This window comes from Candoia aspera, chromosome 1 (genome assembly GCF_035149785.1).
Source record: "Candoia aspera isolate rCanAsp1 chromosome 1, rCanAsp1.hap2, whole genome shotgun sequence".
NCBI classification, from domain to species: domain Eukaryota; kingdom Metazoa; phylum Chordata; class Lepidosauria; order Squamata; family Boidae; genus Candoia; species Candoia aspera.
The window spans coordinates 187,095,594-187,310,827 of NC_086153.1; the positions used below are offsets into that span (position 1 = coordinate 187,095,594).

Sequence of the window (215,234 nt, forward strand, 5' to 3'; positions counted from 1 at the left end):
TGATTTAATTTAACTGGGTTAGTGCCATTTGGTTTGGCAGCCTGTCTCAGCCTTAACTGGGAATTAATAAAATCACTGTCATCCTAGACACTGATCTGTCTAAATTTCTCATTTTCTTAAGCTTTAACCAAGGTATTATCTCTATGTACTCTGACTCTGCAACCAGCCTGTTAAAACGCCAGGTAATTGTAGTGTTATTTGATCTGCACAATTTTTTTATTCTCTTCCATATAGAATTCACATTTGCAAGAAGAGAGCAATGAGGCTGATAACAATTTTAAAATCAGATTGTATATCCAGTTATAAATGTGGATAAGCTTATTCCATCTCAGGCACTAAGGGGTATTTTGTCTATGTGTAGACACACACACGAAGAGGCGCTAAATATTTAAATACTACTATTTATCTTGCTTCCCCCCAAATATAAGCCAAGGATATTCAAGAAGAAATATGGTTTCATTTTCTCATTTTTTTATTTTGAAAAATTCATTGTTTTAATTCTCCATTTCATAGTTTCATCGTTTCATTTTTCACTTTTTTGTTTTTTGCTTCAATTCATTTTCTTTCTCCATTCATTTGAGTGGTAATCCAAGCAGCCTAGTCCTCTCTTTAACTTCGGTGATTTTCATCTAAGTGGTCAGAAATTTGCTGTCCAAGTGGGTAAGAGCTCAGTCTGTTAATATCAATGGCTAAAATGTATTTTAGTGTGTCAGTTTGCGTACAGAACCCGACTGAGGCATCATATTCACAACGATTGAACTGATGTACCCCTTGGCAAACCTGTTGTTTAGGCTTATTTTTATTTTTATGACATGTTAGAATCTTCCCCATGTGTCAGAGAAGTTTTTAATAAAGAAAAGTGGTAGACAGCACTTTGCTTAATTTGGGGTGGGGCAGGGAGGTGATCCTGCAAGCGGGTAACAGATCTCCAACCTCACCACTTGAAAAGGGAAGATGTGGTGCTTAAAGTCATTTGACAATATTCTCCTGCATGCTACATTCCCATGTTTTAGTTTAGCACACAGTGGAAACATTTTCTATTTAACTTGATATTTGACATCTCATGAGTATATTTTTCCTTCAGTCGTGGTTCTATTGTTTTTTGGCACATGGAGAGCCTGCCTGCCTGCCTGCCTGCCTGCCTGCCTGCCTGCCTGCCTGCCTTCCATCCATCCATCCATCCATCCATCCATCCATCCATCCATCCATCCATCCATCCATCCTATTGTGTTCAATATGTTTTAATACTTTACATTACCTGGGGATATTTTGCATGACAGGCAGTCCAGAAATGTTTTAAAGAATAAACAAACATTATTGCTAGTGTAAACTTTCAGGTGCCATAAAATGATGATAATGAAGGAAGTGCTGACTCATAATTTAGGTGAAATGGTGAAAGGTAAAGCATAAAATCAAAATTTGAAGCATAAAATCAATATTAGCACTATAAAATACAGGCATGATCCAGGGGCCTTTGCTGTCCGCTGATTTCAGTATAATAGTTAACTCTTTTGATATTTAAAAAAATGTTTAATTTTTAACATGCCATATGTCTACTGTATGAGGAAAGCTGGCGCATATTATAAAGCTCAACAATGTTTGCTGTGCAAATCATTCCTGAATTTGAATCTCACTTAGCCATGCATGCACTCAATCAGACCCTTCACGGTCCTTTCTCTCCCCACTGACCCAGTTACAGTAGGGAGACAATTGTATGGGCTTAATTGATAGGCCTGTTGTGATGCTGCGAGGGAAGTACTTGTGATGTGAAAAATAACACAGGAAAAACATTGCTGTATCAGGCCAATTGCCCACCTAGCCCATTGTTTTGTTTTCCACAGGAGCCATCCAGAGGGTAAGAATAACAGTCTTCAGGACTCAGCTGGTTCTGTATCCATGTGCTGTAGAAATTATAAACACAATGATGTACAGCATTTTAATTTGTGAACGCATTTTAATACATGAAAACACAATGTCACCCCCAATAGGTCCTACAAGCAGAAGTTTCCAAAAGCAAGCAAACAAACAAGCAACCCATCTTTCCAGAATCGACCTCTTAAGCTGATTGTGCTGCAACAGATGCCTTCTCTGGTTACGCTTTTAGGTACTAGCATAGGATTTATTTAAAGTCAAGGCCAACTACTGGTCTGATTCTGTGCTCCAGCAATGCTCACGTATCTCAGTAAAGGAAGTGTGAGAGAGCAGATGTATGCACTCCTCTCTTTCAGAAACTTCATCTTTGGCTGCAGAGCTGAAATTCTCGGGCTGACGTCAAGACAGAATTGGCACTTGCCTTCAGGACTGGCAGAACAATTAGCTCTCTCTGTAGATTGTGTTTTGTTTGCACACTCAGTGTTACCATCCTCTTTGGCACATCCTGCGATTCAGCGTGCCGTTTCTCTCTCCGTTTCTCTCGTCCTTTCTGAAGCCAGGCGTGCTGTTATCCCAAAGGAGTCAGGGACCAGGCAGTGTTGCACCGGCTTCATTTCCAGCTAGTTAATCTGGCAGTTGCCTACTGTGCGGAGTTGCTAGGAGAAGGTGAATAGTCGCAATTAGAGCATGCTCCTTCAGTGGCAACCTGTAGAGCTCTAATTTCCTTTGTGCAGGGGATGAGTGCACGGCTGCAATGCCGGCTCACCCTCCATCGATTCATTCAGCATATTTGTGCTACTTTTTTTTTTCCTCCAAGATGCAATTCAGGTTCAACTTGAAAAGGCATAAGTGCAGCACCAGGCAGATGTTCCTTTTTGGAGGGCGGGCTCAAGTTTGAGATTGGCTTCTGCCACCTGCTTCCTGACTGCATCCTGCTTCATGAACAGCAGAGTGCAGGCATCCTTCTCTCTCCTGGACCGGGCTAGGCATTTGCGGTTCTTCTGCCATGGCCAGAGATTCCGGTACATTTTGAAAAACAGAACCAAAGCGCCTACGGTGTGTTCCAGTGCACAGGCAAGTGGTGAGAACTGTCTGCGTGGCAGGGGTGGGGGGAAGACCCTCCACGGTCAGTGGTCCATTTCCTGCCTCACTTCTGTGGATTAATCTTTGGGGAGGTCAGAAGGGCTGTCTGCATGTGGGGCTGCTCTGAGTACAGACTCGGTTGGCCAAGTGAATGAGCCACTAAGGCAGAAGTGCTCCTCTGCTCTGCGATTCCGATTAGGTGTCCAGAGAGATAAAAGCAGTGGCCCTCGAACATGTTTGGATCTTCTGGCATGTGTGCTGGGTGGAAGGAGCCTTTTCCTTCGTGCTTCTGAGCCTAACTTGAATTCGGTTGCTGTGGGACAGCTTGAACCATGGGCTCCACAGGGACAGAGGCAGCTCAGAGAATGGACAGCGCTCCTCTGAAGTATCCAATAGGAGGTCATACAGAGAAGATGTGGCAACGCCTGAAAGGGATGTGAGTATCCTGCCTTTTCTCTTTATTTGTTCCTTTCTTAGAAAAGAGCTGTCATTTCAGAAACATGACTAATGAAATTTTTGGCTGGGCATTTCTGATGAAAGAACAATGATCAATAATGCCCTCTGTTAAGTAGGATAAGCAAGAGAGAATATTGCATTGGGAAGCTGAAATTCTTTACTGTGCCTAAAGTGGATAATGGAGTATGAAGGGAATGTACAGCAGGTCTTTTCACAGCTGTACCTCTTGATCAATGAGATGTGATCATTCCCCCATCACATCTCTTGGTGTTGGACATATGTAAGGCAGCAACCTTTCTAGAAGAAACTGGCCTTTTGGCAGGGAAATAGGGGGAGTACAAACAGAAAAGTGCACTTGAGCACAGCATTTAAAGCAGTAATCTTTTGACTACTCATACTGTAAAACCCTCCCTCCCTCCCTCCCTTCTGACACATACTAATCTCAGAAGTTAGTTCATGGATTATGTTAAAGCAGGCTTTCTAAATGTCTTCCTGATGGGGTTGGGTGGGGAAGAGGACACTGAAATCACACATTAAGAGAAAGACGACTTTCCATGACTCAGTCACATAGGCACAAGTAGATGCATAGAACAAAATCAGAGCAACTTGGAGATGTTGGACAAAGGACCAAGCCAACTTTTTTGGGCGGGGGGGGGGGGGGTTGGATAATTTGCAGTACTGATGGCTTTCCTTCCAGTATGCAGAAAAGGGCTTCAAAGCAAAGCTTGGGTTGTTTTATCTCAAGAAAAGCTCATGAAGAAGAACAGCATACATTTTTGTGTCATCTGCCCAATCGTGGTTTATAAGTGCAGGTGAAAAGGGTTTCCATTATGCTAGTTCCCATAAAGCAATGGTTCTCAAGGTGTGGTCTGGGACCCCAGGGAGTCCCCAAGACCCTTTCAGGGGATCTGTGAAGTCAAATAAATATTTTAAAATTCTAATGTAGTAAATATTGGTAGATAAAACCCACATAAACCAAAGCTCTTTGTGGTCCTCAATCATTTTTAAGAATGTAAAGGGATCCTGAGGCCAAAATGTTTGAGAACCACCATAATAAACTAATCTGTATATGAGTGTAACTTCAGATCAAACCTCACCCTGTATCACCTTGCACAAAACATTTTTCAATGGAACTATCAAGTCTGGAGAGTCACGGCTATGAAACAAACTACAGTCTGTTAGCTAGAGGAAGTCCTAAAGCTATAAATGTTAACAGCTCATTTACATACATTGTTGCAAAGTGTAAATCAAAAGATTCTGTGATTCTTTCTATACTTTACTTGGAATTCCATTCCCAGTCCATTTCCAACTCTGAAATTGGGTGTGGGATGGTTTTTTAAATGCTGACATTATAGGCCGAGACAGCCTGCACATGTTGTTATCAATGGGAAGCAAATATATGCTTAAAAAGAGGAGTTTGGGGTGCTTCCAGAAGTTTCTTACTAAGTAATTGCCTTCTCTCATTCACAGAAGGTTATGAGAAGTCAAAGCAATACAGTAACATCTTTGTAACTCTCCCATGTTTTTCTACCACATTTCCTATCTTTTTTCTTACCACAAAATACTATATAAAATGTAACATAAAAAATTACATATAAAATTGCATATGTAATAGGTAAAAAAGTAAAGAGAATAGCCATATATTATCTGTGGATTGGTATCTCTAGGATCCCATTGCAAAGCATCCTTTGACTTGGTGTTTTTAATGAAATATAGATTATGTCATCTTTCCTTACCTTCACTCTATTCTTCTGAAAGGAGGAGAGTCATGGACTATCTTTCACTCTGTTTCTTCTGTGACAGGTTCCAGTGAAGACAACAGAAACAGAACGATTGATCTGGGGAGAAATGTAGATTCTAACCCTCCATAGTGTGCAAAATAAAGGGTGTTACAATGGGTTGGTGGAAGATCTTTCATTCTTTAATTGGAACATGCAACTGAAAAAGCTTAGATCATTGTAAAACCAATATTATAATAGGCCTCCAAAAGCATGGGCTTGTGTGTGTCCATGTAGATTCCAAATGTGTTGGACTGCATCTCCTAGAATTCCTATGAGTTTGACATAAGTACATCACAACAGCCCTGCTGGATCAAACAAAAACTGTTGTAATGCAACTACACTGTCCCACAGCAGCCAAGCAGATGCATCTGGGAAACTCACAAGGCAGATATGAGGGCAATAGCTCTCTTCTCCTATTGCTCCCTAGCAACTGATATTAAAAACATGCTGCCTTTGCTTCTGGAGACAGTGTATAGCCACCAAGATGATTGCCCATTGATAAGACCTATCCTTTGTACTTTTCAGTGGAACTCAGTTCACAGTTTGGGATTCATTATAGGGCAGCAAGTTATTTCAGACCACCAGCTAGTCTGTGGTGCCTTATGCCCACTAGATGGCAACTTCTGAGTATGCAGATAGGCTATACTAGCTGATGTAGACATGTGTCACTACTGTATACCTTACTTGCATATACTGTACCCCATGGTTAAGGTGTTGGATTAGGAGTGGGGGAACCAGGTTTAAATCTGCTCTCTACCATGGAGACATACTGGGTGACTTTGGTCTACTTATTCTCCCTCAGCCCAATCTATCTGATAGCTCCACCTACTTGCTGATACTGTACAGGAATAAAGTGAAGGGTGATCTCTATGTGAGTTGCCTTAATCTCCTGGAGAATATTGACTGACTGACTGATTGATCGATTGATTATGTGCCATCAAGTCAGTGTCTACTCTTAGTGACCACATAGATAGATTTTCTCCATGATGATCTGGTCTTTTAGGTCTTCCAGTGGTGCACCCATCTGGAGAATAATCAGATATTAATTTAACAAATAAAACAAATGATTTGTTAGATAAAAGTTTTGGGTATAGGAATTGTGGGTTACATAGTTGAGCCAGATACACATGAAGTGCTAGATAAAGTTTTATTATGGTTTTCATTTTCCTAAGAATACGAACAAAACTAAACCCCTTTCCCTCCTCCTCCCCTCCCTTCTGTATTCTGTACTTGTAAAGTGCATATGTGTGCATTGGGCTTCCATATTTCTAACTGGAGTACCTCTCTTTAATGCTGGATTCTGCCATATTATTGCTGAGTTTGTTCCAAAGCCAAAAGATTATCACTTTTGTTTTCCAGTTTCCAAGAATTACCAATCCCAGGCGCATGCGGTTGTGCCTGGCTACTGCCGGAATAGCATCCCCCAAAACTTCGGATTCCTTTTCCAGGCAGCCCCTATTTCTTACCCATCCTCATCTCTGTTGGATGATTGACAGATCTGTGTAGAGGCTTTGGAGGATCAGGAAAGGAGGGGAGCGGTCCGTCGTGACTTCACCAGGTCCCTTCATGGCATTAGTCTTGGGCTTTGGTTTATACAGAACTTGGCAGTGCTCTCCTTTTCCCAGTTACGGTAGCATGATGCCAGCACCAAGTCTACATCTGAGTTTACATCTGAATTAATTGAATATAACTAATATAATCACTCACTGTGTACTTGACAACTGTTCTTTTTGAACAGCGACTTAACAAAAGCATTGTTTGTTACATCCAGATTTAATAGTTAGCCTCTAGTTTTCATTTACTGTACAAGTATTAATATTACATTGCTAACATTACTTTAACTGTTAGACTGTCTGGAATCAGCACACAGTACATTGTTTTGGGTAAAATACTGCCGCTGAATTCTTCTCATGCATTGGAGGGTTGAAGAGAAGCTCTTGAACTAAGTGTGGCAAGCAAAAGAGGGAACAGACACACAGAATGTCAGAATCCTTGTACAGTAATACCTACTTCTGCCTTGAGTGGCCATTCACAGGGGGTTACTGTTGCTTTAGCTTTTCAAGGGCCTCAGCTGGAAGCTTGGATTACTTCCTCTGTGTGTGTGTGTGTGTGTGTGTGTGTGTGTGTGTCGGGTTCCAGAAAGAAATTGTACTGATTTTAAAATCTTGAGCAGTATTTGATCACAGATCAGACAAAAGAAATGTATTGTTTTTATGAACAATCCATGAGGTTGGTTGCAAATCAAGTAAAGGGGAGCTGGATCATGTAGATCTCTTTGTGAAACTGAATGAAACCATATTTCCCTTAATGGAAGGTTAAAATCCACCCCCCAACACCCCCCAGGTCTCAATAATGTATCTTTAACATGCAGGCTTGTTTTAGATTTGATGATTATTTTTTTTCTGTCTAATCTTTCTTTTTGTAGGTGATTATCATAAATTCAAGTTGCCTTTCTTCTGAATAAGTACAGGATCAAAGAAATAAATAGTAGAATTAACTCATAAAGGAAGTTCATGTCCATTTAGGAAATGAACAGAAGTTCCAAAGCTGCAAACCGAAGTTCCATTGAGCAAGGCCTGCTTTATTACTTTCTGACAGAATGAGTTTCAGTTTGTCCAAAATATATTGGCCAATGTTTACTAATTTCAGTAATCTGCCTTGCTTTTTTCCAGTCTTGAGGTATGCTGTCTTTTTAAAAATGCATGATAAATACTCATTAATTTTAAATACAGTTTTTGAAGACTTAGAAAGCATCTCTGCAGCTAGGTTAGTGATGCATAATTGCTTGAATGTTAGTGCACAGCTGTTTTGTGTTGTAAACTGGCAGAAGATCTTGTGTTAGATTCTGGACAGGGAAAGATACAGTATATGTGATCCCATCTGATGAATGTTTTTCATTCAGTGGCAGGATCACTAAAAACAATGTATACTCGCATGCACCCAAAACCTAAGTTAAATCCTGTTTGCCTTTCCCAAGTTTTTAATCAGGGGAAGAAATGACCAAGTGATGATCGTATCAGTGACTGGTGATGTTAATAGCAGCTATGTCCTGATATCAGTTTATTCCCAGGAGTTTGCAGTTCCTGTAACTCAGGGCAATTTGATACAGTACTTTTTTTTTTTAATGGTTTATTGGCTAGCCAGGAACTATGCCATTTTTTTTTCTCAGCTGCAAATGGGCTTAAATTGATCCTTGAATATTTCAGATTGTAGTTGATTTTATGTTGTGAAGAGATAAAAATGTTGCTGTCTTGATGACCATAGACTTCACCTCCTATCAGTATAAGGCCGTTCTTTGTTTGCCACTGTATACATGTATTACATTTTAGAAATTATTCCAAAATAGGTTTCTTCCTTACAAGAGGCCAAATGACTTGCACTTTATCTGGAGTGTTGTTGTTGTTGTTTTTAAAATTAATGTTGCTTTTTACAGTGGCCACAAGAACTGGAAATGCATGATTCCATCTTATCCAGTTTGAAATACTCATTTCAGTCCAGAATTCTGTTCTGATTGGATGAAAGTTCTGTTTCTTCTTTGATTTTAACAAATTTGCTGCTAAAAGCATTTTGGACATGTGTGGATTTCTGTGCCCACTTTCCTGCACGTAAGTCCTAGTCCGTATATTTTTGGAAGGAACTTGCCAGTATACAATACAGTATATATATTCCAAGGTACATATTTTTGTCTACATTTTCATCAGTGGACTCAGAGTTTCAAAATCAGCATAGGCATATGAAAATTATGCTATGGTAAGGGATCCAGGCATTTTTCAACGCATGTGTCTGGGAGTAATAATGTTTCTGAATATTTCAACCTTAATTCAAATGCTAATAATTTATTGTATAATTGATCCTATTTTGTGGGTAGGAAATCATGATTCCCCATTCATTTCAAGTAGCTGTGCCTTTATAGACCTTTGCTCCATAACTAAAATATTAAAGATGCATAATGAGTGATGAGGAACAAACTCCTCATCTCATGCTGTTTTCTAGAAACCTTTCCTTACAATAATCTCAAAGTATGGCAAATGCAATAGAGGTATGTGAATCAACTCAGAACTCGTGTGTGTGTGTGTGTGTGTGGCTCTGTGTGTGTGTACGTTTGGATTCAAATTTATAATTCTGTCTGAACTGTTGCTTCACGTTGCTGCATTAACTTGGATTGACTTTGTGCATCAAGTTGATCCGATTATTTGAATCAAGAATTCAAATCACCTTCAGACTGTACACAGGTATATTCATATCCATTACACTATTCCCTTTTAGGGTAAACAACATTATTGAAAATGCAGAAAATGAATAAAAATAATTTTTGAAGAATTAGAAAATGAAAGGTATGATATCAGAAGAAGAGATAATACCACCACCATTCACTGTGCCTTTCCATATCTTTTTATACTTGCAAACCATCCTTGCATCCACCATTTAAATGTACAATTTCATACATTATCTCTTGTTTGGTAAACTTTTAACTTCTCTCTTTCTGAGGGTCTCATCAGCTCTATCCAACCATACATTTCTTGGTCTTCCCTTCACCCTTCTTTCATATATTTGTTTTATGATTTGAACCTATTTGACCAAACCACCTCCATATACTTCTTTCAATACTGGTCATTCATCTTTGTGTTCAATCCATGTTCATTCAGTACCTCTTAATTCTTGTTTCTCTCCTTTCTTTTTTTACGATGCACACTTCTTAAGTACCCCAGAAAGTTGAATGAAGTACACCATTCAACTTTCTGAACTTTTGTTTCTGTTCCTCTTGGCATACCCAATTCTCACTTCCTTAGAGTGGGAAGAAGCACATTCTTATTCACAGGCTCTGTTGCTTTTAACAAATATTTATTCCGCACAACAGACTGCATTCTACTCACTGCCTTTTTACAAGTAGTTGTATGTCTTAATATTTCTCGAACCATTTTCAATTTAATTCAGTTTTATTACAATTTCTGTGCTATACTCAAATTGATACCCTCAATAGACATCACAAACAATATAAAATTCAGGAAATTACTGTAGGTGACATAACTTCTAATAAGCATATCATTATTTCATTTGTCTATTCGTCATTCAGCTCTAAACAGTGGGATCATGACTGAGAAGCAGCCAGTCAGAATTTTGCAACTTGCTATGCAGTTCTAGAATTTTGTAAATACCTAACGTAAAAACCATCAATTTCCCCAGCTTTTGTAAACATTCTACCAAACTACATATATTCATATACTTGCTTTGGTTTTTTTATATTGGTATCTAATTTGCAAACATTTATTCCATTTTCCCTGTCAAACAAAAGTACCTGGATCTCTGTTATTCTAATGCTCAGATTCATATTCCTTGTTGCATCATATAACTTACCTAACATTTGCTGCAAGTCATTTGGTTTTCAGACAGCAACATGGTATCATTGGTGCACATACTTTCACATCCCCAGGTTATTTACTTTTTCATACATTTTCTTTAAACCAACAAATATACAATAAACTTTCTCAGATCCTACATTTTTCAGTCACTTGCTAAAGCTCAGATATCTGGTCTATATTTTCAAATCAAAGGTTCAAACTGAAGCTTAGCACAGCAGTAAAACGTGTGTTCCACTGTTATATATTTCTATACCATGGCAAATGTGGCGTAATTTTCTTATACCATTTAAACACGGCAGAAAGTGGCCAGCCCTTTAATCATCTTTCATCTCTGTGTTCATGATTTCAGATATGTTCCCCTTTTCTCTTTCTCTGTAAATTTTGAGTACCTTATTAACTTGCTTTTATGCTTCCAATGACATCGATAAAATTTTCCAAGCTCCACAGTAACTAATGTTTGCCTCATATCCCCTCCATTGCAACAGCAATACCCACAAGGTCATGCAGAAACAAAATAAAAAAATCTTGTCTCCTGATGAACCAGAAGCCAATCTAGATACTAAGCTAGACATTTTAATAACATCAATCTTTTTAAGGGGGACAGAGACACTGTAATCCTGGGCAAACTTCCTTGGATGGAATCAGCTCCACAGAATTCTAAGGAACTTGTTTTTGAATAAAAGTAGAGCAATTTGCAAACTTCATTGTATTGGTTCAGAAAATGGCTATTTTGAACCAGTATTATTGTCTACTTAGTCCTGAAGTTATGCCAAGGAGAACTGAGCCTGGGTTCACCGATTCATGCTAAGTTGTTTTGATGAAGTATACTGAATGAACCCTGACATTGTGGCTTGTCAATCAGTTTATGACTTACTATTTTACTGAATTTTATTATTTTATTGGCTTATTTATTCAATAAATTGTGATCAAATAAAATATAGCTAGCCCAATGGATGATCCATAAAAAGTATCTTAATTTTAACCATAGTTTTGATGGCAGCTTAGAACAAACAAAATGCAATGGATGCATTAAGAATGCGTTAAAAATGATGTATACTAAGAAAAAGAATAATAATTAAACAAAACAAAAAACAGTCCAGCAGGAACAGAAAATTTCCTCTTCCCTCTCTCTCATGTGCATGTGCGCGCGCACACACAGAGTACCTCAGTCTTCTTTTCAGTTGAGATTAGATGTTCATGTGGAGATACCCCCCTCAGAAGAAAATCAGGTCCAGGGGCATCTGCAGGTTGTGGTCGTAAAGCTCAAGATGATGGCCACAACAATGTGATCGAACTCTGCCTGTTTGATATTGAAGGGCCGCAAATCATGGCTTAGGACCGGAGTCCTTTAAACCTGGCATGGGTCCCAATAAACACACCAAGTGAGAAATAGGATAACCCTTTTATTTGAGCGCTCAGGTAACAAGGGGGTCTCTCCTCTGAAAAGGAGAGCCCTTTGTGTTAGTAGACAGCATCTTTTATACCATTGTCTATAAGATACAGTTACAAGCATAAAGTCATTATTGGGCAATTTCTGTCACAGGGTACATAGGCATGCATACATTTGTGTTAGCTATGTTAACTATACACTACATCTACACCCATCACCATTTAGGGATTTCTCCCCTCCTTCAGGTGTAAAATTGCACCTTGGCCCCTCCTTTGGGAGTGGAATGATCTAATAGTGGGAAGAGAATTTAACATTACAATTACCTGTCTGGTTACTTTTGGACAAGATATCCCCCATGTGCACATGCTTGCATTCTTGTATTATCTTCTACTGGTTTCTGCTGGTTCTAGTTTGTATTTCCTTCCCTTATCTTCCATTTGTGCCATCTCCCAACTTATGCCTATCATGTACTTGTCAGCCTCCCTTATATTCCAACTTATTCTTAGGCCTTGAAGCTCTTGAGACAAGGAAGCTATTATTTTCCTTGACAATCACAGCTTACACAGTTAGCTGAACACATACATTCCTTATAAGAAGGATGCTGGTAAAATTCTGTCTCCACAATATGTGTGTTTCACATGTGACACTCATAAAAAACAGGTGGACTTTCAGTCACATCATCATGGCCACCATTTTGACTTGTTTGACTACACCATATGAACACCCTTACTAGGTCTCTCCTATCCTGGGCCAGCAGTGAAGGAGGGTTAAACAGCATAATATTTAGGTAAAATGTCTTTGGTTTAATCCATGGAAGTGCAAGAAAGAAAAACACAATTAAAAGACAGTCCACATACACAGTACTAACGTAAATCGATCATTAGTCTGACTCGGTATTGTACATTTGTACGTGGTATGTCATCTTTGCATTTTTGAGTAGCACTGGATTGCATCTGCAAGAATTGGCCCCGAAGGGATATGGAGGATGGAAAATGCAAACAAACCTCTCTCTCAAGCAGAAGCTGGGACAGAGGAAACTTCCATAGCACAGTGTGGCACCCTTACACACCCACCTGCCAGCATTTTCTTTTTAAATATATGCAGCATATTCTTCCTGCCAAGGAGTCACAGTTTACTTTGCTTCTGCAGCTGAATGCTTTAGCAATTTAATTGCTAGGCCATGCCATCCCTGTAGGTCTCCTTCCTAGTGTCACACGGGGTAGCAGTTCAAAATGTATCCTTTGAAAGATCCTAATTTTTATTTTAAAAACTCTGGCTGTATTTGTAAAATTGCACTAAGCTTACTTGGTTTGTGGCAGCCATAATGATTGGGTTCATATAATCCCTGGTTTGCAAACCACGCACTAAACCAAAACCAAATGTTTTGTGATGTAATGGCCTGCATCAAAGGGTGAAATGCCTCTGGAACAAGCCTTGTTTTGCTGCCATTAAGGGGTTCAAATGAAAGGAATCAGTAGGGGAAAGGAATTAATTTGATTCATAGTCAAAACCAGGATACCAATCAGGGAAAAGGAGGGACACAGAGGAAAAAAGAAGCACCCTGCAAGAACAGGGACTGGTGAGCTGGGATTGATCTTGGGGATCAGCTCAATAGATCTTTAGCATTTTGTTAGTGCAAAATGTGTGTTTTGATAGATATCTCAAAGTCCAAAGACAGAATAAGCCAAGTACACTTTAGCTACACTAAACTTTATCTACTATGATTGGATGCCGGTTAGGAACAAACTGAAAGAGCTATCAAAGCCTTTTCTGGCCTTACTTCAGCCTCTTTTGCTATGAACTTAGCTGCTCCCACCGCAAGTAAAGCATAGTCAGTGATGGCTCAAGGAGCTTCTTTTGGACCTATTGGTGAGATTTGCATAATATGATAACTTCAGCTGTTGATTTTTTGCTATGTCTGCCAGAGAAATGGAGATGTTCCTCCTTCCATTCAATTACTTTTACTAGCTCAAAACCCAATATGGTATTCCAATGGCAATTAGCTCCCCCCCCCAATTCTTTCTAATGCAATCCCATTATTGTTGTTAGTAGTGTTTGTAGTGATATACTGATATTTTTCTGTGTGTAAATATTTATATTGCTTTACAATTACAGAATTTGTAATGTGCATTTTCAAGTATCTCCAAAAACATTTGCCTCTCTTTCTTCCTTACTGATGCAGTTTTAAAACATTTTGTATAAATCGACTGGATAATTGTGGACGAGAGCACTCAAGCATATAACAAGCTGAGCATTGCAGGAATGCACCTTTGTAATCTTGTGCTTTTGTAGAGGGATGGGCAACCTGGGACCTGCAGGTGTTTTGTGTTTCAGTTCCCATCAGCATCAATCAGTGTTACCAACATCAAGGGACAGTAGACAACATACTCCAAAACATTTGAGAACAGCAGAGTGCCTACTTCTGATTTATATGCTAACCTGAGAATATGTTTCATGGAACTCAGCAGACTTGCTTCTGAGTGGATGCATGGCTGCCCATTTCCTGTGAATTTTATTTCATATTGAATGGGTATGAGTTGCTAGAATATACAGTATAAGGTCATAGAGTGGAGGATACTTTTCACCAAATTCTGAGATGGAGTACTCATACCATACTGTATATGGCTACTAGATAGAAACAGAGAGTTTTCTGCTAGCGAGTGGTTTTCTGGATTACTGCAGTCCCGATCTGGTATGCCTAAGAAAAAAAATGAGAGCACTAAATATTGGCATAAAGGAGCTTAATGCATATATTAAACATATTACAATGGTAGGGAAATGGGTAACGAAAACACTTAATTGATGTACAGATACACTGATGTGAACTATTACTGTTTTGTGCTCTTTGCTGACCTTAAGATGTGGTGGTCCAAAATCAAGATCAGAGAGTTATACATCTACTTAGTACTTTCAGGCTAGTCACCGACTGTCTTCTTTTGAATAAGATTTTTAGATTGCCATAACTATATGCTGGCTTGTAGGTTTGTTGGCTTTCTTGTTTGTTGGCACACTTCAGCTAAGATACTTTTCTTAGATTTAATTCTGCGCCACTGCTAAAGTTCAAGATGGCAGATGACGAAAATGTGAAAGCAAACTATTCCAGGGAGAACAACTGGCACAAGCACAGCCTAGTTTAAAGGACCCGTATTGAGTCATGCACCGGGACATGGCAAAGCCAATATATCAGATGTGGGTTACCGGATGACTACTGTAAACAAATTCAGTGAAATTTAGTAGTAGTGTGCTTTTCTTCCAGGTCTCTGCAAACCACTAAGGAGGTTACTCACATGTTATGTTTACTCTACATGATAGCATGTCCTTGCATCAAAATCTTTACAAAGAAATTATAGTAAACTCTTCCACTTCCCCAAGTATCATAAAAAAGTATTATTGTTTTGCATCTTAGACTGTCCAGTCTACCCTGTTTCTGCCTTTGGGGGAGTTATTTTCCTTCTTCATAAAGCTCTTTTCTCTTCCAACATGATGTGGATTAATTCACACTGTAATCAACATTCAAATCTTCCTATAATTTCCAGACCTTATTTTATCACCATAGGTAAGAAACTAATTTCAGGAATTGTTTTTGCATTGGCTATTGCTTCATATCTGTGAACAAAGCCAACTTGTTTGATGCCAGAAACAAGAACTGCATTTTTAAAACGTAGTACAGCCCAGAATCAACCATACTCATATTTTAGCAAGCAATCAAATCATTTTACCAGATTTTACTGTTTTGTCAAAGATGTCTGTAGATGAATATAGCATGGTGTGCAGCATTTATTTATTTACACATTTATGTTCCAGCAGATATTCTGTCTCTCACGGATTAAAGGAAATAGTCAACAGAACAAAGCATTAGCAAAAGGCAGAGGAGCAGTTAGAAGAGTAAAGATGGCAGTCACATTAACTCCATGCTGGAATTTCTGTTTCATTTAGTTTCTGAGGTCTTTTCAAAACAGGCAAGCTCAAGTGTGGTTCTGTCTTCTTTGTAGAGGATGAGCTTTCCTTACATTTCTCCTTCTATCAGAAACTCTTCCCCTTTTTGGCATCTTCCAGATGGGCTGGATACAGCTGATTCTAACTGGGATAAGGAAAAAAAATGGGGCATTATGGGACTTCAGGAGCTAGAATGTCCATCAACCATGACAGCATCTTGCAATAAGTCAGAGGGTGGAGAGATGACATATGTCTTCCTTCCTTTGTGATGGGACTCTTCTTCCATCCTACAATCACTTTTTTGTGAGCCCCTCTGGCTTCCCCTGTCAATAATTCAAACCTTTCCCACCCATCTCCACCATCTGGAAAAGGACTTCTTTTGCTTCTCTCTGCTTACAGTGTCATTGTAGAAAATGCAGTGCTCCCACTTACACTGATGTGCTCTGAAACCTGGATATTTTGCCAGATTTTGGATTCCCAGATGGATGGAATATTGAAGGTTTTAAAATAGAATATGTTTGAGAAAAACCTGGATGGTAAACCTATCCTACGTGTGGCCCTTGGGTCCAAGAATATTATTTGAATGGCATGCCAGGGGACATTCACCAAAAAGCGGGCAGGGCCAGGAGAAGGAAATAGATGACAGTGGAGACAGTTTTAAATTAATTTATTTATATCTCACCTTTGTTTTGTACAAGTCAAGACAGTGTACATAATACTCCTCCCATTTTCACCACAACAACAAACCTGTGAGGTGGGTTGGGCTGAGAGAGAATGACTGGCCCAGAATCACCCAGCCAGCTTTCATGCCTAAGGTGGGACTAGAACTCCCAGTCTCCTGGATTCTGATCTGTCACCTTAACCACTACATCAGTCTGGTTCTCAAACAATTTCCTGTTAGATTTTGGACCAGCAACATTTGGGCTACAAGACAAAGTTACACTGATTGCACTATTGTGAACAGTTAATGTACATTGCATTAACACAGTTAAATATGGTTAATGTGATTGCACATGTATTTAATCATTTTCCCCTACTGTCACATCAAACATTACAACATTCTGTTGACCGCGCTGGAAATTCCTGGGAAGATTGTGCATTTCTGATATATAAGATTATAAACTACTAATAAATCATTCATGTGTTTTATTAGAAAATATATTTGTGTTTTTATTAAACAAATATAAATATCAAAACTAATAACTTCAGAGTTTAAAAAAAGATAAACCAAGAACAAGACCAAAAACAATTTTTAAAAAAAAAGGAAAAATAGATACTTGGAAACATATATGTGAATACATGCCAAACATCCATACTCATTTTAAACATCCATATTCATTAAGTATATCCATTTGTACAGACAAAGCTAATCTAGAAAGAAAATTGTTAATATAGTTAATTTGTGATCAATTTTGAATACACTTATCCTGACTGTATTTAAATTTGATCACAAATTATCTATATGAGCAATTTTCTTTCTAGATAAGCAAAACTTGTTGTGGTTAATTTTTCAGTCAAAGCAACTTCTCACATTTTAAATATCTCTACCCAGTGAAAGAAGTATGTTAATTTTATGACGTTTTCAACAAACATAGATGCCCCACTCACTTTTCAGCCATAGCTCTGTTCAGGTTTAGAGGTATTACTTCTAGCATGCTACTCCAATATTAGGTGTAACCCTCATGGAAAGGATTATTAGCCACAGCCTAAAGGATGTGAAAACTGGCACCTGGTGGATCCTCCTGGAGATGTCCAAAAGTGTATTTAAAGATGTGTATATAGCAACCAACAGGGTGATGCTGAAAAATATATGGCTATGTTGAATAGTATAAGGTCTGCCTGTAATCTGGGCTGAAACAAGAGTGTTACTAGGAGATAGAGATCTCTGTATTTGTTATTGTAGTAACAGAAAATCAAGAGGCCCATCAACCTTTGTACAGGGAAATAAAATGCATGAGATATTTCTACACTTTTTTGACTCCCAGTTATTAAACAAACCACAACTACATATCTGCCTTCTATCAAGTCCACCCAGTAGTGTTTACTCTGGCCGTCTTGGGTTACAGTAGCTTTCCAAGGTCTCAAATGGATGTCCCAGCTCTTCCTCGCCGGGAGATGCTAGGAAAAATGAACGAAGGACCTTTGTCAAGGACCACACGTGCTGTGTCACTGAGCTTCTGCTTTTCATTCCTATGAGGGGGGAAAAAGCAAAACAGTTTGTATCTGGCAGGGTTTTCCTTGATTTCAGTTGTTTATTTTAATTCTACAGGACCTCAGGGACACTAACAGTGAGCTATGCTCACTGTCAGTTCCCTGTTCACGCCCTGCAGAACTTGCTTATGCTAACTGTCAAAACCAATAATCGTGAAGAAAGACAAGTGTCTTAGAAAAAAGTGTGCATATGGACAGGTATATATTTAAAAAACACACACAACTTACAGTAGAGAAACATTTATTTATTTATTTGAACATTTTATAGGGCTGCCTTTATTATAAAACATGTATGCTTGTGTGGTACTGTAAATTGTTTTTCCACCCTAATATTATCAAAAGAAAACTCTCCAGAGTCAAATTTAACTCTTGATGAGTTCATTTAATTTTCATCCATGCACTTTTCTTGGCAGTGAGACTGAAGTGATTTGCCACTGCCACCTTCTGGGAAGATTTTCTGAGTTCCTAATCTAGTTTACAATCCTGATATTTCCTGGTGGCTTCCCATCCAAGTTCTGACCAAGCCCAATCCTGCTTAGGTTCCAGGTGCAGACAAGACTAGTCACAGGCTGTCTATGCTGGGACACTAAAGGCCCTTCCAAATGATAGAAGTTAAAATAAATCCTCATTTATTTATCTCCATCCATCCATCCATCCCATTTTATCTTATACAGCTCAAGGTGGTATACATAACGTTCCCTCCTCCTATAATCCCACACAACAACAACCTGGTGAGGTGGATTGGGCTGGGTGAGAGCAACTGGCCCAAAGTCACCATATGTCATTGTAACCAAAGTACCTTCAAAGCAAACGATTAAACAACAAAGCCACAGCAATTTCATGTACTGAGGGACCATTCCCAATCTTAGAAGGCTTAGTGAAACAAGACTGTTTTGTTGATGTTGCTTTAAAGCTAAAGTTACAGATTTAATAGTCCTAGCAGACATGCTATCCAAAATGAGGAGGGAGATAAACTTTTACAACGAAGGTTCACTGTTGAAAAAAAGAATTGGGGAATAAATAAATGAGTGTAGCACCAGTAGAAACATGCAAAACTGTTACAATGCATAATACCCTATTTCCAGTTTGAAATGTCCCCTTTAAATTCAAATCTGAAACATTTTTGCACTCCTCTGACCACCAAAGTATTTATTATGCTATTTTATCAATGTTTACAAATTAATTCAGCTCAAACATATTTAATATAATTACTCATTAATTAGATTTTTTTAAAATCCCACTTTTATTTTTGATCAACTCGTGGTGGCAAACATACCTAATACTGCTTCTTCCTCCTTGTTTCCCCCCAACAACAACCCTGTGAGCTGAGAGAGAGCAACTGGCCCAAGGTCACCCAGCCGGCTTTCATGCCTAAGGCAGGACTAGAACTCACAGACTCCTGGATTCTAGCCCAGCACCTTACCCACTAGACCAAACTGGGTCTCTAGTGGCAAACATACCTAATACTGCTTCCTTCTCCTATTTTCCCCACAACAACCACCCTGTGAGGTGGGTTGGGCTGAGAGAGAGGGACTGGCCCAAGGTCACCCAGCCAGCTTTCATGCCTAAGGCAGGACTAGAACTCTCAGTCTCCTGGTTTCCAGCCCGTTGCCTTAACCACTAGATCAAACTGGCTCTTAGTTTAAGGCACATCCATGCTATTTTTAATTACTTTAAACTTTTGAAAACTAAGAACGCAGTTTCTTCTCATTTTCAGTTGAGAAACATGACAGTGGTATGGTACTGCCTTAAATAGGTACATAACTTGTATGTTGATGAAGATTCTCAATCATCCAGGTGGAATTGTCTATAGGTTGAGTCATGGCAACTGGATTTCTTTCTTTTTGGTAGAAACGTTTTGCTGCTTGTCCAAGCAGCTTCTTCAGTCTGGGCAAAGGTTGGTTAGGGGACCCCATATATGTCTTCCAGGGTGGCTGCATTGTCCCTACACCCGAATGGCTGTTAATTGTGCCATGGAGGTGTGGATTGCCTTTGGGATGTCTTACTCCTAAATCCTTTGTTCATCCCCAAGTGGATTGTTAAGAGTGGCCTTCCTGGTGGTCTTCATCTTCCTGGGGACTGATGAAAGAGCAGCATGAAAAATGGGGGACAAGTTGTGTCTGAGGCCTCCGCCTCTACTGAGGGAAGGATTTTCTTCTTTGGGATGAGGTTCTTATTGGGACCGATGGCAAGCTAGAAATAGAGATTTACAGGAAACCCACACACACAGACCAATACCTGATGTTTGACTCCCACCATCCACTGCAGCACAAACTAGGAGTCATCAGGACATCACGTCACAGGGCAGAAACCATCCCCACCTCCATGGATGCCAAAAAGAAAGAAAGCCAGCACCTTAGGACAGCCCTGAAGGCCTGTGGGTATCCAAATTGGGCCTTCATTAAATCTAAGTCTACCCCTAGACCTAAAACAATGGCAGACAGGGCTGAGACCCAGAGTCAACGGAAGAACCTGGTCATTCCTTACATGGCCGGCGTGTCAGAAAGGATAAAATGGATATTTGGAAAACACCACATACCTGTATTTTTCAAACCCACTAACACACTGAGACAGAGGCTTGTACACCCTAAAGATCCAACACCAAAACATAAGAGGAGCAACGTAGTCCCTCTTTTGTGGGAGATGGGTGGTGGCTAAATTTGAAAAATAAATAAATAAATAAATAAATATGCAATCCAGTGCAGTGAGGAGTGTTCTGAGCTCTACATTGTGGAAACCAAACAGCCTTTACACAAGAGGATGGCCCAGCACAGAAGGAGCAACACCACAGGACCAGAATCAGAGGTGTACCTTCATCTAAAAGAAAAAGGACACTCATTTGAGGACAATAATATTCACATTTTGGATGGAGAGGATAGGTGGTTTGAGAGAGGGGTTAAGGAATCCATTCATGCCAAAGTGGAAAATCCTTCCCTCAACAGCGGTGGAGGCCTCAGACACAACTTGTCCCCCATTTTTCATGCTGCTCTTTCATCAGCCCCCAGGAAGATGAAGACCACCAGGAAGGCCACTCTTAACAATCCATTTGGGAATGAACAAAGGATTTAGGAGTAAGACATCCCAAAGGCAATCCACACCTCCATGGCACAATTAACAGCCATTCAGGTGTAGGGACAATGCAGCCACCCTGGAAGACATATATGAAGTCCCCTCACCAACCTTTGACCAGACTGAAGAAGCTGCTTGGACAAGCAGCAAAACGTTTCTACCAAAAAGAAAGAAATCCAGTTGCCATGACTCAACCTACATAACTTGAAAGAAACCTTGTTCCATCCACATACTTGGCCTCTCAGACACATTAAGCCCTAGGGTAACAAAAGGTTATTCATCCCTGCAACTAATGACATACCTCTACAGCAGGGGCTCCTAATGTTTTTGCCGCCCCACCTCCCTTTAGCGTAATCTTAATGCACACACCTCCCCTAAAAATCCAAATACACAAATGAACAATGAAAACAATACAGTGAAATTTTGGAAAAGGTGGGTTTATTGTAACAATGTAACTATGTTCCTCACACCTCCCCTAAACTCTGTCTGCACCTCCCCAAGGAAGGTCCACCTCACAGTTTGGGAAACCCTGCTCTAGAGGAAGCTATGCCTTAGATCAGTGTTTCTCAACCTTGTCAACTTTAAGATGTATGGACTTCAACTCCCAGAATTCCCCAGCCAGCATGAAAAACACTGCCTTAGATCTTTTGGACCATCATTTAGCAATTAGTTAATTTCACATTGCCAAATGCAATTGTTTTCAAGGTCAACACAGAGGGACTGGGACCAATTGTAAGTTCTAAATACCAAAGGGAGCTGGAGGAAAGTCAATTATCCTCTTGGGAGGTGCTACATGCTGGTTGTGTAAAGAAATAATTTTCCTGCAATCAAGGGTTTCCTCCAAAGAGGCTAATATGAGGGGTGAGAGTATTTGAGGAGTAATCTTCCTTTTTAAATATACCATATAGATTTTGATTCCCACCCTATAGGGCCTCTAGCTGTTTGTGAATTCTGTTAATGAGAAGATTATACTTTTATGTATGCCTTGATTGAAGTGTTTTCATAAGCTTTTTTTTTTTTTTTAAATGAAGCAACAGTGGCAAGTTGAGGGGAAGGATGAACGTGAGAGAGCGTGAATCCAGTGGAACTTGAACATCCCTCTTCCCACTGATGCTGGAATGGATTCTGTGTAAGGCCAGCCCTCTCTGGTCCCTGGTCTGACCTCTTGAAATGTCTAAAAGCAGAAGCAAATTCTTCTGGAATGTGGGCAAGATTCTCCTCTAGTGATTGTGTAATAATCATGCAGTTTTTAGAGACTTGGAGTAAATTTTGTCTTCATTGTTGAGCCTTCTTATGTAATTGAACTTTATTTAATGTTAGGGTGCATTCATGTTATATCCTGCCAGTTAGGATTGGCATATGTTTCAGATTGAAAAGACTTTGCTCTCTGAATCTGTTCCTGCCCAGCCAGTAGTTCTGTCTTTTGAAGTTGTTGCCAAGATTAACTAAGCCGATATTTCCCACATTTCCCCCAAGATAAACTCAGAAACTTGAACAAACTAAAATGAAGCAGGTGAATTAAGGAATCTTTCAGAGAATTAGCCTTATATAGACATAGATTCTTCCCTCTTGCAAGTTATAATAACATACATAAATACATACATATATGAGAAGATACTATATAGTTCTCTCATAACTGGAAAAATTAGAATCAGTCGGTTTTCTCTCCTAGCCTTTACCTGGGCTCTTCATTCCTGTATTTCCTCATTGAATCTTTAATCTGATATTCCTACTCTCAACTTCTTGAGTCCTCCTGTTTCCCCACTGGGGCATTTCTGTTTCTAGTGCTTTTGGTATTCATTAATTTAGTCCAGTATTTCTCAACCTTGACAACTTTAAGATGTGTGGACTTCAACTCCCAGAATTCCCCAGCCAGCAGTTGAAGTCCGCTCATCTTAATGTTGCCAAGCTTAAGAAACTCTGATTTAGTCCAGCAGAACTCCTTAGCACCTAGACTTTACTTAGCAGCTAAGATGAGTTCCAAGATTACATCAAACAAGAGGGTAAAAGAGTATACAGAGGTGCTTGAGATTTCCCTCTCCTAATTTATAGACAGAGTGTCAGGATTTAGCATCCTTCCAGTATATCATATTGTGGTGATGGGTACTGTAGTATTTTTATTAGCAGGCTTGTAGTGGCAATTTGATATGTTAGAAGTAGAATTGTTTAGATGGCCTGAATAACTTCAAAGTCAGTTTGTTATCAGTGCTGGTTAGCAGAAGGGGTTGCAGCTAGAAGCAGAGAGCGGTTAGATGTGAGAAAGGAATTTCTCTGTTAGAGAGAAATCGGCATTTGAAGGGGGGCTGGTACTGAGTGGGTTCTTGTAGTCGCATTTGTGCAGGCTTTCTTCAGACTGATCTTTGTACCTGAACTGATCACTGTATCAATGAAGAACTCTTTCATATTCCTTGATGGCTTGTGACTGAGAGACTCTGAATTAATAACTGAAGACCCGGTGCATCATACAGAGATAGAAATTTGGAAATAATTCACTAGAAATGCCATGCAACAGGGCACACTATTGTGGAAGAATATGACTAGGGACGTTTCTAGACAACTAGTTGCTTTCTTGGCATAAAGTCTAACAGAAAGCACAATCAGAAGGAATCATGCAGTTGTTCCATCTTCCTAAAATTGTGTGAGTGCATATATATGTTTATGTGAGATAAATATTACAGGGGAAAAGAAAAAAGAACTTTAAAAAAGCAGTGGAATTACAAATCAAAGTCCTTGTTGCTTGAATTCACATGCGCGTGTAAAAGTGCACAACTAAGGCAAGGAAACAGCACAGTAAAAGCCTTATCTAGAAGCACCTGGTGATTTATGCACTTGCTTACTCAATCTGCTGGTTAACAGTATAAAAGCCCTGTATTCCATTGTTAAGGTTTTTTTATTTTTAAACTGGGGTTAGACTAGGCTGCCTTTCAGTTAGAGGAAGGATGGGCAACACGTTTTGGCCTGGGGAATGCATTTTTTGTTTGTGCCCTGACAACTGAGATTTTCTCAATAACCTATGCTTCAACAAACCATGGCTTAGAGTGATGTGTGAAGCAGATCAGTGAAACTTACTTTGGTATAGAGAGATACAAAAATTATATATATATATATATTGTATATATGTCTGAAATACTAGCTGTTTTTTTCCTATGCAGGATTATCATGCTGGGTTTCCTTCCCCACGTGCTATTGCAAAGACCAGATGGAATTCACATTTTTTCTGATTTCCATTCAGTTAGGTGCTTTGACTGAGTCACACTGACAAATGAGGGGTCATTGAAAGAGCAGAGTTAGCACCTCCCATTCTTCCAGTGTCTTCTTCATATATTTAATATTCCTAAAACAAACTTCTATATATCAATGTATTCTGGTATGGGAGAAGGAAGAAGTTAATTTTCAAACTTCAGCTGTAATTTTTTCCATGAAGTCCGAATATAATTTTAGTTTTAATTAAAAATGCTGCCAGGATTGTCAAGGAAAACCGATCTATCTTTCTTGAAGATGATTGCTTGCTAATAAGTAGGTGATGCTTTCTGAAGTGAACAACCTGCTCTGTGTATGTGTAGTTTGTGGTTATGAATTCCACAGAACATGCAAAGCAAAATTAGCGACTGGCTGTTGTTTTAGAAGCATCCTTCAATATCCAATACCTTAGATATTCTAGATATCCAGTATCTTATATATTTGAAAGTGAGCCTTCTGGGACATTTTTTTAACTCCTCAGGGTAGTCTACAGTGGGTGGTCTTTGACTGTCTCCCCCACAATTACTTTCCAGGTCTGACTCTACTTAGCCTTTTGTGTTCAACTAGGTGTTGCCACCTACCTGGGCAAGCATATTTTATAAATACATCCATAGATGTCCCTCTCTCATAATGAAGCAGACTCAGAACAGTAAAAAGCTCACCCTTGGGTTACACCTTGCCACAAAAGAGGATATCCACCAATAATAGAAAAGGCAAAACAGGGCACACTTTTGCTTTAAAATGGCACTGGTGTGATTTTGTGGGTGATAGCAGTGACCAAATAGGGTGTGGAAGGCAGTGTCAACCTGTGAAAGCTGCAGAGAAGTTGTCTGTGAATCTCTTACAGAGTACAGTTGCAGTGCAGAGAAGGCAAAGAGTCATCACAAACACTAATGTCAATGGTAGCACCCTACACAGGATGCTGATGCTGTGCTCCATTGTAGCTGCTAGCGAGAATTCTTGGGTTCTTGTGTGATGAGCAATGAGAAAGAAAGGAAACTGGTTGTCCTAATAAAATAATCTTAAATATACTTGATTTGTGAGAGTCAATCAAATTAAAGTACACATACAGCCAATTACTGTTGGAAGAGACTGCAAATCTACTATTTCTACCACAGATAAGTGTATAATTATAACAGCTTGGAATTATAAAATCCACCCACGTGCAGCACCCAGAAAGTACATATGACATATGAGATACTCTGAGAACAAGTCACTAATATATTTTTAAGGAAAATAGGTACTCAGTGTTTTACCAGTTGATCTATCCAAATCTTATTCTCAATGGTAAAATTATACAGAATATAAATTTAAGCTACAATGTATTGGTTTGGGTTACTCTATTTTATGCTGTGGGAGCCACCTGAGCAACCTTGTTTTAGGCAGTGTACATACATGTCACAAAACATCTAATTTTTATTATGCAATTTCTATGCTCAATGAGTTCCAGAGTTCTTGGAACATCTTTATTTATTTATTGTTCAAATTTCTATCACAGCCCATCTCCCCCAAATAGGGGCACTCTGGGCGGTTTACAGTAAAATTTGCAATTTAAACCCATCAAACGCATAAGTTACAGTACAAAAAATCCAACATAAAAATAGAATAAATATAAAATATAAAATCCAAGTGGCACAGATTTCATTTGGTAGGGAGAACTCTACGATACCAGCCACCCCCATGAAGAGCTATTGCCCTTCCTGTCCCAGGCGAGGTGGCAGAGCCAGGTCTTCAAATTCTTCTGGAAGGCTGGGAGTGAAGGGGCCTGCCTCACCTCCAGGGGCAGAATGTTCCAAAGGGCGGGCGCCACTGCAGAGAAGGCCTGCCTCCTGGACCCCACCAAGTGGAATTCCCTTGCCAACAGGGTCTGTAGCACGCCCTCTCTGCATGACTGGGTGTGACGGGTCTATGTTATGGGGATGAGACGGTCCATCAGGTAGCCTGGCCCCATGCCATGTAGGGCTTTAAAGGTGATAACCAACACCTTGAATTGGACCTGGAAGCAGACTGGCACCCAGTGCAGCTCACACAGCAGGGGTGTCACATGCGCAGATCTTGGGGCACCCATAACTGACCGCATGGCCCCATTCTGGACCAGCTTCCAGATACTCTTCAAGGGTAGCCCCATGTACAGTGCATTGCAGTAGTCAATATGGGAGATGACCAGGGCATGAGTGACTGTTCAGAGGGCATCTTGATCCAGGAAAGAGTGTAACTGGTGCACAACATGAAATTGCGCAAAGGCCCTTCTGGCCACAACTGCCACCTGCTCTTCAAGCAGGAGTCATGAGTCCAGGAGAACCCCCAGGTTCCGCATTGGGTCTGAATGGGGCAGTGCAACCCCATCCAGAATTAAAGAGAACTTCCCGGATACCAATCAACCCACAGCCACTCCATCTTACCAGGGTTAATCTGAAGCCTGTTGTTTCCCATCCAGACCCCCACAGCCCCCAGGCACTGAGAAAGGGCAGTCACCACATCACTTACCTCACCCAGGATGGAGATACATAATTGAGTATCATCAGTGTATTGATGATACCTCATCCCGTGGTGACAGATGATCTCACCCAGTGGTTTCACGTAGATGTTAAATAGGAGAGAAGAGAGAACCAAACCCGGCAGCACCCCACACAAGAGGGGTCGAGGGTTGGATCTCTCATCTCCTATCACCACTGACTGGGACTGGCCCTGGAGGAAGGAGGTGAACCAGTGCAAAACCACACTGCCCATGCCCAACTCCCTGAGCCAACCCAAAAGGATACCATGACTGATGGTATTGAAAGTCACTGAGAGGTCAAGAAGAGCCAGGATGGATGCACTCCTTCCATCCTGCTCCCACCAGAGATCATCCATAAGTGCGACCAATGCAGTTTCTGTCCCATATCCTGGCCTGAAACCTGGCTGGAAGGGGTCCAGATAATCCGTTTCTTCCAGAATCCTCTGGAGTTGTAATGCCACCACTTTCTCAACCACCTTCCCCAGAAAGGGGAGGTGGGAGACAGAACAAAAATTGTCCAACACAGTAGGGTCCAGTGATGGTTTCTTGAGAAGGGGGTGCACCAGTGCCTCTTTGAAGACAGCTGGGACCACCCCCTCTCCCAAGGATGTATTAACCATCGCCTGGACCCAGCCACATGTCACCTCCTGGACTGTGTTCCCAACCACATGTAAGATGACTTATGGTGGCATTTACAGTCCAGAGGATCCTGTCCAGGATCCTGTTTATGCCTGTTCATGGGCAAAAAGATAGGCAGACCAATAGGGACTGGTTTTTTTCCTTTATGAACTCCTCTTGCCATATGGGGTATATTCAGGATAGATCCACAAACATTGGGAGAGGACATATTTTTAAGATATATATGCAATGCAGGGGGTCAGAAGAAAGCTAGGAGAGTCTCTATAGGCAGTAGTGTTGGCAGCAAACCACAATAACACCAGAATAACAATTGATGGCAGTGTTATTGCATTAGGGTGATGGTGCAATATGAGTTTTTTTCATTTGTCCCACCAGCCTTCCCTCTGCAGATACCCATCCTCATAGATGCATGAAGCAACCATACATTTCTTTGGGCTTATGCAATAATTTTTACAGTATTCTGCCCTCTCCCCACTAAGAAAAAAACCACAGTGAATAACCTGGAAAAAATATAGCTGAGATTAAAAAAAAAAAAAAGACAAATGGCTAATAAACATTATTCCCTTACTCTGGCATGGTTTGTGTAGAAAAACAAGCAGGCTTGATCAATGCACTGAATGTGACATCAAGAGTTTTGAGCAACTTCCAGCAAAGCTGTACTGTTCTGGACTATTGGCACTGGCAACCGAGAACCAAGCTATATCTTAATCAGTTTCTATGACTTTTAGGGAATTTGAAGCAGGATCACTGGTTAGCTGCCAGTTTTAAAAGTCTCCTTGTTTCCTGTAGCTTCTTCACATCAAAAAATATCTAGAGTTCTTCCTCCCTCCTTACTTTTTTGCTTCTCTCACACAAGAAAACAAATTCAGTAAAAGGGGAAAAGTTGGAACCCCTTATTGCTAGGGAAACCTCACAATAGCAGAAGTGGTGGTGATAAACATGACTAGCTCTTCATTAGTTCTGCATTAGAGTAAGGATGAACGTCAGAAGAACCTTGAATAATTTCCATATTCATATACGCATACATAAAGAGAGATCCTGGATCATTCTGCTGACAGTTCTGGGGAGGCAGATAGACACATGACGGTTCTCCAGTGTTTAGCTTCTAAAAGGAAAGTTGTCGAGTTCATAAAGTGTTGTTTTGGTGGTAGCTGTGGGATTCGTAATAGGATAATAAATATTTTACTTTGCTGTTTAAAAGTACTTGACCTTTCAATATTTACTCAGATATCCAACATTATTCTGACATAAGTGCTTCATCTTTGAGTAACTGCATAGGGAGAAAGTAGCAGAAAGCAAATGAGGGGAAAGTGATTTGGCATTAGAGGAGAAATATAGTTGATTTTATATAGTGTGCTATTTAAAGATGAGTCCTAACGGCAAGTCAGAATCAGTTCTAGGATAAATCAGAATTCTTTTTGCCGTATAATCTTAGGCTGTTTTACAGCCAATTCCTCTGTGAGAGGTTGAGCCTTTCAACTCATCCTTGATTGTGATTGTGTCATGGTGAGCTGAAACTGTATTGTGCAACTAGGATGGCACCACTAACCTCCAAATGGATTAATGAAGAAGAGGAATCAAATGAAAAGTTTTTATGATTTGAATCAGGTTTGTTCTTGGCTGCCTGAATTTCATTATTCATTGTTTTTATTTGGCTTTAATTCTCTGTGCACCACTCAGAGCTGCAATTGTGAGAGGGGCAGCAATATAGACTGATATAATAAATCACTAAAAAATAAATTAGAATCTTTGCTGCCAAGAAGAATGCAGCCTTAACACAATAACTGGCTGCCTGCTCAAGCAGGAAGAATTCACCGTGTTTATAGACCTGCATGCCATAGTTTAAATTCTCAGCTTTTTCCGTCTGCCCTTCTGAGTTAACTGATACTTGGCTGCTTGCTTGGTGGCTTTACATGGCTGAGATACATTTACACAGTGGTCCTCTCTAGTCTGCCAACTGCTGTTTCCTGCCTTGCTGGCTTTAGCCCTTACATGATCAGTTACAGGTATTTCACTCCTGTACCCCAAAATGCTGTATTCCAGGGTGGACAACTAGATGTCAATGAGAAGCCCGAAAACAGGATTTTTACCCCCAACAAATAGTTTTGGAGATAAGATATTGGGGTCTGTAAATCAAACACAACCCAACTGAAATTTGCATTTCAATCTGAAGAATCAAGTTGGTTTGAAAATTTGGCTTGAATAATGAAATCAAACTAATTTGATAAAAGTGTGCCTATGTGTGCACAAATGCAAAACTTCATTGAAGTCTTAAATAAATTTAAAAGCAGGATGCAGCAGCTGAATAGTCACAGGCACGTTATAATTCAACCATGTTACGCTGCTACTTCAGAAGCTGCACTGGGTGACAGTTGATTTCGGAGTGCAGTTCTGGTTGTCACCTTTAAAGCCTTTTATGGCTTAGACCCTGTGCAGTGAGGTCCCATAGGAAAGTCTTCTCCAGGTCCCAATCTCTAGGAGATGTTGCCACCAAGGATATTGAGGGAAGGGTTCTCTGTAGCGGCATCCCCCACCTCCCTCCCCTCTGAAACAGCAGGCCAGCCCCATTCTTGCTATTTTTCTGGAAAGCAGTCAAGACCTGGCTCTTTTGGAGGGCTTTTAAGATGGGATGGACAATTGAGTGGCTGCTGCAAAAGCAGCACCACATGACTCTTGCTTATTTGAAGAGTATGGCCGTATGGTAGATTATGATTTTGTTGCTATGCTGGTTGGTGATTTGGGTAATAAGCATTTAATTGTATTTCACCTTATTACTGTAATGAGGATTATATGCCTCGCAGAGCAGTTTTTTATTGGAGCAACATATAAGCCTTAGTAAATAAAAATAAAATAAATTCCATAGAGAAAAGGTACATTGCAAATTGCTATTTAAACTAGTGATCTGAAATCTTTTGATAATTTCCACTGAAGTGGCTGCAAACATACTGGAAAGGTCAGTTGGACGTATGTTTGAAATTGGAAAGGGAGTCATTTCATTCCAGTTAAGAGTCAGATTGTAAGAGGAGGTGAAACCTCCTGCTATTCTCTTTGTTCCTATCTTAATTATGGAGTGACTCATTTTCCACAGCATACCTTGCATTGACTCTGTTTTTTAATAGACACCTATAAAAGCTTGCTTTATTTTATTATAATTATTTATACAGCAGACTTTTTGATAGCTTTGCAGCCCATATAAGGCCCAGTCTAGAATTTCAGTCATATCATCTTCAGGACATTTTTTTCCTCTATTCTCCAAGAAGCTAAAACATGATCTTTTAAGGTCATAATGCTGGCAACCACAGGTTTTGAATATGATTCAGACCAATCTAAAAGTGCTTACCTTTGCAAACCTATACATGCTGATTTGGGACTTTATTCTGTTGAGTTGAATGATACATTCCACACTCTCCCCATTGAAGAAAATCAGTTTACAAGAATGGATAGACTCTTTAGCTTGGGAAATGGTAAGGAGTGATAGAGTTAAACTCTTATACCCTATGTCCTAGGAGAAAAAGCAGTAAAATGTTCAAGCTTCCCTTCATGGAAGGTTTGCCAAACTATTTCTATCGAATTTTCCACAATTACCTTTTTGACTTCACGGTGGTTTGAAAGTAGTTCCATCGCTTTGTTTCTAGTAAGCTTCAACATTCACATGACTCCTCTAGTTTTTGCTTGAGAATGACAGATGCATCAACAAGCAGAAAATTGTCCATAGATGTTTCTGGGACTGAAGTCTAAACAGAAGTACAGATGCTTTTGTAAAAAGCAAACACAGGTTGAATCTTATTGGGCTCTGGAAGATGATGATCCCTCAACCTTTTACCCTCCCCCCCAAAAAGATGGAGAGATCCTGCTGATTGGAGTGTTCAACTGCATATTCTTTGCCCTCTCCCATTTGTAATATGTCCCAGCCATTGGTTTTGACGATATGTGGACATCTATTTCACTGCTGCTTCCTGTTCAGCACATAAAAGTTACACATACATAATGAAAGTACAACATCAATTATAATCAAACATAATTCTTTTTGATAAATAGTTAATAACTCCTCTGTGGAAATACAGTCCATTGAATTGAATGGACTTATTTCTACAAACCAAAATGTCCTACCTTTCCAAGATCCCCTACCTTAGACAATTAAATTATGTTAAATTTAAAAGGTTGGGCTGCTATTAAGATTCTGAATCTACTGACATACCATAGTCCGGGATATATTGGGAAATTCTACTTTACTTGGGGAATTATAAACTCTCCTGCCAAGAACCCTGCCTTCAGTTCAGTTCTAAAGGGATGGGGGGAGGGGAATGTTTTAAATTTTCTTGCTCCAAAAACAAAAGACTTGTGAAAACTCTTAAGACCATAGAAGATAGCTGGGTAACCATACAGTCCTTCACAGGAGAAAAGTTTTAGGAAATGTTCTCTCTTTAAGCAGGTCAGGCAAAACCCCCAAATATATAAAAGTGTTTCCCTGAGAGGGAAACAAAGGTCTTCAGATCTTAGAATTCATTGCAGAAGGGTAGATTGAAGACTTGGCCCCCAATTAGATTTTCTGAAAGCAAAATCTTTCACATTTATATGTGAAAGCCACTTTGTTCAAGAGTCCAATAATCTACAGTATCTAAATTAGACAACAATCAGTTCTGATGATTTATCATGACTGCAAACCAGCCACATGATAGCTAACTTGCTAACACAGGTGGCCATGTGGATACACACAGACAAGATGTAGAAGAGGTGTTGAAGATGTAGTACTTGAGCCTCCTGGAGCAGATGTGTAGGCTCAGTGCCAAGACCTAGAATGAAACCTCTCCAGAAGAAGCCTAGGCAAAGTGTCTCAAATTGAACAACTGGGTGATGAAAGCTGACCTAATCCAACTGGCTAATAGCCCTCTGATTGACAAAAGGATTATGCTTTACATATTGAGCTCCAGAAGAGATCATTATTTCACCCAAAAAGCACTTCCATGTAAAAAAAAAAAAGTTTAAAAATTATCAATCATCATGTTGTTGATAGCAAGTGTGCATTTGTCATATTTACACAGCAAGTACTATACAAGCATATTAATGTGGTGACTCACAGATGGCACAATAGCTTTTCCAGGGCTGGCCCTACAATTAGGAAGAGTTGAAGCAGTTGCCTCAAAAAGCGAATACTGAGGGAAGCCTCTCAGATGTTTCTGGCCACAAAGGGAACAAAGCTGTATTGGAACACAGCTCATCTTTCACTCTTTAAATTATCTTGCCACCTGTACTTGTGGCAGTAGACACACTCCCTCTCTTTCTGTTGTCAGTACCGATAGAAGATTCAACTGCCCGTCTATTTGTTTCTAAACAAGGAATTGGAAGCAGGGTGTCATCTTGTCCTTCCCTTAGTTGGTTACAAAAATCTGGAGGTGGCCTTAGCTTTTCCCTCCCTGGAAATGCTTTATGAGTAACAAGAGAGAGCAATGTGGGAAGCTGTCTAGAGGTCACAGCTATGAAATAAAGCTCTGCATACCTAAGGCTCTCTTAGAGACCATCTTCTCCATAATGATTCTGCCCATCCCAACAGCACATCTAAAGGGAGCTGCTATAGATCCTGCCATACATGAGGTGAAGCAAACATGGACTAGAAGGCAGATCTTCTCAGTAATGGCCCCTCCTGTAGAGCAGGACAGAGGTGGCCTTGAAGAAAAAGTTCAGCTACCATTATGGAAACATCAGCTCAGCCCAGAGAGACAGGAAGGGGCAAGGGAAAAAAAATTCAAGATTGCCCCACCTTGACTGTTTTAAGTATAAGAAGGGAGAAAGAGAATCTGTCAGGCTTTCAAGATTCTGTTATACCCTGCAACAAGAAAGCAGGGTTCCTATAGTCCTTGCGGTGTTTCTTTCCTGACCTGGTTCATCTTGAAGAAATAACACCCACCTACCCTGTGGAATACACTGCCTTGGAGGTATGCTTAGCCCCTGACTCCTGGACTGCAGATGAAGGTTTCTTTTGGGGTAGGCTTTTGATGGTTTCATGCTTAGTGAGGATAGAGGTAGGGCATCTGCTTTTATATTGGTTTTTATTGTTGGAGTCTATTGTTAGATTTGGGGTGGTGGGGAGACTGCTGCCTGAGACTCCTCTGCTTTCTGTCCAGAGTCGTTTCATTGAGGTGGTATAAAAATGTTGTTAAATGCCTACACACACAAATACCAGAAACTACTGGAGACAGGCAGAGGTTAGCAGTCAGGCCAGGACTGTGGAAACACAGTGGTACCAGCAAAGTGGCAGATTCAGAGTATTTCTCCTCTGCTGAAAGCTATATCTAGCAACTGCCTTTAAAAAAAAATTGGGGGTGGGTGGGTGGAGTAATCCGTATCCATTTACAAGCCCCCATGTTTCATCCGCATAGTGGACACGGTGAAACATGGTGGTCTTCTCAGGTTCAAACTATACTTTAAATTCTATTCTAATCTAATATCAGAAAAAAAATATATATTTTTTTCTGTTGGCAGCAAAACAATACGTGTTTTTTTATAGTTGCATAATTATCTTTTTAAACATTTTAGGGTAAGTCAGCAGATTTGGAGGAAGAACAGAGTGCTAAAATTGTGTTTACTAGAAAACCTAGGAAATGCTGCATGTGCTTGGGTATTTTTTTAAAATCAATATGAACTGAAATACTTGTATTTTAATGCTCTTGCATACTTATTTCAGTATCAGCATTTTTATAAATAGAGAGTTGGACAGACTTTTAGCACAAATTAAAAGATTATTTTTTAAAAAACAAACCGGCTAACAGACCGTCAAACACGATAAAACAGGAAGCCCGAGGATTTTGTATGTCATCCAAGTGTAGAAAATTGTTTGGTTTTATGTGTTGTTATGTATTTGCTGCGAGGGCTGGGAAGAAATGCTTGTGGGATTTCCTGGCTATGCCAAAATTCTTCAATCAGTTTGGTTACTGTATTGACAAGGGTCTCAAAATCAAATAATCACAAATAAAACATGAGTCCATTGGAGTTGGGTGGCGATAATAATAATCATAATTATAATAATGACTAGTTCATTAGTCTGGGGAGTACAACACTGAAGCCTTTTCATACATTGATACAACATTCTCTAGTGAGTATTAAATAAAGAAAATTAAATTTATCACAGAATACGGTTATAATAAATTTATTAAATAAAAAACCTCTAACCCTAGCTTTAAACCTTACATATACATTCTGTGTATGAAACCTAGACCTGAGCTTGCTAGCCCCCTCTTTCCTCTTGATAAGTGTTTAAATTCAGAAACAGCGCATTTACTTGTAACTGTACATTTGGTTAAGCATTCTAAGCCCTGCACGCTTTTTGACTGAATATATGAGGTTAGGGACCTTAGGAACCTATTGGAAACACGAATGAAACTTGCTACACCTTTCTGAACATCCACTTTAATTGTTGTTCATTGCCATATTTGGTTTCAAGAAGGTTGCTTGGAAAAAGCAGTCTCTGTTTCTGAGCAATTTCCCCTTTGACTGGGGAGAAACATTTCCAGCAGGGTTTTTTACACACCCACAGAAATATTTTACCTGCTTTTCCTCAAAAATAATTAGTTCTTCTGGGGTAACAATGGAAAGCTTAGAGGAGTAAGGAATAAACTACATTCCAGGAAGGTGCTGTAACGTGACTTTTCTGAGTCTGGCTACCTCTGTATTGCATTTCACAGGGTGTCACTGGTGGCAAAAAAGACGTCATGCATGGATGCGGCTGTGCTACTCTTGGCACGGCTGACATCTTGGGGCTCATTTGGCGTCCAACCCACTTTGCTCAAAGGCTCCTTTGTGCTGTGGATGGAGAACAAAAACCTGATTAAGTTGTCACACATTGATCCTGGATATGCAGTAGCAAAAGATGACAGTCAGATACATATCATGCATTTGAGACTAAGAAACTAACCCTAACCCTGACCCTAACCCTAACCCTAACCCTAACCCTAAGAAGGGGAAAGAACAGCAGTTGTCTTATTGGTAAGAGACCTCTGATCACTGGGAAAACATATATATGGGGGGGGGGTGTGCATATGGGGAAGGGAAGAGATCTAGCCTTCTCTCATTCCATGTTTTTCCAAGCAGAATTTAACAAGTTTAACAAGCACAAACCAGGGTGGAACCAACTAGATAATATCTCTTTAGTGGGTTACTTGACTAATCAAAAATCAATCAGTGGCTGGATCCACCTTCTGAACAACCCTTCGCTTGTATGATAAAATATCTGGTTAGTTCTAACTAAAAGCATTGTGCAAAGTCCATAATATAAAATAAAAGTTCCTGCCTATTGAGGCACTGTAGGGTATAGGATTAAGCTATATCTCTGTTAGAATATAGGGCTTTATCCTAGGAAGGAATCTGAAAGTGGGGTAAATATAAAGTTATAAAACACAGAAACTCCAAGGAAGGATCTGTTTATGTGTACAGTCTTGGACTAAGTGAGCATTATACATTGGGGGTATTGTGAGCTGGGAAACGCAGGGGGGTTGAGTAAGGAAAGCATGATGTACATGGCTTCTGGATCACATTCTGAGCCGCTGCCCATTCGCCTCTCTCATAGACATGCTCTGAGGGTGGATTTGGGGAGATTTTTTTCTCTGCAACCTGGAGCCAGATCTGAGCCATATTCGAACTTGATCTTTCTTTGGCCAGCTTCTCTTGCCCCATCAAATTTGGTACCATTCATTTCAGTATTCAGAGGGTTATTCTGCTGGCAGATGCCTGAGCTCCTTTACAGGTCACCTTCCTGGCTTTGACTCCACCTACTTGACACGTTACTCAGTGACCAAGAGTGGGGCTGAGCCTGAAAAAAATTGTTCACTCCTGAGGTAAGAGCAAGGGTTGTTTTTTTTTTCCCTTTGGGTGGGGTGCATGGGCCTGGGGGTCATGGGCCTTGGCAAACTAATGTTCACAGTGCTGCTAGCAACTATGTACCCAGAAAAAAGGGTTCTCATTCATCTGGGAGTTAACATGAAAGAAAGAAGAAACATATAAAACAGAAACTCTCAAAATGCTTAATAAATATGCCTTGTTACTTGCTTTGCCACTACAGATTTTGACTGGCAGAGAAACAAAATCATTTCATCAGTTTTGCCAAATGCACTACATTGCTGGTGATTCTTATAGCCTCAATTTTTGCATGTTTATTCAGAAATCTCACTAAGTTTAGGGGAGGTACTTCTAAAGAAGTCTGCATATGGGTGCAGCTGCAGAGCCCTTAAACGCAACCTCCATTTCACCTCCCAATCACTCAGAAGCAGTTGGAAGCCAAGCCCCAAATGTGTTCACTTCTCTTGATCTCAAAACAGCAGATGGGTAGAGATGAGGGTTCTCTTCAGGTGATCCATTGGAGGGTGCAAAAAACAGCTTTCAGAGGCCTTCTGCAGCACCTGGAGTAACAGAAATCCCCCTGTTCCCACTTCACACAAAAGTGAAATAAAATCAATGGCTAGCTTCCTCTCTCCCCTTCCCATATTTTAAACTCTCTTAACAGTTGCTATTGGGGGAACACAGATCTTCATTTTCCATGAAGCACCAGGACAGGCTGTGAAGCTGAAAGAATAGCATGTCATTGTTTTTGCAACAGGCTGTTTCCACAAGAGTTATAACCATAGTTGCTTGTGGCTGCAGTGATAAGAGTCGGTGCACGCAGCTGTGGTTGACCTGGACTGTTTGGCTGCTTGCAGATCCTTGCAATTCCTGGTTGAACAGGGGCCCAAACAGAGCCAGCAGAGGTGAAAATAACAAGAATTCTGCTCGTTCAGTTTTGCTTTTGAGTGACGACTTTAAAATTGGACTTCCCAGAAATGCAGCTTAAATTGAAATTGAGGGGAGAGTAATGGTTGTCGTGGTGAGGTAAAACAAAGCTTACTGCTAGTGGGGAAACTGCCCAGAAACTCCCTATTTTAAAAATTTAACTAAAAAAAATGCTAGTGTGGTTGCAGTTTCTGATACATCACAACTGAACCAGAAATAAATTGATCTCTTGAATACTGCAGAGGTCATGGGATCCCAGAAGGTCTGGAGGTGTTTTCAAACTGTGATGGAGACCTTAACATTAAGGGCTAAAGGTGCTTTGTTATAAGGTACCCTTAAATTCTACCTCTGTTCTGTGAAGCAAAAATAGTTAAAACTTGCATTACTTCTAACATGCTTTTAATTTTTTTATTGTTGTTGTATTCCCATTTTAATGTAGGTAACAAAAGAATGATGGAAACTAGGAAACTGATCCTTACTTCTTTCTTCTTCATTCATTTTTATTGCATAACTTTTATTCCAGTTGTTCATGATGCTAAACTGCTGATGGGCAAGTAAGATAGCACAAAACTACTGTCAATGCAAATCATGGCTTGCAATTCTCCCCCCTCCCATGTGTAATACTTTTTTTTATCCTATTCTTTCTTGATGTGAATGGAATTGAAGCCTTCCCTGTTTTGCCCTTTCAAAGATCTGTAAACCCTTCAAGGTAACCTTCTAATGTGGCTAGGGGCACATAGACATTATATTATCTTACTCCACCATGGACTCAGAAATAAGAATGCTTTATGGAGTTTTAAATGCAAGCAGTTATAATGGTCAGTGAACTGCAACATCCAAATGGATGGACTTAGAAAACATACATAAAAACAATCCTCATAATGCACTCAAATAAAGAGCCTGAATTCCATCCACTCAGGCCAAGAACAACATCTCCACTGGCACCACACCAAGGAATCCCATGTTTTGACTTGTGTGTATCCCAGAACAAATATAGCATCCTTTTGACTCTCAAGAGGACATATTTCTCTGTTTTTATCAACGTCACTCTTGGTTGTTTCTCAGTTCATCTTCACTGGTGATACCAAATATACAATGTTGGTTAGAAATCGTGCTTATAATGTCATTGTAAAATAATGTTGTATGAGCATGAGAGCCTATCATTGCTGACCCAGGATTCTCTTTTGGTTGGGAAGTTGAGTTTTAAAGCTAGTTAGCTAATTAATCCTTGGGAGAAGAGCAATGACAAATCTCGATAAAATAGTTAAGAGCAGAGACATCACACTGACAACAAAGGCCCGCATAGTTAAAGCAACGGTGTTCCCCATAGTAACATATGGCTGCGAGAGCTGGACCATAAGGAAGGCTGAGAGAAGGAAGATCGATGCTTTTGAACTGTGGTGTTGGAGGAAAATTCTGAGAGTGCCTTGGACTGCCAGAAGATCAAACCAGTCCATCCTCCAGGAAATCAAGCCAGACTGCTCACTTGAGGGAATGATATTAAAGGCAAAACTGAAATACTTTGGCCACATAATGAGAAGACAGGACACCCTGGAGAAGATGTTGATGCTAGGGAGAGTGGAAGGCAAAAGGAAGAGGGGCTGGCCAAGGGCAAGATGGATGGATGATATTCTAGAGGTGACGGACTCGTCCCTGGGGGAGCTGGGGGTGTTGACGACCGACAGGAAGCTCTGGCATGGGCTGGTCCATGAAGTCACAAAGAGTCGGAAGCGACTAAATGAATAAACAACAAAAGCTAATTAATAACCTAAGCCTTTCATGTCGGTGCTGTAGCAGTCTTCTGTTGGGACTCTCCCATTGTCTTCTGGCATCTCTTGGTAGTCCTGGGAAAGACTGGAAATTTACCATTGGAGAACTGGTGGCCTTCTAGTTGTTGTCAGATTCCAATTCCTATCCTCTCTGACTATAGAGGACCATTGATTCCCTGGGTAGACAGTACTGACTTCACTCAATCAGTTGCTTGACTTTGTGAAAGGCATATTGTAGGGTATACTTATCCAGAAAGAAGCCAATGGGCTTTGTTGCCAAGATGTGTGCCCAAATTTGTTTGCCAAGCTTGGCTTGCTCTGGGCTGCATCTTCTCTGTCTTTGGTATCAGTCATACTCAGTTTTCTGTGATTTTGAGAACTACACACAAAAATCCTCAAGCCATAAGTCACCCAGCACACAGACATTTTTACAAATGTTTGTTTGTTTGTGTAAATGTGTTTACAAAATACATGGAGCTGCCCTTGAAGACCATCCAAAAGCTTCAACTGGTCCAGAATGCAGTGGCATGGGCAGTGATGGGTGTGCCTCAGTATGGCCATGTAATACCTCTGCTTCACGAGATGCATTGGTTGACAGTTTGCTTCCAGGTGCAATTCAAGGTGCTGGTTGTTGCCAATAAAGCCCTTCATGGCATAGGCCCTGGTTACTTGAGGGACTGCCTATCTCTCATAGTATCATAGTATCAATCTGGAGAGGGGAGGGTGTAAGGTTTGAGTCTGACTTTGAAAATGACTTATCTTGAGCCAGAAGGGGAAAACAAAACTTATCGGGAAAGATCTGGGGTAATAGAAACTAGTAGTGACTCAGCAAAGCGGGAGAATTCAGAGATGCTGATTGGGCAGAATCCAGAAGGAGGTTTGTATCCCCCAATTAGTGCATGAGAGAGGAGAGCAGAGAAGCCCATGAAGCAAAAGCCAGCCCGATTGGCTAAAGAGGAGAAATGGCATGAAAAGGATTGCATAAAAAGGCACCAGCACCAGCACCAGGAGCAAACTGCTGGAGACAACCGTTCTACTGCACTAACAGCTTTCACAGGAGAATCCTCGCCATGAAACAGAGCCTTGCTGGTAGCCGACACGGAATCAGTGCCAGCTCCCTCTACCAATGTGGACCTACCTCCTTCGCACCTGGATCCAGCTGAGTCCAGCCTTGCATCCAGTTCTGCATCTTGTCTTGCCATTCCAGCTGAGTACAGCCTTGTATCCAATTCCAAGCCTCATCTCATCGTTCCAGCCAAGCCCAGTTGTGCCTCTAGTTCCAAGCCTTGTCTTGCCCCTCCAGGTACATCCAGCCTTGCCTCCAGTTCCAAGCCTTGTCTTGCCAATCCAGCCAAGTCCAGCCTTACCTCCAGTTCCAAGCCTTGTCTTGCTGATCCAGCCAAGTGCAGCCTTGTCTCCAGACCCGAGCCTTGTCTTGTTGCTCCAGCAGAGTCTTGCCTAGCCTCCATCACCAAGCCTAGCCTCACCTCCATGCCACATCCTGCAATCAAACCTCAGGCTACCACCTTGCCATGAGCCCTAGCCACGCCCGGTCTTGCTGCTTCACTGAGAGAGTTAGTTGAGTTCTGTCTTGCTGTGTTGCCACAATCTCCTTCTACTCTTGACCTGGTCGCCTTGCCCTGTGTTCCTCCACTGCCTGGGTGGACTTGACTGAATTATATTGCCTATTAATAAAGACTCTTTTTTGCTGTAAATAGTTGGTTGTTAATAAAGAACTTCCTTCTGTAATTCTGTCTGGCTGTCTCATAGTCTGAACAGGACAGAGGGTTTGGCATGCTCCAGGTACCTTCAATTAAGCAATGCCAGTTTGGTCTAGTGGTTAAGGCAACAGGCTAGAAACCAGGAGACTGTGAGTTCTAATCCTGCCTTAGGCATGAAAGCCTGCTGGGTGACCCTGGGCCAGTCACTTTCTCTCAGCCCAACTCACCTCACAGGGTGGTTGTGGTGGGGAAAATAGGAAGAGGAAGGAGCATTAGGTATGTTCACTGCCTTGAGTTATTTATAAAAAGAATAAAGGCAGGAAATAAATAAATAAATACATAAATACATAAATAAATAAATACATAAATAAATAAAATGCCATCTATTGGGAACCTGGAAGTAGCAGGACCTGCCCTCTGGAATGAGGTTCCTTCCCAGGATTTGAATGGCCCCCACCCTATTGGTGTTTTGAAGGGCCCTGAAGACCAGGCCTTTGGCGAAGATGATTGAAGCTGAAGCCTCCTTTTAACCTAGATTGTTTTCCTTTGTTCCCATCTGATTTTGTCATCCTGTCATCTTTACCTTTTTTTGTTTGTTTATTTGTTTCTTGTTTTTCCTGTTTTTAATGTTTAAACTACTTGTAAACCACCCAGAGTTGCTGGGAGTTGGGCAGCATATAAATGTAATATATTATTACTACTACTTTTACAAATGATATCCCATAATCTTGGCTTTCTTCAGTGATAACAGTTATTTTGTAAGTGCCCAGCACACTGGTCAATAAGAAACCAAGTATCAACTCTGCCAGCTGCCACTGTTGGTTACTGATGGTTCTAAATGAATTAGAAGGAATGGGGAGTATATTTAAGGTCAGCAGAAAAAAAGCCCATCAAGAGAATCAGCTAAACATGATCAGATCCACTGTGGCAAAAAGCTGTATTGAATACTTGGAGATTTATTGTAATTGCCTTAAATATAGGCAAAAATTCTTTTGTCTATATGGTTGTGCATGATAAAGGTAATGCATAATAATTAAGATGGCTCCAGATTTTATTGTTTTACTTACTTTAAATGTATTTTATTTGTGTCTCTGTGTGTTTTAAAGATGTATGCCACATGGGCAGAAAAGTAGATGCATATAATATAAAATAAATAAAATTAAATAAATGTAAGCTACTGAACACTCATTCAGTATGGGGAGAAGGTAGCATAAAATCAGGTGAATGAGTGAATAAATGAATGAGTTTATAAGGTGGTCAATATGAGCTATCTGAATAAATCCATCAGATGGTATTTCAGGGCTGAAAGAATCTCTAGAAAAAAACAAATGAAGAGATTGGATTTATTGATCTCATTTCTTTCCTTTTCAACAGTGAAGTGATTAGGGAAAGGTCATCTCCATTTGCCTTCTGATGACCAGAGAACTATAGCTAGCTTAGATAATGAGCCAACAGCTCTAAATCTGCATAGATCTCAGCTTTCAATGAAGCTGAATTGTATTACTATCACAGGCAGCCACACTGGAAATGCCCAAATTGAGGATGTCATGCTTCAGCCAATGGAGGTAAGAAAGTTTTTGCAAAAAAACTAATCTGCCCTGTGGCACAACCTCATAGGTGTGTTCTGTATACGAAGAAAGAGGAGGAGATTCAATTCCTTCTGTAAGCATTCAATATTGGCAGGAGGTGCAAAGGGAAATCAGAGCTTAAAGTCCTTTACAACTGTTTGCTCACAACTTCACTGCACAAACACTGGAATGGAACTGGTCAGTAGACTGTTAGGATTTTCCTTCCTTCCTTCCTTCCTTCCTTCCTTCCTTCCTTCCTTCCTTCCTTCCTTCCTTCCTTCCTTCCTTCCTTCCTTCCTTCCTTCCGTCTGTCTCCTTAGTGCCTGAGTGAGTCATCATTGTTTATGTTCAGTAGTTTCCTATTTTGCAAGCTTGGAGAGTCATTAGGTTAAGCTTCAAAATGTCTTTTTCCATTTGCTGACGTCAAGACAAGGACATAAATTGAGGTCCTACACGTTTGTGTGCTTCAGAATTTGGGAGTTAAATGTAAGCTTGGGCAACCTTTTTTGGACAGGTTTCTTTCTTTGTTTCTTAGCTGATAAACACCCATAGGGACAAAATGAATTTACAATGAAGTATGAGTGAAGAGAAGACAGGGCACTCAGAAGTAATATAACATGGGGATACATGTGATAAATAGTCCTTGTGCCTGCTATCAATTATGCACTATATGAATTTGTTCATTTGACTGACTAAAATTTCTGTGCTATTTTCTCATAATTAAAAACAACCTTAGAGTGTGACAATCTTGCTTTAAAGCTGTTTTAAAGTTGCAGTAATAAGTTTTACAAGTCAACAGCTCAGATGTTACGGAAGAAAACAGAAGAAGGAGGATGAGTTATGCCAAACTCACACCTATGATATTGTGCAGTTACACATGAGGATTCTGTGCCAGCTTGAAAGCTGTTCTGTACACCTGCAATCAGCGGTGTTGAGGAACGGAGATGATTTATTTCCAGTTCAGCTGCTGTATAGCTTAAACCTTTGAGAAACTAGGCTGTAGGATTTAGGGTGATGCTGTAGCTCTGCTTCCCCTTTGGAAGGAGCCAAGCCTCTTATCAAGATTTTTAAACCTCAGGACCGGCAAGGGGAATGCTAGCTGGATGGCTCTGCAGCTCCATTCAGTGTCCAGACAAAACACAGTGGTGAAAGTGATAAGCTGTGCAAAGCTGTGAAGGTTACATGCCACTGTCACTGATTTTCAAACCATATCAGTTGAAGTCAGTCAGTTGTCCTTTTCTTCCTCATCCCCAATCCTTTTTCTTTTCCTTTTGTATGAAAAAAGAGTGAAGGGATTTTTGTTGTTGCAGGTTTTGTAAAAGTTCAGGGCAAGGCTTTAACTCCTGCACATCCAGTGTTGGTGAAAGACTCTGAAACTTGTACATACTTTATGTCAAACACAACAAATGAACAGCAAGGATTGTGAACCTTATCACTGCTTTTAGAAGAGCAAAACAAGGGTCCCCATTCTTACATTTTTATTCACCATAGGAGAATAAAGAAGGAAGAATAAAGACTGAATTTGCTACATCAGTGTTTCTCAACCTCAGCAACTTTAAGATGTGTGGACTTCAACTCAACCATGCTGGCTGGGGAAATCTGGGAGTTGAAGTCCACACATCTTTGCTGAGGTTGAGAAACATTGTTCCACATTTTGGCTTTTGGAAAGATAGTCTGAAGCCTGGATCCTTTCTGCTTTTGCCACTGTGCATTCCATGCCCCCAGCCCCCAACCCCAAAGAAGTAACAAAAGGCAGAGCATTTCATGTTGAACTCACTAGGTGGTGCCCTCTTCGAGCCCTGATTTACTGCCAGCATTCTAACTCCAAAGCAAAATTAAGCCTGCATCTTATGCTTTGCCAGCAGCTATTGCTCTAAGCTTTCATGGGGCAGGGAAAACTTTATAATTTTGGAATCACTATTCAGTACCCTCACCAAACCAATGAAGGATTGCCTTCCTCAAAAAGCCCAGCATAAACAATTTTCCCCTCAATTCACCCAGAAATACTGTATATGCTCTGCTTGGTCCAATATTGGAGCCAAAATAATACATGTATCAGTTTTCAGTAATTCTTCCTTGATTGGTCTGAATTTTGGCTAATTCACTGACTCCTAGAGAAGATCATGGCTGCCAAATTCCATATTTTTATGTCAAGAGAATCAGTTCAATAAGGAATTCAGTCTAGAAAGGCATATTTCATATTGGCAGAGCCCTTTTTTCATGCAAATACCTTAACTAAATGGCATTTCTATGTCCCTCTAATAACAGTATTGAGGAATTTCAGGGCAGTGGAGGAGATATATCTGGGAAGGGTAGTTTGTATGCATATGTATAGGATATAGGCTTCTATGAGCATGGCTGATTTTAGTTCAGACTCTTATACCATGCCACTTTCTTGGGGGAACAGAGAGCCATTAGGAACTGATTGATACGATCTGCAATATCTCATAGGTAGCGTCATTTTTTTTTTACTTTTTTGTGTTCCTCTTTGTTCAGCTGGAATTAAAGTAGGCAAGAAAATAGACATTTATGGTAAAACCATAATATTAACACTAAAAAAATAAAAGATGGAGTCTCCTTTGAATCAAGTTCAACTCTTGATGTCCTGATGGACACATCCATGTTGTATTCTTGGCAATAACAGATTGCTGTTGCTTCCTTCCAGGTTTACAGCTGTATTAGCGTTGGCCTTCCATCCAAATCCTAACCAGGTCTCACCCCTGAAATCAGTCAAGCTTGATAAGATGCTGCAACAATAAGAAGACATTTCTCAAGTTCTAATTATAAATTGGGGTTAAAATTAAAATAATGTGTAACTCTTTAATAGGGGAGGAGGTTATCACCAAGAAGGTGCCCTCCTATTGTTGCTACACGTCATATTTCTTGTAAGGAAGGCAGTTGGAGAAGAGCTTCAGCAAAAGATCACAAAACAAAGCAGGCTGATATCAGAAGAGATGCTTCTTCACAAATTGGGATCTGTAGTAATTTAGGGCTTTGAAGGTAATCAATATCACTCTGAGTTAGCATACTCAGCTTGCTGATACTCAACTATATATAAGCCAAGAACAGCTATTGTAAATAGATCCAGTGGTCTATCTGCTGAAGGCCAGGCAAAAATACTGTAGGGCCAGTGTGAGGTGGTTCAGCACAATCCATAAGGAGCAGTGGTTACATTCCTGGGGATTATCTTCTGTGTACCCCCACAGTGAGAGGAGGCTATGGAGAGAGATTTGGAGAAAGTTCCAGTTTAGGGAGAAGGAATGAAGTTTCTCCAAGGCTATGCTCCCCAGAAATTCTGACAGACCTAAACAGGTGGCCAGTTGAATGGTTAAACCAGTGACTCTGAAGTGAGCCTTTCCATTCTAAGTTCAGGCTTCAAAAGCCCATCAGAACCAAGAGTAACCAGAATTAGTTGAGTCTTCGTTTTGTTTCTTGTGAAGGCCTATGGTGGTTGTTATTATTTCTAGTAATATTGATGCTACCAAATCTAAGGGGGATGGGGAGCTTTGAGTCAGTGTTGGCTCCTGGCAACTACCTAGACAAGTCCCTGCATTTGTCTTGGCAAGATTTCAGAGGTAGTTTGCCATTCCCTGCTTCCCAGGGCTGAGAGAGAGTGACTGGCCCAAAGTTACCCAGCTGGCTTCATGACTAAGGTGGGACTAGCACTCCTGGTCTCCTGGTTTCTAGCCCAGTGCCTTAACCACTATGCCAAACTGGCTCTCTAACAATTATAATACACAGTAATAAATAACTAATTAGTACATGCAGTTCCAGATGGTGCACGATCTCCAGAACAATTCAGTTTTCACAATTTCCAGAAACCATTACTGAGGTGGCCAGCCTAGCTTCTAGTGGGAGGCTGTTCCAGATTATGGGCACCATGATTAAAAAACTGTTTTTTGCCTTCAGCCTCCCTCACCTCACCATGTGTAGTAGCATGAGAAATGGAGTGTGGGTGTTTGCTGTAGATGGTTATTAAAATGTTTCCCAAAGATGTTTTCAGGGCAACTTACAGCCTCATTTAAGAAAAATTGTTGTTTCTCACTGCCACAGGAGTCATGGCAGAAGTCATGAACTTTCAGAATCCTAGATGAGGGAAGTATTAAATTACCATTCCACAATCAAAGTGTGACTTGCTACGTGTTCAGGCTTTTCAGCTGTTGTTTACTGTATCTCACAGATATATTTGCTGGGTTCAAATAATAGGTCACCTATCATAAAGATCAAGTTTCGCCAGGGAGACTTCAATGCCATTTTCTTGGAAAACTTTCCAATCCTGTTGGGTTGCAATCACAGTTTCACTGATTTTTAAGACACATAATTTAAGACTTTCTTCTTATTTTAGGGTTACTCTCTGGGAGATAGGCTGAAGCATGGCCAACGTAATAGTTTGGCCTAGTGGTTAAGGCACCAGGCCAGAAACCAGGAGACTTTCTAATCCTGCCTTAGGCATGAAAGCCGGCTGGGTGACCTTGGGCCAGTCGCTCTCTCTCAGCCCAACTCACCTCACAGGGTTGCTGTTGTGGGGAAAATAGGAGGAGGAAGGAGTATTAGATATGTTTGCTGCCTTGAGTTATTTGTAAAAAATAATAAAGGCAGGATAGAAAGTAAATAAACAAACAAACAAACAAACAGACAAACAAACCAGACACCCCACTTAATGTGAACAAATCTTTGTTTTAAAGAAATATATTTTAAAAAATATGGGCAAAATATATACAATGCCTCTTCTTTTTGCAGTCCCCCCCACCCCACAATTCATAGGATTGGAACCTGGGAACAAACAATCTACACATTGTACAACATGACAGGGGAGATTTTACCTGTGAATGGTCCCCTATACAGATACACCCAGAAATAGTAAACTAGCAGATCAGGAAGAGAGATACACGAAGCTCTTCTCTGTGATATGCTAGTTTAATTCTTCCAGGTAGTCCTCATTTAGTGATCACAATTGGGACTGGCAACTTGGTCATTAAGCAAGGTGGTTGCTAAGTGAGGCAGTCACTAAGTGAAACTGCAACCGTGTATGATCTTCCTTCAGCTTGCCTTTGCTTTACACACCTGTGAAGGTTGTAAATGTGAGGATTGGTTGCAAAGTTACTTTTTCATCACCATCAACTGAATGGTCGCTAAACAAGGCAGGTGCTAAACGAAGATTACCTGTAGTTGAAGAACCATAATTTTGTAACCCCTGCTATAGAAAGTTGCATGAAAGTGAATATTTTGGAATAATAATAATCTCACATGATCTATGCTTTGCTACATGGCCAGATTGAAATGAGAGATTTGACTTTGCCAACAAAGAAGCCCACTCCATTTTTGTTTTTCTAACTCAAGGATAATGGCTCCGTGCAGTGTAATGAAGGTCCCACCAGCTGCAAACATCAGATTGTGCTTCAGCTAACCATTGGCTATGAAGTTGTGTTGGTGCCAAAAATCATGAGTGGTGGTTTAATGTGCATAGTTACAGTTACCCATCAGCCAAAGTGAATAATAGCCAGACTGTAAAATAATTGAAACTATGTCTTGAAGTGAAGCCAGGAATGGAGATCAGAGCCATCCGTCTCTGTTAATTTGTATACAGTCCCTTGCAACAGCACAGAAACATTTAGAAAACACTTGCAGGGGTTTGCTCTGAAACAGCTGGACAACTTTTATTTTGAAGAAAGGGGAGGATAAAAAAAAAGAAAAGAAAGAAAGAAAGGGAAGCCTCCCAATGGACTGGTCTTGTTTCACAAAGCAAGACAGCCTCCGAGTTGAAGACTTTGACCAGTGCGTCTAAGAAGAGTTCTCATGCCTGGAATAATCTAGCACATGTTTTTTTGTGTGTTTAAACTTGGTTAACAGCTGGTAAAAGTTTTGCATTTTCCTCAGGCAGCCAAAATCCTTCCAGGAGGCTCTTCTCTGCTTCGCTCAACTTGTCTCTGGTGTCTGTATAACAGCCTGCATGTTTTGGTGCTGCTCAGACTGGATGTGGTCTCTATGGCCTCATTTTGCTGGACTGTCACACGGAGGGAGGTTTTCCCTGGCACCAGAAAAAAACCTTGGTGTGGTCTCTTCAGCACAGTAGCTAAGAACAAGTTTCCTGATTGCTCCCAGGTTTTCTCGGGAACTCTTTTCAGGAAGAGGCTATTCCTGCCCCACACTTAAATGGATGATTATGTTACAGTTAGGAAAAAGCATCTTCAGAGACCTATCTTTAGGTAAGTGGTGTTCTCGTTCCTCTGGACATGAAGTTATTTTGAACGGAACTTTTCGCAACACTTCCTGGGTTTCAAATATGAAAGCAAACAAGAGGCTTTCAGGAGCAGGAATCTGAAGTTTAACTTGCACTATCTGCTTGTTTGTGTGAGCATGCATGTGTATGTGTGTGCCAGCAGAGTTTTGAGATGGACTTTTTCATGCAAGTTGTAGTAAACTTTTGGAGACTTCTGATAGAAGCTTGGAATTAAAACAGCAGCAGCCTTCTACTTCCAAACATCATCAACTTTCTCTCAGACTTTGAGCTGGGATTTTGATACTTGAAAAAAATCCCTGGAAATGATTTTCTGTTTTTAAAGCCTTCCAATTGCTCAGAGGCATTCTCAGTGCATTATTTTGCTCATACTCAGTTTAGCTGATTAGGATGGTGGGCCAGAAATGTAATACTTATTCATGGCATTTCCTTGCAATTTGTAAAATACAAATGTTCAAACAGACTTACTTCTAGGAAATACACTTAAGAATGTAGCCTTAATAGAATGTTTGATTTGGAAACTAAATGCAACTGTTTTGCTTAAAAAAAAAATCAGCTACTCAGTAGCATGGTCCTATTGATATGTATTGAACTGTACATACCACTTATCCTAATGGATCTTAGTCCCTAGGAACCATTTGTAAGATTTCAGTCCAAATCATGAAGATGTTCTCTTTTGCTAAGATTTCATGGCTGTGATTTTTAACATGGCTGTGTTGCCTTCCTTTCTCCCTTCCCTTCCCAAGTCAAATTTGACTCCTGGCAATTATTTGCCATTGCCTTCTTCCTTGGGCTCAGAGGGAGTGATTGGTCCAAGGTCACCCAGCTGGCTTTTGTGCATAAAGCAGATCTAAAATTCAAGTTTCCCTGCTCCTGGATCGGCATCTTAATCATTAGACAAAACTGGCTTTCTAGGTTGCTTAGAGTTCCAGTGGAAAAGGCTTAAAATCCAGCCTTAGGAATGTAATAGGATTTACTTCTAGGTAGACGTGTGTAGAATTGTGTCTTTATGCAGCATAGATGCATGCCATATTGCATCCTGGGGAGTGATCATCACTTCAACCATTCATCAGGACCAACTTAAGAATTTTCCTATAAATCCAGTCCAAATACCAAATACAATAATTTTCCGATAAATCCAGTAGATACTCTGAATATATTTGACCTTTGAAGCAACCAAGAAAACCCTTCTGAAAGCTATTGTGTTTGTATTGCATATATATCATCTAATATATTTGATGGCAAATGCCATTATATTTATTCCAACACATGCCATTTAGTTTAATTTCCTGTGACTGTTTTTGGACCAAATGGTTTTTCAAAGTAGTTACACTTCAGTATTGCTACTGTCCTATGACAGCTGCACCATATATCATACACCTGTACATCATATGTAAGAACAATTGCAGCTACTTCTCCTGGCTTCTTTAAAATTCTTCTGCAAAGGATGAGATCACAGCTAAGAAACCTGGATCCTGAAATGTTGGTATGATCAACAAATAAAAGACTATCTTAGTCCATGGAAGAACAGGTTGCATCTGGAAGAGACTCGAGTATTTGCCCAAAAGTTAAATTTCAAAGATAAAAATGGTTCTATTCTAAGTAGCTTCATAGGCTAGGTTTCCCTACCATGTTTTTGTCAATTTGTTTAAAGTAGGAGAAGAACACTGCATGAAGGCAGCTGCCATCTCCCTTGAAATGCATGAAGAATCCTTTTGTATAGCACTGGTGTGCTATTATTCTACCTTTCTGTGAATAAACTCAGGATATTATATAAGGTTTTCTTTCCCCTTCCTTTAATTCTTATGGCAACATTGCGTGATGATACAGAGAGTTGCCTATCCATGGCTACCTAAACTTGGCTGCATTCAATTTTGTTCATTTCATTTAACCACACAATATAATGAAAGCTAAACGAATAGCACAGGCTGGGTTTGCACAACATGGTAGGTTTAGATTTCAGCCAGTTATGCAAACACAGCCAAAATGACTGGTCTAAGATTGCCAGTGAGAGTCATGTTTAAGCAAGGATTTGAACCCAACATTTTCTAGGCTGTGCACTCTAAACTAGCCAGTATTAATTCCCACCTAACCAAGTATGTTTATATGTGAAGGGAGCCAAGGGTTGTGATGCTGCTGCTTCATTTTCAGCATCTAGAGTTTTATGTATTTCATACTTTGATTATCATGTGATGGGTTTTTTTTAGATCTGCTGTAGTAGAGAAAAAAATAATGTAATTTATTTGATGATGCCCTAAAATTTATAATTTAGGCATAGAAATATTTCCTTCCAAGTAAGTGACAGTGTAAATTTGTAGTAGACATTCCTTTCAATCTCATTCTTGAGATCTTCTGTACCTCTTTATTGGATTGAATGAAATTACTTCTGAGTAGAAATGTATACAATCACATTTCCAGCAGGTATGGAATATTTTCTAAAGTATGAGAGTATCAATATAATTTGTTATTAAATAAACCATGGGGAAAAACATCTTCAAGCCGCATTCTTCCACAGAGATAATGACATGGAGATATGACTTGAAATTTAGTAAAATGTTCATCATCTTACATCCAATTAGGAACACTTATTTGTTTTTTGGGTTTTGGTTTTTTTTGACATTTTGCATCATTTTAAGGGAAAATGATAGCTTAGATTCAGAGTCATCAAGGTTCCTGTTATTGTCAGTTTTATTTATATCCCACCTCTGTGAATTCACTTCCTTCTAAGGTAGCTCATGGTTAATGTTCAAATACAGTAAATAAAAATACCAGGAAACAACGTGTAGATTCTTAGACTTTTATTCCATTGATGGAAATGCTTTCAGCAGTGGAATTCTGTGAGACAAGTCATCCTTCTCCCTGCTTCAGAAAATGGGATCCTCTGGAGAGAAGATGCCCTTATTTCAGTCAATATCAAAGTATTGATATCAGTATCAATATGACTATTATCAGAATCTTTGCCATAGGGTCAATGGCTTGATCCTGCTTGACCAACAAGCACTGAACATCTCTTTGATTTCTTTAATGTCTTCTGCCCTGGAATCTTCCTGCAAGTTAGTGACAGGTCAGTGGTTCTCCTAAAGGAGAGATCCTCTAGAATGTCCATTTTTTCCCCAGAAATTCAGCAAAGGTTCAGGATTAGCCATGTGGGAAAAAAATCTGTCATTTACATTCACTTTCCTAAATATAACTGAGCAAAAAAATCCCTACTGATATCCCAAACATGGAAACATCAAATATTGCAAATGCCTGTCTAATTGCTGAGCATTCTAAGGAGAATCTACTTCCATCTATTTCAGCTGCAGCCAATGTTAGCTTGATGGTGAGAGGGATTTCATGCTTCTGGCATTCAAACCATGCCATGTCTTCTCCCTAAAATGCCCATCTGGTATCCTTTCCAATGTATTTCCTATACCTAACAAATATTTATGTTTATTTAGTCAAGCATCCCAATATGAAGTGTTTTTATGGGTTCTGCTGTATTTCTTAATTTCACAAGTTTCCTGGTTGTTTTTTCTACAATTTTACCCTGTGTTTTGAGTTTGATGTCATTTTTTAAAAAAAATGTAGATTAGACTGGTAGTGGTATATGGAAGGAATGGCTTATTAAAGTCACTCATTGAATTCATATTCTTCAGCCATTCCTGGCATGGTTCTGTGGCAGTGGTGCAACTCTCAGAAAGCAATTGTGGGGAAAGAAAGGAACTTATTTTTCCTTTGGAAGAGTTGCAGAATAAAAATAGTAATACCCCTGAAAATGAACAATGATGTTAGAAATGTATTGCCCTGTTTTATTTTATTAAAAAAAACTATAAATAGTAGTGTTTTACATTTTGAATCAACTTGACAATTTAATTCAAAGGTGATTTGATCAAGTTATTATTTGATTATTCAAATCAATGATTAAAATTAACTAAACTCAGCTTTTTAAATTGAATTGCAAATATAAATCAAACTGACAATTCAAATCAAACACAAACACAAATTTAAATAAGATTTTCATTGATTTGCACAATAAACAATATAATTATTTCCCTTTGATTTTGCTATGGTCCTTGCTAATTTCATGGGATTGTAGAATATCACCTAATCTAGCCTCATGTTCCATGTGAAATCTTCAGAGCTCTACCATAACCAGCTGATTTCACTGTTGAACCATTGTACCATTTAGAACTTAACATTTTGCCAAAAACTGTTTCCCAAAATGGTTATTATGACATATGAAGCAACGGTGAACAAATCTCCATGGTAAGGCTAGTCCTTCAGATGTTGGAAGCCAATGATCGTTGAAGTCATTAAACTCCCCCTACATAAAATATCTTATTGTCCCAGTTTTCCATGTCTTAATATGCTGTAGCTTATAGCATCCATCTTAAAATATGACATGTAGAACTGGAGACAGTCTTCCAGCACCGAACGATTACTTCCTGTGATCTGGAGATGGTGCTTCTTTTAATGGAACCTAAATCACATTTGTTTCTATTAAGTCCCAACACATTTCCTGGCTGCTTTGAGAATTACAATTTTAAGAATTTCTAGAGTATACATTGAACCACACTGATTAGAAATCATTTTTGCATCATCACTGCAGAGCAGTTGTTTCTTGCAACTGTTGCTCCAGAATTTTGTTTCAGGCTCACTTATGACAGAGCTGCCCCAACTTTGCTTCACTTCTTAGTAAACATTTGAAATAGAAACTTGCATCCTAGACACTAGAACAAAACCCATAATATAAATTATCTGCCTAATCCTGCTGATTAGCTTATTAGTTGGCTGTACCTCTGGTCAAAAGATTAAGCGTAATAGCCTCGACTCCAGGAAACTGCATTTTATCAAGATGTTTATCCACCTCAAAACAAGTAGATTTTTATTTTATTAAAACAGAATAAAACTAATAAAGTCTTTTGCATTATTTTACATGCTGTGATGTATGTAAAATGTTTATTTTGTTAGCTTTATTCTATTTTAATATAATAAAATCTACTTGCTTTGAAGTGGATAGACATCTTGAACAATATTCTGGAATGTATTTTCATGCACACACAAACAAGCCCAAAGCAAGCCACCACCACAACAAAACACTGTTTTTTTCAAATAAAAACATAATGCCCTTACATGGACTTTACCTCTTGTCTGAAAGGTCAGTTTTAAAAAGAAGACTTACAATTACAAATTAGCCAAGAATTGAACCAGTGCCCACATGATTTTAGTTGCGTCTTAGCTTGATTGGTTTTTCTTGCAGGCAAGGCGTGTAACTAAAGTTATTTAGCTAAAGTTAACTTCATTTAATTCCTGTTGGTTTTGATTGCAAAGAGCTTACAAAATGTTTACATCACAGCATTGTTTTAGATATGTATCTATAAGGATATTACAAACAGATTCCTACTATGTTGCATCCAGTGATGAGAGGACTTTCTGTGCTTTAACAAAGAGCTCAAGACAATTGTTTAGAAGATGCTTCCTCAGTGCTTCAAATATCTAGTGGTTAATAGCTCCCAGGATGACTGACTTGCTTGGGTAGGAACTGAGTTTTGGAAGGAAGCTATTTAGACATTGGAATATAGGCAGGGAAGAAGACTGAAGTGTTTGTTCTGCAGAAACTGGGAAAAAGTACCTTTAAGAAGAATTACTCTGTACTTTGTTGGCTTTAGGCTGAACTGATACTGCTTTGGAGGTGACAAACACACATCCATACCACTTTGCCTATTCTGCATTGTATTTTGGAAAAGCAACGTAGCTTGGTTAATGTCAGCATTTTCTCCTTAGAATGAGACTGTTCTGTAAAAGTCTGCCCTCCTTCAAAAACAAAAACAAACTGTTCTTCTATTGTTCCCTTTTGTTTAAGGCAGGGCAGACTTTTACAGAATTAGGGAAATACTGATAATTTCTCATTTGAAAGAGAACTCTCTGGTCACTCTTATATGCAATGCATACTCCAAGGGCCATTAAATGTGAAGCTGACACCCTGTTTTTAAAGAACAGAATATTCTAATGTAGCAGGAATGATTTGGTCAGTTCCTATCTTATGGCTGAGCTTCAAAGAGGACTTGCACAATCTCTTCCCTTGCATGAAAGCTAATTTCAGTGCTTTGCCCAAGAGGCCACCAATTATGATTTATTTATTGGAGTTATGAGCTTACCGAATAAGGAAAATGGGAAGCAAAAGTAGGCATGCGCCAGATCATTGTTCCACCTAACTCTGTATTGTCTCTAGACTGGCCAGAGGATCGCCAAGGTTTCAGACTGGACATTTCTCATCTGGAAATGCCAGAGATGAAATCTGAGGTCTTCTGCAATAGAATCATATGCTGTATCACTCAGTTATGTCCCTTCTCCTAAATCAGGGGGGGCATCCTGAAACCCCAGGGTAGCACGCAGCCCCCTTTTGCAACCCCTGCAATTGCCTCAACCATAGCTACTGAAAACTACAGCACAGTTTTCCACAATTCTAAGAGGGAAATGCATGAAAACATGAGTAAAAGCCCTGAACTAGATTTGAGTTTAAAAAGAAAGAAAACAACCCAAACAGCAACTCTGACTGTTTCCAGGTGTGCCAGCTTTGCCCCCAGGGCAGATTTGTCCTTCTCCAAAACCTGATCACCAAAAATGTGTTCACCCCACCTTAAGAAAATAACAAAACCCTTCTGCCATTTCTCTGCATTTGCAGTTGTGTGTGTCACAGAATTGCATGACAAAATGATAAACTGTCCTATGGACCAGATGACCAAAACTGACCATGTGGTGTAGGGAGACTGTGCAGACTTTAAGATCCATGAAGGAAGGAAAGAATAATAAATAACCAATTGGCGGGTAGCATAATAATATGATGCTCTCCCACCAAGGGCTTGGTAAATAAAATGAAGGAAGGTACAATATAAATATTTGAACTGAATCTGTCCGCAGGCTATTTTGTGTGGAAGGGATTGCAAAATCCAATTGAACTGTATGTTGACTGATCTAAGACAGAGATAACAGTGGTTTTTAAAGGAAAAGGAGCCATGTAAGGGAACGTCCTACATTAGTTTTGGCATCTTCCAGCTCTTCAGATGTATTTAAACAGCTGCCCAAATATTTGCATCTAGACTCTTCATTGTTCTTCACTAAGATGAATGGCAGAACAATCTCCACTGATGTGTGGAGCAAAATAATTGGTTTCCAATAGAATGGGACTTTATGCAAATTGGCAAAATAGTAAAGCACAATAGAGATTCTATCTGTTTTGAAATGGCAACATTAACAGCCATCAGGCACAAGATTTGGGAAGCACCAGGTGTTCCCTTGTGCTCCTTTAAGAAATGAATGTTTGCAATGACCTTTATTACCCCAAACATTGTCAGAGGCCAATAGGGCTAAATCTTGTCACTAGTAGCTGTTAGTGCTTTTTGAAAGGTATCTAAGCCAGTTTCTGAGCTTGACTAGTGATGACGTATTTATCTGGATTGAGAATTAAGAGTAGGGAATATATAGATTTATTATATTTTGACTGTGCTATAGCTGCATTCCACAGCTGGAACAGAGTTTGCCAGAACTAGCATTTTTGCTGGAAAAATAGTAGCAGATCTTCTCCAAGCATTTCCATTTTTGACTTGAAGTCTTGTTTTTAACTATATTCCTTTCAGACCCTATGCGTACAAATTAAATCAAATCTATAAAAGAAAAGAGCAGGACCACCCTGTTGTCCCCCACAGTGAAGGACAGGATCATATCATGGTGGATGCACATTCAGTGCAACATCTGCAAAGGGATACTTGTTTATGCAAAGCCGTACACAGAGAACCATGCCAGGCCTGCACATACAGTAATATCAGTTGGTTTTGCATTACAATTACCACTATACATGTTGTGTCATGGGCCCATTGACACCCGTGTATCTACTGTTCCTTCATTCCAGAATTCTACAGATTCTTTGATACAGGCAGAGGACTCTTCCATTCCAAAAAGTGCATATGAGTGTCATCAATAGCTAATGATGCCAGTATGAAAGCTCCTCATTCGGAAACAAATTGGCACTTTTGATCAGTTGCCAGGAAGCAACAGAGAAGAGCTATTGCTCTCTGCTCAAGCTCTGGGCTTCTCAGAGGCATATAGTTGAGCACTGTGGGAAACAGGATGCTGTACATGACCCAGTATGGCTCTTTCTGTGTTCATCTTACTGCCCCATTTCTTCCATACCAGAAGATCTTGTAGATCTTTTCTTCCATAACAGGAGATGGTTTTCTTCTGTTGACGTGAATAGGAAACTCTTGTTCTATGAGTATATTACAGCCCATGCCCACATATAACATGTGGGCATTACACATTAATCAGGATTTATTGGATATCTAAGCCTAACCTTCAGAATGATTGATGACTCCACATCTCATTCAGGTATGTATCATTAAAGAATGTATAACACATCATGGGAGAATAAAATCTCAAGGGAGGAGTACTGTAAAGGCTATGGAGATGGCAACAGCACTTCTAAAATGGAGCGTGTGTTTGTATATGTATGTGTACACACACTGAAACATACATGCACATTCATACATAAAAACATTGAATCAGCTAGAACTCTGGCATACTTTATTTAATCCTCAGGGTTTTCTCCTTTTATGTACATTTTAAAAAGTTAATCACGGAAAAAGTGACACATGCTGTCTAGTCACCTAAGAATGATTCTGTTAAATGTACCATTTTAAAAGCATGGAAAGTTATATATAGCACAGAGCATGAAAGAAACCCACATACAACTACCAGTCGGTGCCCTCTGAGGATCCAAACAACCACCACCAAGATTTAGTAGTGAAGGGCCCAGAAAATGATTAGCAGGGAACATATTATTATTAAAACTGAAAAAAGAAATTCATCCATTCTGGTTTTTCTGTAGAGTTCAGAGTTCTCCCCAGGCTTCCAAATCTCAGGCATTTAGTCTGGAGTGGACTGGCTGTTGCCTATGAGAAGGCTGACATTTAATAGTGGAGAAGACCGGATATGACCTTTCAGAAGTTGAGCGTAATGCATATTAAATATGCCTTCTTTATTGTGATTGGAAGGAGATGTGTGATTTTAAACTGGACATTGCTAGAATAGATGAAGGACTGAAAGACTCAGAGCCTTTTAGGGAGTTGAGAAACAATTTAAGTAATAAATGTCTCATTCATCCCGTCCAGGTTAATAGCATTTTTTTTCATGCAGATTAAAACATTTTCTTTTTCTTTTTTTAAATGAAGAAGCAGCAATTGCAGGTTATAAAATGCTTTTTGTTAACTTAGCTAATTGTTTTGATATTTTAAAAAATCAAATGAAAAAAGCAGGGAAGAGGCACAACACTGAGAATCAGTGAGGAAAGGGATCGAACTTTATGGTGGATTTGAATTGAAATGCCATTGAATGAACCTATGATTCCCAGGAAGTATTACAACTGGCGGCTGAGAATCAGATGGAGGCTGATAACTCATAAGTTCCTTCTCTTGCTTAGCATAGTTTAGACAATCTGAGGCTGTGTGCAGATGAATGGTTATTGTTTGTGAGTTTCAAAAATATAAGAGTAGACTGTAAGGAAGTGATGATTGAAGCCCTTTTTATTTAAAAAAAAATCCACAGCACAGTGGGAGATAAAGAGAAAATTCTTGAAATACATAATTTAGACAAAATGTCTTGCATTCTAATGAGAGTATCAGTCAATCAATCTATCTTTATTTGGTCATAGACCAGCAAATAAAACAAAATCACAATTAATTAGGATAAAAAGAGAGACACATAAAATTCTAAAATGTCTAAGAAAAATTAGAGGAGATGCTACGACGTATTGTGAAAACTATAGAACAGTACTTGGTCAACGAAATAGAATCAGATTGATCGGATAGTAACAACTTAAGATAAAACAAGTCAGAACAGCCAGGATGTTTAGTGAAGAATGGGGATAGTAATTCCTGGTGAGTACCTGCATAGAGGGAGCAATACAAAATAACATGTTCGATCACTTCAATTGTTCCTCCATCACGTGGACACTGTTCAAAAGGGATATTTCGGTATTTCCCTTCAGTAACAGCTGTTGGGAGAGCATTGAATCTGGCCAGGGATAAAGCCCTTCTAAATTTTGGAATTGTTATGTAGCTTAGATATCTGGCTGGCTGGAGAAAATATTCAGAATGGCTCAAAAAGATGTTTCTAGCTAGAACTGATAAATCTGATTGCAGCTCTAAATCCCATTGTCTGAGGTCAGCTAGTGCACTTTCGTAACCCATGATTGTAATGGCTAATGAGAATAAAGTGGTCTTTCTAAGCCTGGTATTCTTTCAAGGGATTGAACTATGTGAAAGGTGAAAGGTCCCCTGTGCAAGCACCGAGGCATGTCTGACCCTTTGGGGGGACGCCACTTTCTCGACGTTTTCTTGGCAGACTATAGCGGGGTGGTTTGCCATTGCCTCCCCCAGTCGTCACCTTCCCCAGCAAGCTGGGTGCTCATTTTACTGACCTCAGAAGAAAGGAAGGCTGGGTCGACCTGAGCCGGCTACCTGAGAGAGAATCCAGCTTCCGCTGGGATCGAACTCAGGTCTTGGGGAGAGTTTTCGGTTGCAATATTGCCGCCTACCACTCTATGCCACACGAGGCTGTTGATTAAACTATATTTCTCATCATTTTTGGCTAGTCGGTTTGCTGGCTGGGAATGATGGGCACTGTGGTTTTATATATCTGAGGGGCACCTGGATTACAGAGAAAAAACATGAACATTTTGAGGGATTTTGCAAGCTAGTCCCATGCAGACCAGGCCAGGCCCTTTTTCAGATTGAGAAAGAAGCAGTCTGGAAATTGCACAATTAGTTTTTGCTCCTCCTGGCTGCCTACCTGGACCTTCATTAGAGTTTCTTTAGCAGGAGATTAACACCTGCCCTTCCTGTCTCAGCAGCCATATTCTAGGGGAGCTTGAAACAAATTGGCTGTGTTCACATGACACACTTACCCATGATTAGCTGAACTTGTTCATGGATTTAACTCAATTTGTTTGTATTTTTATGTCACACTGAAACATAAACTACCCACAGACTGGCTTCATGGGGCATACTAAGCTAAACTGTGGTTGGCTAGCTTGTGATTCTGTATATCATGTGGGCTGTACCTTTGTGGAGTCCTGTGGCTGAGTGCACACACTGCACTAAGCTATAATGTGATTTGATTAGCTCTGGCTGAATGTGTGTGGTAAACAGAGAGTTGGCATCAGGAGAACTAAGCATTACAGTCCAGAAAGTCCAGGCAATTGTCGATAAGGACTATCTCAAGCCACTGATGCTGCTACCAGACACACAGACCCAAAGTGAAAACACAGGAGCAGCACTGGATGGAAGCAAGTACAAAAGTCATCTCTTTCTTTAAAGCTAGAGCTGCACCCTCTCCATAAATGGGGTCCCTGTGGAAAACTTGGGGGAAAAAAAACAGATTTTGGCAGACCACTCTGTCTCCTTCTCTTTCTCTCTCCTTTCAAATGTCTGAATTGCTCCCAAAGCTGGGATGGAGTTCAGATTCAGAAGTACCCACATTTACTTGGCTTGGAGCAAAAATGGCACGTTTTTCAAAGTTGGTTGCCTCTTTAATTTATGACATTTACCTTCTAAAAAAAAAGAGAGAGATCTTTGTAGCATGTACAAAAAAGTTAAAATAAAAACAAGTTAACATGCAAAAAGCAATCGTAAGTGCACACAGTTAAGCTGACCTCTTTGTGAAGGTACAGATGCAAACATATAATTTTATTGGGAGCAATGTGGAGGTCACTGTCTTCTCCTGAGATGTTTTTTCAACTTCCTAGCTTAGCCAATAACCCTGCTAGTTTGTAAAAGTCTCCTGTGCAAGTATTATTTAGGCCCAACCCTGCTAAGTTTCTTTGCTCAAGCAAGATAAACCAAGTATTTCTACTTGCTGAGCCCATGTAAACTAAACAAACTATTATCAATATAATTATTTGATGCAACAGTTGAGTGAATCAAATGCTTCTTTACAGTTTTCATTTGCCAATAGAATGCTGAAAAAGAAGGACAATGATCTAACATCTTATGGCAGGGAATTCCACATCCTGACATTAGCATGTGTTACTAGGAATGGTACCTATTAAGCAACGATACACGTAAGAGAGCTGTGAATGATGGAATACTCACCTGATCTTGGCATTTTGCCCCAGTCAAGATTGTAGCCATGAATATCCTATATTAATGGATGTTTCTGGATAGCTTTCAGGGCAGCCTCCAAAACGTTTCAGGAATCAGACTGTGATATAACAAATGCACTTAAGAGCATAGCCAGGTCTGGCCACAGCAGAAATGAACGCATATAATATCAATATTTGAACAATTTATGATAGGCATTCTGATGAGTGCAGTGAATGAATTAGCCCTTCCCTCTTTGTTTGTGATTCAAGTCTTGTCTCCTGGCACAATCAAAGGTGAACATCGCTGTATGCCACATTTGTTTGTTTCATTATTCATTTCCTGCTTCAGAAAGCCTTACTCAGAATCCTGAATGGTGAAGAATTACTTTATCTCCTAACCTGTCAGCTATAATGAATCCTATGTGTCAGGGTCAGTCTCGCTTCGCAATAAGACACAGACTCACTTAATGGGTATTAAGGATTTCTGGTTTATTGGAAAGATGGCTGACAGAACGACAAAAAAACGGGAACCCCCCAAATTTTTTACCTAGCACCCATCCAACAAGCTTGTGAGGGACCCAGCTAGGTATGGAAACCTGCGAAGCGAGACTGACCCTGACATATGTTTTGTCCAGATATTTCTGTTAAATGGCTCATTGCAACAATTTGTGTAAAGTTGTGGGCATGCTAGCACAAGGACAGTGTGTTTTAGATTGCCCTGACAGGGATTAACTGGGCCACAATAATTCAGATGGTCATTAGTTGACAGCAAATGATGTCTTTTTGCTCACATCTAGTGATTGTATGTACTTTTGCAGCTGGAATATGGCAGCCCAACTCAAAGAATCAAATGTAGCCCTGAAAGCTCAGATTTAAGGCAAATGAACAGCTTTGACAATCTCCCACTATCGGATTAGAGGAATCAGGTCTTGGAGAGATCCAGGGAGGGAACATACTGGCTGCATTACACAATATGCTTAACTTGGTTAGTGAATTAACCTATTTTCTAGGTGTTCATGTTAGAATACCATAAACTAACCATCTGAGCAATGGTATCCATAAGAAGCCAGGATGGCATCAAAATGATGACAGGTGCATTATGATGACATTGTGCAAAGAATGCAAGTATGTAATGACATCATGATGTCTGATGTAAGTATGTGAGCCAAATCATTTGCATGAGGGCCTTATAACTCACAGGTCACCATTTGCTTTCATTATCCCATGAACAGGGTGTTGGGCTAGATTACCTCTAAGGTCCTACCCAACTCTTTAATTCCAGCACAATACCTGTGAAAGATTACCATAGTTTAGTTATTTGATAAAATAGAGAATTTTATGAATGCCACACTGGAACTCATCAGTCTCAATGTCTATGAAGGGAGAAGGCAAGCAATTTAAGGCTGTGGGCAGCAGAGGCAAGAAAGGAAATAGAAAAAAGAAAAGAAGGGTGTGTATTTTTTACAGTACCACATTCACACTCTGCTTAGTATTATATAGTAGAACATTGGACTTAAAATGGGAGGTACAAGTTGAGAATCCTACTCAGCCATGAAGCTTACTGAGTGACTTTGGAACCATAAAATTGGTCAGCGTCAGAGCACTTTCAATCATTCCTTTCTCTGTCAGTCTTCCTATTTCATTTGAAAACACTGAGACTGATCTAAGCTGTTTTGACTATTTATGGGCCTATAAAGCTTGCAGAGAACTGATAACCAAGCTGCATCTTTATTGGCCAACAGGTGAATATGGAGAATGGTCAACCAATCATCGCTCATCTTTTGACCAGAACTGAGGACCCTCAGCTTTATGTTTAAATGTGCATCCCTTTTTAAAAAACAAAGCAAAAAACAGGCACTATAGATTGCTAATACTTCTGCTCAAAGTAGTGGCAAAGCTCTGTCTTAAAGCTTCCTACCATAGTGTAATGACTAATTGTTCAAATGGGTTAATGTACCAGGAGCAGAGTGATTAATGGTGACCAAGGCTGCCCACTTAAATTCATGGTTTTCTCTGTGGCATTCAGTGGAGGAAATGGGACATTTTCATTGGCAGATAGACTATAACTGCCACAGATGGATGTTGGGAAATTTTGGAAAGTTAATCATTTGCTCAGTGTGTCACGGGATCAGCATACAGGTCATTTCAGCCCTTGATCAGGTCAACAAATGCCTTATTACCGCACTGCCTTGTGGTGAGAATAAAATTGAGGAGGGCAGGAGGACTGCATTGCCTTGGAGGAAAAGATGGATATGAAAGCTTAAAATTAGTTAATAAAAACAAGGGAAGGGTACATGGAAGTATCCCATGGTAGGTATCTGTAGTTATCCTGTATTACCTGACACCGTTGCAAGGTTATGCTTATATTCAAAGTCATGTTCAAAGTCTTATTCCTCCTACCACTTCCTACCTCAGCTTACCAATTCCAATCTCATAGGGGGTGTCTATTACTTTTCTGTGGCTCTGTTGTTTACAATTCCTTACCTTATATTTTAGAGTTCTGTGTTTTATAGTCCTTTAGTTATATTCTGTAATCGCCAGTCCTAATGCAAAGCAATTCTGCTCTCCGTTCTATTTTCCTCTTACAGAACCTGTAATATATGTTGCTTTAGCTTTTCCTTAAACAAGCCTTTTTTTGTCAGGTCCTTCTGGCCCCACTGCCACTGGCTCGGCTGGCTGGCTGGCTGAGGACTGGGTGCTGGGTGGGTGGAGGGTGGACAGTGCTTCTCCTTGGCTGTTGCTGCAGCTCTATCTGGGCCCTGGGCCCTCCATCCCAGTAGTCAAGCCTTTGGTAACTGCCTGCACACAAGTCCTTCATTTCCCAGTGTGGTTTTCAGAGGACTCTTTGGCATGCTTGATTCAGATGAAACAGATCATAGTACAACAACCTGAGTCAGTGGACTGCTTTGACTTCAGAATCAACAGATTGGGAGGTTGTGCGGTTATGTTCCTGGCAGGGCTGATATGCTAAACAACAGTTAGTCAAACCTCTAAAGCCTCTACCCTTTCCCCAAAACCAGAACTGAGTTTGAAAAAACTTGTATTTTTCCCTTTAAAGTCAGATTAAATCTGCCTTCCAATCCAACATTTTCTAATACAGCATATGCAGCAAATGTGTCAGCCCTACAAGGTAGACTAGACTAAGAAACCTAACCATAGAGGTCAGGACTACTTTTACTGTAACACCTATAGTAACAGAATCTTGCAAGTCCTTCACTTTATCTAGGGAGGGGCTTGTCTGAGATGTTTTCTTGAATTAGTTTCTTGGCCTGGGCTCCAGCCCTGCTTATCTGACCGTTGCCTTGGTAGCGGCTCTTCCTCCTGTCCTTCAAGGCCATTCCCTCTGCCCTCTACATCATGTTTGTGTTACAGAAAGAACATTTCTTCCCGGATCTGCCCCCATGCTTCACTGTGCCATAGTCAAATGAATGCTGACAATACCTGGAGGTTCAAGCAAATATTGTGTGTAGATTCAAGAGTGCATGTGGGCTCTCAGACTCAAGTTCTGTTTATGCTATTAGCTTTGAAAGACTTATGGCATCATTTGGCTGAAGTCATCCGTATTGTAAAAGCAGATTATGCTGGCATTTCTCAATCTCACTATTTTGTTAAGTGAGAAATTGAAGTAAAGTATCTGTACACTGCATAAAACACATGGTCTGAATTATGTACATGCAGCACCATTTCCAGAAGGCTAGGAGATGTTTAAAAATGGAAAATCAAAGAGGCTTTTAGGGCTCTCATGCATTCTAAGGATGACAGGCAACAATTATGCTGTTGAATCCCTCCCAAATCATATCAAAACATGTCAAAAATATTTTGTTAAAAAGAAAGATCATGAGACACTTTGCCACTGATGTCATCTCCTAATATTTTTATTCATGAAACTACACTTGGTCTTTGCCAAAAGGCAGAGAAGTTAAGTTTGCAGTCCTGCACAGTTCTGGTAGAGATAAACCCACAATGTGATGTATCCTTGAGGAGAAATGCATAGGATCAGCCAGTAATTCATAATTAAGTCAGGGATGGTCTTAGAGCAAAAATGTACAATCAAAGCCAAATGCAGCTCCCTTCTCAATCCTCCAGCCCCTCCATGCTGGAATATGGTAATTTTTAGTGAAGAATTATTAAATACATGGGGAGAAATCAGTTTAATTGTATTTTATAAATTTAACTTGATTTAATTTGAATTGATTTTAGTTTTTCTCCTAGCCCTGTCTACATTTTGGACAGCAATCTTTGGCACCCAGCCCCAAAAAAGTGATTGTGTCTTCCTGCTCTAAGACCACCACAGCCCTCTGCAAGGGCTTAGTCCACACCTCTGGCCAGAGGTAGCTGTCTTTTTCAAGCATCCCACTTGGCAAGAAGAAAAGAAGGAAGGAAGGAAGGAAGGAAGGAAGGAAGGAAGGAAGGAAGGAAGGAAGGAAGGAAGGAAGGAGGGAGGATTGGCCCTGCCCACCACTGGATTTATCCCTACCCACCATTATACCAGATGACCCCCACAGATTGCCCTTCAAGGGATAGCGCTCAAGAGAAAACCAAGCTTTCGATAACCATATGCTAAAAAGTTAATGATGTAGATCTTAATGCAACTTTTTAAATCTGAGGAATCCCATTCTGACTCAATCTGATTGTCTTGTGCATAACTATATTTTGTATCACATGATTTTTATCTAAATCAGGTGTTGTTGTTATGTTCCTATGTCACATACTGTATGCATGCAAATGTACATATGGACACACATAATATTTATGCTTCACTTTTCAGTACAAATTATCTTCCTAACCAGGTTACCATTTAAAATCCACTCAGCAGAGTGTTTAAGGTAGAAGGGTGCTCTATGCAAATTATGGGAGGAAATACTAGGGAAGCACTTACCCAAACAATGTTATAAATTTAACTAATCCTTGCATCTCATTCTAAGCTTGAAAACAATAGCTAGAGCAGGGCGTGAGTGGATGGGATTTTGCTTAGTGTAGCAGTAATTCAAGCAACAGGTACTACTGGTTATTACTAGTTAGCAATACAAGTTCCAAAGAGACCACAGAAGAAGATGGGAGGCAGGCTCGGTGATTAACTAATGGTAAATATCCAGGTCCTAAGAACAGCCTTTCTACTGTCAGATAAAAGGTACATATTGCTTAAGTTGAAGTCAATTCCTGAAGACTACATGGATGCAAACATGCAGTTCGCTTGGCAACGGGATGGAAACAGTTTGCCATTCCCTTCTTTTGGGAAATATTTCCCAGCAAAGTCAACAGTCCTGGCACGCTCAAACGATCCCCCATCTAAGTAATGTCGTTGTTTTAAATGTAGCATCACGTCAAGTGGCCATCCCTAGCCAATTCTGGCTGATCTCAAAAAGGATAAGCAAGGTTGGACCAGGTTCATCATAAGAAGACAACCAGGAAATCCTAGGGATGTAGTTTAAAGTGGAAAGTTAAACAAGCATCCAAGAAGTCAATGGCAAAACAATTCTCTTTTGTTGCCTAGGAAATTTATTTATTTTTATAGCAAATTTATATAGCTGTCCATCTCACAAAATGTGACTCTGGGCAGTGTACAAACATAATAACAATTATAAACCATAAACAATCAAATATAAATAAAGAAAATAAAAAGACAGTGGGAGAACAACAGTCACTTGACATCATACAGCCACCTTGCAGGCTCACCATGGGATCCCCAAGGTTGATGGAAGAGCCATGTTTTAAGGGCTTTCCAGAAGGCTGGAAGGGATGGAGCCAACCTCACCTCAGGGGGAATGATGTTCCAGAGGGTGGGGGCCACAGCAGAAAAGGCACGTAGCCTGGGTCCTGCCTGATGGAGCTCCTTTGTAGATGGGACCCGCAGCTCGATCTGATGGGGCAGGTAGATGTAACCGGGAAGAGGCAAATAATGGATTTGTAGTCACCGGAAGTTCAGCTGGAGTCAAGGGAGACATTTTTATATTTTATTAATTATAGTAATGAAAGCCTGAAATGTATTATATGGGAAGAAACAGACAAATGTGATTAGGAATATATTAAACCCAATTTATGAAGGGAACCATATGGGAAAAAGAAAGAAAATCTGGAATCATTCACGTTTTGTTTTCTTTTTAAAAAAAACAAAACTGTTTTTATACACATTCCCCACTGTTGTATAAATTTCATTTTCTTCCCGTCTCCAGCACCCATCTGTGCCAGCTACAGAGGAAATGAACTATCTATTTAAAGAGAAAGTGCCTATTCACTTCACAATCTAGCTCTACTTTGCCCCCATCTTCTTATGTACTTTTCAGGATGCAGTGACCCATCCGAATTTTCTCAGATGAGGAGAAAGGTTTATAGCATGCAGAGAACAAGAAGCGCATGGGAAAATGCCTTCAGTAACCTTTTTCCCTGTTCCTTTACTTAACTGTGAAAAATGTGTCTGCCTCGGCCTACGGTTATTAATTACTTAGCTGCTATCTTGACATGGACATATAGCAGAGAATTGCTTCACAAAGTTTCCAATTAAAAAAAAAACTATAGGAAAAAGTTTTTAAAAAGACAACAAACATCCCTTTCCCAATAATAGAAAAGGGAACGAGTTGTTGCCATTTCAGTCTTGCAATCTGGGAACTTGCTGAGATCTAACTTGTCCAGTCTTACATGCATATCCGGTGATCTCCTTCGTTTATTTAAGGCTGTCTGCTCTGCAGTTAATTCTCTTAAAATATGTTTCCCAGGAAGTAATAACAGTTTTAATAGTTACACATTAAGCTGTTTCCTGAAAGTTCAGACCTTTTTTTTTTGTCTTACTAGAAATTGAGGTATGAATAGATTTAGGGTCCCGTGTCACACAGCCCATGCACTGTTCTCAGTGCATCTTTTCCTTCCATAATGGGGACTTGGATATATCACTGAGTTGTACTGAACCCACATCCTCTGTGCATACAAATTACAAGCTAATGCCACAAAGATAATAAAATTTGTAGCACAGTGTGGATCCACTTACTCTTTTGGCATAAACCCAAATTCAATTTACCGGAAGAACTATCTTGCCACATACGCTCCTTCTGAATATTAGGATTTTATATTTAGTTTAGTTTAGTTAATTCACTCACTCCATTTGTATACTGCTGAATCAGTAAAGACTCAAGGTGGTTTACAGCCATCCAGTAAATACATATAACCAAGTAAACGTTCCATGTTAGGCATTGTTAAATCAAAATTGCAGCCTATATATAATTCATTCATTCATTCATTCATTCATTCATTCATTCATTCATTCATGATAAAATAAGAGGCTCTTCTCTTACAGCTGCTGCTCATAATGGCCTAATGAGCCATCGATGGAGTGACTTCCCTTTCCTGTGGAACGTCTTTCCTAGGGAGAGATCTACCTGGTGTCTCCACTGCATATATTTGACTGCCAGATTACGACTTAGCTCTTCCTTCAGGCATTTAATTTTTAAAAGTTTAATTAATTTTGTAGCTAGCTTTTAAACCTTTTTATGATTTTTCTTCTTGCCAGTTTTTTTTAATTTACAGTTTTTAGGTCTGCAAGTTATCTGTGGACACCCATCAGCTGGAAGGGATAAAATATATACAATTCCATAAATAATTATGGGTTTCCTGGTAGCTGATGTGTTTTTCTGGTTAGCAAGGCTTCCCTTTGGAGTTCTTTATCAAGCCAGCCCCAAGGTGACTTGGCACATGCTTTTCTTAGTTGTGGCCCCCTAATTTTTCAATACATCTCCCAGATGGGCTGAGGTCGTGGTAAGCCTATTATCCTTTTGGAATTAGACAGAGATTTTTTTTCCCCAGTATGTTTATCTTGTATACAGCTTGTGATCTCTCTTTCCTCATTTTTATTTTTTGGGATGAGGAATGCATTTTTCTCTTCACTATCTCAAAAAAAAATCTTGCTTGTTTTTTTTTTTTAAATGAACAACAGTAAATCTCTTGGAGAGTCTCCCGCTTCAGCTGTACCTAAATAAATCTGTTTAATGCATTAAAAAGCAGTAGTGGACTCAGTAAGAGCAGCAGGTTTTTAGTTCTAGAATTATGAAAAGGACTTTGCCTCAGGCTACAAAGACATTGACATAAGTGTTAAATTAGCCTCTCTGCTGTAGCCATTCCCTCAGATCAGATGAAGATTTTCCTAAAGGAAAGTGTCTGAGAAAGGTCTTATTCTGCAGATTGACATTGGAGACAACGTTTCGTCTAGTCACCATTTTCTGACTTGTGTTAATATAAAACTATGGAATTAAGTATTAACTGTCTCTGTATTGCACTTGAGTCAGTATAACCAAGGAAGATTTCTCCATAATAGTGTCAGACAAGTCTGTCTAGGATAGATTAGATGCATACCTAGTGGGGAAAAACATCTTGCCCTCCATAAAATGGAAAGTCTTGGATTAAGATCATCTCCTATCTTTATGGGATACGATGTGATTTGAGCTGGAGGAGCACTTGGGTGGGTAACTCCTCCTAGCTTTGAAGACTGGATGAGGAATGGGGTTTTCTGGTCTTGTGTTGATGAAACATATGTGCTGTATTCCAATCAAAATGGTCTTAGGGTATACTAGGGCCCTGCTGGAGTTTTTTACAGTATGTTATCAGCTTTTCTGTCATAAAGAGTAATGTCGGATCTGTTGCAACTTTCATTCTTCATTCCCATTTTCTGCATCCTGAATGAGAATGGGGCTCTAGGCCACTAATTAATGGAGAACCAAGGAATTCTGATAGATCACAAGGTAGATACAGCCTCTGAGAAGCCACATCTTTTTTACCTTCACAGTCAACTGTAATTTTTTAAACTTTAGAACGGTTGACTTAAACCCAGTCATTCTGGCCTCTTAACTGGTATTGTCTGTCTCCAACTTTAGTAACTTGGAGCTGATTTTGGCTTTTAAAAAATGGCCTTTACTTTGAAATTCAAGAGTTGCATCACTCTGTTCCAGTAACTTTGGCAGGCTGTCTGCGGCTGCCTCCAGCCTTCCTTAAACAAACCCTGAGAACTGTTCACACAGCATGAGCCCCGGTCAGGTGAGAAGACTTTACAAAGGAAGGATCTTGCCATGGCCCCCCTGTAAGAGGCTTTTAGCAAAACCTGCTGGAGGTAGATCAGATGCATGGAAAGCATGTAGCAGGCTTGCAGAGTGCTGCCTTCAAAAATCCATAGTGATTTGTGATGCAACTTGTTGACACTATTTAAAAAGATTGATTACTTTATATTAAAGAAAAAGATAGACTGCTTCATGTGAAGGAAACAAGTCAATCTCAAACTTGGATTCGTTCAAAGCTGAGAAATTTAAGGCAATTCAATTTTACAGGCCATTGATTTTAAAGGGAATACAATGAAAGCATATGTTTTAACTGTTCTAAGGAGTACTTTAAATATAGTTTACAAATATAGCTAAATTATTCATTTTAAATTCATATCCATTTTAACTGAAGAGATTTAAGCCTGCGCTTCACTTTCTTAACGTTGCTATCCAAATATCAAAATTTACATAATTTGGAATTGCCTTGGCTCTTACACTTTTAATAGATTTTAAATAGCTTTCTGGAAGTCCCTTACATTTGCTTCATGCATTTTCCTGTGTTATGCCAAAACTAGATGTGTTATTACATGCTTTTTGGCTTAGGTTTCAAAAATGCTTTGTTTTAATACCCTGTTATGCTTACTTCTGGATGTTTGACAGATAAAAAAGCTTTTGTTTTTAAACACTGCTTCATTTTTAATTATTCCAATTTTTAAATTATAGGTTACGAGCTGTCCTACCCTGGCTGTGTTTCAGTTCTAGCTTGGTCAACCCATTGTCAGAAAACTATGAACCCCATATATTGAAAACAAAGGATTAGAATGCCCCCCTTCTTCTTCATTCCTCCTGGAGCTTGGACCATCAGTGCTATTTGTTCCTTTGGTGTTAGTGTGCAAAACAAGGACACTGAATTTTTGCCAAGCCATGTATGTAAATTTTTCAGCCAGGATATGCATCATCTGCCAGCACTGTGTTTCCCTTGAATCTTTCCCTGTATAATTGATGGAAGAAGATGATGTTTCTCTTTGTGTGTCATGTGTCCTCCATATTTCAGTTTCCTTTTTTTGATGGTATTCACAATTTATCCATTCTTTTGAGGAGGCTTCATTTCATATACATTCAATCTATGATATTTTAAAGCAGGTTCTATATAGCTGCATTTCAAAGGCTTCTGTTCTCTTGATTGTGACTTGGTTAATCGTTTATGCTTCTACCCCATACAGTAGAATCAGCAAGACGTAACAGCATACAGTTTCTCAACAAGGTTTCCATCTTAATTCCCTACAGCAAACAAATATACTTATTTTTTCAAAATGCTACTACTATCATCTGTTCAATCTTGTTCTTTATTTCCATTGTATGATTTCATCGATCATTCAGATACAGCCCAAGTATTTATACTGTGCACCCTCTGCACTTGTTTTCCTGTTAGCATAATATTTGGTTTGGATATTTTATTTTTATTAATGACCACTTGTTTCTTCCCCTCTGATTTATATATAACTCGTAAGATTTTTTCAGCTGATATGTTTGATTAAGTAAGATTGGTAAACTTTGCCATAGAATGGTATAATCTGCTTAGAATGAGTTGTTCGTTATCACACCATTAATGTTGATGCCTTCTTGACATTTTTCTAAAGATACTTTGAATCTGAGTAGATATTAAATAGCAAAAGTGATAATATACACACTCCATGTAACATTTGAATTTGTGCTGTTGTTTTTCCTTCTACTTGAACAACTGCTGTGTGCATCCAGCATAAATTCATAATAATGCATCTATCTTTACCATCCATACTATAAGACTTAGTTTATCTAGCAACTTGTTACATTCTACTCAGTGAAACATCTTTTCTTGGTTAATAACATCCTCATTCACATCTCTACAATGTTTTTCTAAAATCTGTATCCTTATGTGAGGTTGCTTAGTGCATAATACATTTTTGAATCCAAATTTGGTTGCCTTTCTGAAAAAGCCTACTGTATATTATTTTAAGAAGTATTTTTGAGGCATGATTCATCTAGCTTATTGTACAATATTCCTTGCATTTCCTCAAGTTGCCTGTTTCTAGAAGACTAATAAATGTATATATTAGCCAGTCATCCAGAATAATCCCTGTATCATAGACTATGTTAAATAATTTTGTTAAAATGTCTATACCAATTTTATCCATTTATTTCTTTTGCATAGATGCCTTCAGATCCTCCTGCCTTGACATTTTTCAATGTTATGATTATTTGTGCTTATATTACATTTTCTCTGCTGACGTAATATTTTGTGCTTCCATTAGTATAAGTATGAGGTGGTACTCCATTATTACAAAAAAGTTGTTCCACAATTGCAAATATATAATTTTTATTCAGTGTCAATTATTTTCCTTCCTTCCTTGTCTATCAGTATATTAGTATTTTGTGTTCTAGGAGCACCTCTAATTTAATTTATTTCTTTTGCATATTAAAATATCATGTTTAATTTTCAGTACATCTGTCATTTGCCCATTTTTCTTTTGCAGTCATTCTTTTCTTCTGATGAATTTTATGTTTTCCTTATTTTCCTTATTTAGGAAAGTAAGTTTCAAAGAAAGAATAAAAACTACAATAAAAACAAAAAACTACAAAAAAGAAAAAAAACTAAAAGAGTGCAGAAAAACAAGAGAAGATTTTTTTTTTAATTTATAGGAAGATGTGGCTTCTGACTTTTAACAGCAAGCACATACAAAGTTTCCATAATCAATCTCTTACTCTATATTAAACCAAAACACCACATTATTTCTATAAATCATTCCCCTTTAACACATAATAAAAATCACTAAGTACAGTTACTCCTCCCCCTTATATTAAAATAAAGAAAAAAAATTATAAACCTTCTGAACATCTTTCTCCCCTCCAAAAGATAAATTATATATAATTATTCCCTTCCTACCGCTATTCTATGTGTTTCTGTCTACTATAATAAAAATCAAATTGAAAGGCACACAAATTGTCAGCTTTTATACTTAATGGTATAACAGTTTTAATAATCCCAATCTTAATAAACACAAAATTTTAAGAAACACAAAAAACAAAGCCAATTCAAAACACTGAAGCTGAAGATTCAAATCAGCCAATTCCATGTGTAGGAAAATGCTAGTATCTTCAATGATCTGTTTAATTTCTGAATATATGTTCTTGCATATCTGCTGGTGATATCCAAGTATATTGTCTCCTAAATGGTGACTTCTTATAGAAAGCATGTTGTTCTTTACATAATTGTACCAGACAGGCACCAATTTACAGTATTTCTAGTACTTACAGTTCTGGTATAACATTTTTGACTACTCTTTGAATTTTCTTCTTGATTATTATTATCTTTCCATTTTGCAAGCACTGTTCATTTTACCAGCAGAACACAGGATGTTCAATGCCAAATTTTGCTCCTGGCAAAACTCATGCAAACTCTACGGAATTTAGTATAAAATCCCTAAGTTTATATTCACAACATCTCATAGTGTACCCAGACTTTCTGTGCATGGTCCTCTAATTTACTGTATATAACTATTAACATGAGAGTTAATAGGGTTAAATAAAGAAATAAACAAAGCTTTCGGTTTTCTCCTTGCAGAGAAAATGTTGCCATATATGAGAATCAGTAATGCTCACAAGTCTTACCACAGGTCTAGCCAGTGCACTGTTGACAGGTGGTGGCTGAGCTCTTTGCTTGTGTCTGCTAAGGAGTCGTAACAATCAAAATGGATTGCTGTAAAGCAGATCTTTGAACATGATTTGAAATGGTTTAGGAAACAAATGATTATATTGTGTCTCTAATAGCAGATCTCCTGATAACTCAACCTCCTGTAAAGAACATTCATTCATTCCACACAAAGTAATTCAACCTGTTCTAGCTAACTCGGAAACTTAAATCAAATTCTATCTCCAAAAGATTTACCATAAGCCATAAGAACTCTGACATACTGTAAGTACCAGATACTGCTGTGCCCCAGGCTACTTATTCTTCTTCCCTTCTTATTTTTTAAGAGCTCTTATTCCCTTGCAGATTGTCGGAAAGGAATCACATCTTCCAGAAAGATCTTCTAAGTAACCTAATGCTTATACTGTATGATGTGCTAAATAAATATGACCAAGGTAATGTCAGTAATAGAATAATACACAGTAGTGAATATGGTTAATCATTTTGTAATGTTCTGTGAAACTAAATGTGAGCAATAATTTTTGATGTAGAAATGTCCACTAAAAATCAGTGGAGTTTGTATGAGTTTTGCCAGGAGCAAAATTTGGCATTAAACATCCTGTGTTCTGCTGGTAAAATAAACAGTGTTTGCAAAATGGAATGAATATCAAGAATATAGCCTTTGTGGAAAGTATTGTTTTAAGGGATTTGTTTGTCAATAATAAGAGCCAGTTTGGTATAGTGGTTAAGATACCAGGCTAGAAACCTGGAGAAGGTGAATTCTAGTCCGGCCTTAGGCACATAGCCAGCTGGGTGCCCTTGGACCAGTCACTCTCTCTCAGCCCTGGGAAGAAGGCAATGACAAACCACTTTCAAAAAAACCTTGCCAAGAAAACTACAGAGACTTGTCCAGGCAGTTGCCAGGAATTAACACTGACTAGAAGGCACAAGTAATTATAAAAACATGTCAATAATAATAGCAATAGTAGAAATTACCTCTCAGCCCTGCTATTTAAGAACAGTTTATTATTTTAAAACAATATTTAAAGAATCTTAGGAATTAATTAACCATACATCATCTTCATAAAACGTTTTATAAAAAGTATGATGTTAGCAGAAAATAAAAAAACAATGGGAGTCTAGCACATCTGGAGGATGCCAGTTTAAGGCAGGTGGCAATAGGATTCCCTCCCTCCCTCCCTCCCTTCTCATGAGTATTTTGTATGGGGCAATATTATTGTATTATCAGCCTACTGTAGTCTTCCTGTATAGATATATTTTGCCAGAACAGTTGCCTTATGGATATCTCTGTCCAGGTTTCATGTTGCTGTATACATGTGAGGTAGGTTAGGTTGAGAGAAAGAATGATGAAAGATTGGATGATAAACTTTGTCACTGATTTGGAATTTGAATCAGATCTCTGTGATCTAAATTAATATTTTGGTAGCAATAACACGTTGGTTTTTTCTTTCAGAGCAAGTAGCTTATATTTTCATATTAATATTAACTGTAAAGAACTTCATGTATTTGTCGTTCCTAAGGACACTTCAGTAAGAAACGTTACTGTTTTGTAAGACCCCGGTTTAGAGAAACCCCTCTGAAGCCCATCAGTAAACTCACTGAGTTGAAATTAGCCATCTGTGTACCTCTTTATGCAAGGGAATGTACTGCTCTTTTCTCCAAGTTTATTTAATATTTTATTTTGCTTTGAGTATTTTAAATCAGACACTGTCCTGAAAGTTCTGACAGGTAGTAAGCAATTAATTTACCAACAAATAGCCAAACTGGGACCAGAGCAGCATTATGCACAATTCACCTGTTATGTAGGGTTATGTGAAAACAAAATACCAGCAGGAGAGACATTTTCTTTCCCACCTTAATGTTCCCTCCTTAATTCCTGGAGGGTTAATTACTGTTTAACTATAGCCTTTCTTCTGAGTTTGGATACCAACAGGTAAGCTAATCCAACTCAAGTCAAAGGTAGAAGTGAAAGCCTTCCAGTCACATAGCTGCACTTGGCCTCTTCCACAATCCTCTCTTGAGAAATCAGAGCTCTTACATGAAATCTGGGGCAGACTTAGATCTTTTATTGCAGCCTCAAGCAATTACAGAAAGACAAGAACCATTTCTAACAAAGTTGGCATCATGCCGTATTCCTATGCATGCCCCCAAAGCCTTTTATTGCCTTACGTGGCATATGATTTTGAAAAAGGATAAATAAAAGGGATATGGATTTGACCATCCTTGGCATATTTACTGTATCAAAGGATTTCCGGATTGGACTGGGAACGTTTGGCAAGGCATGAGGAGTCCAAGTTGGAGTATGAAGTCTTGGTCTTGGGAACTTGTAGATTTAAAGCACTAAGTAAGATGCTATTAGTAGCTCCACATCATATGTACCATTTCAGCTTCAGTTTCCTGGTGGCTCAGGTGACCTTAGCCTCATGTAAAATGATGCTGATAAGAGGACTTGGGTCGTAAGGCCAGGAAAAAGGAAAGTGCTTTAAAACCATTGGAATTTGATTAATTTTTGCATGTCACTTTAGTATGACCTTGTTTGAGGGGCAGGTTGGAAGAAAAAGGGTCAAGAATGCATGTTGTGCTATCACATTAAACCCAGTTAATCATTTAATCAGCCCTTGCTAATAAAACCAAGTTCTTCTGTTTAAAAAAAAAACTTCTAGAAAATCTTAAGGGCTTATATTAACATGTGCAGCAGGGCTGGTAAATCATCTCCACAGCAGGGTGTGGGTGCGTGTGTGTGTGCGTGTCACATTTTGAGCAACTCTCTGCCTCCAGGAGGAAAACAGCTACTGTTGTTTAATAAAGGCCAACACTTAGGTTAATAATTGGAATCTGACTCAAAGTATGAGGTTACTGTGCTATAATTTCATGGGGGCATGTGGAGTGAGAGAGAATATAGGGGATCATCATCCAAAAATTGACCTCTTCATAAGCATAAAGATAAAATATTAAGGGAAGTGGATTTAAAGATGGGGAGAGCTAGGTGTGTTTAATCTTTTCCTACTTAATCATTTTTACATGATTTCAAGAAAAGGGCAGGGAGAGCAAGAACTGATGGAGATTCTCAGCCTGTGTTTGCCCAGGGGAAATACTATTGACTTCAGTGAAGCTTACCATTAAGTAAGTGTCCAACAGTTTTCAGCTTTAGATAAGTATGAGCAGGATCAAAGGATGAGCCTTGGAGCAATATTCTGGCACAGTGATGTATTAAATGCTGAGGATCTGTTCTGTGGAAATCTTCACACAGACTACTTGGAGATAAACACGCAAGTACTGAAAATATCAGGCTAAAGGCATGGAATAAAGGCAAGGCATTTCTTACACTGAAATTCGAAAGCTGGTCAAGGAGATTGTACAGGTCTTCAGGACTCAGCAGTACTTGGCCAATCAAGTTTGTGGCTCAAAATCTCAAAACTGAAGTAAATTGAAATAAGGTGGAGGCTTAAAGAGTGTCCAATACCACCCATGCAATTTGCAATTTGGTAGTTTCTTGAAAAGTAGAAAGGTGGTATTGGGACACTAATCAAAATGCTGTTGAGGGGCAGGATTTAACGTTGTGTATTTCCCCATTCCTGGAGAAAAATCTATCTATGTGGTCAGTAAGAGTCAAGACCACCTTGACTCACAATAAAAGGTTGAATGCACATAAAGTATATAAGAGAATGCATACAGACACACACTTAGAAATATATTACCAAGGATATCCATGATACATATACGTGTGTGTATGTGTGGGTGTGTTTATGTATATCAAAGCTCCTGGGGAAGTTAATGATATGTGTGGAAACTCTGTATTCAGTAATTAACACAAGCCCTCTGAGTATCAGCTAAAGAACAGTCTTACATATTTTGAAATTTATTTATTTATTTATTTATTTTATTTTCTATCCCGCCTTTATTACTTTTATAAATAACTCAAGGTGGTGAACATACCTAATACTCATTCCTCCTCCTATTTTCCCCACATAAAACATCCAGGCCATTACTTCTATTCAGGAAGGCTTATCGTGCACGTACTTTCCTTGGGCTTTAATAGCCTGATATGCAGATCGGGAAAGCTTTTTCTGTCCATTTGTCTGCATGCCAGGAATAGCTTCCTTCACTAAAACTTTTTGCATTGGGCTGCTTTTCAAGGTACAGGAGCAATGCCAATTAAAAAAGAAAAAAAAGAAAAAGGTTGGAAACTGACATTCTCCAGATGTATTAATGGAAAAATGCCTAAACACATACTGACACTCTGGCCCTTTTTGAAAAGGCCTTGGGATCTTTTCTTTTCTTTTTTCTTTTCTTTCATGCCTTGGTAAACATTCAGTGCAAATATCCCCATTTTGTGAAGAGAAATATCCCCATTTTTGTGTTTAAATGAATCATATGGTTCCAGAATGGTATTCATTTTGGTTGATAAGAAGTCCTAGAATTAAAATAAACAAATTAATAAAGACATGTTTTAAAATACTATTTATTATTTACTGCTTAACTGACCTCAAATCAACAAGGATAATGAGATAACAAACAAATTATTCCTTTCTTTTTTTTTTCCCATCTCCCTCTCTCTTTCTCTTGTAATGACAAAATGCAAACATGGCTAATTTCCCAGACTCTTTCAAGATAATTTTATGTCCAGTCAACAAATTTAGTACTTGTAAAATAGGAACTTGTGTCTTGGCCCAGGATACATATCTAAACAAAGTTGCCTAAAATATGGTAAAGTATTTAGAAGCCTAAAAGAAAATACATATAATTTGACCTAGACTGAATGAAAGACATTCATCAGTTATTTCTCTGAAAAACGAGTTTAATGGAATGGGTAATGATAAAGATCTGGACAAAAATTAAAAGATCTCTAGTTGTAAAAGGCACAGTCACAGGGAAAAGGGGCCAATCATACTGTTGGGAAGAGTGAAATTGAAGCCTCTTTGAGTATGGTTGAAGGTGGGATATGGTTACTTTTTAACATTTTTAAAATTATCTTTTCAGAAGAAAAGATACTTTTGGGATTTTGTGGCTCAGATACCAATATTGCTTGATTGTTTTCCAGTATTGTATACCTTGACGTGGGTGAGGGAGATGTAGGGAAAGGAAATTTGCTGCTCCACCAACAATTCTGATGTTGAAAATAATGTTTGTCTACAGTTATGTGACATTTTTCATTCTCAAGAATCTTTTAAAATTAAATATTTTAATTAACCCTAACCCTGTCTTTTCTTCAGGATTCCTACAAACCTATCCAAAGATACCTGTAAGGAAATTGTAGATTATTTTAAAAGCATCACAAATTTCTTGTGCTCTCAGATACTCCAGGACACAAAAGGATGTTGCAGTAGAGCAGAGGACTCCTTTCACTCAGGTCACAATTACTGATACATTACAATAATTACAACTCCAGGTCCCCTTCAGAAGTTAATTGTTGATATTTGGTTTAGAGAACTGAACGTAGCAGGTGGCATCTGTAATTAAATCTTGCAGGGTATTTCCAGTCATTATCAAACTTCTGAGAAAGAATCTAGAAAAGACTTGCCTCCTCTGCTGTGGCCCACCTCCTCTATTCTGGTGCCACCTTTTCTGCTCCTGTTCTCCCTGTGTCACTAGGGAAGGTCCTCAAGCAAACAAGTCATCATATTCAGTACAGCCGCTCCTCGTTTAGCGACTACCTTGGTTAGCAACCATTCACAAATACAATGGTAATAAATGGAAATTAAAGAATCATTTTCCGACCAATGCACACATTTATGACAACAAAAGCCTTCAGTATGAAACTGATTAAGGTCCGGTCAGTGGCTGGAGTGGCTGAAGGGTTTTAATCAACTAATCAAGGTCACAGAGTTGAACTTGTTAACTTGCAGTTAGTGCTTTTTAGGGAAGCGCTGTGCTGTGGAGAAAAGCAGCTCAGGAGAGATGGCTTGTTTAAGCAATCTCTCTGCCCTGCGAAGTAGCAAAAAAAGAAAAAAAATGGGTCAGGCATACGACACTGTATGAGAGAACCTTATCTGAATGAGATGGCAGCAACCTTTGCTTCTCTCTCTCTCTCTCTCAGCTTCTCAGTCACATGCTTGCTTAGCAACCATTTTGCTTAACGACAAAGTTGCTGGAATGGAACCCAGTTGCTAATCAAGGACAGGGGGTAGACACATGGCTATCATTAGTTTTCAGACCTACCCTAGCCACATGGGAAGATCAGGGTGGAGAAGCATGGTCAGCGCATCCACACAATCTCTGTTCTTTGTGTCTTTTACAACGTAAGATGATGACGACGATGATGATTTATTAAACTCGTATGTCACCCAACTCTCACTGACTCTTGGCAGCTCACAACAATCAAACAGAGAAATCACAACAACACATAAAAAATAAAGAAAAAAAAAGATAGATGGTAAGCATGATGAAGTGAGGGGTCTTACTCTCCTGGGTGAAAAGCCAGGTCTTCACAGCTTTTCTAAACAACAGCAGAGTGGGGACCATCTGGATCTCAGGGAGAACCTCATTCCAGAGGGCAAGTGTCACTACAGAATAGGCGCACTTCCAGGATCCTGGTGGATGACATTGGAATCAAAGGAACCCGGAGCACGGCAACCCTGTGGGATCAAATCAGCAGGGCAGATGTTATGGGAGTCAGGTGGTCCCCCAAGTAAACACGCCCTATGCCATATATTGTGCAATATACTGTTTGAGCCTGCTTAAATGTATGGGGGAGAGAGTCTGAGAGAACAAGAGAAAATAAATGATACTTGCTCTCTCTTCTATGCCCCATTCAAAGGGTCCTCTTGCTCTGTATCATACTAAGGAGCTTAGCTTTGTGGTTGACTACAAGACCCAAAATTCCACAGTATATGAGGGTGGAGACTTTGGAAGGTGGGAAAAAGAAAATATATTATTTTTTTCCTTTTCCTTTTTAACTTCTAGTTCACCTAAAACTAAGTGTCTTTAAAAACATAATGCCCAAACCTTCCCTAGTCCTGCATTACATACAATCAGGGCCATTCAACTGATCAGTATTCTGCCACCTGCATTTATTTCAACAGAGAATGATCCTTGATATAATGCAAACATACCCTTTTTCAACTCGTGATTAATCGCAACTTGAAGGGCTGTAAGAAGAGCTGTTCTAATCATGAACAATTCCAAGATCTTGGAAAGTTATTTTTCTCAAATATTCCAAAAGACTATTTTAGCCAGCTTTTCCAATGGTGCAGAGATAATACATTAGGGAAAGTTAAATAAACAGGGCTCTGTGCTCCAGTCATTCACAAGGCTTTTCCTGTTACAAAATGGAGCTGGAGTACAGACCCTATCACATCTGCATAAGAGTGTATTTTTGGTCCAAGACTAAAAGTTGAAGGTCAAGCTCATTTTTATACTGGACTAATCTGCAAAGTTCAGAGAGCGTCAGTAAAGCTTGTCAGTATTAATAAACTGTCACTAAACTTGACAATTTATTAATACTTTGAAGAAAAAAACAAAATGGGAGCTGATGCCCCGGACTTGTATTAACAGTACAGTTTTATATATAAGGCATTTCAGTTGAGTAGCTGAAGCATTTAAATTAGTTTCTAGATATCTGTGGTTAGATGCTGCTATGGCAGTTATCAACCCTGGATTGCTTTTGATGATTTTTCTGTGTGATGAAGGCTGCCTGCATGTTTTCTTATTGTAACTAAAACGCTTGATGGAACTTCAACTAACCTTGTTATAATGGTCAATTAACCTTGCAGTTAACATATGCTAAGCCATGCATCTTCCCCCAGCAAAAAGTAATCCACTGCAGTAAGAAGTCCCCTTTGCTGAAGGTTCCCGGCCATAATCGACCATGCTGATCTAGTGAGGGTTGGTAGCTAGACGTTTTTCAACTTCCAGTCTAGGGCTAAGAGCGAATGTAGTCCAAGTCACCCAGCCAGCTTCTGTGCCTAAGAGAGGACTAGAAGTCACAGTCTCCTGGCTTCTAGTTCAGTTCCTTTAACTGTTACGCCAAACCGACTACTGTGAATGTGTGTATATATCCCCTGTAGTATTCTTCTCCTCCAGTCCCCAGGTACACTCTCCCTTAACTATTGCTTTTATCCCCTTCCTTCTGGGGAAGGTGTTGGGGAGATGCTGAATTTTAAAAGAAAAATGCACTCCTGAGAGTGTGTGGTAAAGCAGGAAATCCTGCATCTCTACAAGCCTAATCAGGAGTAGCCACAAGGGGAGATCCATAGTGTCAACATGGTGATGCACCCAGGGCAATTGGAGTCCTACCCCTTTTTTATGTGTACATGATGCATGCAACCCAGATTAAAAGGGGGCAAGGCTTCAGTCGCCCAGTTGCACTCACTATTTGGACCCTGTTGAATTCCCTGGAGACACCCATGAACCCCATGAACCACTGTTACAAGGGCAGGATTGGTGTTCTTTCAAAACTCTACACAAGTCCATTCAGCTGTTCAGCAAGCTTGTAGAAATGCCAAGGTCTGAAAGACTGTTGAACCCACACACCCTTGAGAACCCAAGCGGAGTTGGTGAGGAGTGCTGCTCTCTCCTGTTTTGCCTTATGCAATGAATCAGGAGAGGGCAGGTTGAGCCACCTATCAAAACTTGCCATGTCACCTCTGTCCCTTCCTGACATCACTGTTTCCCACCAGCTGGGGACATTCCAGAACTGGGAGGAAAGCAGAGCAGAGGGTTCAACCAGTTGTTTTGCTTAATATACTCTGCATGTGTAAAATTAGGACATTGCCCTCTGGCAGCAGACCAGAAGAAAATGGATAGCTGCAGCAATGGGGGACAACACATTTTATGGCAGTACAACTTTCTGTCAACTCAAGGATGGGTGGAGATCACTTTAACTTTGCAGTAGGAGAGGCCCAGTTAGCATAATTCTAATGGACTCCTTTTTCTAAGGGAGTGCATAAAGAAAAAATACCTTTGGAAAAACTTTGGCTCAACTCTACAGTGGGCTACAGAAGATCAACATACTGCCCCAGCTTGAGAGAGAAGAAGCCATGCATCTCCTTCTTGGGAAGCCATGTGAGGAGAGGAATGGCTTCTTCTCTCCCTAGTTGGGGCAGTACATTCACTTCTGATCTTCTGATAAGAAAAGCCAGAGCCACAGGATCTTCTGGGCACTTCCCCGGAAGCATCAGCTTCACCCTCCATACCCTTTGCCCCATTGTCATGTCACTGGATGAGTGTCCTCACCACAGCATTCCTCATTGTGCTATACTCTCCCGTAGAGCTGGAACGGGCTCCTATTGCTGGCCAGTGCAAGAGGGTGAAAACTTCAGCCAGCTGGTGCTTGTTCTTCCTGTAAACATTGGGTTTTGCAGCAAGAGAAAAGAAATTGTCAGGAGAGGAGCAAAGATGCCCTTCACAGTAACTGGGAAAGAGGGGCAAGGCATCATGCTGATTTGGCTTCAGGGGACTCGGAGGAGCAAAGAAGCAGGACAAGGCAGGAGGTGCCACTGTTGGGAGACCCTTCACCTCACAGCTCTGAGCACTTGCCGCATATCTGTCTTTGCAGCATTTCCTCGTAAGCGCAGCTGAAGCAAACTTCACAGTGTCAGCTTGGGAGATCCCCGCAAGCACCACAACCCTGTGTGGACACAGAAACAGGGTTCAGCCTTGAGTGGGGGAGCGGCTGTATTTTATAGTTTTCATTCAACAGTCATCTGTGCTCCTTTCAATGCCTTGCCCTGCAATGCAATACAGTACTGCCTGATGTAGAGAGAACTACTGTAAGAGAATGAATCCTTTTTTCTGGGCTAAGTTTCTTATGTTGCCAGAATAATAGTAATTTGTTTGTTTTGCCCCAGTGTTCAATGTGTCTGTCTGACAATTGAGCTCAATTATAATTTCATCTGAGAAAGCTTGGTTATCTGACCAAGGCCGCAACTAGGGTCTGTGTCACCTGGGGTAAACATGGATTCTGCACCCATTTTGGCACCCCCCCAGCACTCATTTTGGCGCCCCCCCCAGTGCTCATTTTGGTGCCCCACCAGCGCGGCACCTGGGGCACATGCCCTGGCTGCCCCCCCGCCAGTTGCGGCCCTGTATCTGACTAACTACTGGGCGTCTATAAATATAGTTTATATGTGCATATAGACATGTCTTTGAAATAGAAATGGCTACAATGCAGAGTTAATTGATAATTGGAATCCTTCCTGCATTAAGGGAAGGACCATAATTCATTTGGTAGGGCAAGCTACTCCCAGGCAGCAGACCAGGAAATGAACAGCTGTGATACCTCCTACCTATGCACTGGGGGAAGGTGAGCAAGCAGTTGAGAGATGAACTCTTGATGAGGGACTTGGTATGGACGTCAGCAGTTGCCTAGCCATGCCAGCTCATTACTTATCATCTTAATTCTTGTTTGAGACAATCTTCTGGGCCTTACCCAAAGGATGGCATATAGAGGGAATAGGGAATGGCCTTGAAGGACAGGAGGAAGAGCTGCTGCCAAGGCAATGATCAGATAAGTGGGGCTTGAGCCTGTTCCATGAAACTAATTTGAGAAAATGTCTCAGACAAGCCACTCTCAAGTTCACACAAAGGTTAAGTGAGGGAGGGGGAAAACACATTCACACTTGCAAGATTCTATTGCTGTAGCTGTTACAATAAAAGAAGGCCTGACCTAGAGGATATGGCCTTGGTTTCTTAGTCTGGCCTACCTTGTAGGGTTGACATGGAGATAGGAATAGAGTATGCAACCCTTTTTGCCAATAAGGGTTCACAAACCAATTGGCAGTTCAGCATCATTTATTGAATCAATTGATTTTCTACTTTGGTTTAACAGCTGAAATTTACCAAAAATTGTTCAGTTAGTTCAACTGGCTAAATGAATGGAAGATACTGGGCTGAGAGTATTGCATAAAAATGGAAATTGGTATGGGACAATAAGACAATATTCTCTTTTGGTGTGATATTAACCATCTGTAAAAGCAACATCTTAGACGAACAATGAATACTACAAAACAGTTGCATTTAACCTTTATGGCTTCCACACATTCTTTCACACACATGCACACCAGACCTCTCAGGGGTTCATCTCACTGTTGTAGGTTGAAAATATGAAATACATTTAACGGTGTAGATACTTTGCTGGAATAAATTGAACTAATTCCATGACTGAATGGATTGCTGCCTAGTTACAAAGCACACGGGAGTAAAATAAGGAGTTATCAGTTATTTCTTTATCTAGTGAAAGCATTCAGACAGATTGCATTTCTCTTTTCTAGGGCAATTCTAATATCTATTACATCTTGGTTCTACATGAGCAATCCCTGTTCTACATGAAAAACTGAAAGCTTTTGTAGCAAAGTGTACTGAACAGTTTTTATTATGAAGGGAATTTTAAGAACTAAATTATCAATTTTTTTCACCTGGTAAAAGGTTAGTTATTTGGAAACATGAATATGCAGTTCACTTAGAATATTCCATGCCGCTACTCTTAAAACAGTGTTATTACACAGTTCTGTTGGAAAACAGTTGTGGGGATTTCAAAGACCAGAGGGGACACCTTTTGGCCCACCAAATGTTCTTAGACTCCCACAAATTCTAGCTAGCTGAAATCCAATAATGCTTGAAGCCCCACAAGTTCCCCACACTTGTCATTGACCATTGGCCTTTTCCCATTTGCCCTGGCAACATCTTTTTCTCTGCTACGTCTTCATAACGTTGCATTCATCTTGTCATCATCCTGTAAGTGAGACAGACCTAAGTTATCCTTAGCTGTACTGATGCTAAAAGTAATCTTTCCCCTCTTATTCAGACGCCAAACGAAGAGAGGCGCATGGTGTGTAAAAGCTTTGTCACTCATTATCTTGGAGGAAAGTCAAGTGACTAGCACTAACTTGAAACAGAAGCGGTATCAGCAGTGGGGATGGCCAGATAGACTGACTGACTGACTGACTCAACCATTCACACAGCTATGCATTGTACAGCAAAGTGTATTCATTTATTTCTTTGTTAGTAATGGTTTCTTCCCCATACACCTGGCAGTCACTCTTTCTCAGCCCAACTCACCTCAAAGGGTTGTTGTTGTGGGGAAAATAGGAGGAGGAAGGAGTATTTGGTAGGTTCGCCGCCTTGAGTTATTTATAAAAACAATAAAGGCAGGATAGAAAATAAATAAATAAATAAATAAATAAATAAATAAATAAATAAAATGTGCTTTCATCCTGTCTTTGAGACAGGAGGTAAGTGGAAAACTGCAGTCTCAAAACTGGTGCTTTTGCCACACCTCAAAAAAATGAGGCCAGAAAAGCTGCTGCCCTCATACTAAGATAGGGGTAGTGGGTTTATGCTGCTGCTGTTCGGGGGTGTGGGGGGGAAGGCAAGGAACAAGGAAGGGGCTCTTTTCTCTGCTGCCTCCCTTGCCTGCCCGCTCCCTCCAGGTATGGGTCCCTGGCTTCCTCTCATGGTGTCGATCCCTGCTCTTGCCTCCGCACTTGCTGAAGAGCAATATTGCTGCTCCTGATGTTACTAGCAGCATGGTGGGAAGGGCAGGAATTGTCATGTTCAGAGGTAGCAGATAAGAATATTAACACTGTGGAATCTTTCCCATCCTCCTGGAGTGAAATACAATCAAATCAGGGTAAACAGATGCATGTTTAGTTGACATCAAAACCTTATAATGCTTAGCACCGACTGTGGTTAAACAGAAAGGAAATTCCACATCCAGTCCCCTCTTTTAGATTGTTCCATTGGGAGTCCTAACAAACGTGGCATCATCAAAACAGCATCACCACTTTTAATAGCTGGTCATGGGCATGGTAGAAGGTGCCTCATCAGAAATCATCTCTGCAATTTTATCATAATTTGTTGATAGTTGTGCTGGACCAGTATTGTGTACTGTAGGGCATAGTAATAAACCCTTCTAAGATGTAAGCAGTAGAGGTGATGGATTCATCCTTGGGGGAGCTAGGGGTGTTGACAACCAACAGGAAGCTCTGGCGTGGGCTGGTCCATGAAGTCACGAAGAGTGGGAAGCGACTAAACGAATAAACAACAACAACAAGATGTAAGCAGACTGGCTGGTTTCTTGTTTGTTATAAAATGTTGATTAAAAAAAAAATAGATGCAGCTTTTTCAAAACAGATGTCAGTTATGTCATGTGCCATTGAGGTGTCACCAGAAGGACAAAGGAGAAATTCAAAAATGAAATCACGTCAGAAAATATGAATCAACAACAACAGCAGTTTGGTAAAAGAGTTCGCAATTTTTCTGAACCAAAAGAATACTTGTAATGTCAGAGCTCACTCCAGGGAAGCATTTCTTAAAGCGTGGTCTGAGGACTCCTGGAGGTCCCCCAAGATCTTCTTAGGGGTCCGCGAAATCAAAATAATTTGCCAGATGTTAAAGATATTCACAAAAAATTAAAACAATGTCACTCTCCTCATTTTTTTTAATTTGTTAAAAAATATATAGGGTTTTTTCATGAAAAATATTTTATTTGTCAATATCTAATGGGTTTTATATTGTTATTTTTACATGATTCAAAAAGCTCTTTTGGGGTCCTCCATAATTTTTAAAAGTGGGAAGAGGTCCTGGGAGCAAAAAGTTTAAGAAACACTGCTCTAGGGGTTCCAACCAAATTTGTGGGAATTCTGGATTACCTTGGAAAGCTTCTCTCAAACCCTTACTCCAGAAGGCATTGAGCTAAGAATTTGGAAATGCAGGGTTGTTTTCTCTTAATAGCCTTAAAAAATAGAATACCAGGGGTCAGCGAGATGAGACAGAATTGGCAGTTCTGGATACATGTTGCCTAACAACCAAGCAGCACTAAAGAAATGTGTACTGAACTTGGTGTACGAAAGAAAAGATCTTGGTTTTTCTATCTTCTATAACTTATGCATAGACTGCTTTCGCTCTGTTTCTGTACCAGTAAAATATATCAAGTTTTCAACTCTGCTTATTCAGGAAGACTCTGTTAACATCTCTTCCAACAATTTTTGGGAGTTTTAAGTTTTGTATGTTGAAAAGTTGGCTCAGTTCACTTTTGCTTCTGCTCAGAAGCTGGGGTGATACTATATTTTTTTCAATTACACTTATGGCTGTGTTGTTGTTATCATTTGCAAGTTCTGGTTCTTTTACATTGGATTTTTTTTTTACTTTTAAGCTTCTTGAGCACAGAAAGATAGCACGAATGTTTTTATACCAATATTTGTATGTGTGCATCCCATGTTGTTTATTCGTTTAGTTGCTTCCGACTCTTCGTGACTTCATGGACCAGCCCACGCCAGAGCTTCCTGTCGATTGTCAACACCCCCAGCTCCCCCAGGGACGAGTCCGTCACCTCTAGAATATCATCTATCCACCTTGCCCTTGGTCGGCCCCTCTTCCTTTTGCCTTCCACTCTCCCTAGCATCAGCATCTTCTCCAGGGTGTCCTGTCTTCTCATTGTGTGGCCAAAGTATTTCAGTTTTGCCTTTAATATCATTCCCTCAAGTGAGCAGTCTGGCTTTATTTCCTGGAGGATGGACTGGTTTGATCTTCTGGCAGTCCAAGGCACTCTCAGAAGTTTCCTCCAACACCACAGTTCAAAAGCATCGATCTTCCTTCTCTCAGCCTTCCTTATGGTCCAGCTCTCGCAGCCATATGTTACTACGGGGAACACCATTGCTTTAACTATGCAGACCTTTGTTGTCAGTGTGATGTCTCTGCTCTTAACTATTTTATCAAGATTTGTCATTGCTCTTCTCCCAAGGATTAAGCGTCTTCTGATTTCCTGACTGCAGTCAGCATCTGCAGTAATCTTCGCACCTAGAAATACAAAGTCTTTCACTGCTTCTACATTTTCTCCCTCTATTTGCCAGCTATCAATCAAGCTGGTTGTCATAATCTTGGTTTTTTTGAGGTTTAGCTGCAAGCCAGCTTTTGCACTTTCTTCTTTCACCTTCGTCATAAGGCTCCTCAGTTCCTCTTCGCTTTCAGCCATCAAAGGGGTATCATCTGCATATCTGAGATTGTTAATGTTTCTTCCAGCAATTTTAACTCCAGCCTTGGATTCCTCAAGCCCAGCATGTCGCATGATGTGTTCTGTGTACAAGTTGAATAGGTAGGATGAGAGTATACAGCCCTGCCGTACTCCTTTCCCAATCTTAAACCAGTCCGCTGTTCCGTGGTCTGTTCCTACTGTTGCTACTTGGTCGTTATACAGGTTCTTCAGGAGGCATACAAGATGACTTGGTATCCCCATACCACTAAGAACTTGCCACAATTTGTTATGGTCCACACAGTCAAAGGCTTTAGAATAGTCAATAAAACAGAAATAGATGTTTTTCTGAAACTCCCTGGCTTTTTCCATTATCCAGCGGATATTGGCAATTTGGTCCCGAGTTCCTCTGCCTTTTCTAAACCCAGCTTGTACATCTGGCAATTCTCGCTCCATGAATTGCTGAAGTCTACCTTGCAGGATCTTGAGCATTACCTTACTGGCATGTGAAATGAGTGCCACTGTTCGATAGTTTGAACATTCTTTAGTGTTTCCCTTTTTTGATATGGGGATATAAGTTGATTTTTTCCAGTCTGATGGCCATTCTTGTGTTTTCCAAATTTGCTGGCATATAGCATGCATTACCTTGACAGCATCATCTCGCAAGATTTTGAACAGTTCAGCTGGGATGCCATCGTCTCCTGCTGCCTTGTTATTAGCAATGCTTCTTAAGGCCCATTCAACCTCACTCTTCAGGATGTCTGGCTCTAGCTCACTGACCACACCGTCAAAGCTATCCCCGATATTGTTATCCTTCCTATACAGGTCTTCTGTATATTCTTGCCACCTTTTCTTGATCTCTTCTTCTTCTGTTAGGTCCTTGCCATCTTTGTTTTTGATCATACTCATTTTTGCCTGGAATTTACCTCCAATGTTTCTAATTTTCTGGAAGAGGTCTCTTGTCCTTCCTATTCTATTGTCTTCTTCCACTTCCACGTATTGCTTGTTTAAAAATAATTCCTTATCTCTTCTGGCTAACCTCTGGAATTTTGCATTTAATTGGGCATATCTCCCCCTATCACTGTTGCCTTTTGCTTTCCTTCTTTCTTGGGCTACTTCTAGTGTCTCAGCAGACAGCCATTTTGCCTTCTTGGTTTTCTCTTTCTTTGGGATGTATTTTGTTGCCACCTCTTGAACAATGTTGCGGACCTCTGTCCAGAGTTCTTCCGGGACCCTACCTACTAAGTCCAGTCCCTTAAGTCGATTATTCACCTCCACTGCATATTCCTTCAGAATATTAGTGAGCTCATATCTAGCTAATCTGTGGGTCTTCCCTAATCTCTTTAGTCTGATCCTAAATTGTGCAATAAGAAGTTCGTGATCGGAACTACAGTCAGCTCCAGGTCTTGTTTTTACCGACTGTATAGATGTCCGCCACCTTTGGCTGCAAAGGATGTAGTCAATCTGATTTCGGTGTTGTCCATCTGGGGAAGTCCATGTATAAAGCCGTCTCTTAGGTTGCTGGAAGAGAGTGTTTGTTATGCAGAGTGAGTTGTCTTGGCAAAATTCTATCAGCCTATGTCCTGCTTCATTTTGTTCTCCCAGGCCATGCTTACCTGTAATTCCAGGTGTCATTTGACTGCCCACCTTAGCATTCCAGTCTCCCGTGATGAAAATAACATCTCTTTTAGGCGTGTTGTCCAGTAGGTGCTGCAGATCCTCATAGAACTGCTCTACTTCAGCTTCTTCAGCATCTGTGGTTGGGGCGTGTATTTAGATCACTGTGATGTTAGATGGCTTGCCCTGAATTCGAATTGAGATCATTCTATCGTTTTTTGGATTGTATCCAAGCACTGCTTTAGCCACTTTACGATTAATTACGAAGGCTAACCCATTTCTTCTGTGGTCCTTTTGTCCACAGTAGTAGATCTGGTGGTCATGTGATGTGAAGTGGCCCATTCCAGTCCATTTCAGTTCACTGACGCCCAGAATGTCTGTCTTTAATCTTGACATCTCACCAATAACCACATCCAATTTGCCCTGGCTCATAGATCTTACATTCCAGGTTCCAATGGTGTGTTGTTCCTTAGAACATCGGATTCGCCGTTCACCACCAGCACCATCGGCCACTAGCCGTCCTTTCAGCTTTGAGCTAGCTGCGTCATCATGTCTGGGGCTAGTTGAACTCATCCTCTGTTCCTCCCCAGTAGCATTTTGACCATCTTCTGACCTGGGGGTCTCAGCTTCTGATGGTATACTGACATATCTCTGGTTGTACTGATCCATTTAGTTTTCACGGCAAGAATACTGGGGTGGGTTGCCATTACCTTCCCCAGGGACCGCATTTAGTCTGACCTCTCTGTCATGACCTTCCCGTCTTGGGTGGCCCTTCACGGTTTAGCTCATGGCATCATTGAGGTACTCAAGCTCCAGCACCATGACAAGGTAACGATCCTTTGCTGAAGGTGCATCCCATACATTCCTGCATAAGAAGAACATTATAATAAGAATGTAACACACAGCTTAGTTGGTCTGCACAGGCGGGACCATGGAGGAGACAGACTCTGCATCTTCTACAGTCTTAACTGGGGGCAGTACATGGCCAAAGGTCTTTTCCAGCTATGCCTCTTGGGAACTGATTAAATGTTTTAAAGGGAAGTAATTGATTCTTTCTTGTCCTGATAAACTCTTTAGTGCATGGTGCTTCCCTTCCCAAGAGGAAACTTTCAGGCATTAGGTAGAAGCCATGATATTTATACAGGGGCTAAACAATTTCTTTACAACTGGTTTTGTTGTGGTGGTTTGGTATATTATCTGAAGTTACAGAAAGAAGAGAAGAAGAAATGTGGATAAAAAGTATGAGATATTGAAAATTAGACCTGAAGTAGATATGTTGGAGAGCAGAAAAGAGAATTACCTCTTCCCAGGTAATAATGTCCTAAACTAAGGAATCAAGAACTGTCTTGCTCCAGCTTCCCACTCCTTTCCATCTGCAACGGTGTTGCACGCAAAATGCTGGCTTCTTGGTTCTTCGCCCAGCACAATTTAACAGCCAATTGATCACGCAGAGCGGGGGAATCAAGCAGCGTTTATTCAGGACGTCTAGAAGAAATATGGTCTTCCCATGAAAAGGGAATGACCCCAAGCACATCCCGAGTGGCAATTTTATACTGTTTGACAGCAGTTATCAAAACAGTTCATCAGCAGATCAAAGCTTCTTACTGGTTAACTATTTCAGCACTTGCACAGTTTCTTCATATGCAACATACATCCCACATGGTATCCCATAATAGTTCTTAGCATGTTCTATGTTTTCCCCTAAATCCCCACCTTGAGGTGGAGACTTTGGAATGGTAATTAGCTAGGGGTCAGTGCCTTGTGGTTAGGAAAGCTTGGTTAGCCACGCAGCCTTTCCGACCCCAGAGTCAGGCACTGATCACAGGCACATCTGGGAACAGACAGCAGAGCCCCCAGCCCTGCTTCTCCAACCTCCTGGCCAGTGCTTAGATGAGCCAGATCCTTTGCGTCCATTAGTTCGGCTTCCAATTCCTTTCCATTATTTCTTAGTCCAATTTCACGTTCCACAATGGAGTTAACTGATCTTGCTTCTTTTTCCTTCAAGGTTGAGAGAAAGTAAGGCAGCCATCTCTTGGGTAGACAGGAACAGACTGAAGTGTGTATGCCATACAGTCTACAATAGTCTGTAAGGTATAACCTCAGGAAAAATGGAGTGGAGGAGGCACCACCTTGTCTGCCTCATGGGTACCATTTCTTGGGCAGGCCCAGAGATGACCAGGTCTTCATGAACCTCCTGAAAGCTTTGATGCAGTACCCCCAAACCTCCCAAGGTTATTACCAAATGGTAGTTATTAATAGACAGAAGGGGAAAGCAGTAAATGCATAACTTGAAGGCAATCACATTAACCATATTTAGTTTTCATTACACTGGAATGTAAATGAAATGAAATCACACAATCACTAATTGGGGGAACATGGCGCCTAGCCTGCCACTCAAATATCCAAGTGCAGTCCACAGCTCACTAAAAGTTGTGCTGTCCTGGTATTAGTCTTCCTTGAAGCCTGGGTTGTTCAGGGACGCCTAAAACAACATGACAGTAATCTGTGGTACTATGGTGGATTTCTGTAATACTGCTGGTTCTCAGGAAGGAGGGAGAACATTTCAAGAGGAGGGCAAGATAAGAGAAAACACAATCCAGGGGTGGGATGTAGGAAGACTAAGAGGTTCAGGCTAGCGCTACCCTAGAGCTTTCCCAGGTTACTTCCCCTTAGGTTAGGTAGAGTAGCTTTAGTCTGGCAAGATTTGTCTATACAGTGTGAGCAAATAAAGAACTGGAGTTTGGCTGGATTGATTTTCTAAAGTTCTTGGGCTGGGTCTGACAGGTACAACCTTTCCCTTCCCCACTCATTTCTTCATATGGTGACAACATCTGTGGCCTGTTCATCTGATGGATGAGGAGTATTGTCTGAGGCTATGTGGGCCTGCCAGTGTTCTAGCAGGCAGCAGGACCAATCAGAGGACATAACAGCAAGTCTTTCTTCATTAGGGTGGCTGGATTAACATGGAGGCACAATGCATCAGGTAGTGGCAAGAGGGCACACTGTCTCTTCTTCCTAGCTGCTATGATGGACAGAAATAAGAGTGATCAGGCAAATTATCCTTCCCAGTGAAGGGAGTCTATGTGAGAGCCCTTGCTTAGGTAGGCAGCCATGGTGCATGGCTGTCTTGGCAGCAGCACCTTTCCTGCTGAAATAGGAGCAGTAGGAAAAAATAGAAGCTACCGGTGGGAGAGTGATAGAGTTAATGGAGAGGCACATGATTGCAGCCCAGTAGACATAAGAGGGAAAACCATGAAATCCAGGGAAAGGGACAGCTTTCAAAAGAAAGAGCAGATGGGAGCTGGTGGGTATAGAAACACTGGAAAACAAACCATCAGCAACATAGGAATGCACTTGTACGGCTTTTTCCTTGAACACAATGTGTGTTTTCTTGCTAATATGCCCCCTCTCTTCCTCTTCATTTGGACCAGAATTCTGACATGGAGGAAATGCTGGACATGCTGCAGATTGGATCAGACTTGGATTGGATTCTCTAGCCACCTTTGTACTGCCCCCCCCTCAAAAAAACTTGCTATTTTCAAAAGGCTAGCTTTTGCAATACAAACCTCAAGCATGGGGAACATTAGGGTCATTTGGCTAGGGACAAAGCATTAAAGGGCCCTCCCATGGGCAGTTTGCAGAAAGGGAACAAAGAGAAATGATGCCGTCAAAAGGCAGAACCACACCTTAAGTTTTAAACTTAAAAAAAAGTTTAAACTTCTATATTACTTGGCCCTGAGAAGAGGAGACTCCAGTGGAGCAGTGAACATATGAGCAGAGGGAGCTGGTAGTACAGAAGGAGAAAGGTGTGTGGAAAGAGCAGTGGCCATCCTGGTTTGGCAATGCAATAGTGGCTCATCCTGGGCTTGGCTGTATGACATTCACTGCAGGCCCCATGGCAGCTCAAGGAATTACTTAGCTGCATCGTCAGGTTAATATTTAAGAGCCCAAGAAAAAGAAAGAATTAAGAAATAGGGAATATGCACAAGCAGACACACTGAGAAATTAGGATGGGAAATTTAAGAATTGCCATGAAACAAAATTACATCTGAGTGAAACTAAAAAGGAAGGAACAAAACTGCAGAGCATACATGTAAAAATGAATGTGTTTGGAATGATAGTGTGATTGGGAAAGGAAAAATGCGACAGGCCCCCGGCACACAGAATTAGCAGCAAACAGGAGCTGAACGCTACCACCTCCTATACATAAAAGCTTTCAGTCTCCACAGCCTTTCCTCTCTCCAGTGCTCCATTGTTGGGTAGTGGCAAAAGGTGGCAAAAGGCAATCAGATATATCTAAGTTTGCATGGCAAAGGGGAAAAAAACACAAGTTAAATACAAGGTGTTACAAGATGCAAAGGAAAGAGGAGGATTGGATTTATCTTTGTATTTTGCAGCTTGCTGTTTAGCTTGGATGAAACAGTGAGTGCTGCTGAGAAATAGAAGGCTCTTGGACTTAGGACACAACCTGAGATTTGGGTGGCATGGATATTTGTGGTACAACAAAGTTAAGGTTAATGTAGATTTTACAAATCACTATGTTAGACATGCCATATTGAGAATATAGAATAGGTACAAATGCAGGTTGGGCCCGAAAACACCTTTGTGGCTCTCAGCACAAGAAGCATTGATAGACAAGAAATAATAGGCAAACACAAATGGCTAACTTATTGTAAGATTCTAGAATTATGTAAGGAGAATACAAAATAAAATCAAGAGAACAACTGATGGCAGAGGGACATAGTTGTCAATGGTTTCCTATTTACAGTTATCAGAAAGATTCAAAGTAGACAAAAGAATTTATGGTATTGAATATTCTAAGACTGACTTTGAAATGGAATTGTGTACAAATGATGAATGCGTGCTTGCCAAAATGCATAAACTTTTATTGAAATTTGAAACAGAAGAACAAGTGCAAAAGGCAATCAAGCTGTAGCAGTACATTAAATGGAGTTTCATGGCAGGGTTCCCTGGGATGTTTCACCCTGCTGCCTAATGCTTTTATGATGTCAATCATCTTAAATTTTAGCTCTTCCAGCACTCATCTAGCCTAATTGCCAGCTTCTTAAAAAGCTAATTGTCATGACAGACTGCTTTGAATACTTAGCACTAAAACTAAGTATTCATTTGCTGACTAGTTAACATATTGGTTAATTTAACAAATAAAACTTTCCAGATTTAGTTATTGTTCAGTATTCCTAAAAAGTGCTGGATTGTTCTTTGTGTGTAGCTGCACAGTTTATCGCAATTATTTACTAAATAATTTTACCAGGTCAACATGACCATATAAGCCCTGCCACAAAATTCAGTTGAGTCAAGAAAACTGCAAGAAAAGCACACTTTTCCTTTAGAAAATGGCTCAGAGGCTTCTCAGAAAATAAATTATTTTTTATCTCGGCTACAATTTACTTTGAAATAATATTCCTCTTTCTAGAAAAGGGAAGATGTATCTTTTTCTTTAAAACAGTATTCAGATTTTAATTTTGATATTCCCAATTTGGAAACATCCATAATTCAGATTTAATATGTATATTTTGGTGTTGTTTGATGGGCTTTTGTAAAGAAATCCAAGTCTGACTCCAGGTTTGAATCTAATCCAAATCCAATTCTGAATCAATAAAAATCTAGCAATTCCTATTACAGAATAGGAAGATTCATAAAATTAATGGAAGACTTTCTCTAGAAAACTGTTGCACTTAACCCTAACATTTAATCCAATTCCATTGATCCTATGTAGAATATAACTAATTACAAGGATATTAAGCAATACAGAAGTGAAATTAATATGTTTAGCTCCCTTGCTCCGTTGTGATGTCTGTTAGTCAAGCGTATCAGAGCATCAAAAAGGACAAGTAAACACACAAAGAGACCCATTCCAGTTAGCTATTGTCTCCTGATCCATATTTTAGTTTCTGCAAATGTTTGCCAAAGTCAGATTTTGAATGCCTTCCAGAAATAATTCATAGAAATGTAACCAGGCATCTAGTAGTTGGAAATATTAGTATAGTTTTACTATGTAGCTTGGAGAAGAAAGACCTATTTAGATCTGTCTTGGTCCCCCCATATTTTATCAGTTCTTTACTTATAGAATGTACTAGCTCTTTTGTTGATTTCTTACGTGCTAGATTTTTCTGAATGAATGAAAGCATCAAAGCTGCTTGCAACAATCAGCAGAATATTTGTGAATACTACCAGAGAACGTCTTTCTGAATATTTGTAGCCCAGCTTTTATGAGAGAGGGAAAAGACATTAGTTTGACTGAAAATACAACCACAAAAGCTTAAGAGTTAGGATACAGTTTGTGGGCTGAACTGGTTGGAAATAAATCAAGAAGTAGAGAATCCAAGGACATGAAGCTAAAAAGCCAGACAGAAGACTGTAATGAATGTATGTGGGATTGAAACATATTCCATTGTAACTCCTGCCGGAAGTGAATTTGGGGATTTTTCTGTAAGAAATCCATGCTGGTATGTACTCAGGTCATAATGAAAATGACCAGCATTTCTCCTTCTATGGAGTCCCTGGTGCTCTCTGAGCTTGGTTGTTTGCAGACGTTTCATTACCCAACTAGGTAACATCATCAGTGCGAGTGAGTGTGGGGTTTGCTCCCTGTTTATAGGCAGCAGCTTGCCCTGCCAGTGTTGGTGGAGGTGTGGTTTCCTCCTTGGTAGTTCCTTGATTTAGGGTATTGTTTTCTGCCTGATTGTTTGCCTGGTGCTAATCCCTGCTTATCTCGGTGTTGGTTGCTGGAGAGGGTGTGTTCCGGTCCTTTTGTTTCCTTCTTAGCTTTTTTATTGTCTCTTTTGAATGGTGTGTAAATGTGGTTTATTTCCATGTGTCTAATGATGGCCAATTTGTCTGAGTGACAAGCTTCCAAGAATTCTCTGGCATTTTGGGATTTGGCTTGGTCTAGGATGCTCAGTTTCCCAGTTGAAACTATGGTTGAGTCTGTCCATGTGTTGTGAGATTAAGGAGTTTTCACTGTGTCTTCTGACTGCTAGTTGGTGTTCGTGGACGCGCTCTGCTAGTCTTCAGTCTGTCTGTCCTACATAGTGGCTGTTACTGAGTTCTTGTTTTCTATAGTTCCAAGGTGGTCCTTTGTCATATAAACCCTTGTGAAGCTCCCCACACTTCAATTAAATCTCAGGGAAGATACTATGAGGAAGTTCCCCCCTCTGGAGCCTTTTCAGATGAGGAAGAGGAAGTAGTTGGGGAGACTGCAGCAGGATGAGAGAGATGCATGACAAAAAACAAAAACAACAGCCTCCCACTCCCACCTTTCAGCCCTAAAACCAGCTCAAGCAAGTTGCAAAAGAAATTCAAAAGAAAATGCCCTGAGGATGAGAAAGTCAACCAAGGCTTCTTTCTCAAGGGAAGAAAACAGTTCTGGATGAGAGATTTCAGCAGACAGTTAATGCAAATGCAAGTGAACCTTTGCAGTTAAAAAAAAATAGAGAAGATTCTTCTAACATTTGTATTACTGTTTCCTGAGATGTCCCAGTGCCAAATTTCTTAGTTCTTTTGTGCAAATGTTATGGATACATTTTCTTTTATGACGTGGTGAGCTCCTAACCACATCATTTTAAATGGCAATTCTGCTCATTTAATTAACTGTGTTAATAAGAGTAATCATTCTGAAACCTTAGAGAAGTCTTGGAGATTCTCAAACGCTCCCCACTGTCAGGCCTTAACCAGCTCCACATGATGTTTTCACTGATATGTTTATTAACTCAGGAAATGACAAATTCCAGCAATGCCCCTTACTTATGCATATCTCTTTTGCACTTTTGTATATATTTTTTAAAACCTGTCCTTAGTTGCTCTGGATCCTTTTTTCCCTTATGTGTGACACGGTGCATGCCATCAGCATCTAGCTCTGGTCTGTTGGTGCTAATTGGATAAATATCTCTTTCTATAGGAAAAACAAAATCTCTCATTACTGTTTCAGCTTCAGAATGTAGATGGGGAAATGAATTATTAAATACTCCCTGTACTCAATCCACTCTGCCTATGGAATCAGAGAGAGAATCAGAGATATGCCATCAGATATAAGAAGCATTTTGCTTCTTACCCTGCAGCCTCTCTTCTTCTGACTTGTCTATTTTTCTTTTCCCTTTCCCATTCATTTTTTAATCCATGCTCAATATTCTTTAAGTAATCAATGGTTTCCATTTGCTTGTTGTGTTAAGATCAGTTGTAAACTGCCAAGTTTAAGGATAAAGTCCATATCTGATATTAGCTAATTCAATGGATTGATTAAGTGATCTCCCTGATAATATTTTGATCTAATGAAAAATCGCCACAGTCTGAATGCACAGCTTTTTCAATGGCTGGCAGCTGCATGTAGCTCCTATGAAATATGCTCCGAACTACATGTCTGTGGGACAAAGGGATAGATGTGGTCAAAGCACCAGATCCAGAATCCTTGTTTAACCCTACATTTTTCATAAACTCCACCCACCTTTATTCATCATTTATTTCCTCCCATCCACCCAGTCACATCTTATGTAGTTGTGGACAATTAAATTTTATTTTAATATATTTCTCAATTACCTGTGGTTGCAAAGTAAAGGCTAGGGCTGTACAGAAACCTTGGAGAACCGAGATAATGCACAGATTTTTCTGTACATTTAAAATATAAAATGGGGAATTCACTAAGCAAGCAAATGGGAGTTTTATGTGGGCATTCAACTGAAGAGAGGGAAGAGTGGAGGAACTAAGGAACTGGAGACTGCTGACATTGCTGCTGCTATTTCCTGACTGCTGTTTGTTGTTCCTTGGCTGCTCTGATTGGTCACTGTGCCTCTGATGGTTGCTGATGGGCATGGGAGTTTGGGACATGGCGTATACAGAAAAACTCCAAAGAACTACAAGCAATATGGGCAGTGAGAGAAGCCTTGTGGTGATCTGCAAGGAACAGGCGACATTTGTCCTCCTGTCTGAAGAGAACCTAAAGTGTAGCTACTGGAAGTGCAACTTTGTGTCTTTTTTGGAGGAGGAGTAGAAAGGGCTTGAGACGAGAGCTTCTGCACCACAATTTACCAAGGAAGGTGAGAAATTCTGGAAACTCTTCAGGAGAGGTAGAAAAGGGAGTTAAATGCCAGAGAACATGGAGAAAACAAACAGAAGCACATGACTCAGAGAAAGAAGAGAATTAGGAGGCACTCAGGGTCAATGGAACTTAGGGTCTTGCTGTAGAACTCAAACCACAGACACCTGGGCAGCCTTGCCAAGCCCAATGTCATGGAACAAGGCTGGAGATGTTTGCCCCCCATGGGTCAAAGAAGCCCAAGAACCACTTTGAGGAAGAAGAAACACATTGTGATGGGGGTGATTCCCTGCTGAGAGGAACTAAGACTGCAGACGCAGACTCTGAATGGCACTGTGGGATGTATATTGCCTTCCAGGTACTTATGTCCAGGATATGATAGACAGGCTGCCAAATTTCTTCAAACCCTAGAAAACGATCCCTTCCTGTTGATTCGTGTGGAGTGAATGACATGGCCAGAAAAGACTAGGAGACCCTGGGGAACAAGGGGAAAGACTGGAAGCACAAGTAGTGTTTTCATCAATCCTTCCAACTGAGGATTACTGTGTAAGAAGAGAGAACAGTGGAAGTGAACAACTGATTATATGCAGCAGATGGTATCACTAAGAAGGGCTTGTGTTCCTTGTCTATTGACCGTGTTGCCTAAAGGAAGGCTGCTGGCAAGAAACAGGATATGTCTTAAGAAGCCTACATAGGATGTGTTTGATAGGTGCCTCACCAATTGATGTATTGCTATTATGCATCACAATTATGACTGTGCTGACTTATTGTTTGGCTTCTCATTTGCCCTAGACTTGAAGGTGAGATGTCTTCAAAGTGGGGCAGTTGAAAAGGGAAGTCCAACTTCTGTTTGGAATTCAAAGCAGGGGAAATGGGTGCTCAGCTTCTTGGCTGTAAGTGAGTCTTTCCTCTGAACACTTTTCTTAAGTGGTGCAAGGAAGCTCTGCTAACTTCTTACAAAAAATGCACCATATATGGTAAAGTGACCATTGTAAGAAATGAAGAACAAAAAAGAAGATAGCCCTTAAATAAAGAAAAAGAAAATAGACCCAACAGCCAATGGGCAAGGGAAGGTGCCCTCCCCTCCCTCCCAAAATCCAAAATGGAATTTGTTTTATTTTCTCTAAAAGGGGCAGAGAAAACCATGCTTCTTTGGTACAGAATAATAGCTCCCACAGATGCCAGTCTTTCAATCTAGCCTGACATACTGTCTCTTTCTCTTTCTGTCCCTTGCTCCCTTCCTAGTAAATCCTATGGAACATTTCAGACCAAAGGTGCCACGGAATTCCACTGATCCATGGCTGAAATTGGCAAATGTGATGTTCAAGTGAAATTGAGAAAGCGTCTGTAAGATGCTCAGAGTTAGATTATTCAAGATGTATCATGGCTTATTATTTTATCTATCTAAGAATGTGATGGATTTCATAAGAGTTCAAGAGCTATTTTTCACTGTTCAAATATAGATTTCAATGTTTTAAGAACAGTTTGTTTTTCAGGCTAGATGAAATGCGTCAAAAGAAAGACAATTACTAGATTTCAGCTATGTGCAGAAATGCATTTTTTTCACAATTTAGATTGGTAGTGATAAGGATTCAAATATGGCTAAATGCACAGTATCGTAAGAGTTTTATGTTATCAATTAATCTACCCAAAATCTTATTATAGGGCAAACAATCCTGAAATCTCAGAAAAACTGTATAAAATTCCCACATGTTATGAACGCATTTTGTCATAAGTTGGAACTTAATTCAGAAATGTTATTTGGCTTTTCTGAGTAGAAATATTAACAAACCGAAAGGTGGAATGGCACAATAACTCAAGGTTAATTGTTTTGTTTGTCTGGCAGCGGTTTCTCAAGCTTTTAAAAACAAAGATATTTTAAAAGTTTTCCAAAATACAGCTTTGTCCAAACTAAAAACAGTGACTAAATTTACCTGGGGCTAGAGGTGGCAGAGGGTCCCTCCCATATATTCTCTTGAAAAAAATAAAGACTTCAAGGGCACAATTATAAAGATAAATTTTCATAACATGAATTTGCAGATGTGTGTACACTGTGAACGGTTGGGGGTCTAAGCAGAAGCATGAGAGGTTTTTTTTTTTCTTTCTTTCACAGAATGTACTCCAGACCCATTGAGTTGGGTTGACATGGTTAACTGAAAACTAATTTTTGTAGATGAGAACAAAGGATCATATCAAAACCAACCATTGTTCAACATCCGATACGAAGTAGTCCATTTGTGATCAAAGATACAGGCATCGGCGAGCTATTTCACTCCATAGATTTTAGATGACTTTTCAAAACCCTGAAGGCTTTGGGAGCGCTCTTGATTCTCTGGGCTTCTCTGTTGATTTCATGGAGGAAACTTTTTGTTTTTAAGGATTTATGTCTTGCTTTATAATCCAATGATGTCCAAGGAGGCTTACAGCATGCTAATATCTACTCAGCAATCCTTGTTTGGCCTATGGCAGGAGTACTTTCCCCTTGCTTGTGTGATCTAATTGATAACTGGGGCATGGGAGGAAGCACTGTGCAACTAGGATCAGGTAATCTTCCCAGTTCTGCCATTGTCATTGCCTCCAGAAACTGCCCAGCACTGGCTATTTGGGGAGGTGGCTTCCCTCTGCCTTATGGTAGGGCTGGCATTTGCAGATTTACTCAAGGCAGTTAGCCTGAAAACCTGACCTTTGTTTTAAATGGGCAGAAAGTGACAGTGGGATGCTTCAGTGATATGGTACTTCTGACATTCTGAATGTTAGGAGAGATTACATCGCTTTTTAGTATTGCATCTACAGCATTTAATCAGGTTTTTTCAGATACTGAGCAAAGGTCTAGTGTAATCCTGGAGGATGGGCCCTTGGGCCTCATTATTTTCAATTATTATTTTACGTCTAGGCATGAATGATGCTGAAGGGAATACACCAGTGTAGCTTAATTTTTCACACAAGAGGCAGAAATATAAAACTAATTTTCTCGCAGGAAATTAAATGGCCTCTAGTTTTGCATCTCATTAAAAATGCTTCTCTGTACCCCAAATCTTGTATGGTAATAATGCTTGAACAAGAAGAGAATTCTAGTCTTACCAGAATTAATAAAATCATATTAATAGTGATCCTGGCCTTTCGTTAATTTTTTTTTCCCCTGATGTGATTTTGAAGCAAAACCTCTGGCGTACTTCCAGTTGGTCACATGTCTTTTGATCAATACCAGCAGTGTTGGTGAAATGACATTGTGCAATTATTCCCTCTTGAAGAAAAAGAAAGGCATAAACGTTGGCATGAGAAGGAAAGGCAGATGATGAAGTATATGTGATGATGCCATCATACAAATGCTGCGACTCATCTGCATGCATGGTGTCATTTGGGTGTCGTCACAGTTAGTTCTGGATGCTGCTGGGCAGGGGTATCTTTCCAAATAGGACACTCCTTTAACATTCCATAAACCAGGTGGAGCGGTTCCACTGTCCATGCCTTGTTTGGAAGCTTGTCTAGGCTACATTTTTAGTGCCAAGGGGACAGAAATGAGCAGGTTCCATTTTTAGCCTCTCAACTCCCCAGCTGGTACAGTCTTCTAGTGGAAAATTGGAGTGTCATTTGTCAATGGTAGCAAAATGTCTTGGGCGTCTCAGCTGTGTATGAAACTCTTTCTCTTGTCTATTTGACACTGGCATCTGAAACAATGAGCCAGTCTGTGTTCTTGTTGTGTCTGTTTGAAAGAGACCCTGTCTGTGTTTATGTTTCTTGTGCCAGAGAGCTGTATACCATAAAAAGGGTCAACAGTCTTAACAAGTTCTTCAGTATCATTGCCCCCACGTAACCCCAAACCCCAAAGCTTGTGAGATTGCAAAATGTGATTTCTAGTCTAGCTATGAGATTATTTTCTCCAGAGGGAATCTACTTGTTTCACTCTATCCATGAAGGTATGTTTGGGGTTCACCACCTCACCAGATCAAAAGAGTAGATTCAGAAATAGGCTTTTAATAGCCACCCTACCTATGTGGAATACACTGGCCTCATATTTTCACAGAACAACAAAAACCTCTCTCTTTAAGAGATCATTGGGAGATTAAAAACTGCTGTACAGATTGTTTTTAACCCTGATATATGTTTTTCTCCTCTCTAGTTAGTCCATATATTATTATTATATATTTCTGTTTTGATTGCCGTTATATGTATGTATGTGTGTGTGTGTGTGTGTGTATGTATATGTGTGTGTGTGTGTGTGTATTAGACACTAGCTGCCTGGAGTCTCCAGAGCTGGGTTGGATATAAGAATAATAAATAAATAAGTTATCCTCAACTGTGGAAAAGATTACTAACCTAAGGAGATTGAAAAGTATTTTAGTAAAATCCCAGAGGTCAGGTTCTGTCAGCAACAGGGTAGGAGGCTGCTCTCAGATGGGAAAAGGTCCTGGGCTAGCTTGTGTTTTTTTTTCCTGTGTAACAAGATCAACCACTAATATAGATGCAGGGCTTGTCTGTGTAATTTACATTTTAAAATATATTTATCTTAGGTTTCCATTTCTCTCTTTACAACAAAGTAATTACAAGAAATGGCCTGAAATTGTACCACTTTATTCCCAAATATATATAAATAGATTTTTGAATCCTTTTAGATAAGTAGAAACGCTAAGTGATTAGAAAAACAGCTTGGCCTGCTTTTCAGCCTTTAACAATTCTTTCCTATGAAAAGAGGCAGAAAATAAACTAGAACACACCAGCAGTTTCTCCCACATGGCATGTTTTTCTATCTTATAGTTGTTTTTAAACTACATCTGCCTTAGTTGCCAGTGTGTAGTGATTTGGGGTAATTTTTTTAACCACTAATTTAATAAACAACAACAATAATAATAATAATTAATAATAATAATAATAATAAAGTAGGAAACTTTACTAAGTGATAAGACTTTCCCATTTTTCCATATGGTTAGCTGTTTATCTATATTAGTAGCAAATAATGCAGGATACAGAATATTTTTTCCAAGCTATAACATTTAATGGCTAGAATATTCTTGTATGGAACAGTTTGCCTTTGCTTTCTAATTCTAATTAAATCAGATCTTTTAGGTTTAAAGTTCTGATTTCCAACATTTATTCCAAGTGTTCCTTGTGTGTTTTAAAATCTTGAGGGTTGTTTTGTCTTAATATTCAACAGCAATACAATATTCCTTTTAAAATATCTATTTTTCTGTAAGGAGAGTGAAGAATTCCAAACAGAAGGAAGGAGGGAGATTATTTTATTCACCCTTTTGAAACAACATTTTACTGAAGTGAAAAGAAAGAGGGGGGGGAGTGGAATGTCATAACAATGCATGATGATAGAATTAGTGCCTTCACTCCATATCAAAATGACAGTGTGGATAACCAATTAGGGACAAGTATAAAAATAAAATGCATTGAGTCAAAAGTAGAGCAAAGACAGCTACAAGATAGCTTGAAACCAATTAGCTACTTCATTGATTTAATAAATGAGCAAACTTTCCAACATTTCTCACATAACAAACTAATCATCTGCATTTATCCAGAAGCAGAGTAGAAAGGTCCCCATTGAATAGCTGTAACAGTAGGTTGGCATGCTAAAAAAAAAAAGTCAGTTATCAAGATGCTTAGCACTACAAATGACATATCTCAAAGGCTTCATTAACTATATTTGTTTGGTGTTTCTACTTTTTAAAAAAAAGTCAAAACAGAAACTCCATCTAGGGAAATTGCTTTGTGAAAAGAAATGCTAAAGGCCTTTGCACTTGACCAAAATAAACAGAAGAACAAAATTATACCAAGAGCACAAATGAAATGCTAAAGCAAAAGCCCGTTTTGTTGCTTTGCATAGCTATGAATACAGTGGAAACACCTGTAGGCGCGGGGAAAGTGTTCACCTCAGTTGTATAAACATTTTTTTCTGGTGACAAACCAGGTCATTTTAGTCCAAGTGTATTATTTTCCAGCAAATTGCTCATATTGATGATGGTATGGAAGGGCACATATTCAGAGACATTTCGAGGGATAAGATTTCCAAGCAAAGATGCATCACTGATCTTTTCTCCATCCAGCAGAGTCTCTGTCAGCTAGATCTAGCTGACCTCATATGGGATGGGTAGATTTCTCTGTTTACTTAAACAACACTGTATGCACCACCTGCTTTCTTGGACTCAAGATTATTTGCAATCACATCAGAAACTTTGGGCCCAACCTATTCACAAGGAGGTGGTTGTGGGGGGAAATGGGAAGAATGAGCTTTGCCTGCCACTTTGAGCTCCTGAACAAAAGGCAGGATATAAGTCTCATGAACTAACAACTAGTAAATGACATTAAAAATACTACCAAAAAAAATCCAGATGCACTGAAGAACAACCAAGTCTTAAAACCCATCCTTAATGCAGAATTAGGTTAGGTGCCTAACTCAGGTTTTGTCCTTCAGGAGACAAAATGGTCTGGAGTGTGAGTGGCGTTACCAAGAAAAAGATCAAAAATGTTTCTCTGCCTTACACAACTTCTAGCAGCATATTCAATTTAAATTAAATTCACACAGTTACATATATAGGCACTCTTTAGTCTCTGCTGTCATCCATTGAGCAAGACTGAGAAAGGTCATCAAGGAAGCCAGAATCCCTAACATCCTCTCCAAAAGCACAAAATGTTTCTCATTCACTTCTATAGAATGGGTAGTTTGTAAACTGTCCATGAAATAAATGGACACCACTGCACGCCTTTGGTGGAGTTGCTCCATACTGTATGTGTATATGGCTGGAGAATGTCCACACTTGCAATCTGGGTAAATACACAAAGGTTTTGCCACTAACTATTCGTTATACTCATTTACTTTGCATCCTGAAAGGGCTTTTGGTTTTGTCATTACTCATTTAGGTTTTTGTTTTTAACAGACTAAGATGTTTAGTAAAGCAGCTGGAGAAAGGTGATGTTAACGTGGTTGATTTGAAGAAGAACATTGAATATGCGGCATCTGTTCTGGAGGCAGTATACATTGATGAAACAAGGTGAGTTTTTGAAAACAAGCATTTAAGTGTCCATTCATTCTTCCTATCATCGTTTCAGGGGCAGTACTATGTATTTGAAAGGTTTGTAGGATAATGCTGTTACACAGATTTGGAAAAGGATGCCACATGCTACTTTTTATAGACAGTTGTTTAGAAATACCTGCAATAAATTGCTTTTTGTACATTATAAGTAAGTTCTTTTCTTTAAAAAAATGCCTAATACATATCTGAATTGTACTGAAATAATTTCACAGCCAATTTCTCATTTCTTGTTTTTTTAATTACTTGAAATAAAGTTTAGGATTGCCCGGTAAACAAAATCTCATCCCATGTTAGATCAAACTTGACCTCAGTTGTACATTCTGGTGTCTTGATCTTTAGCATTTTGGTCAGAACTAAATGTACTTTTAACTATGACTGTGAAACTGTTTTCAGTGTCACTTGCATGTGCCTGGTCCATCTGGGACTATTTCCTTATTTAATTGAAGATCTGACCTTTTGATAATTCCAGGCAGTCAGCTTTGTTGTATTAAGTATCATATACTTAATTTGTATGAATGCCTTGTGTGTATTTACATACTAAACATTATGCTTCCAGAGTTAATGCATAGGGAATAAGAGGAATAAAATATTTGTGGCATGTTGTTACCTCTACTAAGAACTGAAAACTGATAGAAAAGGAATTCTGTATTATTCATAGACATTTGCATTCTGGAATTTTGTCCTACCCCAGCAGGTGTTGTTCAAATATGACCTGAATTTCCATACTCCCTTCCATTTGATGATGAGGTAGTTTCCAAGGATGACTTTATCTTCTACAGGGCTATGCCAGAACTGTAACCACGGCAGCAGATCGATTGAGAAGGGATGGGAGAGCTGTTGCTCATTTGCCATGTTTCAGGCCATATGATACTTACCGGATACATAGAGGGAGGATGCTGTGTCACACTGGAAGGGCCTTTCTGGGAAGAATCATTGTGGGACAAAATGGTGGCTCACTGTATGGTGTCTGGGAAGGGAAGAAGAGGAAGAAGATATGGTGAGAAGTAGTTTCTCCATCAAGAGATGTTTTGGGAAGAAGAAAGAAGAGGCAAGGACAACTGTTGGACAGTCTTTGCTGATTGGCTGTAAGCATGACAGTTAGAAAATTAGTATTCTGAACACTGAAAGTATTGGAGAAGGGTATTTGTATTCCTTCTTACAGGGTGCCTATTAATCAGAATAAATATGTGTGACAGAAGGATCAATTTCTCAAGTCATAGCATTTTCCTTAAACCTTTTCTTGTTCATTTATCTTTGGCATGGCACAAAATACATTTTCAGGTGGTATAAATGCATGGCATTTAACGAGAGCTGATCTTTGATAGAAACATTTTAAATGTTTCACTTTAAGATTAGGATGGAAGAGTTAAAAGCCTATCACTGTCATGTTCGCCGTTCCAATATTACCGTTGCATCGTAACGTTTCGCATGTCATTTGGCTGATGCGTGTTTCGTCTGGGAGGAGAGGAGAATTCCATCTCGTGGGATTGTTATATGTTAGCAGCTGGATTGGAATGTGTTTGGGTTATCTCGTGTGTTCAAGGTTCCTTTCCCAGGACATCAGCAGAAACGGTTACCAGCACCTGGGGGTGGGGAGTTTGCAACGGCAGGGCGAGGGGAGGGATTACGTTTGAGCCGAGGGTTTTTAGTTTGTATTTGGTGCGCTTTTGCTCATTCTCAGCTTTCTCTGTATTTGCATACTATTCTTTAATAAATCAGATATCATTAAGTTCCTGCTTGTGAGTCTGGGTCTATTAAGGTAGGCAATCCTTACATAAAGCTGAGAATCTTAAAAAAATTTCCATTAGCCCCTTTCCAGATTTATTTTGTGAGGGAGAAGTGCTAGTGATGAGCAAACCAAATCCCCAAACCACGGAAAGCGAGGAATCGAGCGAGGGGGAACCCGACTCCAGGGTGAGAAGAACAGAGAGGGTCCCTACCCGGGAGCTCTCAGAAATTCAGGAGGTGTCGAGCTCCAGCCTGGGAGAAGAGGAGGCTGGAGATAAAAGAGCCCCTGAACCGACCGGTGAGTCACCAGGTGAACTGGTCACCTGGGATGAGTCACAGGGACCCCTACCAGGGACGTCCAAAACGTCTTGGAAACAGCGGTACCCGAGTTCCCCAACTGTGGTGAGGCAGGAGGGAAAGGAGGATTCCCAAACCCCTGACCGTATAAGACTGGTGGAGGCCAAATTGGAGTCACTAGAATTTCTGTTTCAGAAAATGTCAAGGGACTGGGGTCCCCGGGAGAGGAGGAGAGAGGAGTCTAGTAATAGGCATTCATCTCCTTCTTCACCCCCACTTTCTTCGGAGGAAAGGAGTAGGACCCGGCGCAGAGAGGAGGCAAGGGCACCAAGAGTGAGAATTTCAAGGTCCCTCCCTCATGACCGGAGATCCCTGGGAGCAAAAAGAAAGTCAGATCGCCCAGCTGTGGCGAAGGGACCACCTGGAGTGGGGGTTAAGGACTTTACAGTCAAATTTGATGGAGATCCAACTAAGCTATCGTTCTTCCTTACTAATGCAAGGAGTTACATGGATGAATGGGAACCGTATTTTCGTTCAGAAAGAGCCAAGATTAATGCCATTGCCACTAAGCTTAAGGGGCGGGCTGCCGATTGATATGTGCAGTTATGTCAAACGGATGCCCCTGAGCTGGAGGAGTTCGAAGAATTCCTGTGGGTGTTGAAGCTACACTTTGAAGACCCGTTAGCTAAAGAAAGGGCAAAACAGGCGCTGAGGGAGCTTAGACAGGGGCCACGATCGGTGGCAGACTATGCTCTGGAATTTAAGGCTCTGGCTGGGAAGGTTGAGGATTGGTCCCAATCTACCTTAATAGAACTTTTTAAGGATGGTCTGAACACAGAGGTCCTGAGGTGGTCGCTCGGTAGGGACGACCCAGATACCCTGTATGAATGGATACAGTTGGCAGGGAAGGCTGAGCATGCCTGTAATTGTGGTCTATCCCAAACACTCAGACTCACAAGAGGTTACTTAAATGAAATCTGGTTTATTAGGGAAATTATGACAGTTACAGAGAAAGCTGAGAATGACTAAAAGCACGCCAAATACAAACTAAAAACCCTCGCCTCCAAACGTAATCCCTCCCCGCTACCAGCCATAGCAACCACCCCCCTCCCAGGTGCTAGTAACCATTTTCTGCACATCCTGGGAAAACAACCTTGAATACATGAGATAACCCAAATACATTCCAACCCAGCAGCCAACAGATAAGAACTCCCCGAAGAGGAATCTTCCTCCCTTCTGAGATCAAACACGTATCAGGCTAATGACATGCAAAACGTTACGATGTACCAAGCACATTGAAACCGTGAACATGACATACTGCCCCCCCAAAAAAACCTAAGGACCCGGTTTGGAGGGGTAAGCATTATGGAATCGAGTAACAAGTACAGGGGAAGCCACATCGTGAGCAGCCACCCACTCAGGGTGGGGGAAGTGTTTCCAGCAAACTAGGTATTGCAGCGTGTTGCGAAGCTGGCGAGAGTCAAGAATTTCTTTTACTTCAAAGTGTTGTTGCCCGTCAATCATGATGGAAGGAGGCAGCAGAGGTTGATCATGCCAGCGGTCAGAACGAGTAAGGGGTTTGAGCAAACTGCAATGAAAAACAGGGTGTAAGCGTTTCAAGTTATGCGGCAAATCAAGTTTAAAAGTCACAGGGTTGATTTGTGAGACAATAGGAAATGGACCCACAAACTCAGGAGCTAATTTTTTCGAAGGTTGAGAGGACTTGATGAACTTAGTAGACAGATATACCATGTCACCCACTTGAAACGCAGGGGGAGGGGCACGCTTTTTATCAGCATGCTGTTTGTAAGCAGACTGCACATCCGCTAGTGCCTGCTGGATGACCAGCCAAGAGTCCACCAGCTGTGTTGCCCATTCCGACGGCGAGGCAGGCAGGATGGACGGCTGTGGCAAGTCAGGGATAGGGACAAAATCCCTGCCATGTACGGTGTGAAAAGGGGTTTGACTAGTGCTTTGATGAATAGCATTGTTGTAGGCGACCTCAGCAAAGGGAAGGAGGTCAACCCAGTCGTCCTGCTGATAATTCACGAAAGCCTGCAGATATTGCTCCAGTGTTGAATTTAGCACCTCTGTGGCCCCGTCAGTCTCAGGATGCCACGCCATGGACAATGCCTGTTTAGTGCCCAAAAACTTTAAGAATGCCTGCCAAAATTGAGAGGTGAATTGTGTGCCCCTGTCTGAAATCAAGTGGGAGGGACATCCGTGTAACCTGTACACGTGTACAAGGAATAGGCGGGCCAATTGTCGTGCTGAAGGAATGGAGACACATGGGATAAAATGCGCTTGCTTGGAGAAATAGTCTTTTACAACCCAAATCACAGTTTTTCGTTGGCTAGGAGGCAACTCCACTATAAAATCCATGGAGACCTCCTCCCAGGGGCAAGCGGGACTGGCCACTGGTTGCAACAAGCCTTGAGGCTTTCCCACTTTACGTTTAGACATAGCACACACAGAACAAGACGCCACATAATCCTTCACATCTTTGCGCAATGTGGGCCACCAAAACTGTCTGCGGACGAGGTGCAATGTTTTTACAAAACCAAAATGCCCAGCAAGCTTATCATCGTGCGAACGGAGTAAAACCTCCTTTCGCAAGCTGTCAGGGACATAGAGCCGGTTGGATTTCCAAGCAAATCCCCGATCAAAAGTAACATTGTCTCTATTGGCTAGCAACCAAGTGTCAGTTTTCTGCTCCTTTAGAAACTTTTGTTGCAATTGAGACGAAATGGACAAGTGCCTTGCGGCGTGGAATCACTGCCGGCTGGCTGCCGCGCATGGGCTTGGCTGCGAGTCACAGCAGGCATTCCTAGTTGTGGCTGTGTCCATAGCATGCTGACCACCTCTGGTGCTGCGCTGGAGTCCTGGGGTTGCCGGGACAGCGCGTCTGCTAAAAAGTTCTTTTTCCCTGGGATAAACTTCAGTTTGAAGTTGAAGTGGTTAAAGAACTGAGCCCAGCGGACTTGTTTAGGGCTCAGCTTGCGAGGGGTACTAAGGGCTTCCAAGTTCTTATGGTCAGTCCACACCTCAAAGGGGTGATTAGCCCCTTCCAGCAAATGGCGCCAAGAGTCCAAAGCCGCTTTAACTGCAAAAGCCTCCTTTTCCCACACATGCCAACATCTCTCTGTCTCAGAGAATTTGCGGGACAGGTAGGCACATGGCTTTAAGCACCCTGCCCCATCGGCTTGCAACAACAGGGCTCCAATAGAATAATCAGAGGCATCCACCTGAACAACAAAAGGCTTGGAGGGGTCAGGATGTTGTAAAATAGGTTCCTGTGTAAAAGACTCCTTCAGTTTGTCGAACGCCGCCTGACAAGCTGGAGTCCATCTAAGCAGCGCGCCTGGGTTTTTTACCCTGCGGGTTTCTCCCACCCCCTTTGTCTGAAGCAAATCAGTCAGGGGTAAGGTTATTTCAGCGAACCCCTTTATGAACAACCTGTAGTAATTGCTGAACCCCAGGAAACTTTGAAGTTGCCTATGGGTGCGGGATCTTTCCCATTCTAAGATAGCCTGGATTTTAGCAGGATCCATTTCTATGCCTTTATCTGAGATCCGGTACCCCAGATAATCAATTTGTGTTTGATGGAAGGCACATTTTGACAGTTTGGCATACAACTCAGCCTTCCTTAGTTTGCGAAGCACCTGCTTGACCAAATGTACATGTTCTTCCAGAGTTTCAGTATAAATCAATACATCATCTAAGTAGACCAATACCCCTTTAAACAGATGTTCGTGTAGTACTTCATTGATCAATTGCATAAACACCCCAGGGGCCCCAGCCAAACCAAAGGGTAAAACCTTATATTGGAAAGCTCCCAACAGGCAATTGAATGCCGTTTTCCATTCATCCCCCTCCCGGATCCTCACACGGTAATAGGCTTCCCTTAAATCCAGTTTTGAGAAGATTTTCCCCTTTGCCAGATGTGATAACATATCTTTTATCAAAGGCAGGGGATATTTATTTGATATTGAGACTGCATTGAGCCCACGGAAATCGGTACAGAGTCGTAATGTCCCATCCTTCTTCGGGCGGAAGAGGACCAGTGCCCCCACTGGCAAGCTAGCTGGTTCAATGAACCCTCTTGCCAAGTTCTTGTCCACAAACTCCCTTAACAAAGTTAGTTCCTTCTGAGTCATTGAGTAAATCTTTGGCTTAGGCAATTGGGTGTTAGGCACCAGCTCAATGGCACAGTCAGTTTTCCGATGAGGAGGCAGTTGATCCGCTTCTTTTTCCCCAAACACATCAGCAAAGACCTGGTACTCCTCCGGTTGACCCTCAAGAGGAGGGGTTGGGTACTGCAGAGTCGCAGCTGCCGCTACCCCCACCACCTCCTCTGGGGCTTCAGTTCCCTCTGGTGCTTGGTAAAATCTGTCCCTAAAGGTTACAGTTCGATAGACCCAATTTATCTGAGGATTCTGCTGGACCAACCATGGGACACCCAAAACCACCAAAGGACCCCCCACTGGAGCCACTACAAATGACAACCCTTCCCGGTGGCTACCCATCTGCAAGGCTACCAAATCGGTGAAATGCGTGACCGGTTTGCCCCCGGCCATGGACCCGTCCAATTGGGTGAAAGTAATGGGTCGTTGCAACAGAAAGGTGGGTAACTTCAAGGCAGCTACCACGTCGGGATGCATTAAGCACCGTGAGCACCCAGAATCAATCATCGCCCACACTTCTATCATCTTTGAACGGGATCCCAATTTTACTTTCACAGTGAGAATGCGATAGTTGCCACTCACTGACACCGGCTCGCGCCCCTCTTCTACCACCTGCCCTGCGGCACCCTTTAGAGCAGGTGGCTGGTGTTTCCCACTGGCTGTAGCAATTCTGGTTCACCCTCGTCCCCGTAGAATGGCATGCTGTCCAGCTCGCTGTCGGCCACAGCTGCTTTCATTTTCCTTGGTAGAGAAGGGGACTTCGCAGTCGATTTCCCCTGCCAGTCCTCACTCTTCGCCCTTGGGCATGCCGCCGCGTGGTGCCCCTCCTTGCCACAGCGCAGGCACTGCCCCTTCGCGTAACGCCGCTCCTTCTCCTCTTCCCAGGAACGTTGTCCGGATCATCCAAAGGAGCCTGAGGGGTGGGTGGGCTTGCCATCTCGCCCCAACTTCGTTGCTCGTCTCTGCACAAACACCTCGTGGGCATGTTCAGCCTTTCCAGCGAGCTGGATCCACCCGTACAAACTATCAGGGTCATCTCGCCCCAGCGACCAGCGCAGCACTTCGGTGTTTAAACCATCTTTGAACAGCTCTATGACAGTTGCCTGCGACCAATCTTCCACCTTCCCCGCTAGCGCTTTAAATTCCAGCGCGTAGTCAGCCACCGTTCTCGATCCCTGCTTGAGTTCTTTCAAGGCACGCTTCGCCCACTCCTTTGCTAGTGGATCCTCGAAATGATGCTGTAGAACCCAGAGAAATTCATCGAATTTCTCCAGTTCAGGGGCTTCCGACTGTCACATCTGTACATACCAGTCCGCTGCCCTCCCCTTCAGCTTGGTGGCAATGGTGATGATTTTCGCTTTTTCTGATAGAAAAAGCGACCCCCACTCTTCCATGTACCCCTTGGCATTCGTCAGGAAGAACGAGAGTTTTGTCGGGTCTCCGTCGAACTTGACAGAGAAGTCCCTCAATCCTCCGCCCAACAGGCTGCGTCCCCCCACTGGCGGTTCAGCTGCTCTGACAGGTCCCGCCCGCCTCCGCTCAGGGACGGGCGGCGATGCTAGTTCCACCCTGGGAGCCCGATCCCCCTCTTTTGGGCGAGCTCCCCTTCTCCATTCTGGGGACTGTGCCTGGGAGGAAGGGGTGGAATGCCACTGGCTTGACCCCTCCTGCACCTCTTTCAGCGAACTCAGGTCCATGCTCATTTTCTGCAAAATGAGCTCCAGGGAGTCCATCTTCAACTCTAGCACCTGGATTCGGTCTGGAGTGGGGGAATCCCCCCTCAGCGGCACCTGTACCACCGTTGGTGACAGCGGGTATCTCTGCCTCCAGGACGAGCCCCTCGCCTCCGAGAAGTCCCCCCGACTGTCGTCCCAGGTGACCAGTTCGCCCGGGGTCGTGACCATGGTCTCTGGCGCGGTCTTCATGCCTGTAGCTTCACCTTCAGACCCCGAACTCGCCTCCTCTCAAATCGCTGAGAGTTCTCCAAGGGGGGCTCTGTCGGGGCGCATCATGGTAGAATCGGGCTCTCCCTCACTCGACCCCTCACTCTCCATGAGTAGCACATCTGGATTGGTCATCGCCAGCACTCTGCCTCACAGGATCGGATGAACTTGTCTTTTCCTGGATAGGGGCCAGCGGGATTTGAAGTTTTGGATTCTCAGCTTTATGTAATGGTGGTCTATCCCAAACACTCAGACTCACAAGAGGTTACTTAAATGAAATCTGGTTTATTAGGGAAATTATGACAGTTACAGAGAAAGCTGAGAATGACTAAAAGCGCGCCAAATACAAACTAAAAACCCTCGCCTCCAAACGTAATCCCTCCCTGCTACCAGCCATAGCAACCACCCCCCTCCCAGGTGCTAGTAACCGTTTTCCGCACATCCTGGGAAAACAACCTTGAATACATGAGATAACCCAAATACATTCCAACCCAGCAGCCAACAGATAAGAACTCCCCGAAGAGGAATCTCCCTCCCTTCTGAGATCAAACACATATCAGGCTAATGACATGCGAAATGTTACGATGTACCAAGCACATTGAAATGGTGAACATGACAATGCCCATGAAACCTTCGCTCACAGGAAGGGGATGAGATATTCCAGGCTCAGCAAGGGTTCCCGCCCTGCGGCGCCTACTGGAAAGTCCGGTCAACGTGCCTGGGAGGAGGAGAGGGAGCGCCGCTATGCAAAAGGGCAGTGCTTCCGATGTGGAAAGGAAGGTCACCGAGCGGCGGCGTGCCCGAAGGGCAAGACCGATGATCATTCGGGAAAGCCGATGGGGAAATCTCCCTCCCTACCCAGGAAAATGAAGGCAGCCATGGCTGAAACTGAAGTGGAGGAGGTTCCTTACTTCGGGGGCTAGGGGGAGCCTGAGCTACACCAGCCGGCAGGAAATGCCAGCCACCTGCTCTAAGGAGCGCCTGTGGGCAGGTGGTGGAGGATGGGTACGAACATGTTTCGGTGAGTGCCAACTATCCCACACTGAACGTGAAAGTGAAGTTAGGCTCCCGCACAAGAACCGTTGAAGTTTGGGCATTGATCGATTCAAGGTGTTCGCGTTGCTTGATGCACCCTGATGTGGTGGCTGCTTTGGAGTTGCCCAGCTTTCCACTGCAACATCCCATGATTTTCACCCAGCTGGATGGTTCTACGGCGGGGGGAAAACCAGTCACCCACTACACGGGCATGGTGGCGTTGCAAATGGGCAGCCACCGTGAGGGGCTGCTGTTTGTGGTGGCGCCTGTGGGGCATCCTTTAGTCATTCTGGGGATTCCTTGGTTGGTCGAGCAACACAGGACTTTGACTTTTGGGGATGATTTCTATCAAGCCCCTGGGGAGGACGACACTCTGGTGGCTGCAGTGGGGAGGGCGGCGGCAGCAACCCCGCATTTCGCTGTCACCCCACTGGAGGGATTGCCGGAGCAATACTAGGGCTTTGCAGATGTGTTTGGTGAGAAAGAAGCGGACCAACTCCCACCCCATCGAAAAACTGACTGTGCAATAGAGTTGGTCCCCGACGCTCAACTGCCCAAACCAAAGATTTATGCCATGACTCAAAAGGAACTGGCGACGTTGAGGGAGTTTGTGGACAAAAACTTGGCCAGGGGTTTTATTGAACCAGCAAATTCGCCAGTGGGTGCCCCCATCTTGTTTCAAGCGAAGAAGGATGGGACATTGAGACTTTGTACAGATTACCGCGGATTAAATGTGGTCTCGATATTGAACCAATATCCTCTGCCATTAATAAAAGACATGTTAGCACATCTGGCTAAGGGGAAAATCTTCTCTAAGCTGGATTTGCAGGAAGCCTATTTCCACATCTGCATACGGAAGGGGGATGAATGGAAGACTGCTTTCAATTGTCCACTGGGTTCTTTTCAGTATAAAGTTTTGCCTTTTGGGTTGGCGGGGGCACCAGGGGTGTTCATGCAATTGATCAATGAAGTGTTACATGAACATTTGTTCAAGGGTGTACTGGTCTATTTGGATGATGTTTTGATTTATACTGAAACGGAAGAGGAACATGAGCGCTTGGTGAAACAGGTGCTTAGCAAATTGCGAAAGGCTGAGCTCTATGCTAAGCTTTCTAAGTGTGAATTTCATCAGACTCAGCTTGACTACCTGGGGTACAGGATCTCTGACAAGGGCATTGAGATGGATCCTGTGAAGATTCAAGCCATTTTGGGGTGGGAGCGCCCGCGCACCCGCAGGCAGCTCCAAAGTTTTCTGGGATTTTCCAACTATTACTGCCAATTCATCCAGGGGTTCGCAGAAATTGCGTTGCCTCTCACTGACTGCCCGTGAGAGGCAACGCAATCCTTACAATCACCAACATGTTGCATTTCATGAAGACTTGGAATGTTCCATGTCTCTGCACTTTTTTTAAAAAAAACTAATTTTGTTACTACATATTGAAACTATTAAAATATTTTCTGTAATATAGAGAAAACATTTAAACAACAAAAAAGTAGGTTTCCCAGCTGATTTGGGGCAAGGGTTGGTAAAAATAAAAGTAAAAAAAGAAACATTTTGTGGTGATCTAGCATTTATATTAAAAGATGATGGTTTAATAATTGTTGAATATGTGGTGAATGTTGACTTCTACTGGTAATTCTTCAGAATTTAAGAGACCCAAGGGAAAGTGCTGGAAAATACTGACATTATAAATAAATTTCGAAGCCGAGTGACCTTAATAAATATTCAGATATTCACCCTCAATTCCATCATTAACTCATAAACAGTATCTACTGTAATTATTTGCATATAAATACAAAAATAAGTCTTTATTTATTATAAAACATGTTGACATTTTTACTTGACATAGTGGCCATGAAATAGACTTCACCTGGACTTCACCATGTACTTAACATATTTATGGTAACTTTCCCCTTGTAAAATAAGAATTCTTGGCAAGAGTAAAGGTTCTATATAAAATATTGGGCAACTTTTCTTTGAGTGTGTTCGGATCAGTAGTTTCCATGCACTGCTACATGAGCCTCAGGCGATAAACAGAAGTATTGGAGATGGGATGCAACTTGCTTCCCCAAATCAGGAAAGGAAGGAAGATTGGGGAGGAAGGGGAGAGCCACCCACCTCAACTGAATGCTCTAAGGCAAAGAAACTGAACATCTCTGGACATCAGAAGAAGCAGCTTTGGACAGGCTTAGGGATCAAAATACATTAACAATTGTTGCTTTTTTCTTCCATCACTTGAATGGGGGTTTTGTTTGGTGTACTTCACGTTCAGGGAAAAAATGCTCCCACAAACACTGCTTCAGCCCCAGTTATTCCTCCCTCACTATACGGACATATTTCTTGATTTGTGCTGGAGAAGACTGTTTTCACAATGACAAATCCAGTTTCAGCCCTAGTGAGCCATCAGTCTTATTTTCATTTACAGCTCTATTGTCAACTGCATTATTGCGAGTTTTAATGTCTTTAACATTTATTATTAACTGATAAATAGAATAACAGAACACTTGGAAACATGTATGTGCATTTGAAAAATAGTGGCCTTTGGGTTTCTATCTTCGTGAGAGACAGGTACTTCAATACCATTATTGGTAGTGGAAGCTAACATGTGAAAGTTTGAGTACCACTGGTTTAAACTAAACTGGTTTAAACTTTTTAATCTACAATGAGCACTATTTAACTCTAATAATTCAGTGCCTTATAATGAGCCAAATCAACAGCTTAAGCCAGTGCTTCCGAAACTTTTTCCTTCATTACCTCAAACTGCTTACCAGAACGTAGGTAAAACACTTTAAGTCAATTTAATGGCTTCGGGTGTCATTGCTCAAAGAAAAACCATTTTTACCCAATTTTGGGTAATTTACCCAGGTTTGGGAAGCACTGGCTTAAGCTTTTAGACAAATCCCAGGCATTAGCTTGCTATTTCTCAAAATGTTAGAATGGGTAGCGGTTTCACCTGCCGTTCCGAGTCATGCTCCTCACCATTCCTCATCAGCCTTAACACTTCCTTCCTGGCCAAGGCTGAACCTGGAATTAACTTTTAAAAAGATGGGAGGAAAGGGGACACAGGGCAGGAACAGCACATCTCAACCTAGGATAACTGCTGGAGCCTACAGCAGGTTCCTTCATTGCTGACCTGTAAGACTCAGTTATAATTTTTTGAGGGATTGAAATAAAACTACACTGCCAGGTAAGTTAAGATCGGTGTCTCTTAGAGTGCACTTTACCGAGGATCCCCTCAAATATGGAGCTGGCACTTAGAGGGGAGATGACAACAGTGCTGCTATTCCCCTGCAGAAAACTCTTCAACCTAAGTTACTGATGGAGCAGTAGAGCTTACAGTACTGCCTTGGAAATGGGAGCTGCAGAACACTCCCCCAAGGGTTGAGATGTGGTAGGGGAATATTTTGAATGTCACTGTCTGGGTGTGTCAAAGGTCTGTTTCATAAAGGATTAAATGCGTAGGAGCCCCCAGCTCACAGAGTTTGGTCTACTGGTTATGGCAACAGGCTGAAAACCAGGAGGCTGTGAGTTCTAGTCCCACCTTAGGCATGAAAGCCGGCTGGGTGACCTTGGGCCAGTCCCTCTCCCTCAGCCCAACCCACCTAACAGGGTTGTTGCTGTGGGGAAAATAGGAGGAGGAAGCAGCATTAGGTATGTTCACCGCCTTGAGTTATTTATAAAAGTAATAAAGGTGGGATAGAAAATAGATGACAGACAGACAGACAGACAGACAGACAGACAGAGATCCTTGACCAGTCTGGACCTCACTATGCATTTCATAAATGCATTTCCCACTTGTGTAGAAAGTAATAGCTTTTAGTAGAAAAATCAATAATACCCGATTATATTTTTCCCTTTGCTGAAATTTAGAAGGAAATGGGATTATAAAGAGCATTTAAATTAGTCCAAAGTTCAAATATAATGCTTCTTTGATTAGAAAGTTTAAAGTTTAGAACTGTAACCAACTTCGTATCTTACTGTTAAATCAAAAATTATCTTTAAGATGATTCTTGTTCTTTGAAGACTAAATTCTATTATGGACCTGAGAGAGTAGCTCAGCATGGTCCTGGCTCAAGTGTGGGCTGGTGATAAGATGAAGGCGATGTCATGAGGACATGATGTTAAAAAGAGTTGCCTGTATTAATGAGAACAATCCTGATGTCTCCCTTTTATACAGTAGCAATTCTTCCACCTTGCTCAGGTAAAGGAAGCAGTCAGATCTGTTTAGTAAATAGCTATTTATTCTGAATTTTCTCATTTTAAACAGCTGAGGAAAATAGCTGTTAGAATAAATCAACAGCAATTTTAATTCCCTCTTTTTTTTTCTTGGCAAAGAAGACATTTGCAAAGTGATAGGAAGTTTTGTTAGAATTAGTGTCTTGACAATTAAAACTTTAACATAAACCTACTGATACTTTTTTTTTTTAATGCTGAACATTGGAGAACATTCTGGTAACTCCGAACTAGAGTTGGGGCATGCAATCTCATTAGCCTTGTTACTGCTCTGTGGCCACCCTGATCCCAGAAAATCAAGAAAATGATCTTGGTTCCTAGAGGAAGAGACTGAAGCCAAAACTGGGTGTAGCCAGGGTTCCATGCTGACACTGCATGTTGAAGTGGGAGGATGACAAAATAGACAGGAGTGGAGCCTGGAAGGGTTATACAGTACAGTATGTGGGTCAGGGAAATGGAGAGGGAAAGAGGAGAGAAGAGGCAAAGTGATATGGCAAGCAGAACTGGTTAATGTACCTTTAGAAAGATCTAGGCTGTTCCCTGTGAGGGGGAATTTCCTTGCCAACTAAGAGGACTGTACCTGAGGCCAATTAGCAACCTCTATATCTGTTCAATGGATGATGAAAATCAACATCATATCAATGCCAAGAAGCATTTTGCCATAGCAAGATAAGGCAAAGCCATAACTGTTGACTTTCTGGTAAGTCTGAGCCTTTTGGTTTCTCCTTACTCATCTTTCCTGACAACAGTGCTCCACTGGGCAAATAAAAGATTTCTTTTTAATGGGATTTTTGCACCCATTCCACTGGAGGCCAAAGCACTTTATGATAATTCCTTTGTGAGATGACTTTTTTTGTAGTAAATGCTAATGCTCCTGCATATCCACAAACCATTTTAGTTTACTTTATTTCATCTCTTCTAATGGATTTCATTATCCCTGCAGACTTCCCCATATGAAGTTCCACACAAAGAATTTGATTTCCTTAACAAACTGAGTAAATATTAACTTAATGACTTTTTTGAAAGTTTGCAGTTGGGGGAAAAAAACACAGTCACAAGATTGGGAAGTCATTTTTCTTCTGGGAAATTCTCCACAGAGCCATTACTATAATATGTATAAGAATCCTCATCTGAGGCCCTGATGGAGATCTGGGAATGTGTGTATGGATATATAATAACTGAATATACGAACAATGGGAAACGTTTGCTACTTGACGTAGAGCGGTAGCGGAGCACACACGCTGATCCTTCGGCCGTCATGGTGCATAGTTTTCAAAATAAGTCCAATTATATTGGCCCACGAGGCAGAAAATCTCACAATAGCTCTCCTGATTCCTTGCTGTAAAAATACAGATCTAAGAAATAGAAGAGTAGATGATTTGCTGCCCTTTCGTGACAGGGCAGCAAATCTGTTGTCTGAATCGCTGCCTCACTCTAATGGAAAGATACTCTGGAGAGAGTATATTCCAGATACTCCTCCACAGTGGTCCTGAAGGTTCTGTGGTTAGTTGTGGAATAAGAGTTTCTTATGTAAGTCTGTAAGATGGTAAAATGCCATAATCAAGACAAGCAAAAATAAATCCACTAGAATGCTAAAGCAGCAACACCTCTGGTACTTGTAACCACTTGACATCCAAAGTCGGCAAGGCTGTGCCTTAGCAACGGGTCAGATTCTTTTTCATTCAGAGCCTTAAGACCAGTGCCGGCTCAAGGGAGGGTGGCACCCCTAGACCACTTCAACTGAGGGTGTCACCGCCCATCAATGTGAAGATTTTCATTTTTAGAATGGCTTGGAAGGAGGGACAGCGTGAGTTGGCACCCTAGGACAGTGCCTGCTCTGCCTTAGTCTAAAGCTGGCCCTGCTTAAGACTATTGTGGGAAGGGTTTTGTTCTTCTCTCAGAGTCTCAGTTCTGCTAAACAATTTTATTCTGAAGAAGCTTTCCCTAACTGTCCTCCAACCTGGCATTCTTAGCAAGAGGAAACAGCTCATATAGGGAGAATCGTTAGCGTACAAACAATTAAGCCACTGTTAATTCGGTATTCCACTAGCTGAAAGATGCAGTTAGTCCTTGCTTAATGATTCTCCTGTTTAGCAAATGTTCAGAGTTATGATGGCGCTGAAAAAGTAACTTTACAACTGGTCCTCGCCCTTACAACCATTGCAGCTTCCCTGCTGTCACATGATTGAGATTTGGGCACTTTGCACCCAGCGGGTGTTTACAGCAGTCACAGAGTCCCATGGTCACATGATCACTATTTGTGTGCTTCACAGCTGGCTTCCGACAAGCAGAGTCAATGGAGAAGCTGGCAGTGAGTCGCAGTCACATGTTGTCTTGCTTAACAACTGCAGGAGATTCATTTTATGTCTGCTTTGCTTAGCAATGGAGTTGCCAGTCACAATTCTGGTACTTAAGTAAGGATTACCTGTGCAAGAAAACAAGATCATTTGGTGTAAAGTACATATTTTTTATTATTCTATTTAAAAAACCATTTAGGAATGGAGGCTTGATGAAGGTTGCAAACGGATACTAGAGAGAACTAAAGGACCAGGCAGAAAAGAGTTAAAATGGCTAAGCTGGCTATAACTTTTTCTGAAAGTTTTTGAAAACTGGACTGAGATATTAATACTAGTATTTCAGAAAGGATACAGATTCCAATGGATAAATTTTTAGAAGATGAGGAGAAAAACTTTAAAAAACGTTCACCTGACATAGACATTATTGACTTTGAAGGCATGGAAGACACAAAATTGAGATTACCAAAATGGGAATACAAAAGACAAATCAAGAGAAGGATCTGGACATGCAACAGCTGTGACAAGAAATCCTGAATGATACCTCTTTATACGATTTGCAAAGTAGGCTGGTGAAAGCTTTGAAGACACCTCTTGAATGCCAAAGATTGACATCTTTGAAAGATCAAATCCTGCGATGCCATTGGAATGATTTAAAGGTCAAGACTGTGAAGAGCAAAAAGAAAGAATATAAAGTTGGACTATTTGATCAGGGATAAACTATTTGTTTGATATTTCTGATAACTCCTAATGGACTTTTTGCTGAACTAGGACTGAAAATATGATGATTTCTGGATTGTATATAGATTAAATTCGACTATAGGGAGAAGATTTTCTTATTTGTAACTTTAAAAGAGGATGAAACGTTACTATATTAGCTTATGCTCAGTGTGATGAAGGTTGGAAGCTTTATTATTGTCTTTATTGCCTTTTTCCTTTCCTTTCCTTTCCTTTCCTTCTCCTACTTCTTTTCTTTTTCTTTTTTCTTTTTTCTGCACTTTTGGAACTTTTCTTTTTGTTTTTTCTTCTAGTTTAGTTTGTATTAGTTTTTACTATGTTTATTCAAAACTTCAATAAAATTATTTTTTTTAAAAAAGGAAATACATGGGAGATACAAGCAGCTGAAAGAGCAGACGTTCTCAAAAAGACTACTGTATTTTTTTGATTTACTTTTCACAGTTGAAACATGAATATGGCTATTGGCCAAACAAAAAATCTTGTGAAGGGTATCACATACTTCTTTTCTCTTGCAACCATGCTAGGTGGGATACCCCATTTAATTCCTAATCTGTAGAGCTAGGATCCATTTCAGTCTTGATGCGAAGCTGAATAATAGTCCATCTAGTTTTTATCCCCAAGTCTCAGGTTGATTCTTAGTAACAAAGGACTGCTTTCTGAAACCACGGAGCCAGTCAAGATAGACAAGAGATGGACAGAATTAATCAGGGTCTACACTTGATGTTTGGCAATAAATCTGCAAAGACTTCTACTCCCAGTCTTTTCAAAATTGCAAGTAAAATTGTGGGTCATACTTATAATTGATCTTGTAATAATCAAATATATCTGACAGTGTTCCTCGCATAAAATAAAGGTATTTATTATGTTACTTTGATAAGGACCTTGTATTACTCTGCTTTGCAGTTTTAGAGAATTGTAGCAGAAAATCTGATATACTCTAAAGGAAAGTGGAAATAACCTTCATGAAGGAAGAGAAGAGCCATCAAGGAAGGAAAAATTATAACTCAATCCTAGGAAAATTGAAAGCATGAGAAAGAACTCAAAATAACCTAATTTTATTCTGTTTGGTATAAGATGGAGTATAAAGAAACTCTGGCAGGCTTTCAAGATTCTGTTATTATACCTTACAACGATATAATAGGATTCCTATAATCTTTGTGGTGTCTGTTTCCTGATCTGGCCTACCTCAAAGGGCCAACATGTACCAAACTTCAAAGGTAGATTTGTGTCCACAGAGTACATGCAGGCTCTGTGTTTTGGGAGAAGGGGAGGGAAAGTACAGTAGATGTTGGCTCTACTACAGAATCACCATTTTGCTTTCAGCTCTGTTCCAAATTTCAGCTTCTGTTTTGCACTTGTCTCTAGTTTACGGCCCTTGAGGTTCTAGTAAAAAAAAGTTCCACCAGCTTGAAGTGCTCGTTCTTGAAACAGACAATACTGAGGTAGATGAATGCATGATGTGGATTGGTATAAAGTAGCGTTCTATCGAATAGAGCAATGGTTGCCTATACTGTTGTATGGTAATGTGGGCGGAATGCTACTGTGTAGATGCGGAGACAGAGTTCCAATTATTTAAGAATCTTGAATGTTTGCTGCTTATTTTCCTGTTTGTGCTGTCTTCTGCATATGCATTTACAGGAGGCTGTTGGATACAGAGGACGAACTCTCAGATATCCAGTCAGACTCTGTTCCGCTGGAAGTACGAGATTGGTTGGCATCTACCTTCACAAGGAAAATGGGGATGACAAAAAGGAGGCCAGAGGAGAAACCCAAATTTCGAAGCATTGTGCATGCTGTACAAGCAGGGATCTTTGTGGAAAGGTAAGCTTCATTCCTTTGTTAATTATATGACAGCAGGTGAATGTGTCACCAATATCAGTATCCTGATGAAGAGACACAGGCAGCAAGAAATAATTGTTTTTCTTTGCAGAATTTTAAACATGGCCTTCTTTTTCAAATACGGTATTAATCAGCTGAACCGAACTGAACAGGTTGGGTGTTATCAGTCCTTGAGTTTGAAAAAGTCTGGACTCAGATGTCATGCCTGGGGCCTTTTTATATCAAAATATGTTGACCTTTTAAAACAGAATTAAGAACAAGCATATGAATATTTAAAAATATAAATAGCATTGAGTAAGTCTTGTTGAGGAGACCCAGTCTGGTGTAGTGGTCAAGGCATCAGGCTAAAAACCAGGAGATGGTGAGTTCTAGTCCCATCTCAGACTCAAAGCCAGCTGGGTGACCTTGAACCAGTCCCTCTTTCTCAGCCCTGGGAAGCAGGCAAGGGCAAACCACTTCCAAAAAACTTTGCCAAGAAAAAACTGCAAGGACTTGTATTTCCAGGGAGTAAGAGAACAGAAAAATAGTAAAGAAAAATTAACTGTTAAGCAAATATACAATACAATCCTTTATTGACAGATTGGTTCATTCATTTGTTTTATCCTCATCACAATTAATATTTGAAAGAAGGTCTGTAATGCTTGCATATATGAAAACAGAATGTAATATTGTGCTTAAGTTACCATTTGCCTGGTTCCTTTTGCAATAAGGCACGACTGACCGAGGATTAGCATTTATCCATTGGTATAGATACAAAGAAGAATTGAGATTATTAACTGATTTGATAGCCAGTTGAAAATACAAGTATCTTGCTTTAGGGAAAACGGTCTTTCACGTGATCTTAAGAGTTCTGTATATATTATGTCTGCTTTCATAAAACTTAATAGGAACTGCTCCCAGAGAATAAAGATATCACTTTAACTGTGAGGTACTGTAATTTATTCTTTATTTCGTATTTCTTTCTTCTAGAATGTATCGAAGAACATCCAGCATGGTTGGTTTGGCCTATCCAGCTGAAGTAATAACAACTTTTAAGGTTAGTTCAGTTCAGTTACTGCACAAAATACATTCAATCTCTCTCAGTAAATTTATTGAGAGAAATAGGAATCAAATTTATTGAGAGAAATAGGAATCAGATTTTTTTTTCTTCCTGTACAAATTGCATGGAAAACAATGTTCATGTTCTTAACCTTGTTTCATAAGGAGATCATGACAACAGTGGCATATTTACATTTAGTTAGTTCTGCTATCATTCTGCATATTTCTGAGGTTATCGATCCATTTCATAATGGTTATAGCTGATCGTTTGATTTCAGCTGATCTTAAGCTGCTACAAACCCAAACATGGCCAATGGCCATCTCAGCAATGTGGTTAATTCACATTAGATTATGTACCAGAGTATATATTTTGGCCATGAAAGGAAAGGAAAGTGTTTCTTGTTTCAACTAATCAAAATATGGCTGTTTTGAATACATATATGGACAATTCCCAAAAGACTGGGATTGTGATGCTTCTTCTTTTTAGGTGCAAGGTCATTTAGACATTATTACAACAATAAGGCTGTTCTGATTTGAAAGTTGTTGCATTTAGTGATCATTGTTGTTGTGATTAACATTCTAGATTAGAATTCATTTGCAGAGGGAGGCCTACTGTGTTTCTACTGTTTCCTTCTCCATTAACCAAAGTTTTGCCAAAGTGATAACTTCTGCACCAAAAATGTTGAGGGTTCCTTTCAAATAGGCAGTCCCCAACATGCCCTGTGAGGAGCCACGAAGAAGTGCTCTCCTGTGAGAATGCCATGCTGCTTCTAGGCTGCCCATGTTGGTTCAGCTGTGAGGAGAAGCTGAGAAACAGCAAGGGAGCAAGGTTCCCATAGCAGCATTGCTGACCTCAACATCATATACTAGTAATGATCTTATTTCCCAGTGCTTACATAGCTGAAACAGCACTGGCCATGCACAAGAGGGAGGTGTCATCTGCCTAGGAATAACTGCAGCAAAAAGGCTGAGTGGAGAAGGAGAACTTCTGAAATGGTCTATGAAGAGTTGAATATGTAGTTGCAGAAGGTTGACTGGCTTTTTATTGCAGGTCCTATGTGGAGGCAAGGCAGGATGACCTTTTCTTCTGTGAAGAACCAAGCAAATAACTTGGTAGAACTTGGTGGATAATGAAGAATATGATATAGTCCAGCTTAAGCATTTCTAGATTTTCAGTGGAGGATATTTTAATACCCAGTGAATGGTTCTACTGGTTCTACAGTACTGAAAGCACAAAGTTTAGGTGTACCTAAATCATACCATCCCTCCTTCTCTCCCTCTCTCTCCCTCTCTCTCTCTCTCACATGCATTGCATTAAGGTTAGATTGGCCATATATAATGCTCAAATAGCACTTCACATAATCTAATGATATTAAAGCAAATTATAAAATTGTATGAAAAATATTATATGAAAAAAAAAATCTGAAAATCCATAAGCACCTTTCCCCCTCCTTTTTATAGGATGTTGACAAATGGTCATTTGACGTATTTTCCCTAAATGAAGCAAGTGGAGGCCATAGTCTGAAATTTATGATGTATGAATTATTTACCAGATACGATCTATTGAGCCGTTTCAAGGTGAGATTTTTCTACAAATGCATATTTAAAAGACAAAGGGTACCTGGTCTTTCTTACTTCCTCATTAGCCTTGGTAAGTGGAAATTCCCCACCTGTCCTCCCCCTGCCCTCTCATATGCCTCTCTAGCAGATTTGGAGGCATATAGGGAGCAGTAAGAGAAGAGGAAATCCATAACAACGGTGGAATGCATTTGCAGCACTCCTTAAATTCTCAAATTCTTAGATAATTTAATCTGAATTTCATTTGATTGCTTGTAATAATGGAATCCTTTCTGAAAATGATCAAAAAGCAGAGAAAGAATGGTGAACCTACTCCTGCTATGCTTCTGGGATGTCCTGCTATGATGAACTTGGAGGAGAATTGGGGAGTGAAGTCCTGCCTATGAATCATGTATCATACAAGTTCATCTGCCATGAGAACAAAGGAGCAGAATAGACACAAGTTGGCACGCATTATCTTATGTATGAGAAAACTTTAAGGTTGAATGAATCAGCTCTAAGGTTGTCATGAAATGAGAACTTGTCAAAGAGCAGCATCTAAAAATATTGCAGGCACTGAGTCTCCTTTCACCTGCTGAGCCCCAATGATGGGTAAGTGCCTTGAATAGGAAGCAACAAATTGATGGCAGAGGATGGGAGACTGAGCTTTCAAAAGCCAAAGGCCAGGACTTCAGATTGTAAAAATGATGGGGGTCTCCTCAATAATAAATCCAAGTGAGGTTCTGTAGGCTTTATCTTAGATAACAACACAAGATTGGCTCTATAGTGTCTCCTTTGTTCTTGTCAGGAAGATTGTTTTTGTTGTTTTTGAAAGCCCAGCTGGAACTGCTTGGCACTGTATAATGATTGCATAAAATCATGACTGGTTTATTTCTAGCTTGTTCCATTCCAAAAGCTTGGAAAAAGATGGTTCTCTGCCTGTTTGGTGTGGTTCAGAATTCAAACAATGGTATTGCTATTTTTTAATGATACAAGGGAAACATGACTTTTGGCATAATTTGGCCATTAAAGGAAAAAGAAAGGGAATGCCTTTGCATCCAGATGATCAGACCAATCAGCCATAGCTCTTGTTTCCTTTGTCAGGAGATTACTTACTACTGTTTCCATAACATGTCCTTAATCCTCAACCTAGCTGAAACACAACCATTACTAATTGTGGGAAAAGTCACCAAACAAACAAAATGTGTGCAGGAAGGGTGCTGGTAAGGTCTGGGTGCTCCATCCCTTTTTTTCCCCGAAGGACTATCAACCTATCAACCATGAGATGGCAGCAATGTTGAGAGACACCAACTGCAAGGTGATGGTTGTCTGGATTTGTGCTGCTCAGATGCAGTTGCTGCATAAAAATGTTCTTGGAGCCAGAGTTCAAGAAAGGGGTTTTGGTGTGTGAAAGGCATGTTCATCTGTGGGGTGCTCTCAAATATATCCATATAATTTCTATAAAGTCATCACTGATCTGTCAATCAACTGAATTATCCATCACTAGGTGACAGCAAAGGGAGATTTTCTACTTCTTGGCTGCCATCTAGTGGTCTTCTGGATTTCTTCAGCCCAGATGCAGCAGCTGGAGAAGTGTTGTTGAAGAGCTGAAATAACTTTACTGACACTTGTGTCAAACTACAGTGTATATCTAGTGCTGATCATCCAAATGGAAAAGGAAAAATGTACTCTACATTCTACAATGAACTCTTGAAAAGAATATTCCATGAAGAGAGAAACTAAGGAGTCAGGACTTCCCCAAGAGTAGCACCCACCAGAAAGGGAATTCCTCCTGACACTAGCTATGAAAGCACAAAAGTAGAGACCTTTCCATTACATGTTTAATTACTTGTGTTAAGCGAGGGATGGGTTAGTCAATTTCAGAGTGTCATGCTCTGCAGATCAACCAGTCAACCAACCTCTTCTTTTGGGGGGGGGGAAACGAAATAGCTGCAGAAGCCAGGTTTCCAGTCTCCCTTGCAGCCAAAACAGCATGGAGCCCAGGGCCCAGGCAGAAGAGGGTGGTCCTGCAGCAGACCTGCTGGGCCAATTATGGGTGAGCAAATAGATGCCCCAACCACATCACTCAAGCTTTCTCTTCCATGTGCCTTGGGTTGTCTGGATGGGAGGTCTTCTGTTTTCCCAGGGAAAACACTACTTTGAGCAGCCTCAGCTTGCCTCGATAGCACGCTGGCTATGAGATGAAAGCTCTGCACTGAGGATTCAGCAAGCAAGGCAAGTAAGCAGGCTGTGTGGATGAATTCTAGAAGTCACAGCATTCATTAGACCAGTGGAAGTTGTGCACTGCATACACAAGAAATATGCCACATTGAGATAATGTGAGAAAAAGTAGGTAGTTGCATTAGGAGATGACCCACTTCAATTTAGCATAGAGGTCTGAAAGTGGTAGAACTGGCCATTTGGGACTGGAAGTATTCATATTCCTATGTTTTATCAGGGCAGGTGCAAAAAGTTTATTTCAGAGTATTCACATCTTCATGTACTTTTCCTCTTTTTCTGGTGACATTTGGAGGCTGAAATGGCAAAACCGACTATGCATGAAATCTTTCAGACCTCATACTGGCCCCTGTTGATCTTGGATATTTCTCCTCTTCCTCTTCCTCTTTCTTTACTTTGGTTTTTGGTGTTTGACTCTTGCAGATCCCTGTTCCAAGTCTCATTTCATTTGGAGAAGCTTTGGAAATTGGCTACAGCAAGTATAGAAATCCTTACCACAACTTGATCCATGCAGCTGATGTTACCCATACTGTACACTGCATCATGCTTCTGACTGGGATCATGGTAAGGGACAAGAGCTACAGTATTAGGGTCTCTTTCTGTGAACATTGCTAAGAATCTCATAAATAACTTGTGTAAGGATGAGCTATAATTGTCTTCATGTTCTCTTGAAGAAACCCAGGATTATGTAAGACATGTTGATTCTTTGTTGGCAGAGATGAACTATTTGCATTACAGATGATGGTTTGTTTGTTTTTTTCTTGATTAGCACTGGCTCACTGAACTGGAAATATTAGCCATGATTTTTGCAGCTGCAGTCCATGACTACGAGCACACTGGGACTACAAACAACTTCCACATTCAGACCAGGTAGGTATGACACTTAGTAGTTACAGCAAAATTCTGGTCTGGGAACAGGCTCCAAATGTTGCATTTATATGAGGTTTGCAGGCGACGCATTCTCACCCTAGCAGTGCCAACAGTACACTGCACAAAACTCCCTCTAGTACAAGAGGTGCTGAGTTTTAAGACAACGAAAGGGGCACTGACTGAGAGCAAGAAGCGAAAAGAGACAAAGTAGGCTTTTTTAATCACGTTTTATCACCACCCATCTCCCCCAGCCCCCAAGGAGGGATTCTGGGGGGTTTACAACAAAGACAGAGTTTAAAATTCAATACCATTAATAATAAATATTTAGTACAATAATACAATAAATATAAATAGTCAATAAAAATGTAAAATGTAAAATTGAGAGAATTAGTTACCCTGGAGATGCTTCAGGTCTGCACAGTTCAGAAGGAGAACAATTCTGGGTTTATACAGGCACCAGAACATCGGACTGGTTCCCATTTGTGAAGATACTGTGGTCCAGCTGCACTGCAGACCCATTAACCTTGTCATGGGACCTGACAGCTGTGCTGCCGTGTGTCATGACACAGTCTCTCCCGCACTGGTGTCGTCCTCTGCCTCTCCTGAAGCAGAGGACTCCGTTTCTCTCACCAACCACATGGGCTGGCCATCGTTCTGTTTAGGGTTGCGTTCGCCAACGCAACACATGACTCCAGGAATTAAACTGATCTATTTTTCCAGTATCATATCTGCTTTCCAGGCAAAAGCTAAATGCAAGTTTTTACACCCCATCTAGTAATTCTAACTCTGAGCCCTTTTCTATCTGGATCTAAGATACATTGGCTTTGTGTGCTATGGTCGCGGGAAAACACTCCTTCCATTCAGAGTCCAATAGAAAAACCAAAGCAGAGTACATTTGCCGTTTCGGACTGCTGTGGTACTTCTCATGCTTCGAAGTGCTGTTCTACAGAGCTGAGGAGGCAGGGTAATGGAAGAGTCTCCGAGGCTGCATCATTTTGGACAAGGCTATGGGGGGATATTTTGAGTGCTCCTCTGACTGTTCTGCAACTTTCACCTCTGTCTTTCTCTCTCTCTCTCTTATATAAAATATATAAGAGTAAACGAGAATGAGAGAAACAGAAGGACCAGATATGACAGAATCTCAGCTCTGCCAGGAAATAGTGTACACGGGAGAACTCTATTACGCCTCTGAAGACCCAATCGCTTCAGGATTATACCACCACTATTTATTGCATGTTTAGACATTATACAATGTCCTAATCAGGGGATGTGTTCCTATTCTCCAATATATTTGAATGGAAAAGGAAGAAAGAGAAATACTGCCATTTTGCTACCGCAGTAACAGCTTCGTTGTAGTCCTATAGTCACTACAGTTTCTAAAGGTTTTGTAGCCTCACGGCCAGCTGGTAAAGTGTTTGCTTGGTTTCATCTCAACCAGCCATCATTCCACCTACTAAGGGAACAGATGGAGAAAACCAGAGTCATGCTGTGAACTTCTGACTTATTAGTTCCTTCTCTGCATTTAGGTCAGAGGTTGCCATTTTGTACAATGATCGCTCTGTTCTTGAAAACCACCACGTTAGTGCTGCTTATAAGATTATGCAGGAAGAGGAAATGAATATTCTGATGAATCTAACAAAAGACGAATGGAGGTAAGACTGGAATCCTGATTAAGACATCATTCATATTATCCTAGTTATCAGAAATACAGTGCTCATTGAGTGGCTGCTATGTCTCTATAAAAGCATAAAGTTGTATCTTCTAATGTTGGTGATCTGCATCATGTGGATGTTTTTAACCCCCTAACAGTGCTGTCTTTCAATACATGAGTTACTCAGGTGATGTGAGAGCCAACCAAATCGTGTTCAGTATTGTTGGGGTTACAGTATAGGTTTGGTGGACTTTACCATTGTAGAAAGCTACCCTGTCTGGGTTACCCAGGAAGCAATAAAGAGGAAGACAAGCCATCACAATCAACTCCCTCAAGATCCTAATCTTATCTTAGATTAGATTAGAGAGAGACATGAAGCTCAGAATCCAAATCTGTGGCAGTGGTGGGTATCAGTGAGGGACACTAATACCATGGTTTCAGTAGCCAAACACTGGAGCAGCAACATCATTTTCAGGAAGAAAACTATGACATCACTCAGTAGTTCAGCATTTAATATCTTGTGGGTGAACATCATCAGGGACTCTATTACAAAACGCATCTGAGGTCATTGGAAGCTGCTGTAGCTGTATAGCCCTGGTGCAGCAGCCAAGGTCTTCCGATCTTAAACTACGGACTAGATGAATCCTGATGAATTGGACATTGTAGTAAGAGAGCTCTGTTAGACTAGGGAAAGGAAGGAAGAAGAGTCTTGTAGGAAGAAGAGTCACATTAGTCTATTGTGACCAACCCCCCCCCCCGCCCAGAAATCTGGTAGCACCTTTTCAAACTAATAAATTTTATTATTTTTTAAAAATATATTAAACATTTATTAAAATAAATTAATAAAAATGGTTAATCAGAAAAGTTGCTGCCAGGTTCCTGATTTTGATAGCAGCTTTTAGGACTAACCAATCCTTACTTTTTCCTCTTACGATTCTTACTGCCTGAGTTCTAGTCCCATCTTAGGCACAAATTAAGCTGGATGGCCTTGGGCCAGTTAGTCTCTCTCTCTTTCTCTCTATCTCTCTCTCAGCCCTAGGAAGCAAGCAATGGCAAACCACTTCCGAAATCTTGCCAAGAAAACTATAGGGACTTGTCCAGGCACTCGTCAGGAATCAAGAGACCAAGCTGCCCCCCCCCCCAAAAACTCCTTACTTTAAGGCATAAGCCTTCATAAGTTCCAGCTCATATCATCAGATACATACCATGGCTTTACTGTTGTGGAATTATGATATATAGGGAGGGGAAGGGGAAGGCACAGTAGTAAAAATTTAGCTAGAACATTTATTTATTTGTTTATTTGTTTATTTATTATAGCTGCCCAACTCCCATGGACTCTGGGTGGCATACGAAATTTAAAATTTAATCCAGACAGACATCTTTTTTCCTGAAATGACTACTAATTGGCTTCTCAGGAGCTCATGAAGTGGCATAACCCTGATAATGACCTCAATGTTATTTATCCTTCTTGGCATTTGGTATCACCCACTGCTTCAACAGGGGTGGGATGATGGATTTTCAGATGGACATAACTGAATCTGGCCCAAGTACCCATCTGTCAAACACTGGTAGATATATATTACCTTACTTTATTATAACTTTTCTTGAAAAAATAGCTTAGAATTCTTTCAGATATAAAAATCCTTCTCAATCTCTCTCAGAAAGTCATCAAAAATTAAATGTAAAAATAATTCACAGGTGGTAACCACACTACAGCTCCTTAAGTTTGTATTACATTTATAAAAGTCTTTCTAGATTGTATTGGAGAAGTTGTGACTAAATGAGTACATACCACCCTCTTTTGTATCAATAGTTATTCATTTTGGTTGAAAGTTTATAATAAAATTGAAAAAAGTACACAACTGTTCAATTAATGCTCAGGTGACTTTATTGTTCGTTTTCCCCCAAAACATGTAAAATGATGAAGCACAAGGCATTAATTATTTAATTGTAGTTGTTATCTGCTAGGTTTACTTCAGAGGGAAAAGACACACCCCAGAATAACCGACAAATCCACTGCATCTAAAGATGTCTGGATGAAGCACTTAAAATATATTAATTTTACTTTGTTTGCCCCAGTTTAAATTATTTAGATAATGAGATCATCATGCAAATGACACATTCCATCATTTATAATGAAATTATGCATGTAAATCTGTTGTTACTTCAATGATGTAAATAACTATAGTGATGGAAGTTTGTATTTAAGGAATGTTCAGGAAGAACAGACTCTCCCTCCCACAAATGGTCAATTAAATCAAGTTTTTACCTTTCTTTGAATCAAAGATATTTAAAAGTGTAGGAAATAGCTTTGGCTGAAAAATTAAAACAGTGAATGAGAATCTAAGACACTTTTAATGAAAGCTTATTCACATTTGATCTCCAGTTTGGTCTAGTGGTTAAGGCAACAGGCTAGAAACCAGGAGACTGAGAGTTCTAGTCCTTCCTTAGGCATGAAAGCCAGCTGGGCGACCTTGGGCCAGTCTCTCTCAGCCCAACTCAACTCACAGGGTTGTTGTTGTGTGGAAAATCAGAGGAGGAGGTAGTATCAGGTATGTTCGCTGCCTTGAGTTATTTATAAAAATAATGAAGGAGGGATAGAAAATAAATAAAATAAAAATAAATAAATATTTTAGTTATCTCAACAAAACAATTCTTAATAAATTATCTATGTCTGCACAAATATCTTTTTGCATCTTTTTTATTCTGCCAGATTAAAAAATTACTCCAAGCAGTTTAAGTCATGAAAACATAAACAGAATTAAAACAGAATTTAAAACATTAATAGAAATAATAAATATGGATGTTTAAAACTGAATATTTCTCCTTAAGATCACAAATGGATTTATAAGTGCATTTTTTTGTTTTTCTGTAGTTTATTATTATGACAATTTTGTCATTACAATGTAGTTAAATGTAAGTTTTAAACATGGGGGACAGAAAATTGATTTGATTTTTCTATGAAAAATGCATTTTTCTGTAAAGAATTCATTTTAAATGCAGTTTTGAGCCAACAGCTGAACATAATCTGGAGAACTGCACAGCCTGAAGGATGATGGCATTTGATCCCTTGTATTTACATGAGAACCATGAATTGGGTCAGTTCACTGAAAAATGCAGAGCCAGTGAAATTCTCCAACACCTCTAATGAATGCCAAGGCATATTCAACTGCACCCTCTCGTTATAGCTGAAATGCAACTCCTGAGGGTTCAAGCAAAAGATCATCTGAAAAATTCTTTGCATGTAATGTAGAGAGGACAGAGATTGTAACTGGAGTGTTTGGACAAAGAGACATCATTCTATAACAATATTCCTAAGGGTTTCACTCCATCCTACCTTGTAAGGCAACACCCCTCACCCCCCAAAATCTGACCATATGTTACCATAGCTGCACACTGTCATTCAGGGATAGCAATCTATTTAAATTCATTAAATTTTTACGTTGATTCAGAAGCCCATCAGTTTTTCAGCAGAGGGCTTCCTTAAAGGCTCCCTAATAATACTTAAAAGTTACCATGAATTAAAAGTAGATTTTGTGCCCACCTTATTCAAGAGGGGGTTTTAAAAACAGAAAGTCACAGGAGTAAATGCTACAACTGAGATTTTAGATAGGGAGATGGATTCAGGCTGCTCTGCCTCAAAGGGGTGTAACCAAGAGATGATTTTTTGCATGGGATGCTAGAATTTTTTGATATACTGTCTTTATCTCCCTCTCCCTCTCTCTAATACACACTACCACTACCACTAGCAACAACAACAACAACAATAACAATAACAAAAAAACTGGGAGAGGACAACCTTTTGTTTTTTTCCTAGAGGTTTGTGCTTGAAGGTACGGGAAATTATATTTTCTGCTGATAGCTGCCAGCAGATCTCATTTACTGATCATTATTTGGTTACATTGCACTCTCTTTCCCTCTCAAAACTTACAGAAAAAATGGCCTTAGGAAAATATTCCTGACCATACATGGTCCTAGAATATGCTAACATCAAACCACTTTGTATTACTCACTGACCAGCCCAGGCATTTACATATGCAAGATAGCAGAAGCTAGTAGAATAAACCAGAACCTATAATCATAAAGCAAACTTATCCCAGACATTTAATTGAAAGGAAATTGCCCATTACTCATCAATAGACAGATGCTACATGGCCAAGGTTGAGAAACACTGCCCTAGAATATGTTTCCTTTCCAAAATATGAAAGGGCAATCTTAACAATTTGAGGTGTTTGGGGAAGATTGTACTAAATGATATACCTGTTTGGAGTACCATGTAAAGACTTTTCTATCACAAATTTGGTTACCTCCTTCATCCACCACCTCTACCACTTTAGAGTGTTTTATAAGTATGATCACTCTATTAAAGATCTTAACATGCTAAATTTGTTTTCTTTCTGCTGAAAATTTAACAGAACCAATTTCAGGCCATAAAACAATGGGGCTGTGGGCCAGATTGCCCATTTCTGACCTGTTGGTTGCTTCTGTCTGTGATTGCCAGTGAGATGGTTACATACTGATGTCAGAATTATAACTAAGTGTAAGTCTGCTCACTGCCGTAGCAGGCAAGCAAGAGAGCCTCCCATAGTATCTAAACCTCTGATCACAATTTTGAAAAGAATTGCAGTAAAAGGAATATAATGGTATTAGTAAGGTTATATTTTTAAAGCTGACGAGCCCAGGGATTGAAGGTGACAGATCATTGTTTTAAGCAGTTGTTCCTCTTTCTTAATGTTGTTTTTGCTTCTGAGAGATAAATGAATCAATGCAGTACAATCCACATGCCTCAGTACAAAATTAATGCCATTGTAAGTTAGCCACTTTGATTACCCACAGGGAGCTGCGCAACCTGGTTATTGAGATGGTTTTATCTACTGATATGTCTGGGCATTTCCAGCAAATCAAGACGATGAGGCACACTCTTCAGCAACCAGAAGGGTAAGTGGCTTTCTTTCATCCTTCCTTTTGTTGCTGCAGGCCGGGTAGTTTAAATGGCGCCCCCAACCTGGAGCAAGGCTCACCTTTGCAGAAAGGTAATGAGAGAATGTCTTTGAATGGACAGGATAGACAAAGCCAGAGCCATGGCCCTGATCCTCCATGCTGCTGACATCAGCCACCCATCCAAACTGTGGGATCTGCACTACCGATGGACAAAGGCCCTGATGGAAGAATTCTTTCGACAGGTACTAATCCCAGTCTAATCTGAAATGTATTTATAAACATTTCACGAGCCATGGCAAAAACGTCCAGGCATTTCATCATTTCATCAATTTTCCTTCTTTAATTTTTTGTAATCCAGTCTTTTAACTGCAAATTAAAAATGTAAGTAATATCCTATATAACATTGACATCAATAATTGAAACAATCAAAGGGCAAGAGCAAAATATAGGAGCAAACAGCAGTCCAAACCTGGACTTTCAGCATGAAAGAGTTCTTTTCCCAACATCTGAAAGTTGACATATTAGGATCAGGAAGGCATTGCATGGGGGCTTCCAAGACAGGAAAAACCTTTCCGTGCTCCTCTCCCATGTGGTGGTAGGTATCTGGAGAAGAGCTTTGCAGGAACATAGGAAGAAGAATAAATCCCTTTGAACTGTTTTCCAAAGTGGTTGTACTGGCATTCAGTTCCCGAGAAATGGGTGGGGTTTTTGGAGGTGCCAAAAGAAACCCTTCAACACGTTGCTTGTCACAAAGTAATAAAACTAACCCCCTTTTTTAATTTTGGAAGTGTGCATGTTATTTTTATAATCTAGCACAGTGAGGTTTCAAAGGATTCAGATACACCAATAATTATTAAATCAGGAATAAGCATTGCTCATACGTCACCCTTTTCTTTCCCTTGTGCGTCCCTAGGTTTAATATTTAAGCATCGTTTCCTTTTATATGCAAAATTATTGTGTAATGCAGCTTTCTGCAACCTGGTGCTTTCCAGATGAACTGGAGCTGTAATTTCCAGAATGTCCACCCAGTATAGCTATAAAGCTTGGAAGACACTAAATTTGGAAGGCTGGTTAATTATTAAATTCCAGCTGGATAAACCAGGAATGGAAATGTGAATGGGGAAGAGATAAAAATATGAAAAGAAACCAAACTTATTTATTTGATTCTAAGCACATACATTAGAAAAAATTAAATTAAATTAAAATGGTTGCTTTTAGCAAATGCAGGTCTGTTTAAAGTCTCAGCTGCAAAAAAAAAAAGGTAGAAAAGAATGGTTTAGCCATTTTTGCTTGGAAAAACACTGATTTTATGATCTTGCTTTCCCTAAAATAATCAAGAGTCCCTACAAATATATTTGTGTTGGACATAAGTAATCACACATATTACATTCAGTTAAGCACTTCCTTGAACCTTTAAGTCCAGAGGAGTTTCTAAAAAGTGTAATTTGTTTAGATTAAAAGATGGAGGCTTTGTCTTTTGCTTTCAGAGTGCTCAATCATTTCTTTTGTTGGTGTTTATGGATTGCAGACTATTAGAGAGATCATCATACAATCGGGACATTCACATATACCCTTTGGTCACATAATTAACTTAAATGCAGCCCCATTGTTCCACCCAGAATTTTTTTTTTAATTTAATTCAGTCAAAAGTGAAAGGTTGAAAAAATTCAGAAGAACCACTAGCACGGCACTAGTGTTTGTGTGTGTGCCCATCCAAAGAACAAGCACAACACAAGGTTTCTTTTAGCTGCTGCTATTATTATTATTATTATTATTATTATTATTATTATTATTATTATTATTATTATTATTTTATATGCTGCCCGACTCCCAGTGATTCTTATCTATGGTTAAGAATATTCTCAATGAACCTTTTCTTTGTTGTGTGCCCTTGTTGCTAGATACAGGCTTTCTCCTCTCCCAAAGAGCAACCACATGTTATTTAACTTGAAGCAATAATCTTGTTTTGCATCCAACCATACTTTAGTGAGATAATTTAATGGTGGCAAATAGCTTGATATCAGTGCATGATATCCATGACCCTGACCCTGCAGAGGTTCCCATTCCTGACTATGGCAGACGCAGCTCAAGAGTTCTGCTACAAGCAGTGAGAAAGGGACAGGCTACGTGCCCATTTTTATATCTTTTATTTCTTACCTAGGATTGTACTGCCAGCTGCTTGGCTTTTAGAGAGTTAGGACCATCTATAGTTGTGATCTCTGAATGTTCAGACTTACTTTCAGTCAGACTTTACTTTCACTGACTTTCAACTGTATGTTGACCATTGTAAGTTTTCTCTCCCCCCTCACCCTTTAGGGAGACAAAGAGGCAGAGCTGGGCCTACCGTTTTCTCCTCTTTGTGACCGGAAATCCACCATGGTGGCTCAGTCCCAAATAGGTAAGGCTTGCTTTTTTGAAAAAATGTCATCCAAAAATGAAAGGAAGAAATGCTTGATATGACAGGACGGAGCTGATTTTGCCAGTTGGATGCACTTCAGCCTCCAACTGTTTTTCACACACTCGTCACTGGTGGATCATAGCATCACTGAGAGAACTTGACAGGGGATTCATAGAGTTTCTAACGAGTATTCTGGGATCCCAGCATGTTCTCTCCAGTCTTGGTGCCGCTGCTAATGTTAATGAGGAAGGGGCTTCACAAGGTGCCTTTCTCATTCACAAGAGACTGTCAGTGTCCCATCTTAGTTCACTTTTCTGGCACTGACTTAGGCTCCGGCATGTGTCCACAAGTGGGGACTCCCCACAAGTGGGGTCGATCGTGATATTATCAAAAGTAGCCCTCAGCCACAGATATGTAATTGTGGGTGAATCAGTGATGTGAGAGAAGGGAAAATTACAAATATCTAAATATTGTGGCTTAAAGCTGGTTCACAGGGGAGTGTGGCTTCCTCACCTGTAAATGGCTGCATTGCTTCATGCACCACTTTTCTCCATAGTCTTTTCCAGCTTTTGTTCTTGTAGGAAGGATAGACACCAAATCACAGAACAAAGACAAAGGAACCAGAGAACAGAACTTCATTCTTTATTCTGCCCAATGCATTATTTATTTGATTGAAAATATGTTATAAATTCTTAATACATACTAAGAAACTAACAAAAAAGATTAGCATAAACTATACCAATAGGTACAACCATATTTACCAAATAACAGGCATTTCATTGGTTCTATAATTATTTATAACATTCTTGAGATAATTTCAACAGCCTCAATCCCACTGACAGCATAAATAGGCTTGCAAAAATCTACATGACCAATAAATTGCAGCAAAGAATTACAGAAAACCATAACCTTTTGCTCCCATCTTTGGTCATCTGGTGTTTTTGCAACCCAGATAGGCAGCCCTAGTCAAGCTTCATCCCTACCCTTTATAAGAGTTCTTGGTAAGGCACACATCCTGCAAGTACTTGCCACAAAGTGAATCCCAGTAGCTGAAACATTTACATTTAAGTTAGACACTGCATTTTTTTTTTCAATTAAACCTTCTGGGGGTAAATGCTAAAGTTATTTTCTTTCTTTCATTCATTCATTTATTCATTCATTTTTAAAAAGATGTCTCATGCATTTTTTGTTCACATGTGAAAGTCCTCAGTAGATTTTGTTAAATCCATCCTCTCACTTTGGAGACTTTTCTTCACTGAGCAAATGCATGTGTCCTTTTAGAGACCAAACAGTGTGGTTATCCCTGCTCTTTATCCATGTGTGAAATTCCTCTAGGATGCCAGAATCCCCTTTCCAGATGAAGAAAATATTTTCTATAAATTTCCACCAGCTTGCTACCAGTCCTCCATAAGGATTGTTTTCAAGATAATATGTTCCTTTCTGAATCTATCCATTAAAGGTTTGGTTACTTCTGGACCATGGTGTATCCCATGGCTGTTCCCTTGATTTCTCAATAGAAACCCATCTGAAACAAACAAGCAAAGTATAATTCCAAAGGCTGCCAGAGGAGATAGGAAAGGAGTAAATGGTATCTTTTAGTATATGTATTTAAGGTGTGTGGTAAACATTTGGAGCTTGGTTCTCTGATAGATTTGTATAGAATAGGGCTGTGGATACTTCAGAAATGAGGCAGAAAAAGTACTTCAGATCCCAGGAGTGCAGCAATGTGTAATGGTATGTGGGAATGACCTTGGGAGACAGGGGGAAGAGCCACAGCCAGGGCAACATTCAGATAAGAGGCAGCTTAGCCCACAAAAGGAAAGTGGGTGTGGCAAACATTGCAGAAGGGACTCTCCCTAGTTTCTTGGGCTGTAAAGGTGACAGGGGAGAAATGTACTTTCAGACTTGCAAGATAGATGTCAGCCTTGTGAGGTAGTCCAGACAAAAAGGACACCCATAAGTACTAGCTTCTCTTTATTGTAAGGTTACATTAACAGAATCTTGCAAGTCTGAAAGGGAGGTGGATGCTACTATAAAGGATCTTCATTTTTATTATATTATTAGTACAGGGTAGATGACTACAGCAACTTGATTTCAGTACTACCAGTTTTAAGCATTGGTGAAGTTCCTTGTTCCAAGAATTCATAAAGGAAATGGGCTCCTGGGCTCCTTTGTGATGGGACATTTATTTAGCACATCAAGAGGAAGTAAAATCTGTTACCGTTCTATATAGAATTCAGTTTTTTGTCTGTTCAGCTCTTAGTGGAAAATAGTGCTTTGTTCACAGTGACAAGTGTTTTCTTTTAAATAAAATGAAGACATTGTTCAATACTGCCACCTCAGAGCTGTGGGCTAAATTCTGTCTCTAGGGTTATTACTTGTTTCATTCTCTAATTTGACAGAACATTGCCAACATGTTGTCAAATATCACTAGCCTCACATAATAAAGAATCATTTCAAATATAAATTCAATCTCATAAAGGCCCAGATCCTCAAATCCAAATTATCTGAACTCATTTCAGTCATGTTTCAGGCTTAGATTCAGCATGAAGATGGCATTGATGGCACTTCCTGATGATCTCTGGTGGCATCAGGATAGGGCTAGTGTGACCTGACCCTTCTGGTCTTGCTCGATCTCTGAGTGGTTTTCAATCCTATCAGTCAAACTTCTGAGCCATCTCCAACAGTTGGGGTGGGGGAGAGGATTATGTTACAGTGGTTCTCCTCCTTCATGAAGAGGTGGTTTCAGTTGTATGTTGTAGGGGAAGACAGCTCAAGCCCTAGAGACCTTAAGTGTGGGCCATGCCTCAGGGCTCTACATATTCTCCACTGCTATTCAACATCTACATGAAGCTTTTCGATGAGATCATTGGAGTCATTGGTCGGCTGATGATACCCAACTGTACATCTTGATCCTGGCTGAGTGGTGCTGCTGAAGTGCTGTGCAGAAGTTTGAAAGCTGTCGGGGTCTGGATGGGGAGGAACAGATTGAGACTCAGTTGCAGTAAGACAGTGTGGCTCTGGGTTCAAAGGACAGCTATTTTCAGTGAGATATCATCATTACTCTGAATGGGGTTGCATTCCCCCAGATGGATTTGGTTTGCAATTTGGAAGACTTCTTAGATACATAGTTCCTGCTTGAACAGCTAACAGATGTGGCTAAGAGGACCTTTGCTCAGTTCCATCTATTCCTGGAATGGCAGGCCTGCCTTTGTCACCTCCTGATTGGACTATTGTAATGCATTCTAAGTAGGGCTGCTTTTGAAGAGCATTTGGAAGCTATTGCTAGTTCAGAATGCAGCCCCCTGGGTAGGAATGCCCCTTTAATGCCCTTCAGAGTCTGAGGCATGGGTATCTGCAGAATCATCTTCTCCCAATAAGATCGAGCAGGGCTTGCTATGTGTCTGTCAGACCTTCAAGGTTAGCAAAGTCATGAAACAGAAGGAGCAGGGATTTTAGGATTTTTTAAAAATTATTGTAGGGTATTGTAACATCATCTTGAAAGCCTGTCAGTTTCTCTCTGCCACATCTTATACCAAAGACAATCCAGGCAGGGTTATTTTGAGTTTCTTTCTCATGTTCTCCTCCTTCTCATGACTGAGTAATCTTTTCTCATCCCTTAATGGTTCATTGTTCCCCTCCCAAGGCAGAGTCTACATTCTTTCATACCATTCCCTCAATTAGAGGCTGTCATCTTTGAGGGCCATGGAAACACACCTTTAAAAATTTCTGCCCCCTCTTCCAGCAGAGTATGGCCTCAGTGTGCAATCTGCCTCTTCCCTTCTGGTTTCTCCAAAGCTGGTGACAACCTGGTTGTTCCACTGAATCAAGGAGACCAGATTGTTGTCATGGCCTCTTGGCTGGAGAGGGGTATTTCCATTCTACGGCTAAGGTTTTTAGCCATGCCTCCCACTTCCATAGGAACACTTTTAGTTTCTGTTTCACTTAATTGTGTGTTTTATCTCAATTACATGGTGGGGAATTGTACACAACTCAGAGTTAGCAGATCAGAGCCCTATAAGCCCTACAAACAAGCAAGCAAGCAAACAAACAAAGTTAGCATAAAGCAGAATTATCCGAGAGTCACTGTCATGGAATTCAGTGGCATTCATTTCAGATGAAACGTGCAGAAGGGGATGCTACATAAAAACTGGCTGAGTTGAGAAACAAAACAATGAAATAAACTCTGATCATTACTGGCCAACTCTGTGCTTTTCTTCATTCAGTGCATTTTTAGAGAGAAGACATATAGAATAATTACCTGATTAGGAAAATGAGAAGCTATAAATACAAAAGGTTGACTTCTTTTTGACTAGGACTTCATCTTGTGGGTTAGGATGAAAATCATAGTCCTGGGCCTATAGCACATTAAATTCAGAATAAAATAAGTCTATCAAGTTGGAGGCAACTGTGACAAGGCATCTCGTGTATAGGATGGCATCTTAGATTCACTTCTGCAGAACTAGCTACACTGGCTTACCCATTCCTCACCCACCCCCCTTTCTTCTCTGCATTATGAGCAAAATACAACCAAACCCTTTTAACAGAGCTTACTACACACAGAGGACAAATGAAATAATTTGATTTTCAAAGAGCACATTGGTTGGATCCAGAGCAATGTGTAGTGAAGTTCTGACTATTTGAAGCATTTGGACGGGAAGGGATTTTTGCCATTTTTTTATTTCCTGGGTCGCCCCATCCCCATAAAAGCTGCTTGGGAGAATAGGAGGGGAACTTCTGTAACATGCCAGGAGAAGTCGGTGAGGTGGGTCTCTCATCCCTTATTTTTTGCACAACACCTCCACTGAATCTCAGTGCCCTTCCATTCACAGAATGTCCTGGGTATTTCCTACTGTTGTAAATGGGGCTACTGGGGGTTCCTCCAGTGGCTTTGTGTGTCCTCCTCTCCTGCCATGGATTGCATCTACTGGTATCTGTTTAGTTTACCCAGTGCTAGCATAGCAGGTGCCAAGTTTTTCATTCTGACTGTTCTCTGTCCCCACCCCCCAACCCTTACCATTGTTCTACAGGTTTCATTGATTTCATAGTGAAACCAACATTTGCTCTCCTTACTGACTCCATGGAGAAAATAGTTTTTCCTCTTATAGAGGAAGCATCAAAGTCTGAAAGTCCTACCTTTGTGACAGCATCAAGGTTTGAAGTTTTTTTTCCCCCTCCTAAATCATTTTAATTATTGGAAACTGCATTGACCCTAGTGTAATACTGTCATCTAGTGGCAATATTTACAATTGTTACATATTGTTTGGTGTATTCTACCCAAGGCAGAAACTGAATGTATGGAAGGTTGTGTTGCTTACTATAGACGCAGAGTGTTTTTGCTTATTATAGAGTAGCACGTGTACAAAGAAAATATTCAGTTCATGGAATCTAAAGCCAAATTGTTATGTAGAAAATATTAAAGGAGGGAGTGGGATTCACATATAATTTCAAGGCTGTTTTTTTTTTTTTTGCATCTCGAGCAAATTATGGAAAAAACTTTTTACTGTGTTGATTATTTCTCCTGAACTAGTAAAATATTATAAATATTTTCTTCATGTACTTTATTTATTCATCTATCATCATGTCACCATCCAAAACTCTGAAGTCAAAGATGAATGTTTTGATTTGATATCATGAAATACATTTGGAATGAATAGCTCTGCTCCTTTATTTAAGAAGGGGGAAAGGACTACAGGAGTTGGTGGATGCCTTCATTCTTCTAAATTCAATTTATTTTATTTTTGCTTCCGTGCTATGTATTCTTTCCTGGAAGTCAGTATCATTGAAATCAGTGAGGCTTGTTTCTAGGCTAGCCGGTCCCATTTGTAGTCCTCCAGAAATATTAGTTACAACTCCCAGAAGTTCCACATATGGAGGGCAACATGTCAGAATGGTTGCTGTAAGATATGTGTAGGACTGCATCATGAGAATGAATGAATGAATGAATGAATGAATGAATGAATGGGCCCAATTGAGTTGAATTCTGCATTCAGGAGGTATAACAGTTTGTCTTACCAAAACTGTGTGTGTTTTGTTTTTTGTATTTCCATGCAGTAAAGGAGTCTTAATTCCAATCTAACCCTTTCCCCTCTTTGTAGTGAAAATAGTACAGGAGGGACCAGCACTGATATGCACAAAAGGATAAGTATCAAAAATGCTGCATGTGTTGGTGGGACCTGCACAGAAAATGCTTTGGCAATGGTGGATTTAAGAAGCTTTAAGGACAACCTATTCCAGACCATACAGGAAAACAAAGACAGGTGGAAAGATTTAGCAGAAAAAGGTATGGTTTCCCTTGCCAGTTCCCCTAAAATGTCATGTAATCTCGTCTTTCATCTGTGTTTGTTGTGCTACCTTGGACATCCTGGATAACAAGAGTAGATTTGCTAATGGTCATATGCATGAGAGAGAACCAGTGGCTTCAGTCTAGCAATTACTCACGGTGTGTACAGTGAACTAGCAACACTCTTTCTTTTTTTCTCTCCTTCTTCTTTCTTTTTGCAAAATTGTAGTCAAATCTGCTATTTGTCAGATGCTTCATATGGCTGCATTTGTATGTTCAAGCCACTAGATGGTATGCGTCCATATCTTGGGAACCTATGTATCTTGCATATCAGAGATAGATTAAATTTGGATTGGAATATAGGTTAGAGAAGTGAGTTAAGAATAAAAAGATCTAAATTTAATAGAAATGTAAAAGTTTTTCATTTGGAAAAATTGATTACATGCATAGGTATTAGGCCAATAGCTGGTCAGATAATAGTATGTGTGAAAAGGATCTTGAGATTGTAATGACAAGCTGAATATAAATCAGCTGAATATGCTTTTGGGGCTGCCCAAAAGGCAAATGCAATTTAAGCAATATAAATAGAAACATTGTTTTCAAATCATAGGGAGTTTTCAAATCATATTCTGTATTGATCAGACTCCACTTGATTCCTGTGCTGGGATTCAGAAAAGCTGTAAAAGATGGAAAGAAGGTAAAAGAAAGATGAAGAGATCTGGAAACTAATTTTACATGGAGAGACTGAGGGGACCGGGCAAAGTTACTTGGGGGTGGGGGTGGAGGTAGAGGGACAACTAAGGAGAGAGATGATCACATTCTTCAATTATTTAAAGGGTACCAGCCAGAATAAGCCAGCAAGACAGTATCTGACATCCTAGGGTACATGACAGATAATAAACTGCAGGAAGGTAGATTCTGACTGAATGTTAGAAAGAAGTCTTAATAGTAAGAGCAGTTTGACACAGGAGTATTATCAAGTGAGGTAGTAAGATTTCTCCTTTGCTGGATGAGTTTGAGCAGAGGCTGGGCAGCAGGATCAGCCATCAACAGCTTTAATGTCCTGTGCAAATATGATGCCCTTCAAAGATATGCGGTAGATCACAGAGGTTTCTGATCCCTGAAGGGGTATCAGCTACGAAATTTTTCTTCTCCCACCCCTTGACACCACTTAAATTATCCTGCTGTCAGTAAGAATGTCTGAATTAAGCCAATGAAATTTTTATATGTAAGGATTAGAAAGTCTGTTTGGTTCTGGTACTGGAAAAAAATCCTGGACTTAGAAGTCTTTAGTCAAGGATAACTATTAGGGGCATGCAGAGCTTTAAAGAAGTGATTCCATTCAAAAGGAATTTGCTGAAATCACCTCCTGAATCAAATCTTCAGACTGAATCTTTCAGCCCGTCTCAGACATAGAACTGAATCTGGTGCCTTCAGATAGTTTCTGGGAGATTTCAAGGCAGTTTGGAGACCCCATGGACTTTCTGGATTTGCTGCCTCAAATAACTTTGCAGCTTTCTTTTTCTAAACGGACACAGCTGGAGGGGAAAGAATGAGGTGATTAGAGTGACAGGCGCTTTTATACCAGCAAGATTAGTGGGTCAATAAATATTATCATCCTTGAAAGTCCTGCCTATCAGATTGCTTGCGACCGGGGTGGGTGGGTGGGTGGGTGAGGGACAGCTGCTCTGCTCTCTGTTTTTCAGTGTTCTCCTAGAATCTGTTAGGCAGGTTTGCTCAAAGGGAAAGGGAGAAGCAGAGACTCAGATGTATTCTACTGTTCTCTTCCTAATCTGCTTTGCTCTTTCTTGCAAACCTCCAGCTTTGCCAAAGCCGTAACTTTCTTATCCTTACCCTCCCTTCATTTTCAATCTATCTGTCTGACCTTCAGTTAAGTTCCTGTTAATCTCTGTATACTGTCCATCTGCAGTTCTTCAGCCATTTCATTTCTCTGGGCCCCCAAATGAAAAGCAAAATACCACCCCACCCAAATCTTCTGTTCCTTTCTGCATCTTGTCTGGATCTGTTATCTTATACTAAGTGGGTTAGTTTAATTCACAAGTATTGGCGGCAGCGGTGGGGGGGGGGAGTGACAGAACTTGCATCGTCACATCCTGATGCAGATCTTGTACCTTATGTACTTGCATCAGGCCTTAGGCACAAGTACCTGAGGGTGGAATTTGCATTCTGATATCACTATGGGTGTGCCATGTTAACTATGAACTGTATTAATAAGCCTGCCAAACCAGAAAAGCAGTGATCTGAAGGTGGTGGATTCTTCAATCTTTAGTTAGTTTTTTGAACAGTTTTTGATCATATTTATTTTTAAGTTGGACTCGGAGTTGTTGTTGTTGTTGTTTGCATTGTTTCAGCCCTTCTGTATAATGCTTTTATTTTTGCCTTAAAACTTAATAAAATTTTATTTTAAAAAAAAAAGATTGGCCGAACACTTCCTAGGAAAATGCCACACCATGACAGGAAATCTAATACATGTGTTTGCATGTTGTTCACTTTCTGTAGAAGAATCTGTGCAAAGAGATGGTGGGCAGGAAAAGAAAAAAGCATAAAGCAGGCATGTCTCAGACCTACTGTTAGCAGAAGGGCCAACGAAGATCTCAAGTGAGAAGAATCAGGAAACCAGGGATGCAACACCCTTTTCAGTAGACCCATCCCACATCTCTGTAGGCCTTCAGGTGCATCCTCTCAGGTCTCTTCCCAGTGCATCTGAATCTCAGACTGCAGCTAAATTGCCTATGAATATCAAAAAACCTGAGGATATACATCAAGAAATGCACCTGAACATTCCACTAAATGGTAAAGCCACCAACTTAGTCACCTAGCATTCATTATCACCATTTCTGGATTCATAGGACATTATGTTTGTTTCAAGCCCAATTATGCCATAGGTACTACCACAAAAAAAAAGTATTCTTCAGTATGTGAGAAGTAGCCAGCATAATTACAGCTCGGGGCTACAATAACTGAAGGAAAAGCTCTTCTGTTATCTTTATACCTGAGCCCTAGATCTCTTCAGAGGTTCCTGTCCTTGATTTCCCCCTATGCTGGGTTTTGATAGGTGGCAGTGCAGAAGTGGACCTTTTTGGTGGTGGCCTCTCAGGTTGGAATGTATCCCTACCATTTACTTTGCTCCCTTTCAGTGCCAAACAAGGATGTGTTCCCACCCACCCCACCCCCGGGCCTCCTTGTTTAATTTATTTAAAGTTATTCACTTGCTAATAATGTTATGCTGCAATAGCAACTTTTTAATCTAATTTTATTTCTGTAGTTTCTGCTCTTTCAAAACCATACTGTATATTTTTAACTACTCATTTATCTTAAAAAAAAACTATAAAGTTGAAGTGTTTGTAAGTTACCTTGGAGAACTTGGTACTGAAGGAGGAATATTTCCTACAGTATAAGCAAAATCCAATATTAGGTTGTTGTAGTTCCTCTTCTCCTTTAAAAGTCTTTACATGCCCTTGGATCTGCTCTAAGGGTCCATAAACCAGTTTTTATATGCGACTAGTTATCTGTGCATAGAGTTCAATAAGACTTTTTTTTAAAAAAGTGATGAAAATGACATATTTAGCTGAGTATATTTGAAAGAAAGAGCCTCGTGTAGTGCAGAGTGGTAGGCCGCAGTACTGCAACCAAAAATTCTCCCCACGACCCGAGTTCGATCCCAGTGGAAGCTGGATTCTCGGGAAGCCGGCTCAGGTCAACTCAGCCTTTCACCCTTCCGAGGTCGGTAAAATGAGCCCCCAGCTTGCTGGGGGAAAGGTAATTACGACTGGGGAAGGCAATGGCAAACCACCCCACTATAGTCTGCCAAGAAAACGTTGCGAAAGCGGCATCCCCCAAAGGGTCAGACAAGACTCAGTGCTTGCACAGGGGACCTTTCACCTTTTTCATATTTGAAAGTAAGCCCCATTGACATCAGTAGACCTTCTTCACGGAGAATTAAACAATTCCAGTCTTGTCATTTGCTGAATATCAAATCTTTTGAGACACCATGGTAACCTTTTCTAACTAAATAGTAAGGAGTGCCACCTTTTTGTGGCTGAGCCATTCTCTTTCTATTAGAAAGTACCTCCCCTTAATTGCAGGCATTCAATATCATTAGAATCCCTTGAGCCAAGTCATTTGTACTAAAAAGACAAGTTGGGTTCCACTGTTAATTTACATTAATTTCAGAAGAAGCATCCCAGTACGAGAAGTTGCAGAAGATTGTGTTTCATTATCTTGGAAGGTTACGCTGCTAGCACGGTGTGAGAGAAGGCTCTTGATAATGCAGTACAATAATTAGCTTGGATTAGAACTAATAAAAGCATCTGGATGCATTCTGGAAGGAATGTTCATTATATAGCTGATCTCTGGGGAAATAATTGTTGGTAGATGGAAACCAGTCCTTTAGATTGTATTTATTTATCTTTAACATATCATATCCTGGTAAGTTTAGAACTGGGCCCTGGAACTGAATTGATGAGGTGATTTGCCCAATCTTAAATATATTTGATTGTTTTCAGACAAGTGAAAATTACATCCTCCAAAGGATTTAAATGTAGCAACGATCTTCTGTCAGTGAAGATTCCTCAACTCAGGTAGCTTTCAGAGCTGTACTAAGGTAGGGAAGGGAAGCTGTAGAAATATCTGGGCATTTCTTTTCTACATAAAAGTTGGGGGGCAAGTCTGCTGAAACTGTTTTTAAATAATGTGAAAAAGCTATGAGATGTACACAAGCAAGACATGGAATTTAATATAACTGACATCACCTTAAATTAATTATACCTGTAAAATCTCAGGAAAAAATATAATCCAAATTAGTATGCTGACAAAAAGGTACTTTGGGGAATCTTTATTTTCTCCCCATTCACATTACATATTTACACATGCAAATCTATACAATCCAGTCCCATTTTGTAAGGAGTATAGAAGATGGCCTTGATGAACAGAGGGAAGATCCTCTACCAAGGCAATGATCAGATAAACAAGACTTGAACCCAGGCCAAGAAAGTGGTTTATGAAAATACCTCAGAAATGCATACACACACACACCCAATTCTCATGAAAATAAAAGAGGAATGAAGGGAAGCACATTCAGACTTGAAAGATGCTGTTACTATAGCTGTTCTAATAAAAGTAGTTTTAGGTCTACGCGGTGTCTGTTTCTGTTTGATCTACTTTATATAACTAGGACCTGAAACAAAATTCTGTAGTCTGAAGTTCTCCCATTTAAGGTCCCAGCTCACACTGCCATGCTCTCTTTCAAGAGCTCCATCCTATTCCCATTCCTCCTCCCATGTTCCACGTTTTTCCCAAGAGACTGTGAGCCCCGCTCCCCCAGAGCTCCCCTTGCTGTGTTCTCAAGCAGCTGTTTTGTCTTTCCTCAGGGATGATTTCCTTGAACCTCCTGTGGCCACTGCATTGTGTGACGAGGGCTACATTCCAAAAATTGGGAGGAGCCTCAACAAAAGTATGCATGCAGCCAGGACAAAAACTTAATTTAATTTAAATTCAGGCTTAATTAAATAAAGCTAATATCAGCACATTGGTAGCTGCCTGCCCCAAAGCTGATTCTTTGCCAAGCAGAGTTCTCAAAGGGTTCTTCTTAGCAAGATATACTGAGATGAATGGGATTAGGTACAAGAACTTCAGCAAGTGAACCATATTCAGTTAGAAGCAATACATCTCCATATATATATTAAGGTAGAGACTTTCTGATTCTCCTTCTCACAGCTTTCCTATGAACTAGTCAGAGGGGAGTCTCTTCTCTGATAACAGGGAAGTTTGCAGTTGGTTCTTTGAATAAAGTTCTCTTGCATCTTTATCTCTTGCAATTTCCATACTTTTCTGGGGGCTACACTCAAGGCTTTTGTGGACAACCTGTGCCAGGGCCTCAGATCATGCTCCTCTGCTCTAACCACTGAGCCACACAGACCACACAGTACCAAATTAAGATGAACAGCATGCAGTCCCTTTTTCAGCAGCGTCTGTTCTTCCATTTCAGGTGAGCCGAATCTCAGTGAGAATTCCGAAGGGCCACTGAAAGAACCAGAACAGGTTGTCCTGCACAGCTAGGTCAAGGATACTTAATTGTTTCTGCTCATTTTCAGACTAAGAGGTAAATTATCCTAGTTCTTCTCTAATCACAGTTACCTTCCTTTTCTTCTCTGTACTTCTGAAAGGAGAAGGGTTTACTTTGTTACAAGAATGAACTTTTACAATGAAATATATTGAGGGTCTAGTCATTGTGGTACATTTCTGCACACAAGTGGAAGGATGAAGCTAGGTTCAAGTTTTTCCATCCTCATCCGCATCCGCATCCAGGTGCTTGCATTTTATAATCTGTATTCAGGTTCACTATCTCTACACTTTATGCTTATACTTCTATCCTCTGTAGGAGGAGAGCCATGGCCAATGGTAGCAAAAAAACAGGAGGAGTTTGATGACACTTTTTCCAACAAACACATTTCATTTGGTTGTTCTAACTTTAACGAATTTCATGAGCTCACAAAAGCTGATGACTTCAATAAAATGTATTAGTTGGAAATGGTGCTACCAGACTTCCTGTCAGCTGGAAAAAGTGCCACCTTTATGCTTGTATGTTTTGAAAACATCCTTCTGCAAGTGGGTCCCTTCAGATTCCCTGACTTCTTCTGGGCCAGGTACAAACCACCCATTATTCGAGCCAGCATCAGTTCCAATTCCCCACCTATCTGAAAGACATCACATTCAAGGAGGCGGCCAGATGGTGCAGCACTAAGTGCTCTTCCCAGCATGTCGTGTCTTTTTCAATTTCTCAGGAGAATCCACCCACCATTCCCCCGTTCCTCAGTTTTCTGTTTTCTTTTTCCAACAGACTCTAGAGCAGTGTTTCTTAACCTTGGCAACATGGGTAGCTGGGGAATTCTGGGAATTGAAGTCCACACATCTTAAAGTTGCCAAGGCTGAGAAGCACTGCTCTAGACCAAATTGACACATCATGCTGAGTCATAATGTCTTTTGCTTCACTTTGGTTTCATGCCAGAATTTAAAACAACGTGTTTTTCTCAACAGACCATTGTGAAGTAGAGCAGAGTTAACATGAAGTGTGAGGCCAAACCTTCCATCTTATATGGTGGTAAAGTAGGCTGCTGTGCTCGGGGGACTGTTTACAATTCTGCCCTTATACCTCTCATGTGTTAAGATCTCAGTTTACAAAAAAGTTTTCCTTTTGTATGGAGTGAACTGTATATCCTTCTAAATGCTCAAATTTATCCTTCGTCTCTAGTTAAATGCCTAAAATTTCATGCAAGAACAAATCTCCAGAATTTCTCTTCTCTAATACCACTGCAGGATGAACTGAACAGCAAGAAAACATTTTCATTTTCCACAAGGCTGGTATCTTTTCTATGTATCACCACAAAAGGATGAGCTGGTAATTCAAGGCATTGATTGCAGCTATCAAGATTCCAACCTATTTGATTTCTTCTTCAGTTCTTCTGTTATCCTGAACTTAGCTGGAATACATCGTCAGCCAAAATCATTCTTAGACACACACACACACACACAGCCATATAGAATGACTGCTAAAGGGAGGAAGCACCGGATGAGCAGAGACTTTGTGGAAGCTTCCTATGAGTGGATTGCCTCACTTGGAGATGATTAAGAGGACCATGGACTGGATCTCAAGGTGCAATTCGTGTAGACAGCTGCAAGCTGCTTCTCTGCTGTCATGTTGATTAATGACATATCCAGATGTACAGATTTCTGCTTTTATAGAAATATGGGGAAGAGGGTTCAGAAAAGCTGCACCAAAAAAATCAAGAGTTGTAGAAAGCCCCCTGAATAAGTAGTGATGGTTTTATAGGCATCTAATGAGGTGAACCTCTGGTCTTTTCCTTAACCAGCCATATTTTTGAAGGGAACAAAAATATCTACTTAAAACTATTGAAACAAGGCTAGGTCAGATTGTATGAGAAGATCAGTTGCTGCGTCAGACTCTCGGGAGAAGCCATGACTTAGCAGCTGAGCATGTGCTTTGCATGTAGGGGGTCCATGATGCAAACCATGGTGCCAGAGAGAAATGACTTGAGGCATCAGGGTTGTGCGAGAGACCTCTTTCTAGGAGCTTGGAGGACTGCTGCCGCTAGAGCCAAGCTTACTAAGCTAGATAGGCCAAGAGCTTGTCTCTTTTTAAGCATTCGTACTTCAGACTATCTTGGTAAGTATGCCAGGGGAATATGTGGACTTTTTAAATACATCTTAAGTTGTTTTCACCCTGTCAATAGTCAGCCAGGGCCTCTCTGTCCTTCCCACTGAGACAGCAGTGCAACCGAAGAGTTGAAAGGGACCTAGTGGCCGCCTGCTTCTTGAGGCTTTTTTCCCACTTTTGGAGCTAGTGGCATTCCATACTTTTGGGGAGGCCAGAAAGCAATGGGTGTCCCGTTATAAAACTCACGTTAAAGGGGTCACAGAAGCCAAATCTGAGCTGTGCGTATTAAATACCAGCTATTTGATTGAAAGGAAGTTTTGGGTGGGTGCATCGGGAATGGAAAAAGCATGTGGCGATTATTTCGGTCAAAAAGGGCAGAGCTTGCATTTAGCGTTTCCTGGGTGCCATACCACAGGGGAATGACCTGTGGAAGAATAAAACTGTCTCAAATGTTGTACAATGTACCTTACACTTCTACTGAACGTTTCCTCTCTTTGGCCCTGTATGTGAATGTGCCTATGTATACGCAGTCATGCGTATACACCCATACGCCGCTGCTATCAAGTGGCACCAGGAATCTGGCTTATTCACTGGGTCTTCATGCTCTTACAGAATTGTTTTCCCATGATTAAAATCACCATTATCACGAATGGTTTGCTTCAAGAACCTGCGAGAGATGTGCCTCAATCATAGGCATATATTCTTCCATCAGTCCTAGGAATTACTCAAGAAAATACCTGTAGGAAAATTCGGAGCCCTGTGTGCAAAATTGAGATATCCACTTCTTCTGGGAAAGAGAGTTTCTTGAGATCTCTTCCTTGTATGGGACTGTCCAGCCACAGCAAGGCGATCTCCAGTTCTATTTTGGAAGCCCTCGTATAATGCCTTAAATATAGAGGATTACTCTCTTAATCTCTCTTTTTCTTCCTCTCTCTTTTTTGGTCATCTGCATGCTTGTAGTCATCTCAGCCACCAATTTGTAGGGCGGTTACAATTAAAGCTTTGCAAAGCGTGAGCCTGACAGGAAGGAAGGCAATTACTTTCTGCCAAATATGGTGCAGTTTCAGCTGTAATTCCATAGAACTGCCAGCTTCTGGCTCCGGTAGGTGTACAATCGGTTTCTTTAAATGCATTTGTCTTGGCATCTATTGGGACAGAATCTCTGACAATGATGTCGAGCATCCAAAAAAGCAGTTGACCTGCTGTCACTTGTAGAACATTGAGGCCCAGGAGTGTACATTACGTGGCCTTTATTTTACAGTGAAAACTGTATTTTCTTTTTATGCTACAGATGAAAAACGACAGCAGCTACTGAGCTTAAGCTCAGGGTTTTGTGGGTTTTTTTGTTTGTTTTTTGCTGAGAAAAAAAAATACAGTGGGTTGAATCCCATTAAGATTTGTTTTTCTGCATAGTTGGTTTGGGTTTTTTCCCCCTATATGTTGCCTTACGTTGAAGGTTGAACTAGGTTGAAACTATTGGGCACAAATATTAAAACAAGCAAGGTATGAATGGTGGCAAGTCTTAAAATCCTAATTTGAAACCGTGCTCTTCAATTTCATTTGCTTGTGGGTAGGACTGAAATACTGTGAAAATCCCTGATGCAGGGCATGCTCATTAGCATTTCAGACCAGAAAATGGGGGTGGTGGGGGAGAGAATTACACATTCTCTACAGGTTCTCCTGTTTTGTTTCAGCTTTAGGCTACCTTTTAAACACTGTGACAGGCTTCAGTGGAAGAAGGCTTTTCCTCCACAGATCTTTTAAATTTCTCTTGACTTTACTGTTGGACTGGGACCACATTAAGGATTAGTTATTTGGTTTTGCGATGATTTATGCAGCATAGGTCTTGTCTCATCTGGTCTTTTCTGTACACTTATAGTTAGTGTACAGTTATCCTTTCCAAGGCCACCAAGTATGAGTTATACCAATAAGTAGATTTGTTCACTGGGATGATTGCAGGTCTACCATATTTAAAATTTAGGGAGCATTGTGAGAAATTAAAATGGTGGCCTGATCTTTTCACCTTGCACTGCTCAGAGTATAGCTCAATAGATATAGGAATATAATTTCCAACTTTTATTTTGTATATATTTATCTGGAGATCTCCGGCATACTCTGTAATATAAATGTGAATTATAATTTCTGCATTTTTAAAAATTAATTTTTAGTGTGGCAATCCTCATGGAATGTATGGGGGGGCCTCTTTCTGCTGTAGTTGCCTATGATAAGATGTCTAAATAAATTATATTGGAAAGCAATGTTCGTAAAATATTATGTTGATATAAGGTAAAGGTAAAGGTTTCCCTTGACATTAAGTCCAGTCGTGTCCGACTCTAGGGGGCGGTGCTCATCTCTGTTTCAAAGCCGAAGAGCCGGCATTTGTCCGTAGACACTTCCGTGGTCATGTTGATATACTGAGCTACTATTATGAAAACTATCTGGTTACTTCCTATATCTATGCTTAGCAATACTGATGTACCATAAAACTGCCATTGGTTTCTGTGCCTTGTGATTCAGTAATTTTTCAGTGTTACTCATTCTTATGCCTTGGCCTCATTTTGTACATCCTCTCTCGATTCTTTCAGAAGAGTTTGGAAAGGGTCACCTTCTGAATGTGTGATGGGGTGTGGGCGACAGGTGTTGGGTCTTCCCTAATACAGGTAGTCCTTACTTAGTGACTGCCTCATACAGTGACCGTTCACAGTTATGATGGTGATGAGAAAGTAACTTTGCCACCAATCCTCACATTTATAACCTTCACAGGACTGAAAAGCAAAGGAAAGCTGAAGTAAAATCATAAGCACAGTCACAGTTTCACTTAGTGACCACCTCATTTAACAACAGAGTTGCAGGTCCCAAGTGTGGTCGCTAAATGAGGACTACTAGTATTCCCCTTCAGCCTGTGGCTGAAGATCTGAAGGGGGATTCTTCATACATTCTCCTGAAAAAACCTGGAATCCTCCATGCAGTGGAAAAAGGATCCCCATTGCTAAGAAGCACATTCCACTGATACACATGAAGAATTTTTCAGACTTTTCATTCCAGTGCACAAACATCAGGGGAGAAACCAGCAAGCATTCCTCTTTCCTCTGCGTGTACAGTATATCTCTGCTGTTCCTCCATGATCCTTGAAGATGTGAGACAAAAAGGTCTATTTACGTTCCTTTGCAGGACAGGATTAAGGCCAACTGATGCCCTAAGCAAAGCCCAACAATGGTGCCCCCCAACCCTTCCACTGCTTAACTGACAAGACATTAAGACTCAATAAATGCTGAAAACTAAAGTTGAGTGTAGCAGTGAAAGAATTAAGGGCACGATTGCTAGGGGGAAAGACTCTGTGGTGCCCCCCCTTCTCTAGGTACCCTAAGCACATACTTATTTTGCTTAATGGTTAATCCAGGGTTCTTCCTTCCCCTCCTAGAAGACAATATATATATTCCCAATATGGCATATCTAATAAAATGTTTTTTAAAGTCCACATTAATTTTAACTTTATCGTACCATAAATATCCATGCCATCCAAACCACTAGACCTCCAAATCCTGATGAAACAGAAACACCTATTAAAAAAAAATCCTATATTGTTAATTCTAGCACTGAAGAGAGGCCATGGTCCATTCCTCCTCACCCCAAGCCTTTTAATTTCAGCAGTGCAAATTTAGGGTTGGGAACGCTGTATTCACAGAATCACAGAACGTGCAAGTCTGAAGGCACCTTATGTATCATCTGGTCCAAAAACACCTTTATGGATCTCAGTTCAAGAAGCATATCATAGAAGAGAAATGGCATATAAAAATAAATGGTTGATGTACTGGGACCTGCTGGAGAACTATCAAGGGGAATTTTAAATCAAATCAAGAGAACAATTAATAGCAGACGGATATAGCTGTCAATGGTTTTCCCATTTACAGTTACTTGAAAGATTTAAAATGGATAAAAAGACTTCTGGTATGGAGCAAAGTAAATCAGAATTTGAAATACAATTGTGTACTGACGAGCATGTACATGAGCATGAACATATAATTGCTAACATGTACAAACTTTTATTGAAATTTGAAACAGCGAAAGGACAGGTTAAAGAAGGTGTGATACACTGGGCTCAGAATTTTACACAGATGGATCAAATGGGTAAATGTGTGGTTAAACGGGCTGAAATTCACAGTGTGTTATGTATTCTCAAAGAAAGATTTTATGTGATTTATCATTGGTACATGACGCCAGAGAAATTATCTGGAATGTATAAAGGCACTTCAAATGCATGTTGGAAATATGAACAGCACGAAGGGACATTTTATCAGGCTTGATGGACATGTAAAACGGCTAAAAAATGTTGGATTCAAATACATACTCTGCTACAGAAGATTTTAAAGATCAATATTTAATTGAAGCTGGAACTTTTCTTTTTAGGATTAATGGATAAAGAGTTAGAAAAAAGCCAGGGAAAATTGTTTCCGTATTTATTTATCTATTTATTTATTTATTTATTTATTTATTTATTTTTCATATTTCTTTGCCACCCATCTTGTATGCAATGATTCTGGGTGGTTAAACAGATATGTGTGTGTGTGTGTGTGTGTGTGTGTGTGTGATTACTGCAGCGAGATTACTGTATGCACAGAGATGGAAAGAATCAGCATTACCCACTATGGAGGAATGGTTGGTGAAGTTGATAGATTTTGCTGAAATGGATAGACTTCTTTGATTAGAGAAAAGACACAATCCACATTTATTGGTGACTGGAAGCCTCTTACGAACTTTTTGCATAAAAATGAAAAAAAACAAAACCTGAAGTTGTGATTTATGATTTTGAGGATTAGACAGGATAGCTTATAGAAAGAAGAGTAATATGATGTGATGTTAGAGAGAGAGGTTAAAAAGATTTGTACTTACAGTATAACTGCTATGAAGAATATCAGAAGCCACTTCTTTACATCTTTCTTTTTCTTTCTATTTTTCCTCAACTTTTTTTTCTTTCTTGCACTTTTTGTTTTTTCTTTGATTTCTGTCTTTTTCATTTTTCTTCCTTACTTTATATTAGTCTGTGTTAGTTTTTATCTTCTTGTTTAAAAGCTGTAAATATATATGCTGGCTGGGGAATTTTTGGAGTTGAAGTCCACATATCTTCAAGCTGCCAAGGTTGAGAAACAGTGATCAAAGGGGCCAAATACATCATGACATAATCCACTCATAATTTACAAACTAGTAGGACTTCAGGGAAGTTAAAAATGCTTGAGAGGAAGTTACATGGAAACTGCAAAAAGGAAAAGTGATCTTGTTATAGGAAGGTGGGGACGGAGCTATGGCAGCAATGATTATGCAACTGCTTTCCTAAGGGGGCTTCAAACTTGGATGGGAGACCATCAGGAAATACCAGGACTGGAAGAAGACACTGTCAAGACACTACTACATTGCTACCAAGACATCTCATAGATATGTCTGTGAACTTATCAGGAGCTGACCCGTACTTGGGAAAAAAATACTACTTTTGAGTTGTTTTTAAATTTGTACTGATATATAGGCTAACAGAATCTTTATGCAAATACGTGTTCTCCTTTGGGTGACACTGTCCCTTTCCTTTTCCCTTTCTTTCTCTTTTCCAATTCCCTACAAAGTTCAGAGGAGGCGGAGGAGGAGGCCATAATCCCACAATAAAATATTTTGATGCTCCTTGATTGAAGTTGCTTGATGCTCCCATATTGTTGCTTGAAATATGCTAAATTCAGAACTGAAGACTCAGTGTGCAAGATAAACTGGTGATATTATTTCAACCTGGAAGGTACAGCAACCAGAGATTGCAGTTTGTTCCCCACTGAGTTGCTAACAAATAGTTGAGCATCTGTGGCATTCTGGTATGACTTTCTCACCTATGGAAGAAAGCTTTGCTTTGAAAGAATGTCTGTTAATTCTTAGATCTGCAACAAATCACAGCTAATTGTTCTGAAACTATAACAACACAGCTAAAGACAGTCCAGTATTTTCAAGGAGAGCTGAAAGCAATATTTCCCATCAGACTGGCACACTTGTGTTTTGCCAAGCATCTCTGACCAAACAGGACTTGCTTTTTTTTTTAGCACAGCATACCCCATGAATGGAGATGACTCCGTCCAACTCCTTTGCTCTTTCCAAAAGCTATCTGTGGGGAGGGAGTCATGGTCTGCCTCCAGTTTCAGGGCTACTGCCTGGAGGAATGGCCTTGCAAGTTGAAAATATGTCAGGATGTAGTATCCTGCCAGTATATATATATATATATATATAGTATCCTGCCAGTATATATGTAAAGGGGTTTTGTAGTAATTGTTTTTAGCCTGCTTGTAGGGGCAGTTGGGAATGTTGATTAGAAGTGTTGAGCCTGCTGGCAAAGCTCCAAGGTCAGTTCGGCTGGCGCTCTCAGTGCTTGTTAACTGAAGCATTTGCAGCTGGGAATTAAATTAGTTGTCCGTTGCCTTGGACTGATCACCTGTGTTAATAAAGAACTCTTCTACCTCCTTGAGGCTTGCGAGACTCTGAATTAATAACTGAGGACCAGGACCATCACAAAATGCTTCCTTCAAATGTCTTCATCTTCAAGTTTAGATCTCAGTGCTTCTTAACCACTTTGACTACATAAAAGGATGCCCGATGAAGTTATAATTAAAGAGTGGGATGAAGCACATTTAGAGATTATTGGGAACAGTCTGTTCTCTCCCAGGCTGACAGAAAGCTGTATTGTTCACTTACATGAAAGAACATTTTCTTCCTCGCATGGACCCTGTGCACCATTTATATCTCTTGCATAAATCCTATTTTGGGAGAGGATGCCATGTGGAGCATTCTTTCCCTCCATGTAATTCACAGCGAAACTGATTTACTACGTAGCTATTCAGCCATTCTCAGATTGATTTCACTCACCCAATGGTGATACAAGCTGACTTCTGTTCAGCTGTCAGTCTATGCAACGCAAACAATGTCTTGTCTTTTCTTTTGCATTCACTGCAGTATAGGTACATCTGGGAATCCATTTCTCTGCTGCACTGTGTGCCTGCACATGTGTGAGAGAGCAAGAGAAAGGAAGATTTGCATTAGGGGGGGGGTCATTTTGGAGAGCTAATTAACCTTTCACTGTTTTGCTTCTCCCCCAGATGGGATCCCCAAATGCAGTTGGCATTTTCAGAAGCGAGAGGGGGAAAGGGTGTGGTAAATGAACGGGCTGAAGAAGTGCACGCTCATTTCCACTCAGCTGTTTCTCCAAGATTCCTGCCAATTTACAAAGAGAACATTTGATCTGTGTTGTTTCATCACATGGCTCTTGTGCCACATTTATGCATTCATTTCTTCCCCAAGACGCCAAATTAAAGCCTCGGACAACGCTCTAGCATTTCAGTTGTCACAGTGCTGTGAAGAGAATATCTGTATATCTTGCTTAGGGGCTTCCCACCATCATCTGATTTGTTGCTATGAGATCTAAAACTTTGGTGGACACTCTAGGCTTTTCATTTGTTCCATCTGTATTTTTCTTAAATTCTTAAACAAGAAAAGCCAGCAGCCCCAACAAATCTCCAGTCATGACACAACTAAGTGATACTGAAAGTTTATCAAAATAAAACTAAGTTTGCTCTACGGCTTGCACATCCTGCTATCCTAAAGACAAACAAATGAGCTTAACGTATTATGTGAACTCAGCAAATGTGGTTTGTAAATCATGATATATGGCTTGGCCTGTTGAACAAACCTAGCCAGCTGTGATTTTTCAGCGAGCCTTGGCTAATCAAAGCAGGATAAATAAGTTGGACAAACACAGCATTGGTGATCCAGACAACAAAGCATCCCGAGGTTGACACAAAGGAGGTCTGGTAGTTCATCAGGAAAGAGAGCTCCACAGTGTGGCTGTTACAACCACACACACACACACACCCCACAAAATTATATCCCATTTTAATCACCCACACTTCTAACTGTGGTGGGTTACAACACAAGTTCTGTCCTTAAGATACCAAAAGATTGGACAACATTTAAAATATAATTGGGCCAAAGAGAGAAGCCTTAAATTTGGAAAATTGGCTATTTGCACTGAGTTCAGAAATAAACTAGGAAACTCTAAAGACTGAACAGCTATGGAAAAATAGGCTCTAAAAAAACAGGAGCAGGTACCTGCACCTCTGCTGTGTTTTCTAAATATAACATGGGTGGCTATTATTTTATTGTGATCTGCACATTTCAGATACAGTTCAGGAGAATTCCTGGTTGAGAAGACAAGAGGTCTGAACAGAAACTAGTCCTGGTTTCAGTGTAGCTTCCTGGTAACTGAAGTGAGCTTCTGTTTGAAGTGAACATTTTCAGCAAAGACTCATTAGTGATTCCCTACAGCATGAACCATATTGCAAGTTATGGATTGGAACCCCTTCTTAAAATTATTGCAATATTGTATCTACCACAAAGGTGATGAAGCCTCTGCTACTGTCATTTTGTAGGTCAGGTTCATAAAGAAAGACTGAGCCTGGAATTTGACTGGGCTTTCCCTTTATCCCGTAAAACAGTACAAGTCTATGGATTTGCTGGTGTTGTATCTTACTCTGCAGTGCCGTATTTCTTTCCATTCAGCGGCACTTCAGCCTATGAGATTCCACCTAGTGGAAAACTGCACTAACAGGAGAGGAGGGGGGAGATATTTTCACCCCTCCTCCCCTGTCTCTGCAAACAATTCATCACATCCCTTCTTGTCCCAAGAATCTTCCTATTCAGTAGATGGGATCCATCATTGCAAGACCTTACAAGGGTTAGAGATAAGAGAAAATCTAAGAGGACAGTGCTGCAAGAGAGGGCAAGGCTTCCTTCCCTTTTCTTGTACTGTTAGTTCAAAGAATCTTCCATAAGCAAATGCGAACTCTTGGATTCAGATTCAGATGTACCACCAGGACTTGTCAGGGTGTTGGGCTTCAAGAGAAAGAAGAATAAATATTCTAGAAAGTATTTGTTGTGGTATTCCAAGGAATGGTACCATAGAAGGCAATTAACAATTTCTGGGCTAGCAGGAACGGTAGTTCAGAATTTGCATCCAAGCAGTACTCAAACCCTTTACATTTTCTTGCAGTGGGAGACAGTAATGGATGCCTGCTTCCATACTTTGCATTCCTGTTTCTGGGTGTGCAGGTAGCTGCTTTTGTATGGGTCCTGTAATTACACTAATTGTTACCTTCCAGAGCCAGTCGGATCTGTTAATGACTGTCCACATTAGTTGATTACAATCTACCTCAACTACTATTGATGAAGTTTACACAGAGCTATCCTTGAAAAATGCCCGGAAGTTGCAGTGGATGCAAAATGCAGTGGACAGGCTGCTCACCAGTGTAAATTACACAGATCATATGATGCCTGTACTGAAAGATCTGTAATAATTACCATTGGCCTGCTAGGCACAATTTGAGTTGTCGGTATTGACCCTGAAAGGCTTAAATGGCTTTGGGACTGATTATCTGCAGGATCACCCTTCCCATAATAAATTGCTCCATTCCTTAGAGCAGTGTTTCTCAACCTTAGCAACTCTAAGCGGTGTGGACTTCAACTCCCAGAATTCTCCAGCCAGCATTCTGGGGGTTGAAGTCCATACCTCTTAGAGTTGCTAAGGTTGAGAAACACTGAGCAACAGGAGAGACCCTTTTGAAGATGCCCCACTGAAGAAGTTTGACTATCTGGCCAATGGGATGCAGTCCCCCAGGAGGAGGATTTGCCCTGCCCCTCAAACTTTAGGAAAAGAGGAAAAATGCATCCATGTTGCCATTGCCAAGTTTTTCACTGCTCATTGATTTTAATGATACTGACTTTGATAGCTTTGATTTTACCACAGTGTTTTATACTTCATTTTAGTTACTGTCCATCACCTCAAGGGCTTATATTAGCAGAAAGATGTTGCACACATGTAATAATAACTTATAAATACAATTAGAAGTAATAAATTTGCCTGAAATGGAACACGTTTGGGGGATAATCATGGAGAGTTTTCAGAGCAAGTATTTTGAACTCTGAATGAACTTACAGGCTCCCTGCAATGTAATTCTGCCTTGTCAGGCTTCCTATGGGTGGAGAAATTGTAGGTGTCTTCTTAACAAGCCTTCTGTCAGCCACACGCTTGGAATATTGGAGTGCAGCTCCTGAACATCCCATCTTCCTTTGAACTCTTGCATGTACACACTGAATGTTTGCAGGGAACAAGTCTTGCCATGTTCTGTAGCTTACCGAGAAACCATGTTGAACAGAACTGGATTTATATCTGGTAAAAAGAAACATCTGGGGGATGCAGAGGGAGAAAAATTATTCTGCATTTAGAGAACAAAGAAGGGAATTTGGCTGAAATTCTCCTTGATGAACTCTGGGCTTCCTGGACTGATTTATTAGGACAGGGCTAAGCGGTGGATCCGGGTGTGAATGTGCTGCCTTTCACAGTACAACCACCTCTTTTCTAAATTTTGCAGCTTCCCTGGTTTCCCACAGTTTGGGTAAAGCCCATGAAAAGGCATGGCCTTCTGGAGGAAGAGGAGGATTAATTTTATTTAATGGGCAAAAGACCTGAATAAGTCTTCTGGACAAGTGTATGCTATATGTTTCACTTAAATTTGCACGGGAAAAAAATTTCTTCACCTTTATGTCAGAAACTGGTGTGGTTTTACTCAGTGCTCAAATATGTACTTATACAATATTTGGTGGCCATTCTGACTAGTGATCTGGGGAAAATGAGCATAATAACATCTGGAGGAGACAATGATCTTAAGAATAGAAAGCTCTTAAGGAAACATGGGAATATTTTGGAGTCCACCAGGTACAATTGCAAAAATGATAACAGCAAATGCATTATGAGTCAAGCAATCCCATGAAGTACCAGCTTCATTCCATCCCGAACACTGCTGGGATATCCAAAGACTGTAATTAGTGTTTTGCATACAGAATAATATACTCTTTTTAAAACAGGTATTTAATAAAGTTCTATCTTGCTGATGGTGAACAGATACATAACAATCTAGGGCTGTTCTGCTAATGCGAGCAAGGATTAACCATTCTTGAGAGAGCAAACCATTTGGTTCATGACCAAGAAACCCTTGCTAGTGTCCAGTATTCTATACATGGGAAATGAATTGATAAATTTGACAGTGCTTACTGATGGAGGCCTCTTTGGATGATAATCCATGGATTTATCTAAAATATCACAAGGGAGGAGGAGGAGGAGGAGGAGGGGATGATTTGCAAATAACCTCTTTGCTGAGACCTATTCCTGAGCTTCTATTATGTATGATAGGTAAGAACAGTAGGTTCTCTTGGTCACAACAATGAAAATCCCATTGCACATAAAAGGAAGCTGAACCAACCAGGGACATAAACATATACATGGTGCCAAAATTTGAAAATAAAGCTTTAGAGATAGTTGATAAAGATGCCATTTCAAATTAGTTTTCATTTTTAAAGGAATTTGGGCAAATCAGATATCTCCTGAAAAAAAAATGTGTATGCTATCTTACCATGACAAAACCAAAAATCCAAAACCTGGCCCTAGGCTGCGACCACCATCCACACAGTGAGAAAGATGTTCCCATGCATTTAGAGCACCTCACCCCTCTCTGACATGACTAGTCAAGCCAGGAGCATGTGCACCCTGATCAAGTGCTGTACAAGTCTATCAAACTGATGACTGCATTGTTGTAGACATGACTCATAAGATGAGCAGGACCAGAATCCTCAGCATATTGATCTGGGTGTATTGGGTTTTAAGGATGACATGGCTGCTTTAAGCCTCTGTAAGGCTCAATGTTGACTCCTACATTCCCTCCAAACCAGCAAAAAACAAAAGTATGTTCAACTCTGCCCTGCCCTGCTGGGTACCTCTGGCTATATCAAGGGATTCACAGGTCAGCTGCAAACTACAGTATACTTTCTACACTCCTGCTTACATACTTGTGCTTCCCACAATTTCTCTAGGAAATTGACTGTCTACACATTCATTCCTGCAACAGCCACCATGCTGGCAGCTGTGGGAATGCTGTCACAATTAGGAGAAGCCTGCCATTCCCTTGATGTACTCATTTCTCTTTTGTAGGAAAGGGTCCTAATGTAGTAAAACTGGTCTGAATGTGGAAAAGGGTGCCATTCCTAGACTGCCTTTGTAGCTCAGGACACTGATGTATACAAATATCCATGTGAGTATCTACAATAAACTGGCTGTTTTCAGGAAGTGACTAGGTTTGTTTTTCCTTTAAAAATACCAGCCCTCCAAGCCTGAGTTATATTTATGGTTGTTATTGATCTCTACCTCAGTTTGGAATGTTGATTCTGCTAGGTATTTCAAAAAGCAGTTAAGGTAAAGCCCTTGTCTAATGGTAAACCCCCTGATAAATGTGATAAATAAATGACATAAGAAGGATGAAGTCAATCTCCCCCTGGAGCTAGAAAAGAAATATGAGAATAATGTATGGCAGTATAATTAGCATGATTCAAGAGATCCAAGAGAAAAGAGTTCCTAAGCCAGGAAATGTGTCATGAGAAACCAGCATGTCTCATTCACTGTTAAGAAAAGTACGAAGTCATTTCCACTGTTCAGAAAGAAACATGAACAGGCAAGTAACAAACTCTAGCCAAATGCTTCCAAGTCCCACTCTTTTTGGTGGCATAGGCATACGCATAAGTTTTTCTGGAAATATCTCTTCTCTGAATCTCTACCATTTGGCCACATCACTCCTCCTTAATACAAATCAAACCATTTCATAAAGCTGTAGTACTGAAAAGGACTAGTTGAAGTCAAAGTCCTGTTTAGTACAAGGTCTACTGCTACATCAGTCATGGCTGTCCATCCTCTGTATAAATGCAGGCCTGACTTCTCGTTCACTAGAACCATTTGGGAATTTATTCTGTCAACAACTCATACCTTTAAGACCCTTTCTTCTAGTGCTCATCTGAAATCTGCAGCCCTCTCACCTGGCGCAAGGACAACAACTTTGCTTCAGATGCTTTAAGACAATGACTCCCTTTAATTTCTTCTCCAAGCTTACCATACCCAACTCTTTCAATCGTACCCCATAACAATAGAAGTGGTTCAGTTTATCAAACTGCTTCTTAACATGTGACACATTTTGGACCCAATAATCTGAAAGGCCACTTGGTTAAATTTTACACTAAAATGTGGGAGATCAATACCCTCTTGCAACAATCCACTGAGTAAATTGTCATTGATTTTCATGTGGTTTTTTTTTTTCCTCTTGTGAGCTCATTATTATTGTAAGCTAATCCAGGAGCCTTAAACAATTCTCCTCCTAGAACTGTCTCCATGCTTCCATGTTGATATTTTGTAGCTTCTAATCCAAAAAATGTATTTCCCTTGGACATGGCATGACAAGGGTTCAAGCGAGCTCTCCTTTTCTGAATAGCATAGCTGAACTTTTCTTAAGTGAAAATTCAGTGCTTAGTACATCTGTACCTTTCCATTAGCCCCCTACCTCCTATGAGAACCAAGAGGTAGTCGCTGAACAATTGCATAGAGTGTAATGTGCGTCTTCAAATATTTGTGGCCCTTCAAATATTTGTGGCCCTATTCATCTTTTCCCACATATTTTGCAAAACTGTTATTCCTTCACTTTAAACTGTATCAGTAGACTTAGTGAATTAGAAAAGAAAGGTATCATGGATGTGCCTATACAAGGTCACCAACTGAATTTTGCTGATCATCTGAAAAAGCCAGTTTAGTCTAGTGGTTAAGTCAACGGGCTAGAAACCAGGAGACTGTGAGTTCTAGTCCCACCTTCGGCATGAAAGCTGGCTGAGTGATCTTGGGCCAGTCACTCTCTCTCAGCCCAATCCACCTCACAGGGTTGTTGCTCTAGGGAAAATAGGAAGAGGAAGGAGTACCAATCGAAGCAAATATTTGTAGCTCAGGGTTGAACGGTGGAGTCCTTGGTGCTCTCTGAGCCTTGTTGTTTTCTTGTAGACGTTTCATTGCCAGACTAGGCAACATGCTCATACCCTCTCAACTTTATCAAAAAGTGCCTCACCACCCAACCCACTACAACCCAACCAATAGAAGCCATGAAAAGGATAATGTTGCCATATATCAGAAACATCTCAGAAACCACCAACAGACTGTTACAACTGCATGGCATCACCGTAACACATAAACCAACTAAAACTCTTCAAAACATATTAAATAACCCAAAAGACCCAATAGCCCAAGAAAAAAAAACAGGAGTCATCTACAACATACAGTGTAAGGACTGTAGCAGCCACTATGTAGGACAGACAGGCAGAAGACTAGCAGAGCGCATCCACGAACACCAACTAGCAGTCAGAAGACACGATGAGAACTCCTTAATCTCACAACACATGGACAGACTCAACCATAATTTCAACTGGGAAACTGAACATCCTAAACCAAGCCAAATCCAAAAACACCAGAGAATTCCTGGAAGCCTGGCACTCAGACAAAGCAGCCATCAGCAGGCACATAGACATAAACAATATTTACATACCATTCAAAAGAGACAATAGAAAAGCCAAAAGACCCATACACCTCCTCGCCAGCAAGCAACACCCAGATATGCAAAAATCAACACTAGGATTAACACCAGATGAACAATCAAACAGCACAATACACCCTAATCAAGGAACTATTAACTCAGTCAATCAACCAAGCAGCAAACAACAGCCCAATCAAAGAACTCCCAAGGAGAGAACAACACCCCCACCAACACAAGCAGGGCAAGCCACTATATATAAACAGAGAGCAAGGCCCTCTTCCTGTCCGCACTGAAGATGTTGCCTAGTCTGGCAATGAAACATCTACAAGAAAACAACAAGGCTCAGAGAGCACCAAGGACTCCACAGGAGGAAGGAGTATTAGGTATGTTCGCTACCTTGAGTTATTTATAAAAATAATAAAGGTGGGATAGAAAATAAGTAAGTAAATGTATTTATTTATTTAAGATGTAAATTCCATGAATAAGTGGAAGTGAGTTCTCTTGAAATCAAAAGGACCGAAGGCCCATTTAAAATAGCTAGATGTGGTCTATTGGCTTCATCATGGTTATTGCTGGATTCACAAATCAAGGCATGCATCACACACATTCAAAATGTTGGAAGTGGTCCAGTGGTGATATTATACACCGAAGTTTGAAGGTGTAGTGATCTGTTTGTTACAGATCACATAATTGCCATAAACCTCCTGACCACATCATGCACTATATTCTGAGTTGAGAATGACAAAGCTAACAGTATCATTTCTTTGGCACAGTCAAGCTTAGGTTATCTCTGTGTGTGTCTAAAAGGTATTTTACCAGAGAAATTTGTTCTCAGAGTAAATTAGGGAACTCATCTAAGTAATCTATGAGAAAACACCAATTTAACCAGTTTAGGACTTAATTGCAGTCTGCAGCCACTTATGCAGAGAAATGTGGAGATCTCTAAAAGCTTAAGAGACCATTTGGATGGAGAATTCCTTTCTTCCCAGGATTATATTTGTATTTTTACTGTATTTTGTAATGTAATGGTTTTGTATCTTAATTCTGTTTTATTGTAAGCCGCCCAGAGTCCCCCCATAGGGGAGAGATGGGTGGTGAATAAATTTATCAAATAAATAAATAAATAAATAAAATTATGATCATGTGACAACTTTTCCCTAGAAATTGGACAATTACATCTCCCTAACTGGTTTTTGTTTGTTTGTTTGTTTGTTGTTCGTTTTTTGCAGCCCAAGGAACTCTGAATACTAATCAGCTGTGAAGTTTCTTGAGATATTTAAGGCAGAAATGCCCGAGAATCTCATAAGAATAAGATGAAAATAATTTAAAAACTATTGAAAAGTCTCTACTTCCCCACCACCACTTTGTAACTAAGAAAGAGCAACAATATTTCTTCCCTACCCACATCCAAACACCAGAGCTGTGCCAACATCCAAACACCAGAGTTGTGCAAATATTCTGAAAAGGTTTCAACAAAATTTTGACCCAGGCATTCCTGGAAGTTGCTCGGCAAGTAGCTGGGCCCCCTTGCTTCTAGGACAGTGTTTTTCAACCTTGGCCATTTTAAGATGTGTGGACTTCAACTCCCAGAATTCCCCAGCCAGCAATGGCATCTTAAAGTTGCCCGGTGTGAGGAACACTGTTCTAGCAGCATAGCAAAGTGAGCTGCTTCCTTCTTTCCCTGGGTTCTTCTCAGCCCCTCACCTGCATCTCTGGCCCTGGCAAAAGCTGGAAGAGTTTTTGAGCAGTCTGTTCTTGCTTTAGCCGGGGTCAGAGGATGAGAAGAGGCAAGAGTTTCTTCCCAATTTTTGCAGAATATCTGTAAGGAATCACATCAACCTGGATTTTTTTGCTGGCTGGAAAGACTACAAAATACCATTTAGTCTAAATGTACATTATATTTATTTTGTAGCATTTAAATCTGCACTATTTACAACTGATTTTAGGCTGCAGCTCACATTTGGAATTTAAGACAGTAGAGCCAACACCTTTGGAGACCATATATTTACCTATATGGCATATAGGCTAAGACATTACAAAGAAAAGGAAATGGCAAGAAAAGAAATGGCTATCTTCACTGAGGAGGTACCACAGGCCAGTTCTGCAAATGATGAATTCCACTGCAAAACCCTCCTGTTCTTAGGTACCAGGATGAAGACTGTGTCGGGTCAGGAACATAAGCCACAAAGTTCCACGGTAAGTACTGAAAGTTTAGCAGTTTCATAACTGACAATCAAGGCTCTTTCACAAGATGTTTGGTGCCATTAGGACTTCTATTCCTCATCTCTTTCACAGACTCCTTCATCTTCCTCTGGAAATGCCAAGTCCTTCTGGTTTTTTAGATGCTTAATTCCTGTAAATATAAAGACCAGATTTAAGATTTCACTTTTGCACTCAGATGCACAATCCTGCCCAGCATGCTAACAACAACAACAACAAATTGGCAAAGTTCAAAAGTATTGTGACTTATGAAAGCGGAAACGTTACCTTTAGAGTCCATTACATGATTAAAATAATGATAAAATTGAGTCTGATGTCGGAAGTACATGGATGCTTCTCTCAACCTCTTTTTTTTTCTCCCTCTTTCTTTTTGCAATAATAACAACAGCAACAACAGCAAAAGCAATAACAGGGAGGGAATCTGAATTGGTCCAAAGGATAGCGAAAGAGGACACAGGCCTTTTTTCCACAACGCTAAGCCCCTAGCTAGCCTTAGCTGATCTCAGAAGCTAAGCAGGGTTGGTCCTGGTTACTAACTGGATGAGATGCCAGGTCGGTTGACTAGAATGAATATGGTATCTCCCCTGTCAAATGGCAATGAAAATAAAAATAAGGGAAAGTATGAGAGATGTAAACATCTCTCTATATTGATTTCAGTCCTGTCAAGCTGCATTTACAAATATGTCAGAGAGTATGAAATAAGATTGTTCTGCTCATCCACTTTTTATCTTTTTAAGTCTTGGTTGGACCATGTTTAAACTGCAGCCCTTTATTTCCTTCTTCCCCATAATACATTTGAACTGGCAAACTGATGGTAATCTATTTGTGCATAACATGGCTCTTGGTCAATGATTCTTAAAGTAGGGCTACCATCTCTGCAAAACTCTGGAATGCAGAAAACTCTAACCCTTTGGTGCCATCTCAGGGTCATCTGAATTTTTGCCATCCAGATATGGTAGTCCTATGTAAGGTGAATTTCATATTTGCAAACGATTGCTAAAAAATACCAGGTAAATAAAAATGCCATTAGTCCTCTGCTAGTTTGTTCCCGCCCTGCCCTTGCATTTCTCTGCTGCAGCATAATATGACCCTGAGACCGTTGAGATCCGATAGTGCCCTGAGCCCACTGTGGCACCTCTTTTCTCATGCTCTGCTACCCCTTTGGTCCTCTGCTCAGCTTGCACTCCTCGTTACGGACTCCAAACTCAGAATTTTGCTTTGGTTTAGGGATATTTTTCATTTCTTGCCATCTGTCTTCTGGCAAGGCCTACAATATTGCTGTGATTTCCCTGGATCTGTTTTTCTTTTCTACCCCATCACAATTAGTTTGCACCCTTAGGTTCATTCCTTCAAAATTATTCTGCTCAACATTCTCCCAAAGTCAGAAATACAAGAAAGAATTGCTCAATATTTGAGACATAATTTGCTGCATATCTAACATTTGCTACTCCCTCCTCCCTTTTCCTTGAAGACTTTGATTTCATTGAAGATAATTTAATTAATCCAATCCATGTTGATAAAGGAGAGCTAGAATGCCAGCCGTTGTGTATAAGGAGACATGAATAACACTTTGTACTGCTGATGCATGTTAGATTAAGTCACTGCCTCAAAGCTTCTTTCCATATTCAGGATAAATTATCTGTGCAAATGAGACAACTTCCTGCATTTTTGCAGCCAGATTACAATGTCTCCAACAGGGAACCTGAAAACTTGGCATCTGGTTTAGTTCATCCAACCAAAGTAGAAGAAATTTAAATTGAATAAGCATTAAACAATGTGCTCAAACTTTACTAAATATTCCCCAGACTTAAAATAATCCATATGTTCAACATGCACCCAAATCATGAGAGGGGAAGGAGGTTTATACATTCCTGTACTATAAATTTTACTACCTGTGGATGAATTGATTCCATGGTTACCCATAGTTGCTGAGTTTCAGCACACCCACTTAGATCCCACTTAGCAGATATGCACCATTCATTTCAGTGGAGGAAGGAGATCTCTAGTTGCATGATAAAAAAATCAGCGACACAAGAATGAACTATATGACAAACTTCCGTACCTGACTGAGCCTCAAGACTAGCCAACAGTAATCAGTCATCTTCCTTTTAGGGTTTTTTTTGCCCCCATCTATATTCAGCTATTCAGCTGAAATGAAGGGGTTGCTTTAATACAGTATGCCTTCTATGGGAGACTGAGGGCATATCCACACTTCACTATTTAAGTTGCTCCTGTCCTGTGCCCTGGCAGTTTAAGTTTAAACCAGTTTAAGAAAAACCGGTCTGGACTAAGACCCTAAGCAACATCTTTCAAGGTATTCAGCCCAGCAGCACGTCTTCCTATTGGACTGTTCTCCTACTTCTCCACTGCTGGCTCCACCCACCATCCTGTTCCAGGAAAACTGTGTCCTTGGAGAAGGCCAGTCTATGCACATTCATTCAGTCTAATGGTCTATTAATCCAAATATTGGATTAATTTCCCTTTTCTATATAAAGAGCTTGCCTAGCTTTTGTTTACAGTGAAAATATGCCTACATTTCTACAAAAAATGGAAAAACATAACCTGGGTCTTTGACCCTGTCTAATAAAATCTCCTTCGATAAAATATTCCCATGTTTAATGTCACTCTATTCAGCTTTGCTCTGAAATAGTTTAGGCAGTTTGGGGTCACTAAATCTGCAGGAGACTTCTAAGATACTCTTTAGCTGTTTTTCTTTTTTCTGGATTTATTGTGTAGAATAGTCACCTTCACCTATAGCTAAAGCTTCCTCTGAGTGGGACACCGAGGTTCTCCAGGAATCTTTTGGAAGGGGGCTCTTCAGAAGGCCCACCGTGTCAAGCTAATGGGTGGAAATAGTCCGTTTGGAGGATATTTAGGCAAGATAAAATCTCCTTCGAATTGAGTTTGACTCCTCATTGCTTAATGGACACCTCCATGTAGCTTCCTTGGTAGTAGTGCAGAAGTAGTTTGCTCCTACCTTCTTCAGAATGTTTTCTCAATTTCCCAGTCTAGTTTGTATTTCTTGACGGTCTTCCTTCAAAATACTCATCGGGTCCAACCCCTTAGTTTTTGAGCTCAGCTGAGACCTTCTACAGGCAGCCACAGCTCCATAAATAAGTGGGGGTGCTTAGGGAGCCTGCCTCTGCCAGAATCCTCCCTGAATGTGGATACATTTGAAGAGGACAGAGCCTCGGAGAAATGTGCTGCTAATCCAGACTCTTAGGTTGTGATGGTGGGGTGGAAGTGGGGACACACTTCATAAAAGAAAGCAAGACTGAAATGGTTCAAAATAATTTCTATTCTGGATATAATCTAACTTGTCTGCAATTGTGATCTTACAAGATGAAGAAAATATCCTGCATTTCAGCACTCGAAACTTTCAGAAATATGTCCCTTGGAGAAGACGTTCTCTTTTCCATCTTCCCTTTAATTGCCCACAGTAAGAATCTTATTTCTTACTTTAAAAAAAGCCTTCCTGCTATTGTGTATCTGACAGTTGGCAGTAAAAGGAAAAGGAAAACAAAACAGTGACGGCTTTATCCCCACCCACCTACGATGAATGATGGTACAGGATGCTGGGGCCATCACTTTCAGTGTTCCTTGCTAAAATCTAGGATATGTTTCAATTTCAAATATTTTTCTTCCTGCATGCTCTTAACTGTGTTTCCACAGGAGGGATTTTGTTTTGTTCTTCTTTTTTTTTACGATAAATTCATTTCTTTAAGGAAATAGGTAGAGTTGTACTAACTCCCTGCCCCCCATCCAATGACGGTAGGGGGAATGCCAGTGCTGTGAAGTGATGAAGTCGAACTCGGACCGCAAAGCTACAGATTTACTGGATGACTTTAAGTCAGTCATCCTCCCTCCCTCCCTCCCTCTCTCTCTCCCTCTCCAGGTAACCTACCTCACGCCTGTAGTGTTAAAATGGAGGGCTAGGAGACGAGACCCATGCAAACTGCCTTAAGCTCTTGTGGGTAATGCAGGGTATAAGTGGAATCAATAAATGGTCTGTGATTAATATCCTAAAATCTGAAATTGCTACAGGGAGAGGGAAGGGCAAGTCTGAATCTGTCCCAGGTTGTTCCTGTAAGGATGAACTATAGCCATCTTTACATCCCAGCACTGCCCATGTCTGCAACTTTCAAGTCCAGTGGGAAAGGGCAAAAATGAAAAAAAAAACCCAATGAATTGATTTTCTAACCACACTTGTTGATTGTGCCTCTCTGCCTGCTCCAAATTCTCCTGCTTCCTTTTCAAAAGAGAGACCAAGAGCTGTTCTAACCCACTTTTCTCAACCTTCGCAACTTTAAGATGCGTGGACTTCAACTCCCAGAATTCCCCAGTAGGCAAAGGGGGATCACACACCTTAAAGTTGTTTTTGTCCCAGCAAAGGGTCCACTGTTTTCCCTGCCTCAGCTTGACCACTAGGGGAATAATCAACAACTCCCTGGTCTATGTTTCATTTCATTCTTTCAGGTTACATGGATTCAATTCCCTGCTCCCCCTCATCACATTTAAAAAGTGCTAAGAGAGGCATTAAAGCATTAATTAATTAAGCAAGCAAGCAAGCAAGCAAACCATGGTATTCCTTGTGACACTCTACAGAAGCAAATGTTGGATTTTGAAGAAGCAGGATAGAAAGAGTACTGTATTGACGCTTTTGAACTTTGGTGTAGAGAAGATTCCTGAAAATACCACAGATAGATAGCCAGGAAAATAAATAAATGGATTATAGAATAAGTCAACCTAGAGTTCTCACTCGAGGCACAAATGACCAGCCTCGATTCATCAAATTTGGGCACATTATATGAAGACCTAGGTCCCTTGAGAAGTCCATAATGTTAGGAAAGGTAGAAAGAACAAAGAGGACAACCAGCAGCAGTGGATGGACTCAGTTACAGTGGTGATGGGTGTACCACTGTCTATCAGGATATAGTTCACATTTCCTTATTTCAGACTGAGGTATGGAAGGAACTGTCTAGTACAAGATGCAGATAGCTATTTATGCACAAATTCAGTTCTACATATGCAATTGGAATTCCTCTTCTTCTCCTCCCTCCTTGTCGCTCCCCTGCTTTTCAGATCAGTTGCAGAAAATTACAAAGAGAGAATCTGCTCCACTGGTGGGCACCCATTGTTGGGCACAGGGTGAGTAGCAGGATTCTGTGAAATTCTCTTTTGTGCTGAATAAGCCAAATAAGATATGATGGGTACTGATAAAAAAGTAAGTGACCTTTGCAAACAACTGGAAGTGGGAAGCAAAATGCCCAAACAACAATATTTGTTTTGTATATATTTCTCAGGATTAGTTTATCTTGTTACAAGGCACCAGTGGGCTAAAATGATACACTGGAAAGGCTGCCATGTTTCTATGTATTAAAGCAGCACTCTGACTTTTATGCCAAGGCTGCCCAAAATAACAACTGCCCTAGGTTTTTTTCTTTACCCCCACCCCACTTGAAGATAGATCTGCAGAGCATTGGCAATAAACAAAGGTGTAAAAAAATAAATGCAAGTGAGCACAGATAAAATGAGAACAATTCCATTCGCTTGGTGAAAACACATATTTAGCTAAACACATGCTTGTACATCAGCTGGTGTGCTGGACTGGAAAGGAGTGATGGAAAGAAGAAGGAGATGGGGGAATGTACATTTATGGACATTGAGCTCATTTTAAATATAGGTCTGGGATTTTGCCACATTTGTCCTGAACACAATAGGGGAATCAGCTGCACCTGGACTAATTCCCTTGTGAACCAGGAAAGAAGGAGTTTGGAAATACACCTCAATGCCTCATGGAAAAAGTCGGAGTCTGACTATCACAAGGGGTGGAATGTGTAAGCAGAAAATCAGGCCCTGCACTGGTTTTTAATTCACATGTTCTATAAATTGCAGTGTTGAGAATTTGGCAAAATGTATCTCATGGCCAGAATTAGTTCAATTGAGATGTCTGTACATCCTTTCTATAATGCAACCACAAACTTACACGGAGACTCGAAATAGATTTACAGAAAGATACATCTGTCCACAAAGATTTGGGTTTGGTTATTGGAAAATAATATATTCTGTGCAATCCTCTGACCAAGAGCTACAGCGTACTGGGTGTTTGGGCTTTGATGCTAAAACCTGATGAGCAGAAGTAACCTCACACTGATGTCCTTCGCTACCTTATAATTTCCAGTGTGACTCATATACAGCAGCACTGAGCAATTTTGGGTCCTGAACTATGCGCATGTCTGGAGATGATTGATGTCACATTTGACACATCAAGAAGCAAGGCTGCTTGTGGCTTCCCACACAAGTGAAATAAGTCTTCTTTATAACCAACCGAATCTCTAGACTCGGTCCAAAAAATCACCGTTCTCTTTATCAACAATGAGAATCTAGCCCTCTGTGGCTTTTTTTGTGTGTGGGGGGGAGGGATTGCAAGTGCAGCAAGCTCTCTGAACCACTGGAGGGCGCTTTGTCCCTAAACAGCAAGCCACTTTCCAACTAAGCACAAGGAATCCATCTTAACAGTGGCCACGCTGATAGCCATGACATAGAAAGTCATTGCTTTGACGCGTTCCTGCCCAAACGCCTCTGTGTAACCAAACATTGCCGTTCACTGAGAGGGCAGCCAGAAGTAGAACTGATATAGCAAGCATGTGTGTATATATGCATATATGTTTAAGTTTCTGTGTCTACTTTATATCCCTAATGCACAATCCCTCAGATCATGAGATTTTCTGTTTTTATAGTCATATATACAGAAGCAATTTTCAGTCTGTGATATGCAGCCATGTTTGGGGAAATTTCTGATGACTCTCCTGGTTTTTTCTTATTCCCTGTTCCAAAATCTTTTATTTCCCTTGATATGACTGATTTTATAAGGAACCATTCCAATACACCACTTTTGGGTTCATTGACTGTGACACTTGTTTCACAACTTGTTTTACTTTGTCAACTGCAGTATGCATTCCAGCATAATCAACTGGATCCAAAGATTTCATTCCAGTTTTGGAAGGTTTTATTCCATTCGGGGAGAGGAAAATTTAGTTGCAGTCCAAAATATCAGCTGTGATATCTACACAATAGCCTCAGAATTGGCTTTAATTCACTTATATGTGATTTATGTTCTTTCCGCTTTGCTGTACAACATCACACAGAGAGAGAGAGGGAGAGAGAGATCTGCCTAAACTGAGCTACAGTGGAGATTTTCTGTAGCAAAAAAATTCCTAAAGGGTTAACCTAGAGGCCTTTATTAAGACATGAGGACAAACTTCACCTTTTCACCCTATTTCCGGAGACTTCTAGAGTCAGTTTTGCTTTTTTCAGCTCATGTACAAAGCAAGTACTTTAAGCGGCAGTTGCTTCAAATCTTGTAGCTACTATGGTGCTAAACATTCCAAGCTTGAAATGGCCATTTTGAGTATTTCAAACTTGGAGCAAAAGACCCATGTTTCAGAGCTTTGTCTTGAACTTAGGATAAAATGAACAATTTAGAATAATGGGAAATTGAAGAAGATCTTGTTTATTTTAGCTCTAGGGCTACACAAATAGGTGTGGTGTTAGTACTTGCTAAGTACCATCTATGCACAGAAAAATTGAAGGGGATTTTTTTTTAAGTTTAACATAGCAAAGCATCAAAGCAACAGTTAAGTAGAAATAAACACATTTTTGTAGCCTGACTGCACAACCTCTAACACTTTTGAAAATCATCCCCTTGGCTGATTTTTCTGTAAGAATCAGCAGTTATAGATGGGAAGTTGAAACAGGTATTTTATGATAACAGAACATGTCCTTGTATCTATGAGGAAGTAAGAACAATTGAGAGTTTAGAATATTTTCTTCTACTAGCATGATCTAACTAAAGAATATATTATTCTTATACTTATTCTACTTCTGAAAGAACAGATATTCTTGGCATCTGTTGGATAAAATCACTTGACTTTGCTCGCAGTTGGACACCAGCTGGGCAGGTCCTAGGGAAGTGGCCAAGTCACATCTGAACTCAGTTATTTGGGAAGAGTTTGAGCCAGTTGCTCCCAAGCAAGTAGACTGGGTCCTCAGGGCTGTGAATTCTGCCATCTGTATTCTGGATCCACTTCCCTCCTGGTTGGTTAAGGCCTTCCAGGAGGTGGTTGGGTCCAAGCGGTGATTATCCCGCATTGGGAGGGGTATGCTATCTGCATTGAAGGAGATGGTGATATGCCTCCTTTACAAGAAGCCATCCTTGGACCTGACCATGTTGGACAACTTTCCTTCAGTCTCCAAACATCCCTTGCTCTTCCTGCAAATGTTTTGGGTAGAGTGAGGCTGGAGCCCAGTATAGTTGAGCGTGGGCATGTGGGGAGATGTTGCTTAGGGGCTCCAGGGGTTTCTGTTATGGTTTTTATAGTTGTTATGGCTTTATTGTTGTTTGGTGAGCTGCCCTGTGTTTTGGTACATAAGATGGATGACTATCCAGGTAGTCCTCAGTTAACAACTGACCTGTTTATAGACTGTTCAAACTTAGGACAGTGCTGAAAAAGTAGCTTTTCAACCAGTCCTTGAAATTACAACTGTTGCAGCATCCTCACAGTCACGTGATTGTGATTCAGGCAATTCGCAACTGCTGTGTATTTATGACAGTCACAGCATCCCACAGTCACATGACCGCCATTTGTGACCTTCACTGCCCACTTCCAACAAGCAAAGTAAATGGAGAAGCTGGCAGGTCGCAAATGGCAATCACGTGACATCGCACCTAACAACCGCAGGTGATTAGCTTAACAGCCGCATGTCATAAGTTCAGTGTGGTCAAGTGATGTTTCACTTAATGACCACATTCCTTAGCGACAGAGTTGCCAATCCCAATTGCAGTTGTTAAGTGAGGATTACCTGTACATGTCTTTTAAATAAATAAATCCATTTTTATTCTATTTCTTCTGTATAACAAAATTTGGTTATTAGATTCTTATTCTGCCTTTCATTCAAGAGTTAAGAATCAGTGAAGAGCAGGAGAAAAAAGTTCTAAGGTATATGCAGTATTCAGAGCTTACAACAAATTAAAATTGCTTCCCTTAATAAATTTAGTGAGCATGTGTAGATGATCAGAGTGTGCCTTTAGAACAATTTTTTCCAACTCTGCATCATCACATCAATACTGTACAGTATGTATAGGTGGCTGAGAGGAAGACTGTATGTACACGTATGTATATACGGGAGGTTAATTTTATTTAGCCAGGACATGAGAAACATGATGTTGTCAACATTTTTTTTAATCTCCCCAAAACAGAAACCCAATATGATATCTTTGCTAACCACATGTTGGAAGGAGACAATCAGCACCATCAGGGAGAGCAGAAATGTAGAGGCCTTTTGAACAGTGAAGGTGTCTCCCAACATCCATTAAGCACAGAAATATAATCCGCTGAAATATCCTGCCCTGAATAGTTCTGTAGGCTGCTGTCTGCCTTGCTCTGAAATCAATAGCACTCATATTGATTTTTCCAGGGTGCTCTATTCCAGTAAAATGCACACATGCGTAGAAGAGTAAGTCATTTCCCGCTTAAATGTCTATTTGCTGATACCATGCAAAAATGCAGCAGAAACCAAAATACACCAGAAGGAGTTTGGGGAGGGAGAAAAAAATGAATTTGTGAGGTATCAGCCATACTTTGGCATGTTGTTGATGCCTTATTGCAATTTCTAATACAGGAAGGGACTATCTATAAATTTGGACAACTCCTCAGATCCATTAGGCAATCAACCAATCAATCAATCAAATCAGTCAGTCGTAGAGGGCTAAACAGAAAAAAAAAATCAGCCCTATGCCTTATACAGTAGAGAGAGACTGGCTATGTTGTTTCATCAGCTGTTTAACAGATTGAAGGATATGCAGAGTTTCTTATACCAGCTTAGCAGGCCAGACAATATGGCACCATTTATCCTTTCTGCTTAAAACATTCTGTTTTAAGGCGGGAAAAGAGATATGGGTGTGCATACAGTATGTGAACATTGATTTAATATTTTATGTGTATGTTAGGTTCAATGCAAGTTTCATTGCTTGGGCTTTCTGACTATCATCCAGCAAAGATGATTCGAATGCACTAGCTAGTTTTGGTGCACAAATCAAAACTTGCTGATCAAGGTCAGCCTGCCCCAGGGGTTGAATTCAAATTCAAGAAAAGGGAGGTCCCCATAGGTCATACAAAGTAGTCATTATCACTCTAAAAGCATCCAGGTGAGAGACATTCTCTCAAAGAATAAAGTGCGAATGAGTTATCCAGATACAGATTCCAGCCCCTGATCTTATCCTTAGATGACATACCAAATTACAAAACCTATAATGTATGATTGATGTAGCAAGTGGACACATTAATATCCTGAGAGCTTAGTTGGTTCTAAAAGAAAGTCCTGTTAAGGAGTTCTCCTGGTGCACACCACAGCTACCACCATGATCATGGCCAGCCACAAAACCAGAAAACAAATTGATGAGTTCCCCTCAGTCCATTCTGCAGCACCCCCATCCCCAGAAGCTCATTTCCAACTTCCCAGCTTCTCCTGGGCCTTTTTTTTCTGGATGGGCAGGCAGGCGTAGATGCAAGCAAAGGACTGGGCTAATTATTTTTCCGAAGGAGCTCTAGGTCTATATGGAATTGAAGAATTTTATTGGAAATAAAAATTGTAAGCTGCCCAGAGTCACTTGTTGAGATGGGCAGCTATAGAAATCAAATAAATAAATAAGCAAGCAAGCAAGCAAGCAAGCATGAGGGCATACTCCTTTTTAATTTCATTTAAAATAAAAATGTTTTTGTTTGTTTGTTTTAAATGTTTACAAAATGTAAAAAGGAGCACAGAGTACTAAGGCATGCATACAAAAAACATTAGGGCTCTTGGTTGCCATTCTTGTACAGTAATAGAATCAAGATGTTTTTCTTCTGGTCAATTCAGATACATGAATGAAGTGGGCAGCTTCTAAAGGACTGGGGGCAATTCATCCTCCAGACTTGCTAGAGGGATGTAGGAGCCGTCTGATAATGCAGTGATGTGGCTGAAATGGTTTGATCCTTTTTAAGGCTTTTTTCCCTGCTCTCCAAAGATGTCCCACTACCAATCCCACCATGAAATCCCCAAACCCCCAAGTGATCTCTTTTTCAATCAGTATTTTGCATTTGGGAAACTTAACTGTGTGAATGGAAACAGGAGGCTTTGGGGCCAAACTATTATTCTCCCCACCCTTAACAACCTGCCCCCAGCCCCCACTCCCAAAAGCCCAGATAGTTTGAAATCATGCTACTGAACTTTTTGGCATTTTGATACTGACTTTTGGCAGTGTAATCCCAGTGCTCTGGGGTGAAAATGGGTTGCTGGGGTCACCTGGGATCCACAAGAGAAGGGTTGCCTGCTTCTGCTATAAACAGCCCTGTTGTTTTTCATTGAGCTAACACAACTAAAGAGTTGGAAACCACATCCCCCAAGTATTAACTAGGTAGGATGTAAAATAACTAAGGCTGCAACCCCATAATCTGTAGGGAGGCCCAATGGCATTCCCCTTGCCTCCTGGGCAGAAAGAGAAGTCAAGGGTGAATCTGACATCAAGTGTCCCCCCCGCCCCCAGGCAGGCGGGTTTGTTTCTGATGTTGGAGAAAGAGGAAGAGAGGTTTGCTGGAGATAAGCTGAGCAGCACACTGGGAGTGGCTTTGGACTCACAGAGTCCACCATCCTTGTCTTCCCAAGACTGGCCCCTAAACTCTAAAACTTGATCTTTCTTCCTATTAGTTTGGCAAAAAAAAATGTGTTGAAAGAAAAACCAAACACTGATCCTTGCGTTGGAATTGGTGGCAGAAATCAGTTCTGGGTTTCAGATGCCCTGGAGGCTCTGATGACAGAACTAAGGTAGTCTTGTCAATCAAGCATGGCTAGTGAAGAAAGCCAGTGTGGTCTGGGGGTTAAGGCATTGGAGCGGGCCTGGGGTGATCCAGGTTCATTCTGCCTTCAGCCATGGAAGGTTACCGAGTGACTTTGGATAAATCATGCTCTCTGCCCAATCCAACTCACAGGGATGTAAGGGAAAAGTTGAAGGATGAACTGTATGAAAATGCTCTGCTCTGGACAGGGCCGCAACTAGGCTCTGTGTCACCCAGGGCAAACATGGATTCTGCACCCATTTTTGCGCCCCCCCAGAGTGGTGCCCGGGGCACATCCCCTGGTTGCCCCCCTTCCCAGTTGCGGCCCTGGCTCTGGAGGATGTGAATCTAGCAAAATAAATAACTCCCTGGCATATACAAAAGCTTGCTTTGCACCCTGTTAGAGCAGATGGACAGTGTGCTCAGCTTGAAGAAAGGGGACTGCAGGCAGCCCCTCTGGTCTTCCATGAACAATATTAGCATTAGCCAGAGTGACTGTTTCAACTAGCTGGAGAGCTGGCATAGGAACAGGCACTCCTGTGCTCCAGAACGCTTGGTCAATCTCAAAGAAGTTTTGATCAGTACTAAAATATCCACCTCTGCTCCTGGGTAGCAACTCTTGGGCTCAGCGTACCAGACTGCACTTTTGTGTGCATGTCTTTATTTGGGGGGTTTATGTTATATCTGAATATTAAAGAAGACTACTGTAAATATTAGCATTTCCAGTTTATAGTTACAGCACATATATAAACTCGTTTTGTGGAACGTGCAGGCTTTGCTTTGATCTTTTGGGTGTATAATATATCTTAGCATCTCTGCAATAATCGAGACCATAACTAAAGAAGTGTCATGGCCCTCAATCAATCCATTGATTGTACCAGAAATAAACTGAGTCAGATTCGATAGCTAAGAAGACTAGGAATGACTACCTGAGGAAATTCAGCACAGTTAAGAACGACTGATTTCAATGGCTATATGGGAGTAATAAAATACAGCAATCACCTCTAATGCTAAAGGCTAATGTTTTGCCTTGAGCCATGCTAGCTTCTCATATTTTTAAATTAGATTTAAAATATAAAGGCAGATAGAACAAGGAACATGACAGACACCAAGGGAGATTTATGCAGGACTATTATTGCCCACCTCTGAAAAAGTAGTATCTGTCATTATGAGATAGGTCATAGTTATTTTATTAGAAACTTTTTTTTTTAGTTTATGCCTGTCCCCTGAAATCTGACAGAGAAAGGTAAAAGTCAGATCCCTTCAATCAAACAATCCCATCTAATAGGACCCAGGAAGAGTGACTCTCTGCTGCAGCACCCATGGAACAGTAACCTCCCCACCCCTAGCCTGAGATCAGATGCCCTGACTCTGCTAGGCTTTCATAAGGCATTGAAGACCTGGTTCTTCCCCCAAGCAATAGGCCAGGGTGATTGCAGAGCCCATCTTTGGTGATGTATGGTTTCTATATCACTCTGGGTATGATCTGTGTTTTTAATTTTCTAAAAAAATATTTATGATTGTTTTTAATGGATTGTTAGCCACCCAGAGTTGTGTGGCCAGTGGACAGCCTTATAAATTGAATAAATAAATAAGGAATTACGATTATTACTGGAAATGAATGAGGGAGGAGCCATCCTTCACCTGTACCAGTGCCGGGGAAAGGACTATGGCCTGGCTTTGAGATCCCAGCCCTTCTGCATTCCCTTCCTTTCAGTTCATCTCTGGAGACCAGCATCATAGACAGGTGCCTGTTTTCCCTCCATGTGATTATTAAGTTCTCCAGTAATGACAGACCAGCAGAGAGTTGGTGACATGCCACACTCAGCAGGTGATGAACCAAGAGGCGTTTGCATAAGAAGAAACAGTACCTGGACAGTACCTTTCATGGCAGGCGCAGTATAGACACTCTGCTTCCTCTGTTTGGGGGAGGCGTTCTGTGACTGTCAATAAAAAGAATGACCTTTTAGCACAATCAAGAGCTAAACGAGGCATCACACACCAGACTACAGGGATGGGTTTCTGGAGGTCCTCTTCTCAACACAGGTCCATACTGAGGAGGCCTCTTTGGTTTGGCCTTAGGCATCGTCTTGATCTGGACTGGTTGCACTGCAGTATTTTCTGCCTTATGGCTTGAAGTAATATAATCCATTCCTTATCTGTCTTTCAGAAATTTCAAAACTGATATAAATATTTTAGGGGAAGGTGACATCCTTTATTCCCTTGTATTTTAGTGCACAATCCGATTGTAAAAAATCAGAAGGAAGCTGGTAGCATCTTTTCCAACTAACCAATTTTATTAAAAGGCATCCGCTTCCATGTGCCACAGCTCACACTGCATCAGATGCCACCATGGACTAACAGGGCCCTCCTCCTTATAGTGTCTTCCAGCTGATTGCATTTTGGTTTGTTCTTGGAAGGCTTCGTTCTCCAGATCTGGAAGTTAGCACCAGATTTTTAAAGCTGCCTGGAGTTGCTCAAGTAGGCAGCCCAACTATAATTGTAAACAAACAAATAAATAAAACACCACTGAGTTCAGCTAAGGGCACTTCAGTGTTATGAAATAATAAATGTTCATATTACTTCTTTAAAGAATCTCAACTTAAAACACCGTATCCCATTTCCAAAGAGAGTTGGGGCTGTTGCGTATTCACAAAGTATATTTTGAGCATACCCCTCCTAATCCATGAAGAACCAGCAGCTCTATCAGCGGGCCTGTGAAATTTAAAGTGGTTCATAACATTTTCTGTTAATGGATGGAAATATACTTTTTATGAATAAATGATTGGATGCAGTCAGAGAGTGCTAATTATATTTATTGCATGATGGGATGTTGATTGTCAACATTGAATGCTTTTAAATGTTTGGACCTAAATCCGGAAAAAAAAATCAATAATGTATCTTGCTATTAAAAGCAATGTTGGCCTGTCTCAATTTTCAGTAAAAACTAAATTGGTCTGGAACATACCGCATAGAGCACAGAAAGATGGGAGAAACCCACTTCAGGGATGACATTATATTGTCTGGATAATTTTCTTTATTCCCTCTATTTTCTATAATTTCTTTAATTTTCAAACTTCAGAGGCAAGCCTGGATCCTTATATAATTAAAACTGCAGCATCGATACACAAAAGGAAGATCTTAGTCATCTTGGGGAAAGGTTTGTAATTTAAGAAGTACATTAAACAAAGGCAGATGTCATCCAAAACAGTCCAATGAGGATCACATTAATGGGGGAGAGAGAAAACACAGGGATGGCATGGAGTATCCTGGAAAGAGGGCATGGGTGGCTAGAAAATGGAACACGCCACTGCAACATTTTTGCAGCCTCCATCTGTTTACATAATAATAATAATAATAATAATAATAATAATAATAATAATGTACTAAATGGTTTAATTCTCAGCATTTATTTTTCATGTGAAGTAAATCTTTTTAGTAATTAGTGGAAGGATACAGCCTTTCAGGCTTAGAAAATGTTTTTCATATCTAACTGCTTGGAGATCCTTTTTTTCCTGAATTAATTTTGAAGTCAAGCTTCCAGAAACCACTAGGTGCCAGCAAAGAGATATAGAAAAATCCAGATCTTTGCTGCCATCTAGTGGCTATCTATGTTTTTGCAGCTCAGATTTGGTAACCCTAGGATGGGTGTCAGAATGAGCCTATTCATGGGCCTCTGACCTATGCTCAATTCAAATATCTAGTCTGAGTCTGGAGAATGCACTCAGAATTTAAGCAAAGATGGAGCAGATTTTCCTACCATCCTCCCCAGCCTTTAAGGAAACTGATCCAATTAAGCCAAAGCCAGAACAGTCATGCAGAGACTCAGAGGGCAGCATTATCTTTCAGGAAATATTTTAGGATCAGAAGGCTGACTTTACTCAATAAATGTCATTGCACTGATGATGTCTTCTACCACCTGTATATCTCAACAGATAATTTATGAATTATTACCTCTGCTGCAGTCCAAGAAGGAAATAATCAAGACATTTCTGAATGTTTGTCAGACAGTGCAATAGCATTTTATTTCTTAAACTGCAATTAACTTACTTCATCTTGGGAGTTGTTGTTCATTCTCTTCTCATCTGTTTCTGTGGGATAGGAAAACACAATTAGAAGAAGAACTATCTTATAACATGAAGACAGCATAAACCTATTCTGAAGTCAGTCTCTGGTGAATTCAAATAGATTTTACTTTCAGGAAAATATGTGCAGAATTACAACTCAAATAATGCAGCTGGAAGTCCAACTGTGAAGTACTGTTCTGTTCACACTCTTGGAAGCAATTCCTGCATAGTAGGCTTTTCTGAGACAATGTCCACCATGTTATGTTGAAAGGGTACGTTACACTGACCCTCTCATTACACTGCAATATGTAGTATGGGGCGTAGCGTACAGTTATTGTCAGGGCTAGACACAAAGGAGGAAAGATTGAGTCCTGATGTAACATAAATTGGGGCTCATAATGCTCTGAGGAAACACTGTGCATGGTCGTATAAGTAGGTTCCTTTTCCTCCTCCTCCTATTATTAAGAGAATCATCCCTCAGTTGGCAAAACACTACTAGATACTCTATCAAGTAAGGGCACTGTAAAAATCTGGGTACATGAAGATCTTCATCTCACTGTGGAAGAGTTGAATGGAGATCAACACAATGCAACTCACAAAAAAGTGTGACAGCTCTAAAATCCATATTTTTGTACCCATTTAGGAATAACAGCCATTCAACTCAAGTGGCTAGAAGCTTGACTTCCAGTCATTTGATTCCATTAATTTCATAAGCCTATGTCTGTTTTTAGCAAGATCTTGTTCTTAATTCATCACTTGACTTATGAGACATTTTCTGCTCAGCCTGTTCTCTAGCTTTTGACTCCACTATTTTTCCACAAGGCATCTTTTTACTGTGAGAAACTGTAGAGTGATCCACAGTTCAGAATGTCTGTCCATATGTTTCTTCAGTCTGTCAAACACCATTCACCCCAAAAACCAGAGATGTTTTATTTTTCAAAACAAACAAGCATGCCAACAATGTGTAGTTCATCAATGCACAGAAATAATTCATTATGGTTCATGAAAGTAACCCTCTATTTTTGGAGTGTGAATAAAGATGTCAGATAGTTGTTCTCAATTTATGCTGATGTTTACATAAGAGATGAGTGCAAGATTAATTATTATTACCTGTGAAATTGAATTGGTTTTGGTACTTTAAAAAAATTGGGTAAAACTAGCAAGTTACTTAAAGTGCAATTGTGTGTACCATGAGAAGGTATTCCAGACATTCAAGGATAAATTGGATCTCTCCTGCTAATGGCAGAAAACAAGAAATCTTAACATCTCTGGCTTTAGCTAAGAATGGGAAAAGGGGGTGGGTGATGGGTGGGTAGGAGATAACTATGCAGCCATAGGATTTAAAATCTTCCTGATTCCAGCTCCTGGATCCCAGTTTCCAGGTACCAAATCTCCTCAGTTCCACCCTTTCATAATAATTCACTTTTCATTTCTTGCAGTGGATGAAAATCAGGAAAGAAAAATCCCCCCCCCCTCATCTTCCTCTGTTCTGATAAGGGAATTTCTCAGTGATTTTGTTGTTTTTCACATCTGCAGGTGGAATTGTCCTGCCCCCTCATTCATCTCCTGTTGTCACTGGCAATTTACGTATAACCAAGCCTTTAATGCAGAAGCTGTTTTTCAGTTAATTTGTGTGTGTGTGTGTGTGTGTGTGTGTGTGAGTGCACACGTGTCTTTGAGTCAGTGTTGATTCCTGATGACTGCCTGGACAAGTCCCTGCACTTCTCTTGACAAGGTTTTTTGGAAGTGGTTAGGGCTAAGGGAAAGTGACTGGCCCAAGGCCACCCAGCTGGCTTTGTGTCTAAGGCGGGACTAGCACTCTCAGTCTCCTGGTTTCTAGCCTGATACCTTAACCACTAGACCAAACTGACAGTCTTCAGTTATTGTAGACATTTGTAAAATAATCTGATTTGAAAATTTTAAGGGATCAATTACTGTTAGAAGGAAAAGGCATCATTTTGTTTGTGACTACCAAAACACACCAGAGGCTATCTAGCCTTGACAAATAACACATACGCCAATTTTCAACCTTGGCCACCAATTAACCTGTTAAATTATCTGTGAGCTGAGACAGAGAGCCTTCCCACCCTTGCATCTAACCACAGCACGGACATCTCCTGGCAACATCATTTTTATGCCATGTCCCTGACTCCATTTTCATCTTGTCCTCAACCCACCTGAGAAGCAGCTTCAAAGTATTTTCTCTCTGAAGCAGTCAATAAGCTGCAGCAGTTTTTTCATGGGTGCAATGCAACATTCTTCACCAAGCATTTTGTCAGGGGCAGTCAGGTGACCCCTAGGGGTGGGATCAATCTGGAGCCTATCAGCTCTTATAGGCTGGGGTGGGCCTTCTAAAACCCAGAACCCAGTTCTCTTGCTCTCTACCATACATGCAAGGTCTCTGAACTGTTCCCCAGCTTGGAGACATGGCTCAGATGACCCCCACCCCACCCCCCAATCTGGGAAAGGTGGCAGAGGAAGGGGGAGGGGAGTTTTTTCTTTTTACCAAGAAAACATACTATCAATAACCACCACCAACAAACAGGCAGTTCTGTGATACAGCATCGAACATGGCGTTCCTTAATCCTCTATACATATGCACACTTCTGTTCACAATGTCTCATAACATACTAAAGCTTCCTAAGTTTGTCATCCAGTTTGCAGGACTACTAACATCACTTCTTCTTTTTTTTAAGTCATTCATTCTGTTTTCCTAAAATTCCAGGCTACAGGCTTTTAAAATGAACATTGCCCAGTGTCAGCTCTCTTTTTTACAAGTGAGACCACTGCACATTTCACTAGCACACCTTTTTTTCAATAGAAGAGAATATCTGTAGTTTAGGGTTTAACTGTGGATTCCTTGGTGCTCTCTGAGCTTGGTTGTTTGCTTGCACTGATGAGGTTACCTAGTCAGGTAATGAAACGTCTGCAAGCAAACAACCAGGCTCAGAGAGCACCAAGGACTCCACGTACCCTTTTTAAGCTGCAGTTTTGAAGGCAAGTAAACTCAAGCAGTTGTCTGCTTTGCTGGATGTTATTGTTCACCACCGATTATCTTCAGGAGCAGCAGAACACCCAAATGTGCAATCAACCAAATTTCTAACAGGATTCTTTTACATCCCTAAATTGGGGGACTGTCCACTACAGTACTTGAGCCATGCAGTGGCATTTATTTCTGCTCTCTCTCCATCCCAATTTGTTATATGGACAAAAAAATTAAGTAAACCCTTTCCAGGTTGGCATGGAGGAGCAGCTCAGTTCTGAAACTACCTGCCAGTGGCCCCAAATCCACTTTATCCCCTTCCACTCTGTCTTCCCCACCCCCAAACCTCCATTTTGAGGGCCTTCAATTGCTCTGCTATGGCAGGAATGCTGCTGACAACAGGGTTCTTTTCACCTCACCATGCTACCTTGGTGTGGTAGTTAAGACACCAGGCTAGAAACCAGCAGATGGTGAGTTCTAATCCCATCTCAGGCATGAAGACAACTGGGTGACCTTGGGCCAGTCCCTTTCTCTCAGCCCTGGGAGGAAGAAGGCTAGGGCAAATCACTTCTGAAAACCTTGCCAAGAAAACTGCAGGAAAACTGGCAGTCGCCAGAAGTCGAAACTGACTTGAAGGCACCCCCCCCCAAAATGCACCTAGCATTCTATCCTTTCAGCAAATTATTATTCAATATGTCTCCTATCTTATTTTCAGGTAGGACCTTCTCTGTATGAGCATAAACCTTTGTAAATGTCTGTGTGGTAAAGTTCCTCAAAGAACAATATTCTTCAAAGAACAATATTCAGGTGCCATGGTATCAGAGCCACCAAACCTGGGCTGCAAATATCCAGAAGGCCATAAGATGGCAGCCATACAGGGTTGGCTAGGGTCTCTCTGCTCACCCAGATTTTGCACCCCAGATATGCTAGCCCTATGTTCCCTAAAAGCTATATATTTAATCATCATCATTATCATGGTGCTAACTTTCCATTTCCACAGCATTTTGCAAACAGCTTTTAAATTATTCAGCAATTCTTTGGGAGCAAGGCTGGAATAAAAATATATTAAAAACCACAGATAGGCAGTTCTATAACACCTTTTGTTTTCCTGCTCACCCACTTTACTGTGTCTCACAAAGATGAAATCCAAGCTAAAGTTTGCCATGTGTGCCTCTCCTGAAATCATACATGGCAGCCTTCTCCTGAAGAAACTAATCCAGTTTGTATCTAAAAGTGGTTAGAGAAGAATTTGGCTCACTGTTGGTCTTTATCTTCAGTCATTCCCTCTTTTTTTTTTAAAAAAACTTATTTAAAAGAACTCAGTTAAACAGAAATGTAAATTAAGGAGTGGGTAAGTATTAATGCTCCTGATGGGGATCTCTGTTGTTCTAGTTTTCATGGTGAAGGCATCTGGGAACAACATCGCTTAATGGGTATTATCTTCTGAAAAGGCTTGTAAAGATAAAGAAATTATGTCAATTATAAAATGGCAAATAGAAGTTGTTCTGCTTTGAGAATTAATAAATCAACCACTGGCTAATTAAATTTAACAAAGCCAGCAGAGTGGTGGGAAAGGAAGAATGCTTTTGGAGATTAAGTTCTGGTGAGAACCAAAACTTCCTTTTCCTGGCATTCCATCCTTCTAATTTCAGTTTGGGATGTTAATTTCTGTGAGAACAAAGACTTCAAAATGACACTCTTTGACAAATTAAATCTAGTCTTTCTACAATTTCAAGGAAAGCAATAAAATATTTTTCTCTAATGCTGCATCCAATAAAATCTAATCCAGTCTTCAACGGAGAATACTGTCACTGTAAGAACACAACTACAGTAAGTGATTTTCTATTCATGTTGGGCAGAAGATAGATCAGATTTCTCAGTACATTTCTGGGTGAACTGTAGAGTTTCTGACTCTCAGTCATTTCTCAACAACAGAAAGAAAATTACTTTTCCCACCTAAAATGAGGTTGCTGGGATTAAAAAAGTTAATCAGCAGAATTAAAAATGCGTGTGAAAGGATTGTAAACTAACTCAAATTCCTAATTTATTTATTTTGTGGTGCCTTTGAGTAAGTGTTGACTCCTGGAGACTGCCTGGACAAGTCTCTGCACTTTTCTTGGCAAGATTTCAGTGGTGGTTTCCCCTTGCCTGCTTCCCAGGGCTGAGAGAGAGTGACTGGCCCATGGTCACCCAGCTGGCTTTGTGCCTAAGGTGGGACTAGAACTCACAGTCTCCTGGTTTCTCAGCTGGTGCCTTAACCACTGCACCAAACTGGCTCTCAGATTCCTAATAGGATGGGTGAATCCCTCATTTCTACTTTCTCTCATTCTTATTTCTGCAAATACATGAATATGAGTTCATTGAATTAATCTTTTGAAAAAATTGCATTAAAATGTCCGCAGTTTGGAATTTTTTTTTCAAACTTAGATGTTGCACTTTACAATTTGGTCCAATGTACAATAGACAGTTTCTGCAAATAATTTCCCTAATACAACATGGTTTATGCCACACTTTCATGACTAGGTATATTTTTATACAGAATTTTCTCTAATATACATTCTTAAATTGTGAGCAAATAGCTTCAGAAAATTCTGAGAAGTTTAAATTTTAAATGATAGCTAAATTTCAGTTTCTGTGCTGATTTAAAAGTGCAAAATTAAGGAGTTTTCTATCAACTGCAAGCTAGATCGATTCCTTCCCCATCTCCAATTCCTATGCAAAGAATGTGCAGAAAGGCATCCTCTTATTTATTATGAAGCACAAATGTTTGGATAGTAGAATTTAGAGTTGTACAGCAGTACTCAAAAAACAAGCCAGTGAATCAGGAATTGAAGACAGCAGATCCAGCCAGAATAAGATTGGGTAAAAAGGGCCACCATTTTTAAACCCTTGGAGTGCGCAAGGACACATTCTTCCATGCCCCTCACCCTTACTTCCAACATTTGCTGATTAGTATTGCCTCCTGATGGCACGTCCTGGGGAAGCTGCAAAAGTTGTGAAATATTGGGCCTTATCCTACGATAAGTTAGTAATTTGTGCCCACCTTTCACTTTGGTGAAGTAATAGTGAACCTGAGTTCCCTCGAGTGTTGCTTCACTCATAAGGTATCTTTGGGGCTCTCTCTTTAGGCTGTGGGGTATCTAAGCCCCAGCTATCCATCAGATGGGAGCAGTCTACACCAAACTGATTTATACAGGTACTCAGAAACTGTAAATGAAATAATATGTAATACTACTATTTCCATTGCATATTTTTACAATGAAATTGAAAAACCTGGATGCCTAGCCCAAAACCACAATTTTTTCTGTTCCACTGACCTGTGGTACATGTCTTAGAAAATTTAAATTAAATTAAATAATGCACACAGATTCACTCACATACTAGACATAATGAATCTGAAGTCTTCTGTCTTATTGCACATGTATTTCCTTTATATGCAAAACATGGCTCAATCCTTGAGAAGAATAACATGTACAGATGAGAGAAAAAGGAACAGAAAAGGGGCCTTCTTTGAGTTTTTGTAACAGTAGAATGTGTCCATGGGGATCTTGGAAGGAAAAAGGCATCTGTCCATTCTTTAACTGCCTTTCTGATGGAGACAGTGAAGTCATGAACAGCCTGAGTGACTCTCCAGAAATGATAAGCTATAAAACCATCTCCCTGGCCAGCGTGGCTGTTCAGGCTGAGAACAATGAGAATCTCCCTGTTTCAAAAGATCAGATTATTGACTTGTTAATGGTTAATATTTTTTGTTGATGTTGTTGGCCTGAATATTTATAATTTGGTTACTGTTTTTTATTTGCATATTTCTCTGCCCTTAATTGTCTAAAGCTAAATAACAATTGTTCCAGGGTTTTTTTTTCATGTATTGTTTTCTTAAACAAATTAGACTGGTAAAGAAATTTGTATAAAGTTCAAAACCATTTCAGGGTGTTGCTTCCCCCCTCTTTAAAAAATGTCTAGTCTCCCTCATCCCTGCCTGTTTCTGCTCTTAATAGCTGCTAAAATCTCCAGCCACCAATTTTCTCATTAAATTAATATTAAACATGTTTTGCTCCTTTGTATTGCTATCACTGAGAGAAAAAACATCTGTGCTGAATTCTTAAAGAAGAACATGTAAAATCAGTAGTTGATGAAGACTGTTTTCACTGATATACAGCATTGCCAGAAGAGTTTATGACTAACTGTAAGCACAAACTTGAAATTGAAAGCAGCTGATGTTAGTTCTGCTAGATTCCAGCTGCCTGTGCCAAAAGATGCAGCACAGAGAAGTCTGTGTAGCTGAAAATAATGTTTTAATACTTTAAGATGTATGGACTTGCTGGCTGGGAAATTCTGGGAGTTGAATCCATACATCTTAAAGTTGCTGAAGTTGAGCAACACGGAGATAGTGCATCTAATGCTTTCCCCAAAAAATGCTTGGGGTACCTATACTCTCCTTTGGGAGCTAAAGTTTCCTAGGACAGGAATGCTGAAAATGCTAATCACCAAGTGCCACATAGCCCAAAGCATAGGATACATAAAGCAGGGTTTCCATTAAGCTGTTGAAAGCGAGGGAGAAATGCACCTATTTCCCACTTAAGAGTATAAAATGTGGGCAGCAGCCTTAACTATCAGAAAGCAATGAACTGACTGAGGCAGCTTCAGCCCCAGTTCCCAAACAAGATTGTTTGCTAGCCACACGGAGTCTGGAGAAAGCTTCAGCCAAGTTCTTGACTGGCCCTGGAGGACATGACCTCCTGGAGGTGTTGAACTGCAAGTACTGAGACTCACATTGGTAGTACTCCCACACATCTGGAGGATAACTGGTTAGGAAAGGTATTACCAAGCAAAGCTAAATTACATTTTAAATCAGTGGCAGACCATGATTTTAGGGCATGATTTATCATCCAAATTCATAGCATAACACTGAAATAGTCTCCATAGTTGCTGCTGACCTGCATCCATCTCAGAAACAATTACTTCCCAGATGAGCATTTCTATGCCCAAAATTTCCTGCTGCTTTCTGCCTTGGTTTGACTTCAGTTCCTGCTGTTTCCTACCAGCAGATTCAGTGATCTGAATCTTCCCCTCTGCAGGTTGTACGATATACCACAATTCATGAATTGCCTTAAACATTTCCAGAAAAAAATACTGTGGTCTTGCTGGCATTTTGTCGGTTTTTTTTAAAAGATTTTCATGTAAAAAGCCAAGTTGTTCAAAAGTGGCAACACATGCACATTAATTATCAATCTTTTGCACAGAGTGTTGCAAGGATTCCTCAACATCTGTTCTTCATCTATTTTGATTCAGCAAAGAAAGCCTTCTGGACAATGGAAAGAATATTTCAGGAAAAACAAGCAAAATCACCTTTTGCCATTCTACAAGTTTAACTTTATGGTTTCTTGGAATGGCCAGAAATATTAGGAAAATTCTTTGTATATTGATCCCTTTTCAGGGGATGTTTGGAGAGAATTGTTTGGTTTCTCCAAATTGTTTCCTTTTGGTGTTCAGAGAAAGCCACATTCTCCCTGACTACCACCTTCTACTGTTTCACTCTTAACATTTGGGGCAACTGTTAACTTGATTTAAGTTTTGTCTCACGAAAACAATTATGACATTTTTCTTTAAACAAAGTACTCTGCTAGAACTGAATGTAGTTAGAAGGAGTACTTCACCACCAAACAACTATTATGAAAAAAAAATCATTAGGGATCTGTCATATACAGGATTACTTGCTGTATGTGATTAGAGCTTTCTCCATGTGACTCAAACTGCTTCTATGTGGTTAAAATTTCCCCTATGTATGATTAGAGCAGTGTTTCTCAACCTTAGCAACTTTAAGACATGTGGACTTCAACTCCCAGAATCCCCCAGCCAGCATTAGTGTTTGAGAAACACTGGATTACAGGATGAGAGGGGGCAGTGATAAGCTTGTTGGTCCAAACTTCTCAGACACTTCTTGTCACCCACCCCACGATTCTCCATGTTTAGGAACTTGTTTTAGCTGAGAACTGAATTGCAAACTTCAGGGAAGTATAAAAACTTAACATAAAATTTTGTTTCATTGGGAGGCATAAATATCTACATTCTCTAATTACAGTGGAATCCAAAGGCATCTGTCATGAGTAAGGATGGCGAGCAGAGGGCTCCCATCCAGGCTGTAAAGCGCATGCGTAGCACTGAGGAATTAGGTAGCCATTCAAAGAGACACAGATCGGGACTGCCTTAACATTTGGGGTTTATATGGCTGGGTTTTTCCCACGCTTCTTCAGTTTGTTAGGATTCCTGTTATGTACAAGCAATAAAACATTAGAGACCAGTTCCTTGTCTCAGCGTGGTTCCTGGCAGCTAGGACAGCATCAGAATGACGAAAGCAGCATCACAGCATCACACTGCAAGCTCTACCCCTTTGTGTGTGGGGCAGAGTGATGTTGCAAAGCTCACAGAAAAGAGTCACAATGCTAGAATAGCACTTGCATCCCACTGCTCCTTCCCTCTGCCTCCCTGCAGACACCACTGTCCAAATGCTTTGGATTCAACTCTCATTAGCCCCACCCTTGCCAGTGATCAGAGATTATGGGAATTGTGATCCAAAATCTCTATAGAGACAAGGTTGCTTACTCTACAAAATGTATTCATCTAGGAAATATGATCAGGCTGATTTGTTTAAAAGTGCAAGACAGATGAAATCCTCAGGCATTTTTAGCTAGCTTGGAACTTACAGACTCAGCAGGTTGACTCACACATTACATTGAAGTTCATTTAGCAATTTGGGTAAGCTCAGTCATTATGGTTGGAACCCATGATGTATGGATTAAGATGTTGTGTGAACAACTGTGTAAACCAAATGTGGGTTTATTCAGTAAACAAACATTCACAATCAGAATATCAACAAGCCAGAGTAAAATAGCTCATAGCATCCTCCCATCAGCCCTAGTAAGGAATTTTGCTATAGTAGTAAAATTTCCAAGATGAAATTCTGAGGAGGATGGTTTTATGGCAGGTGGTAGTATTTTTCTTGCTACATTCTTTATGTCCACAATAATTACCTTCCCAGGGTATTCCTCAAGACCTCATTAACATGGCATCCTTCAGCACTGAGTCAGAAAAAAAGAAGATGCCAGCATACTTTCTGCCACCATACTGGCTGAACCCCATTCTGCTACAGGAACACAAAGAGCAAGTGATGCTGTCCTTACAGTTTTAATGCAGGACTAGTTAAAGAAAATAATTGGTGGTCTCCCCTGTTTTCATTTCCCTTCCTGCTAGGAGAAAAAACTGTCCTTAACATGTAGTAGGGTGGGATTAGGCAAGTTGCCTGCATGACAGGTCATACTGTACATCCAGAGGTCCTCTGTGTCTGTGATCATTCAGGCTATGTCTGAATAGTAGTCTAGTAGAACCTTTTGAAAGAGTGCTAAACCTGTGTTCAAAAATAGCCTAATGAATAGATCACGGGTGTGGTAGGGACACTTCACTTTGTACACCTGTCATTCAGAGTGTTTCTGAACATAGGTCTAGCACTCTTCAGAAACAATGCTAAAGGCATGTTCAAAGGTAGCCCAGGTAGCCCACTTTCAAGTTGGAAGTGCAGAGGAGGGACTTCATGGAGCAGGAATATTGGGAGAACATTTTTGCTGGGATATTTCTGGGTTTTGCAATATGTCCTTTCTCTTTGTTTTCATCTGACATTCTGTTGCTGGGTGATAGTATCCATGACTATATAATTCCTCTGCAGTTTTCTCAAAGATTGAAGTGACTGCCTGAAGCTTCACTGGTGTTTTGCTTTGCACAATGTCTTGCATCACAATTGTCTCAGTCTTTTTCCATCCCATATATTCCCCTACTGGCATTTGGTGGGATGTCTTCCTGGCTGGTTTATGGAGGAGGAATTGCCTGCAGCCTAGGTATGAAGTAGGAATGAGTACTGAAGATATGAGCAAGTACATCCTTGTACTCATGTTGTACAGAAATAGTAGTCACCAAGAAGTCTAGCTCTGACCTTGTGGTCAGCAGCACCTGGAAGTACCCTATGAATGCAATTGGGATTGTCCCATATGTAGAACAACAGCTGACACCTTGACCCTGGTGCCATCAAAGCCAGAATGGAGTGGGAAAACTGGTTCCCCATTCACCCCACGCCCCAGGATCAACAATGTTGAGGGCAGCATAAGTAACAGCAAACAGCCACAAACACAGCAGTTGCATGATACTGGTACTGGTGGTGGTATCAGTTGTAATACTCTTCAGTTACTCCCCAGAAATAATAAAAGTGTTGTAAGTAGTAAACTAGAGCCACACAAAACTCCTTGTTATCAGAAGGACCATAAAACCTGTATTGAACTTCTTGCTAACAGACCCACCAACACACAGTAAGAGGGCCAAATTCATGAGTTGGTGTAAAACCTGAGAAGTACTTTGGAAAATGCTGGCCAGGGATTATACAGGCAAATGCCTCTGCAGAAGCCAGATGTCAGGGCTCCCCAGTAGCCCAAGTCAAAGTGGCCTGGGGTGATGGTGGGAGTGCCTACAGGGGAGGGGTGTGCCTCAATAATCTGAATTCAGCATATCCCAGTCCCTGACCATATTATCAACCATAATGCCAGTCAAATATTATGGATCAAGTCCATGGCAAAAGCCATGTCTGGAAAAGAGGGGAAACAGCTTTAAAAATGGAGGAGATGAATTTGAACTCCCTCTGCTATAGGCTGAAGGGGAGATGAAGCCAATGTCACAAGCACCTGGCTTAGAAAATCAGCAGGGCCTGTTTGTGCTACAGGGTAGAGGCACATGAGGTTAAAATGAAAGTCCTGCTATTTATGAGAACAAGCTGAATATTCTGTGAAAAATAAGTGGGCTCTCCATAACTGCCATTCAGCAATTTTAAGTATGCAAAGGAAACATTTCCAGTCAATTCTCTTCATGTTCCACGAGCCCGTTCCTTGAAGCCAAGTGTCTTGCCAGCCTTTAAACAATTTAGTGTGGTTTTTAATGAATGGCCTACACAGGAGTGGAAATAACATGATCAGCCCTGAGTACTGTGGTTCATCACTTTGCTGCTCGGTCTCAAGCAGCAGAAAATTTTGGGCCAGCCTTGGTGGTTTGATAAGATGGCAGAAGTTTCTGCTATGGACAGAGGAGTTTGATTCAGGTATTCCAGTGCTTGCCTTTCACATGTGTCTCTTTTTTCCTGGGATGAAGGCTAAAACACATTCTCCCAGTTGAATGCTTCCTTTGGGGCAGCTATGAGATTATTTGGCTTCCCAGAAGTCTTTGAGATGGCTGAGGGATTTCCGCCTCAGAAAGTCTCAAGCACATGGCTAGAAGATGCATCTGCTTCCCTTCCCCTTGACTGCCTAAGGGCATGCTTGGGCCTCACATTCTTAAGTTGGGCCTACCACAGACTTGCCAAATTACTCCATGTCCCAAGTTCAAGAGCCAATATGGACATCAGAAGAGCCCGCCAGATTGAACCAAAAGTTCACCTCCTGCTGTGTGTGTCACTTCTGCTGGAAGACCAGGCGTAATGGTCCAGCTCCATCTCTCCGCTGGGCAAAAATGGGTTTGTATCATTTCTGGACCCAAAAGTATCATCTCACTTAGATTAAGAGCCAAGCCAGTTTAATATTGTCTGCTTCAGGGCTGGGAGTTCTTCTAGATATCAGCCTCACCTCCATTAGAAATTACTGGATTTGTATACTGGCAACTAAAAGCTACTGATTACCATCCCTGATTCACACTCATTCATAATGGCTTTTCAAGTAGTTTCCATAAGGTTTTGGTTCATTTTAAATCATACGTGCCTTCAATGGACGTAGGGAGCAGAAAATAGCAGCAGCAACAACGTGTTCCATCCTTGAGTGATGTTCTACTATAGTTTTTCTAAACTTTCACGGCCATTTGCTAATACGGCCTCTCCTTGAAGGTAGATTATTTGTATGCCTTATTAGTATGAGAGGAATAAAATGGCCTCTTGTTACCTGACCTCCATCTAGTGCCTGAGCAGGACCAATTGCACGAGCTGGAACCCACTAGTCTAGTAATGTTTGATGGGTATGAAATGCTGTAAAGCTTTCATAGAAAATGGAGAATGAATATCAGTAAGAGAGAAGTGAGGTTGCTTCTCAAATGGCTTTTAAATGGGCCGTGGTGAAAATTGATTAGGAAATCTGTCAGTGGCATGACTTTGAGGGCACAGTATATGGGGCTGATTTCAGCTGGCTCATGAGCTGCTGTACATCTCAGATGGAAAATGTCATCTATATTGGCAGACTGAAAGCTCTTTTGTATCATAGATTCAGGCAGAGCTGTCAGCAGTTGCTGTCATCAAACACCCACATAGAAATGCCAGAAGTTTCAGGGGCAAATGCTTCTTTGTATTATGTAATATACTGGTATCTACGTAATGCTTTAGTTGTAGTTTAGTTGCTTCTAAACTACTATGTTCTAGCTGTATTTTCAGGGCATCAGCTGAAACAACATGTCACCTTGAAGCCACACCAATCATCAATACAATTATTAACCATGACTTGATTCAGGGTTGTCTGAAATTGGGGAAAACATTGTACATCCCAGCTTCGGAAGACTCTCGTGTACAGCACTCTCCTTCAGGTATCTCTGAGTTATACTTACAGCTGTACACATTCATCCAATAAACATCGTGTTAGAACAATTGTGCCGTTTATTTATATAACTTTGCTTTTCATAGATCAGTATAGGGAAGCTGCTGTTTATTGCAGCAGATGGTTTGGCCATGATTTTCCAGATTTTTAATTTTCCTAGATGTTTTGTGGGAATTAAAGGAAACACTGAGAGCCATTTTGTTGTAGTGGTTTAAGCCATCAGGCTAGAAACTGGTCAACCATGAGTACTAGTCCTGCCTTAGGCATGAGGCCAGCTGCGTAACCTCGGGCCAGTCACTTTCTCTCAGCCCTGGGAAGCTGGCAAGGGCAAGCCACTTTGGAAAATCTTGCCAAAAAAACTGCAGGGTCTTGTCCAATCAGTCGCCAGTGGTCAAGACTGACTTGAAGACACATAATTATTAATTAAGGGAAACGTTGATACTTTAAAACTTTTAAAGACTGAAAATATCAAAATCATCCTTGAAATGGAATACTGCAGAAGCAACTATAGCAAACTGAGTGTTTGTCAAAAGGCTGAAACGTGCATCTTGATGTCACAGTGCAAGTATAAAAGGTGCAGAGGCTATGTCGCACCACATTTCGTTATCCCACCTCCCCCCATAGATGCCCATGGAAAATTGTATTCTTGTCCTTGGCATTTTACTGCTAAATTTTGGCAGTATGATCAAAGGGAGTGCCCGGGAACACAGAAATGGATTTAGGGATGCAGGCAACATGCAGGCACCATCGTGGTACAGAGTAAGGAATACCAGTGCAAACATTAGAGGTTTAACAAATTCAGAAGAAACAGGGCAGTTCAGCCAAAGATTTGATTCAAGAGGTAGATTTTCTCTGAAAGCTTGGGGAAGAATCTCTGCCATCCTCATCAAGGGGAAGATTTGGAACAGCAATTGAGAAGGCACAGCATCAAGCTATTGCTCACTTAGTGTCCTGAAAGCATGGAGTAAAGGACAACATTGGTTGCTTAACACCCAGTCAAGGAATATCGTTAAGTCTCATGAGATTTCAGTGCTCCATCCTGCAAGGTTTCAAGTGTGACTGTCAAAAGCATGTGCCATTTGGCAATCTCAAGGGGTTCAACCACTTTTTAAAAATGTTTGATTTTCATTTATTTTTGTGCATCTGCATCATGGGTAAAATTGTAGGATGGTACCTGAAGCATGAAAAAATTACCAACTCCTGGCAAAAGCTTCTGTGGATTCCAGTCTACTTCATTAGATACTTGTAGTACAGAGCTGAGAAAGGATTAGGGTTTATAGAGAGAGTAAGTGGGGATGGAGAGCCAGTTTGGCATAGTGGATAAGGCATCAGGCTAGAAACCAGGAGACTGTGAGTTCTAGTCCCACCTTAGGCACGAAGCCAGCTGGGTGGCCTTGGGCCAGTCCCTCTCCCTTGGCCCTAGGAAGGAAGCAATGGCAAACCACTTCTGAAAAACCTTGCCAAGAAAACTGCAGGGACTTGTTCAGGCAGTCTCTGAGAATCGGACATGACTGAATGAATTAAAAAAAAAAGGTGAGGTTGAGGGTGGGAATAGAAAAGTAGAAATGGAGAATGGTGAATGGTGAATGGTGGAAGGAAAGGTGGAAGACAGAGTTATCTCTAGATTGTGACCATTAGCAAAGCTGTAATTAATAGAGACATTCTCCACTGATAAACTAGTTAACATATGTAGTCAGACTGGAATGTGAAAAGAAAGTCTTAACTCCCCTGATAAATTCTAGTTCAATTGTTTTGCTGTTTGTAATTTCTTTTCTCAAGGGTGGCCTTCCAGAAGTTTATAAAAAGATGTCCTGAGGAAACATCATGTTCTTCCACTGGTTTTTCAGTATTGCTGTTTGTGGTATCAGGTCTTTTGTATACAGGCTATACCAAAAGTCAGGCCCCATAGACAATTTATTATATAAATTACATAAAATGTTCAAATTGGTTGCCATTTTCCACTAAACACTTCCTTACTCGTTTGACATACGATCTTTGAACATTCCTAACTACAGCAATATTTTCTCTGAAAAAATAATTAATAAAATATATTGTGATTGGCCTATGGGGCCTGACTTTTGGTACACCCTGTATATTATTTCCCTTATTTGGGTTCACTTTCTTTTCCTCCTTTCCTACTGAATTTTTTTTTTTTTTTGGTAACCATTATGAACATTGTAATAGAATTTTTATAACATTCATTATTGAAAGGAATGGACTGTGAATTAAACAAAATAATGAAAAATAAAACCTTGACAGGTACCTTCTCCTCAGGCCTGCAACTAGGGTGTGTGTCACCTGGGGCAAACATGGATTCTGTGCTCATTTTGGTGCCACCCCAGCGCGGCGCCCGGGGCACATGCCCCGCTTCCCCCCCCCCCCCCAGTTGCAGCCCTGCTTCTCCTAACCCTTAAGGACCATGCTTGATTTTATGGATACTTTTGATCCCAATCTGACAAATCTGTGGGATTTGGTTTTCGTTTGGTGTTTTCAAGTCAGTCTTGATTCCTGCAACTATACAGAAGTGGTTCCTGCAGTTTTCTTGGCAAGATTTTAGAAGTGGTTTGCCATTGCCTTCTTCATAGGGTTGAAAGAGCATTGAAAGTAAGGCCACCCAGCTGGCTTCATGCCTAATGTGGTCTAGAACCTGGGTTTCCCCACTCCTAGTCCAGCATCTTAACCACTATACAAACCTGGCTAGTGAAAAAGCATCTGTGGGATTAGGCTCAAAAATTATTTCCTTCTGATATCCACAAGGTGGAGAACCACAAAAGGGTGTAGATGTTCTTTCTGTTAGCCATCATGCCACCATTTTACATCTATTTCTAGTTCTTTCCCTATAACATTTTTTAATCTCATCAAGCACTTAGAAAGCCATAGAGTCGACTTACCAGGAGATGAATCATTCATAATTACTAATGATGCTGGGGTGGGCCTTCTTTTCCTGATCTGCAGAAATCATAGGTGCAGGCAGATGGATCAAATATAGATACAAGCAGCGATGTCTCTAAAGTCACAGTCATTGAATGTACAGAATAGAATAAGCTCATACAAAAACGGCCTAAGTATTCAAAGCATTGGCTTCCCTTAACAACAGTCAAAACCAGAACATTTCTACAAGCTGGTCATGCTTTCTATCTCAAGAACAAAACACAGCAGTTTAGCATGAACTTGTACTGCTAGCATGACGAGTAGATAACTTCTTTCTTTATGCCTTTTTAGTTTGCCACATTGTGCTGGATTTTAAATTCAGCAAGACCACAAAGGCTAAGGATAATCAAGGCTGCTGGTCTATGTGTCAAGGGCTGTGGAAGGAGTGCGAAAGCCTGGATTTTTGTGTAGCTTTCATCCCAAATGGCGCTTCATCTACTGTGTGTCTCAGAACCTTTCCATCCCAGACAATTTTGCAGTGAGTTTTTAAATTCCAGTTGGACTCCCTTGCCTAAGGTAGCCACATGGCTTGACTCAGAACTATGCAACCTCTATTCATTCTCATTGTGATAATATCCAACCCCACCAGTGCCAACTCTGTCTGAAAATACTGAGGAGACTTTGATCTGGAGACTTTCTTTTCCAAAAATGTAGATTTCATTTTGTCACACTGGTTGGTCTCCTAGCTCTCACATTATAAGTGACATGTGGTCATGAAGTGGGCCCAGATCATTTTTCTGATGTCAGAAGACACTGTAGGGATATGCATTTGCCCCTTGTAGCACACCACAAATTGCTTTTGTAATGGAAAGTCAGTTCAAAAGCCATTTGGTTTAGGCTACAGATATCAACAGCTGAAAGCAGGAAAAAATGCACAGTTGCATTAATCTATTGTAAACCACCAGCTGGTTTGAAGTCACTCTCACGTCACCTTAATGGCCAAGAAGCATAATGTTATATTTGCATAAAAATCAGTGCTTTGATCCTTAGCACATATGCTGCTGGAGAAAGACTTTGAGCTGGTCAAGGATCATCTATTACACAGCATCCATCCCGAAGATGCTGTGGATGTTTTATACCACACGACATTAAACAGGAGGAGTACAGCCTTCCTCATCTTAGTGCCTCGAGGTCTAGCATGACTCCAGCTCCCAAAATTCCTAGAAAACCTCTCACTGGCTGATTATTTGGAGAGTTATAATCCCTAGCAATTCTAGAGGGCACCAAGTCAAGGAAGTAGCATATTACCTTAATTCTAGGAATTTCTATGTCCACATACAGGAAGATGATTAAAGAAATTGGTATCCTCAAAGCCATGCACTTGTCACTCAGAAAGTATATTTATCTATTTGAGATGGATGAGATGGGAAATTCATCCTGGGTAGTATAATAGCATCTAAAATGTTTTCTGCGTAATAATATCTCATTCTGCTCAGGCTTGGTCTGTTCTGTGGGGTTGTCATCAACAGCCCCTTTTTTTAATGAAAGTTCTCTTCATAGTGGCCATCTCAGCTAGAAAAATAACAGTGCAACCCCACACATACCTTCACAAATGTAAATTTGATTCAGTTCAGTGGGACTCAGAGGACTCAAAAGTGCATAACAGCAGCAAAGTTTGTCCATTCTGGGCATCAAAACTGAACTCTAAGAGTGGGAATCTCTTCTGAGAAACATCCTGTTCTGCAGGTATAACCATGCACAGTCAGTGATGGGAACACACCATTTTAAACAGCTAAAGAGAAGATGGCTTCAACCTATATCAATTTATTCTTAATGTTCTGATTCTATGATGCTGATATTATTGTATTGTTTTGATAATATATTATAATAACATAAATTTAGGCTACAAATCTGAGTGCTCAGAAATTTCCTTGGAAGTATTGAATATTTAGAAATAATATCCTTTTCTTGATGTCTTTTCTCCATTTGAAGATACTGCAGATCCTTCCATCCATCTGTCATTTATAGCCTTTCAACTGAACTATCTTCTTACCCATCAATCAATCTGCTAGCAGTAAACAGTGTCAACAGTTTTTATACATAAAATTCCCAAGCTCACTATTGGAATGCTTCTCTTCTTAAAGAAGAAGGAAAGCAGAGGTTTTGCTCAGAAAAAAAAGGTCACCTAGAGTACCCAAAGGACAAATCTCCCCCACTCTTCTTTCTCTCTTTCAGCGACAGAGAATTCTTATGGACTCTCATCACTTCTGTGAAGTTGCACTCCAATTTCCAGATTTGGAAACATGGTGCCCTTAGAAAACTTCATCCTCTTCCATAGGCAGTGAAGACAAAACCAGCTTACCTGTTCAGCTGCTTCAGAATCTATTTGACTTTGAAATAATGGTACAGCGAATTGTATCTTTTTAGGACTGTTTGGCTCCATGGCAGTAGTTAGGAATAGGAGAAGTGGGCGGGGGGAAGACCTGGCCTGCTGAAAGGAGAGACAAGAAGGTTCCTTCTCTGCTTGTCTCCTGGCAGACTCCTTGAAGCCCAGTGCACAATCACAATAATTCCTGAGATAGAGCAAATACTGCCTGAACTGCAAAATCCCCTTCTTCCTTCTGCATCCACAGCAATGTCCCTGTTCAGAGCTGCTGTTCTTCCTCCTCCAGTTCTTCAGATGAGCCACTCAGCACCAAGCTGAAAGGAACAAGAGGCTAATTGTGTACAGATTCCCTTCTGCAGATGCCAAGCGTTCACTCAAAAGCTAATTGAAAATGCAATACTAGCTGGACTTGGCCTGCTGCCCTGGGATTTGAAATGGAGAATCTCTGCACGGCACATTACTTGCTGACTGCACCAAAGTGCAGGATAAGAGCCCGCCCTTCAGAGATAGCTGATGGGCCCTGAATTATTGATAGGCCTGTGATCAGGAAGCTTGCAAAGCTGATGTGTGGAGATGGCATTTGAAGCAGGTGAGGACAACATCAGAAGGTTCCCTGTTGATGCTGGTCTCTCTTATTGACTGAGAAGCTATGTTTCTGGCTGTGGTGGGGTGGGGAAATCACCCTAGTCATCTTATAGCATCCTTTGTACAACCAGAACTTGGTGATGGTATGTTGAAAGCCTTCCCCAATCCGATGCCTTCAAGAGAGAGTGCATATCTGAATGGTACGACATCCCTGGAAGGTACTATGTTAGAGAAATCTGGTTTAGAGGCTCTTGTTTATATGACTCACTGAGGAATTTTTGAAGGAAGGAAAGATTTAATAGAAATCTCGGGGCTTGTCTGTATATTCTTAAATTGTCCACACATTTTTCTATAAGTGAAAATTCATAATCCTTTTTGAGCAGAACATCCAAGAACCAGGTACAAATTTTCTTGGATGATCCATTCCATCTCTAGATCCCACTAAAGCAACTGTTGCATGCAGGATGGCCTTTCCACTTCAAGGCATACCCCATATGACTACATTGTAACATGCTGGCCCCAGCTTTGCACCACAACTGAAAGTCTGTAGTTTTCAGGACTCTGGGCACAAAATGGATCTGCAGGTGGTGGGTGTTATCATGGCAATTCCTATTATGACTTTTCCCCCTTCAGGCTTTAGCTTTGTTAATATTTTGCTGGTGTTCACCTTGGGTATTTGGCTGGAAGTGTGTGCTGAGGGCAAGAAAGCACATGTTAGACCATCCCCAAGCAGCCTCCCATATTTAATCTGCAGGTTTACAGTGACCAAAATGGAAAAGCCAGTGGCATTTGCCTGCTCTGTCCACTCAGGTCTAATTGACCTAAGGGCAGCGGTGACTCCAACTGGCTTCATCAGGCACAGAATGGCCACCAAGAGCCTAGAGTGGAACTGTATCCTCCCCATAACTGTGAGCAGGAAGAGTGACCCTTTTGTCATTATAAGGAAGGTTGGGACTGGCTCTTAGTACATCAGGTACCCACACACATGAGCTGGTTAGTCAAATAGGATTTATTTGCTGTGGATCTTTTGATTAATCAATGAAATTAGATTCCTTTCTATTTTAGTACCTTGAGTCTTGCCTTGTGTGTTCCTTCTTGTCATTTTGCAAATGGTATCCTGTTTGGGACTCACCACTTTTCAGACCTAGAAACTGCTGTCAGCGTTTAGGCTGAATACTGACATAAAAATGACCACAGTAATGGATGCTTAAAGTGCATCCTTCTCCTTGCCAAAGAGCAGACAACAGAGCCTGCCTTGCCCTATCAGCTCTTGATTAAGAAGCAGGCTCTAAAGACAGAACATCAGATTTCTTGAAGGCCAAGCACCATATACAAACAGCACTGTACATAGTTTCAGAAAAATTACCTTATTCCTCTATCTACCATCTCTATCTATCATCTCTATCTATCTATCTATCTATCTATCTATCTATCTATCTATCTATCTATCTATCATCATCTATCTGTAACAACTGGCCTGTCTTGATACTTTAACCCAAAAAATTATTTTATAGAAATTGCAAACCCATTTATAGAAATGAGAGATTAAAGAGACCCAATCATAGTATATATTGAAAACTTAGTGATTTCTGAAGACTACAGTTGAGTGTTATAACAATGAAAATCCTGCTAACTGACGTGGAATTTCATTAAAATTCCACTGTAATGTATTTAATTGGGAAATAGTCTATTATTTAGACTATTGGATATTGTTAAGATGACTGAAAATCAGTTCAGATTCTTGGAATCAGCACATGTGATGTGAAGATTTAGCATAAAAAATGATTAAGAGGAGAAGCATCACTGCTTTGCTCTCTCCTGTGCTGTGAAATGTACTTTAGTGATATGCTGATGAAAAGAGTGTAGAGATCTTCAAAGAGGCATCACAAGTGTCCTGTTCTTCTGAAGGTGCTTTACAAACCAACACTACCTTCTCACTTCTAAGGCCCAGGTGGGAACTCTGGACAAAGAAGTAGGATGAACCTCCTGGGCTGAAACTTTAGGGCAAAGTGAAGAATTGGGAGGCCTTTTGGCCCCAGTGATGATCAGCTCAAAACACCTAATTGAGTCAAAGCAAATTTGCCTCATATAGGTCTAATTTATGAGAATGCTTGAATAGGATATAAAGCTACAATGATAAAAAGATTCTTCTCTCCATATTTATATGTTGGATTCCTAGTAGAAGAGCAAACAAACCACTCTTTCAATTCAGGAATAACATTTTCCTCAAATAAAAGAGACTTTAAATTTGAAGATGTTGACATTTCAAGCTCAGACATTTTCTTTAGTGTTATCCCAATCTCAGCATTCCTCTTTTAATAAAGATACCACAAATACAAATCAAAATTTGAAGACCGAAGTTAGATAAGATATTAGTAAGGCTGAACCCAGACTGGGAAGAGCAGCTGAAAGTGCCAAACAGAAGAGCATGTATGTCCTACCATGAAAGGTAAAGATGCTCTCAAGTTCATATTAACCTGTGGTGAAAGCAGGGACATAACCATGTAACACATTGCCATTTTCTCCTCTTCTGCCAGGATATTTTTCAATTTCCCTGTCTAGCCTACAGTTCTGGAATTCCTTGGTAGTCTCCCATCCAAGCAGCAGCCAGGCCTGACCCTATTTTACTACCAAACCCAGAAAAGATTGGTCCAAATGCTGCACCTACCAAGACACAGTCTCTTGTTAGTGGTAGTAAGTGAAATCTCAGATATAAAATCTGACAAGAAAGTGATTTTGGTAGATCAAGGCTGAGGTAAAATATATTTTAAATAGTACAGAAATGTGAAAAATAATTCTGGAACATCATACTTACCATGTTTTGTTTGTTACATTTGCAGCTGGAACCGTGAAAGCTATTCTTCACACAACCCCAAGTGAACCACCTCACACCATGTCAGGCCATTATCAAAACAAGCAACAGAGGGCAACTCTGTCATGCACTCAGAAAAGAATCACTTCTAGACCTTTATGTAGAGTGGACAGGAGAAAAAGAGGCAAGATATGAGAACGCTGATTATTATCAATAGAACTTGCATTTGATAATCAGCAGTTGCTAATAATGCAGCCTATATGGACACAAGGTTTGCATGACCCTCATTTCTTAACCACTTTTGGATGCAATTAATTTATAGCTGAAGAGATATTTTCTGAGTGGCAGGATAAAAATTCCACTTGATGAGTTGTTATTTTTTCTGGATTACAAAGGAATAAAGAAAAAAAAGACTTAAAAACTTTTGGCAAAAAGCTTAACAAGGAGTCAATGTAAGAGTTTAAAACTGATAAAGGGGATAATTATTTTGAAATATTACTTTTTGGTGAAAGTGCTTGTGAATAAATTGGAATTAAAATAGACAAAAGTCTGAGAATCGGACACGATTGAATGTATTTTTTTAAAAAAATAGACAAATGAACCGGACCTTTGTGGGAATGTTTTTTGTTTGCTATTAAAGAGTGCAGCCTATTGGTGGATTTTACAAAACAAAAGTTAAAGGTAATATGAGCCAGACTGTGATGCTGAGTGTAATTCTGGAGATATTGGGTGTGTTGCTGATGGTAACTACATGTGTCACTTGAGGAGAAAGTATTAAGGGTACAGGAAGACAAAACAGACAAAAAGGGGGAAAGCTTGCCTTCTCTCTTTTCCTTGTTTGAGACACTTTCATTTTTGGATTATAATAGCATAATGGCAACCACTAGAAAAGCAGCAAAAATGGAGGGGAGGAGACGATTGCTAGAGCAAACTGAAAAGAGAGAGATTACACCAGATTTGCTTCAGAAAATGTTTGAGCAACTGGCCAATAAGTTAGCTGAATCACTTGATACTAAATTTACAGCTTTTGAAAAAAGAATGAATGAAATACTTGTAAAGAAGAAAGAGAAGATGAAAGAAGAAGAATATACATGATTTGAATTTCAAAGAACTTGTCTACTTATGATTTAAGGTTTCTACAATAGAGATATTACCAAAGACTTTTTTGGATCATAATCCTGTGAGTTTGGCTTATAAAAGAAAATCTAATTCTTTTAGATGAAGAGTAAATGAAATGTTGCTACAGAAAAAAGCAATAGTGGAGGACTGTAAAAAGAAATTAAAATATTTTTAAAAGTTATTTTGGGAAAGGCACTGATTTAAAAATGGTTTGGGGTGCAAATAAAGCTTTTATTAGAGGTTATTATATACAGCACAATAGTGAATTTAAAAAGAAGAGTCAAGAGAAAACACAAGCTGTTTTGGATGGAATAAAGAGAAAAGAAGAATTAAAGAAATTTCCAGAGAAGATATGTATTTCTCAACAAATTAAGCTTTTACAATGACAATTATCTATGTTAACAATAAGAGAAATGGAAGTAAAAATGAATTATGTAAAGCAAAAAAATTGAGTTTGCAAATAAACCAGGGAAGTGGCTAGCATATAAATTACAAAAATTTAAAAGAAAAGAAAATGATACTGAAATTACAAGAGGGAGGTCCTGTATTAATGGACAATGAGGCCATACAAAAAGCATTTCATCAATATTATTCCAGTTTGTATAAAGGAAGTGACATCTCTTTAGAGAATATAGATGAATATTTAAAGAAACAAAATTGACTGGGATTACAGAGGAACAGTGACAGATTATGAATGGACCATAACAATAAGGGAAGTGTCTAAAGCTATAAAAAAGATTAAACTAGGAAAGGTGCCTGGACCAGCTTGCTTCTCAGGTTCTTATTATAAATGTTTTGAAGACGAACTTTTACAACCTTTACAAAACACAATGAACTCTATCCTACATGGAGGAAAGATGCCAGAATGTTGGAAAGAGGCCAATATAGCATTAATACTTAAACAAGATCTGACTTTAACAAGGAACTATAAGCCAAAACTGCCCAGAGTCCCTCTTCTGGGGGAGATGGGCGGTGGCTAAATATGAGTACCAAACAAACAAACAAATAAATATCATTATTGAATAATGACTATATGTTGTTCACAATGATTCTAGCTGATAGATTGAAAATAATTTTGCAGGAATTTATTCATGAGGATCAATGTGGGTTTTGACCTAAAGATAAAAGACAATGTTAGAAATTGTTGGACATTTTGGAATATTTGGAGCAACATAATGAAAAACAAGACGCATTGATTTTCTTAGATGCAGAGAAGGCCTTTGACCATTTGAACTGGTCTTTCTTGTTCAAGGTTTTAGATATGAATTTTGGAGAGAATGTTATAACATGGATAAGATCGATGTACACTTCACAGAAAGCACAAATAATTGTTAATGGAGATCTAACAAAACAAAACTACATGTCTACAAAGAAATTGTCTAGAATGTATAAAGGCACTTCAAATGTATTTTGGAAATGTGAACAGCAAGGGACATTTTATCATGTTTGGTGGACATGTAAAAAAGCTAGAGAATTCTGGATTCAGATACACACTGTTTCAAAGGGTTTTAAAGATTAATCTACAATTGAGACCAGAGGCTTTTCTTTTGGGATTAATGGACAAACATTTGGAAGAAGTAATGGAACTTTGTTTTTTACATGATAACTGCTGTGAGATTACTGTATGCACAAAGATGGAAAGATTTGGCATTACCCACAATGGAGGAATGGCTGGTGAAGATGATGGAACTTGCTGAGATGGCTAAATTGACCTTTTTTGATCAGAGAAAAGATGATATCTACGTTTATTGCTGACTGGAAACCCCTTATGGACTTTTTGCGGAAAACAGAAAAAAAAAACTTGTGATTTATGGTTTTGATGATTAGACAGGATAGATTATAGAAAGAAGAGAGTTATGTTGTAACCATAGAGTAAGAGGTAAATTTATAATTTTACTTATAACTGGTCTAAAGAAGATCGGAAGCGACTTCTTTGTATCTTTTTTCTTTCTTTTCTATTTTTCTTTTACTTTTTTTTCCCTTCCTTGCACTTTTAGCTTTGATTTCTTTTTTCTTTTACTTTATATTAGTTTGTATTAGTTTTTATCTTCCTTTTTAAAAATCTTCAATAAAATTATATATAATAATAATAAAAAGGAAATTAAGAGTTAAATGCTTGCCCCCTGTGGTGCCAGGCCCCCTCGCACTGTACCTCCTGGCAGGTGGGGACCCTCAGCAGGCACTCTCTAGTTGTCCAGGTATGATGGGAAGAAACCATTGAGGGAAAGGCATTCTCTAATATACCCAGGCTTTGAACCATTTAGATCATTCCCCATTAGCTGGGGAATTCTGAGAGTCAAAGTCCACACATCTTAAAGTTGCTAAGGTTGAGGAAAGCTGATTTAGATTCTTGTGTGCTTGTTTAATTCATTCAACACAGCCAGCCAAAAAGCTGCAGGAGGGGACCATTGCATGCATGACTTTTCCCAAGCTGCAGGCCCAATTCCTGCTGAAATTTGCAGTGGGTTCCTAGGGGAGGGTTCCTTCACCTGCCTAACGCTGGGAGGGAGCTTCAGTGTGCCCCAATAGTACAGTTTCTGTGATTGTCAGGGGAAACAGTAAGAAGCGAAGTGAAAGAATTGTCTGCTGAAGCCCAGAGGTCAAACTACTTTGGCAATGTACAGTAGTTAGAAAGTAGACCTTTTTTCTCTAGCAAAAGCGCTAATTCAGTTCTAGACCCTTGTTTAGGAGGGGATGGGGAAGGGCTTGACCCATTGCCATCTGCTGCTACCAAAGCAGAACATGGCCAGAAAGGAACCTGCTTGTGTTTCTTTGGCTCCCAGGCATGTGGGAGTTGGTCCAGTCCACAGCAGGGGGACAAAAGGTTAAAACATAAGCACCGTTCCAAGCTAAATGTTAGATTAAGACAGCTTTCCATGTTTACTGAAGAATTTTAAAAGACTTAGGTAACCATTACATCTTTAAGCTAACATGTACTTTGGCCATGCCTCATTTTTATCATTGTAGACCTTAGTACTTCAAAGCCAGTATGTAGGTTCAGAAATTGCACTAAGAAACAAACCATAATTCGGATTAGTGTTATGTATGCATTGAAGTGATTAGTTCTTTGGACTGTGATTGTTGAGTCACAGCTTTAAAATCCTAAATTATTAACGAAACTCAATCACTTTGGAGTGGTCATTACAACTCAGCCTAACCTAACTCACAGGGTTGTTGTGATGGTAACATTAGAGGACTACTACTTATATTACTTTGAACTTCTATAGGAAGGTCAGTGTATCTTTTGGTTCTGCATGCTTCAAAAACAATTTGGAAGAAGTGCTTTGGACATAGTGTAAGTACAACACGTCCCTGGTGTGCTAGCCTTAAAAAAATGCCACTTTTTCTTTAAAAAGTCATTTTAATGAGTCAACTCGTTAAAACAGCTGCATCCTTTTTCAGAGCTATTTTTGAAGTCTGCATTATCCAAAAATAAATACATTCAAAGAAAGCAGGCAAGACAAAAAGCACAGGTTTTGATACCTTAGATCAGTGTTTCTCAACCTTGGCAACTTTAAGATGTGTGATTTCAACTCCCAGAATTCCCCAGCCAGCTAATGCTGGCTGGGGAATTCTGGGAGTTGAAGTCCACACATCTTAAAGTTGCCAAGGTTGAGAAACACTGCCCTAGATAATGCAAGTTTTATTATCATTGGCTTGTAAATCTGGGCCAACGGCCTGGCAGATGCAGAGCAGGTGGATGGTCATTGATCCAAGTACAAAAAACAAAATTCTGAACAATGGAAACAGATGCAAGTGTTTCAAGTGGATGGGTCTGAGAATTATAGCAGAAGAGCATAGGCAAACAGTGGAAGAACTACCAGGAAGATGGTTGTCTTACTTCCAAGAGCTAAAGGCAGGGTAAGGCAAAAATTCCTGCCAATGGAAAAACAAACTGCCCGCAAGAGCTACACTGAGTCAAAACGGAAAAAGAACTCAGATTTGCTCTGGTTTCGAACAAACTGGTGCAGAGCCAGAAATAAGAATCAGCTGACCCTTGAGTTGATACAGGTCCAGAGCTGATTCTGATCTGAAGCAAAGATTTCATGTAGACGTGCCCACACTCTTTAAAAGGGAGTAATAAATCATGGAAAGTAGGGTAGTTCAGTGTTTTAAGATTTGAAGGCAAAAGATCACCTTGGAGCACAATCACAGCTCTTACCTAACACCTTAAAACAAAGGTTCCTTTGCTGGGATTATGCAGCTGCTGCTCCATTTGGGGCCCTACGAACTCTAGAAACATTGTTTTGCTTTTGACAGATGCACTGACAAATATTTGGTTCAACCTGTAACCTGCTTTCTACCTAGCATCATCCATTTCTGCACCTGTCCTGCATTCCATTTTAAGATGATCAACAGTCCAGTCCTGTTGTCTGAGAATGACTGGCCTTCTAATCCAGTACTACAAAGGCACTGGATTGTAAAAGATTTAATTAGAACTGCCATAATCACTTTTTTTTTTCCTCACCATCCTTGTTTTGTTTCTAACCAAGCTTGCAGAAGAAAAAAGTTGTTTTTGACTTCGTAGCTTTTTTTTTTAATCTGTTCAATCGTGTCTGATTCTTGGAGACTGCTTGGACAAGTCCCTGCAGTTTTCTTGGCAAGGTTTTTCAGAAATGGTTTGCCCTTGCCTCCTTCCTAGGGAGGGAGGGACTGGCCCAAGGTCACCCAGCTGGCTTTGTGCCTAAGGTGGGATTGGAACTCTTGGTCTCCTGGTTTCTAGCCTGATGTGTTAATCACTACACCAAACTGGCTCTCTGTAGCGTTTTAGCCAATTGCTTTGGGCAATCTTGAAACCTGTACGAATGAAAACCTGAAGTTTCTGAAGATCATATACTGTTTTTTGAGGAATAACAGATTTAAGTCAAATGAAAGTTTAATTATAGCATTTTTCTTAGTTACAAAAATGGGCTAGAATACTTGTCAAATATGCAAATGATCAAAACCTATATTTGAATGGTGATATTTTTAGATTCAGGGGAACATAACTTACTCCCTTAAAGACAATTAAAACTTGAATTAGTGTTTCTCAATTCAAAGGAAAAATCAGTTAAATAGCCACAAATCCCAAACTATGTTCTAAAGAGTTTCATTTTACTAAAAAGCTAACTTGTGCATATCTGAACTACTAAGAGCACCCAGTGGGATTTCCAGTTATGATTTTTTTTTTGCATAGCAACTTCCTTATGACTTTTGAGACATTTCATAAATTAAAAAAATTATTTGACCCAGTGTGGAAACTGATTGGGAAATAGAAGTTAGTGATGCCTTGGGCCTTGGACAGTAAATCTAACACATTTATATTAATACTGTAATAGCATCAACCTGGATTGATGTAGACATAAACCATTTTTCCAACTCTTCAGTGTATGATCAGCATGCTGCTGCTATTTCTCATTGCCATCTACTTGGTCATTCTGAAAACAGAATGCTGGACTGGGCAGCTGGGATGGAGAACATGCAACTCCTCCAGAGATTGTTGAACTACAGTTTCCAATCATTGGCCACGTTAACTGGAGCTGTGAGGAGTTTTGGTTCAGCAAATTCTGGAGGGCAGCAGGTTCTCCTTCCTGAGATTGGTGAGAGTGATTTAACATAGCTTATTGTCTTGTGTAGGGACACGGTGGTGCTGCGGGTTAAACCACTGATTAGAAGGTCAGAGGTTCGAATCCACGTGACGGGGTGAGCTCCTGTTTAGTCCCAGCTCCTGCCAACCTAGCAGTTCAAAAACATGCAAATGTGAGTAGATTAATAGGTACCGCTTCGGCGG

General features: G+C 40.3%; 2 protein-coding genes and 1 long non-coding RNA gene across 5 annotated transcripts; 2 read left to right on the forward strand and 1 right to left on the reverse strand.

Annotated features, from left to right (window-relative positions):
• The first annotated feature begins 2,981 nt into the window (after nt 1–2,981).
• PDE1A (phosphodiesterase 1A) lies at nt 2,982–153,575 on the forward strand. Of its 2 annotated transcripts, none has more exons than XM_063318104.1 (15): nt 2,982–3,391; nt 105,862–105,975; nt 124,109–124,291; nt 125,279–125,345; nt 126,809–126,925; nt 129,566–129,706; nt 129,912–130,012; nt 131,539–131,664; nt 136,500–136,601; nt 136,726–136,846; nt 138,921–139,002; nt 144,033–144,156; nt 145,101–145,285; nt 151,293–151,406; nt 152,621–153,575. In XM_063318104.1, exons 1-14 carry the CDS (start codon nt 3,288–3,290, stop codon nt 151,361–151,363), a joined length of 1,638 nt encoding a protein of 545 aa, XP_063174174.1. In that variant the 5' UTR covers nt 2,982–3,287; the 3' UTR covers nt 151,364–151,406; nt 152,621–153,575. The 2 variants fall into 2 exon arrangements, with proteins under 2 accessions (XP_063174174.1, XP_063174175.1); XM_063318105.1 differs by lacking the exon at nt 2,982–3,391 and adding an exon at nt 48,082–48,554.
• An 82-nt stretch (nt 153,576–153,657) lies between these two features.
• On the forward strand, nt 153,658–155,999 carry LOC134507454 (uncharacterized). Its single transcript, XR_010068909.1, has 2 exons — nt 153,658–155,742; nt 155,869–155,999. It is a non-coding gene; the product is annotated as an uncharacterized LOC134507454 (long non-coding RNA).
• Nucleotides 156,000–169,931: 13,932 nt separating this feature from the next.
• PPP1R1C (protein phosphatase 1 regulatory inhibitor subunit 1C) lies at nt 169,932–205,396 on the reverse strand. 2 transcript variants are annotated; one of them, XM_063291976.1, is made up of 5 exons: nt 204,925–205,396; nt 202,583–202,640; nt 186,088–186,128; nt 183,909–183,980; nt 169,932–170,297 (listed from the first exon to the last, which is right to left on the reverse strand). In XM_063291976.1, the coding sequence occupies exons 1-5, from the start codon at nt 205,003–205,005 to the stop codon at nt 170,283–170,285; spliced, it is 267 nt and encodes an 88-aa protein (XP_063148046.1). In that variant the 5' UTR covers nt 205,006–205,396; the 3' UTR covers nt 169,932–170,282. The 2 variants fall into 2 exon arrangements, with proteins under 2 accessions (XP_063148046.1, XP_063148037.1); XM_063291967.1 differs by having other exon boundaries at nt 183,920–183,980; nt 204,925–205,391.
• Nucleotides 205,397–215,234: the final 9,838 nt, after the last annotated feature.

Bases quoted from the DNA above. Each gene is read 5' to 3' on its own strand.
- PDE1A (XM_063318104.1), top strand. From the start codon at position 3,288: ATGGGCTCCACAGGGACAGAGGCAGCTCAGAGAATGGACAGCGCTCCT. The intron at 124,292-125,278 runs GTAAGCTTCATT...TCTTTCTTCTAG, and splicing joins GCAGGGATCTTTGTGGAAAG to AATGTATCGAAGAACATCCA. The intron at 129,707-129,911 runs GTAAGGGACAAG...TTTCTTGATTAG, and splicing joins TGCTTCTGACTGGGATCATG to CACTGGCTCACTGAACTGGA.
- PPP1R1C (XM_063291967.1), bottom strand. From the start codon at position 205,005: ATGGAGCCAAACAGTCCTAAAAAGATACAATTCGCTGTACCATTATTT. The intron at 202,641-204,924 runs GTAAGCTGGTTT...TGATTTCTGCAG, and splicing joins ATTCTGAAGCAGCTGAACAG to ATCAGGAAAAGAAGGCCCAC. The intron at 183,981-186,087 runs GTAAGTTAATTG...TTTTATTGACAG, and splicing joins ACAACAACTCCCAAGATGAA to TCACAGAACGCCTCCCCCAA.